This window comes from Anas acuta, chromosome 12, assembly GCF_963932015.1.
Source record: "Anas acuta chromosome 12, bAnaAcu1.1, whole genome shotgun sequence".
NCBI classification, from domain to species: domain Eukaryota; kingdom Metazoa; phylum Chordata; class Aves; order Anseriformes; family Anatidae; genus Anas; species Anas acuta.
The window spans coordinates 19,595,991-19,861,877 of record NC_088990.1 but is presented as its reverse complement, the minus strand read 5'-3'; the positions used below and the strand labels follow the sequence as shown (position 1 = coordinate 19,861,877).

The following is a 265,887-nucleotide window of genomic DNA, read 5'->3' as shown; positions in this document are numbered from 1 at the left end:
GTGACATGCTGTTGCACAGGTTATTTCTGGGTATTGGTACAAGGAAAAAACATCCCTGAAATAAATCTGCTCACACAAATCTTCTTCCCTTTATTTGCAAGTTGCTTTCTGCTGGTGAGATTTGGAACTGCCTGTCAAGCTTTCACATAACTAAAACAATCAAACCTCCTTGTTCGTCAAAAGATGCAAACCTGAGCAACGGCTGTCCTGAACCAAGTCATTCCCTATCCCTTGAATTATTTCTGTGCTTACATAATCTTGTAAATTCTTTTTTGGTGTTCTGCCATTGTTTGCATCAGACTGGAGCTGAACGATCTGTGAAGTAATGCTGTGGTGTATTTAGTAACAAGCAAACAATCAAGCTCACCGCTGGTACGCTGCATTCTGACGCTTCCATTCAAGTGTCTCTATATTTATAATCGTTATCTGTTCACTCTGAGTGTTACTTGAGAACTCCTTAAACTACTGACTGGTGAAAAGTTCAGTGACTTCTTCTGACTGAGAATTAGCATTACTGATAACATAATTTGCATGCACCAAACTGTGTGGAGGGAGAGCTACCCTGATAGCGCGTCTGCATGTGGTGATAACCGGGTATGGCGGTGTTCTGCAAATAGTTTTGTCAATAGTTGGCAGCAGTCGTTGCATAATGATTGTCTTTTCTCTGGAATTTGTCTATCACATCCTGACTGCAAAGCAGACCTTCTATAGTGAACTCTGATAATAAAATTCCCCTTGTAATCTATGTGCTGTTCTACTGCAGCCAAAATTACTTTTAACCTTTATGTCATGCAGCCAGAATGTTATGTATGGTATGAAATAAGAAAGGATGCTGTTTGCAGTTGTGTGCTGGACAGGGAACTTATGACTTGTCCGTCTTCAGAGCCAAGCGATATGATTGCTTCTATGCCCCACTTGCCCTTCCCAACTCTGTTTCCCCTATTGACAAAATGACTTGCCTGTAAGGTGACTGCGGTCACCTTGGTGGCAACGTGGCTCAAGAACCTTTCAAGAGGCGTTTCTCATGTTGTCTCAGGTATGGCTGCTGCACCTTGGATCATGCTTTCCGCCCAAAGGACTGATGAAGGCGTCAGTCCCCAGCTCATTTGTACCCCCAGAACGCGCTGTGATGTGGTGGTGCTCCCTCTCTGTCGATTGCATCCTGGGCTCCAGCAGGGATGTTGGTGGCTTTAGTTGGTATCGGCTGGACTCAAGGGCCATTGAACAAGAGTGTGGTTATATGGAAGAGACATGGAGAAGGACTTTCTGTCTGCATTCATGCATTTGAGTTAATCCACCCTTACTGTTAATATGCTCTGTTGATGTTTCTAGAGTATGGAGTCATTACAAAAATTTTTGGTGGGTTTTGTGTTGTTTTTACCTGTTTTGGGGTTTGTTTCCTAACTGGTAGAAGACCGACATGTTTTTCCTACTCTAATATACACTTCCACACTACTTGACCTTCAGCTACACCTTTGATTTTTTCCATATTTCTTATAACTTCAGATCTGCTTAGTATCTGCTTAGTATCTGCTTAGTATTGTTGGATTTCTTCCAGCAATCATTTGTAGCTGGGTACAGTCCAAGACATGTGGGTGATCTCCTGCCTGCTTGGCTGAAGATCACTGGCCACTCTCAGAGGCGAGGCCTAATGAAATGCAGGCTTTCCTCCATACATGAATTTAGCCATGTTCCTCCAGCCATCCCCCAGGACTCTGGTGCTGTGCATTGGGGAGGACTTGTTGCCACACTGATCCCACCACGGCTGGTGCAAGGTGAGGATAAATCTGTTTGCTTTTCTCTGTCATATCAACTCAACATCATCCTTCCCAAAAGGTGTCTCTACACCACGAGTACTGCCAGTTTCAAGTTCCTGCTTGACAAGAGGGCTGATCATAAATCCCCTTCCAGACACACTTTTAGGTTGCAGCCAAGGAAAGGCATCAGCATCGGTGGTCCAGACCCAGACTCTGGCAATAAAGGACATTTTCTCTTTCCTTTTCTTGGGAATGCCATTCAGAGTGGATTAAAAGCTAAATCCTTGGTGTTACAAGTTGTATAAAGACATTTTCATTTCATGTTGTTCTTGATTTATTTTTTTTTAATTTTTAACCATTTAAAGCTGCAGACCTGGATAACTGAATGACAGAATTATTGTGGCTTCTGTGTTTGTTTGGATATAGATTTAACAGTACAGATCTTGAAATAGCTGCATAACTAGCAGAGACATTTTTAAAGCCTATGATTAATAAAGCAGATGGGTTTGGTTTTTATTTTGTATTATGGCTGCCTCCCAGATTTTTTTCTGCTAATACTACAGATTGTCTTAGCAAACATGGTGTTGACACTTGCTGAGAGATTGCTACCTCTACACACAAAATTATATGGACACTTACGCATGATATTGCGTTGATTTCCCACGATTCTCCGTTTGATCTTGTTTTATGCAGACTGCACACTTACGAGCCTTGTTTCGCCTGGGCTGGAACTGCTCCTCTGTTGTGCGGCCTCTGCCTGCCGAGTGCCTCCTTCCCTCCCACCCCTCAGCTGGGGGCTGCGTGCACAGCAGCAGAGCCCCGAGCTGCCCTGAGGCGCTCTGCCTCGCTCCACGCTCAGCTGGGCGGGCTGAGGAGATGGCCAAGTGCCAAGGGGGTAGCCCTGGGCCAAGGAGGTAGCCCTGGGCTGAGGAGTGAGGCCATGGGGCAGGCCTGGAGTCTCCGCTCGGCTGGGGCTGTGGAGGTGCAGCAGGCCGGGGTGGTGCCACCAGATCAGCTCATCGCAGGAGATGCTAGCGGGGAGCTTTCTAGCCTGCCTGCCAGAAATCGCAGCGTGCATTGGCGTGGGCAGGAGGAAAAATACGGAAAGAAACAGGGAGGTTAAAATAACCACGGTGCAAACAGGATGTTGGAAAGCTGGGCACAGGGAGGCGAGTCAGCGCTGCCGGCCTGCCTGGGGAGCAGGGAGGCTTTCGAACCCCTGCTGGTCAGGGGGAAATGCCGCTCCTCAGACCTTTCCAGGCCCGTGCCAGACCCCTGCAGCTCTGCTGGCAGCAGCTGGTAGGCCAGAGAACGTGACTTACTGTGGCCATTTGCTCAAATGTGCTCCCTCACCTTCTCTCTTTTTCATCAGATGACGGTTGTAAACTATCGTTTACCACACACCAACCTGGCGTTGCATTTATTTAGCTGATACAACCTCAAAGGCACGGCCCAGTAGCAAGATGACGCTCGATTTCACGCTTGGGTGCCACCGGGGAGCTGTGTTTCTTCTGAGCTGGTCTCGGGCTGCCTTCAGAGCTGTGATGCACAGCTTCCTTTGAGCGTAAGACAAAATAAAAACACAGCCACGTTTCTGTCTTGCTAACCGTCTCTGCCTTCAAATGGCTGCCAGCAGCATGGATTTACGGCAGGGCTGTGGGGAAGCTCCTGCTGTCAGCAGCAGCTCGGGCTGTGGTGACGCTCCCGCGGCCCCACGCGGGCAGCCGGCCGAGCCCCTGGCAGGCCCCTCGCCAGGACAGGCCCCACGAGCGGTGCTCTGCTCCCTGTGGCAGCGCGTGGCAGCCTCACGAGAGCAAAGCAGGAGCTCTGTGCTGCTTGCAGCAGCAGGCCCGGTCTCCAGCATGCATAAACTGTGCTCAGAAGCAAGCGTGAGATCAGCCTTAACCCCATAGTTTAAGAGTTCATTGAGCCATTGCAAAGTGCATACTGAAACCTCTGAGGCTACACCAAACTGGTTTGTTCTTGAAGGTAAAAGAAATGCTATTTTCCATGAGTCAAAGCTGTTATCCACTTATTTGCCTCCCATGGTCTAATTGAATCTGTGAATTGCTAGTGCTGGTGCAGAGTCAGATGGGCACAGAAGAGTGCTTTGGTGAGACCCACACGGTCGGATTAACCCCCTCGGCTGTGGCCGGCATGGAGCAGTTCCTCTGCAGCCACCGCCTCTCCTCCCAGAGCCCTGGCACGCTGGCTGGACCAGCACCTGTGGTGGCCAGGAGCTCTGTAGCCTTCAGCAGAGGAATAAACGCAGCACCTTTCTGGCTCTGTCCAGCACCATGCAGGTCTACGCTGTGGGCTTGGTTTCCCATTGAATAGTTGTTGCTTTTCTCATCAGCTTTTTGGATAGTTAAAGTCCTTAGGATGCCAGTGTCCCTAGTATTTTCCACAGGCTCTATTTCTAATCTTCTGTGCTCAAACCATGAGACAGATTTGTGCTCCACATCCATAAAATTGTCCAAATACTGACAATTTTGTGTTTCATCTGTTCCAGCCACATCACTTTTATGACAGGTGAGAAATAATGGAAGGTGACGGACTGCTTGCAATGGAATAACTGGCTGGAGCTGGAGGCCTGACTGCTGGGCACACAGGCAGTTGGATGCACACCCCACCTGCAGCTCCCACTGCAAATCAGCCCCAAGACATTTTTTTTCTTCCCTCCAGATCACTGTTGCAGGGTCCAATGTGAATTTTTGCTCCTTGCAGCCCACTTTCCAATTGCAGAGGCTCTCCTGGGTGCCTGCTCCATAATACCCGAGCCCACAGGCACCAGCGGCAGCAGCTGCAGGAGCCCCTGCACTCACTGGCAGGGCAGAGACTGTCCAGTGGCAGCCCATAGACTGGTTCCCATTAGTGCTAGTTTTAAATATTTCACTCTAGAAATCTCTCCTGGCACCACACTAATCCAATTTACAGTGTCTGGCTCAAACAAACTATGACAAGAATTTGCTTAAGACACTTGATCCGCGATGGTGTGGGCGGGGGGTGTCACACGTCCCGTGGGAGATGGTGCCACACAGCTGGGGAGCCACGGCCGCTGCCTGCTGCTCACAGGACCCAGGGCTCCAACACCTGGGAGGAAGATGGAAAGGAGACAGCACAAAATACAGGATGGTCCTTCCCCTGCCTGGGGCTGGGTGATCCAGGCTCCTTGTGCCATTTACCCTCGCAGAACTCATGGCTTTGCCCAACAGCACAGTCCCAGGTACGGCCAGCTTCTGCAGCCACGTGGACGTAAAGCCAAAGCAGTGCAGCTGCCTGCTCTGCACTTACATGTGTATTTTATGACCACTGCCATAATCTTTCCTCCCTTCCCCACAAAGAGATGGTTTGAAGAATAGTTAGTTCATTAGAAAATATTCTCATACCAATGGCAAGGTAAGTCAGACCCTTCTTTTTGTATTGCTAAATGAAGGCTGCAGCCAGTGCCTTCTGCAGATCTGAGGATGGCACTGCTACCGCTGGGCAATGCCCATGACATTCCCAAAGGCAGCAAGCAGTGCCACGTGCACCGGGACACTTGCCTGGCAGTACTGAACTGCCTTCTCGGCCGTGCTGGCAAAACACCCAGAGAAAATCTCCAAATGAGAGCAGCACTGAAGGAGAGGGAAATTTCTATGCAGTGAAGTGTTCTGCTATTGTCAAGGTATTGTGGAGTGAGAGCAGAAAGGATTTCAAGACCAGCTGTAAATGGCACATTGAGACTCTGGTTACAAAACGGATCCTGAACGCACCAGGCGCTGAGCACCCCCTCCCCCTGCCGAAACCTTAAGCCAAAGGATTTATCAGGCTCTTATGTAACACGCTTTTAGGGTTTCCAGTAGAAATAGGTGTTCTAAATATAAATGATTTGCAGATAAAATAGGCTTATATAAACCCCTTCTGCTTTATATAACCCTGCACTGGCGCCGCAGCCAATGCTTGCACCCGCTCAGAGCCCAGCAGCACGAGCAGTGCCGGGAGCCCCCTGTGCTGGGCTGGTGCAGCAGCAGCCATAGGCCCTCCGAGAGGAGGAACAAATAGAAATATAAGCTGTTCTGTGAAATGGCTCAGTTAATTAGTCGCTGCAGCTGCAGGGTGGCACTGAGGCTGACCGGCTGCTCTCGCAGGGTGGCTGTGGCAGCCGCTGAGAAGGGGGGAAACCTCCGCAGATGGTGTCCTTCAGGTGCAAGTGTGTTCATCCTCTAGGCAAAGACAGCTCGAGGGCACGTTGAAAGTTAGCACTCTACTTCATGCCCACATACTCAAAGGGACGTGTATGTGTATCTGTGGCATATATTTGTATCATACCGGAACAAACCCTGCTGACTTCCTTCAGCTCTTGGTTTGCGGCATCGCCTCCGGCCGCAGGCTGCTGTTGAACAGCGGCTGTACCCCCTCAGCCTGCCCCATTCCCTCTGTGCCCGCCTCCCACCTCCTGGCACACCATCGAGCCCCTTGTGCCACTCCTCTCTCTTCACGGCCAGCTTCTTCAGGAGGTCTGTTGATAAAGCTTCTTTTCCTCTTGTCTGGCTCGGTAATGCACCAGAAGCCATGACAGTTGCCATTAATAAGGCCAGCAACAATTAGCTTTGAAATATTGTCTTCTGAGCATACAGCAGCGGTTGCTAAGTTACAACCTGCACGTATGGGAAAGGGATGCAGTCAGCCCTTGCACAGGAGCCCCCAGTGCCTCACACCAAACGTGTTCTGAGGAGGGGGACTGGTTGCTGAGTATTTTTAGCTACTGGCATGGGCACAGCACATGCATATAATTACGTATAAATATAGGGAGATATGCATAGATACACATATCTATTGTGTTTATACATACACGTATATTTTCATATATACGAGAAACAGGAATGCATTTTTAAGCCACAGTGTATTTTTACAACAGAGCAATGTGATTTCTGTCTCTTTGCCATTAACATTTTCACTCAAATAACGTATTCAAATAACTTGCTTATTTATTCTCATCCCGAAGAAGCTCTTTTGACAACATGGGAAGATGCTGTTTATTGGGAAGCGAGGACTGTCAGCAGCCTGTATTATTTCTGGTGGGACTGTCAGTTCTCCAAGCAACAGTACTTCATTTTTAATGCAGATCTGTTGGAAGACATTTGATCCATCCTGCTTTTGTCAGTCACGGAAGGCAAACTTGCCATAAAGAGATTGTATGCATGACCTTCGAAAGTGATTGCTGCCTGCTCTGGCTTGGTCTGTGCTCCAAAGCCTGGTGTCAATAACAGCCTGTTTCTGTGGTGCACTGAAAGACAATGAGCCACACAGCTTTGTCTGCCAGGAGAGTCACCCTGCCGGCGTGCCAAGCCCTCCAGGCTGATGAGACTTGGGCGCCTTCTGGATCCTGACCTGCAGCCATGCATCATTTGCCTCGCCTTTGGAAATCAGTTGTCATCTTTAGTACAAGTCCTTCTGGACCCCCAAAAGCTAAATAAAGCCATGCAACATATTCAAACAAAGAAAAAAAATACAAGAAAAAGGGGGAAAAAATCTACGAAGTGGTGCCAGTGTTTTATGGGGCTTATACAGTAGGGCACGTATGGTACAGCTTCACCACTGCTCACACGTCCCGCTGCCATGGCACAGTGGGGATGGGACTGGCACCAAGCACAGAGCTGCAGGGTGAAAGCGAAGAGGGCACAGATCAAACAGGATGGAATAGCCTGCTGCTAGGCACTTCAAAGCTGTTTTCAATACAAGACTTCAACCTTGTAAAAATATCCCCCAGATTAGGATTTTTGATAAATCCTAATTTGCTGCCTCTGCCCGGGGAGGTGGCACAGCATGTTCACTGCCTCCCGCCACCCAGCTCCTTGCGCAGCACAGCCCTGTGTTAAGTGCCCAGACACTGCACGTCAGCTCAGGTTTTACCTTACCCTTTGTCAGTCTGTGTCCCTGCATTTCACAACCAAAGGGCTTAGGGATGTTTCCCTCCTGGATGAACAGCTCTTCCTGATGCAATGCTGGGTCTGTTTGGAGCTGCTGGTGCCTGGCACACTGGGGCACTGGAGCAAAGAGCACAGCCCCAGTGACTCAGAAACAGACCTGGAGCCCTGCTAGCCTGCCTGTGGCCGCTGGGGTAGAGCCCACTGGCTTAAACTTGCCAGCCACATTCTAGTCCTCTGCAGCACAGCTGCATGTCCTGAGCTTAGCCAAAGCGGCTTAAGCACACCTTGCTCCTCTGCAGGAGGCTGTGCACAGTGCTGGGGGTAGGCCTCCGCCAGGGGAGGGTCTGCCATCAGCTCTGTGTGCCAGTGCCATCCTGGGGAATAGGGATGCATCTTGTGAGAATAATGGGACGGGAAACACATGCAAGTTACAAGTCCTACAGCTGTAGTGTACAATCCTATCACAACCAAGATGGAGGGTTACAGGGGAAGAAACAGATGAAGTCCTGTGTACGATCATTGTGAAACCTTCTCTCCTCCCTAGTACCAGATAATTTGCCAAAAGCAAGTCAGGAGCAAAGGTGGTTTGCTCTTCATAGAGTGAATTCTCTGAAGCAAGGCACCAAATGACATTTTTACTGCTCATGTTTTCCCTGTCGAATTAAGTGCATCATGCAATATATGTGGTCACTTCACATCCCTGACTGTTTCACATCCCAGTACGCAGTGGCACACCACTAGTCGCAGTTCCAGTGGTCTGCTCTCCCATAGAGTTCACCTTTCCAGTTGCATACACATTTGCATTTGCTACGCTGTGCTTGCAGCCAGCTAGGTGAACTGGTGATGGAAGTCTGGGTTTTATGTCTAAGACAGCAAGTGCAAAAGTCATTGTACTGGCAAAAGTACTGAGATGAGTATTTTTGCCTGCACAAAATCAGCATCTGCTTGGGGACCAGGTAGTGACTGGCTGGGAGAGGACAGTGGGCTTCTTTGGAGTGTGCTACTGAATTCATGCTCATAAAAGGCTGACAGCAACATTTCTGAGACAGATAGGAATCTCTGTGGAGAGCAAGGCAGCTGAAAACAAGATGACCCTTGTCAAAGGAGTGATCCTATCTGTTTTTGCAAGAGGAATAACATGCATTTTTCTGTTAGCATAACAGCATAAAGTACCAAGAGCAACAACTAGGAATTTGGCAAAATCTGGTTTTCAGTGCTGAGAACACGCCAGCCCTCTGAGGCAATATGGTACAATTTCTGCAGGTGAAAAACAGAAGCCCGAGCTGTGCTATGCCCAGAGGCAGTGCCAGCATGGCAGTGAGCTGGCACTGTGTCCTTGTGCCTGCTGTTGGGCCAAGGGCCAGCAGCCCGACTGGGGAGCGAGGAGCTCAGGAGACAGGGCCTCAGCCCGCAGGGATAGCCTCCTGCCCACCACATGGCAGGAATGAAAATGGCAGGGAAAATCCCCAAGGATAGAGCATTTTTCCAGCCAAGCCTGGCACAAATGAAAGGCTTGCAGGACTCCCTTTTCTCTCCAGCTAAGTCCCTGTTCCCCACAGACCACAGAGCCAGGCTGGGTACTGGGTGACAGCAACAGGCTGAAGCAAACCCCTAAACTTTACTCTCCCTCCTGAACTTTGGGAAGGTTGTCCCGGATTTTGGTCGCAGATTTGTGCCTGACCTTTGTGCGTCTCAGCCATCCCAAACACGCAGTTTAAACGCTTAAGTAATCTTTGATCTTTCAGGGTTAATGATCAGATGCAACTTTGAAGCCGATGAACTTATGAACCAGGATGTGTTGGGAAAGGCCGAGGCATGCAACGATTAGCTGTTTCTCAGGAGGGTGTTAGCTGGTGGTCTCTCCACACTTGTGTGGTGCTGTGAAATCAGCAGCGGGCCGTGTTATATGGGTTTGCTGAGCTTTTTTCAATTTGTTTCAGTATGAAGGAGATCAGACTCAATTGTTTATTACAGTTTATCTGCTCTCGACCCCTGCAGCTGCTCCCCAAAGCCGACTGGAGCCGTGTGTGGCCATGCCCTGCCTGTGGGACCAATGCTCTGGATGGGGACTGCATCAGTGAGGGGCAGCACTGCTGTGCCCACCGCTCCCTGCCCAGGATGTGGCACCCTGCTCTTCCATTCTGCTCTGTGCCCCCTCTGTCTTCTCAAGCACAGCAAGGGTTTCCCAAATGCCTTCAATTTTACAAGCCGTTAGGGTATTCTGTGGTATGAAAACATGAGCAGAGCGACGCTAATGGGATGCAAGCCGGTTTTGTGTGAAAAGGCATTCCTAATGGAGAGAGAAACCACCCATTAAAGGCTTGAGTATACCTGAACCTTTAACATTTTCAAAAATTCTTTTTGAACTTCATCACCGAGAACCCTGAACAGGGAGGGCAGCGTCCTTAGGGTGGCGTTGAGCCCCATGACCGTGCGCCACACGGCGCTGTGGGCATGGCAGGCAGGGCCCTCGCTCGGCCAGCGCTGCGGCGGCTCGGGAGGCTTCTTGCAGCAGCAGCAGCCCGTCCTTCCAAACCAACCCCCGTGCTCGCACCGGGGCCTCGGGCAGCCGCAGCGACAGGACCGTGCCTTGAAGGCTCCCGCCACGTCCCGGCCGCCGGCGGCCCTCCCTCAGCGGCGGGCGGGCGGCAGCGACGCCCGCTGGCCGGGCCGGGCCCCACACGGGGCTGCTCGCCTGCGGCCGCCTGGGGCCGTGTGTGAGCCGCGGATCCCAGCCCCGCTGTCGCCGCCGGGGGCGAGCCGGGCCCTGCCCGCCGCACTGCAGCACCCTGCCGGCTGACAGCAGGGCTCGGCCTCAGTTTTTACAGTTTTTTACTGCAGTTTTTACAGTGGCCGACATGCTCTCAGAGGGCAGTTCAGGCTTCTACAGCACGTCGTGAAGCGCACGGCTTCTCTTCCACAACCAGTTTTGAGCCTCTCTCCGGGGTTTGCCTCTAGCCCCCAGCCACCTGTGCCAGGCAGGATGCTGCTGGGCCTGTGTTGTGGCCGGGGAGAGGGAGCCGCAGCCACCCTGGGAGGCCGAGGGCCAGATCTCGGCCACCAGCATGGTGTCCAGGCCCCGGGGCTGCTGTCCCTGAGCTGGTGGAGCTGGCAGGCAGCGGTACAAACACGTGAGACAAAGCACAAGGATCAGGCCATGCCGAGGCTGGTGTCATGCAGACACCTACCTGCAGGCCAGCGGCCATTGTACACACACCCTGAGAGGTCAGTGTCCCTTCACCGGCTCCGATAACATATGAACTTCCAAGTGCAAAGCACAGCAGAGCACCCAGACTGGATGGACATCAGCAGCTGCGCTTCCTACAGCTGTGGCCTCAAGCAGTCAGGGTTCCCTCCCTGTATCTTGTGTCTGTGAAGTCTAAAGACTCCCCTGTGAGTGGCTCACCTAGTTTAGAAACTGAGAAAGGGAAGATCCCGCTACCCAGTGTAAAATATTTACATCTCACAGTCAGCACTTAAAAACATTCAAATCATCTGCATGATCTCAAACTTTCTTTGAGGAAGGGGTGAGGGAATTCTTTCTCCTTCACATGGGCTTTTGGCATTGACAAAGCACTTTCATGTCCTGATTTTCAGAGTCACTTGACCCCTGGTGCAAGAAGTACCATCTGATACTGCTGTATGACAGCACCCGATGTTGGGCATGCTGTGGCCTGGTGTGTCATGCGGCTGGCCCCTGACAAAAAGTCCTCATGTGTTTCCCATCTGCTGACTTCTCACCGCTGGGGGAAACCCGCTCCCCCTGAAAAGGACGGGCTTTCCCCAGGTGCAAAGTCACACTGGTTCCCCTAGAGCTGCGGTAGCTGCTGCCTGCCTCGCATAGCACTCAGCTCTGAAGTGCTTTGACTCACTTGTGGGTGCAGCACGTCATGCGAAACCCTGTCCCCCGCCTGCAACTGCTGATGCTCACAGAGCAAATGGTGCAATACCTGTGTCCGGTTCCCCCAGGGCCGGCAGCACAGTGCTCCCCGAGGCTTTGCCGCAGCCTAAATAGCCCTGTAGTCATTATTAAGCCCATTGTGTCAAACAGCAGCTTCGCCTTGGGAAACGCCTAAAGCCTCACAGCTGGCTCCCCACTGCACCGCTACTGCACATACACCCACCTCCACCGCACCACTGCTGTCGGGCCTGGCACAGGCACTGGCAGCAAGGACATAGCAGGTTCTCAGGGACACGGCGTGGGGATGGGGCTGTAGGGAGGTTGGGATGGGTTCCAGCGGAACCTTTGATGTGAAGGAGCGTGGTGGCACACACAGCAGCCTGCTTGAGAACAGATAAACACAGGGCCACTGAGGTGTTCAGGTTTATTGGAGTATATTTGCATAGGGAAAGGCCATGTCAACCCTCGGCAAAAAGTCCTGTCATGGCCATCAGCTATTGAAGTGTGTGCACCAGTTGCAATGGTTACAAAACACTTCTGCGGTCCAAGGCCAAGGACTCTGGAAAAAAATAAATAAATCTGAAAGCAGCAAACTGAAGCATCTCTGAGCAATAACCATGTGCCACACAGCAGTGCTCAGCAAACCGGACACGCTGGAGACACTGCATAGCTGTGCTGGTTTCACTCTGATCAGATGAGGACGAGGCTGGTTTTTGCAATTTGTGATAACAGCATTTTGCAAGCATGATGAAAATGTGTGGTAAACCCCAGGCAAACTGTAGCAGGCTGTGCACACAAACCATGCAAAATCGCTTTTTAGCAGAGTCAGACAGATCTTTAACTCCGCTGTGGCTGCTGCAGTACAACACGGACCCCACTGCAAGGTCTCCATCTGGACATCACAAAGCTGCTGCTCGCCCTGTCCTATCCCTGCCTCATGCTCCTGGTGTTTGCCTGCCAGGTTTACAGGCATGATGCCATCAGTCCTGTGGGATGACAGTGGGCTGGGGAAGGAACCCAGATCCCAGATCACACTGCCAAACCCTTCATGGCAGCAGAAAACCAGTGCTCCAGATGCAAAACCCCACTGCTAGGACAAGAAACATCTATGTGTGCATTCAGTTCTTTTAACTCTCCCTTTGCAAGCATTCTGCTTGTTCCTAAAACACATGGCACATCTGGAGGCAGGACGTCTGCGCTGCCACCAGGAGCCTGGGGCTCTGGCTGCGGAGGGGCTCAGCTGGGAGGAAGCAAATTTGTCTGTATTTTGAAAGAGTAATGGGGAGGATGCGGGTAGTGAGAGGCGAGGAACTGTGACCTGAGGCTGGGCACACTGACTGTGCAGCTCCCCTCCCTTGGCTGGTGTCTTTCTGCCAGCTGAGGAAGCTTTGCAGAAAGCAGACCTTGTGGTGGTGACTTGCCAGATGCCGATGCAGCACTCAGACACTCCAGCACATTTCACTTGGCATTTAATTTTGACTGAGAACCAGAATAAGATAAAAAAGTAACACAACACACAATAACTGTGGCAAAAACTGGCCTACCTGCAGGTCTGACAACTAATTCTAAGCTACAAACCAGCATCAAGCCAACACTTTGTAGCTGCCATGGGGCTGGAGTCACAGTGAATGTCTTGCTGTAGACAAATACAAAAATCCCAGCTAAAACTAAGGCCGGCTCTGGGCTGGGAGGAGGCACGGAGAAGCCCCAGGACATGTGCTGTGCCGGGGACACAGACAGGCTCAGCAGGACATGCTCCTGCTGTGGGACCCTGGGGCTGGCAGGCAAGCCAAGCATGGGAGTTGGCGGCAGGGAGAAATGTCCCCATATGCTGCTCTGTTAAAGCCTCCCTCCTGAGTGGCATCGGCCAATGCACACCAGAAACATCCTTTGGTGGGACAAGGGTAAAGCAAACTCGTCCAGGCAGCCCAAGGCATGGGCTGCTATAGCCTACTGCCCTCATGCAGAAGTTTTTTTCCCTAGCTACAAGGTAAACCGACAGCTTTTTGAGTCCAGGTGCTGTTGACAGGTGGATGCCAACCCCACCTGGAGGCTGCTCTCAAGGTTCAGAAATAAAAGCTCTTGGACTTATTTTTGTGGTTGTTATCTCCTTAAGGAGTCGCTAGGACACGTTGGAGGCCTCAGATAAGATTATGGCCAATTATGAAGGGAAGAAAGAGTTCGCCTCGCAGTATCTTTTTGGACAAACAGTCCAAGGCAAACAAGGTTTAGCAACCTCTCTGGGCTTGCACAGTTTAGGATCCCAATAACTCATCCTGATGCTGTAAAACTGACACGCAGGCAGGTCAGCTTTGTGGCTGGGCAGTGTCTTATCCACCCTGACCACTTGCTCCTGCTGGCTAAACCCATCCAGGGGACTTTTTTTTGCAGTGGGCCCAGGGATGAATGGTGGATGGCTCCAGCTCTCCACACAAGAAATATCTCCTGCCAGAGAGCTGCTATTCCGGGCATCCCTCCTGCTGCGCATTATGGCCATCACCGCCTGCTGGCCATGCACCTGGCGCCACCGAGGCAGTGCCAGGCTGTCAAAAAAAAATGAGAGGAAGGTAAAATTCCTGTGCCCACAGAAAAAAGTCTTTTTATAGCCCAGGGATGAGGTTTTGTATTCTGTCCCTATTTTCCACTCAGACAGTAAACAGGAAAACCAACCTGACCTGGCCCAAACAGCTAATTTGGGAGCACAGTGCAGCCAGGCCACTCTGCCAAATGCACACACTAGCGGCCGGATGGGCAGGTGTGTGAGCACTGCGCCGCAGTTACCTGCATGGGGATGTGTCCATTTTGGGTTTGTGGAGCCCACCCTTGTGCCTTGACCTTCAGGTGGTGCTGAGGTGCTGTCTTCTGGTGTCTGTTGGCTGCTCAGCACACGGGGCTGCCTTCCAGGCTCTCCCAAGGGGTGCTGTCAGCTGGGGATACAGGGGGCATGGCTTCTGCAATTGTTCTGGCAGCAAAGCTTTGTCCCTTCGATGGCACTGCCCAAGATAAACCATGTCTTTGCTCTTAGTGAGGGGAGGGCATTGGAAATATTCCACAGCACCTGCAAGACAGGATAAAAGCAGAAGCAAGTAAGCAGGCAATGAGTGGAGGTGGCAGTGCGGTGATTTTGGGGGTGCCACAGCGGGCACCAGGCTTGGGGCAGGTGTGGGCAGCAGCAACTGGGATGCTGGGGAGCACCGCGGGGCCTTGGCGTCAGTCGCATGGCTCAGGGGGAAGCGTTCTCGTGTCAGATGGGAAAGTTACATAACCACTGTCCAGATCCTCTCAGCAGGGCCCAATTTTCCCTTCCAACATTAGGATGACTGCCCCACATGCGGGTTGACAGCCGTGCCTGGGGCACACAGCGAGCCCTGTGCCTGGGGTCCCTGCCGTGGGGGTGGGCTGGGGCAGCATATCTGGAGCAGCCCCTGGGCCTGCCACTGGCAAGTAACAGATGCCCAGTAGGGTGGAAAATCTTTCCAAAATCCACAGACTGCGAGGCTAATCTCAGCAAGCAGCTTTGAAGCTGCTTTATTGAGAGCTCACATGCTGGTACCCAAAAGGCTGGACTCTGCAGCGCCTTGGGCCTTGCCCAGTTTTGGCTGAGCCTTGCCCAGCCCACAGCAGCAGCAGTGGGGGATTCATCCTGCTGGGACTGCCACAACATCGCCTAAAATCAGGCCAGGGAGGCTCTGAGTTATGGCCTTCTCAAGGACTCTCTTCTTGGCCCACCCGAGCTATCAGGAAAGGAAAGAGGCTTTGTCAACATGACTGAAGCAAGGTTTCAGGTTGGCTTGGTTTTGATCTATTTCCAAAATGGACAGAGAAAGTAAATGACAAACAGAAATAGATGCCAGTTTGCAAGTGTACTGCATACAAATTTCTATTTGCCCAGCGCAAGGACATCCGTGAGAACCATGTCTGCAGTCCCCGAAGCAGCAGGAAGCAGCTCGGGTGCCCAGGCCCGCAGCTCGCACTCACAGGCACCTCACAAGTGGGCATGAATCACCAGCCTTCCCTCTGGGCCGTTAATCATGGCAGGATCAATAAAGGCCACATGCGTTTTTCATGTCTCAGCCATTAGCCTGACCTTGTGTGTATCTCTGTAGAGGGTAAAAAATAAAAGCATTGCAGATCAAAGCAATCAGCACTGAATTTACCCTAGCAGTAGCACCCGATGGAGCTCGTTGATTTACAGCCGCTGAGATCACACAGAAGTTGTTTTGGCTGCTGAGAGCACTGCAAGGTTACAAAGCACTCATTGTCCCTGAGGAATTCAAGAAAGCGGGAGGTGGCCACTCTGAAAAGATATTCTTTAGCATTTGCTTACTTCCTTAAAAACATTGATGTCTTTCTCTTCCAGGAATGAGTGCATATGCCACACTCAGAGGCAAACAGATGAACTTTCTCCTTTGGCGAGCACACATGCCTGCATGCAGGGGGGCAGCACCCAGCGCTGCACCCCAGCATTGCCTACTCCCGCAACACCTGCTCCCAGTGCATGAGGACAGTGCACAGTGAGGGCTGCTGGAGAGCCAGCAATGCCAGCAGGAGCAGCCCTGGGCCCAGGAAGGCCCAAGGCCCTCCTGGCACAGCCAGCGCAGCCATGAGGCGCAGCATGTGGAGACCTGAAGGCAGTGCTGCCAACCATTGCTGTCACTATCAGGAGCCAGCTCTCTGGGTCAGCCTGCTCTGATTTTGCTTGGGATAGGCACGCCAGGAAACCGTAGGGCTGAGGCATGTCCCCAAGGAGCAGCCACAGGTCTGCTGGGGCCGCAGCCCTCAGGTGCCGCTGGACAGAGGAGCTGGAGTGGGCCCACTGCTCTCCTGCCAGGGCCACTAGGGATGCTCACCAGAGCCCCCCTTCACCAGTGCCACTGTGGAGTCCGCAGAAGTATTTGCTTGCTGGAGAGAGCTCTTTATTAAGGGTTGCCTTATATTTAATTTAAAATCATCTCTTGTTTACGCCACGCCAGCTTTGAGCCTTAAGATCGTATCAGCTCCCAGCCGTACACAAAGCCTCTTTCACCAACAGTCCTGGCGAAGCTGCTCGGCCCCCACTGGCAGGGAGCAGGCACCTCCTGCTGCAATACATGGCCCCGCCAGCCTCGCAGTCATCTAGGCCTGCCAGCCCACACCCCTGGGCCCTTCCCCACACAGGAGGGACCCAGCAGATCTCTGGGCCACCCCTGCCAGTAGCCTCATTGCACTGGCCCCCAGTGCTGCCCTGTGGCCGAGGGATGTCCCATCCCACCGTGGGGTGAAGCAAGAAGCCCCCGCCCCCCCCTCCGCCCAGCTCCTCTCTGGCTGTCATCACACCACTCTTGACACCAGTGCATATTTTACTGGAAAACCTCCCCTCAGCACAGAAATAGCTGTGGCGGTGAGGTTGCGGTGAGACTTGACAGAGGGCGCGTCACACCGCTTCCTCCGTGGCCACTGAGTTCTCCGAAGCAACCCACACTTGCAGCACGGCCGCCTCATCCCCGTGTGCCCCACCACCCTGCCGGCGCGGGGAGCACAGCACGTTTGGGTGAGGACAGAAGTTTGGAGAGCATGTCCATGACCTGCTGTGTTTTCCAGCCCTGGTAGCTGCTCCCAGCACTGAGCAGACAAACAGACTGATCTCAGAATAACAAGTGTAGGTGCAGGGCAGGGCTCTGCATGCATGCAAACGATGGGCAGCAACCTCCTCATTCAAATGTGGCAGTCAATGGCACACAGCTCCTGGCTGGGAGGACAAACACTGCCTGTCCCGTCAGGTCCTGGTGGCTCTGCAGCAAGAAGCCAGCTCCAGCCTGAAGCACCACACAGCCAGGGCTCAGCCACCTTTTCCCAGCAGCCGCTGTGTCAGCTCGGCGATGGGTCTGTGGGGATTTCTGGTGCTCCACAGACATTGTCCCCCAGAAGTACAAGTGCTCAAGATGCACTAGGAAAATTCCCTAGTGATGATGTGGGGGATTTTATTCAAGGGCAATTTGGGTTTAATTGTGCAGCTGGGCTTACTATAAACCTTTGGACTAGAGTGTGTATCAAATAACTCCGCCTGTGTAGCTGATTGCATCAGGATATTGCTATAAAAATGTTATTTGGACATTTATAGTCAAACACACACATTTAATGTTGAACTGCAGCGTGGGGCCAGCTGTGGGTGCCATAGAGCAGGATGAGCTCTCCCCTCCACCTGGTCCCAGGATGGGACGCTTTATATCTTGGGAACACGATGCCAATGATCTCTTCTTGCTTTCAGTAACCAGAGCCCAGCACAAGCAGCTACACATATAGTCAGACTGTTTGTAAGGCCCCAAGCAACTTAACATGACTGCATCAGACTCCTCCATCTTTGTGTAGTTCCTTCTTACTCACTGCATAAAGCAACAGCAGTGCAGCTGCCCCACTGCCCTGCACTTGTGGATGAGCCGCATCCATCTCCAAGCCAAGGAGCCAGCCCCTGCTCCCACCACCACCACCACACCCTGGCACCAGACCTTTGCATGCAGCTCCTGGAGCCCACCATGCTGGAAACCGTCTCCTGCCCTGTCTGAGCAGCAAGCACAGTGCCTAAAGTGACAGTAATCAAAACAGGCAAGGAAACTAAGGTTTTGTGTTTTTTTCACACTGCTTTTTATTTTTTTTTTCGTCCGCCTTTTAAAATTACAGATGAGAAAAATAAATATTGGAAGATTATCCTTTGTATCTCATGATCAGATCACAAGTTAGCATGTGACTTGGGATGGAAAAACAAGTCTTTCCAGCAGATGTCAAATGTAGCTAGCAGGCTGCACTGACTGCTGTACCTTGATGTTTGCTGCCAAAGTCAATTCCTTGTGCATCTTTGAGGTAAAGAAACCTCATGATTCATCAGGATCTTATTCTAATTAAAGCAAACTGCTCAGATGACTTTCATTTTGGCTTTGCCTGTTTAGCAACTCTGAATGCAATATGTATGTAACAATAAATAGCAGCCCTCAGCCACTGTTTTGTAAACAGGCTCGAGTTCATGAATGGCAAGGGCAGGTTTTGGAGTCACCCTGTAAGTCATGTGCTCAGTGGATTGAGCAAAAAGCTTCCAGACGGCTTTGAGCAAAGGGACCAAGCAAACCAGAGCCCAGGTGCCACCACTGCCAGCCAACATCCTGCAAGAAGGCTCACGATGCACGCCGCAGCGTGACTGAAGGCATGCAGGAGCAGGACTGGCACCACAGAGAGGAGCCACACCGCCACGGGGAGCGGGCAGGCGTCTCTCATAGAGAAAGGGGAGGGGGTAATAAATGAGCTTCCTTCCTTCCCTCTTAAAGGCCTCCCTTGACAACAGGTCTTCCCCAGCCTGCCCGGACACTCCTGCCACCGTGCTCTCGGGAGAGCCACAGAGTTGTGCCTTCACACTCGTGCTGAAGCTGAGCATTGCAAAGGCACAGCATGAAGCCAGAAAGGGGACAACAGTTTTAGGGGAAGGCATGAGCAGCCAAGGGAAGATGCCCCAGTTCCCCTCAGAGCTCCAAAACCTGCAGGAGATATAGGAAGGGGAGCAGCTGCCCCCTCCCAGCAGCTCCTCTCACCTTCCTGTGCCCAGGTCACTCAGTGCTTGGGACGGGAAACTCAGCAACTGTGCCCTGCTGTGCAGTGGGGCTTTGCCTGAGCCCGGTGCGCTGTGATAAGCCGGTGACATTGCATCCAGCCAGCCTGCCGCAGCCTGCATCACATGATGGGTCAGCAGTTCATGGGAAGTCGCAGGCTGAAAGCTTGAAAAAAAATAATAAAAAAAAAAAAATAACAACTTACTTCAGCCAGCTCCCTCCCCACAGGAAATAAAAGCTGGAGCTGAGCTCTAGCAATTTGGGTTTGACCGGACTTATCTCGTCTGAGGCCTGCAGTGGGTTTGCCTGACCGAGTTCTCAGTGCTGAAACCCTGCGGAGAAGGGACTCGGCTGAGGGCAGAATGACAGGGGAGGGAAAAAAAATCTAATGTGTGTACCTGCCTGTGGTGGGGAGAAAAAGGGTGTCCTCGTAGAACAGCCACTCTGCTGCAGGCTGGGGCAGCTCTGCTCTCTCCGTTCCTGGCTGGCGGCATGCAGGGTGAGTGTGGTGCCCACCTTGGGCATCCTCTCCATGCGGGATGCAGGTGGGAGAGGCAGTGCAGCCTGTATTCCCGTGCCACTGGGCTCAAGCCCATTGAGGCTGTCTCCATGCATTTTGTGCATATTGCAGCATGGAGAGCATTTTTTTTTCTCCTTTTGTCTAGGTATCACAGACAATTGTTGCAGCTATTTTTAAAACAGCTTTTCTTTTCCCTTGCAGAGCAGCCTGAATGGCTTTCCCACCCGTGCACGGAAGCACGCTCAGCTTGGACGTCTTGTTTCATTGTGATGGGAAAGGTTATCAAGTACAAAACAAAAGTGAAATCATCCACTGACATTCCTGTGCCTAAAATAGCTGCACGCTCTCCAGTGCTGACGTTACTGGAAGGGGAGCGGAAGTCTCTGGACACAGGCTGTCCCACTCCAGGGCCAGCGTACTGACCTGGCGCCAGCTGACGCCCAGGCCAGCTCTGAGCTAATGTGAAATGAGGCATTCTTGCCACCACAGATTAAAGGCCATACAGTAGGTAAGGTCCAGGGGCTGTCATAGCTTCCGAGCAGCAACACTCACAGGCAGCAGAGCCACTGCAGAGGGAAACCCTAACCAGCTGAGCTGCCCCAGGTGAAATGCAGCAGCAAGGCCTAGCTATCAGTTTGCTAGAGGCACCTCTGCCATTGGACCTACCTGGCTGGTGGCTTTCTCTCGCGTTCAGGCAGGCAGCAGCAACGAGCAGGGCAGGAGGTGCCCTGGCCTGGTGCTGCAGGCAGCATCGTCTCTGCAGGTTCATCTCTGTGAGGCAGCACCCTGCAGCGGCACCATCACCATCAGCGAGGGAGTGGAGCAGAGGGGAGGACCTGTGGGGAAGCTCTGGCACCCAGCAGGTGCTTCTCGCCATCCTGCTCACCGCCTGCAACCCAGCACAGACCTCAGTGAGGCTGCAGGGCCAGCCCTGGGTGCTCTGCAGATGGAGAGAGCAGGGATGTGCAAGAGATGCTGCTTCATGCCAAGCCCAGCTGGGGATGGCATGCCACAGCTTTGGTGGGGACAGTGGCGCTCAGAGGATGCTTTGGTGCTGGGCAGCCTTGGGATTCCCAGCCTGAGAGAGGCAGTTCGTGCTCAGGGCAACAGGCTGAAGAGGTGAACTTCCTTCAGAGCTCGAAGACCTCATTTCTTAAATATCTTCCTATGAGAGGAGTGAGCAACAGAAGTGCTGAAGCAGAAACCGAGGAATGTGAAAAACAGGGATAAATTACTTGCTCGAACACACAGTAAAACATTTACCAAAATTGTCCAAGGCCTTTTCAAAATAAGCAGAGTGCTGCACCGCCTGCCAAAACCCAGATTCCTTCCAGAGAAGATTTAAGACTCTTCTTCATTTGAATTTCAGTAATGAACTGATGATGCGAGTGCCTCCAGCTGCCAGCAGCTGTCTGGGCTGAGCCGCACCCTGGAGCCTCCCCGGGTGCGGAGCCATCCCCGCACCCCGGCAGAGCTGCCGAGTGTCCCGCGGGCTGCTGCGGCATGCGAGGCACAAACAGGCAGGGCAGGAAATTAAAGGCAGCGCTGTCCGTATGGATTCTGCTGGGGAAGGCCCAGCCATCAGTGGCAGGCTCCAATGAGACTTTCCTGGCTTTGTTGAGTGCTAGGGCTTTATCGCTGTTAAAACACGGTTTGTTTCTGTGACTTTTTCCCCCCTTCTTAAATGTCAACTTGAAAAGAAAAATTCGGGAAAGGTCACTTACCAGAGAGACTGGAACAACTCCAGCCACTTGGATAAACACAGTTAGGGTCAGCTGCAATGAGAGGGGATTTAAAACAAGTTACTTACCTGGCTGAACAAGTGTTGTGTTTCTGAAGGAGGGTGAGACATTAGGTACCTCGCACAAGGCAATTAATCTGCTTACTATCCCTCCATCTGCTACAGTGATCATTAACCCTTTGGGACACCCTGGGGGAGAAGACGCAGCACTCAGCACGCCTAACGCTGTGCTGTAAAGGGGCACAGACACCCGCCAGAGACCCAGCCTGATGGCTGAGAGACTGCAGGCCGCCCTGCACTGCTCACAGGCAGCTCTTTGCACCACTTGCATTCAGCGAAAGGAATGTGCCAAAGAACCCCCCTGCCGCTGAGGACCTGCCCAGTGGAAGCGATCCCAAGGGCAGACTGTGTGCTGCCCACCCACACGCCTGGCGGACACCCTGTGAAGTAGCAAACAGCTCAGGGAGCAGAGACCCTTGCCCGCCGCCAGTGATCTCACAGCTGTAGGTTGGCACAGCCCGTGCCCGCGTGAGGCAATGCACGTGCCTAACCAAGCCGAGGTCCGTGGGGCAAGCAGACTTTCCACACCAAGGTCAGCGCCTGGTACAGCGGTGAGCTGTGCTGGCCATCGCTGTGCTCACTCCTACGCAAAAGCTGGGCACTACGAATAACAGACTGGGCTGTGGGCAGACAGAAACCTGGGCACCACCACTCCAGCAGGGATGCGACAGCTCCGTGGGCCTCAGCAGCGGGGAGGCCCTGCCTGGCCCCGCACAGGCCCTGCGTGACTGGGAGCCGAGCAGCCCTGGGCTCTGCTCCCCCCGAGCTGCCTGCTGTCCACCCCACTGGCCCTGTCGTGGCTGGTCCCCACTCCTCAGTTGTTTCACCAGGCCTCACGCTACAAATGCACTTGTGCAGCTCTCGGGCAGGAACCGGGCCCCAGCTACACGCACACCACGGCCCCTCAGTGCCACTGTGCCACCCCGCAGCTCTCCCCGGACTGATGGCAGGCCCCATGAATAAAACAAGGCGCCTTCCTGGGCACATGGAGAGGAGGGCCCTCGCACCCCTCTGCACGCTTCCCAGACAGGGAAATGGCGTGAGGCAGCACGTTCCCAAACACTGCAGAGCATTCCCACCCGGCCCCATGTCCCCCTTGAAAGAATTCATGTTTTTGTGGAATTTAAAAAAAAAAAAAAAAAGCCCTCTGCATGCTTGCAGCAATATTTTGACTGTAAATAATCTAGGGAGCAAGGTCACATTCCCAGGCAGAAGCACAGCAGGGGAAGGGTGGTGCGGGAGGCCAGCAGCCCGTGCATACACCCAGTACAGGGCTCCAGAGAGCCTGGCTGGGGGACCAGGAAGGAAAGACTGAAAATTTGGGGCAGGGAGAACAAGCAGGGGTCGTGGAGGCAACATGTGAAATGACTGCACCTCTCCTACGCCAGCAGGCAGCCGTGTCCCCAGTGCTCACCCTCCTCCTGCCCAAGCTGTGCTCTGCTCTCAAGTGGCTTGGGGCTGCCACAGCTCCTCCGGGACAGGACGCGCCAGCCTGGGCCATTGCTGCCGCGCCAGCTCGGGGAGCACACGGCACAGGATGATAACGGGAGAGGGAGTGATGGGAAAGCACACACAGCACTGGAACAAACTTAGAGCAGATGGCAGAACAAACAGTACCGGGATTTTTGTTTCACATAATCTTTTGCCCCATTTGCTCACACACTTAACCTCTTCCTCCATAGAACAGACCTCCTCTTGGAAAAGGAGACCAGAAACCCTGGAAGGCTTTCAGAGAGGCAGGTGTTGTTTTGCTCTGAGCGTCACCAAGGACAATACACAGATCCCAAAGGAGTTTGACTTTTTTTTCTTCCTTAAGACTCAGGCCAGTTTTGTGTAATTGCCCTTTTAAAAAAGATTTTACAAGAAACCGACTTTTTATTTTTAAAGGCCAGGGAAGTGTACACTGCTGCTACAGTAGTCAGCTGCCTACATGAAGAGCAGTAAGAGTATGTCAGAGACACTGAGCTCCTTCACACCTCCAAACTACAGACGTGAGCATTTAGCCCTTACTTGCACTGAGCTGCTGCCACCCGTGGGAGAAGTGTCTGTGCTGGGAATGCCAGCAGGATTATCGTGTATACGTGTTCTTCAGGGCATGTAAGGGTTAGGAGGAGGGGAAAAATAAATAAATGAAACCCTGCACATATTTTACTGACTTTTCAAATGCCGGAAAGCTAAGGGGTTTCTGTGGAGTCTTGGGACGGAAACCACTTACTGACTCGCTGACTCTGCAGGGCCAAGTTTCACCCACAGAAGGCAGTGACTATGCACAGCGATGCACTCCCACATCAGAACACACCATACAGGGCCCAGGGGTGCCACCTCATACTGGTCTGCACACGGAGGCAGCTCTGCACAGCCTGGGGATCCCGCTGCGTGCAGCTGGACGCCTACGGGATCTCACTGTGCTTTGCTTGAAAATGCCACCAACCAATTTTGGTATGAAATGCTCAAGCAATCGCATGACTTTTAAACTCCAAGTATAATTAGGCTTAATACATAAAACACTTGCCTGTATCAAAGTGTCCACCACACACATGCCAGATACCAGGGAACAAGCACTTGCCCTGCGTATCAAATGCCAGCAGCTCTTGCCAGCCACTGCTCTTGTCACTACCATTTTATGAGGTTGTTTTACATGAGCCTGGTGGAGTTCCTTCTTACTCATGCAATATAGAAAGCCATCTAGCCCTCACCCATCTAGCACAGTTCCAGTACAACCACTCCTTCATGGTCTTGCTCCCAGCAGCAGCTTGTGGGGCAGGGCTTGCTGCTCACACCCCCAGCACCACAAGGGCACCGGGCATGTCATATGAAGCTGAAGCACAGATTAGCTATCTGGAAAACAGCAGCAGCAACCCTTGTAAGCTGCTTTACCATCTAAGGCAGCAGTTCTAAACTGCAGGAGCAGGGACACAGAAGGGTGAAGGTGGCAACAGCTTACCAGCCAGGCTGCTTGGGACACGTTGATTGTGGGCAGGGGGACATAGGGCAGTTGTGGCCATGCAGAGGTGGCAGCAGCGATCTGGCTGATGTATCCAGAACAAGGTTTTGCTGGCAGCTCCCAGCCAGCTTCTGGAGAAACAGGAGTCAACAGTGCCTGCCCTGCATCACAGAGACACAGGTTTGCCTGCATTTTAAGAGTGTTCATAAAGCTTCATAATTAACACTTAGAAAATAATTAAAACAGTCGGGGATTCTTTTAAAGATGCTAACAGCTCCAAGTAAGAAGCTGATCGGCTTGGCGGTTCAGTGCACTGAAGACAACGCTTTCCATCTAGCACTTTGAAGAAGCCAAGCACTTTTGCACTTTTAGCATGATGTACTGCAAATTGAAAGTACCAGCACGAGTTCACAACTTCGGTATCAGGCTGCAGTGCAGCAGCTCTGCAGACACCACACCTGGTCCTCCCGGAGCAGCAATGCAGCACAGCACTTCCATGAAGTTCCAGTGAACCTGGCCATCGTTCCCCTGCTGACCCTTCTGGATACAAGCTGTATTTTAAAAAAGAGACAGTATCAAAAAGCTGTAAACAGGGCGTGGAGTTCCTGCTGTTACTCACTATATGCTGATCTGTTCAGAAACAAACAAAAGAGCATGTTCAGTTAAACACAGGAACTCCCTAAAGTGAATTGTTGTCATAGGTCAGAACCATTAAACAGATTAAATCCAGAGGAGAGCAAAAACTTTCTGCAGAGTACACAGTGGCTCTCTGAAGACATGCTTTTCTAATTTCCTGTGTTGTGGTGCCTCTTCCTAGAGGAAATCACGGATTTTCATCTCCCTGATAGCACGATCCCAGGCTGAATTAAAGCTGCCATTTTAGCAGGTTTAATTCTTACCCAGCAGCAATGCGCAATGCATGTCAGCTCTGACACAAAATGGGTGAATGTCCAGGAACCACACGATTGCCAATTTGCTGGTATCAGTTACACGGTGATGTGCTAGAAACTTATCGCAGGCTGTGTAGGAGCAAATGACCTATTTGGAAATGAGACCTATTGACAAAGGAAGTCAGAGCCTGTCTTCCTCACCTCATTTGAATAAAACAAATAGGCCAAGCCCAGGCAGAGAAAAATTTCAGTGAAACAATCTTGTGAGCTCAGCACAGAGCTGACTGCTGATTTTTCAGCTTCTCATATTTGACTTCAGGTAAATCAGGATTTTTGTTTAAACCTGTTCTCGCTTAAGAGCTTTACAATAATTGTTAGAAGCTTGAGGGTACCATTTTTAAGTTCTCTCAGTAGCAGCTGCGTTTATGCAGGAACTGCACTATGACTCTTTTTAAACCCGAAAGCAAGTTGTTTCCCACTGTGCTTACTGTCCCCATGCTGCATCTCCTAGCTGCAAGGAGCACTGTGCTGGAGGCTTGTAAAGAGCACTGCTGAAGAAACAGAAGTGAAACCCAGAAATTTGCTTTCATTATCCAAATTGAATGAGCATGAGAAGTGAAGAGAGATTATGTGAATAAATGCCACGTGCTCGACCTTTCTTCCTTCGACTGACTTTTTTTGCTTCCCTACAAGAAAGGTGTTTGCTGGTTACAGGGCCTGCCTGGGCTGGGAGAGTGCCCGTGCAAGCAGAGCTGTGCTGCGCCCCGCTGCAGCTTGTGTGGGCAGAGAAGGACACAGCACCAGCACCAACACCTTCGGCAAGACATGACAGACCAGATTTTTTGCATACCACAGCAAAGAAGCTTAAAAACTGACAGATAACACCCTTTTGGGACTCACATTTTTTGAACTCCAACAGGCGTCTCATTTTTTCCGAGTCAAAAGGAAAACACTGGCTATTTAAACATTCTCGAGAAGCCCGATGAATAGATTTCTCTTTCCGTTAATGAGGAGGCAGCTGGGCTCCTTCGGCAGCGCTACAGCTCTTGCCAATGTTTATAGTGAATGCCCCTTCACAAGGAAATCGTGCCGCGAGCAGGTGCAGCGCCAGCAGATAACGCCAACGGCTCCAGTAAGGCCATTGTGAATGCCAGCCTAAGCTGGGAACACTGCCTGCTAAGCCTCTTGGTCCTGCAGAAGTTTCTGAATGGAGCAGAGCACAGAATGCTCAAAACCAGTATTGGCCCCCAGGCAATGACCACATAGCCCCACGCCCAAAGACAGAGGCAAAGTGAAGGGATGGGATGCAGAGACCAGCGGCAAGCAGGGCTGGATGAGCACCCACGGGGACTTCAGGCCTTGAGCTGGGCTCCCGACTTCCCAGGAGAGCATCTCTGGGGCCCTTCCCTCCTCTCTTGCACACTTTGGTGGCTTTGCCAGCCCGGGAAGGGGGACTGGCGCTCCCAGCAGACCAGGCGGATGAGCAGCTGAGCACAGTCCCCGCTTGTGTCCTGGTGCCCACCCAGCCTGGAGGTCACATTCCCCTGCCTGCCCTCCAGCATCCTGCAGCCACCCCCTGCTTGGTGCTTCTGCAGGCCTGGCACGGCTGGGCCTCAACAGGACCACAGCAATTGCTGCGTGCTGGTTGTTACATGGCATGAGGTCTGCTGGCACCTGCCTGGAAAGTACGCAAACACTGAAGGGCTGAAAGCTGCAGTTGGGATTACACACAGTGCTGGGCTTAACCACCACCTATTTTCCTTCTGTATTTAAAGACAGGAACAGTGGAGTCTTGCTTCCCTTTTCCGAGGCAGAAAAGAGGATGAGCAGCAGTTTTCAATTGAAATACAGTACTTCATTGAGACAAGCCATCAGACTGAAACTTAAAAAAAAGGGTCAGGCAGACATTAGTTAGCCCGAATTGCCCTGAACTCAATGCTGCTCCCACGAACAGGCCGTGCTGTTCAATCCTCCATCCCAGTGCCCACAGCAGCACAAAGCAGCTCCAGGACCGCAGGCTCTGGCTGCCAGGGGCCAGTCCCCTCCGCTCCTGCAGCTCTCCCCGTGCCAGCACAGGAGCGCTGCTCCAGCTGCCTGCACTGGGTCCTGTGGTGCTGCTTGGGCTGCCAGCAGGCAGACACCCAGCTCAGGGAGCTGGGACCCCCTGCAGCAGCACTATGGCCCCTGTCCCAGTCTGGCTTCTCAGCTCTCTGTGGGCTCTTCCAGTTCTTAGGAAACCAAACCTACCCCTTACAGCCTGCGCCAAGGAAGAGCAACAACGTTCTCTGAGCTGCACCTTTTACACCAAAGACTGATGTGACTTTATTCAAGGACACTTCCAAACTGTTTTCTTCTCTTTTCCAGAGAACACTGTAAAAGTGGAGCATAATATCCTCTCTGGCGTCGCTTCTGTGCAGCCTGCCAGATCAGATTACATTGGAAATCAAGATACTGATATTTTCATCTTTGCTCCGCTTGATACTGTGGAGACACTGAGCTCAGCAGCAGGACATTCCCTACAATACTTGACCTCTGTTCAGAGCACTTCTTGCCCTGTTGCTTGCCTTGCTCTTCCGTGCATATCCCCCTAAGCACTCAGTGTTTTGGAAACTACCTTCATTTCCCAGCATTAGTCAGCTCACTCCCACTGTAGCCAGTTTCAAGCACTGCAACCCCCTCACTGCCAAAGAAGATCAGGGGAAGACACCCATGAGCATCGAGCTGCCATTGGAGCATCGAGCTGCCTGTGTGTGACCTCGGAGAGGAACCGAGCACGCCGTGGGGTCTTAATCCTTTTGCTGAGGAGCCAAACCAGAGTTTAGAGAACTGGAAGTTAGAGAACAAGCAGACATTTGTTCAGAGCGAGCAGTGTGAGGGGGAGTACTGCGAGTTCCTTCCCGCCTCCATGGGACTTACCGTCTCTCAATGTTCCTTTTTGTTGTTCTCCCCTCACTTGTAACCGCTCGGCACAATGGGGCTCTATGCAGCAGGGCCGCGGTGGCGGGCACAGGGCAGCTGCAGCGAGCAGCCCTCCTTCCCTGGGCCCTGGGACACCTCTGCCCGTCCCGTCAGCCCGCGGGGGAAGCAGTGCCCGCTGCAGGCTGCGGCCGTGCTGACTGATGGCCAGGCAAGTTCTGCCAAGAGGAAGCCTGTCGCCCACCTGGTGCACGGAGGGCAGGCCTTCAGAAGGGCAGGGAGGCAAGCTGAACATGCATCGGGCCCGTTGCAGCCACAGAAATAGGCAGCTTTGAGAACTGTCCTTGCCACGGGAGTGCAAGATGGATTTTAAGAAGATTTAAACCTGACACCCTTCAAAAAAAAAAAAAAAAAAAAAAGCTCACAGCTGCTCAGGTATTACTAATTTGAGAAGGGCTAAACTGAACCTGCTGTTGCTCAGTCAGCATCACACCAGGCAGAAGCTTCAGTTTCAGTAGGAAAAAAAAAGTGCATATATGAAAGAGAAAGGCAGCAGCAACTCTCAGCTGAGAAGAAACAAGAGCTCTGTTACACTCTGCAAGTAGAAGCAGCTCCTGGGTGAGCCTCCCTGCAGCCTATGTTAGCAAACTTTGGAAAGGTTTGGCCCACAAAACCACAGGGTTATTTTGTTACAGTAATGAAGCTGCCTTTGGGACTGGATTTTCCTCCTAGGCAGCCTTACCCTAGTCCTGAGCTGCAGGACTGCTCTGCAACAGAGGAGACCGGTATTCACGCTGCACTCACGCTGCCCAGCTCTTCTTGTTTCAAGTCCAAACACCAAGAAGGTGCATACAAACCGAGGCGTCCATGCGACATGTGCACATCCTGAGTACTGTCATCCATCCCAACAAATAAGAAAGTTATTGTTTTTTAAAATAAAAATACTTAACATTTATTCACCATTTTAAGTCACCATAGTAAAATTGTACACGCTGTAAGTAACCCAGGAACGTTATTAAAAGCTACCAGAAACATAAGGCAATTTGTACAACCATTGAAAGAAATACACAGCATGTTGAAAATAGAGTGAAATATTACTCAAACAAGACAATGCTTGATACACATTAGAGTGAGAAGAACCAGCATTAAAAATGAAATTTTAAACAAAAATAAAGATGTCATGGCTACAAGTATTATACAGTGATAAATACTTCAAAAATATATTAAGATATATGGAAAATCTTGTTTTGTCAGGGAAATCCAGAGAAATTCCAGCCTCCACTGGATTTCACTATACCAATTAAGGTTTAATATTTAAATTCCTTTCAGTAAGAACGGGTACTGCAGCCATTACGGTCCTGTATCAATACTTAGATTCTTGTAGTGTCATGAAGTCAGCCTTATGTTATATCAAGCCATAATGCCTCTCACATCATGGGTTCTAATTGCTCTAAATCAACCAATGAGTTGCCTTTCAGGAACAAGCGCCGGGCACCGCGTTTGAAGCCACAAACCATGTTATATCACAGTTGACATGAGCCCATGTTACAGTATTAATGGAAGGCAAGTTCTGAGACTCACTTCCATTTAAGTAAGACGGCTTGAACAGAGGGTTTAGTTCCAAGTCCACCATAGCTTTTTCTTAGCATAACATTGAGTACTCAGAAGTTACAGTACATGAACCGTGGTAACATTTAGGTTAAACCTGCAAAAAGAAAGTCCAAAGGATATTTGGAGGTGACAGGTTTTGAACATGAACAAATGGTCATTTAGTACGCATTTGTTTGTGATGCTACTGGATATCAAGTGAAGCAGTCTATAGCCAAGGATTTGGTGCACCACTTTTCCGAGACAGTTTAAAAATATAAACTTCTTCTTTGAGGGTCTGCTCTATAGAAAATAGAATGAGATCTGGTAAAATGTCAGTTTGAGAGTACTTTCCCATCGCAAGATCCGTTCATCAGCCTATCGCACCACCAACAGGAAAGCTAATCCTGCTATTCCAAACCCTGCTGCTGCCATTATAGCATTGCTTATGGTACTGTTCTGGTCAGCTGGTTGAGAGCCATGCCTGCCGAAGAAGCGACAGAAGCCATCCTAGAAAAGCAAGAGAAAGGATATTGAGTTGGTTGGCTTAATAATCAGTTCTGTGTGGTTTTTCTTTTTTTTTTCTTTTTTTTTTAAAAAAAAAAAAAGAACATGTCTTTGAATACAGTTCAGTTCACAATCCAAGCACACTGCCTGTCAACTGCAGAAATCTCTATTTTGATCATGAAAGTCTAAGCCCTATTGTCTTCAGCACATGAAAACGCTTTGTGTGAGCCTTTGAAAAAGACTGAGGGCAATAGCTAGATGTGCTTGCACGCCTTGCTCAAAAGACAATGGTGAGGTTCCCATCGAGATGTTCAGCATGTCACTACGTTATTTTCACCCTCTTAAGCAAGCTTCTGATCACAGCTGCCAGTATTGTTCCCCCTCATTTAAGTTTCAGAATGTACCTGAAACACAGGATATGGAAATTTCCACTTAAAGACAGGAGCCTGAAGCTTGTCCCATCTCGGTCAATGCATGCCTCTGATTACATATTCTCTTGGAAGGGCCAAGTGGATGCTGCTCAGGGCTGACCTATGACAGAGCAAAGCTGGCAGCTGCTCTACCAGATCTGTATTTGTGATAATCAGACGTGGCAGTAATACAACTCCAGATGGTCATGTTTGAACTCTGCTCAGCAGATGTCTATGTAAACAAGTTACACTCTTAATTTCTTCCGGAACTTTGTTCTTTACACTCTAATTTGTGCGAACAGGCAATGTGATTCTGCTAAGTGACAGCGCACATCACAACCACCCCCACATCGCTCCTAACGCTCGGACGGACGAGCGACCACTGGAAAACCAAGCTCACTGCGGCCTCTGGAAAAGTCAGCGGCTCGTCCTCCCCCCTCCCTTTTATCTTTAGCGCTTATTTGTCCCAGGGGAATATTTGATGCCAGTTCTGAGAGCAGGAAATTTAAAGCTCTCTGGGACAGCTGACAGCTTGCTTGCAAGCGCAGGCGGAGCCGCTGGGACGCCTGAAGCACGCTCCTTCCAGCAGGTACCTCGCCAGCTGCCTCAGCTTCATGCCGCGAGGCTGCAGCCCCCGGCCCCAGGAGCCCCCAACCCCAGCGGCCCTACAGCAGGCGGGGCCGACAGCCGCGGGGCTTCACCCGGGGGCACGCACCGCCCCACACAGCCCCACACAGCCCCACACCGCCCCACCCCCCGCTCCCCCGGCCCCGCACGGCGCCCAGCCCGGCGCTGCCCGCGGGGAGCCGACGCCTGAACCCCCTCGGCCCCCCCCCCAGCCCCGCTCACCCATCCGCCGTGCTCCCGCAGCCACTCGCCGCGCTCCTCGGCCAGGTATGCGGCCAGCGCCTCGGCCAGGCGGTGCGGGCCGTCCCCGCAGCCCCGCTCGGCCAGCGCGGCCGCCAGCGTGCCGGCGAACACGACGAGCGCCAGCAGCCGGCCCCAGTTGAGGCCGCCGTCGGCCTCCAGCTGCGCCGCCACCCGCCGCAGCAGCGCCGCCGCCTCCCGCGGCTCGGCCCGGGCGAGCGGCGCGCAGGAGCGGAAGAAGGGCCGCTCGCGCCGCTCCAGCTCGGCCGCCGCCCGCCGCAGCGTGGCCGCCGTGGCGCTGGGCGGCAGCGCGGTGCCGCCGCCGCGGTGCTGGAAGTAATCCTGCAGCAGCAGCGCCGTCTCCTCCTTCAGCGAGCCCGGCATGGCGGCGGCGGCGGCGGCGGCCCCGGGCGGCTGCGGCCCCGCAGCAGCTGCCGCCGACTAAGAGGCGGGGCGGCCCCTCCGCCCCCGCCGCCGCCGCCGCCGCCCGCACGGCCCGGCCCGGCCCGGCCCGGCCGCTCGGCCCCGCCCCGCCCCGCCCCGCCCCGCCCCGGGGCTCGGAGCCGCCGGCGGAGCGGCTGCGGCCCCCCCGAGGCCTGGCCCCGGCCCCCGCTGTGTGCGCCGGAGGAGCCGCGGGGTGCGGGCGCTGCGGGATGAGCGGTTCTGGGGCCCCCCGGTTGGGTTTGGGCAGCGCTGGGGGATCCCAAAGGCCGGGCCCAGCGCTGCTGCTGAGGGCAGGGCCCCAGTGCTGGTGGCTGTGCGGGCTGCTGGAGCCTCCCCGCGCATCCCCGCGGCACCCGCCGAGCCCTGAGTGCTGCTCGCTGCTTGGCGGGTCATCCGAGCTCATAACGCCGGCCCCGAGACTTGCAGCAGGGCGCGGAGCAGGAACCGACACAGCCACACGCACCGTGCTTGTGCCTCCCGCAGCACAGCCCTGCCAGCTCCTGCAGGTGCTGCTGCAGCTGCCTGGGCCTGGCCCGTGCCCTCGTCCTGCAGCAGCCTGGGGCAGCCTGGTGGCACACAGCGTGCTCCAGGTGCCCAGCGCACCGGCACGGGGTCGCTCACCTTCACCTGCCTGGAATTACAGCTGTCTTGGTTTTACGCTTCCATACAGCGATCCCTGATAAGCCCAGTTAGCAAATCTAAAAATAGATGGTTGGAATCAATCCTGTTGCAGTTTCTCAGATCACTATCAAGAATTGGCCTGCTCTCTTAGAGTCGTTCCTAAAGCAAACTCGTAGTTTTACATCCCCATATTTGGCGTTTTTAACTGGAAAAAGCTAGTCTGTGTCTATGTGCTAGAGCAGTAGCTGGAATAATCATGTAACTTTTCACCAGTGCCTAACACACATGCTTTTTAACTAGAGTTTTCCTTACAATTGTTAATCCTGGAGCAGGAATTTCCTATTGCATTCCTCACGGCAGGAGAGCAAGAGGGAGAGGTTGCTATTTCTCTTGCAATATCCTCTTCCACCCTTCCTGTTTATACGACATTTTTGTTCAGCAGGATGGAGCTGTCTGACAGTGCCTCTGCCTGACCTGCAGCTTCCCTCGCACACCATACTTTTCCCTTGGCTATGGCCAGCTGGCGTAGCTTTTCAGGACTGCTTCGCCATTACCTCCTGGCTCGGGCTGAGGTCATCGGAAAGGTAGGGCCGGTGCTGAGGTTCTGCGCTGTGACGCTGCTACTTCGCTTTTCCAAAAGGAAAAGGCTTTTCTGAAGCCTCCCTGGCCGACCTTAGCAAGTCAGAGACACTTTGGATATTTTAGTGCCCTGCTTCGTTGTCTTCCTTTATCTGACGGGAAGTTCAGGCCTGTCCTGGTTCTCAGCTTTCACCAACAAAAAGGTGCTGAGTCCCTGCAGCCCTGCTTAGGAGACCACAGGTAGTGGTGCTGAAGTCATGCCCATGGGATGTCTCCCTGCAAGGACACAAGTGCAAAATCCAGCGTCAGTCTCATCCTCACCGAAACTGGAGACAGTTTGGGCACTGATGTCACTTGGAGTAAGCTGGCTCAGCATTTTCCCCAGCTCCTCAGAGGAAAGGAAAGGAAATGAAACAATGTGCCTAAATTAAGGTGCTGCTTTTGCCAGTGTCTGAACTGAGCACTTCCACCAACAGCCCTCGTGCTGACCACAAAACCTTTAAAGCAAGGAGGACAGCTGATCCCAGCACAATTCTCCTCTACTGACAAGGCAGAAAGCTGAACTGCTGTACCTCAGCATGAGCTGCAAACAGGATTTACCCAAACAGCGACAGCCTGGGCCCTCGACAGCATTTCAGTGCCCTGCTCTCACTGGCGTCGCGCTGTAACATGAGGACAATCCCGTGCTCTCGCAAAGCACATACTTTGCATTTTCCAGTACATTCCTGGGTACGGTCATTTCTGGAAAGAAAACATCACATGTTAGCTATGAACCTTCTGAGAAGGAAAACACAACCTGAATTCTGGCCTGCTGAATACAGAAGGAGCTCAGACGGAGGCTCAAGTATTTTCAAGGGCTGCTCTCGCAGTTGTTGTGGTGGGTATTACTAGAAGGTATTCCAAAAGCACTTGTCCGGTAGATCCGGATTTCACTCTAGATTTTTGCAGAACAAATGACCTAAGAAGCTGTATGCTGCAAAAAGTAAATGCCAAAGAAACAGAAAACAACCGCTACCATTGCAAGTACCTGACTGATGTAACAACGACAACATGTGTGTTCTCAGTATGTAAAATACAATTTATTGTATTTAGGCCATTCATAAGTGTCAACACAATGTAGTATGTTTGGAACAAGTATCTTACCAATAAATACTATCTAAACATTAATATTCATCTTTTGACCAAATGTGTACAGTGTATTGACTCGATATTGCACAGTGAGCTATCTATACATAACATTACAATTTCCATAGTGCATTCAGTTTGTTACAGGGATAGCTTGCCACAAATATTCCAAAGCAACAGAGCTTACTTTTCCAAGCAAAACCAACAGAAATTGCATTAGGGATTGAAGGCTGATATAAATGTCAGTGTTCTAATTTAACTGGTTATGGATTCATGGAACCTGATGTTTTTATGAACGAGGAGACTGTTTTTGGTACAACTTTATAAATATGTATATATTTTTAAATCCTGTTTTAGAATAGAATGAGGATATTATCATCAAACTTACGTGAACAGCCAACTCCAGTGATTGCTTGTTTCATCTTGTTTCAATCTAAATATAAATCCTATCTTTGATCTTTTCAGAGATGCATCTTATCACTTGCATTTTGAAGGGCAGGCTGTGCAACCCCCCAGCATTACTCCAGCACTTCTCTCCTGTCAGTATAAGCAAAGGTGACACGCTCCAGTCTCAATCGTTCTCAATGTAGGAATGCAGATATAATTTTCAAATGGTTCTATAATTAATTCTGTCTCAGCTTTATCTGAATAAATCTTCTACAGCATCAGCTCTGCATGGGGATAGTCCTGCCAGCTGCTCCCTGATGGGCTTGCACTCTGGTGAGCCCAGTATTAAATGCTGGCAGGACTGTGGCTCTCAGCACATCTTCAACAGCTTACTGTTTTTCATTCTCAAGTCCAGCTACTGCAGAACTGTCTCGCTTCAGTATGAGAGCTGTTAGAGTAAGGACTGTGCAGGTTGGCTTGTAAGGTTTGGCCTGCATTTGCTAGGACTTACACTGTTCTGATGTTGCAAAAGGATCTTTAAATGGAAATACACTGCCTTAAAGCACATTTAAGGCTACCTGCAAAAGCGGTGTGAATGGCTCAAAACGCAAGCGAGAATCGTGATCACAGAATGACTATGACTGACTTGGAAAAGATTTGACCATCAGTATAACGGTGGTTAGAGCTTAGCGTGTAGTATCCCTCAGTGCTTAGCATGTAGCATCCTTTAAGTAAAAGAAAATTCACTCACCAAGTGATACAATTAAAAATTTCTAAGAAACTACTGGTTAAATATTACCTCATGATTATGTAAATCATGTTTATATTCCTCATATTTGCAGTTTATTATATTGTATATATCTAGATTTTTTATATTTAGATAACAGAGATGAAATACTTATTTCTACCTAAAAAGACGGTAGGAAAAAATGGGGATTGAAAGGATTCTTTTTTTGTACAAAAAATACATTTTTATGACAACAGCCAGCAACTTCACAGTAGGGCCTCTACTTACTACCGAGGTTCAGAGGTTCAGTCGTCCATAAAGTATCCATGCCATCATAAAGTGTCAGAGTTGCTTTTCTTCCCACTTTTCAACACCAGAATTCAATGCACTACTATGGAATGCTTCCCAAGTCTTATGCTACACCCTGATAAAATCAGGAATCTTTTTTTTTTTTTTTTTTTTGCTTTGAAAATGAACTCAAACCATGCAAATAAATACATAATGTGCACTGAAATACTCATTTCTATGATACAGATGACTTCAGAGAAAGGTCCCTTCATAATTAGCTAAACTAGTTCTAATAAAAGTAGATTCAAAACAGAATTAAAACCATTTCATTTTACTACAAGTTGATGTTTGCTACGTGTTCAAGCAGATTACATGTTCTATCTAGCTGTGTTAATCTGTGGGTTCGGTGTCACTCTTCTATAGTGTAGTGAATATCTGATTATTAGGGGGGTGTTTTTATGATGTTTTCATAGTCCAGGTCTTCATTTGATTCTGCATACAGGATCTCACGTTAAGCCCAGATCTGCAGAAAGAAAATTGAACAATCATTTATTCAATTTGTTGACTGTTCCCTCAAATACTTCATTAAAATTTGGCAAGCAGTCAGATTAAATGCACAGATTATCAGCAGCAATGACATTTAACAAGCAAGTTCAAAATTCCCTCAACTTCAACAGTTCTTCTAGCCCTTTGTGGGGATTTTTTAATTTGAATTTTCTGTTCATGTTTTACACTGCAGGTTTTATACTCTCGTTAGTCCCTCCTAGAGTTGATTTTCCTGTAATAACCCTTCCCCCCCCCCCTTCTTTTTTAAAAACAAGCAAACAAACCAGCAAGCACCCAAGCCAGGTGCTCCCAGTGCTTACTCGGAGAGTGTGGTCCCAGGACCCTGAGCAGAATGCCGTCCCGTCGGGAGACACCCGCAAGGTGCTGACACGATTTTCATGTCCAAACAGAATAGACACACGGGACCCTTTCAGCACATCCCAGACATTGATGGTGTAATCGTTATAACCCGCAAACAGCAGACGACCTACAAAGAGAATGAGAATTCAAAAATAAACTCTTAAGTGGGTAACATCTTTACTCCAGCAAGGGCTTTCTGCAGGACACTGAACTCCCAGTGAGCAGCAAGCTTTCCCGTACTGACATACACAGCTGCCCTCTGCGTACCGTGAGCCCTGGCCACTGCTTCCCCCAGACTTACGCTCCTGTTAGGCACACCTGCTTCACTGCTGAGTTATCCTTACTAAACACTGAACTATTTATAAAATGAGTTAGTCGAAAACATAGCTAAAGTTGAGCTAAGTTATATAGAATCTGCTCGGACTTTAGAGACAGGGGATCAGTCCAAACCACATCAGACTGAACAGCACTTTAACGGCTTATCAAGGCTGATAATGCTTTGCTTAGACTTTACTCAAGGAATTGAATACAAATGGCTGAACAATTAGTAGACCATTTGGTAATTAATTCGCAGTCCCCAGTGGGACAAGCTGTGGTGCCTGTGACATGCACAGAGAGAGACATGTGCCTGTGCCCTGGGCAGAGGGCAGCCACCCGCTCGTCCCCACGCAGGCTGACTGGAGGAGCAGGGGTGGAAGGCAGCAGAGGGAAGACCCAAGCTCACGTCTCTGCATCTGCAGGGAAATACGGTAATGGCTCCGTCTTTGTGATCCTTAACGTACTTTTACTATCTATTAATCATTTATTATCCTTTTATAAACTATTTATGTAAGCACGCTTTATATCTGAGTTACACTTCATGTTTCCTTTGAAATGTTTTTAATCATTACTGTGAAGTTCTAGCCCAGCTGTAGTTAATAGCAAAATATCTGTGCCTTCATTATAGCCAGAAAAATGCTTTTCATTGCTACAGTGAAGCAATAGCCAGCTAGATAATTTAAAGAGTAATTCATTTATTTATTTTACAGAGAACGATTTTGGTATCTAGTGCTGGTTTTGAAATGCTTTATCAAATTAAACTGACAAAATTTTACGGTGTGCCACAAATCCCAACACCACAATAACCTTTGAAGTTCAGGTCTCACCACTGAGAGAGAAGTCCACACTGGATGCTCCAAAAATGATGCTCTCTTTGGAATAAATTGCTACTTCTCTGTCTGCACGAAGGTCATATAAACGACACTAGGATTAAAACAAAAACAACACGTGCCTCAGTAAAGCCTGCAGTCAATGGCTAGCTTTCACTGAAAAAATGAGAGCTGGAAGGCCTGCCTGCAGCCTAGCAGGCATCACAGGAGATGGCTGCTTGGCTTCTCTCCTTTTGTTACTTTTGCCTGCTGTAACTGGGACTCCTCTGGAGGTTAACAGGCAACACCACAAGGCAGTTTTGTATAAACTGAGTGAAGAACTTGCTTTTCCAAACCTTTTCTCTAAGCCTTCTTTCTTTCCTGCTATAAAGGGAGAAGTGGTGGTGTTCGGACCATGGACACCTACTGAAATTTCTCCTGCTCTCAGCCTACTCTCTCAGTTCCCCACTGTGGTTTCCCGTGTGTTAGGGTATCCTGCTGCTTACTGACCGGCTGTGCATGGGGGCACAGCTCCTAAGGACAACAGTTCAGCCGTAACTGGAGCCTTGGAGACACAGCTTTGGTAACACTTTGGTAACACACAGCTCGGTGCTCACGGCAGTCCCATGGCAGGGGGAGCAGCCCAAATACTGCTCCTTGCTGTAAGAAAGGAGAGCAAGCAGCCTGCTGTGGGTGTCTGAAAAAACACGTGAAAATAACTTAAGTGAAATGCTACACTTTCCTACAGATCTTTCATTTTCCTTTCTTATGGAAAATCCCCCATCACCTCCGCAATCTTGACTTCCTGTTTTATCTATTGCCAGCATACTTTGGCTTGATTACCATGAAATAATGCATGGACAGACCGGACTTCGTTACCATTCGGAATGGCAGCCTGTTAGCCCTGAAATCAAAATTCGAAACCAACTGAACTGAAAACCTTCCTTAATATGGTAAGCTTAAACAAACACTGGGCAGCTGGATTTGTTAATATTAACACTTTACCCATGAAAAAGGGCTGATATGCACGCCTGCACATAAAGGAGAGGCTGTTTCACTGGCAGGGCCGTGGGAAGCTGCAAGGTATGTGGAGCCCAGCCTGCCAGTGCTCCACACCGATGATTAATTCTATCAGACTGTCCCGATCGGGAGCCAGGGTCACCACAGGTGACAGCACTGCTGTGTGAGCATGCTTTTATGGCTTCCCTCCAGACAGTCAGAATTACGTGCTCCTCGAAATCCCTCAGCAGACGCATCAGGTCAAAGCACCCAGCGGCGTACCAGCCCCAACACTGCAAACCCCAGCCTCTCCACTTAAACAATGACAGAGACGGAAACTGCCAAAACCTCTGCCAAGATTACAAAGGTGGAATTTCCCATTCTCCTACTCAGGTCAGGGGCATCAGGAGTACTTAACAGAGAAAAAAAAACAAAAACAAAAAACAGGAGCCCAGAGCCTGTGGTACAGGGCATAAAAAGAGAGCACTCTCACTGGAATTTAATGATGGACAATTTCTCCTTTTCACTCTCTCAGCATCTCAAATGCTCACTATACTGCACCCAAATGTGCAGAGACTTGCCACAGAAGTGGAGGTATACATTTATAATAGCAGCTTGCGGGCCTCCACATCCAGTAAAGAAACAGGGAATGTTTCTATTGAGCTGAGGCAGTTTGGGAGTAGTCTCAAAACACGCTCCTAGGGCACAGTGCTTTAGAAAGGTTCATGGTCTTCACACAGCTCAGTATGTTTGAATAAGCCGGAGAAATAAGGTGCCAGGCGCCTCCTGAAGGTCTGCTCTTGAGTTACACTCACTGCCAGCTCAGCTCCTACAGGGCTGTGATGTAGGCAGAGAGCATCGCCCCCCTGGCGACCCAGCAGCTGCAGTGAGACCCCGGCCACGCACATCAGAGGGGGCCTGAGGGCACCGGGAGGTAGGTGGCATCTTGCATTCAGTGTACAGACCAACACTACCTGTCAGTACGTACAGGCAGCATGTACTCTGCTAGCAGCTTGCTCAGAAGGTCCAGGAAGGGCTATTGTATCATCGAGCATGACCTGGATGCAGTGACTCATGGCAGTGAAAAGCGACAGTGACTCAGGCTGTCAGGGAGAGAACATCCAGGGCCAACCTGGCGCTGGGCTCTCAGGACGCACAGAGCTGTGGAGGCCGGCTGGCTGCACCTGCCCAGAGCCACACGAAGCCCACGGCACCTCCGCTGCCTGGGACGTGCACGCCTGTGCTCAGGCTCTCTTCGTGCCTTGCACTGTGCTGACAAGCACAGGGTTTATCTGGTTCCTCCTGTACTGTGACCAACAACTACACGAAGCCAAATCTCTTCCAGTAAGACAACTCATTTTGATCATGAAACTTCAAAACATAGAAAACAGAGTATTTGTACCTCATGTAGAAAACTTTGCAGAGGTGACCTACAAAGCATTACTAGATTTTTCCTATAGCACTATGAACAGTATTTAATATATATTATAATAAAGCATTATTGTTTTTTCAATACTGGTGTCAAAGGCCCAGGTTAGCCACTTACAGACTTCTGAGAATATTTTTCCTTTTAGGAAAATAATACTTGGGAAGTAACAGAACTTCCCTAAATTATGTTGCTGAATTGACATACCGTAGCATCGTCTGAACCAGAGGCAAAAGCATCTCCACTTGGGTAATATCTGTGCATGAGTTTAAAAAAAAAAAAAGAAAGAGAGAGAGAGAGACCAGAATACATTACATTATTATCTGGATGAGGCCAAGCTTCAAAAATAGAACCAGTGCACGGCTCAACATCGCAAATGTGTCCTCTCCCCCAAACATACTGACCTGACGCTGTTGATATCTGAATCATGGGTTTCAAATGACTGGATACACTGACCAGACCGCATATCCCAAACCATGGCTTTCTTGTCACATCCCTAACGAGACAAAAGGAATTTACTACATAAGAGCAAACAATGGCATTCATCCCCTGTGTACCTGCTGCACATTCACAGGGCTCTGAACGTTGCAGCTCCAACGAGGATCAGCCAGCAAAGCAGCCCCAGGACCTGCCATACTGGTACAGCAGAACCCGGTGCAGCTGCAGGTTGGAGGGCTCAGCCACGGCAGTGCTGCCACGGGGTGCAGCAGGGGCAGCTGGAGGGGGGCCGCTGTGCTGACAGAGCGGGGTGATGCACAGGCAGGCCCGTGCTGCACAGCACTCACAGCCCTGCTCTGCTCATGCTGCCCCTGTACCTGTGTCTGCAGTTCCCCCATGCCATGGAGCTGCATGACTGATTCATTCCTTTACCACTTTACATGCCTGATATAAAAAATTAACAACCAGCATTAAATGTTTTATGCTAAATGCTTTTCATACACCAAAACTGAAATAAATGTCTCTTGCCCATCCTCCCATCTGAGTTAACTCCTGCCACGGCTCAGCACCCACACGCTCAATGGCAGGGCTGGAATGAGGAAAGCAGCACACTTCAGCTCACTGTCAAGCTCTAACCTGCCCAAGCTGTGCTTTGAAAAGACGACTCAACTCTCGGGGCTTCCTGAGAGGAGCTCAGCACCTTGAATGCTCTGAGTGATGTGCTCAGCCCATTTAGCCTGCAACGTCCTCAGTGCAGGGACCACCCCATGCCTGCAGGACCATGAGGCTGGTCCTGCTCTCAGCTGCAGTGTCCTGCTGCTGTAACAACTGTAGCAGCAGGAAAAAGAGCATGGACTTTTAAGCGTGATGTGAGATTTTATTAAACATGACCCTACCAGGGGGAAGGCAGTCAGTAAGTACGCTCAGCTCCGGGGAAGGCTTTGCCTCTCTGAGCAGGTCCCTGTTGCCACCATGCCGTGTGGGAAGCACAGCACAGCCCAGGCAGCTGCTGCTCCTGCTGTGCTAGCGCATGCTGCTCATCAAACCGTTCCACACATGGTTTATTTTTAAGCAAATATAATTGCTAGTTAAATTAAACAGTCTCTTCACAATTCAAGTCTCTCTTTTTGTTTGAAACTGTCTCATGAAATGAAATCCCAGATTTTTACTAATGATGTCATTATTTAAAAGAAGCAATATTCCTTAGTACCAGCTTGTGGTTTCTGTGTAGGGGAAACCACACAGCAGAGAGAAAATTTTGGATTCAGCACATTTCCCCCTGCAGCCCAGCCACAGCCCAAGCCCAGCCCTTCACATTGCTTCCATGTGCACCATTCTTGCTGACCTCTCTGGGTGTTTGGGGACAAGACCAATCTGACAAGCTGGTGCTTTGACTCCTAAGGTTTGAAGGAGAAACCAGCAACCACCTGTGGAGAGATGCCCCCCGAGTGCTCTCCAACTCTCCCCAGGCAGCAGCGCTCCAAGGGTTCTGAGAACAAGAGCCTGGGACTCAGCCCTGTGTTCAGCTAGATCTACAAAGCGGGCTGTGATTTTTAAGTAGTTAAATGCAGCAGCTCCCAGTCCAAATGCTGTTGCATTAGCACTGCTTATTTCAGCTCAAGATTACTGGACTGCATAGCCACAGTACAGAAGGAGTCTCTCCATGACACGGTACCGCCAGGCTGCACTGCTCTGGCTGTACCTGCAGTGACTCAGGAGAAGACAGACCTTCCCTGAAGTGGTGTTTTGCATTTGGTGAGTTAACTGAGACACTGTAAACACAGACATGCCCAAGCTGCTACACTAACACAAGTATGACATGTTCTCTTAGCAGCACCATAGCTGCTTGCGATTCTTTGCCCTATAATAAGCTGAGCTGTTCCCAGGGAGAATCAATCTGTCCTTTCTGGGAAGTGAGCTCGGTGGCAGGAAAGCCCGGGAGGAGTAAACGTGCTCAGATGGAATTAGCTTTCAGTCACGCTTCAGAGCAGCTGTGCTAGCTAGCAGCAAGCAAACTGGGCCAACATGCTAGGCTTTGCTCCTGCTGGGCCAGCCAACTTTGATAAAAAGAGCCATAACTGAGGAGGTCGAGGTTTATTGTGTAGGGATAGGACTGTGACTCCAAGCACAACAAGTGGAATCCCCTACCCGATGTGCCCCTCTGGCACAAGGGCCATTTCCAGCAGCAAGCACAGGGCTTAGAAACCAGGTACCTTCAGCAAAGTTACTGGTAGCAACCTGCCTCTGATAAGAGCTCATCTCCCAGCTCCTAACAGATCTTACCTGCAAACTTGACTTCTGATATGGAAACGACCAGCACTGCCTTGAACAGGAGCTGAGACCCTACCAGCTTATTTTTGGGCCTTGCCCGTCCTACCGCGTGACCATGGCTTGGCTGCCTGGGGACAGCAGTACCTCAGCAGCAGGACAAGATTTGGAAGATGTCCACAAAGTCCCAGATTCTGGTACTTTCCCAGAACCACTCCTGTGGTCCTGGTGAGGTTTGTGTGTTCTTCTGGAGCACGGTGGGGAGCAAGCAGCATTTGACTGACAGAGAAAAAAAAAGCCTCTGGCACCGCTGGAAAGCACGGGGGACTCAGTAACAGCTGAAGACGTGGCCACACCTCATCTCTTTGCACCAACTTGTTGGAGGGTCTAGCCAGCGCCCAAGCTACCCCCTGGTTTGTGGGGAGCGGCTGAGCAAGGCAGTGGCATGCACGTTATTCAGCACCCCGCTCCAGTGCCCCGGCACTCCCTGCCCGGCTCCAGAGGGCTGGGCACCACGAAGGAGCCAGCGGCAGGAGGCTGGCTGCTGTGCCAGGCTCCCACCCACCGGGGCTCCCACCTCCGCCCACACCAGGAGCTCGGGCTCTAACCCCAAGCCCTTCCCTTCCCGGGAGAGGTGTTTTGATCTCGGGCTGGGTTGCTTTGGTGTGGGGTGGAATCTGCTAAATAAGCAGAACTGCAGTCAAACTGGCGGGGTGGGTTTGACCCCACAGACAGAGGTTTAATTTGCTCCAGCTTGGGAAACGTGCTTGCAATGAGATGGTTGCACTGGGGCTCCCACTACATATTCCAACACTTCCTCAATAAGATCCTGAGCCTCCTGCTTTGCTGCTTTTTCCCTCCCGTTCTCCTTAATTTTAAATTATGATAGAAAGTTTCTGCTTACCCCTGAGACAAATGTATTTCCAGTTTCAGAAGGGGCCAGGTCCAGGCACAGCACGTCAGCTCCGTGACCATGGAAACTCTGCAGAAGCTGCCCGCTCTCCACATCCCATAGAGCACAAGTCCCATCTCCACTTGCTGTTAAAATCTATGGCACATGGCAAGAAAAGTCACAACACAAAAATCAGCAGATGATCACAGAGATGATTACAACGAAACTACTGTCATCCTATACATACACCAAGGACAGCTTTAATTTCATGGGATATTATACAATAAATCAAAGTCATAAAAGCAATGCCATTCTAAGCAGAGTTTGTGGTTTCTATTTTTTAAGCAAAGAAGTGAGAGTGGGGAGGAAAGGCATATCGACACAGCTATACCTACACAGTGTTGCAGTAATGGTCAGTTTGGTGCAGAAAGGTTTAAAAATGGATGCCACCAGGGCTCTGCTGGTATTTCTAAATCCTCCAAAAAGGAGGTAGAACGTGACTGGTATTCCTGTCTGCTCCTGTATTTCACCCTATCCACATTTAGGCTGCTGGAATTCAAACTGTGCAAAGAACTGTTGGAGTTAAGTACCCCTTTTTTTTTTTAATATACCTGTAATACTTGTTTAACTCCTTAAGGGTTTGTTTTGTTTTGTTTTTTCCCTGCTTCAAATAGCCAGGTTAAGCCCAATGAGTTGGGTTTAAGACATGGATTTTTTGAAAGGGCAGTGAGCCTGTCTAGACAGTATTTTGACAAGTTCATCACGTCTCACTTTTCCAAAACCATTTATGTGCAAAATGACTTGAACATATACTGACCAAACATATCTTGTAGCTTCTCTCATCTGCCACAGCATTTGTAGAAAGCACATGTGATGGGTGCTTGTGATTGTGGCTAAATCCTGACGATGTTCAATTGTTCAGAATTTCCCCTTGGCACCCAAAGCTGTTATGCAATCACAAATTTTCTAGGTTGAATGGGTCCCTGTACACAGGCGTGGGAGAGACAAGGGTGAACAGAGAACAAGGCAGGATACTCTGTTTCTGTAACCATACAAAGTCTTCGGCACAGATTATTCCCATGTTCAGTGGGGAAATGTAGGGGAATGCCAGTGGGTGGTTGGAAATTAAAAAGAAAATACTCTTCAAGAAGAAAGCGATCACAAAATCATGAAACCATTCTCAGAGTTGCATAAAAGATGAACACTGATCGTGCTTGACAGATGCTCCAAAAAACTCCTCCCAGAAACAGAGGTCTGCACAGCTGCAGAACAGCCCGTTCTGAACCCTGCCACAGAACACATGAATATTCTGAGATAATCATAGCTGAAGAAGGTCCTGAATTTTCTTTCTGATCTGCTTTTGAGCCTGTATCAATGAATTTCTCTATTCTATTTGTACTTGAATAGAGGAGTGAAAGTGCTGTGGATGAGGAAATGAAGCCTTCCAGCTCTGAGGATTTGCTCTTGTAATAGTATGGAAGAAAGGCGAAGGGAACAGGAGCAGCTAAAGGTGTGAGGGAAAGGTCTGTTGACAGCCCGGGGCTCCAGCTAATGCTTACAGCAAAATGGAATGGGCTCAAGTTCAGGCTACAGCTAGCTATAGAACAAACCAACAAAACACATAAGGGAATTAAAAACCTTTGCTTTTAGACTCTGGCTTCCTCCATGAGGGGCTCTGGCAGCACTGGACAGGAATCCTCACCCAAAACCAAGAGGTGGTGCTTGCAAATGGCAGGGGACAGTGGGGACACGGCCCCGGCTCACCACGAGCGCAGGCCCCAGGGCTAGGAGCAGCAGTGAGGGCCTGCTCTCACCTCTGCCACCTCCATGGGCCACGTCCTGCTTCTCAGCTCTGCCACACCGGGAGTACGGCTGCCGGCCCCGTGCACAACACTTGAGATCCCAATTAGCTGCTGCTATTAATACACATGGAGCATCGTCATGTGGGGAGTGTAATCGCACTGCAGAGCTGTGGATACCTAATTTAGGAAGCGAGGCTCCTCAGGCTCTCTGTGTAACTGAGGGGGGGGGGCTCTCCCTGGCAAGACGTTGTGGGGCCACGGATAATTTCTGCAGGTTGCCCAGCCTGGCAGCTCAGTGCTCGCCTTGGGCTGGGACGGAGACATGGCGAGGAGCACTGATGGGAACCCCATCTTTCAGCACCCGTGCAGCCTGAGATTGGCTTTAATCAATGACCAAATAGCCCGAAATCCCCTCTCTCACTGGATGCCCCCAGACACACCAGGTCCTAAACTCTTTTTATGCCATTCATTGGGAAAACTGAGCTTTAGCTCAAGAGGGCAGCCAAAGCAGAACAGCAGCACCTGCAGCACTAGCACTGGGTGCCGGGTGTCGTGGGGGCTCTGGGCTTGGGGAGGTTTCTGCCGTGCCCTAAAGCTGCTCCAGGACAGGTGATGCAGCCAGGAGAGCAGAGCTGCTCAGCACACACTGGGCAGGGCTGGGAAAGCCCCTGCAGTGTGCCTGCTGCACAGCGCACCCCCAGAGTTACAGAATAATTTTAATTCTCATGCCATTATCTTAAAGGAGAAAAGAAAAGAGATCTGGGATTCCGTAGGTTGCCCTACAGAAGCTTAGCCAACCCACTTGCTTGCATTTGTTTAAGTAATGATACATAGTGCTATAAATGATCACTTAAAAACATAAGCCTATCAATCACAAGAAAATTTCCTTTCAAAGTCTTCAGAAAAGTCTCAGAATATATAGTATGAATATAAGGTATGAACATAAAGCATCTTAATCCCCTGTATCTAACAGTAACACACTACGTTCAATAGCAATGTAGTTTGCGGTATTCAATACGGAGAAAAAAGGACCCAACTTTGCCTTCTATTTTTACTACAAAAAATAGAAAACTGTTTTTTCCTTTCATAGGATTTACATCATGATGCATGTAGGTATGGACAAGAAAATGGAATACTGGTTTTGTATCTCAACAAAACCATTCCACTTAATTTAGGCTCTGCTCTAATTATGCAAGGCTCCTGCACAGTAAGGTCAGGGCTCAGCCTGAGCCTGGGTACGTCCATGGCTTGTTTCCATGGCAATAGACTTGAATTAGCACCTCAGAGTCATTAGAGAAACCACAGAATGGCAAATAACAACATACTTGGGGGCATCTCATGTCCTGAAATAGAAGCAATCAGAGCTGGTATTTGCTCCAGAAGAGCTCCAAATACCTGAAAGAAGGGAATGAGGTATTCCCTTTCCAGCAGCTCTGCTGACAGAGTGCAATGAAAATGCTCCCTTCTGCCATTTATGTTGCTGCAGAGCTGCACTGAGCTACACTTCAATTAAATTTGAAAAGCAGAGAGGACAAGTGGATTATCCTGGCTCCTCTCATCATCTTTCATATTCCTAGAGAAATGGGTGAGATACTCACTACAGAGGAAGACTGCCTGGCCTCAGCTGATCTGCATTTTGTTCATGGCTTTGCCATCAGCTCCCACTGTGACCGTAAGAAATCACCGGCCCTCTGTGCTCCAGCCCCAGAGCTGTGAGACAGGGTTAGCACCACTCCTCTCCCTTGTGAGAACACACTGTGGCATGTATGGAAAAGGCTCACCCTGTGGGGCCATCCTCAAGTTCATATATGTCACTTGGTGGGAATAAAAATGCTACGAATTAAAGTAAACCTGGCTAGCTATCCACCACAAAGCAGGTAAACAACACACACTCCAGCAGCTGACGTAGCACACACCCAACCTAGTCCTACCCAGACTGTATTAAAAAACAAAACAAAACAAAACTATTTATATTAGTTGGAGCTCCTAAAAGCACAAGCCAGCACACACCCAGTGAGCAGAGAACATCCAGGGTACCAGCAAGCTCCCTCTGCAAAAGGGACAGGTCTTTGTGGGGCGCAAGCATGACAGCCTGACACGGGCTGTTACAGGCATTTCCTTGCAGAAGCTTTTGCAGCACGTTCATTGCCCCAGCAAGAGTTTTCCAGCAGCCCCTGCATGAGGCAGGACCTGGTCCCGAGTGCTGAAATGCCCCTGAAGCAAGGAAGGCTGCCTGCAGCGATAGGAGTGCAGCTCGTGTTAGGCTCTGCGGGACAGCGAGCAGCGGGGAGGGGATGCATTTACCTGCATGTCTGAGTTAGTGAAGCTGCAGGCAGACAGGTAGTTTGTATGCATTGCAACTGATTTCTTCTTTGCTGCCATATTTTCATTTTTGTCAAATGTCAGAGGGTACACAGAACACTTGTTGTCCAGGCCACTAAAGGGTAATAATAGCAATAACAGAGAGAGAACTGGTTAAAACCGCAACGACAAAAGGCGAGTGGTGATAAGAAGGAAACCACCTGTCAGTGCTGCGCTGCCAAATTCTCACAAGTACCGGCTTCCCGGTATTGTGCTGTCCAGGATCTCCACACACAGGGAAGCCCCAGCTGCCTCACCAGGCTGGCTACGTTACAGCACTTGAACAGCTGAGGCTCAGCATTTTTTACCCTCATCTAGTTTATAAATGGCACTGAATGAAATCTCACGAAAGTAAGATGTGCCCACCCTGACCCTTTCCTAAAGCTGTGGTAGATCGGCCATGCCCTGGTCCCAGATTCCTGGCACTCCGCCAGCTGCTGGTTTTGTGCCCTGTACTAAGAGCACAGCATTAATCAACAGTATAACAGAAATAGAAAACTAGGTAGTGCCATGCATATATGCACTCCCTGTCTCTCTTACAAGAGATTTCTTGCCACTTTTCGAGTTACAGGAAAAACATACAATTTTCAGACTCCTCCTCTGTACACATTTACGGAGTCTGTGTCTTCTTTCCACATTTGCAGACTACACAGTAAAGTCTCCTCTCCCTTTGTTTCTTTCTCTTGCCCCAAGCTTGTTTTGTCTGTCTGATCCACCCAGTCCATTTTTAAGAGATCTTTTGCCAACTCCTAATCTCTTTGTTTTCTCCCCTGCAAAAACTCATTTTTTTCAAACCTGAGCCCTCAGAAAAAAAATGGAGATTATCAAGGATGGGGTTACTTCCCTCCACTCTATCCTGGCAAGATCTACTCATGTGCTGGTAACCCTTAAAGACTAACCTTCTTCTCTACCTTTTAGAAGAAAGAGAGTAAAGTAAGCAGAGGGTTAAAAACTCTCTCCCTTAGAAGATATATCCAATATACACAACCAAACTGGAGCAGAGAACATGCATGCATGCAGAATTCCTAACCCATGATATAAATGCTGAAAGAGGATTATTTACCATGCTTATACAACAGATGTTATTGCACTGAAGTCAGTGGTGATAAAATGTATGAGCCATTATGGGACTAGGATCAGAGGCACTGAATGTAATCCTCCCATCCACGATCTCGACATGCAAGCTTCGAACTGTCAGCATCCACGAAGGCACCAGGAGACCACTGCAAACCAAGCCTCTCTGCGTAAACAGCTGAGGAAACTGGGAACTTACCCACAAGCAATGGCACATCCAGACGGGGCGTAGGCACATGCCATCACCCAGGTACACGGCATCGTCACTGCGTGTTCCTGAAACACAGCATCTCTTCAAAACTCAGACACTGCCATTCTTCTAACCCAGCAGAGCAGCGGGTGGGCAGCTACTCCATCCCTGACACTTCCCACCTTATTCACGAGCCCAGAGCATGTTTTATTGGGGTTACTTTGTGCTGTAAATTTCCCCAGTGTGGCACGTGCAGGTGTACAAGCTCTTTTTTCTCAACTGTGTGGAGCAGGGTGAGAAAGGCAGCCTCGTCCAGGCTTGGAGAAGCAGCACGTGTGTTCAGAGTGAACACCATACCCGGAGGATCCCCAGTGCTCACACATGGCACCCATGGCTCCTTGCACAGCTGTTACCGAGGGAGGACCTCCATCCTCTGGCCTGGCTTTGCTCCCAGCACAGGGGGCATCACACCACGGGATCGATATGCCCTGGAGACCACGATGAATACCAGTGTCCCAATGGGGACTTTGCTCAGAGACAGGTCAAGAGAGATGGTTTGTCCTGGGCTATTTGCTTTGAGGTGCTGCTGGAGGTATGCAGGATATTCCATCACCCTCCTGCTGACTCCTGTAAGTCCTCCAGCCCTCCAGCTTATCCCACTGTTGTTTGCCCTACACACAGAAATCTGACCTTTGCTGAAGTTTTACCTACCTTGTTGGTAGTGAAGGAATCCCACACAATCACCTTCCCGTCCTAAATGAAAGTACACAAACAGAGAGAGAGCTGTTAGCTTACTTCCCAGACGTAGAGAAAACTCTGCTGATCATTTCTATCCCGATTTGTTGTCTCATGCAATTTTTGTCTCCATTTTAGCAACATCACAATGATTGCAGTGGAGCACCAAGGAGACACTTCCCCATAGTGCTAGTTATTTCTTCCAACAGAAGAACAGCATATTGCCTTCTAACTGAGTTGACTGATGCTGGATTAAAAGACTGATTTTTTTTTTTAAAGGGTTTTCCCTAGTGTGTTTGTGAGAACTTCTTTCACCTGCAGCACACACCACAAAAAGGACCCTCTTATGAAACCATTACTATTAAGCCCTCTCTTGCCTCCTTTCAGCCACGGCATTCTCTTCATTACAGTTCTTCAAAAAATAGAGAAATGCAAAAATGCATTACAGCTTCACTGTTTAGCTTTCTATCTACATACTGGCATCTTAACCACTTTAAAAATGTCACATTCATTATTTACACTTTGATCTCTTTGCTGGAATCACCATGAATGGTTAAAAAGCCCCTCACAGTAACTGAAGGTGGCCTGCAATGCAGATTGCCTATTTTTATCCCTCTAGTGAGACCCCTGACAGATTTCATGTAAGTCAATGAACAGCTGTGAGATGCAGCAAGCTCACTCACTGCTATACTGGGCTCACGATGGACCAGGGAATCTAGAAGGTAATTATACTTTTACCTCCTCCAGCTCACGAAACTGCTCGAGCAGGTGTTCGGACTGTTTCTCAAAATGCCCAAGTAAATGCAGTAGTTTTAGCAGGAGGTTTGAGGTTTTCAAGGTCGTACCAATCATACAGACTGCAGAAGAAATTTTTCTGCAAAGAAATCTCTAGAAGAATCAACACTTCTTCCCTTCCCTTCTCCCAACTATTTTCTCTTAACGCTTAAGCTGAAATCATTCCTGAATATTGAATCTGTAAAGACCAAACCAATAAAGTGTCCAACAGGTTCAGATGACTTTTATTTTCTTTTGTAGTAGGGAATACAGGGAAAACCTGTATATGACCACAAAGGAAATATTTTTGATATTAGCTATGACACATGTAGTGATGCTCAGAAACTTGGATTTGTGCTCTCTGAACAAATCTGTTGCCAATTAATTGCTTTAGGGGCATCTTGAAAACATTTACACTATACAAAGGTGTCACCTGAAAAGAGTAGCATGTAGTACAGCCAGATTTGTATTAGCACTCAACAGTATTTCTGAAAACATCTGCCCAACAGCATACCTGGGAAGAGCTCACAATTCTTCTTTTGTCTTTGCACCAGTCCATACAGAGAACTTTATTTCCATGGCCCTTCAGCGTCCTCCTGGTCTTCATCACAAACTGGCCCAGTGCCTCCACACGCTCTGCCACCTGGTGAACTGCAAACAGCTGATGGTTAGAGAACCTTGCACTGAAGCTCTGCCACTGAAAGCTTTTATGTTCGTGAGTAATGTCACTTGTAGGAATTAATCCAAGAAACATGAGTCTATGGTGCAGGCCAACAAAGTCTGCTTCAGGGTTGGCAGGTGGTAAAACCAAGGTGGGCGGTGTATGCATATACCCACAGATAAAGATAGGTATGAATTCACTCAGGGCTTGAATTCCAGGGCAGTAGCAGCTGAAGCTCTTGCACGTTATCACAGCCAAATATAACTGGAAAATCAATTACTCACCCCCCTTCCTCCCTCTTATTGGGAAATCCTCAATCTGACTGAGGCTTGAAAGCGTGGACAGCCTCCAGCCTAACACATAGCCTGAGGTACTCAGCAGAAGTGAAGATCACTGCTGGGTCTTGGAGGAACAAATCATACAAAAAGAGGGGATAACCATCAAATCTCTGAAGTTTTCACAGTAAAACGCTTGTTCTGGACGTGAGACTCCCAGCTGCAGTCAGCCCTCAAGCACTGCAGCGATGGTGCAGCGTGATAGGGGTACCAGCCGCTGGCACCGGAGGCTTCTCTGCCCTTCTGGTGGCCAAGGGGGCCCCAAGGGCCTGGCCACTGCTCTGAGTGAAACTTGGGAAACTCAACACTTGCTGTAAGTGCGCTAGCCGACTTCTCAACTGCATCTACAGACCTCAAAGACTCCTGGGTGGATCAGCTTTTTCTTTTATGGGAGGGAGAATCAGACAGGGCAGACAACTTTCCTGAGTAGCATCCTCAGGGGAAGAAGTCAGTTCTTCCATACCTCATTTAATAGCAGCGCTTTCTGCTGATATTCTTAAAAACCCAGCAGATTTGCATTTCCAATTGTGCAAACTCACTTTGATGTAAAAATCCAACCCACCGCAGCTCATGCAACTAAGAGCTGTCTCACATAACCCTGACACCTCATGCTGGGGTCATCTGCACAAGTCTGGGAGAAAGCAGCATCTGCAAAAACCTATTTGCTCTGCTCCAAAGTTGATCCTCCGGGGTGGGCTAAGCAGGGGCACGATGCATCTTGGCGCCCTGCAGAAGTCCTGACATCCCTCACACGGAGCATCAGGAGGGTGGGAGTTGCTTCAAGTCTCACAGCAGAGCAGGGGTTCTGGCACCAGATCTGAAAAATGATTCAGCCCTGAGAAAAGCTAATAGGATCCAGCACTATTCTGTGTTGTTTGTCCATACTGCAACCTAGCGTAGTTGCTGCTGGCTAAGGGGGCAATGCCTAACTCACACCTTTTGAAATAAATGCAGAAGCTCACATGCTTTAATGAGCTGGCAGAAGAAATCCTAAGAGTTTTCAGTGCTGTGATGGCAGCTGAGCTTCATGCTCCATGTGGCAGGTGACTGCTTCAGAGCAACACTGATGCTTTACCTTTGGTCACTTTTCTAGAGATGCTGCAAGAAAGGCTGCAGGCCTGGAAGGGCAGCGAGAGAGCAGACAGCCTTAACTTTGAGATCATTCCCTGGCACAGGGTCAGGGGAGCAATTTCGGCCTAAGGCAGGGGCAGATTCCTAGTGGTTTAGTTTTTCAAGAGCTGTCTTTCAAAACCAGTAGCCCTGCAGGCTGTGCCAGAATAACATTCTCACCTGAAATCTCTGCACGCCCAGCGTCACCCACCCAGGGGTCGAGTACTGTCCACTGCTGCTGCCAACCTGTCCATACTGTCTCTAACGGGAGGCCACAAACAAGTTTCTGAGAAAGCACCCCGTAAGCTCCCTGAGGAAAAGATGTGATTTTCCCCTGCTGATAGCCACTAAAACCTGCTCAACGATCCAATCAGATGAGATGAAAACATACAACAGGAGGTTATTATGGCAGCTGGAAAGACGCTTGTGTCCAGAACATATCTGACAAACAAATGTTTCACAGACAATAGGCAAAGTGTTTCCATTATGTCAACGTGTCTGATTCTGTGGAATTGTCTAGTTTAGCTTTTAGATTCTCTGAGGATGCTTATCTCCAACCACAGCCATCACAGCCCTCCGCCCGCCTAGCAGGTTTTAGAGTCAGATAACTATTTTGAAGCATTCTCTGATATTGTTTCAAGGTAGTTGAAAGTTATGCACTCAGGCATATGCAGATCAGCTAAAGCCAGGAAGTAGCTCGAGTGGTTTTATGAAAGTCCAGATAAAGCAAACTGTTTTATAAAACATGATTTGGCCTGAACAGGAATGGTGGATTTAATGCAGAGACTATCAGGACTTTGATCTTTTCTGTGCTGTAGTCAATTGGTCCTAATGGTATCTTCTGGCCTTAAAAATTTATGGATCACGTGAGCAGGACAAACTGTTTTATCTATACCTAAAGTTTTAAGTGATAAAATTGAATCCTTACAACTGTAATACTGTGAATCAAATGTATGTTTGGTATTTCCTCTTTCTGTCCACATTTTGGAGAGCTGCTGTTCAAAACCAGCTGAACAAATAAGGGCAATAATCGTTCAGCCCACTGTTTGTTTTGGGAACCATAGAAGGAAGGTCGTGATCAGAGAAAAAAATATGAAAGATGCAATTTTAGATTAGAAAAAACAGAAGAGATACTTTATTCTGAAACTTATAACCCTCGCAGAAATAGCTCTTGGGGATAATTTAAGCACAAAAAAACCTCTGATATGGAGTTGATGATACAAAGTATCATGAGGGAGCAGTGTCCTGTAGGAGCATAAACCTTTTATCTTGGAAATCCTGCCATGGCTAAGCAAAAACTGCCTTCCTGCAGGAGTTTACAGATTTTACATATAACAAAAGAGATAAATATCCTATGACTAGTGATGTACCCATTTACATATCACTCCAGTCATAAATAAAATTGCTTTCCTGCGCAAAAACAGCTTTATGCACATGCTTAAAAGATATGCTTATGGGGTCTGCCCCACCACTTCTGATACAGAAATTACACTGCATGAATTTGATGATTCACCGCAATGTTCCTGTAATGAGGCCATCTCCATCTGTCTAATGATTCCTGCTAGCAGGACAGACGTAATTTATGATTACCTAATTTAGATCAGAAAATGCTCTATTTACTCCGGAGGAAAAAAATAAAACTTTTAACTCTCCCACACCTGAAATTTGACGATGCCTGCCAGTCCCTCAGCCTGACACAGCCACCAGCACCTCCAGCCCTGGGCACAGGCTCAGGCTCCTCTCGGACACTCAGAGCATCACCCGGTGAGCCTTGGGGGTCCCCTGCCAGCTCAGGGACTGGATGTGTGTGTGTGTGTGTGTGTATGTAACAGGGATTTTAATTAAATGACCGATGTGACTTCAGTCATACGCAATACACTAATATAATACAGTAATTTCGACGTTTTTCCCCCAAGAAGAACCGCACTATATGCTATTTACATAAAAATGTAACAAAGCAAATAGCATCTCTGCAGGTCAGGACGGGCAGTTTAGGAGCCACCACACCAGGGTTAGCGCCTGTCCCCTGCCGGGGGGCAGCGGCGGGGCTGCAGGGGGCAGGGCGCAGCTCCGCGCCCCCCAGGTGGCTCCCCGGGGGCCGGGGCTCCTTTTCGGGCCCCTTTCAGCTGGGGACGCCCCGGCCTCGGTGCCCGCCCGGCTTTAGGCTGGCTTTGCGCCTGCGAGGCCCGGCCGGGCCGTGGATGCCGCGGCCCCCTCCTTCCCCTCGCTCCCCCCCTCCCTCCCTCCCCTGGGCCCGGCGCGGAGGCCGGGCCGGTTGCGGGGCGGCGGGGGCCCGGCGGAGGCCGGCCCGGCCCGGCCCGGCCCGGGGGCAGCGGCCCCGCCGCCGCCTCCTTCCCCCGCGGCCGCCCCCCGGTCCCCGCTCCCCCGCTCACGCTCCACGTCGTGCAGCTTGGCCCGCTCCTCCTCCAGCTTGCCCTTCAGGCTCTCCGCCTCGGTTTTCAGCGACGCCAAGGTCTCGTTCTCGTGCAGCCCCTCGGTTGCCATCTTTGCGAGGGAAGCGGGGAGGGAGACGGGGGAGAGAGAGAGGGAGGGAGGGAGGAGTTCTGTCGCCCGCCGGGCTCTCGGGGATGCTGCCGAGGCTCCCGCTGCCTCAGCAACCCGGCTCCCGGCCCCTCCCCGGCCCTGCTGCGGCACCGGCCGAGCCCCGCCGGCCGCCGGGCAGGGGGCTGAGCCCGGCCTGGCCTCCTGCCCCCGCCGGCCTCGGGCAGGTGAGAGCCGAGCCGCCGGGCATGGCCTGGCGCAGCCCCGGGGCTGCCTCGGCCCAGCAGCACACGGCGAGAGGCTGGGGCTGCTGCCTGCACAACCTGTGCGGGCCTGAAGTTCGCAGCCCCTGCGGAAGGAGGAGGAGAAAAAACAAAAGAAAACAAAAAACAAAACCCTAACCGGTCACCTCAGCAGCATTTTAAAATGCCAGGCTGGGAGGACAGATCCTGCCAAGGCTTTGCAAAGCCCAGCTCGGCTCCGTCGTTCCCTTACAGCCCTGGGAGCAGGGGGCACTAGGAGACTTGGTCACAAGGTGCCGGCAGGCTGGATGGAGCCATGGGAACCCCTCTCCTTATTAGGCTTCAAATTCCTCATTTTTACCCTTGTCCCACCTTAAACGAACCCCCTCTTTATCCTGCACACAGATATGCAGACTTGGGCCTTCCCAGCCACTGAAAAGGACCAATTTCCGAAACACCAAAGGCAGCAAAAAACAGCTCCCTGTCCCAGCAGCTTCTGCTTGCGGGCAGAGAGCGAACGTGTGCGATGTGCACAGAGAGGCTCACGTTTCCAGAGAAAGAACAGCAGCAAACAACCTTGCAACTTTTTGTTCCCTGGGAGTTCCTTGAAAACGTCCTCTTCTTTCTTCACAAATTGTCCTTGATCTCCACTGAATAACTTTGCTCATATTGACTCTCATTGTCTCCCTTTAGCCAGAAAATAGACAATCAAATGGCTGTTGTTCAACCTGGAGATGTTCCAAGATTAGAAAGGCAGATAAGAAAATAAGTGTTTGCAGCTGTTGTTTAGACTCTGGGCACATCCTGGACACAGTACAGCCTTAGAGAAAGTAAGTCCTTTCCCACACAGGCTTAGCAGCAGTGTCACTGTTTGACCGGGACGCATGGGCAGACCTGTTGAGCTCTTCACTGTAAATCTGCGGGCTGAAGTCAGGCCTTTGTCTGGCTTTATGCTCAAGGTCTGTTTTACAGGAGCTGGGCCACTTATCTGAAGAGTCAAATACAGTGAACGCATTTCCAGTCTTCCCCCTGTCCACAGAAGCTGGTGCGGGAACCCTACCAGTCTGATGGCCATGTAGGCAACTCTGGACTTACTTTAATCCAGTTACATTCAGTGTCACAAAAGAAAAAGGAGGCAGTATAATCTGTGGAGTTCACATACTACTGGATATGCTTTCATTAGAAATAAAAACACAACTTACCAGCAATCGCCTAAAAACCCTATGATAGTAAATGCCTTGTTAACACAATATTAGAATTTACTATGTTTAACCTGAAATGGCAGTTCAATCCGCAGCAGTGGACAAAATATAGGTCCTCTTAGTTTGTGCTCTGATTTCAGATGAGTTTCAAAACACATCAGCACAGGCCAAAAGGCTGTGAAAACATCCTGTTCTGTGGACTATGTGGAAAAGAGTAGTAAGTAACTGAACTCTGTAATGTTATGATCCATTAATTGTGCAGTAGTGACTGGTACATGAAAGTGTTTGTTGCTGTCACTTTGTACTGATCACCAGCATTCCCTAGAAAGCCGATCACTTACAAACTGGCTGCTATGTCCTCAGAGGCAGTGAGCTTCCATGTTGCCCAGAACAAGGACAGCTTTGTTTGAAGACAGATTTTGACTCTGACTTTTCCCTATGGGTCAAAGGCATGATGACGCTTGGCTTCAAATATTTTGAGGCTATTTTGAGGTAACCATTCTGAAAGTAGTCTGTTTTCTATAAAATGTTACTCTGTGGAGCTGCTAGAGAGGAATTCAATCACCAAGAATTGTGGCAAGAACAGTCATTACCACAATAGCAAACCTACCTTCCACGTGTGGCAAATGCACCGCATTGTGGTGATAGGAATACATGCGAGAAAGCTGGTACTGTTCCATGGTGTGGAAAATGGAAGGTCTGACTGTGTCACACATTGTTGACTATCTCAAAGGGTAGGTATTTAAAAAAAAATATATATATATATATATTATATATCATTCTTACTAACTCATCAACTGATCTTTCTTTAAGTTGTAAACTAATGTACTAATACTTTTTTTTGAGAAGACTAAAAAGCAAGCACATTGAATTTCTATTGATTAGCACCAATTCCAAAATGGACAAAACACCACAGGAAAAAGATATTTTATCTCAAAAGGCAACTAAGGGAAGTAGGATGATCTCAACATTGGGAATCAGCAATTCCAAACTGCTGTCCCTCAACAGATACTGTTTGGAGGAAAATCAAAAAGACTGGTGATGAAAATGCATTTGTGCAGCTGAGTGCAATCTGCATCTGAAATTAAAAGATGTGCAAATCAGGATGCTGCAAAAGGCTTAGCTGATTGCACACCACGTTATGCACAATCATACACAAACACCTGCACAAGAGTGGCTAGGACATATTGTGCATTTTGATTTAAACCAAAGCATCTCCACAGATCTGAAAAATCAGTTACAAAAAGTAAAGGATACTACTTTCCTATCTATATGCATTCCATTACTACTGCAAAGAGCTCTCTGTGTTCCAGTTAGCTGTTTTAAAATCTCTTCTACAAAATAAATATGAAGAAGCAAGCTGAAGTCAGATCAACCAGAAAGCCCAAGATCTTACTGCAGCGCTGATACAAAGCCTAACAGGATGTTAGGTACTGAGGCAATTCTTTTTGAAGTCTCAGTCTGCTTCCACTTAGCAGCTGTTTCTTTGGGTAGGAGTCTAACTTCTATAGTGCAAATAATAAGGAGAAAGTTGTAGGAACTATAAGTAACAAACAGCCAGTTTCCTGAAACTTCAGTGTGCATTTAGCAAGTCATGCAAAAATTTACTAGATAAATTGCTATTTATAGGCTGCTGGCCAAGAAGGACCTGAACAAAGCAGCGGTTTCAAAGTCAGGGGAAGCAAGTAAATAGGGAAGGGACCGTCTTTTGTCTTATATTCATTACATCTAAATTTCCTCCTAAACAATGTGACGTGATTATGCTGTGTCAGTCAGTGAACTGTACACGTTGCACCATCTATAATCACCAAATCAGTTCTCTTATCTGTCTGTCTTATAATGTTTTCTAAACACCGTTAGTTAAACCTTTTAGTATTCCTGCAGAGATAATTTAATCTGACATTTAAATACAACAACCAACTGAACACCATTCAAGTTACAGTACTGATCAATTCTGGGGAAGAAGCAGTGAAGGAAGTCTTCTCCAAAAGATATTACACAATGGTTCAGGAAGATGAAGTAGAGTAACTCCAAGCTGGAGTATAATCAGGACAACGACATTCCTCACTTTGCAAAAGCAGTTTTGGAGACCAGCTCTTCAGTGACCACATAGGTACCCTAGCTTTGTATCTCATCTATAAAAATCCTGTGACTGTGCCAGGACAGTGCTTCCTGCTAGGAGAGTGGGTTGTCACCTCACCAGTAATTCCTGAAGATTTCAATGCCTCCAACATCGTTCCTTCTTCATGCAGGTATTATGACAGGACCTGCTGGTCTGGCTAGCACGTTGGCTCATCTCCCCCATTACCACCTTCTGGTACACACACATGGTGACAGAAGAGCCTCCACGATTCTTTTCTCACTTTATCCTCATTGTAACTACTTCCAGCTCTGACAGATCCCCCAGCGAAGTACTGCACATAGCATATGAGAACACCTGGTTATGAGGACAGCATTCCAGCTCTGTCTCAGTGAAGCTGAAACAGATCAGATGAACTTCAGCTCCCCTCACCTCTGCTGAGTCAGTCCATTGCAATAGTTCTGTCTCTTTTGGAAGTTCTGTTAAAGGTAATGGGCAACACTCAAGATTACAGGCTGAGCAGACTTGCACCCATATACCTCAGAGCAGAGTTTAGACAGGCATGTAATATTTGCTTAGCTAAGGAATGCAGTGCCCTAGGGTAAAAATCTCATGGCCACTTTCCAATCAAGAATCAAAAAACATATCCTTGAACCCGGGGGCCATGTCTGTTCCAGGCTCAAGGAATAACATCAGGTGTCTGCAGAGGTGTTTATTTGGATTAGAAGTAGCTGGCCTTCAGGCCTAGCAATGCTTATTTGCTGTCCAGAAAAAATCCAACAGAACAGACCATTAATATACCAACTCCTATTTTTGCAGGCTTTTCACATTCCAGCTGATAAAATCAGTAACATACCATTTCCACACATAGAGAGCAGTAGCTGAGCTGTTCTGATTTGATGTAAACAGCCCTAAGGGGCTTCTCTTTGGAGCACTTGTCACACGGACCGAATACAACTGCTAAAAAGGTCTGGTCACACATCTTTGCAGTATGAGCGAGCTGAAAGAGAGAAGAAAAAGAGTGTGTTCCAGTCCAGTGCAAAGTTTCCTGCTTCTGCTCTGGTAGCTAATGCAGCTTAGGCTGTATATAGACATCTACAGACTAGATAATCTGTGACTAATCTCTCAGGCTTCATGGACTGTCACTACATGCAAGACAGTTGTACGATCTGCAGATTATATTTTTATGAAGAAAAATACAAAGTAAAATATGTATTTTGTTATAATGTGCACTGATTGCACATAGATTAATGACAACGTGGATTTTTAATTTTCATTTAATTAATGCCAGTAGAAAGTAACTAGAAATACATAGCAGCTGATCAGTGCAGATTTCTCACAAACCAATATTTATTTTTTCACTCTATTATTAAATATTCAATATTACATATTATTTTTAAAGCTGAAAGATGGCCTAGGATTCAGTCAGCAGTTTCAAAAATATTATGATCAATGTGCTGCTTGAGCAGAAAGTGATGCTTCAGCACACTGAAAGCTGGGTTATTATGAGCCCCCTTTTTGTTCTCAAACCAGGTTTCTTTAGGATCAAAGCAGTATCAGCAATAGAGAATGAGACACTGTGAGATTCAGAATAACAAACAACAATACCATCATAATGCCATTTTTCTCCTTATATTTTTCATAGGGAAAATGTAGTATTTCCCATTCTCTCAATGCAAGCTTTTAACAGTCTCTAGAAGTTTAACAGTTTTTCACATAAACATGAATAATGAGTTTATGAGTTAGAAGAAGCTATTGCAAAGGAGATTTTAAATGGAGCAAAATAAATTGAACGAACTATGCAGATTTCAGGATTTGGCTGGATATTATGTAAAAAAATCAAAGTTTATTCCATGCACCTCCATTTTGCTGCTTATTCTTAGATTTTTCCACGGACAACTTGAAAAATGAGATGATAAACCTGGAAATCTTGTCCTTCCAAGTTAATAGGAGTTTCTTCTGTTGTCTAAAGGAGTTGCATAACTTCACCCCAACATATGTGAGAAGAAATCTGCCCTAACATGAACTACATCAAATTTGCATGGAGCTTTCAGCCAGCTATACGCAGTCAACAGGGTTTATAACCCATTTACTGAAAAGCAACAAATATGCCCTAACATTTTTAATGCATTCTTTCGCAAACAGTGAGCCCGAGACACCAAGCCACTACCTTTTCAATGAGCTTCCCTGTACCAGTCTATCTAATAGCTTTAAAGTGTCTATAGCAGCAGGGCTCAACTGTGCTAGATTCTTAAATCGATATTTAACAACTGAATAAATTCTTATTCAGAGATTCTTAGAATTCAAGATTCCCACTGAGGGCAACTCAGGTGGCAGATTTATGTACTTGATATGGAGTCTCAAGACATTAGCCCAACAAGACTTTGGGAGGAAGACTTTCACTTCATAAGAAGTGTAAAATGAAAATATCACAGAAAAAATGTCATCTTAGTTAAAATATCATTATTACACCTAGAGACTTTAGACAATGATCTATTAAGCTTTGAATAAATACCTTGGGCAGAATTAATTTTAGATAAAGCAAGAGAATTCACTGGAGTAACACACAGGGTGAATTATGCCTGATATCAGTACTTTACTTTAGATGAGATTACGACATACAAATCTCACTGCAAGAGAAGCCAGCAAAACTTCCAAATACTTAAAAGTGGTATTATACATGAGATATTTTATATCTTTTTAAAATATGATACAAAACCATCATTGTTACAAAGAGCTTAACCTCAAAAGGTCTAAAAAGATTTCTTCCCATGCTGTAGCCTGAATTTTTAAACATACCAGGTTTTTAAAAAGATACAGTGGAAGTATAAAAATGGCAGCATGCTGAAACAATAACAAATATGCCAGTTGTAGGGTAATTCTGCACAATTAATCTTGTTGGTAAATATACAAAATTGCCTACCTTTTCAAACAACAATAACCCAGCGTTTCTCAAGACGAGTAAATAAGCCGTATGCAACTGCTAATGTAGGACGGCAACCTCTCTATTATTAAGGCTACTTAAAGGGTATTTAAAGCTCAGCCTCTCTAAGTTGCATCACCTCAGGTCAGTTATGTACTGATGATTATAGTTTAGAGGCTTTATTTTAACTGCCCTCTTAGAATACAGAGCAAAGAATGTACAGTGTTAGGCAAAATAGACCTTGCCTGTTCATTTCATATTGCAGCAATTTTTGGATGTTTCCAAATATTAAGCATACTACTGGGAAGGTGGCTGACTACTGCTTTTTCCACCTATTAAATTGACATTCTGACAAACGACAGTGACAATGTTAAATCTACTTCATAAAGAAAATTCTAAGTCTAATACAAGTAGTGGCCATGCTTGTTCTTCCTTGGATATACTTTCATTGTTCACCCATTTTAAGACAGTAACTTCGACATCAGCAACATTAAAAGTTTCTGCTTTATTGGATTCTTTAGCTCCAGGGATATTTATGAAATCATGTCTGAAAAACTTGAAAAGTGCTGAAGTCACATCTGCTGTGACTCCACTGAAGTCAATGAATCGTGCCATTAGATGTTTGCATTCAATAGTCAAGACAATGTAATGCAATGTGAGAAGAAAAAAAAAAGGAAATTAGATTTCAGTCCAACACAGGTTTGGGTAGAAGAAAACTTTTTTTTTTTTTTTTAAACCCAAATACTATGGAAACACAGGAGGGAGAGGGATCACCTATGCTGTTGAGTCCAGCTGCCAGAAGCTGCAGGAGTCACATGCCTAAACCCTCTCCATAAGCAATTTTGGTGCTTTCCCACTGCAGTAAGGATCATCTTGTACTTTTCCATTTGAATGCAATAGCTTTCTCCTTTACTATCATTCTGGGAAAGTCAACCTCAGTAATGTCTCTTTCAGGTATCTGCCCTTCATCACTAATACTGCTCCTTACATTTTGAAGAATTATAAAAACAGAGAAAGATTTGTATCTACATATTGTTTAAAGGCATTAACGTCATCAGAAGTACAGTAAGTTTCTGGCAGAATTCTGATTATTTTAAACTTTCTTTTAAAATATATTTTGTTCTTCGCATGCACAGCGCTAACAGCATATTTCACACAAACCTCTCAAAATAATTTAGAACCAAATTATCAAGAAATTTTTGTCATACAGACGTACATACCTTCTGATACTTCCGTGGGATGTAGATTTAAGAACGGATTGTGATTTTACTCATACCGTACCAGGTAACATATGTGCAGCTCCAGTAACTGTAAAAAAGGCTATACACAATTTATAGCAACTAGACTTGCTTGCTTTAAAATATTTACAGAAATTCACAGGGAGCCAGCAACAGCATAACCATTCGGATAGGAATATACACAATGTGTATATATAAATAAAATATATTCATATGTATTTTCAAGCAATTATTCTCTGAAAATATAATTATTCCATCACTCGAAACACTACAGATTGATTTAAAAGCTACCTTTTATTTAACAGATAAGAATACTAATGTACCTATACATCTGTGACGTTTTGTACAGCTTTTATTGCTATTGAACAAAATACAAAAAAATTCCTTCATATATTTTTCATATATCTCTGTGGATAGTACTATGAATATGTCACTGTTCACAGTAAATACCAAGGATGGGAAATAGCAAAAAACAGTCCTTCTTTATATTTACAGATTTTAAACACTATGTAATAATAATAATAATAAAATTGATCCTTCCTGTAACGTTTAAATTAACTATAACAATTAGAAATTAGATGTATTTCAAAGCTTTAGCATTCAATTTTCATAATTATATCTAATAACCTAGCTAGAAAGCTAGCATAATTTACTGATGAATTTCTAATGACTGTCATGATTGTAGTAAGGTGAATGCTGGTTCTCCAGTTGTTCTAACATAGTCTAGTATTAAATAAAGCTGTTATTCTTTGCATTCTGCCTGCAGGAAGAAGGCTGAACAATGCAAAAAGAGGACTACTTCTAAGGATCCTGCAATTTAAATGAAATATATTTAATTTCAATGCCAGAAATTAAGCTTGGTTTATCAGTAAGACCAGATCACAATAGCTGCATTCACTCCTACTCAATGTCAGAATTGAGGGAGGGAAACAAGCAAAAAAGAATGGGAAAAAATGTGTACATGTGTGCATACTCAGCATATGTTCTGAAAGACACTGCATTAGAGATAGACCCAAAACAGGAGATGAACTCTTTTTTTTTTTTTTTTTTTTTTTTTTTTTTTAATAATGTTGTAATTTAAACATGGATCAGAACAGGAATTTTATGTCTGACTTTTCTACGCTAATGACTGATATGAAAATGCAGACATGTCATTGCAGAGAACAAAACTAAAATCTGCCTTCAAAAAAAAAAAAAAAGCACCCAAATTCCCCCCCGGCTAAAGAGCTGTCTGGTGTGCCTGAACAGTAATGTAAGCATTCAGCCTGAGTGAACCAAGCCAGCATGCCTACAAAAGACAATATATGTTTATTACAACAGCAATTCTCTTAGACTGGTTCAATGTAGTTATTTGTATCAATAAAATAAAATAAAAATTGTGGGAGGACCTTCCATTCCATCTTTCTATAGTTTCCTTGTGAACTATTAGGAGAGACTTATTTCATGGAATGAATAAAGGCCTAAAAAGCATAAAAGGCTGAAAGATACTGTAAAACAGATCCAGAATATCAAGACAATGAATAGAATTACCTTGGAAAAAAATCTCTTGTTACAGAAAGCAAAGGCAAGGAAAACTGTAAAGTAACAACATTAATCCCATGGTAGTTTTCCCCTATGACTCATGCTTTAGAGTTACTGATAAAGACCCAATGCAATCTTGTCTCCTGTGGTGTAAGAAACTGCTGTCAGCTTTATGTCCAGCTGATAACATCATCATTATAGGACTATAATGAAGAATGAAGTACAGTGAGAAAACAGAAAGAAATCACAAGCTTAAATTGTTCCTACTTTTTAAGTCTTGACTTTAGAACAAGGTTTTAACAGCTTAATTCACTGCAAGCTACCGTGCCATCCACCAGCTGGAGAAATGAACCATGAAAGTCTGTCTGTCTTTATTTAGTCTCTGAGAAAATACCAGTGCATTAGTTTTATTACACCCTTGTGAGAAAGCCAAGTTTGAAACTGCTGGGGACTTGTATCATTTCCAAGGCATGTGGAGAGGGAGTGAAAGGAAACGTCACTTGAAATAGATATTTGGTATCGAGCATCAACTGTGGAACGTCCTCACGATTGTTTAGCATAGCCTGCAATCATACCAGAAAGGGTAAGAAAATACTGTATTACAAATAAAACCCAAAACATTAACATTGTTTACTTATCATTGCACATTTCCGTTTCAGATAAGATAAAGGAGACTTCTCTTGATCAACTCCAAATGTGTAGAAGATGAGCAACTTAATCATAATTTGACATAAGGGTCAAGTATAAATATGTAGCATCAAAACCAGTGTGTATGAAGTATTTTTTAACTTGAATTTGAAAGGGAGTAGTTGTAGCTCTTACCTGTACTTTACGAACAAATGATGGAGCCACTCTTTTCTCAAAATCATCTATTGGAGTGTATGAGTTGAGGATCTTAACTATCTGCTCAAATTACAAAAGACTATTTTAGTACGTCACAAGAAGTGAGCAGAGGAAAAGAAGAATTAAATACCATCTTTATTGGTATTTAATTGAAGTTTCAGTAGGAATTTTACAATAATTTTGACTGATAACCTAATAATTTATTACATAGATGATGACTGCTATGAATCATTTCCAAGAATGTCAGCAGCATCAAGAAGATGTAGAGAAAGCTGAACTGATTAAAGGAAACAACAAAAAAAGCCTCTGACAAAATAAAACAAAAATTCACTGTGGAATAAAAAATGAGATGGAACAAGGCAGACAGATATTCCTCACAGAAGCAGTTAAAATGCTAATGATCAGGAATGTGGGGTTAAAAAATCCAATATAACACGTGGTGACACAGAATGATGAGGAATACTACTTTTATCAAATGAAAGGCCAATAGCTCTTTGCAACAAATTATTTTAGATAGGCAAGATTCTGCAGTCAGTATCAGAATAAAACAAATGGTTCATTACCTGCACAGTAGAAAGAGATGTGCAGTGTTCACATATTTCTTTGGCATCATCATCTGTGATCTTTTTGACCTGAAGGAGCCATGCTGCTTGAGCTAGAGGCTCTAAAGTTTCTTTGGCATTACTGCTTTGAAGATTCTTTTCTTTAAGCCATTCTTCCAAATAGCTGATATTACATCTGTGTTAAACCATGAACAGACAACAGAAACATCAGGTTCCTTCTAACAATCAAGCTATATTAAAGACTTCTAAAATCTTTGTTTCTCTAATGCAATATTAATATTCATATTCATTCAGTTTAAGTTAAAAAACAAAGAACAAAACATACCTGTAGATCATAAAAATCAGACAATTTACAGCCTGCTGATCTTTAATTTTAATCCCCTGTATATATATATAAATATATATATATAAAAATTTATTTTTTATTATTTTTAAAGGTTGGACAATAGAAAGCAAATTATTAGTTTAGCCATTTGTTACAGAAAAATACCAATACATACTGGCATTGGCAAATATGTTATAGCACTATATGTCTTTAAAATAGTGATTTACAGCTGAGCTTATACAGATTAGAACAATCTTTGCACATTACAAATCAGAGTTATAACTGAAGACCTAAAGCTTTCTTTATTAACTTCTAAGAATCCTTAATGTCTCTGTCTCAGTGCTTTTCTCACTGCAGAGCATGAAAAAATCAAGTTTGCTTTTGTCTATTTGCCAGACAGGGGACACTACCTGTTTTGAATTAAAAATACTATTCATCATCATGAGCCCACAAGCATAGGAAGAAAACTGAACACAGGACCAACTTTGAGCTCTAGACTGTCATTTTCTGTCTTTTCCTACCTGGAAATCAATATTTTCCTACATGGAAATCAACATTTCCATGGACAGCATGATTTGTATTGTTTTAGGTTGAGAAAGCTTAGCTTAAAAGGCAAAGATCTATTTTTTAAAAAGAGTTTAAAAAACAAAAAACAAAACATAACCAAAAACCAGTTGACTACTTCCAGCAGAATGGTCACAGAATAACTAATGACTTAATAATAAAGAACTAGGTTACATTAAAATGTTAAAAATTCATTCTCAATCAACTGCTTGCTGAAAGTTTACTGGCTTTACCTTATCTGCATTCCTTTTCTACAAGAGCACATGTCCTTGCGGAGGAAGAGACTATTGAGGGTAACAGCTCCAATCAGAAAGAAAAGCTGCTTCACTGCTTGCTTTAGGAGCTCAGAGTCCAAGCCATTCTGGCACATAGTACTATAAAAATAGCTGAGTTGTTGCAGGATAGAGGTCATTGTGTAGGTATCTGTGTCATCTATACTAGAAGAACGTTTACGGAACCCTGTAGGTTTCAAGCCAGAAATTCCTTGGAGACTTTCATATTCCAGCATGCCTGGTACTGAAATACAATAAAAAACAACTGGTAAGACTAACACTAGTAAGGCTCCTTTCCATTACGTTAACTTAGTTCTTCAACTACATATAACTTTAAGATATTTTAAAATTTAAATGATAGAAGAAAAATAAAATACTGACAAAGGATTCTGGAGCACAAAAATTTTGAAAACCCTATTCTTTCTGCAGAAGGCTGGTCTGTTTCAAAGCATTATACCATACAGGGAAACTGTTCAGAGGAAAAAGTCTCTCCAAGCCCTGTGGGGATGTAACAGTGGCATTTATATGTGCAGAAACACACATGCAGGTACACACGTATAAATGAAAGAAAGAAGTCTGTCCCATCCCTTCCCTCCACATGTAATCTTTATTCATGTACTTAACAAACTAGATTTAACTGTGTTTGGAGTTTTGCTGTCTTACCGATCATGGGTTGAATGTTGTTCTCCATTACAATAATGAATTGGTGATATATACGAATGGCCAAATCACTAAGAATTTGTCTATATTCTGACAGATCAAAATGCTTCAAACAGTTCTTATTCTGACGTGGGGTGTTAGACTTCATAAATTCCTACAATTAAGTTGTAGATATAATTATCAGAAATCACATAACATTATAAACTGGTATTATATTCCAATGTATATATTAGAGTAATCCATTCTGTCTCTGGCCAAAATGGTCTCAGAATGAGTGAAAGCGACTGCTAATTGCAATGGATGCATCTAGCTCTGGGCTCCTTGCACTTATTATTCCATTTAATGCTCATGCTTACTCTGTTCAAAAGCATACTAACGCCAAAGGAAAGGCATGCCTAGATTTCATTGGACTTTGCAGCAATTCCTTGATCACATAAACAGAAATCAAACTATTTAATTAAAAACAAACAAACAAACAACAAAAAACAGTTGTTTAAATTCTGCTTGCAAAATGCTTAAAAATGATAATTAATAATGTATGTTTTATTGCTGCAAAGGGATCTAATTTTTGGACTTTTCATAAGAAAAATTCTGTTTCAAAAAAATCTAGGCTGAATCCTAATTTGTGTGAAGTCTTGAGTGTTCACTACAAACATAGATCAACACACAAAATTCTGGATTCAGACCACTCCCTACTGTTGAGATTACATGACATAAGATTGTTATTTATTGCATTTAAATGTTTTAAATTCTTCATTGCTCTTTAGATTTTATCGATGTAGCCACAAGAGGGAGTACTGTTGTTCAGATAGTACACAGTTACTGTGATTCCAAGGCTTTATGGCACCTGTTGGCTTTAATCCTGATGTGCCTGTGCAATTTTGCTTCAGTCTATGTAAGTTGCAATTTAAAACAATTTTGAACCACGGGATAAAATTTAACTTAAACAAGCAAGTTAAATACAGGGACAAAAAAGGAGTATTATATTGCTCCTTTCCTGAGAATTTCTTCAGTTAGCTCATAATGGTAGCAGCAAGGGTTTGAAGTGGTCACAATTATAAAGCAACTAAACCCTTTTATATATATATGCAGCTGGACATCTGAAATCCAGCTCACATTAAATTCATGTATAGAGTTCCATTTACATAACAGTTTCCGTGTTAGGAAATTAACTGACTTTAGCACTTTTATGTTTTTTGGGGAATCACTTGATCAGGTAATTCTATACTGTCTTATTATTTGTGTAAGATATATCACCACTGCAAAGCAATACAAATATTGCAATATTATAAATATCAAAATATCCTGAGGGAACAGTGATGACCTGGTGAATAACTATCTATTGATTATCTCTGTTTATTTTGCTTACTGAATTAAAGTCTGACAGAAGTAAAGTAATGAAATGATTTGATGAAATCACTCTTACCTCTTCCCCACTGTATTGCTTCAAACAGTTAAGAAAATAGTACGTATTGGAAAGCCAAAAGGACAACATCTCAAAATCTTCTGAATTTTCCTGAAAATGACAGAGCAAACTTATAATGGCACTGTCTTACTAAGTTAGCTTAATTTCAAAGATGAAACTTAAGACTACTACAGAGTTGGCACAATAGCACACATCTAAGGCAGAAGTAACATAACAGCGTCTGTAACATGCTAACTGTACGAATCTTTTTTTTTTTTAGGTTAACATATATACAGAAAAAAAGACCCCTCTTGTATTTGTTAAACATTAGTTAATTCTTATATGAGAGGCGCTAAATACATTAGTCTTAAGTAGTTTTACACATTTCTATGTGTAGTGAGATGGTGTACTGGAGGCCTTCCTGCAAAAGTGTGAACAATGCCTGTATATAGAAATGAAACTGAATTACATATAAACACAATCCTAACTACACATTTTATTTTTGTTAGCCTAATATGCACAAGCATTTTCTTATGGATAAAATGTTGTATAATTTTTTGTGTGTGCGTGTGAACCAACCACAGGCATTCTTTACATAACAAATTCAACTGCATAAGCCATGGTCCATTCCCACCTGTGTTACCAAGCATGCCTGGTGTTTTACTACATTCTAAATCCACAATAAAGCATTCACATAGCTGAATTTGTAATGTAGGTGAGATAACAGATGAATGATTCTTATATATATCTTGGTTTTGTAAACTGGCTGGCAAAGTAACCTTAATCATTCAGGTACTAATGCTGAAGTACCAAATAACATGCCAAGAAAACGTTACTCTAGTAGAACAGAAGTACAAAACCCTCTGATTTTAAAAATAATAATAATAATAAAAAACCAAACAACAACAACAAACAAACAAACAAAAAAACAAAAAACCTGTCTACTGACAAATACACTAACCTTCATTTCTGTCCATCCAACTTTTACCTGTGCTGAAAGCACAGTTGCACTTAAAACCTAATTAGCTACTCATTTTTTTGATGTAAAATACTTTAAATGGTTTTGCCAACAACCTTTTCAGATAAAGGTAATCTCTGTTAGTACATGTTACTGTGTTACAGCGTTCAGCACAGTGGAACCTTACCTGGAGACTTTATATGCATACTACTACTAACAGGAAAAAAAGAGTGTCACTAATAATAATTATTCATTATAGAAATACTAGCAAATGAAAGTGTCAGCATTTCTCAGGTACTGTGCATGCATCTCATAAACCTTACATAAAAATCAAAAAGTACAATACAGCCAAACACAATTCCTACCTTAACAACTTGTTTGATACCATCAATGGTTACATTTATGAAAGATTTCAGCATGTCAGCATCATTCAGATAATCTGCATACCTCACACACATGAATAGGATGTGAGCTGGAAGGCCAGGTATCATATTAACTACAACTCCACGTGGCTTTAAATCTGCATAGAGGAGAGTGATCAGGATAATTATATAAAAATAAAAAGATTTAAAGTGTCATTCTGAAAAAGACAAGCTCAAATGCATGGAAACATTGTTGAGTTTACTATTAACTGCAAACTAATGCAAAAATCTGGTTTGTCACTAAGAGTGATATTGTGAAGTAACTCAGAAAAAGGGCAGAATTCCCCTACAAGAGAAATATGAAAGTAAAGTTCCCTTTAGTGAAAGGAACGATACAGAAAAGACAGATGAGATTAATACATCACACGTGGATATATGCCCAATGACTTACAAAAGTTAGTAGATCACAGAATGGCTGGGGTTGGAATGGACCTTAAAGATCAGAATGATGACTAGGATGGATAGGAATAAATTACTTCCTGTATGACTAGAACGTAAACTCAAGTCCCTAGATTGCTCCTGAGATTTACAGCTTTATAAATGAACAGATACTAAGGAAGATGATAGTCAGAATAATTTAAAAGTCAGACACGATTGCAAAACAGATGAAGCTCTTTGTATTTGAAATGACTGGCAGTAGAAAAAGAGCAATGTAGCATCCCCAAGTGGTTATAGTAGTAAGAGAGAGGGATAAAGCCAACTTTGAACATAAATGAGAACATCTTGTAGTTTTTGTTGTATTTTTCTACATTGACAATCACTGACTACTGATAAAATGTTACTTAAGTGAAGTGTTACTATAATACCAAGGATCAGATTCTGAACAATCCTTTCTTCATCCTCTTTTTTGTACTCCATCATTCCAATGTACTCTTTGGACAAAGTTGGCACGTGAACTTCATTGACTGTCAAACATAAAGCACTGTTAACTGCAGATAAATGACTCAGTCATCATTCATATATTAGAACAAACTACTGGAGAAAAGCAGTTTCTCTTTAATAGAGTACAGGCTCTGTTCACATTAATGTTTTTAGCTTACAGTTCCAAGCATTGAATTAAGTAATATTTATATTATTCATGTGAATAGTTTCACTGGATTCAGTGGAATTACTTACATGAATAAGGCAATTAAATAGAAGTGGCACACCTCTACATTAGTTACTTCTGCATCCATTTGAAGTACATTCTACAGCGAAGAATTACTTGCTATGTAAGAATTTTGTACAAACTAACTTCGTATCAGTAACTACCTGCCATCTGAAGACCTATGTCAGGAGAAACTCATCTGATGCAAAACTAACATTCTATTCTCAGAGACAGCTTATGTGAGGATATGTATTAACTTTTATTGGCAGAACCTGATGCCTCTGAATTAAACTTTATCATATACTCTAGGTCTCATATGTGCCTATTATTTAGCTGGGAAAAAAATACAGGAAGGAGCTTTTATAAAATTTCTGTTGATGGTTACCTGGCACTTTTTCCTGAGGTTTTAAATTTCTAACTCCACCCCAAAACCCTACTTTTTTTTTTTTTTTTTTCAGTTTTGTAAATCTACCTCCTCTACAACACACACTGAACTTCCAAAGCTACTACTAATAATAATCACACAATATTTTACCTTTTTCAATAGTCTTGGTAAGAGTTTTGATCTGATCTTCCAATTTTTTAATTATTCTATCTTTCATGTCTAGTTTTTCTTCAAGATCCTGTAATAATCAAAGTCAGTGAGTTCAGAGAAATCACAATAAAGAAATGCTTTCTACTGCTACATGCTATTGCCACAATTAAAACCATTTCAATGTATTTTTACTTATATTCAGTGGAAGAAAAATGAAACTTCTCTATCTTTTTTCTCCCCAATGAACTGAGAAAACATGCTGCCCATACTATACAATCATGATTTCTTTCTTTTTATCTTGCATTTCAGGTACAGTTTCTTAATGAGGATTTCATTTCCTCACCATGTTTTCCACAGTAAGTCGAGTTGTTTCTTGCTTTATCTTGCTTTTTACTTCATCATGGATTTCATCTTGCTTCAAACCGTTGCTCAGACCTTCGATTTCTTGGGTTATGACATTCAATCTCTCTTTGGCTTTTATGTTTATTTCATTCTGTGCCTCATTTTTTCTAGAAACAGACAGGAAGCTTTGTCTTTTACTGTTCTTCTGTTAAAGCACAGTCATATCATATTTGCCCATTACCTATGAGCTGTATTCAAGGCTGCAAGGTGAATCTTATTTTGGATGTGTACTTCAATTTTACGTGATTGTTACGCCCAGACTATAGCACTTACATATATTAAAATATTAAAGAAAAAAAAAAAAAAAAGGAAACAGATCTATTTACCTCCTTAGTGTTATGTCCCCTTCTGGCTCATGATGCAGCTGATTAGACATCTCTTACAACACAAGAAAACAAGATCACATTTACTTACTGTTCTGTACTTGTATTTAGTAAAATCTTTTCTTATACTCATTTTTTTTTTTGTAACAAAATTGAATATCATCACATAATGCAGAGAAATATTTAAAAATTCTACACAGAAGATTATATGTGATATGGAATTTTGACATAACTAACTTCTTACAGTTGACAGTCAAACAAATTGTAAATTTTTAAAAAATAAGTTGCCAAGGAAGACATTACACTTAGAGACACAGAATCCACAGCAACTTATGCTCTCCTAAATAGAGAAGTACTTTCAAACAAGCAAATTTAACACGAACATTTCCCCATCTCCTACTCTGACTTTTTCAACACCCTCTGAATATCTCCTCATGGAGTACAACTTAAGTTCCAAATCATCTTTCCTTCTTGACTGTTTCCAAAGAGCATACTTTGTTTCATATATTCTTAGCCCTGCTGAATACACTTGCATACATCCAAACCACAGAACTAAATGACAAAAAAGTTCAAAAATGAAAGAAGTGCACATATTTGCATGTATTTTTGTTTAACAACAGAGCTATAAACTATACAGCACTTCTTTCATGGTGTTTTTTTACATTGTACTGGCAGTTAAGTAAGTAATCAGGCAATGAAGTAATGCTGCTTCAGCTTTTACACATTCAAGCCTAGGAAATTCATTATGTACCTCTCAACTATAAAACCGATGACCACAATGGTATTTTACCTTTCAACTTTATAGTCTGTTCTTGAAGACGGTTTTCAAGATCTAATTTTTGATTTTCAAGTTCAGAAACTTGCTGTTTGAGATCTGGAATCACCTTTTAGAGAAAAAGGACACTTGCATATCTCAGCATGTTCATTTTGAAACATCTGTAATGTTACCTATGACATCAGAAGACCTTCAACTGCAAATAGGTAAAGACTGGGAAGACACTGTGGGAAAGTACTTGCCTGAATTACATAACTTTTCTGGAGGCATCTGCTGCCAGACACTCTTTAAAAATTAGGGAGCTAACAAATATTTGGACTGACCCAATACTACTATTCTTATATTCTGTAGTTTAAAAGAAATTAGACAATTAACTTTCCTAGCTTGGTTAACTTTGGAAAAAGATCAGTACGTTGTCATTTTTAAGAAATAATGTTATTAGTTACTTTTTGTTGTGTTTTCAATTTTATGAAGTTTGTTTTGAAAATATTTCTAGAGCTATACTTCACTTAGCAGAAAAAATGATACAGTACATATGGTCTTCTAGTATGATAGCACTTGATGTTAGATAGGTTTTTACACAGTACTAATAACCAGTTAAAATTTTTTAAGTCCTGCCTGCAATGTATTAGCGACGTTATATGGTTAGCTGCCCCCTGGTGGAGAGTACCTCAAAACTGCATAATCTAGACCCTCAGGCATCTGTTTTTTAATTGACAACCAAATCACAGAACTTTTCAAGCTGAGAGACAGAGACAGCTTTAAAGAGGCTTCAGATCAAAAGATGCTAGTTTCTGCCCTTTGACTACAGGGGGAGAAAAACTAAATTCTAAATTTGAACGCCTCAAGTATAATACAAATCTGAAGCTGGTTGTGGGTTGCCAAAGTCAGAGTTTGTAAAACAGTATTTTGCCAATCTGTGATTAAAATAACATAATCAGGTTTATGTAAAAAAAAAAAGGGGGGGGGGGGGGGGGGTTAGAGAAAAAGGTCTCTGTGAGGCTGCCCCAACAAGCTGTACACTTAGACAATAACTTTAGCTGCATTCTAACATGTTATCCTTGCATGCAGGGAAAAAGCCTGTATGGATGTGCAATCTTAGATGGCCACAACTGTTTGAACCTTGTGAATCAAGGACATGACTTCAAGATTTTGAGGACTCTGTGACACAAACTCTTTTGGGTTGAACTACTAAGTAACAGTAAGATACTTTGGCTTTGCTACACTTACCATGTTTTCTGAAGTTAGCCTGCTAACTTCAAGACGAATACCATCATTTATGTCATTTTCCTCTCGAAATAATTTTTGTAGATGATTAATATCTTGGCTAAGATGTTCAACTTTGAAATTCAAACCTTCGATCTCCTTTTCATAGATTTCTTTCTGAGACTGGAAGTGACTTTCTAATACTCTATTAAAAAAAAAATAAATTGCTGATGTGGTAATGACCTCAACGCAACGGGTTAAGTTTCATACAAAGTGAAAAAAGTGTTCTACATGCAGATATGTCATTGAATTACCTGGGCATTAAAAGAATTTGAAGGTATGTGTGATACCTCTAAGGAAACATTTCCCAGACTGAAAACATGCACACATTTCACTGACTTAGTGAATTAGTTAAAAGTGAGTTAAAGCTACTCAGTCAATCATATAACATAGTGTTGGTTAATTTATTAAACAGGTGTTCAGAATCACACTGCCAAATCAATTACTCACTTATCTGTTTATCTTCTAGATCACAGCTTGGAGTTATGAAAAACATTGAAGAACTGGACTAACCTCGTAGCTTTTTTCAAGCCCTCATAAGCAAACCACAATTCTCCATCCTCATTTAAGTGTTCCAAATCCTCTGTAGACAGTCTAGAATACAAGGCAGTATTGTTAGTGTGCAGGTAAACAAAATGCATTCCTTATATATATACATATATATATACTTTTATTTTTTTAAAAAGAGACCTCAGAACAAAATTACCTGCTTCTTACATCTTCAAAATCGTAACTTTCCAGAAGCTGTTTTGTAACTTCCGACATCTTTTCTGGAAAAAAAAAAAAAAAGTTTATCATATGAATAATTTCCTTCTCATATTTCCAATTAAGTTACCATTATAAAAATCAAACCAATTTCTTCCAGAATCTGTAAGGTTCTTTCCTGGTACTAAGCAAATATTTACTACCAGAATATGAGGTATATGAGTGTACCAAGGTACACTATTAATATTGTTTTTTGTTTGTTTTTTTTTTTTTTAAAAACACATCAAACTTTCACTGTAAAGTTCCATCTTTCTGTTCTAGATCTAGACAACTGCTGCAGTTATACAGATTGTCTTCTTGTGCTAGCCTACTACATTAAATGCTGCAGATACAGGTTTGCCCTATAAGACACATTCTTAGTATTGTACAAAGTGCACAACAGCAGTGCTCTTATTAGGTACCTTTTCTCAAAGAGACCCCAGTTCAGCAAGTTATTTAAGCGTATCAGACAGTTATGAGACCTGAGGCTAACAACAGGCTGAATGAAGGCCAAATAACGTATATTTCCATATTCTTGGGTCACTATGAGATTCTTTTAAAATTCTAAGTAAAGTTTAAACTACATTATTAATTTTTAAACAAAAAGAAGAAAAATTTGAAATCAGTTTCTTGGTACTCAATGATTACTTCATAAAACTCACATGGTTTTTGTTTTACCCCATGCAAGTAGAGCTGTGAATTGAATTAAATCACTCTGGAACGAGAAAGATTTTTTTTTTTAAATTATTATTATTTTTTCAATCCTATCAAACAAAGAAAAAAAAATTTAAACTGGCTTGGTTCACATCATGCTTGGGAAGTTCCCTGAATTATCTAATGTGTAGCTTACCCCTCATTTCCCGCTTCTGTGATTGGGCCTGCTTTTCAACATCCAATTTTTGTGTCTGCAGCAGTTCAATTTCCTTTTGCAACTCAGGTATTTTCTTAATCAGACACGAATTACAGAATGAGACAGAAAGTGAATGACAAGGGCTAAGTTTCAGTTAATTCATAAAGATAATTATTAATACGAACAAGTTCATATGCTAGAAGGCTTAAAATGTGTTGTTTAAAGCGTCCGTTTCTTAGCAGAACAGAAAGGAAGAAAAAAGCTCCACACATTAAAATCCATATTCATGCACAATTAGTCATACTCTTGAAAACATGCATTTCTTTTTGTGAGCAATAATTTCTATTGAGTACTACACGAAAATGATACAACATAGTTATTTATAAAATTCATCTTATTAATGTTCTTGAGGACAAACAATGAAAATAATCTATAAATAAAACATCCACATTGTCTACTTGCTTTATCCTGAAAAGACTCCAAAATTCATTGCGTCATACTTTACCTGCGTTTGTTTTGTAAGTTGCCCTACTTCTATTTTCAGGCCATCCTGAATGATAATTTCTTGCTGAATTTGTTGCTGTAGCTGAGATTTTTCTTCTTTGAGAACCTTAATTTCTCCCTTGAGCAATTCAATCTCCTTTTCATAATCATGTTTCTGATTTTGGATTTTTTTCTCAAGTATCCTAAACAAGACAATGAAAAGATGTTTTTCTTTTCCTGAACTTAGAAGTGAAAGAGGGGACTGTGTTTTTCTTTTAATTTGAAGGGCATATTTCAGTCAAGAAAGCTTAAATGAACTGTAATTGCTTGAAAATGCTACCCTACATCCTTAGAATGAACCTACAAAATGAATGATAATGAGATAAGAATGTCCCTGTATTTCCCTACATCCTATTCAGGTATTGGGACTGTATTCAAGACAGAACCGAACTTTTCCACTTAAAGGCTAATTCTCTAACTCTTTGCCTACATAAACAACTCTCTGCTACATTTACATAGGCACACTGAAGAAGGACATAGCAGCAGAAAGCCCCATGTCCTTCTCACTAACACAATGGAAGAACCTTGGCATTTTCTACTGGCACCTGCTGGAATGGACTGGCTTCCAACATGATACTGTTAATGGGGAAAGCAGAACCCCCCCCAAAAAAGTTCTCTTATTATACTCTGAAGTCTTTTGTAACTAATATCAGACTGAACTGAAGCAGAACACAGCTTCCAAGCCTCAGAAACAGATTCAGTGCACTCTTCAAATTTCAGAGGACAGCATTTCTTTGGTACCTGTGGTTCTCTGTCATATATTGGTAAAGAGCTATTGTAAAACTCTTCCATAAAAACAGTAATATTTTTTTGATCTGAGAATGTCATACCACATTGCTAAAAATATGTTTAAACCTGCAAAGAGTATAGCAAAGGGGAAAAAAGTTTTTCCCCTATATTTTTAACCTAAAAAATTTAAAATTCCTGCCTTTCCTTCACATTGAATCTTTCAGTTCTGTTGTTTAACAATTACTTCACAGGAAATCTGACTGGTATGACCATCAGCTGCCTTGCTAAATGTCTGAATACTGAGGATATCCAAAAACACCATCATTATCAAGGGCTCCTTTTAATTTTTGAAGATACATGAAAAGACAGGAAACTGCAAAAACAAGAAGTCTTAAGTCTTCAGTATAATTTTCTGCATGTGACTGACCCACAATCATGTGCTCTTCTTCAACTAAGTACATAAAGAACTTCAGTACTAGCATTACTGTTCAAGAATACTAACAGATTCGTAAGTGATGTGATTATATTTAAAGCAGGAAAAAGAAAGGCAGAGAAAGAAAAAAATGGATGTTTCAAAAAAATTGAGTTCAGATTCCATACATTCTCTGACTTTCTTCTTTTTGTATATCATCGAAGAGTTGCTTCGTGAGGGCATCCATTTTCTCTGTCAAAAAATATTGCAGTATTTCAAAGACCTTCAGGCAATTAAGTGTATTTATTAAAACAGTGTTATCAAAATGAGAAGTTTTTTTTTTGTTTTGTTTTAATAAGCAATCTTTAATATATTTTAAACTATTTTTATACAGAAATTATCTAAAATGTCAAGAATTATAACAGTAAACTTGATAAATAATGCTACAGAACAGTTCTGAAGCACCAAAATTTTATTCCTCTAAAGTTTACTTAATATCATGTGTTGCTTGAATCCTTCAAAGCTAAATTCTTAAAAACATTATATTAAAGGAATAAAGGACAAAGAGACACTTTAAAGGAATGCACATGCTATCTCTAAGATAGGAATTGCAGTAAGAGCAGAGCTTTTGCTACTCAAAGAACAAATTTCATTTAATTATTATACTAAAAGCATTTGCCCTACACATTCTAAAGTAGCTTCAAATAAGAGAAGATTAGAGCCAACTTTCAATTTTCTGTAAATTCAGAATTTTTATATATATACATATATATACACATTTACATTTGCTGTAAAACTGACTTTACAACTTTCACCTGCTCCTTTAAAACTCCTGTTAATTATTGTACCTTTCATTTCCTCAGTTTTTTCTTGGAGCTTTATTTCTAAGGTCTCTTTCTGTTCTCGTAATTCTTTATTCTGATTTTCAAGTTTGAAGATTTTCTGTACACACAAAAAATAAGCAAAAGATACAATTAAGAAGTATACACAAACTTCATCCTTCCTCATCACCCCACAAAAACTGAACTTACTTAGCAACACTCAGAATCATGCATTTGATAAATCCAGCAATGAAAAATTTTTCAACTAAAATATAAGCACCAAAAAAAGTAAGGAAAATGTACCTGTTCACTGTCCTCTTTATATTTTTTCCCTTTCTCCTCATATGTTCTCTTTTGAGCAGTTAACTTTTCAAGCTCTAATTCAAGTTTCTGAATTGTATCCAAGTCATTCATATGAGTTGAAGCCAGATTGGTCAATCGTTCCAACAAGCCATGATTTTCTCTACTCTACATTGAGCAAGACAGGTAAAATAAAACAAAAGAAATCACACTTGAAACTGTTTAATAGCATTGTCTCTTAGTATATTCCCCTAAAAAATTACTGTCAGAAATCAGCTCTATACTTCAATAATCAAACTTATTTTTGTGTAGAACTCTTCATGGCTGAAGAGAATTACTTTCAAGCAACTCGTTGGCAGTACAATCTATGCTTTGCTGCTCCTCAGCTGTGGAAGATGCATCTGACCTATTTCTGCTCATGATTCCAGGTCAGTTGTGATTATTTCAAAAACAGATTGTTTCCACCAACTAGGTTAAAGCTACTATCTTAAAGATAATTGGACTGGTATGACTCAAAAATAAGCTATGAAAGGAACATAATACAGGATTCCCCAAAGTTATTAAATATATTGATCCAGAGCAGTTATTAGATCATAATATTTAATGATAACTACAAGATTATAATGAAAAATAATATATGATATTATTAGATAATAAGGGATTATATCCCTTACAATATTCCCACTGTATTTCCATGTCTTGTAAAGAAAACTATGGGTATCATAATTCACAGAAGTCTCTAGTTAACAAATAGATATGACAAAAAGACAGTACAAATCATAAACTGACTGGTGTTCCTCACCTGTTCTTCTATCTTTTTCTGCAGTCGCTGAACTCTGTATGAAAGCTGGATATTTGATACAAACCGCCGAATATTCTGAAATCTGCGCCTGGCAAGCCATGCACGGGCATATTTCTGAAGGATCACAGCCTTGTGTTCTTCAAGCATCTTTAAAAGAAAACATTTACATATGTCTGTAATTATTTGTGGCTCAATCAGCATCAAGTAAAGTGTTCTGTGAATCTATACACATTTCTATGCTTCTGTCAGAGGTATCAAAGTACTAAAATACTCAGACTGCACACACAGAAACCAGATTCTTAGTTCTTAAGAACTCTTAGCAGTTCAGAGATTATATCTAAACAACTGTGTAATGATACTTTTACAGTAAATGTATATAAAAAGAATAGAAGATACGAGTACCAGACATGCAAAAGGTAAAGTAAGAGGGATCACTGCCCTTGTCTCCATCTTTCTTATAGAGCAGTAGCTGTTTCCAGCTACTGAAATAAGAATTTTTAATAGGCTGTACCTTCCGGTATTTTTTTCTTGCTAGAAATCCTCTTGTAAAAGCTTGAATTGTTACAGCAGCCACATGGATGAGCTGGCAAAGTTTACGGACCAGGTAACCTCGGCAATATTTCTGAATAACTATAGCTGCCCATGTTTGCTTCAGAGCTCTTGCAGTTATGGCTTGCCTTCAAAAGACAAAGTGCACTTAGATCACATTAGATTTCTCATGCTCATTCCCTCAGTCAGACAAATCACACAAAAATAGTTTGGTTGGCAGTGAATATCATGTAGAACTATTTCCTTTTAGTGAAACACACAGATTTTAGTCTTACTTCCATGACAACAGTTGCAATGCAACTAGTTGCTACTAACAAAAGCAAAGTTGTATCAACCAAGTATAAGATGGAGGTGCAATTGGGACCAAAACAATGAAGGGTCCCCTAAAGGAGGTGGGTGTATTTACTGAGTATCTTGTTCCATTTAGGTTGCTCCTGGAAGGAAAAGTTACCACTTTTCCATACTACATCTCAACTCAAGTGCCATGGTCAATCCCAGCTCGTAACTGCTGGGTGCTAATTAAACCCTGAACTGAGGGAGAAGATTCCAAGAGCAATTTGAGAGTCTTGTATATGAATTCTTTTCTGGATTTCATGTGAGCTGATAGCTACAATGGCTGGGGTGTCCTCCTTACAGGCCACATGCACAGAAAACAGAACATGCAGCTTACTAGAGCTCAGTAAACTCACATAGCACTGGCTTACTTCAGGGTGATAGTTTCTAGAAGCAGAAGATACTGACAACAGGAATCCACCATCTAAAACACAGCTTTTTCTTCAATGAAAATGGAGTAGGGGGAGCAGCCCACAAACTTTCATGTCTTTTTTCACAAGCAATTTTCTGATGGTGTCTTTCTGAAAATTTCAAAGGCTAGATACAGCCATCTCCCTCCTCCATCTGCTTTTTGAATGACTTGTACTATGTCTTGGCTGCACAATGCCTCCTAATAATTTGTACAAACTAATTTGTAGATCCTTGCAAGCTGATTTTCCTTTCTGCTTCCTGATTTCTTCTCTGGCTCTAAAGCTAAGCAGTAACCCTAAGCCAACTACTGGGTCACATATCACTAATTAAAGACTAAGCTCCTCAAAGGTAGACAGGCCTCTCAGGAATCTGGCAGACATTTGAAATCTGCTAAATTGCCTTTCTTCTCATCAGCCAAACAACCTGAACTTTTTCAAGTACATCGTTACAATAAAGAGGATAAAAATACAATCTGGATTATTCTTACATAAAAATTACACTTCCAAATTAGTGCTGGGTATGAGTTTGACCTTCTAGATCCCTTCAGGCATGCCCTAAAAACAAGCTAATTTATCAGCCAAAAATACCGTACAGTCCGCTGCCCACGGAAATACTGCTGTATTGTAACAGCTGCTTGTTTTATGCGAAGAAATTTCTTCCGCTGCAGCCAGCCTCGAACGCTCTTTTGGATCATGATGCATGCATGTCTCAGTTTATCTGATCGTAGCTTTTCTAAGTAAGCAACCTGTCCTGCTCTGAAGAAAATTTTTGTTCTCCCAAACTGATACTGGTTAGGATCCTGGAAAAGAAAACGATATATTAATTTTTTATTCTGATATTGTAGACCAAACACTCTATTCCTTTTATAAATCGTCACTTTAACCAAGCTATTCTGAAGTGACGTGATCTTGCCAAATAAGAATATCCTCTCTGTCTTCATTATATACAAGAGTATATGACAGAGGGGAAAGCCAGAAAGCAGGAAATAAACAGATTAAAAAGATCAGATTAAAAGGAGGGTCCGGACTTATCATCAAGGTCTTGCAAGAAATGTCTTTATCCCTCTCAGAGGAATTCGGTTCCTTGGACTTAAAACTACCTTTGGGTGCACATCTACCTTTGAATCTGTGAGCTCTGAGAGCAAAAGCTCAAGGAAGAAGCAGCTTTTATGCTCAGGCTCTCACTCTCGGACTCTGTTGGAGTGTTCTTGGACTCTGCTGGAGCTAGGCTGCAAGTACACCAGTGTTTGGTTTTGTACATCCCTGAGTTAGAACTCAGTTCTGACATACTGACTTGAATCACTGGCTTGACTTGGACCTGTCTCATCAATACAGACTTGTCTAAAAAACAGGAACTACGCAATTGTGCCTTGTCAGTGGAGTGATGGCCTCTGCTTATTCTTGATGTTCCCCAAAACCTACAAATTATTGAACTGCGGCCACCTCTGAGATGGAAGGTAGTGAATAAATGCTAATATATAGCTCTGTGTTGTAGAGACATGACAGAGGAATGGAAAAAAATATATACATATTCAAGGACTCTCAAAACACAAAAAGCAATCAGGTATTTCTAAAGCTACAAGCAAGAGGACCCAGGGTTTTCAGTTCTATATTGGTGGGGAAAATAAAAAACACATTACAGTAAACTGAACAGTAAACACAACTTGCTTAACCTGTTTACAAAGGCCTTGTCAAATACTCTGTTGGGAAAGAGTTTTGGTTTCAACACACAACATGCAAAATAGCACTTTTTTAGAACAGTTCTTCAGTATGCTGTGTAACACCGTTGTGTGCATAAAGTTCTAGTACTGGTAAATGCAAATCATTTACTACTTACTAACTTGCAGATATAGGTAGAGTATCTGTCATTTAAAAAATGAAGATATTAAGCACAGAGAGATGAAATCATCTGCCTATGGTCACATCATGACTCAGCATGACAATATGAGGTTATAGACTTGCAAGCCTATGTTCTACACACTAAATCAAGAAAGACAGTAATAACGTAAGTGTGTTATCCCCATTTAAGTTCCTGTACTACACTTGGGAAAAGAGACCTTTAATTAACAGCAGATGCTACAATACATAATGGAACAGTGCACACATACTAACCTGGATTAGCCGCTGCAAAACAATCTTGCAAATCTGCTTCTTATCATTTAAAGACAGTTCTTGCTGTGTCATAAGAATGCTGTAACGGCTGAAAAACTCAATGTAAGTCCATCTGGAAAATAAAAAGGCAGCAAAATGCAATTTGTTTTTTTTAAAAAAGGTAGTGTGGGTTTTTGGTTATTTTTTTGACTTATGGAGACCAACTGCTATACCTACCTGGATGGATAGCTCTGTGCACTAATTCGAATAGTTTCTAAAACACCACATGCTCGCAGTTGCTGAGCCACCCTTTTTGAGTCAAACCTAAAAGAGCAAAGTTATGTTTTACATTTTTGCTGAGCTTGACATAATAATGAAAACAATTCTACTAGCTGGAATTCTATTTCTGTTCATAGGACACAGGGCTCCCTTTTTTTTTTTTTATATAGTGACTTACTCCTTATCACATACAAAAAAAAAAAAAGTATCTGAATTTTCTTTTTCCTCAAAAAAGCTCCTATCAGCAAAAGGCAATGAATTGTGCTTAGGAAAAAACAAAACAAAACAAAACAAAACCAACCAACCAAACAAACAAAAAAAAACAACACAGAAATAAATTCTCTCAGCAATCTATTGGGAAGTAACTCTCTCTAGGTATTCTTTATCACGCCAAGAAATTTTACTTAAGAATACCTTGGTTTAAAATTTCTAACAAAAGGCACGGAAAGGCCCTTTCCAATTCTGGACCAGAGTTGCTAGGCCCACAAAGCACTAAGCTAGTGCCGATCCAGTACTAGCAAAGAGATACCTGTGGCTCACAGAAGACTGTGTTGTACTTTCATAAACTTACAGTATGTTTTTGTGGTCTTGAATTCACACATAGTTTTACATTATCAAAGCTGTTTTCCTCCTCACTGCCAATACACAGAACAATCAGGTCTCAGCACAGGGACAGTGAAACTGTGATATTTGTTATGTTTTGCATGGAGAGATTTTGTCTGGCTCCAAGAAAACGAGCTAATACTAATAAAAATTCACTTAGAAACACAGCAATGTTTGCCTCTTTCTCAGTTATGACAAAGGCGTATATTTCATTTGTCAGTACGTTACCTTTCAATTAAAAGCTGTATACCTGAAACTAAAGAGCTTCCACAAAACAAACCAATAGCTGCATCAAGGCCAACTCCTACTTACTCGCACTAACTCCTACTTAGTTGGTGGTTATCAACTAGACACAGGAATTATGCGAACACAACTATCGAGCATGCATGACTGTAAGAGTAAAATGAAACAAACTTTTGTTTGGCTTTTCTGACTTCTAATGTTATAAATATTTCTGTGGACAAAAGTGAAGATCATAAAAAAATGGCAGCGGCTTTTATTCCCTAAATATGAAGGGATACTAGACCATACTACACAGAAATAACAAGTATAGAAAATATCTATCAGTTTAAAAGGTAAGACAACCTTTTCCCCTAAATGTTATGACAAATGCACAAACATTAATATCTAACTTGAAGATCTTCATCATAATAAGGAATTTATAAGATATTAACAATTATTACTGAATTACTACTATTTTTGTAAGTTTTTTTTTTTATTTCAGTTATCTTGAAAATAAAAAAATACTCTGTATGGAAAGTTGTTCAACAGCAACAATGCAGCTAATGTGAAACAAAAAAACTGTGTTAATTTTTTCGATAATACAACAGCTCAACACCACTAACATACTTACTCAAAAGGCTGCTTCTCATCATTTGGCTTTATGCATCGTACATAATGAGGGGTGGTTGCGTTAAGTGTCTCCATAAGCAAAGACAAAGAACTCCGAAACTAGAAAATATCAGGCATAACAGTTTCGCCAGTAAAACATCTACAGCTAAGCAAAAAGTCAAATCTTATGGCTTTTAATTCTTTGTTAGGTTTTGTCTGAACACAGATTTTCTTAGGGTTTAGATATTAAAAACAAGAAACTTAACAGTCATATTGTTCCTAACACTCTCCTATATATAAATTAAACTTACCTACTTATACCCAGACCTGGAGTACTGCATTGTTACTGGTTCTTGCTGAAAACCAGATACTCCCTTGTGAACAGTACATCATTTTCTCAGACTACCCAATACACTTTCCTGAAACTACGAGCATCACAGAACTGTATGTTTACCCAGTACCTTACTGCCAACAGTCATCCGGAGTTGCTTGTTAGGTGGCTTGAGAACAGGTCTTGCAGATTTGATGTTTATAGTTGAACTGAAAGGTGAAATGGACACTGGATTGTCTTGAAAAAAGTTTGCACACAGACGAAACTAAAAGTGTGGTGAAAGAATCACAGGTAAATACTGTGGAACTGCAATAACATTTAAATAAAATTACATTATAGTCAATGTAGAATGCAAAAGCCATCCATCTTAATGCTTAGGCCAAGTATTGCAAGACATTGAACTTGATCTTTAAGCCGCAAATAAACAACAATTAAAGAAAGATTTGCAACAATCCTAAATCTATTATGAAGCATTTAGGCACTTCAAAGGCAAAACTCAACAACTGTGAAGTAGGTCTGCAAGTGCAATATGAGCATATGAGCAATATGCAGTATTTCAATATGAGCAAACATGGAAATAAATACAGATTTAAACATAAACCACTTAAGTTCTTCTTCTCATGATATTTAATTTAAATTAAGAACATGTTTTTTGTCAGATAAACTTAGCTTCTTAGCAATCCTACATCCTGAAAGGGAATAGGCCTTCAAGAAGATGGGAAATGACAAGCCCATATAAGACATTTGATGTTTTCCCTGCCCTGGAATTCCTTTAAACTCTTCTGAAAAATAAACAAAGGCAGCTGTTAATGATAAGCCACCTATCAAAGCTACATATAAAGACTGTAGGGACAAAAAAAAAAGGATTCCAGAATGCTTCCAAAATGGAAGATTGAATATCGTATTTAAATCTTGTATGTGATTTTGATGTTAAAAGCACACACTTGAAGAATATTAATTAAAATTAGTATATGAACTGATTTATTCAACCTAAGAATAGGTATGTTTGTGTTTTTGTTTTTTTTTTTTTTAAATATATATAACTTTTTATTAGAAAAAAGTTTTACAATCAGATCTGAATTAATTCCAATGAAATTAGGTACTCAGAAAATTAATCATAATTGATTGTTCACAAACCTTGCTCTCTTTCAAGATTTCCATCAATACTTCATATACTGTATCCCTGTTTTTTTCCAGAAATCCTTCACATTTATATTCTACCTGTGCAAAGGGATTAAATCATTAACTTCAACCACAAACAAACAGTAAGCAAAACAGTTTTTATTCTCTAACCTGTGGTGGCCAACAGTCCTTTATTAGTCCTGAATGCTTGCAGCAGCTACACTATGGCAAGCATACGCACATACAGACTGCAAGTTTAGAAGCAGGACAAACTGTCAGGATGCACTATCAACTGCAATTTCCTTCTGCCTTCATTAGGAATTACTTTCCTTCCCTTTTAACCATTATTTTCTATGAAAAAATATCTCTATTTTCAAACCGAAATACCAAAAAAGGATTACTGAATTTGAAATGCAAATAACTGTGACTAAGACTTGTTAAAGACTTCAATCTTAACTATTTATATATGTATTTATATATTGCACTCATTTTCTCCTTTTATATCTTTGTGATTTATTTTTATACTCTCAAAATTATGATTTTAAGCACTTATGTTTAAATGATACTACAGGTAGTATTACCAACAACTAAATTGTACAACATACTGAAGAAGGATTATACGGAAGTTTCAAAAAAGTGTGGTTAATATTTCCTCCATGAGATTGTTTCTTTTCTGATAGAGATACTTCTAGAGTTAGGGTGAAATAAAACTGGCTTGTTTACAGCCTACCTTATCAGCAAAGTGTTGAATGATGAAAGATGTGTTTGATATCCTCGGCTTTTCAAAGAGTGCATTTTTGTTGACAAAATTATTATATAGCTTTTGAAGCCAGTTTTCATCTGTTCCATGAGGCAACTGTAAAAATGAGAAGGGAGATTTCCTTAACAAAACTCTTGTGGACTCCACTGTTTTTTTAGAACAGCAAAACTGCTTACTATATTTAGTACATGCTACCTAAATAATGTATCCTCAGTCAGATAGGAGGCCTAATAGCAAAAAGGTTTTGTCTTCTCAGAATTGTCAGTGGAAAAAATAGTAAGAATGAAGACGTAGGTGTGGTGCATTCGACATGAATAGAAAGGAGCAGAAAGGAAAGAGATATACATATATATATTTGTATCAAAATAATTGACTTGGGGAATAATTGAACTCTAGAAATGTTGATTGGAAGAGGACCATGGAGACAGTGTATAACAAATTCCTGCTCAGAGCAAGACTACCACCACCACTACAACAGACTTTCAGATGAACCCAGATCTTGAAAGTATCCAAGGAAGGGGATCCCACTGCATCTCTGCTTAACCTGTTCTAGCCCACACAGTGAAGAAATCTAGTTGCTGAGTTAGCTTCTTGGTAAGTTAGCTCTTGGTGCTTAATTTTATAAAACAGAAACAAACAAGAATAAGTGGCTTACAATTAAAATAACCAAATAGAGAGAAAGTATTGTTTATTTCATAATGAAAATGCTTTTTCCACTTGAAAGTGAGAAAATAAAGATTTATGCACAAGCTCAAATTGTAAAAATCTTTGTATTTTTATACAAGCTCATAAATACAAGAATTTTCAAATTACCAAGCACTCTTCATCCAAAAGTTCTAAAATACCCATTTTAGCTTCAATAAGGTCAATAACAGGCTGGTTGTCATAAAAGTCTATTAAAGTCCATGGGATATCTTCCTTCATATATTCTTCTTGTTCAAGTTTAAAGACATGCTAGATATATGAAAATTATGAAAACATATGGTTATAATTAAGGCAATATATGTATGGACGTGTGTGATTGCATACAGAACATGAAAATATTTATGTTTTGTAGTACAGTATTTGTCTGTCTTGTCAGAAGTATTCGTGTATATATACAGGTTTATGTACGTGTATATATACATGTAGAACTACACACAAAGAAAGAACTGTTAAATGAAATGAACATACCAGGTTAAATTGAAGCTGTAGTTTTTCATTAGCATAATTGATGCAAAATTGTTCAAAACTGTTCACATCAAATGTTTCAAAGCTGGAACATGTCAAATAAAAAAAAAATGATGCAATTTTATTGAAGAAAAAAAATCTCTTCACATTTAAATAGAAATCATAATATTCTTGTAAGACTTTGTACCTAATCTAATAATTCTAAAAAAAAATAAATAGCCATAATAGTAACGATGCTGCTAAGACATTTCAAAATTTCCCTACAGGTTAATGTTACCAGACATGACAGAGCTAGAAAATCCAGAGTTAAATCTAAAGGTGTCATATCGAAAGTTAAATTTAACATCACTCACACATGCACAAAAAATATTTATAGTTGCAGAACACTTCTTCTACTCAGGATGCAAAAGAAATTGCATGACTAAGACTTTTTAGTATAACAAAACCTTCCAGATTCATTAGCAACACAAATTAACAAGTGCCTTTTATCAATCTCACAGAAAAGGCACTAAGTTAATCAATAGCAGAGCACTGATCTTACTGAAGCTTAATTAATTCATTTTTTTTCTAGAGACATTCTTACCCATAAATGTCCAAAACACCAATAAAAGTATGTTGTTTGCCAGTGAACTGCAAAGCTTGGTTAATTCTTTCCACAATGAAGTCAAATAAATGAGAATATATCTTCTTTGCCAAAGCATCCCTTGCATTAACAGCTTGAGCTTTTGTCATTGGCTTTATTACAGTCTCTGAGGTAGTGATAATCTTTCGATGGCACAGCCACTGTGTCATTTTGTCAAAGTTTAAATCCAGGAGTTCACAGAATATATTGAGATGACTGTCTTCTGGCTTTAAAGATAAATAAATATTATTAGATTACACTTAATAAATATTATTAGATTATATTTAATACCTTTAATGTTGTCTAGACAGTGAAATCCTAGCATAACTGGCATCAGTCTGGGAGTTTTATTTTCTGTTCACTTAGTCTGGCAAAATCTTAAGAGCTAAAACAAGTAATGGTGGACAGAGCTACTGACATAGGAAAGAAAACAGACTGGGTGAGACATTGGATAAAGACGTTGAAAGAAAAAGTGACTTTAATCTATGTTCAGATGTCCTTGATTTTTGACTTGTACTGGGACAAGTCTTTTTGACTTGTTGCTGGGACACATTCTGAGCAGCTTTGACAATGCTGTTCCCTTTATTCTGCAAACAGTCCCAAACTGCTTTTCTAACAGCTTTTGGGCAGAAACAGAATTCAGATAAAACATTCACTTTGTATACATACAAAGACAGATAAATCTCGCAAGTTTAGTATATACCAGATTTAATGCTGCTCTTGAGGCCCAAAATTTAGAAAAATATTGCTAAATGTCTTTTGGCAGAGAAGATAATAATAAAAAATGCTGTTTTCTCAGTGAGCTACTTCCTTACATTGATGGATGATCTTTCATCTCCTACAGCAGTTATTTCCACATTGCCTAAGTGTAGGATCGCTGCCAGTGTTTTAAAAATATCCATTTGAAAATCTTCCTTCAGACCTAAAAAAAAAAAACAATTTTTGATTATTTTAAAAATTCAAAACCAGAATTAATTAAAATAGTACAATGTTGCATTACTTGCTTTGTTGTGTAGCCAATAATTGTATAGCATCTCTGCAGACTACTGTGAAAGCCCTTGGTTCTGCCTACTTTCTGCCTGTCTGATGCAATGAGAGATTAGACAAATCCCTGTATTCCCACAGCTGCCAGCTAGAGTCTCCTTTGGCTTTCACACAAGCCACATTAGGGATAAGGAAGCTTCTAATTTGACTTCCTTCACAACACATTAGCCTAAGATCTAAGCAGACTCCAACCCTTAGTGATTTTGATAATTTATAATAAACACCATTGGCTAATAGCCATTTGTTCTTGCCTAGCATTTTAAAATAGACCGATGGTGCAGAAGACATGCTACAAAGGAAACAATTTTGATAATTACTACTAACTTTTTGGACATTTAAGAAACAATCCCCCTTTGCCCATTTCAGAGAAAAACAAATTTTAAATGCATGTAGTAGATATTTCCAATAAATTACCCAGTAAGGCAAATGTCTTCTGAGTCTCCACCATATTTGCTCTGTCATCAACTCCTTCAATAACTGTATTACCACCCATTCTCGTGTAGTTAAATTCTTCTGCACTTCCTAGAGACAAGAAGCAAAACTTGTAATGATGGAAAATTCAGGACTGCGAATAGCCAATTATTAAACTTGTAACACTGTAAAATTTAAGATTCTATCACATGCAGTGAGCTGAAGGTGCCCTTTTTCCAATGGAAATCCATGGGCCTAACTCAATTTAGTTGGCACAAATCAGTATTCCTAATGCCTAGCAATCTTAATAGGTGATCTAACTAACAAACAAGAACAAAGGTAAGTAAACATGTAACTAAGACCTGGTTCTTCCAGGTGGCATTAAAGCTGCTCTGTGGATAAATGAATCAAGGATCCAAACCGTCATTATGGTATCTGCCACTACATAATTAGAATAATATTTTCAAAGACACTTGATCATGTAGTACTCAAATTACAACCAATTTGCTCAAGTTCAAACAGGATTACTAGCTAAGCAACTTAAAAGTGCAAGTCCTGTAATAAGTCTGTGAGATTTATGCTATAAAGCACTTAACATCATAGCTTTTGAAAATTCGTTCTCCAAAATACTGCATTGCAAAGGTGAAGAGTAGGTTATTTTCTTGAGACCTACCCAATTTAAGATGCTGAAATTCAGGTTGCATAGCAGATGCACACAACTGATAAAATATATGGTAATTTCTCTCATTCTCTGACTGTAAATGAAAGCAAAGAATACTGTTACAGAACGAAAACCAACATAAAACAGAAAAACATTTGATATTCAGCTCCTGTAAAGTGGTACTGATACTTGAAGGCTAAATTCCACTGCAACAGCATTTAGCAAAGGAATTGTCCATCATTAAAAAGTCACACTTTTGACTTCAGCAAGAGCTTTGAAAGTGATAAATACAGTATGCTTCATTTCCATCAATGATATGCTGAGGGTTTTTTTTTTTCCCCCCAAGGCTCTTACTCTAATAATTTCTTCAACCTGAACAACTATCTACTAATAAGAACTGTCAAATACTGGAAAGAGCAACAGTGTAGAAGTGCCAGCTGAAACACTGAACTGTGGTAACTCAGAAAACTCTCTTTATATACCATCTTTCAGACAGCATAAATATAGAACTATTTTTTCATAGTACTTAAAAAGTTACAATACTACTAAAACACTACTAAAACTTTGTAAAAAAATAAAGCTTTGTAAAACTAAATACTTTCTTATTATAATGATCATATCTGGCACTGTAATGGGTCACATGCAATAATCCCTGGCATTGTAAGTTTTCAGCCAATTTTTTTTACCCTACATATTCACACTGTGTGACACAATTCACAGATTTCTCAAATACTTCTTGCACTTATATTAGGGTATCATTCCTCAAATATGTTCTCCACTTAACATAAGGAAGAACCTGGAAAAAATCAGTCCTGTGTTCTAAATGAGATTAGCTCCTCTGAAGAAAGGAAATTGAATGCTTATTAGATGTGCTATTGAAGAATTTCACTTAACTATTTCCTATTTTCATACTTTCTATATGAAACCAGCATAGTTAAAGGATAACATATTAATGGCTACACTCGCTTTGACTGTTTTTATTTCACATACCTGAAAGACAACTCTAGATTTCTCAAGCAGATATGTTCTCATGTTGGCTCCAATTATTCGGTAGCTCTGGTCAAAACTGATTTCAGTGTATTTTCCAAATCGACTGCTATTGTCATTCCGTGTGGTTTTTGCATTGCCAACAGCCTACAAAAATGATAAACTTTCAGAATTTGTTTTACTAGCATCTTTCATAAGAATAAATTTCTCAAAATGTGACTCAACTTCAAATTCCTAAACTCTTATTTGCTCAAGAATCAATTTCAGCAATCAACTGTGTTGAATGAGAAGCAGGGAAATTATGTTCTCTCACCATACAGAACCTTAACCATTTTCTACTCTGATTAATAAAAGGAAACAACTTGTTCACTATTTTTCTCCTATCGTCTCATTAACAGGATGGGGTCAGATAAAACTTTTGCAAACTAGTACCTCCAGAGGGCTGTTGACAGGTGATGCAGAACCTTGGTGTTCCTGAAGCTGACCACCTTTTTCCATCAGGAACATTCAGAGGCTAAATTTCTAATTTAGATGTCTAAGTCAGTCAGATAAAATGTCCCCTAATGATTTCAAACAAAGACATTCAGCTGCACTTGGAATTCTTTCCTTGACAGACTTGACAGATATTCTCTGAAATTTACCTCGGTTATTGGATTGGATGCCAATACTTTATCCTCCACATGTGCATTGCTGGTAGACTTACTCACAGTGGCAAAGTATCTCATAGTGTATCTTGCAGACACAGTCTTTCCAGCTCCTGATTCTCCACTTACTATAATAGACTGATTCTTGTTATTTCTAAAACCAAGTAATTAGACAGTTTAAATCAGATGTGTCTAAAATGTATGCATATATATATGTAAATAGATATAAGAATTATACATATGAAAGAAATGTATGAAAACACAACCGTGGTGAACGCGTATCAGTTCCACCTTTCATCCATTCTCTTTCAATCCGCTTTGGTTGTAACATGACATCTCTAGACTGATGTCATTGCTACTCATGCGGCTAAAACAACGTTTTATCAAAAATAAAAAGTTATGAGTTATATAAATTCCTCAGCTGGTTAAGTATTTACTTCTTCTCTAGTTACCCATACAAAAGTATTCATAATAGCCAAAGGTAAGCACAGTTAATTCAAATTCCAATCAACACTGACTGCCACAAGACTTGAAGTGGTAAGTATGGACATTAAACAACATACTGAACCTTGCCATTTGCTTGTATGCTTCTTCTGCCACAGCAAATATATGAGGATCCATGTCCCCCATGTTTTGTCCACTATATGCATGGATAATGGCATCTCCATATATTGGCAACTGCTTATAGGGGTTTATTGCAACCAAAATTATTCCTATAACCAAGCATATAAAACAGAGGTTAGTGCAATGAAAACTGGCAATGACAGTTTAACTGAATCAAGGTAGCAATGTTTTCTAAACTAGGTAAAATATCATGATCAACAGACACGTGAATACGCGTACAAAAACTCCAGTGAATTACAAGACACTCAAGGGACACATCACTCACATCATCCTGCAAACTAATCCAAGATCACTTTTTTATTTTAAAGTTTTGTTTTTGCATTTGACTTTGCTTACCACTATAGGTGTAGATAAGCTTAGACTCCACAAAACGAACTTTAAGATTGTGTAGAACAGCAGGTTCATGGAGATAACTAAGTGCAGTGAGATCATTTTCACCAACAAGTATGTCGGGATTTCGTAGAGGTGGCAAAGCAGCTGGATCAACAGGGTAATTAATTTCCTAACAACAAAAATGACTTGAAACATCACAAAATAAACACATTATGTCTGTATAAACTATCTTTACACAAAGTTACAGGGTTGATGGAAAACTGTCTGATTTTGTATTTAATCAATTCCATACATCTCACCAAAATTAAGGGACTAGAGCTCATGAAAATAAGAAGGTGATCCTTTTTTCATTAAAAGAAAGGTACATTATTTAATTATTTTCTTTACAGAATAGGAAGGAAAAAATATGGAAATACTATTTTCAAAATATAACTTCAGTAAAGAACACTGATAACAAAAGTAATAAATCCCAGATAAAGCAGTAATTTTAGTGGAAAAAAAAAATGCAACAGCTACCTCTGTGGGAGATACACATGTCTTGCTCTTCTGCTTTACTTCAATGAGTTTCACTGCTCATTTCAAAAGCGATCTTTCTACATCAACATAAATCTCATAACCTAATGTGATGCACACGGTAGAAATGCACACATTTTGAGCTGTTACAGCTATTTACTGTACAGATTTCAAAATTCTGGTAACTGCAGAGTTATCATAATTCTTCAGAGTTATCATAATTCTGCAGAGTCACTGCAGAGTTATCATAATTCTGCAGTGATCATAAAGGAAAATACAGAAAATTCATTTAGACTTAGTGACGGTGAGTCCTATGTTTCTACATAAACGTATCTCAGCAAACCCCACGGTAATTAAGGCTTTTCTCCTTACAGTTCCATCTTCTAATTGCACTTGGAGAAAACGGTCTCCAGCTTTGTAGTTTTTCGTGATTTCTGCGGATTGCCAAACTTCTTCATTATCAGGGATCCACACCCTGTTGTACTACAACAGAAAAACAAGGTAACAGTTAGCTATTATCATAAAACAAGACTATAAAAAGATAGTTTTCAAAAAAATCAAGTGCAACCTAAATGCTAAAGTGTATGCCAGGACTCTCTGGGATTACTCTTAGCTCCGACACTTTCATTGGGGTGTATTTTTGTGCTTTAGTGATTTCTTGAGGGGAAAAAAAAAAAAAAAAAAAGAGAGAGAGAGACAACAGACAATTTCAAATATACTTGTTCTACTCCTGTTTAGCATGAAGTCTGCAGAACAGCACTTAGAGTAGTAACTGAACAATGGCCAGGCTGTTGCCAGGCTCTTCAAACACTCTATAAAGAATAAAACAAGCTTACAGCACAGCCTTGACTCTTTGGAGAATTTAAATGAGTAAGCAAGTATCAGAGAAAGTATCTCATTTAGTAGAACTTAGACAATCACTTCCTTGAATTCAAATACAGGATACTGAATTTAGAAATCATTTTGCCATAGGTACAAATACACACACAAGAAAGAGACTACACAGTTACTTTTCTTCCAACAGGATCAAAATGTAACTTCCCAATAACATCCTCCCCCGTGCTGGGGTGAACTTCAAACACTACTGGCAGGTTGTTTTCTTTACAAGCAATCTGCTGCCTTAGCTGCAATCATTCCCAGTAAGACCCTTTAGCTCTGTCTCAGGAAGAAAACACCATTCTTGGAAGCACTTACTTCCAGTGGAAGCAGATAAATTTTAATTCCCTTACAGGTATTTGGAGAATGGAAACAAGAGAATTACTTCTAGCCTTCTGAAGCGTGGTTATGTAAGTGTAAATTACGTTGTACAAGCCATCCAGTTTTCCTATCTTGAAGTTAAAATGCTAAAATATTAGCAATGTCTTTCAGTTCTCTGCCCAAGAACGTATAGGAAACAGCATTCCCTAGGACATAACAGCTGGAAGCCTTAGTAAGTCAGGAATTTCTTCACTGACGTGCAGTTGTCCTTCTCTTCCTGCCATGGTCTAATAAAGCAGCAGCATCTCTAAAAGACCCCCTAACGCATCACCTGTATATCAATTGGTACTGTTTTAAATAACATTGAAATCACTTCTATTCAGAAACTTGCAGTTTGATACCATTTCTGACGTGTCAAAATATTTTTGCACTGTATTGCATATATATCATGTGGCAATGAAAATGACACTGAAGATTGGGCTTGAAGAAGAAAGCAGGAGTAAGGACAGAGATGTCAAGGGAAAAAAAAAGCATGAAAATCACCAGTACATACTGTACTGAGTTTCTTGTGGGCCCTCTCTCCTCTCATTTGTGATTTAGTAACATCTGAGCCAGAACCATTTAGTCTCTACTCTCGCAAGCAACCACGTCATATAATCTTGTATCAGCATCTGTTTTGATAGCCAGAAACCTTTATTTAATTCTCCTATCCTAGCTATACACATGGTCAGCTTATACCAGCTTTGTGCTGTTTAAATAAACCTGTGACAGTTGCTGCTGCCTCTTACTTGAAAAAAATAAACATTAGACAAGGATTTCATGAGGTGTTAGCATGCCCCCAGATACCTCAGAGACTCTCAAACCTTTTCATTTTGTTGCTTCAGCTGTTACTTTTTGCAGAAATGACTTTCCCCCCCTCTCTACTCTGGGGGAAGCCTTGGCAGCCCCAGCAGATCCTTAGAACATGGCAGCCTCCAGCCCAAGGACCCTCCAGAATGACTTCTGGGTCGTTCCTGCACAACGCTGATTTCCTGGCCTTTAAAAATACTTACATATCTGTTCACAGCTGTTAAATGGAATTCTCTATTTGCTGTTATTCCATGAGTCAAGAATCTAACAACCAAATAACCTCAGAACACGGCATGTTCCCATGTAACTGAGGGAACTACAGCAGGACATGGTCAAGAAAGGGACGGAAAAAGGCATGGGATTGAAGCACTTATTCTTCAGAAAATGTCCCTGTGATTCCAGGAGCCTCCATTGGCAAATGTACCCAGCCTACCACAGCTCGGTTTCTCCAGACCCTGCCTTACAAGTAAACACAAGGGCCTGAGCTCATTTTCGTATCAAGTTACACCCATGCTCCTTCCTCCCCGCCACCTCTGCACCTTTCCTCCCGATTTACAAAAACGCATGTTCTTCCAGCTGCTCAGCGTGGTGTTAGTACAGCAAACAGACAAAAACCACCGCAGCAAAAGGCCAAATCGAGTTTAGTATGGCATCTAGTTTTGTGACAGAAGAGACGGGCCTGGAGGTCAGCAATATGCACGTGTTTTGTTATTTAAGGCTCAGCAAACAGATTGTACATCGCAACGCTGTGCTGGCCACTGGAAAAGTGGGAAACGTGAAAAAAATACCCCGGCTGCGTTCAGGAGAAAGAATCTTTGTTTCAGTTCCCAAATCTGTCTAACATATTAAATACCTGCATAAAAACGAGCACTGAGGTTGGGTGACCAGCAGACCGCTGTTATAGTTAAGAACTGCCCATGAGCAGGTCAGCGCGTCTGCGCCCTGCACCCACACGGCATGACAAGTCGCAGAAAATAAGTGGTTTTCTAGAAGATACAGAAAAAGAAACACCGTGTTTTCCCAGGGTGTCCTGGGGTTTTACAGTCTATTAGCTGCAGTTCTCTGTCATTTTTTTGGTTTGCGGGTTGCAGCGCACGCCGGCCAGCCCCGAGCCCTGGCCCTGCCCACGGCAACCGGCAGCGAGCCCCCGCTTTCCCTCAGAGCCGCGTTAACGCCGAAATCGATCAATTCCCGTTTAAAAGCCGCTTATGTTATATTTTCTCTGCTGAAGCACAAACCCGATCTGCCTTCGTGGCGTACCCACGAAGAAGATGACGCGTCAGGTCCCGAATCGTCGAACTTTCAGTCACGCAGGGGAAATAACTTCTGACAGACACGCAGCTGCGAAACGCCGGGGAGCTTCGCGGCCGTCGCCCGGCTCCCCTTGCCCCTTTCCCCTTATCCCCTTTCCCCCTTATCCCCTCACAGGGCGGCCTCGCCCCCCGCGCCGTTGCCCCCCGTGATGGCGGCCGCGCGCTCACCTGCGTGTAGAGCTCGGCCAGCGCCATGGGCGGCCCCGGCCCCGGCCCCGCTCCGGCCACCGACGCGCTGCGGCCCTGCCGGGGACAGGTGGCCGCGGCGCCACGGCCCGCCCCCGGCCAGCGCCCCCGGGCCGGATCCTGGCCCTGCCCCGGGCCGGGCGCGGTCCTGCCCGGGGGGGAGAAGGCGGCTCCTGGAGCAGGGCGTTTGCTTCAGGCGCTGCCGGCACCCGAGGGCGCTCCGCGGAGCCGAGGGGGCCGGGGTGGCCGCCCCTGTGCCCCCTCCAGGGCCGTGGCGTGGTCGCTAACAGCTACCGGAGGTAGCGCCGAACAAGTCGGAGCGGCGTTAAGTACCTGTGTGAGCTCACACGGCAGCTCGTTATTTGTGCAGGTAGGTAAGTATAGGGGGTGAGCAGCAGGCTCAGTGATTACATAGACGGGTGCAGGCCTTGAAGTGCTGCTAGGCAAAGCTGGCATCTTGGATACATCTTTAGGGATTAAGTATAACAAATTGTCTAGAAACCAGAGGGATCATGAGGGCAGCCGTCCCTGACCAAGGAGAAAAGGGTGGGAATACTGAGCACCTTGCTATAGGATACCATGAAGGAGTTTCTCTAACAAACTCAGAATATGATTAAGAAAAACACAAAAACAGCCTCAGAAAACATTTCATAATCTTAGGGCACTCATAGGTACTACACTTAAATATTATTTGTGAGAAAGAATATTTGAATAAATATAGTACTTGTTTTGGCAGCTGGAAATAAGTCTCAGAGGGCCGCCACTCCTCCCTGCCTGCCTGACGCTGTGGAACTTCCATGGCACAATCAGAGTGTAGAGCACTACAAATCTGACATCTGATCTTAATGATACTTGGTAAAATATTTGGTTAAAAATAGCGTATTATATCAAACAAAATATTTTCAAATACGCCCCCAAATTTATGACACACTGCCAATATGGGAATAGGCGTTCATACATTGAGTCCTCAGATTTTAACCAGCTACCTTCACAGTCACCAGTGCCAGCACAGAGCTTATAAATTCTAGCTAAGGTTAAAAACTTGTGATGGTTCTGGATTTCCATACAGCTGTTTTTGAATGCGGGGTCACCATTTGCAAAGAGATCCTAGACAGGGGCTAACATGGTGTAGTTCAATCAGTTATCTTGGGAAATGTACCCAAGGCAATTCTTAATAAATACACTCAAGTGGCCAAAGCAGGGCAAAGCAACAGAAATAATGAAGCGGTCTTTAACAGCTCCTAGAGTTATTCCAGAAAAGAAGGAGAGGAAAGACTGTGTTTTTCAGCTACCCAGAGCCTTGGCTGAGAAGACTGGGCCCTATATAAGGCTGCTAGAATTCACCTAACAGTGGGTAACAGACGGAAAGCCTCCTCCAAGAGGAGGCTGAGGACAAAAGACAGGATAGTAATCCATTTAGTCCAAAGAAAGTCCAAAGCTCAGTCAAAAGTATGACAGCCACATATCTAAGTATTCAAAACAAACAAACAAACAAAACAGAAACAAAGAAAATCTTACAGCCGTGTTTTTATTTGGACATTTTCCAGTGATAGCTATTAGGCTACAGTTCTTATGATGCATACATTTACTAAGTACAACATCAGACACTACAACAGATCAGAGCTCAGGTCATTCTGACAATGTTTTGGTTTTCATCTATGTACCGTGGTGGTATTGAGTGAAAATCTATGTTCAAAGGCTTTTATTTACCAGATGAAGTATCAGCATCTTAAAAAAATGTTTACTTAGAGTACTCATACGGTATTTGAAATGTGTTCAGTTTAAATCACAAATTACACAGACCTTCAAATTGCAAATGCTGGTGTTTCCAAGTTGGGAACAAATGTTACCGGGTGTCAATCTACTTTTCAACACTGAAGTTGATCCTGCTTTTTTCCTGTGATAGGTAAAATAGATTAATTACATTTAACGGACTTGAGCACTTTCATGTTCCATCCCAGACTGAGAAGCAATTTTTTTTCAAAATTTGAATAGAAGACTATGTCCTAAACGCCAGAATAAAATGGTCACTGGAATAAAAATACACCAAACTGAATGAGGTAATTGTGCAAAATCTCTAGAATAGATGTGTATAATTCTAAGGGGTCTTTGACAAGTATTTTTCCAGCATCTGATAGAATCTATTATAGCAACAGATAATAAATTAAAATATAAAAGATATATCCACATTAACAGAGCATAACCATGATTCAAAGGAAAAAAAAATGTTAAAATAATTCTGCATTATAATTCCATGGTTAAAGAGATATTAGTCCTAAGGTGAAAGATATATTATACACTGACACGAAAATTTTACTTCTGAAAAGTGCATGTAAAATACTGCCATGTAAAGTATTAGATGAATTACCAATTACACATCTACTTCAACTGAAAAATATTTTCCTTTAAAACATGTCAAGCAGCATATACTTTTAACGTGATATAAAAGTAATACCGGTCAAACCACTGAGTTTAAGGATAATATCTATAAATTACTAAACACTACTTTTTTAAGGAAAAGAGATACAATAAGGCTTTTTACAGGTAAACAGACTTTAAAAATAAAAATACATTTAGGCATACATTTTAATACACTAATGCTTACATAGTGGATACACTTCCTGATCTACAGTATGAACATACTGTAATGCTATTTTTTTGTTTTTCAATAGGAGAAAAATTCTGTAGGTCAACATGTTCTCACTTATTTTCCTTCCTAACCATGTTCCTGAAAGTGAAGGCTTTCCCATTACACTCTCTCAAATACAGTACGTCTAAAAGTCTGAAAACTACTATACCCCACCATTCTTACATTATACCTTATTTGGAGCCGCTCATAGTTTCAAGAATTAAGTAATATTAAAAAAAAAAAAAAAAAAAAAAAAAAAAGGTTTTGGTTACCACGCACAGAAAGACAATCCAAATCATAAGTAAAGATCATTCAAAATATTTATGCAATGCAATATTAGGTTCTTGCAAGTGTCAGCTTGGTCCATCAAGTGTAATATGGGGCATAGACATTTGAAAGTAAGACAACATGAGCATCTTAAAATGATACTTACAAAGTTTAGGTTATCGTTTATTTATTATTTATTTTAGCAACCATATAAACAGTATCTCTACCTCTGAAGTAAAACACAACTGAAACGTTTTGCTTTAGAGCAACATTTTTTTCTGTGAGTTTGCAGGCAAATAGGTAAGTACCAAATAGTCTAATAGTGTACCCCTAGATTATTTCTCAGTATTTTTAAATAAATTAATGTTAAATTGCCAATTTTTATATTGTATAAAAAATATTGCACAATGTAACTGAGTAATGTGTGTGACTTTTTTTTCCACGTGTTATTTTGCGCCATACACCACAAACTACATTTTAAAGATCAGAATTGGAACCGCAAGGAAGGCCATTGAATCAGCATGCGTCATGGTCAAATGACAGCATCATAGTCAAAACTCACTTAGCATTTTTATAAGCCAATCTTTCTAAGAATATGAGTCTTGGGCTACTGCAGAAATTTTCTGTTAAAGGTTTTCTTCTCAAATACATTGGATGAAGGAATACTTTTTTATTTTTTAAACTTTTTTTTAAGTGGCAACAAAATACATTATACTGAAAATACACACATCTCTGGGGTCTACAAACAAAGAAAAACATCAGACAGACTACAAAATCTAAATAAATACAAAAATCATGACTGATTTCTGATAATTTGTTTCAAGATTTTGTATTCTTAGATAACTATTAAAAAACAAAAATAACACAACAACTAAACATGTAATTTCCAGTGTGCTACTTGTGCTTAGTTACCATTTTCCTTTACAGGTGATATTTGATAACATTTGCAAAACTCCAGTTAGAATAACAGACTGCATTGGACTGTAAATAAAGTTGACAACAAAAAATGAAATACCTTATTTTTAGTGCCTAGTATGATACTGTCATACATTTAGAAGAGCACAATATGCAGCAGCAATTTAATTTGTAAACCACAGTACTAACAAATGAACACCCATGTTATAGCATATAGTAAGCTATAGGACTTATCACTAGAATTTATGTCAAACTGACATAAATAAGGAAGTGGTTTAAGAAATCATTTTATATATTGCCAGTTTTTGCTTCTCCATTCCAGTTTTTACAAATTAAATGTAACAGGCTCCCAAGTAACTGTGTATGCTACTACAAAATGCCTTACTTCTGAGTCTTCCATGGTCAGGACTGTGACCGTCCCTATTGGTCCCTGCCTATGAGAAGGTTACATATGGAGTTTAATTTACACTATTTAAATATGTTACTAAAGATCTAAAAATGTCTCTAGACAGCTGAAGACACAATTTTTGTCCAAGCCCGATTTCCATATTCTGGAAATCTATGAATCAGTTGTGTCCTCATAAATGCAATGACTGAACACAAATGTACATCTTTCTATTAGCCTTCAATCTGTGGAGCTGCTGTGTAGTTTTCCAGCTACTTTTACTACAGATCTGGGCATATACAGACTGTTTGTTCAGAAACGTGTTTTCAGTAGCTCACTGTGTTTTAATGGGTCATGGTATCAGGCAACCGATTCTCCATCTAACACTGACAGCACATCCTTGGGATCAGACACGTGATATGAAGCCCAGCCCCAAGCTGGCTGGGATCTGGATGGTTTCTAACGCCAGAGAGGATGGATTAAACGGAAAAGTAACAGGAAAGATGTGTTTAGCATCCATGAGCAATTGAGGAGAGTCCTTCCTGTCTCGAAGACGCAGCTGCAAAGAAAAGAAAGTGATTACATTAGCATTTAACCCCTTCATTGACAATAATCGTCTTGCGATAAGGTAGTACTGCACCTGTGTTTACAGATATGTGCGTGTGGTAACTTGACCTGGAACGTTGCTAACAATTGCACCATTAAACTGCGGTTACTTTTGGCATTTTTAATTTGGCATATTTGCCCCTTATAATGTAATCTGAAAATATTTAGAGTCCTTGCAAAAGGAAGAAGTTAAGCACTATCTGGCAACCAGTAAGCAGAATTACAGTTTTATCTCAGTTCTACCTTGCCGGTCTCCCTTAGCCTGCTAACAATGTACCCAGATTTCAAACAAACCAGAAAGATCATCTTTGTTTCTTTCCTTTTGTTCTAATTGTTGATTTTCTTTGGAGTATTCAGAACATTTAATTTTTATTAAGATATATTACATTAAAAGAGATAAATGAAGAACTTTGGAATGCTTATAGGTCTCAGCTTTCAAAGCAGTTGGAAACTCTCACACAGACATAGGTCTGAAAGAAGTAATTTAGAAATTTAGAAGCATTTAGAAAGCAAGAAAGAAGCATTCAGAAATGTTACCAATTGAAAAGTGGGCATCAAAACATGTTTAGAATCACTGAATATCCTGAGTTGGAAGGGACCCACAAGAATCATCGAGTCCAACTCCTGGCTCCACAGGGGACCACCCAAAACCCTGACCGTCTGTCAGAGCATTGTCCAAATGCTTCTTGAACTCTGGCAGGCTCAGTGCCATGACCACTGCCCTGGGGAGTCTGTCCCAGTGCCCGACCACCCTCTTGGTGAAGAACCTTTCCCTAACCCCCAGCCTGACCCTCCCCTGTCCCAGCTCCATGCCGTTCCCTCGGGTCCTGTTGCTGTCCCCAGAGGGCAGAGCTCAGCACCTGCCCCTCCGCTCCCCTCGTGAGGGAGCTGCAGGCTGCCACGAGGCCTCCCCTCAGTCTCCTCTGTTCTTGGCTCAACAAACCAAGGGACCTCAGCCACTCCTCATATATCTTCCCCTCTAGACCCTTCAAAATCTTCATAGCCCTCCTTTGGAGGCTCTCTACTAGTTGTATGTCCTTCTTGTATTGTGGCACCCAGAACTGCACACAATACTCAAGGTGAGGCCTCACCAGCACAGAGCAGAATGGGACAATTCCTTTCCTCGACCAACTAGCAATGCTGTGCCTGATGCACCCCAGGGTACAGTTGGCCCTCTCTGCTGCCAGGGCACACTGCTGGCTCATGTTAACTTGAATCCCCATATCCCCTTCTGCGGGGCTGCTCTCCAGCCTCTTGTCCCCTAGTTTGTTCATACAGCCAGGATTGCCCCCTCCCAGGGACAGAATGTGGTGCAGTTGACATATAGAAAAAAAACAAACCTCTCACCCTTCTGGAAAAGTCGTACATACTGAGAGAAACTAACATTTTGTTCCAAGTCTGGAGGTAGTAAATTGTGATTGCTTAAGATTTTCAGGCTGACATCACCTTTTCAGCACAGAAAAAATATGTCTAAAAAGCCTAATTTACTTCAGATTCCTCAGTGTGTTTCGGGATACAGCCTGTTTTGGCTCATCGAAGGGTTTATTACAGATAGTTACATGATTTTTAATAAAAAAGATATAGCCATACCTGTATTGTACGGATAAATGATACCAAGACTCTCTCTTCAAATTCATTAACTGGAGTATACAAATTCAGTACTTTTACAATCTGTAAAGAACAACAATTTTTAGTTTCATTCTACTAATAAATCTGTGGGTTACAAATATATGGTTACTAGTATATATTTTTTAATTATCTATTCTAAAAGGAAAATTCTTTTCAAGCTTGTTTTTATTTCTTTATTGTTTCACACAGAATTTCATTATCTGCTTAATGCTATGTTATAAGCCTGCCTCCTTCAGAACATGTTCTCTGGAGGTGGAAACTCTAAGTTTTACATTTGTGTGGAAAACACACAACTATGGAAAAATCAGATTATAAATAGCTAATGGTGTTCCTACATACCCTGGAAATGTTGCATTTCTCTCCCTAGTTTTGACTCTCTAATTATGACCTTCTGGAGCTTTCATTCAAGAGAATCTTATGACTTCAGTGTTTTTCAAGAGTGAGCTATTTCCCTAAAAGCAGGACTATAGCCTCTAGAAGAAAGAACTGCAAAAACAAAGACTTTAAATAATATGGGTTAAACGTCTAAAACTTAAAAAAAAAACTTTGTTTTTGTTGTTGTTTTTTACATTATTCTACTTAAACAAAATATTTTTCAACAAAAGTAAGACAACTGAAGCAAGTGGAATTCTAAGTTCTTCCATTACAGAACTAAATTAGTGAATTATTAAATCAAAACAGCTGTATCAATGTAAAAGTGCTGACACCAGTGCAAAAGAAATGGAGAATTTTGTTCCTTTTCCTAATGCGAATGTTCATCCAAAGACGCTTGGATCGAGTTGTTTTGTAAAAACTCTACGCAAGTGTAGCACAGTTTAAAAAAAAAAGTGCATCTTGTCTTTATAAAAACATGAGCTTTCATAAATAGAATTCTTCAGCTGTGCTGGTTACTGATATACACTTGGTTCAGCCTTTCTGAGGCTAATGGGTACAGAAACTTAATTTTGTTTGCAGACCCTGAGACAACAGCTCTGTCCGAATTGTCCATTAACTTCACTGGATGCTAACTCAGATGGTAGAAAGATAATTTCCTAGTATCCTAGGCAAAGTTGCCTGGAGTACAGAGATGTCAGTGCAAAGTTTTCTCTGAGGATTTTTGCAGACTAAGAGACTATGTGTAAGTACAACAAACTGCACAGTGTATTGAGTTTCTTCTCATTTAGTCACAACTTATCTTGAACATCAGACCTCAAAAAAAGATCTGGTCCTTTTAAAAAGGTCCTTTTAAAAAAAAAAAACAAACACTTCCAATTTAATCTCTTTAGTTGTACTAATTCAAAACAAAGTCAAAGAAGTTTGATACATGTGTGACAGCAATGCAGGCAACCCTAACAACGAGAGTTTGGTTACCTGGGCAGTAGTCAATGCGTTGCACATTGAACAAATGGCTTCTGCATCTTCATCTGTTTTCTTTTTTACTTGCAACAACTGTGCAGCCTGAATGAGGGGCTCCAGTGTTTCTTTAGCCCCACTATTCATCAAATTTTTATCACGTAGCCATTCTTCAAGTTGACTCACATTGTATCTGTACAAAGAGTTAAGAATACCAAGACATTAATGCTTAATTACTGCTAAATTGAAAGCATGTGCAATTTCTCTTTCACAGTGTTTGCTCTTTGTCTTTATATGCTTTTTCTTCACATCACTGATTTCCCATGATTTTGTCTTCACACTATTTCCCTTTGATTTAGGCAGGAAATTTTGAGTTTCAAAACCGTTATAAACAGTGGCCAAAGACTTTCACTTCCTCCTTTCCCTCGTTTTGTTCCTATTAATCACAGAAATGTGACAAGTAAAGGCAAATGAAATTTTGTCAGAAATGTACAGTGATGCTTTTTGTGGTTCCCTGAGTGAGTGGAATGCCTTCACTAAATTTCCTGGCACACACCAGTAGAATGCATTGGGCAACTGATACCAAATGTAGGAATAGTCTAAGATGGCTTTACAACAGGAAGCAGCAAATTACAGCATAGATGAACACAACAGGTATCCACTGAGCCACCAACATACAAAGAATGCAGCAGGCACAGTTGTCATTACTGTCTAAAAACTTACAAAGCAATCACCATTTCAGCTTCAGTTCTGATTCCCACTGCACAACAAAATACTTTTGTTTTGCTTCTCCAATGTTTCCTTGAAAGCTAGGTAGGGTTTAGCCTACATCAGCCAAGCTCATTTTAACTGAGCCCCTTAAAATCAGTTTAACAGCATCCATAACTGTTTGCATGTGAAAAAAAATACTCAAAGCATATCTGCTATTCCCTCAAAACATATTCAGCAGTGTCAAGAACGCACAAAGATTTTCAGCACTACGTTCACGAACAGTATGACAGCAGCTCTCCCACCTTATCTGCATTCCTTTGCTCCATGAGCACATGTCCTTGCGCAGAAGAAGATTGTTAAGTGTTACAGCCCCAATGATGTAGAACATCTGCTTGACAACCTGTTTGATGAGTTCTGGATCCATTCCATGCTGACACATCACAGAATGGAAAGAATTCAGCTGCCGAATAATGGAGTCCAAAGTGTAGGTTCCTTCATCAGCAATGCTGGATGTTCTCTTCCGCAGCCCTGTTGGTTTCACCCCTGAGACACCTTGGATAGTCTCATGCTCCAGCATTCCTGAAACTGCATTTGATTGACAGTGTTAAGATAACAAATGCAAATTACTTACGTGCAAGCATGCTGTGCAAAACAGCAAAACTTAGTATTTAGACAGAAAGAGCATGCTGGGCTTTCTGCCTACCACACTGTCATGATTTCAAGCAATTTTCTTAGTGTCCTACTATGTTTTGCAAAATCTAAGCTTGCAGCGTTTTACAAGGATTCCAGCATGTGTTTGAATGGAAGGTCTAACTGTATCTCAACAAAATGCTTTTTTCCTCCATGTGGTCATATAAGCAGCAGTGTCAGCAAACCAAAAGATGTTCCATTCTTCTAAATGGTATGATAAGAAACCATAATGAAAATTTGTGAGAGAACTGTCTGACAGGAAAAATTAAATGTACTTTTAATAAATGCAAGCTTATTTGAATGCAAGCTTCACCACTGCTAGCTCTGTCATTGCTAATAGTTGTCTATCATGACAGACAGCTTTTTTTTCCTCTGTATTCGAGTTCTCATGTAATTTAAAGTCCAATTTTTCCAAAGGATATTTCCCAATACACAAATGTCAGACAGTCCTAGTAGTGGTTTCTTCTTGTAAATACATGATTTATGACAAGCATCAATAATATAAATTAATTTATTGTTAGTGCCAGAAGAACCAGACAGTTTAGTTTTTCCTCTAATCCAAGCTATTCAGTGTAGTCCTTGTCATCTACAAACAGAATACCACAAGAACTATTAATAAAACTGTACCATTTATGAAGAAATATCAGATAAAGCGTATTACTACCATCACAATTGTCTTTTTGGTACTACTGTGTGAAGTTTAAAGAATTCAGCTTTGCCTTACCAATCATTGGTTGCAGAATGTTTTCCAACACTCGGACAAGTTGTTGGTAGATCTGAATAGCCAAGTCACTCAGTACTTGTCTATATTCAGCTAAGTCAAAATTAGTGAGGCAGTGCTCATTCTGACGAGGTGTATTATGCTTCATAAACCCCTGAATTAATAAAATAACAGAAATACATGCCTCAATAGAATAATAAAAAATCACACAAAAACAGTATTTATATATGTTCATGCAACTGACAAATAACACTTTCAAAATAATAGTTGCAGCCCCTAAAAACTCTAATTTGGAAGTTCCCATTGCACCTAATACTAGGATTTGATTTTCAGTTCTGACTTATGCAATGTCTGCTTCCTTGATGTGAAACTTTGAGTATCTGACAGAGAAACAAACTCCGCCAGCCTTCTGGCTGGTAAAACTCTTCCCTCCCACTCCAACAGGGGCATTCTCACCTGGCCACTTATAGTCAAAATCCCATTTAGGTTTGAAGAAGGAATATGACATATCATAGCTGCCAAACTTAAAATATCCTGCCACACCATGGTTGAAGAGATTAATATAGCCTTTTTATAGGAATTTTAGTGAATCATTACCAAACATCATAATGATAGCATATAGATTCTTCTACTTAATCTGGGTTAGCACCTTCAAGAGTACAATGCCATCTAACCTGTAGCGCCCTAGCCTGCAATAAAGTGAAACTGGATCAAATTTTATCTCCTAGTGCTTTCCAATTACATCATAACCATCATTCCAGAAATCGCAGCTGTTTTAAGAAGCTTTGACTAAATGTTGAGATATTTCAGGATTTTGTCAAAGTGTAGTGCTCACAACATTACTGTAGAGCAAAAGAAAAGAGAGTAGGAGCACTGCTTACCTCTTCTCCACTATATTGTTTCAAACAGTGCAAAAATCGGCAGGTGTTGGATAGCCAGAATGACACCGTTTCGAAGTCATCACCTCTTTTCTGAAGATAAAAACAAACACATTTCAGCAAAGACTAATAAGGGGAGTAAAATAATAAAGTATTAGACAAACACTTAAAATCCATTTTCTTGTAGCTACTCAGATTCTGATGTTTTGTAAAACTGTATTTCAGTGACATATTAGAAAAGCAGGATTTTGACAAAGTACTATTAAAACACCCTGTTTTTACAAAACCATTCTTAACTGCTCTGTGTAGTAGTTGTGTGCTGTAGTGTGTGTAGCTGTGTGCTGAACAGGTGAACGGTGAGCTGGATTGAGAGCTGTCTGAATGGCACGTCTCAGAGCGTTGCAATCAGTGGCAGAGTCCAGCTGGAGGCATGTAGCTAGCTGTGTCCCCCAGGGGTTAATACTGTGTCCAGTATTGTTTAACGTTTTCATCAATAATTTGGATGAAGGGATAGTGTTCCTCCTCAGCAAGTCTTGTGATGATACAAAACTGGGAGGAGTGGTTTACAACCCCATAGTGCTGTGCTGCCATTCAGAAGCATCTTGACAGGCTGGAGAAATGGGCACAGAGGAACCCCTCGAAATTCAACAAAGGCAAATGATGTTCTGTCTGAACATGAGGAAAAACTTCTTTACTGTGAAGGTGATTAAACACTCTGAACAGGTTGTCCAGAGTTGCTCCAGCACTCTCCTCCCTGGTGATAGTCAAAAGCTGTCTGCACAGGATCTGCGTAACTTGCTCTATGGGACCCTTCTTGATCAGGAAAGTTGGACTAGATGATCACCAGAGGTCCCTTCCAACCTCAGCCATTCTGTGATTCTGTATTCCCAAAAAAACCTTTCTGCATCACAATGACTTGTGAGAATTCCCAACACAAAGGATGGGAATGATGCATGGCCAGCAGGAGGAGCTGAGAATAATTCAGTTTTGATCAATGTCACTTACATCATGACCATGTTGGGAGCCTGATGTGGAAAACAGAACAAAATGACAAATCCTCCTCACAGTAAAACATAGAGTCTTGTACAATCTGTCTGAGTAATAAAAATTTCAGACCTCTATAGCATGCACTTCATTCTCTTATGTTTGTTCAGAAATTTCTATTGAATATCTAAGCTCCTGTTGGACTATTTACTGAACGTTTTTTTCAAAACATGTAGCTTGTTTTTTTGAGCACATCTGTTTTATTTAAAAACTAAAAAGTCTCTACAGAGCATAAAGCATCTTTATCTCTTATTATTGCCTTCACCATACCCCATGGCCTACACTCTTCTAGCCAACTCATTGCAAAGACTTCAGGCAGCAGCATTATCATCAACAAAATCTGCAGATGAAGCAAATGAGGAAATCTGTGAACCAATACTGCAAATGAAGCATTTTGATTAAGTGCTCTGGAAAAGACTTACAAAGACTCACTATGCAAGTGACTGCATCCAAAGCTTTAAAGGCAGAGCTTCAAGGGGGACGACTATTCAAAACAATAATAAACTAGTCTTTTTTTCATTGATTCAAAGCATCTGTGGTACTACGTGAAGAAAATGTTATCACTGCAATTTGTTGCTTGCTAACACAACTTTTTGTAACTTCAGTGGGAAGAGTTTACTGATTAGAAATCCAGAACCAATGCACTGGAAGTCCCTTCCTCACTCCTCTAACATAAAATCAAAAGGAAATTCTCAACATTCTCCTAACCCAAGGAGACTAACCTTCAACACTTTTTTGATGCCATTGATAGTGGAAGTCAACAAGGACCGCACTTTTTGGTCATCATTAAGGTAATCTGCATGGCGTACACACATGAACAAAATATATGCAGGTAGTCCTGGAATCAGGTTGACAGCTACCCCACGTGGTTTCAGCTCTTGGGAAGAACAAACACACATTATTTTGTCATCCATAAATTCACTGGAAACTGTTATACACTGTAATTGCAACTTCACCGATAATTGTACATATGTATCTACATATGGCCAGTGAAAAACTAACAACAAAACTAAGAAGAATATATGAGCCACTTCCTTGACAAAATATCAGAACAGAATGTAAATGGCTGCTAAAAGTATGTGGACACAATAACACATACTATGTTAATCAGGAAGGAAGATTAGGTTACAAAAGACATTTAGAAATTTTAGATAGATTGAAATCTGTTGAAACCAAAATAACGCTGTGCATCCTACGTTCACTTTGTTTTTCAGAGTATGTGTGAGCATGGCAGGCTTCAAATGGGAAAGATGCTTACCTAAAATAAGATTCTTGACCAGTTTTTGTTCATCTTCCTTCTTATATTCTAACATCCCCTGGAAGTCCTTTTCCTTCCGTGGAATGTTGACTGGACGAATAGGTTCGTCAATGATTTGTCCAGGTGATATGTTCTCCATCTGCCCCACTTCAGAAGGAAAATGAAAAGAAACAATATAATGTTTTCTAGTGAAACTAATGCATGTCAAAAGAAAGTTTAACATTTCTAATGAAGAATTCCATCATATAAAACTAATCCATGTTTTTCTTTGGTTCAGGGTAACACCTAGCAACAAAACTCATATTAAACAAGAAGACTGATTCCTTACAAATGTGTATTGAAGAAGAGTGGAAGTGTATGAATGACATCCATTAATACACTAATGGCTGATACCTTGAATTTTATCATGTAAAAGCATGATTTTATATTAGTTGATCAAAATCAGTTGATTCCAGATTAACACTGCAAGGGTCACTGTTAATTTTTCTGCAAAATGTCAGGATTTTTTAAGCCTGATCTTTGTTACCTATTGTGATAGGTTTACCTCGACCAGCAACCAAGCATTCATACAACAATGCTACACACACTCCAGCAGGCTGGTAAAGAATATGAAAGAGCAAAAGCGAGAAAATTTGTGGATCAAGGTAAGGACTGTTAGGTGAAAGAAAGAATTTTGTTTTTGAAAAGCAGAACTTGATTTCATCCCATGAAAGCTACATCCTCTTCTCACAACCCTCCTAGCTGAATCTCTGCAAACTGTTGTGCATCCTGTAAATCCACTAAATGTATACACCTGTAAAATGGGATACAGAACGTAGAAATCCAAACTGGAGCTACCAGTAACCAAAGACTAATATACAGTCGTTTATTCACGTTTAACTTGATATCACTGACTGCCCTGTTCTTTTCAAACAGTGGAGTGCAGAAGACTACAAAGTCACTAATTTCCATCTCAATACGCAACAAAACACTTAATTAGCCAATGAGTTTGTTTCTAGAGAGTGATGACCATAAAAAGCTTCTGTAAGGTTAGGATCGGAGTTATTTGAAAACAAATTAATATTTTAACTTTTTAACATTATTAACCCCTTTTAACAATTACAATGATTTCACTTATGCAGAGACATAATAAGTTCTCAGTCTCAGCAGTCCTGAGATCCTAAGGCAACTCTCTTTGAAGTTCATAAAAATAAAATTATCTTAGTGCATATCTTAGCATTCTGATATTCAAGTCTGGCCAGCCTCTAAAAAAGGAAACCTCAAGTGGAAAAAAGCAACCTCAGCATTCTTGGCTCCAGTGATAGAAATAATTTACACAGTTTTTCTTTGTGAATTTTTCTATCTGGTTCATACTTAATATTGCTTTAATCTTGACAAAAACAGATACTGTCTTTGAGTACACAAATACACCAGGTAACACTCCTTTATGTTCAAATGGTTTCTGCCTTCAGAGAAGCATCAGCCTCCTCTTACTCATTGCTTTCAAATTATGACAAATCTTCTACAGCTTTATAAAGGAACACAGAGAGCTCTGAGTGGATCTCCTGTTTTTGTAATCAATTAATACAGGCTAATGCTGCTAAAGAGTTCATATCTTTCTGCCCAGTAAGACAGATGGATATAATGACGACTGGATCACAGAAAAAAATATATATCTTTCACTTTCTCTCAAAATATAAAAGTACCTTCAAGTTCACCGATCTTCTTAGCAAATACTTTCAACTGTTTCTTTAATTTTCGAACAGTTTTGTCTTGCTTTTCAAGTTGTTCCATTAAATCCTGTAAATTAGAATGAGAGAAAGATTAAGATAGGAGAAAATGTCATAACGTGACAGAGACAAATCAGTTAGAATTTACAAGGTGGTAGGAAAGCTGAACAGTGGTGCCATCCTCTGGCTGAGGTTTGCAAGCTGGTACACTACAAGACAAATTTTGCAAATATTATTAAGTTATCTGCAGCATGACAACGGCAAAGCTTTCAGGTTTACTCTGCAGACACTCAAAACTAGGTCAGTTCTTATGGAAGGAGACAAATGTCTGTGCTGCAAACACATCTCCCTAATGCGTCCTCCCTCCCTGCTCTTCCAAATGCCTCACTGAGATAATTTTCTTTATTATTAAATAGCTATCCTGTACTTCTGCATCATTTATTCATACCTACAGGACTGACTTGTTATTAAGACCTATCCATTTTATAACAATATGCAAGAGACATCTGCAGAAAAAAAACATACCTTGCATTCAAAAGTACCAAAATCATCAAACATCAAAATATACAACATTTCTAATAATGTTCTGCCATCTCCCTATTACTTACTGTCATCACATTTCCTTAAACTGGAACTGGAGTCCTACAGGAAGCTTCTTTATATTCTGTACTTGAACAACACCAACCACCTAAAAGTCCTATTGTTTCAATAAAGCAGTATTTTTCCTTCCAGGAACACTCCCCAGCAATCCTTCTTTGAATGTTTGTGTGACCTATGCTAGTGCATTCACAAAATAACCACGTAATTAAAAAAAAAAAAAAAAAAAAAAGTCTTTATAAAGGAACCAAAACCCCAAGCTCAAAAAATCAGAAAGTCATTGCAGAATAAGGGTTTGAAAGTAGCTTTAAGAAAACACTCTTTTGTAAGCACTTGCTTGCACTGTTAAGAAAATAAGGAACCACGAGCTCCTTGCATCAAAAGCATCATGACAGAAACTATGCTTTTTCTAAAAGTATTGAAAAATATTAATGCAACAGTGGCAACAACTTAGAATTAGGCAAAAAATTGCTCTCTGTCATGTAGTAGAGTTTATAATCTAATATAATACACTAAGCAGTAGAAGCAGTAAGATAATAGGCCTGTTGAAAGAAGATTCAAGGCCATGCTTCGTATTCAATGCAGTGGTAAATTTTACAACAGAAATCCTGCTAGTAACACAAATATAGTCAGATATAACAATTTCCAATTTAATTAAAAAATACACACAATTGTAACAGACTTTTGAAAATGTGTGTGAAGGGATGTGATTCCTGAACAACAAACATGTGAGGAGAAATGCAGTTCTTTCTCTGGTTCCTCTAAACAAATTAAACATTTCACATCTCATTGAGATCTGGAATTTCATAAATGATACTCTTTCAAGTTTAGGTATTGTGCTCTATCTACTCATTATCGTTAATTATTATGGAGATCAATTCTTTTTATTATTTCCCCTTTTATCCTTAAGATTTTTCATTTTTGAAAAATACTAATTATAAACTTCCTGATTAAACAGTTTAGCATTTTGATTCTGATAGATTTGTTTGCATCAGATGTCAGCACTGTAAGGAGATCCACGAAGAAATTCAAACTAAGATTTTGCTATTCACATCTGCAGGCAGCATTCATCTCTGCATGATCAGGCCTCTATTTTGCTGAGCTGATTTTAAATGTATCAAAGTTTTAAAGCGAACAGTGGACCTTAAAATTGAGCATCTTTTGCATCACATACTTCTTTTTCAGGGCATAAAGGCAGTATTAAATAGTGTTCAAAAAAGAAACTGCTTTGCTGACAATGCAAGACATATTAGTAACAAAACTATGCATCAAAAAGATGCAGACACAGATTACAGAGAAGACACTAAGACTAACAAAAAAAGCAGTGAGAGATGTAATTGGCATTGTGAAGCTCTCTGCAGGGAATCTCCTTTGAAAGGCAAGAAGGGAGGCAGCCTGCTTGTCAATTAGTGGGGTCCAGAAATAGCGAACGAGACAACAGAGAAACAGGGTTCACGTGATCTACATACAATCATCCGTTTGTAAAGTGAAATCCGGTACGATTGATACTTCTTGGGATCATCTGCATACAATTCCTCATAAAACTGTAAAATAGGCAGAGGATTGTTTTTCTCCCTCCTTTTGAGACGCTAATACTTCAGTAAGCACTATATAAATAAATGAAATGAGATTTAAACATGTTCAAGGATCTCTAATTTTTAGGTAGTTGAGTTCTTAGGCGTGGTGCTGACTCCAGCCTCTCCCAGATAGAAGTTAATGTAGATGAGTTGCAGAACAGTCAGATCTTTTGAAAATGGCCTGTAATAATACCATGAAAATCTGGAATGTAACCTTTGCCAGAAGCTGAAAAGGACAGTTTCTTCTGGTAATAAAGATGGGATTGCAGTAAATACTGCAATTCTAATATCACATCTGGAAAACCTGTAAATAAATAAATAAATAAAAACACAGCCTCCTACTTTAGGGCTAGGAGAGGAAAACAAGTATATTCCCAACTTGGAACCTTGCAATACTCAAATATCTGAAGTGAAATACTAATGAATGAGTCTACATTTAACAGGTAAAATTACATTCACTGTATTTGAAAAGAAGGAGAACTCCCCTGAGATGTAATTACATGTCTTTTATCTTGGGAACTCAGAATGTGATGAGTAGTTCTCTTGGTGGAAAAGAAAGTTAAAACTCATAATACATGACTAAGCAGCAGGAGGGAGCTGTCCAAGATAGAAACAATCACCATTTACCTTTTCCAGTGAGAGACAATTTTACAATATACTTTCAACCAATTTTCCAAGATCTATTAGATGAATTATCTGTTGCTGTCCTCAAAACATTTGGTTCTAAGACAACAGCTCTACAACTAGAACTTTTCTAACATATGTAAGCAGGAAAGACTGCACTGTGGCTTGATTAGAGGAAGAAATTACACTCAGAGCTAGGAATTTTCTCCCTGAAGTAGTGTGGTTCATTCTACTACAAAGAAGAAACTATACAAAGAAATTCCAGGCTAATAAACAGCGATAAGCCAATGATATTTCAATATAGGTTGAACAATTTTCTTTGGAAAATTTCCCCAGAAGTGAACTAGGCTGTACATGATGAACATATGCCTTCACCTGGAAAGGAGTTTCACCTGACCTTTCTTTCATGTGAAAATATTGTGCAGTCAACAAGGAACACCAATCAGCCAAGTGACTTCCAACCAGGTTTCTTTTTCTGGAACTGTTTGTTTCTATAAAACATACTGAATAGCTGGAGCTTATAACACAGTGCATAATCTGTGTAGCTTCAAGCAGGGAGGGAAATGGGAAGACAAGGTACATTGAAGAATTAAAAAACTATATTTGTGTTTTTCAACAAAATAAACTAATGTACTTCAGACTAAACACCACTGCTTGCCAATAATTTTTTTATGAGTTCCATGGATATCAATCATTCTATTTAGGGATGATTAAACTCATCAGTTGAAAGCACTTCTGTTACGCTGGGATCCATGAGCTTTTTCCACACCACAAGCTAACAAATTCCCCAAAATAATATGAGTTCATCAGCAGTCATTAGTCTCTCTCCCCCATTAGCTTACCTAAAAAAAAAACAAAAAACCAAAAAAAACCCCTGCAACTCAAGCATTTTTTTTTTTTTATGGAAGGCTGCCATCTGAAAATTGATGAGAATTTACAGGCACAGACAAGTCTGTGAGTCCCCATGCCTGCTCCAGCAGCATCATTGCTCTTACCAAGTTTTCGTTTGTCAGCCGGGTGATCTCATGCTGCAGGCTGGCTTCAATCCGGGCCTCTGGGGGCAGCTGCAGATTCTGTGCCAAGAGCTGCTGCTGGCGATTGTTTTCTTCTTTCAGACTTTGGATCTCTCCTCGCAGTGATTCCAGTTCATTCTCGTGGCTCTTCTTCTGCGACTGAAGCTGAGACTCCAGCAGCCTAAGGAAGTTGAGCAACAATTGTAAGTACACACTCAGAAAGTCACATCCCAAATTCTCAGAGGGAGTCTAAAGCTTTAGCTGCTGCTCAGGAACAATTAGCTATGGCTTGCAAAGGAAAATGAAAAAGGCAGAGTACTCTTTAAACCCTTCAATATGCCTTCTAATTAAATTACGTTTGTATGATCAAAAAGTGGAGAGAAACTAATGGTGACAATGCTTTGCATTTCCTTTGTGATTGAACACATACTGCATGTATGGTACCACGGAGAATGTGTGGTAAGAAAAGCATTACTACATCTTCACAGACTGCCTCTGTTTTTAATAAGGTTAGAGAGGTTCTACCTCTAATCAAATCATATAAACTGTGTCAGATGAAGACAGTGTATTCTCTTAAGCTAGGTCCCTGTGATATTAACAAAGGAAAATCTTTTTTTTCCGTCAGAGTTCAGTCAGAAACCATTTGATTACAGTAAAATAATAGTTTTTACTTTTACGCTAAAATAAACGTTTTGAAGAGGGTTGTCATTTATACAGGCAGGTTAACGACAGAACCAAACTCAGGACTGAGATACAGGATCTCTACTTTACCCTCGCTACTGACTCACTCTTTCCCCTTGAGCAAATCACGTCTCAAATTCTTCTTATGTGAAATGGGAACAACACGTAAGAACCTTCTTCAAAGCAGCACTGTGTGGATTTAGCTCCTGTTTGCAAGGCACTGTCCAAGTGCTCTGACTCATTATTTCATAAATATACACACACAGGATGTGACACTACTACAGGCTTCTAGTGTTCAATTAGACAATCTTTCAGGGTTTAAATATGCATAAGGCAGGCACATTTATTAGTAACCAGACTGATCAAGCACGCGAAGGCAAGTAGTCATTTACTTGCATTGCTCTGCCATTTACTATAGAGCTTGTTGTCTCTACAGTGCCAGCACAAGAAAGAAGACATACAGAGTGATCACTCTCACGTCACACTCTGCAGAACACTTGCTCTAAGTTAGACCTTCACAGACTGACACAACAGTGTTAGGTTCAGAATTTGTAAGCACAAGGAAAGGAAAGACTCCAGTTAGTAGCATTCATTGCAAAATAGCTCCTTTTGTAGTTACTGGTATCAAATGTGTATATTTAAGAAAATTAGCACTGCAAATCTGTTGAATTAGGTGCCAGCACACAACTACAGACCACTCTAGAAGTCTGGGACACATTTAGGAACAGGGGGCCCAGGCATGCACACAGCCAGAACTGAACTCCCTAACCAGGTGAATTGCAGCAGTGACCTGACCAGCATGTGGCCTTTGCAGCAACTGCAGCGATTGTACTGAGGTCTGAACAGCACCAGGATGAACTAGAGATAACTTCTCTCTTTGTTGGCTTTCATGTGTTACATTTTGAATCTTGCACAGAGAGATGTGGGAGAAGAACATTAAATTTACTGAATTTGAGTTGGAGTAAGGGGAGTAAGATACAAATATTTGGAAGTAAAGAGTATGCGGAAGCTTTTCCACCAGTAGCTTTACAATTACGGAAACAATTGCACTACTTTAGGCTGACAAACTGTACAGGACATTGATTTTGCTATCCAACATAAAGGCAGACAAATAATACACAGTTAAAAATCTCTTCCAGTTGTGGATCTTCTGGTATTTTATAGTCCGTTTTTGTGCAAGTATTCTTATGAATTACCTATTAGTTGTTGCCACCGTCTTAACTTCTTAAGGAATATAACTTGAAAAGTAGACAAAGTTGGGGACTAAGTTTGAGAAAACTCTAATTTGCACAATGTATGATGATTTCCTTCCAATGAATATTTTTTTTTTCTAAGCATAAGAAATGCTGTAGCTAAAGCAAGGGGCACAGTTAGCTAGAAAAGAAGACGCAAATGAAGAACAAACATTCTGAGAAGTCTGGTAACCTGTTGGCTTGTTTTAACCCTTCATAAACCAGCCAAAGTTCTCCGTCCTCATTCAGCATATGATAGTCCTGGGGAGATTGCCTTCCAAGAAAAGTGTTTAAAAAATACAAGAGAGATACATGATGGTGATGAAATGACATGTTAAGGACATTACACTCTAAATAACAGTTACTAGAAACGAGAAAGAAAAAATGTTCTAAAACAAATTATCAAAATACTTCTCTTGTTTATAGGTATTTCTTCTAAGTGATGAAATTCAGTTCTTGGTGTTAGCCAAACTGGTTATAGCATTTCATGCTGTTATGATATATGTATTATGACAGTCTGCTGTGACAACTACTGGACAAAAGGTTAAAAAAAAAAAAAACAGCATGGTGAATGGCACCCAATTTGAACTACATAGCCAATTAAATGCTAAGAAAATGCATATCCAGGAAGCTTGATTTTGCACGTCCCCATTATTTCTTAAGCATTTCAAGTACTGCATACAGCAGTTTTACTAAACAAATCAAATTATAAACACAACTACAAGTGTTCTCTAAGAATCTAGACTTAGGTGAATGCAGCTTACTGAACATGATACACTAAGTGTGCCAAAGTACATCCCCAAATGATTGTAAATTAAATAAAGAGAACTTTTACCTGTTTGTTTCCTTCAATCCAATATATGCCTGTGCTATTTCTCCTTTGTCTTTCATCTTCTGTACATCTTCCAAGAGGATAGTAGAATCTGTCATAGTATTCTGGAAGAAGAATGATGATGATTTCCAGGGTAAATTTAACAATGTAATTGTTCTTTGAATCCATATTTTTGTTACTTTACTCATGGGGAACGTTACTCCTTGAGTAGCATCATCATGTGTATTTGGGGAGCAGGAGTTTAATCTATAATTTCAACACCCATTTGGTATATCTTTTAAAATGAATCAAGCAGCATGCTAAAATATCAGTCTATCTAGTAAGCAGTAAGTGTGTTAACCTCTTTTCATTTGTTTGTCATATAAAAGGAACAAATAAATTTCATGAAGGCATGAATTTGCATTTAATTTCATATTACTAGAAACAGCCACTAATGCTGAAATTCAAGAAGCATAATTTCGCAACATGTTATTTTTGAATCTCATAACAAGGTCCTCACTTCAAATATTTTCAGTGCTCTGACAAAGCAGGAAATAATTTTACAAGGCCTGGAGATTTTTTAAGTTAGATATAATCACAATACTATTTTTGTTTCAGTTTTGAATGTTTACCATGGAACTTTTGCTTTTTCCTTCGTTAAAATTTGAAATACACAACAAATGTTTACAGTCAACTAGGCCAGTCTAATCTGAGTCATTGCTCTGAATATAATTACAGTGAAACCACAGGACTCCAATGAACGTAAGAGATGCAATTTTGACTTTTCTTTTTGACTTCAAAACGATTAAATGCTATTTTCCTGTGTAAAATTTTAGAAAGTATTCATATTAACAACTTTGTGGACATAAGTTTTGGAGCACAGGTCTCTATGCCTAGTGCAATTCATGTTATTTAGTATAAAAACTACTAAAACATTTAGTATCCTCAAAGAATTATTCCCAACATCATTATGAGATTTTTGTGATTTTTCTACAATTATTTTAACACACATTAAAACTACTGCATCTCACCTGCCAATTTATCTAGCCTTAGCAAGTTGTGCTTACATGTATTTATTACTTTTGTGCTGATGGAAAGAAATGCTAATTACTCTTACATCCTGAAGAATACCCTACGTGCTGTAGTTGTAATACTTAACAGCCCTTATTTAAAGTCAGTTCAGTTCCTCATTTTCCTAAATCCTCATATTCCTAAATGTACTAAATTTTCTAATCAAACATTCAGCAGTTCCTGCCTAGTATCTTCAGATCACAACTTGAGTCCTGAATGTGTGTATCTCACAAACACATTATTTGCATAAAAAGCACTATAAAGTAAGGTTATTCTTCCCGTTCTGGAATGTTTTGGTGAAATTTATAGATTTTGCAACGGAGGTCTGACTCCTAAATCACAGTGCTGCACATACTCTTCAAACAACCTCAGCAAGATACATCGATTGAGCTGATCAGATAGCTTCATGAATCGTTCCTTTCATGTTCAGGTTAACAGAAATCAATGGTTCAATTGTTAAATCTGCTCATTTTGAAGTAACTTATTCCCTTGTGCAGAGGGGGACGGTGGGGACACAGGAAAGGGATAATGAGAAAGATTCTGCAATAACAGCAAAACAAATTACAAGAACAACTCCAAATACATTTAGGTTACTTATGAGAAGCAGGGAAATTACAGTTCAAGTATTTGTGTTTTGTCTGTTTGTTTGTTTTATAGCATTTAATAGTTCTAGTTAATAACTGTAGAAATAAAACAAGTACCTTATCCTCCTGGCAATCAAATTGGAAGGCAAGAAAGAAGAGAAACAAATCATTTAAAAATTCTGTCTGCTGCAACTGTCCAACCTAACAAGCAGAAGGTATCTGCAAACTGGCTTTTAGCCATCCCACCGGTCACCTTCAGATCTCCCAAAACAACACTTGGGTCCCACCATTGTTAAGAATAAATTATTGAAGGGTTTACTATTAAAGGATTAATTTATAATGTTCCCAATATTATAGAAAATTAGTTTTGTTTTCTTCATAATTAAGCATTTAGAACAAGATAAGCACACCTTCATGCATCACAGACTTTCAATCGATTTAGGACATACATAAACATATTTCTGCAGTAACAACGGAAAGAAAGGACGTATCTGTCAATTCCTTGCCGCCATCATGGAACACCAGTTCGTAACTCAGTTCAATAGAAATAACTAGTTAATAATTTACCTGATAACTTTTTAGGCTGAACAACTTATTCTCAAAGCTATTACTTTTCTAAGTATCTCATCATTATTTTTTAAAAGATACACATTTCAGGGGTTATTTACTCTTCTCAATCATATTACACATATCAAGCATAATAATACTGAATTCATAACACCTTCATGGTTACCTTTACACAATTTTATTGTTACTTATGTGTAATCATTTACGATCCTGCTTAGATTTAGCAAAAATTGGTCCTTGCACTTCCTGCTGAGCTGTTAATTGAAAAGAATTCCTGCAAACTGAAGTAAATTTTCCAATCAAGCTACATAACTCACTAGAGATACGATGCTGCGCCAAATGAGATTTCTGCATTGTTAAAAGGGTCTGAGGAGATCCTGGTCAGACTGTCAGTATCTGCCAGCCTGGTATGATCTTTACATGACTGCTGGTAGATAACCCAAGGCTGGTTTATTAAGAGAGTCTCCCAGTTTGGACTGCTGCAATTTGAGCACTAATACTGGATCAATGGATTATACTTAGAAAGGCTTTGAAACGTAGATCATTTTTTCTACCTTTTCAAGCATGTTGTTACACTAAATCGAGCACGTCAGTTATGTAATGTAGCTTTACTACAGAGCACATTTGCTGACTACTATTTACCTTGGGTTGAATTGCCTCTTTCTGGCTGACCAGCTGAGACCTCAGGATGAGGACTTCTTCCTTGCGTACTTCAAGTTCCTCACTTACTGAAGTTAGCTGATCCAGGAGGACTCTATATGCTGGGGCACCAGGAGCAGTTACCTCTGGAGATCGTGTTTCTGTGAGGGCCTTCTGCAGCTCATTCAACTCATTCTTCAGTTTTTTATTCTCGGATTCAAGTTCTTGACGCTGCAATAAACAGGGACAATCCCATCACCCAGCAGCATGGTAAAAATCGAGTAACTGCAACACACCAGTCAGTCTCTCCCCTGTCCCCAGCCTCCTGACGACTGTGAATAGCATGCCTGAGAGGATTTCACTGATAGGGCTACCTTTTGTCTCAAGTGCAAAATCAGAACTCATATACATGAATCATACAAATTTGAAGGAAAAACAATTACTATTTTCCCCCTATTCTTCCTTTAACAGCAATAACAAAGTAAAGCTCCCAACAAACAGCGGACAGCAGGCTAAGAAGATTCTGCATCATTCAGCGTTATTAGGAAATACTTATATTTTTAGTGATCTAAAGTATGCATAAATTTAAATAATGTGTTTGGAATCACATCACTATTTTTGCGCAAATTAACTTGCAAGTTGTGCTAACTATTTCAAAGAGAAATACCCCTGTTTTAGGGTGATCTTTTTGTTCTGCAGCCCCAGCCACACATCCTATACCTCAAAACAATAAAACACTAGCTGAGAAATTTTTGTTCCAGTTTTTCCTGCTAATATGCTGAAACAGTGAGGCCGACGCAATATGCTATGCCAGCAAACAGAATTGCTGGCAATATTCTCACTAGAAAGTAACAGAAAACTCCTTTTTATATTTACCTTGAGTGACTCATACTCCAACTCCGCACCTCTTATTGGAGGCCTTTCCTCCTCCTGTGATATAACATAGACAAGAGTGAGAAAACAAACACACAAACAATCCTTTCTGTTCATTAATATAATTGAGGCAGAAAAATGAAAAGGAGCTGAAATTATTTTCCTACAAAACTGGAAAATACTCCTTCTGGTACTCGTGAGTACTTTAAGTTGAATACTGTCATTGTCTCACTTATTTATGGGTTTATGACAGTTAACTGGTTAATGTAAATAAAATCACGTACAAATCATGATACTGCCATTGGTAGTAAAACGGAGCAGGATGAGTGCCAGGATGCTCAAGATATCCACTAGCTGGAGAGGAACAAGAAACAACCATCAAAATTGGTTTAATATTTTCATAAATAGAGGCCAAATCAGAGGAAAACTTCAAATAAAGTCTTGTAAGCAAGCCTGTCTAACCCCAGCATTTTGGTTCTTCATCCTGATTGAAACACTTACTCTGCCTGCAAGCATTTCTTTCTCCACCTAAAAGTAACAATTATTTATTCTCTCCAGTGTTTAAGAAAAGTGCTATAATGCTATTCTTTAATAAAACCAGACTTTTTATTAAAAAAAAAAAAGTCCCAAGTGCTTTTGGTTCCTGCTAACTTCTATCATAGGATCTCAGGGACCTTTGAAAAGTAAATCATCAGTCCCTAGCATAAAACTTGTGGAAAATACAGCAAGTACTAGGGGAAGATACAGGTTTAGTTAAAGCCAGTCAGCAGTTACACAGCTGATATTTCACAAGAAGGGATACGCTAGAGTCAGCATTTGATCAGCTAGAAGGAGTCCACCTTAGCTTTAGCACGAAGAGCCTGTTCTTCCTTTCTGTCCAGTTCATCTTGCAGGGATTGCTTTTCTTGCTCCAGCTCTGTAACCCGTTTCTGCAGCTTGAGGAACAGAGACATGTCCAATGGTGCCTTTTTCTCACTTGGTTCCTGCTTTAGAAAGAACAGAAGAAAGTCAAGAAGTATTCCACTTCCACAGCAAAAGGAAGCAATACTGTGAGTAAAGAAGGGAAACAGACTGGGGAAAAGAAAGGCACATAGAAATGTTACTTGACTTTGATAGTTCACTACTGGCATCTAAAATGTTTCATCAGCTGTCAGAACGCTATTTCAAAAGAAGGATCTACTAGCATAAAACATATCTAAGCCTAAAGCCTAGCAAAAGAAAGCACTAGAGACAACCTAGCAGACAGAGGTCTACAATTAAGCATACCTTTTATTCTTACTTGTTTGGAGGGGGGAAGGAGAAAAAAAAGTCTGTGGTTAGACTCACTAGGAAAGCAAACGTAAGCAGGCACTTTTCTTTTTTTTCCACATTTTAAATTATACCTCCAGTAAATTCTTCAGATACAGAGAACTCTCTCTGTGAGTATAGATTTAGATCCTTGATTAACCAGGGTAATTTAGTGGGATGTGACACAAAAAGGTTCTAGAAGATATATTTTATGCCTTTTTCCTTTTATTATGCTAATTAAAGGGCCTGTTCTGGGACTAGTACACTAGCTTTCTTGCTATTTTCTGGGCAAGGACCAGCATTTGTAACCTGAAGATGCATCAGAAATTGTTCGTCAGCCATTTTGTACTTTATGTAGCAAGAAGATTAAAGCACTCTCTATGAAGTGCACCATAAAATTTTGAAGCCTAGAAAGGCAACTAGAAAATTAATAATAATGACTGTAGCAGTTAAGCAAGCACAGTCATTTCCACTTCATCTTCCTGTTGAGGGGAAGACTCATAAACTATACCAACAGCTCAGGAAAAAGAAAATGGACTTTGAGCTTCTAGCTTTATTGTTTTATAATGAGACAGTCTCTACCGTTTGGTATGGTTTTGTCATTAATCCGTATTATTAATCTAGAATCATACTGGAGTTTGAAATTTTAAGGGGTTAAATGAATACAATTTAATTTCCCAGTGCTGCGTTTATTTACATTCCTGTGTTACCTTTTTTTTTTTTAAAAAAAAAAAAAAACTTACATTCAAAAAAATAAAACTGGCTGTAGAACAACAATTAATTATGTCTACTGGCCAAAGGAAAAGATGACTTTTGGCATGTATGTGAGATCCAATCAGTTGCACTGCCTTTTTCCTGACTGTCCATAAAGATAGGAGCACCTTTCTGAAACAATTCTGCAAAGTGAAATAAGTGGGAAGGCAAACTCTGAAAGCCTCTGCTCAGAATAGTGTCAGCATGAATTTGTCATGGTATTTGCATCACTTGTATAAAATCACTTTCTGTGGAAGCTTTCAGAAACAGTAACAACAGCCTGTAAAACCAATTGTGGAGATAACTAACCTAGACAGAGGGCAAATGGAGTGAGTTGTGGGATTGCTCAGTTAAGAAAATCTCTAGTAGGCACAGGAAAAGCTTTGCACCTGCCAACTACCAAGCATAGACCACAAACTTGACAGCTCGCTGCTGTTTTCGCAGTCTCACTCCTGTAGGACTGAGAAGGGACAAAACGAGGAGTTATCTTGGAACATACTGAGAATGGCTTGGAGTTGCACAGCACTTATTCATGATTATTATCCATTAAAGAGACTCATATTTCTGAATATTTTAAAATAATCTGGGATTTATATTACTGCATATGCCAAGGGAAAGTACATTCTCCGAGTGAGCTCAGCCACTGATCAATGAAAAGCTGTGGGTTTTGTTTGTTTTGTTATTGTTGTTTCAATTTTTTTTAAACATTACCTCCATCCTCAGTGGTAAGTCTTCTGCTTCTGTGATCTCAGAGCTGAAAGTATATTCAGATTCATTGCTACTGTGAGTCGAATCCGTTCTTTTGTGTCCAGGCTTGGGGATGCTCTGGAGTGCAAATGAAACAAATCAATACTGCTATATGCTTTTGCCTGTGACTGTTTCTTCATAACTTACAAGTTAGCTTGTAATATTTTCAGTGTAATTCCAGAGCTATCACAATTTATAAGAAAAAGTTTTTGATTCTGGTCTCTTGTGTCATCTAAAGCCTGTGAGACGTAGTTCACAATCAAATTTATGGAGACGGGTCAGATCCTGTAGTAGCAAGTATTCCTGCAGAAAGCAGAATCAAGCAGCAATACAGCACTTCTTGGGAAAGAAAGGCTCACTTTATAGGAAAGGTGCAAGCAAGGTAGGAAAGCACGGGCAGCAATTCTCTAAATTTCCAGATGTTACAGTGAGGAATATTTTTTCCCCCTGACATATCATATTTCTGGAACTACCTAAAATTTAATACTGGCTGAATGTTGCACAAATAACCCTAACACGTGAATAACTTCAGGGCAAAGTAAGGGCAGATGGCATGTGCAGTACCATTAGTAAAGTCACAACAGAAAATTAGGCTTCTTCCACAAAACTGAAAATAAAAAAATAATCAACCAAAATTTTTAAATGCGTTTGCTTCAGCTGAGCTAAAGTAATTGATCAATGTCTAAAAGAACAAATTCTGTTTTCAGATACAGGTAACAACCACACAGCTGAGAGCAGAATCAATTACTAAATTATACCACTCAATTCTACCTGCATACATTCGTGAACAGCTTTTGATTTCTCAGATATTTAGCCACTTACCACCATTAAGTTCATTTCATCCTTGAGATCATCATACCGCTCCTCTAAGCGGCTGAACTCATTTAGCAGGTTCTGATACCGTAACCTTTCATCATTCAGATCTAGCTCCAGCTGTTTCGTTTCCTCCACTAGCTTCTTTTCCATTGCCTCTGCCATGGAGAACAGGAAAAAAGTGAGAACTCCAGTTCTACCTACCATGCAGTGCATCCATCCTGTAGGTACAGGACAGGTGTCTGCAGCAGAACACATGCTGAATGCAATCCACTATGTGAAACTGGTTGGTGGTATTAGTGCTTCCGCAGGCACTGATCAAGCCAAATATATGAAAGGACCAAAGAATTATTGTGGTAAGCACTGAATGGGGCACTCACTGCTATGGGCTTGCAATAGCAGTTCCAGGAGGGAGGAAAAATGGACACTATCCCAATGTTTTATTATGTAAGAAGCAAAACATGAGATGCTCTACGCCGCAAGCATACTAACCCTCCTCAATGCAGTTGTCCCTGTCACAGCCCTAACACCTAGAGCTGTGGTCTTTCTGGCTGCTGCCCACACAATGGAAGTGGCAGTTGCCACAGCAGCTCACAGGACTCAGACATTCTGGCTCATACTTACACCTCTCTGAAGAGGTAAGCACCAGGCACCCAAGTGTCTTCCTACACATGAAGTACAATATTTGTGTTTACAATTTGTAAACCATACTGGAAAACCGTGCTGCAGTAAATTTGTTGTATTAAATATCAGACCTTTTATAAAGTAAAACTTTTCAGCAGGAACCCTCAACCAAAAAGACCCCAAACTCTTAGGACTTTGCAGAAACTCAAATAGTAAATAATTTTGATGCATGTGAATTCTTAAAACAAAGTAACAAAACCATTAAACTAATAAGGAGTATAAAGTCTATTTTGTATACCTCATTAATAGTAATTGGCAGATCAGCCAAATGCAGACAGTAGAGCACAGCTTTACAAAGCAACACGAAGTACAAAATCCAAGTAAAGAGAACAGCACCAACCTGTTATCTCTTTTGCCTGGTCATGGATGCGCCGGTTCAGCTCCTCCTTTTCTGTTTTCAGTAATGTATTCTGATCTTTCAGTTCCGATACCAGCTACAAAAATAATAAAAATATTTGACTCAGAATGCAGTTAATCTTCAACAGCTCCAAAAGAAACTACAGAGTTGTTGTAAGAGTTCAAATACTTAGACTTTTAGTGGTTCCTCGGAGAATGAAATCAGTGAGCTAAGTTATGACATCTTCATTTCTGAAATTACTTTTTTAAATCTATCCCACTGCAGATTCTCTCCTATGTTCTGCATTTGCCCCATTTCTGATCAGATACCAAAACTGCCCTAAACACATCCACTGTGCCATAACATTTTCCAGTGAAGTCACAAAGATGTAGTTTGTTTCTAAAATAAATATATTCCCAAAACAGGAACAAGTTTGGTAGTTCTGTTGTACCATTGCATTTGGTAACACCATAATCTAAAATCCTGCCTCCACCCAAAAGTTGTCCCACTTTAACTGTGCCCAGGTCTGCCAGTTACTTATTTGTTTCTGTCTATGGATATTACACATTCACTTCGCTTCATCAATTAATAGTTTTTCCTTATATTCATCTAATCTTGAAGCACTTCACTGCAGGATCACATAACAGTAGAATAGTTCGTCCAATATTTAAAATTTGTACCATATCAGCAAGTAACTGTGACAGGGAACAACTCGTTTGAAATATTCATGGTTAAAGCAAAGATAAGGGGCTAGTCAAAACCTGCTGAACTAGATTGTCTGCACAGAGTGCTTAGTAGGCTAATTATTTAAATTAGACAGAGTATAAGTAGGTACCATTGAATTCTGCACAGGGGACAGATTTCTGACATCTATACAATTATGCTCTTCAGGCAGGTAAAATGATTTATTGGTATGAATATGCTGTATTGGACTAATTGAGTGAGTTTGGGTATTTAATTTTGCAAATACTTTCTATATAAAAATCTGAATAGACTAAATGCATATGTTTACATGCAATATATATTTACTATATTCTGCTAGCACAGGTGCAGTTATTTAAGTACCAAGCCTATTTAGTGTTGTACTGGTATAGCATTCCATAAAAATACTGTAAAAGTAACAGTTACACAACTGAAGCAGTTAAGTCTGGGCAAAACCTGAGTGGACACCAGGTCTCTGTAAATCAGCTCACGTACCCGGGGACTGCATACTTGCCTGCTCAGTTTCATGTTTGTATTTGTCTGCCCATTCCTCAATGGTCTTCTTCTCAGACTGAGTCTGGTGCAGCTCCTTCCGGAGCTTAGCGATCTCCTCCTGAAGGCTGAGAACACGGTTGGTTGCATTCTTAGCCTCTTCCTCGCTCATCCGAAGCCTCTCCACATCACTCCGAAGTCTCTCTGTCTCCGTACTGTACGTAATCTCCAGGCTGTTCAGTTTCTCCAGCAGAGATTTGTACTCTTTGTTCTTTGCAAAACACAACAGAGACATAGCAGCAGTTGGAGAAGTTCTGGTTTAAGGGAGCTTTCTAGTTGCCTACAAAATATACCCAGACAGGGGAACAAAAGAGCAGTTTCCCCACTCCAAAAAAGCTTCAGCCTGTTTTTGCAGGAGAATTGCTTAAAGGGGTGACAGAACAGTCCAGTCTCTAAGCCTACACATAAACATCCCGAACAAAAATCAAAGACACTAAAAAGGATCATCTCACCTTCCCCTTAAACTGAGCAAATAAAGTGCTTCATATGAAATACTGAAGTTAAGGGAACAGAAGTTTTCTCTCATTGCTTCTGAGAGATACAAATGAATGCTCTACAGTTTCATTTCTAGTGTGGTTACCTTTCTCTTCTATCAGTGTTCTTCAGCAGAGAAGAGAACTGATGCCTCGCAATGAAAATTCAGTGTATTTTTCAAATGCTTGCCCACAGCGCTACTGAAGAAAATACAAGACTTCCCAATGCTTTCCCTGAGCTTTACCTGCTCATCAATTTTCCGCTGCAGCTGCATGATCTTGTTCTCCAAGCCAATGTGAAGTTTCTTGTAGCGTTCCACAGAACGAGCTTCTATCTTCAGTTTCTTTAGCTCTCTCTTTGCCATCATGCGCCGGTAACAGCATTGCAAGTAAACAATTGCCTTCAAGGTCCTACGGTAGTGCACACGAGCCAGCCAGCCTCTTACATGTTTCTGAATAATAATAGACTTGTGCTCTCGAAGCATCTACAGTTAAGGAAAAACACCACAAGGGGTATCAGGGTTAGAAACGACACCTGCTCAGTTAAATAGACTCCATAATGAGAGGTGTAAAGATGATGTATTTAGAGACACCTTAGTCTGAAAAGAGAAACTAATGATGAATAGTAAAAGAAATGAATATGGAATGAATTTTTAAAAAACAGAAGAGTAAAAGAAGATTGGAATAAAGAAGATAAAAGGCAATAAAATGAAAAAGAAATGAAATTTAAAACATGAGAAGAAAGAAAGAACTGGAGACATGTTGAAGAACCAGGCATTCCTTTGTGTTGAAGTCAGATCAAGGTAATTACAAAAATACATGGTACCTGTTGGCAAGATTACAAATAGAATCCAGATGACTGTAATTTTTTTTTGCTGCCTCTTTTAAACTTCCTGGAAGCATTGACATATGCAGCACAGAATTTATCAATATACAGTTTAAAATTCACTTGCTTGATATATAATGCAGCTATTACACACTATAACTCAGAGTATATTACAGCAGCTGCTAATAACAGCAATACAATAGACTAGCTGACTAAACTACAAGTTCCAGTAAGCTTTTGTTTGTTTGTTTGTTTGTTTTTATGGCCTTTTCTTATATTTGTCAGCATGGAAAAATACTTCTTTCTCTATTTATTCTAATCAGAAATTTTATACTGTTTTAATTCCAACTCATTTAATGGCAGAAGTTTTAACCATAGTTTTGAGTTGTAAAAAAAAAAAAATTAATAGTAACTATTTTTTAAAAATCACTTTTAATGAAAAACAAATCAAGAACGTCAGTAACCATTATCGATGTGTCAGCCAGAGATTTCCACTCTGAAGATTCTATGTGTTTTTGGATCCTTCACCCATGGATTCAATCAGAGATCTACCAGGTCTGGAGCACCTGACTACCAGCAGATCACAGCTAGGCTGGGAGAGCCTGCCCAAAACCACAAGGCTTCCAGGACTCTGAGAACTTTAGAGTTCACTTAAAAAATAATAATAATAAAAAAAAATTGCTTCTGCAAATTGAACAGTTTATTCTGAAGAGCAAAACTACTTAAGATTTTATATTACTTATTGGATTTGATAGTTACATACTTACATGGATTTACCATAAAGCTAATAAAACAAACTAGTAGTGCAATATTTTTTTATTTTCTTTCATACTGTTTAGCAAATGAACTGAAATGTGTTAGAAAAGTTACATTTTCAGATCAATGAATTTAAAAGGGGCACTAGCAAAACACAACATTTTTAGATATACTCCCTTCACATTCATTTTTAAAGAAAAAACAAAGACGAAACATCAGCACTTGGCTAAAAAGCACACCTAGGTAAGGAAGTATATCTCTTGAAAGTACAGCAAGGTTAAATGCCAAAGTCCTTCTGACTGCGTGTCACACAATTAGCATTCCTGCCTCCTCCTTACATGTTTCCTGAAATAGTCCTTCACATTACCTGTGGATGCCTTAACAACTAAAATACAACTAGCTTTCAACATTTTCACCTCAAGCTTGGAAGCAACGAGTCACACTGAATACCTCCATTGTGCAGGGATGGTCTTCATCTGCCAGTGAATTCTCACACCCATGTAATCCAGTGATGAAATGGTACAGTCCAACGTAAGGTGAGAGTATCAGAAAAGTTGCTTAATTTATCAGGTATTTTCCAGGAGAACTTAATAGAAAAGCTGTGAAGGAACTTCTTTAAGAAGTTCCTCTTTAAGAAGGAAATTCCTTCTTAAACTGACAAGCACATCACAAAGTCTCGGGCAGAAGCTTTCCCCGGAATGCGTGAAATAGATGATTCAACCATTTAAAATTCCTTGTGCTAGTCATGTGACCTCCAACCCCTGTCCTCTGTTATAAACACAACAGATACCTTTCACAATCCTAACGAACAACACGTGTGCCATATATTACTTACAGAGTCACAGCTCAGCCCAAGGGTGCAGTCACAGTACAACCTTTCAGTTTCACTCATCTGCAATCAGCATGAACCTCAGAACAGCCATGTTTATCTTCGCATGGCACACAGAGCTTGTGCTTCTGTCCCTGTGTCTCAGCCTTAATGAAATTCCACCTTGTGAGGACAAGGTCTACACAACACGTCAGACACACATCATGCACTTTCCATCCATGTTATGAACTTTGTGTTTTACTACGGTGAGCAATTCACTGCTCTAAGGGGACATTCCCTGACAGGCAAGTCCAACCACTTCTTAACAATGATACCTCCAGAAATCCGCCATCTCTATTAAAAGGAATAAAACAGATTTAAATAGCATTGCGCTACAGGACAGATGCGGTGTCTATCACTCACAAGAGTATCTTCAGGCATACTGAACCAGCTACCATTTTCCTAAGGGTGGCCTTTAGTCTGTATTTTGCTGCAACCTGTGTCTCACTGTCACATCTATCAGCATCAGGTCACTGTTGAAAACATATCTGACTATCCAGCAACATAAAATATGGTTTCTAACACTGAAAATGCTAAAAATTCTAACAATAAATACTTGCACTAAAAACAGTCAAGTCAAGCACAGTGAACAGAACTTACTAGTCAAAAATTTTGATCACGGAACGCTTATTTTCAAACATCCTGGTTAGTATATGAGAGGATGATATAATTTAGACGTGCGCATGTGACTATGTAGGCAACTTGAATACAAATGAAAAATATACAAAACTTCAAATATAAGAAAAATGTGTGCAACATAAGCACTAGTTAGCTTTCAGTTTTACATTTTTGCTATGTGGCTGCTTGGGAAAAAATAGAACTCTTGGGTAACTTTTCAATGAAAAACAGGCTGGCTTTTGAACCTAGTTAAAACAATTCGCTCATAGAAGCGAATTGTCAGAAATGCTGGCATTTTGTAATCAAAACATTTTAATCATAATTCTGTTTCCAGCCCTGTAACCACCAGAGAGGAAATTCTGATTTCTCAAAAGAATTTTATTTTTTATTTTTTATCAAGCATAGTCAGAAAAATGTCATCAGTATCACTTGAACAGGGTCATAGCAATTTATCTCCAAAACAAAACCAACATCAATATATAAAAACCAAGAACATGCTGAAGTTTTAATTTCCTATTTTTGTGGGTATCTCCATGCTAATATTCATGTCCTTCAGTATTTTCTCTTAACCCTGACATAATTTCACAAATTCTTTGAAATTAGAGATAGGATAGGATACTGCATCATATATATATTGATGTGAGCAAAACTGATTTGGACTGATGGAGACATATCCACACTAGTTTATTTTCAATATTTATTTTAAGTGCCTCTATATTCTATGTAATGAATACAAATATATAATGAATGTAATATTCTATTACAATGAATGTAATATTCCATGTAATGAATAAGTTTTCTGAAGAGTAAGCCTGTAAATCCCTGTAAGATACTCCACTGACTGCATGGGAAGCCTACGTATGCATATTAGATGACAATGGGAATACCTCTAAAATGACTAGTTCATTGATTGCAGTATCAGATCTTTCTAATTTCCAGGTGCTGCCTTTCCATCCACACTGTGATGTTTTGTTTGAGCACTATGCATAACAGCACACACACACATTTCAGACTCCCAAGTGAACACCACAGAGCAGCTTCATCCCGAAGGTATGTGGAAATAAAGTTAGAGTGAAAAGGTAAAACACTATGATTTCTTACCATTTGGTACTTGTTCCTGGCCATATAACCTCTTAAGAGAGCCTGAAGAGCAATAGTAGCATCTCGCATGCATTGGTATCTTTTCCGGACCACATACATACGCTGGAACTTCTGAATAGTGATGGCGGCCCGTGTTCTCCGTAGGAACGTGGCATAGCTATACAAGAAACATTACAGTAATACCTGTAATTAGTTTCCAACATTTGAATACTATTTTTACATCCTTTAACCTTACTCTCTCTTAAGAGCTATATGTTCTACTTCACTTTCTTCCTAGTGTTGTCAGTAGTACTGCATATGTACTTGCTATTCAACCCTATGGCACTATTACAGAATGACAAATGAACAGAAATCTTGCAAGGTTTTCCACAAAATGTTTTCACTTCTTCTAAAAACTGTGCTATTGAACTGACAAAATAAATTCGGCTTCATTTCTCATCACCTTTTCTTCAGCTTTACAACTATTTCCACTTCCAGACTTCCTCTCCTCACCTCAACATACAGAAAATGGTTGCTCATACTCAGTCTTCTCAGCAAGAAAATTACATCTTGACATAAGCCTCTCTCCCAAAGTAAATTTTTACAGTCTCCATAACCACCTTGTCTTTGAATGATGCTACCTTCACTCCTACTCTTTTTTCTGGCTTATGAAGAGCCATTCCTCAGGTGTAAACCCAAACAACTGACTCTGGCTGATATATCTCCCTTCACAGCTGCACCCTGGATGACAAATAGCTTCTCCAGCAGGACAGACAGACCCAGTTATGAGTACATGTGGAAGCTGGGCAATAACAATTCAACCAGAAGTCCTGCTTTACCTCACCTGCAGCCATATCTCCTAGTATTACTTTTACTCTGCTCCCACTAACAACATACTGTTCTAACCACCATCTGGCTGGGGTGCTACCATCTTCTTATGAAGGTCAAAAACAGGCAGGACAGACACACTCATTATATTCAATTTCCTTAATTTCCCTGGAAAATCGTTTCCTCTCAGCCAGCAGAGGAAGGAGAGAGCAAATGTATCATATTTAAATGTCCTACTTAAAGGGATCTGAATCAAGGCTAGCGTGGATTTTCCCAAGAGTGCTGCTTACCATCGTGCTTGATACCCTCTGACATATCTCTGAATGGTGATGGCAGCCTTCCTCATACGCACGTACTTCTTTCTCATCAGCCAGCCTCGGATTGTCTTTTGGATGCGGATACAAGCAGCTCTCAACTTATCTGCCCTTATTTTTTCCAGGTAGGCTACTTGACCAGCCCGAAAAAATATTTTTGTCTTACCAAACTGGTACTTATCCTTGTCCTATTTTCAAAGGTAAAAAGATGATCAGTTACAGCATTAAATGTTAGTGGATTAAAAAAGGCATGAAGGCTAATTTAAAGTACAGTTAGTAAAGAGGTAAATTTAACTGTATAATACTACAAGTAAATCTAGACTTGTATAGGCTAGTGGAGGAAAGGAGTTTCTTTATATGATTCTGTTAACAAATTAATACAATAAGGCCACAAGTAGGGCCTAAAGGACTAACATAAGGTATTTGCTTAAACAAGAACACTGAAGTCTACAAGACATGGAAGGCTGTAAGACGTGAAAAAGAGGCCCAGAGGATAAAAACAATACTGCACATTTGTAATTTCTTGCTTAAATAGTAGATGGCCCCTCCCAGTGGTCCATCTTCAACCGTATTACACAGTAGAAAGGAAATAGCTCAGGCTCCAAATATGTACTCCTCATTCACTGCCACCAGAACTAAGCCAAAACAAAACATACCTATGCTGCTCACACATATCTGAAATTTCAGAACTAAGACAAAAAGAGAATAGTACTTTTATCTTTGTATGGCTGTAGTACTCCTTGGAGAGAAACTTTAAGAATATACAAAGGTATGATTAAAAAAAGATTAATTTTGTTGATTTATTGATATCAAGTTGTAATGAATGGCAAAGAGCTTCAGCTTAGGATAAGTTAAGATTTTGTGTGCGCACACAAACCAGAAGATTTTAGTTAAGAGTTTAGAAAGCCAAGCTCCAACCTGCCTGAAGAGTATTTATTTTTCTTCTTTCCATAAACTTCCTGCTACTAGAGCTGCACTTCAGTAAGAAAAATTTTCTTGCTTTTGTATCTTTATAAACATTCTTTCTTTCTTTTACTAACTTGTATGTCTGAGTAAGTCGTGATTAACCACCTTCTATTTGAGAAATACTTAGAATTGTCTCTTTGGAGGCTGCCTTCCTCCACTGCTCATTGATCCTTAAGAAATCCCATCAGTCTGGGTGCAACTTGGCTGTGTTGATGTCATAGGACATGTAATGTAGGGAAATATAGAGCTACGACAGAAGGAAGGAGGTAAAGCAAGGGGCTGTTGAGGTATCACAAAGGCTGATAGCACTGAGTGAGGAGACCTATCTTTGTTCCTTCAAATTCCAAATGCTTTAAGCACTACGTCTAGTACCAGAATTAGCTTCTCCAGGACATTTTTACATGTCTGCTTTCGATCACCAAGAACATCTCTCTGCTTCATCAGAACACGGTAACGGCTGAAGAACTCTTGGTATGTCCACCTGTTCCATAAAACAGAGATAGTGTCAGTCTACACAATGATCAGCTCTCTTATGAAGAACAGCTGTAGATGAAAGCAATCTAAAAAGCAACAAACACACCTTGAGGGAAAGCCAGCTGCACTGATTCGGATGGTCTCCAGGACACCACAAGCTCTCAACTGCTGCACTGCCCGCTTTTCATCAAATCTATGTAGGAATAAAAAAAGCCTTTGAGCGTGAGGTTAGTCTTGTCTTACATGGTCCCTTCGGATCTGTGAGATGTGACGATTGGATAGGAAGTCCAGGCAGTGCTTCCACAACTCAGCAATAACAGATGACATTCTGACTGGGGAATTCAGATTCACCTGAGCCCATCAGCTCCTCTAAATGCTTATCTTGACCCATCCCACTTCTCACCAGTCTGCCTGATACTCATGGTCATGGAGGTCTTTGTGAGCCCAGATATTAAGCAGACACTTGAGAAAAGTTCTAAGCAAGTTCATATATGAAAAATAAGAAAGGTAAAGAATAACTGAAAATTAGGAAACAATGGAATCTGCAAAAGCAAGTTCCATCAGCTGTTACATATACTGTCAGTCAAATTCAAAACAGCTAAAAATGAAATTGCAGGTATTTTTTCTCATATACTATCACACAACAGAAAATGCTCATAAAGTACTTCTCCCTCCACTCAACCCAAAACATCTCCTGCTGTAAGTACACATAGTAATGCACAATGAGTACATAACAACAGAAATGAAACACACCACTTCATTTCTGAGTGAGCAACGTTTAGCAGAGCCTCAATTCTGTGAGTCCTTGTGCCATTCCCTTCTTTCAAAGGCCTATAAAACCATACAAGAAACAGCTTACGTGAATGGAAACTTGAAGTCATTAGGTTTAATACAGCGCACGTAGTGTGGAGTTGTAGCGTTCAGGGTTTCCATCAGCAGATGAAGAGAGTTTCGGAACTTTTTGAAAAAGAAGGGAGAAACATCAGGGAATAACCTCAGGAATCTCAGTCACATTTGAAATAATCTTAGGAAGCAGGTTCAGGGATACATGCTAACTTGTAATAATGTTTTTGGTAGTAAACACAACACCAACTTGTTTTTGTTATGGCAACAGGTTTTAGTTTCAGGTACCATCTTCAGGTTAACTGTATTACAGTGAGATGTCTAAATGTTAGGCTTTATGGGAGTAAAATTCAGAAACATTACTTTTAAATCTGCATCTTCAAACTCACCTGATGCCCCACAGTTTTCTTATGTTCCTTGCTGGTTTGCCCTGGCCTGGCCTTGGCTGGTTTTACAGCAGTTCGAGACAATGGCACACGGCCTGAAGGGGTTGCTGACGTGGGACTGATCACCTTCTCCTCATCCTGGAATAACTCTGGTAGCAGCTTAAACTGGTAAGAGCAGAAAAAAATACCTAGTAAGTGATGGCACCCATTCGTGTTTAAGGTGGTTACAATCCAGGCTCATTTTTTTCTTCAACTTCACATAGCAATAATAGGGACAAAAAATGTAAAAGAGCATTCATTCAAGCTAGTAGCATAGTGAGTGGGCCAGGATAACACTAAAAACTTTGTGCTTTTGATCAGTGAGTCTCCTTCTGACAACAAAATTCTGATTTGAGTATTTTTCCATAGAGCAGCAATAGCTTCCATGTGAAAATGCTAGATACTGATAGCAGTTTCATAAGTACCAGTAGCAATTATCTGGCTGCTTTGATGTAGGAAGGAAACAACAGGGTCCTTTCATATTCCAGTGGTGCATAAGATTCCTGTAAGTGATTGAGAAATATCTAGGACACTGAATAACCCAATAGACAACGAAAAAATGTTCCTCCTTTATCAATCTAAATTGAAACAACAAACTTAAAAGAGGAACTATCAAAAAAAAAACTATAAATTAAATATAATAATAAAAAAATAACAGCCAAATTCATGTAACTGAAGAGCTACTCTCAGGCCAGTGGGAGCAGAAGAAAAACCTGACCAATCTTTCCAAACATCATTCAGAGCTTCTGGTTCCCTTTCTCTAATGACTATAAGATACACCCATACATAATAGCTGCTTTGAAGTAACTTATAACTAAAAATAATACCATCAGGTCTTTCTACCAAAAATTTTATCTCTTCAGAAGCATTGTAAAAGAAAGAATATCTGAACGTCTCTAGCTGTCAATGAATAATCTTTAATCTAGCATCTGTGCATTTTCTCCCAAGAGATAGGAGGCATTCAATTTTCAGTACTACAAAGTGCTTGGGCTAAGTACAACCTAAAAAATAAAAAAATTGTTTTTGCCTTATAAAACTTAGTGAGCATGAATGATATCCAATGAAACATGCTGGGCAACAAAATGGTATTTGTGCTTTGTGATTGTGCCAGATGGGCTAGCAGAAGGCATCAAATGTTTCTCAGTAGCATCTAGCACAGCACTTCAGCTTAATATGAGTATGAATGCTATGGAGGTATCCTAAATCCCTGAACTAAAAGAGGAGTATTGCAGCTCAGCTTTATCTCACCTGAGTCTGCCAGGTCAGGAGCAGTCACCTTAGATTACCTCTGTGGCAGGTGGGAGAACGACATCTCCAGAGGGTGATTTAGCCCATCTCCTTCCACTGACTCAACAAATAGTTTAGGATAACCAGGCCGCCACCATCTCGTGCAGCTGCCTGCAGCCAGATGGAGGGAAGCTGTGTGTGCAGCTATCTGAGGTACACAGCCAAGTCCTTTAATTCCATACAAAAACTTATTTGAATGCAATATGCTTTGTCTGAAACTGCCGATGCTTTAACACAACATGGGTGCAGGTGGGGAAAAGGTCCCCAGTGTCTGGTTTGGGGATGGATGAGCTTTTCTAAGCTATCAAGCACGTAAGTCTCATTCCTTCCCTCTTTCCAACCCTGTGAAAGCCCACCTGTAAATATGGGCAAGTACATTTCAAAGTTACCATTTTCATAGATGCTGCCACAGTTATTGTACAGAAGAAAGGCACAACTGCCTTCTGCAACAGAGGTCACCAGCAGAGCATGGCTGAGCACATCCACACTATGGAGGCATTTATATTCTGGTCTGGGTTGGGTTTTTCCTATCTTATCGCTTTTCTTTGTTTTGCAGAACACAAGGAGTGTTCAAAGAGAGAGAAAACACTGATCAAAGGGCAGACAATTCACATGGTAGAAAACAAGCAAGCATTTTTACCCTGTAATTTTTTTCAGATGACTTAACAGACATTCTGCTAACATAATCTTACAATGTCTTTCAATATACAGAACCACAACAGAATATCTTAACAACATGCCAGTAGCAAGCATAAATGCTAAGGACCATTGTGCTACTTTCATGACACATGCATGGAAACTGAGCCAGTTCAAATAGATACTGTGGGTGGATTTAAAGAGAAGGCCAAAATATATAACTAAACACTACAGTGCCTGCCAAGAGCAGTGTGTGTCATGCACTTTGGAGAGCAAAGAAGCATTCAAGCTGTATGCTCAAACCCCTAGAAGCAACAGCATGCATGGGCAGGATGACAGATGATGCATTCGTTTCAGAATTACCTTCTGTTGAATGTGTACAGCAAACCCAGAGAACAGCAACAACAAAAAAGAATAAAAATCAGCAATATAATCCTACAGCAAATACTAATATAGAGGGCCTGCTGAAAAATAAAAATGAAACATTCATATTTTAAGTGTTTGGGAGAAAACACTCATTTTGGTAAAATTTACCATTGGGAAAACTGTCTTGTTTATCAGCCTTCAGACTGAACTGATTTTACATACCAGCAGTGACGATGCTGTTACAGCTGCCTCCACCCTGCCCCAGCAGCACTGCCCAGCGTGCTGCCCCTGCGTGGCCCAGCCTGCGCTCGGCAGGCAGCTGGACCCAGCAGCCTCCCGGGTGCTGCAGCGCCTCGCCGAGGCAAAGCAATTGACTTAAGACATTTCAATGTTTCTCTCAGTGGAAAGCCTGCTGTAGTTTTTTTATACTACGCGTTTTAATCACTTAATTTCATCAACCTGCTCACAACATAAACAAAAAAAAAAAACGTGCTGGATTTCCTGATAGTGTACTTTTAAAGTCTGTCCTTGGTACCAAGCTTCCTGGGTCATTACAGCTAGCAAATTCCCAAGGGCCATCAGACTGCAACGTGAAGTCAATTGCCTTTAAATTTCAGAAGAGCACAACCAGCATTTTTGACATAAAAAACACAGACAATACAATTGAAGGCTTGTTCTATAATATTTCTTAATGCAGTATATTTCTACTCATATGTTATTTATCAGTCATAGACACCAAAAAGACAAGGCTCAAGCAAATTCTGGTTCATGTCATTAGGGTCTAGGGATTTCCCTCCCTTCTCATCTCACCTCTAGAACAGAACTTGTCTCTCCTGCAGAAATCTTCTGCTCAGTTGTCAAGCTGTAGACAAGGACTTTCTGTTTTCAGATTAAAAAAGGCTTAACTGCTAAGCCTTCCTATACTACTATAGTATGTTAGGGAAAAAAGGGGTTAATTCTGACCCACTGAAATCAGTGGATATATATAGACAAATCTTAGCTGAAGCAAAATTCGGCTACAGGGCTTTCTAAATCCATATGGATAAAGAGGTAAATGTGACACAAACTATGTTCATCTTTGGCCGTTCTAATATTCAGGGAGAAAAATTTCCTGGATATATGAGAAATTTCATATGACCCTTAACTCAAGGCATCAAAACTGCAGAGGAAGAAAAAATAATCCTGATACTAACCTTACTTGATTTGAGGACCTTAATTTGTTCTTCATAAACTGTGTCTTTATTCTTTTCTAGAAAGCCTTCACATTGATATTCCACCTGAAAACAGCAATTTTACAAAAAAAAAAAAAAAGTATTAGTATTAGTAAGTATTAAAAGTATCAAATAAGAATATTTTTTGCATAGAATTTACCAGCTGTAACATTCACATCAAACCATAATTCTTGTGGATGTTGAAATATCTCCCAAGTGCATCTTTGTTAAATATAGACTTTGCTCAAAGACAGTGCTTTCCAGTAAGTGTAAAACACTAACATGTGTAGAGATTAATACTATTATTGCATGACACTGTGTGTATTTCATTGCAGAGAGATGTCTATGGTAAAGAGAGCAGGAATGAATGGTTCCCATGAAGTTGAAAAATCAAAATCTGTGTCAAACATCTCTTTCACTGAAGTTATCAGGGCTGCAAAATTGTGTGAAATCCAGGTGCAACTGAGAACAAAATCTCTCATCTCATTAGCTGAGAGGCAGTAAGTAAATCTGCCTGCAACTTATTATGAAAATGCCTCATTTGTAATCAGAAAGGCTATTACTTCCAGAAACAATACAAAGTCTGTGTGGTGTGACAACACACAACAATCCTCTATCATGGGGGCCATAGATTCTGTATCAAAGAATTGTCAGAGCTTCAAATGTAAACCTAGTATTTCACAGTCCTAATTGCAGGCTGAACAAAATAGAAAGCTATCATCAAAAGTCTACACCTTTTTAATTTAATTAAGTAAGTATGCTAACTCTCCTTAAAGGTCTCACTCTGATTTTGTATCAGCAGAAGTGCAGGGTATAAAATACAAGAGTAGACCCTTATATCAATTTTGCTCTTTCCGAGCATAGATTGATACCCATCAGTAGACTCTCTGTAAGGAAAAGCCATTTAGCAGTGCTTACGTAATGAAACCATTCAACAACTTGCAAACAATTTTAAAAAGTTCCTGTGGGGGAAACAAATTGGAGGAGTTCTCCAAGGTCTGCCCACAAGTCGAGGCCCACTCTGAATATTTCTTCGGGTACCACTTATGTTCTTCGTGCAGGAAACAATGCCACAAGAGGGCAGCAGGATCTCTGCTTTCTCCCAGAAAAAGATGACAGATGACAACATGCAGCTTTTTAACAGGCCAGCTACAGTTTCATGTTTCCCTTTAGTTGTCTGTATGCATTCAGGTAAGCACATATTAATTAAATCCTTCTTGTTCTATCACGTAGCAAATAAAACAGAACTCAGAAATCTGAACAGTTACAGAGATCTTGTTACTTTCCTTAAGCTAACACCAAAGCGACAAGAAGAGGACCTCTCCTCTATGCATAAATTCAAGAACCTGGGTGAATCAAGCAGAGGCAAAAAAGGACCTCCAGTCCCCCAAGGCAGCACACCCAGACCTTCTGACAAGAATCCCAGAGATTATCCAAGTTTTTTGCCAAAGGTGACAAAATTCTGAGCCAGCTTCTTTGTTTAACAGGACAGTTATCTTCAACTGGATTTTCTGTTTTCATTGCAACTTGAGAAGCTGCTCAGCTGGGCTGTGCACTGCCAGAGCTGGACAGTGTGCGCATTCCACTGAGCAACCATTGTCCAGCTTGCTAGAAATAGCCGTTTGCTGGCCAGCGGAGGTTAAGGGTGGGAAGAGTACATACTGCTCGAGCGATAAGAAGCAGGGTGTGTTAGCCTCCTGCCTGTTTGCACATTAAGATGGCAGCAGAACTGGCATGATTTCATTGCAGCTCTTTCGCTCAAACTGGTGAGCTTTATGATTTGCTATCTTGTCTTCTTTTGTAGTGTAACTGGAACTTACACAGTTACGTAGTGACTCACACTGAGCTGTTACATTTTGAAAAAAGGCTAGTTAGTGGTACAGCATGTGATAGGAGTCAGGAGCTCTTGTTTGTGTTCCTGGCTCTGCACAGCTGCCAGCTCAACTTTCTCCTGATCCGGTGTACAAGCAGGCACACGTTTTGCAGGAAGCCAAGTAGAAAAGCAGGCTGCTGTCCACTAGTCACCCTCTCAGCTTGGTATTTTTGCCTCGTGGCCAGGAGGAATGCTTCCTGCACGCTCCCTACCCCACTTCAACAAACTGAACAGCATTAGCCAAAACCTGCTCTTCAAACTGTATCAGCTGAAGCGGCTCAACAGGAGAGGAAACAATCAGCTGAAGCCACCAGCAGATTGAAGGGTACAGTAACAAACATGCAGAGCTGATAACTTCTTGCCCAGGCACAGCTAGATATGGAAACGTCTGTCAATCCACAGCTCCAGTTTATCACCTGACCTGCTGACAGGTTTCACCAGGCAGCAGGGCAGCCCAGCTGCTGGCCTGTACACATCCAGGGAGTTTCTGGGCAGAAGCTCTCCCGAGCCAGGCACGCCGCAGCTCAGCTCCACGGGGCAGCCTCTCACCCTGGCCTCTCCCCACACACTCACACTCAGCAGCTTCAGCTCCGGAAAGAGGTACCAGCAGAAAACACCTTACCTTGTCAGCAAAGTGCTTGATGATGAAAGCCTTATTTGATAAACGTGGTTTTTCAAAGAGGGCACATTTATTCAAATGAGTATTGTATAGCTTTTGGGCCCAAGTGTCATCCGAGCCTTTTGGCATCTGTGTGAGAGAACAAAGACATTTAAAATGTCTTGAAAATTTTTCGGTAGTAAAACAAACTAAGGAGATGTGGACAATATTTTGTGATTTGCTTTCAAATTCTATCTGCTTGGATTTCCAGTACTGCCATAAACAAGGCAGCCAGCAACTCGCCACATGCTTGCTTTTCAGATACTCTGGACTGATGCAGTCCCTAATGCTGTTGTGCGACACCTACAATGCTCACCACACTTTCAGTGTCACACAATTGAGGGTGACGATCCCGGAGATATGTTATCTGACAGCAGTATTTTGGTGGGTCAGAACTCATCCACCCACCACTAGAGGCTGTGATATGCAAAGACCCCAGGCTGAACTTTCATTGAATAAAATAACACACACCTTGCCCCGTATGTGGCTTGTCATACCTTGAGATAAAAGGCAAAAGGTGAAACACCAAGCAAGAGGTGACTTGCAGAAATTTAACAGGACCAAAGACTGCTATGCTGCACTCAGGAAGGGGAAAGTTGACACAGTCATAACAAAGGTTGATCAGAGACCCAGAAATAGTTGCAGGTACACTCGCAGACAGGAGAGGGGGGAAAAAAAGCAACATGACTAAAAATCATTTTTTTATCCGCCTGTAATCGCCAGTTCTGTTTTTAAGCTCTCTAAATCATCTCCACTGCAGAATGTCAAAATAATGGCTATATGCAGATGATTTTTCCCTGTGAGGCTCTAGTTGATAAAAGCACTTGAAAACACACCTTGCACTCCTCATCTAACAGATCCAGAATTCCCATTTTAGCCTCTATGAGGTTGATGCAAGGCTGATTGTCGTAGAAATCAATCAAGGTCCACGGTATTTGTTCCTTCATATATTCTTCTTGTTCCAACTTAAAGACATGCTACAGGGCAAAAAGAAAACAGTTTTCTGTGAAACAGAATGCAGAATAAATACAGCGAACTCCCACTTGAATTCATCTTGTCACATTAATCCAGGCTGTCAAGTGATGCACAAGTTAAACTGCGTAAACCTTTTAACAAGTGTATGAAAGACAAATTAACCTTTTTTTTCCTGGGCCTAAAAACCAACAGACTAAATCCATACTCTCTGCAAATAAGGTCTATTTTTTCCTACCTTTTTCCTATATTGTTCCACAATTACTATAAGCTCTTTTTTTCTGAAAATAACAAAAAACCCAGAAGAGTACAGGAACAGCAAGTTATAAACTGAGATGCGCCATGCATTTATGATTCTGAAGTTATGAATACTGCTCTATTTTAAGTAAAATTTCACTATAAATACTTTTGTGTTCTCTGGTAAAAGAGCAGAGTTCCATTTTCTCTCAAATGACTGTTAGTTTTTTTTCCTGAGATGACGTATTACACTAAAATATACTCTTCAGCAAAAACCTCCCAAGAACGACTCTAAGAGTATTAGCACAAGAAATCATTTAAGCAAAATTTTGTGGAAAATGCATCTGGTACAAAGATCAATAAAAATGAAGTTGTATATTTTTTCAAAAACAATACCACAAAAAACCTGCACAGCTTTAATAAAATGTGCATAGGAGATAAAGTTAAACTTCAGGGAAAAAAAGGATGATAAAATATTAAACAAGGAAACTGTGGTCTTAATAGCACAAGCATACTTTTTAAAAATGAGAAGACTGCTGACTCCAGTTATTTTAAACTAAATTTTATCTCCCATTTAAATTTTAATGTATACTAACTGCTCTGACAGGCAAAAATAAATTCAGAACACATCCTAATAATCACCAAACAACAGCACTAGTGGCACTATTTAGGGGACCACCAGCAACACCTATAGTCTCGGAACCGGCATTAATTGCCCCCTTAATTCAGTGCAGAAGGCCATTAACACCCTCTGGCTCTCCAGCACACTCCAGTAAAACAGCAGAAAGCTATCCTGACAAAGCAGTTTATCCCCTTTATTTCATTAGCTTAACACAATCCTTTCCAAAACAGCACTCCTTAACAGCACCCATGGGAGCCTTTCCATGCTCATCCACTTAACAGCTGCATTACATGCAAGTTAATTCCTGACAGGAAAGTAAATGATAAAATTTTATTGGTCTATCATATCCAAACTATCTAAACCCTGAAAGGAAACAAACCCACTTCTTTACTGGAAAGGAATTAGCAATTTTGTGGTGAAAAATGTCTTCAGACCTGATTTTATTTATAGCATGATGAAGACCCAGCTGTAGTGGGCGACCACGACAGCCGGGGCTGTCACACAGGGCCTTGGGAGCTGGGCTCCTTCAGCCCGTGGACGAGGAGGCCTGGAGGGTGTCTTGGTGGTCTGTGACGACCTAATGGTCAGGTGTGGAGAAGAATATTTCCAGAGCTGCCCAGGGGAAAGATGAAGGGTGACAGGGACAGGTTGGCACACAGTTTTGACTCAAAAAGCCTTTTTTAGGCTGGGGTGGCCAGACACCAGAAGGGTGGCCAGGAGAGGCTGTGGAGATGTGTGAGACTCAGCCAGGCAGGGCTCTGAGCAAGCTGCTCTCAGCAGGGGTTGGCCAACATACCATCCTGGGGCTCCTCTCAGCCTACTTGCTTTGGGGCACCTATTAATGAAGAGTGCACACCACCTCCATGATCCCACAAGCATAAGGAAGCAGAGAGTGAAGACTTATCAAAGACCTGGCCAGCACAACAGTACAAAGCTTTTACATTGGGTGGCTGAATACTGGGAGAGGTTCACAGCATGACAAAACAAAGGCATGCTGTAGATAGCCAAGACATCACAGTTTCATGTTTGTCTAAGTTGTGACATTTGTCAAAGCAACAACATATTTAATTATCATAAGTTCCTGAAGCTGTGCTTTCTTAAACAGCAGCACAGAAGCTGCCACATCCATATTTCTGCATCCTCCTGCCTTTTGGTATTTGGTAGCTTAGAAGGGGATCAATACAAAAGCCCCTTCACCCCATCCTTTGTGAAATGTGTGGGAAGGAGAAGATGGGAACAGCGATAAGTGAAACATTTTTATTTTCACAGTGACTGATTTTTTTCTGCGGAGCCGAGAAAACTCTGAAATACCTTGTGCTTTAGCAGCAATGACGTCTAGCTTATGGAGCTGAAACCATCTGCAGCACTATAAATACAAGAAGGCCATTCTGGAGCTGGAAAGCTAGCCCCAGCTCTAACAGACATTACTCCTGGTTATATGTCCCTGCCACTGGGAAAAACAATTGCTCAGGGTGATCCAGTTCTGCAAATATGCACCACCACTGAGGTACACTTGTATATATAGTTCAAAGCTATTCCAGTACTGCAGCACAGCCTAGCAACAGGCCTGGCATAAATAACTTGCCTCATCATTATGCAGGTAAGATATATAATTACAAACGTCACTGAGGCTGAGGAGAGAGAGAGAATCGTGATCTCTCTGAAGGAGGGAGAAGAGGCACCTTTTGCCACACGTCAGCAATCAACTTAAGGTTGGCTGTAAACCCTCAAAAAATAATGCCAGTTGCACTAGCAGAGAAAGTGAGCGTGGCAGACTTCCAACGGTGAAGTTCTGCTCTTTCCTATCAGTGCATAAACTCTTGTTGCAGGTTATAAAGACCCAGCTAACTCCAGCTTCATCCATACAGTGCTCTCGTTGACAGGCAATCTCAGAGTCTTAATTGCCAAGCACTGCTTCTGTCTTATAATTGTTATTGTGATCAGAATTTCAAATAGTCCCAGAGCAGCAGTTAGTCATAAAATCTATTTCCAGGAGATAGTCAATCTTTCCCCCATCCCCCAAGCCCCACGGCCAGGACAGCTGGTTAATAGACTAAAGAAATTTATCTTAACCACTGGGGACCCAATTAGCTGGATGGACTTTGGTGAGGGGAAAGAGAAGAGGAAATGCCAGTAATTTCCTACTTACCATATTGAACTGTTGCTGCAGTTTTTCATTGGCATAGTTGATACAAAACTGTTCAAAGCTGTTGATTTCAAATGTCTCAAATCTAAAATATGCAGATACTCAAAATTATTTATGGAGTGAAAAGACAGATAAAATGGCCCCATAACTTTAAAATCCTTCCCTCCAAGCAAATTAATTGCATTATTCTAGGCATAAACAACCACAACCAAGCAATGAAGCAGATAGGGAAATGGCAAGTTGCAAAGCAATGGCAATTCAGAGATGCTCCCTCTTTTGGCAGGGATGATAAACCATATGGAAGGGATTGACTTTCCCAGAGAGCATTAGTTATCTTTGTACCCTCTGAAAGTGCTACACTGAACAAATCATGAGTTTACAACTAGCATGCAACTTCCAATATGCAATTTATTTTCTTTATTTAGTTTATTTAATTTATCAAATTTCTATGCAATACATAAAGATACTACAAATGTCAAAAATATGAAATCCCACTGTAAATGTCTAACTTAAGACAAAGATCTTGGATAGCACGTCAAAACTAAACACCTACTTCCTTCATCTGGAATAAGCAGATTTTTTTTTTTTTTGGTTGGTTGTATAATCCAAACAGTGCTGCATGATAAAGACAGACACTTTGCAATAAGAAAATGACATAAGTGGTGTATGACTGACAAAAAGACTCACCCATAAATGTCCAACACTCCAATGAAAGAATGCTGTTTTACAGTAGAATGAAGGGCTTTGTTCACGTGATCTACAATCCAGTTAAAAAGATTAGCATAGATATGTTTGGCAAGTGCATCTCTGGCATTGATGGCATGGAGTTTAGAAATTGGCTTGATGTAGGTTTCGGTGGCAGTTGCAAGCTTCCTGTGGCAAAGCCAGTGGGCCATCTCTTCATACTCCACACCCATGAGGTCACAGAAGATGGTGAGGGGATCATGTTTGGGCTAATAAAAATAAAATAAAATTGTTCGTTCTTGAAACAGTATTACAAATATTTCACATGCAATCATATAATCCAAAGAACTGCCTGCCTGCAGTGATCTAACAATAAGCAACAACAGCAGCTTCCTGATCTCATCTTCCTCCAGAATGTAAGAAGTTCCCTGCCCGCTTATTGCATTCCCATCACTAAAGTAAGTTACCAAATCAGTTTCCCCAGAGGCATTTCCTGATACTCGTGTGAATCAAAAAGACCTACACAGGGAACCTGCAACCTCTGCAAAAACGAATCTCCTAACCTCACAAGGACGGACTTTGCATTTTGAGTACTTATAACTGTTTCACTTTTGAGTAAAGAAAGTAGCAAAATGCAAAGGACATGACATCACCTATGTGCTGGGGACAGAAGGGACACCCGTGGCAGGGTGTGACGGGTAATGGGGCACCATCCAGTGGGATTCCTGCATTGGAGATGCAAATTACAACCCAGCCTACCTCATCACATTTTGGGGCTCATCAGCTTCCTACCATGATCATTAAATGATGCTTTATTTGTAGTGAAAACCTTTTTAAGGCACACCAAAGAGCTAGTCTATTGTGGATTCACAGCAGCTATCCATTAGATCCCAAAGACAATCTCAGACCAGGCACACTGATCAGCTGTGGTCCTATGAAAGACCTGTTGTCTCAGCTCTAGAAACTGCTACTGCAGATGCTTGAGAAACCAACTGCTTGCCAATAAACCCTGAAACTGCTTGTACTGTTTGAAGGGAGAGAATGATGAAGACTGTGTAGTACTGCAGTAGATATTCAAGGAAAGACAGAAGGAGAAACTGCTCACTTCTGAATCCAAGAAAAAGAAGAGTGACAAGAGCAGAACAGAAGCCAGATCTTTTTTGCTTCTCATCTCAAAGTTGAGGAAAATAAGGAGTTCAGTAGGAAGCTTTGGTCCTTACTAACAAAGAGTTTGTTTTCATATCAGACTGTTCACTCCTCGCTGCTGACCAACAAAGTTAGAAAAAAGATTTATAAAACCAAGACAATCTTAAAAGAGTCACATCTGTATATCCTTGGCTCCTGTCATCTAGACACTGCAGAGACCTTTGGAAACCATTTGCTTTGCAATTATTTGGGCTAGATTGGTATTTAACAAAAACCAGTCCATCCTGCAAACCATACACTTTGGGCAGGAAATGTATTCATGTAGGAATATAAAGATCTAGACACCTGCTGAGGACTTCAAAGCTGTTTAGCAGACTTTTCTAGGACAGATCAGTTACAGTTCTGAAAAGAAATTAAGGCAGCCACAGATTCAATACAAAGAATACTGTCTAAAAGCTCTAAATTGAGAAGAGTTGGATCCATCTGCAAAAGGAACCGAAAATGTTACTATATTAGAAACAAACACATATTGTTTGTTTTTATGTTATTACTTTTTTTTTTTCAGAAAAAAATCCTTCTGCAAACAAGCAGAACGCACAACTGCCAGGACAGAAACCATGGCCTTGAGCTCATCTACTACTCACAGGAATGGCGCAGCTGTCAGAATCCCGAGATGCAAACTCCACATTGCCCAAGTGAAGGATGCCAGCGAGGATTCGAAAAATTCCCATCTGGTAGGAATCACTAATCCCTGAAAAATTATGAATTAAATGTTTTGAGTGGACGAAGAAGTAAAGAACCATGAGTTACTGATGAAATACATTATTAAGAAGAGAAAAACTGCCACTAGTGTGTGTCATTTTTGGGGAATTTGGTATTGAACATGTTCCTTGGCTTCATTTCTATTAAAAACATTCTATTACCACATGCAAAAAAGATCCAGTAATACGAACTATTTACTTTGCTGTTTCAAAGTGCTTTTTCAGAGACCTTCAACACTTTATGTGCTACTCCAAGGGAATCTAACACACATTTATGTTCACGTCTTATATTTATGTTCGCGTCTTATTCCTGCTCCAGATATGTGATTCCACTGCAACTTAATATCCCCTAAATGCAATAAAAAAATCTCAATACAAAAAGTTAGCAAGCTCTTTTGCTTTTTAAACACAAAGAAGTATGAAGAAAATACGCACAAGTAATACAGAAAACTCTTGCTAGCATATAACATTTGGGATATGATTATGTTTTACAAATTACCTAGCAAAGTGCAGGCCTGCCTGGTGTTTACCATTTCCTTAGCATCATCAACACCATCAATCACAGGGCTTCCACCTTGCTTTGTATAGTGAAAGTAATTTGCATTCCCTGTAAGATAAAAAAAATAAATAAAATCTTTTACACACACTGATGCAGAAATTCACAGCACATCTGTACAGCTGTGTAATGGTTAAGTTGCTCTTAGCAGACTCTATGATTTGAAATATGTCAATATGTTTTCATTTTCTCGCTTGTAGCACCCACTTGTTCTGGAGAATATTTTTTTCAAGATTTAACAGTGCAAATAAGTATTCTTAAGCTACTTGTTACCTACAATAGGCCCTAAATCATATTCTTTACCTAATCTTGGTTCACACTTCCACACCTGCAGAATAACCACATTGGAAGCAATCATTCTTCAAACCTGAGCCAACCACCCCACAGGGAGGTGCACAGCTGACAGCAGCACTTTGGGGTTACGTTGCAGGTATTAGTACGCTATTATTGTATGAGGATATTAAAAATAAATAGATCTATTTTGTCCTTGTTTTCTTCTCATTTCTCTTTTATAGTCTAGCCTAATCTTATAAATATCTGTGATCTGTCCTGGCTGAGAAATCTTCGTTGAAGAACTGACAGCTTCCCGCCACTCTGGGGACAGCACTGGGCCTCACTGAGAAAGCAGTAGTTCTCTTTCGTGTTGCATACATTTCTACAGCTTTGGTGGCCAGGCGTTCAGCTGCAGTAACAGTCTCCTTTTCTTCTGATCTACTAACGTTTCAAAAAAGCTGCAGGAGTCTCCTACATGGCTTCTTTAGTCAGAATTACATAAGTTACTCTCTTTCCCATGTTAGCAGATGTGAATCCTAAATGTGCCAGGATGGTTTAGAAAAGCAGAGAAATACTTGGAAACCAGAAAGACATTTCAGAAATCAGTACTAATACACTGTGCAGTTTTCCCACTAAGAAGCTAACTTTTAAAAATATACAAAAAGCATTGAAATTTATATTGAATTTCTAAAATCATGATGGGATTGCCTGTCATCATAGCCCATTTCTTCTATAAAGTACCAGTTCCTTTTAAATGAGAAATCTGTCTCTGCACTTACATCTGAAAAAAAAGGAAATTTCCACTTATCAGATTTGTGATCACTGGATCAAGCAGAGATGGTAAAATAACTGTTGGTAACAGCCCAAGTGGAGATGTGCATATACAAAATACTCTGCAAGTTTTTCAGATGCTTATACCAGAAATGATAAAATTTTCCAGTAGCTGGAGACATGGTAAAAAGGTTTTAAAAGGACCAAGAGAAGAGAATTTCACCCTTGCAATTGGAAAACTGCTATGGAATCTGGACTTAGTAAGTTTTAATGCTTACAGTTGCAATGTATTAAAGTGTGCTGAATAACAAATCCATTACTTTCTTTTTAACTAAAAAGAACCAAGTCTGAGACCTGCCATTTTAGTTATTCTCAATATCTTTCAAATGAGGGTTAAAAAGTTTAGAATTTAAAAACCAGCTTTTCTTCTTTTGGCTCTAAGACTCAAAAAAGCTCAGACATACTGCTTTGTACATACAGCTGCACAACACAATTAATGTGAATTTCATACCTAAGCGTAGAGTTTTAAATTCAGGTAATGCTGCAGAGGCACATAGTTGGTAAAAGATGTGGTAATTTCTCTCCTCTTCTGCCTTTAAAAGAAAAGGATTGATTATATTTCACCATTTAACAAGCACCAGAAACATCCACGAGCAGAAAAAAAAATGAATAAGTTTAATGCATTCTCTAGCATTACATTAAGAGCATAAAAGTCACAAGGAAAAAGGAAGATAAATCAGTAGCTATCATTTCCTTCTTTATTAATTTAATCCATTTTCCACAGTAAGAAGCATGCAGACATTTTTGTTTTTTTAAAAAAAATGCATGATTTCGCTTTTCAGAATTGTAGATTACTTTCAAATATAGATCAGGATTCTATGGGTGAGTGCGATGATCATACTTAAAGGCTTTTCATTTTCCAAAAATAACTAATACCATTTGCTTCAGCATTTATAGTAAGCTGGTGAAGGGAATATCTTTATTGCCAAGGCAAAGCTGGAATTTTAAAATGGAAGACAAACACAGCTCAGAAGACTCATGACTAACACTGTAATTCTGAAGTTAAGGGCTCTAAACCTCATAATTTCAAAACAAAAACAAGAAAAAAGACTCTCCTTTAGCTAAGTTATGCACAGCAAGTTTCTCTTATTTTTGATACATACAACAGTACTCGTATAACACCCTTACACAGTACAAATTGTAATTATTTGCTTTGTACCTTTAGGCAGACAGTCAAGGTAAGTCAATTTTTACTAAGCTCTAGACTATAAGGTAAGCAAATATGGAGAGGAAGCATGGGAGACTAAAAGGTTGTAGATCTGCTCAAGTATGAAATACCAAAATGAAAAGAGTTAAAGAAATATTAAGTTACATATTCTCTTAAGTCTCATTTGTAATTATTGTGATAGCAGTGGGTTTTACCAAAAGATTTAAAGTGAGCTAAGATGGCAGCTTCACAAATCACAACAGAAAGCTCTTGAGCATGAGTATTTCTGTTAGGTTTTGAAGCCTGATCCTATAACACTACGGCAAGCACAAATTCATATCTAGCACTGAAGGTATTTCTTGTTAAAATATACAGCCTTTTTAATACACATTTTACAGCTATCAATAATTCATATACTGAAGACTGACATGGTTTTCCTTGACCTAACATCAGCAAGCAACAGCTTTTTTTTTTTTTTTTTTTTTTTTTTTTTTTTAAGCATAGTCACACAAATATAAAATGAGAAGATTGCATCAGTATTACCTGAAATACCACTCTTGACTTCTCCAGGAGGTAAGTTCTCATGTTAGCACCAATGATTCGGTATCTCTTATCAAAACCAATTTCAATGTATTTCCCAAAGCGACTGCTGTTGTCATTCCTTGTTGTTTTGGCATTTCCAATTGACTATAAAAAGGGAATTTTGTAAAGGTTGAAGAACTATTAGAAATTATCATATCTATTTAATCATCTACATTGCTCACAAGTACATAAACATTAATTTGTCCCGTTTTCAAAACACTTCAGAATGATCTCTGCCTGGTCATCAAAAAGATGGTTATTTCATTGACATGAGATCCGGAGTTGATCTTCCTAGTAATGATGTCACTTCCACATACTCTAATATTCCAGCTAAAAAATTATTTTAAAAGGAATTGAAGAGTCTAACAGAACCCTCACATACAGCCAGTTTTCTTCTAAGAGTTTAATAAAACTATATCCATTATTTCACACTGCATATATTCACAATTGCATGTACAAAGATACATGTACAGTACTTGCAACCTGTGTAAATTTACCTATTGCAAAGCCGCAATCCAGCAAACTGTCCCTATACTCTTAACATTTTTATCGCTATTATTCCAGAACCAACTACATTTCCAAACTCCCTCTGCAAAAATACTGTTATAAAATATTTCCTGTGTTCCTAAATATAACCTAAAAGTTAACAGGTACAGACCCATGTTGTTTGCCTGAAACTAAATTTCTTCAATAGCAGATTGGCTATAGATTTCGAGACAGTCTTCAGTGCTGTCTTCAATGTGTGAGTAACTTATTTAGATTATTCAAAATAGCTTTATTCATAATAAAAAATATTTAAGGTATGTCTTCAATAGTATGTGCTCCTGGGATATCCAGGGCAATGGTGGCCATGGAAGCAAAGCAGTGTTGGTGCAGCAGTGACTTACAGCAGCTCACCTGTGTTAGGATTCACACCACTATGGGTACCAGACTGGAAATATCAGCATTTTGAGACATGCAAATCACAACATGCTGAAATTCAAAGGAAAGAAGCTTTTCTTCTAAATGGGATCATATTATAGTCATCATATGGCAATTCACCTTTCAAAAAGTCTGAAAGATATCTCTGTTTCAAAAGGAATAGCATTTGGTGTAACTCTTACACAGCACATTATCTTTATTCATATGCCACTGTGTTTATGTGATCAAGTACCTCACCCTGAAATGCACCACAACTAAAAAAAGGCAGAGCTATATCTATGTCCCAGGTTTTTTGTTCATGTGGACATCCATAGGAACTCTGTACTGAAATAAATTTGGGCAAAACCAAACGAGTACAAATAGCCATGCTGAGTATCAGTATTCCAAATCTGTGAGAAGAACAGTGAATCAGTAAATACTAGCAGGGTACAGCACCGAAAGCTGGGATTAGACTTTGAGAAACCACATTACAGCAGCAGCAGCACACACACACCAAGCAGATGCCCAAGTGGTTATCAGATGAACAGTTGCTAGAAAGGTTGTAAGACCAAATTGCATCTTTGCAGTTCTAAGAAATACTGAATTCACTCAAACTGAATGCATTCAAACTGCATTCTTGTGTTTTAAAATTATTGCTCCCATGATGTGTTTTTTGTTGTAGGTAGCAATGTAACGCTACAATATTTTCAGAAAACAATCATTACTTTGAAAGGACCTATTCCAAAGTCCCATGCCTGTATGTATGAACACAATTAAGAAAGTCTTCGGCATTATAATGACTGCTGCCCAAGGTACCCAGTAAGCTGTACACTTTGTATAGCAACACAGGGTAGCAAAGAAAGAGAGGAAGGAAGTTACGTATAAAAATATGTTTTAAGACTTGACTATTTCTACATTTGCAATAGACAGACTGTATATAGTTATTAGCTATAAAACTGATTACTCAAGAAGTTGCTAGAAATGTAGAATTTATTCACTTGATACTAGAGTATTTAGTAAGCAAACATGATGTGAAATTCTGACACTAATGGTGGTTGTGATATACAAATTAAAAAATTACCTTCTGCTCAACTTAGCAAATGTGAAGTTCAACATTTCTGAATTTCATTACTTAGCTTCTTTCTGTTTTGTGTTTCTGCTGATTTACCAGCTGAAGAGTTCAAAACATTAATTTTGCTACCCCAGTTTTTGTGTACAACTTCACATTTCACAACACTTGTTTTAAATCTTATTTAAAGCTCAAGTGTTAGAAGTTAAAAGGTAACTTTCATCCAAATATAACTTCTGAAGTGATTCCAACTTTAGATCTTCACAGGTTCATAAAATCATTATTCCTAGAAAATAAAATGAAAGTGCCAACAAACCTCAACATCGCCAAAGATGGTATAACACTAATGCCAAAGCTGGAGCAGTGAAAGGAGTACTCAGGGACTAGCTCACCCGTGCAACACTCCTAATTGCTCCCAAGGGCCCAGGCTGCCACTGCTGGGGTAGGTGCAGCTCAAGGCAAAGCTCAGCACTCCTGACTTCTTACCATCACTTGATATGTTGGTGACTCAGCAGCAGAGCCCACTGCCCATCAGGATACAGCTCATTTTACCCCACAAAACAGTTTCAAACCACCACACAGCACTACAAACCAGGCATGATTACCTTGTGACACAACACACACAATTGTGATGGGGCAGCTATAGCCTGAGTATCATGAACTCCTCATGCCAGGAGGAAAAAAAGGAATAAAACACAGTTCATTTTTTAAAATATCTGAGGAAAAAAAAACAATGACAGCATCTTGCATTTCACATTTCACTGTGTGCATTCCATTTGCTCACATCTATCCATTAATAACTCATACTATTGCATAGAGATGCTAAACATCTAACAAGACATCAATCATCCTAAGCATTTTCTTAGTTAACGTGCCTTCTTAGCTTGTGCATGTTCATAGATAGAGCTCTTTCTCTTAAGAAATTCCCCCATGACTGCTGATCTCTGGTGAATTGTTTCCTTATACAAGGTTCCAGACTGAGACCAGAGGAGGGCCACAAAGATAAGTAAGGGCCTGGAGCATCTCCTCTCTAAAAAACGGCTGAGAAACCTAGGTCTGTTCAGCCTGGAAAAGAGAAGACTGAGAGTGATCTATCAGTGTTTATAAATATCTAAAGAGTGGAAGAGAAATGGATGGGGCCAGGCTCTTTTCAGTTGTGTACAGTGATTAGACAAGGGTCAGTGGCCAAAAACTAGAACACGGCAAGTTCCATACAAACTTCTTCACAGTGAGGGTCACACAGGCTGCCCAGAGAAGTTATGGAGTCTTCTTCCCTGGAGATATTCAGGACCTGCCTGGACACTTTCTTGCTCAGCCTACTGTAGGGAAACTACTTTTAGCAGGGGGCTTGGACTTGATGGTCTCCAAAGGTCCCTCCTAATCCCTACAATTTTGTGGTTCCTTAACTTCAGCTGCAACTTGGATCTACACATGTAGGCAAAGACACAATAGGCAGAAAATAATTCAGATCAGGGTTTCTGCTTGGCCATGACATCAGAATTACAGCATCTCCTGAGCTTCCTGTAGATCAGTGCTCCTGAGCAGTAGGGAACTGTACATGTTATCCCACAGTCTACTGACAGCGCCCGTGCTCCCAAGCCAATGGCTTTGGGACTTGACTACAGTTAGCACAACCTTTGTTGTACACAAATGAAACATCACAGTCGGATCTAATTATTGCCAAATTATGTCTTCTGTCATTTTTCCCCTCTGAAGCTGTGTACATCTCGTATAAGTTTTCTTTCTCAATTTAACTTCCATGATGACATTTTACTAGAATTTAGTATTTGCTTTATTCAACAACTATCAGTATTACAAAGCTGAAAAGATTTACAGCAGTATTCCTATAAAAATTACTTTGTTATGTGAAATACTTTAACACTGTAACATTACCCCATCTCTCACACCATTTCATAAATACTGCACAAAATAATGATTACAGCACTTCCCAGTAAATGGATTAAAAATGAAATTTTAAAACATAGTCTGGGGTTTTTTGATGCCTATAAAAGTAAAAACCGATCTCTTTACTGAATGCTTGTGTTAGCCCCCAAACAATTACTGCAACTGAAGGGTAGGAGTTAGTGCAGTAGCTCTCTTACCTCCATTATGGGGTTGGAAGCCAAGACCTTCTCCTCAACGTTGGCTTCACTGGCAGATCCACTGACCGTGGCGAAGTACCTCATGGCATACTTGGCAGAGACTGTCTTCCCTGCCCCAGATTCTCCACTTACAATGATTGACTGATTTCGCTCATCTCTGAAACACAAAGACATACCAATTACCAGCTATTCTCTCAAGGACACTTATGTTTTATGTCCCCAGCTTGGCAACAATCATTCCACCATAAATGTTAGCAGTAGAGCAATAATGTAAAGCATGTGGCAGAAACAAAGCTGTCAGTGATTAAGCTCCCTGAACGGCTAATTGGGCTGCTGGTGACCAGGATGCTCATTCAGGACCGAGGCTGCCCCTGCAGTTCAAGCAGCCATCATTTTGTTCAACAAAACCTGACCAAAACACCTGTTACCACCATAACACTGTGTTCTTCTGCAGCTACTTCTATTCAGTGTCTGGTAAAGCACCTCACTAATCCGTGCTCATTAGTAAAGATCATTAATGCTACCTTACAGATAGAGAAACCAAGAGCAGAGTTAGCAACAGAAACCCTTCATTCTTCTGATCTAATCACCAACTTTTCCCAGAATTGTTTTTAATCTGAAAAATTCAAGCAGGACTGTTCAGGACACACGTAGCAGATCTGGAGCAGAGGATCCCTTTGTCGTAAAGATATTTCTTCTCACTACAAAAATATTTTTTAAAAAATGGATCTTAATTTGCTAGGCAAGTAATTTTCCGTCACCCCAAAGAGGCCTCTACCCATAAACCCTGACTGTATGACTTAAAAATAGACTACAAACCAACAGTGACAGAAATTAGCATTTCTATAGCCTGGCTCTTTTTTTAAAAAAAAATAAATATATATATATATATATATATTTATACCATACTGTATATTTCCAAAATTTAAAAGAATATTTCAAAATCCTCCTGTGAGCTGGGTGAGTTTAACTCTGTCTTACATACTGGAAAATGGATAAAGAAGGAATAAAAATTTACCCCAAGGATTTAGAAAGCTGGGTGGGGCTTGAACTAAAGAGTGTAGCCAAGCCCCAGACCAAGCTGCACTTACAGTACTGTAATGGTGGATAAAAGTTCAGGCACGCATATATGTTCAAACAGCATATATGAAGCCTGCACAGCCTCCAAATGCCTGCTGAGGCCACAAGTAAATGCTATGCAGGGGAAGTGAAGAAATATGCATGAAAAATCTATCCGTGGTTTCTGTACCCTCAAGGCCCTCCAGGAGGTGTGGGGTTCTACTTCTGACATTTAAAAAAAAAGGTGCTGATGAAAATAAGAAGCTAAATTACAGATCACATGTTTGCTCTCAAGCTGTTACATATCTTCAAAAGCACCCCCAAGCCTCCAGATAAGAGCACAGCTCCAGCATCTACTTCATGCTGCACACAGATGTAGGCTAAAGGGAGCCCCTGGTAACATCTCCTATCTGCGAGAGCCAAGGTGTGATTCATCTAACCAAAGGAATTCATTGGGCAAAGCGGGTTCTTCACATTTTGGTAAAAGGAAAGGGCTGGGTGTTGCTTTAAATTTAATATGAAAGTGTTAAGAAGATCAAAGCAACCTAATTTTGTGTTCTCAACTTCCCTTTAACACATAGGATAGGTGCGAATGACTGCAGCACAGTTCACACATTTGCATACATCAAGCTGTCGGTCTCAATGGGAAAAGTGGGAAAGTGTAACGAGGCAGCTGGTGCCAGGTTATGGATAGCCACGTTAGGTATGCTCAGCTGCCAGGGATGCCAGCCCTGGGCATGGGGAAATTAAAACATGGGCCTGTTGAGACATCTCCTTTACAAAGGGCATCAAGCCTGCTCCAGTGAGGCCTGCGGCGGTAGGGCAGCTCACAGCAGAGACAAAGACTTCCACCTGGGAAAGGAAGAAGAAACGCTCTTGCTTCTTCCTCATTCCCTGCTCGCAGAGTTCATCCGGGGTGGATACACATGCCTGTGGCTCTGCACATTGGGGGCCAGAGTGAACTATGCTGGTGCTCTCGTCCAAAAAGAGATGCAGAAGGACATGAGAGGAGTCCAGCCGAAAGCATGACATCTAGGCCTAAATGGGACAACTGACAACACACAGCCTTCCTCTCACACAGACAGTTCCTGCAGTGAGTCACTAACAGAGAATAATTTCTTCGCAGAATCAGCAGTTTTTCTCCCCCCGGTGCTCTTTGACGTACGAAAAAATCCCCAAACCAATACCATTATAAAATAGAAAATTTCTGGTCTGATTTCAGGAGCTGCCTAGCACAGGAGGTCAGCAACAACATAACAAGCTTTTCGTTTGTAGATCACCATACTGTACTACCACGAGAGGGACAAAAAAATAGACGCGTCTCATGGTGATTGTCACTTCCCTGAAGGATCAGCTCCAGTAGCTGAGAAATCCCACATGAGTTCCATCTACTGCTCCAGCTGTGAGGCACGAAGGTACACGTAGTGAGAGTGGCAGGAATCGATGATATATCAAGTTTATTACTGCTATTCAAGAAGCACTTTCCAAAATCATCAGGTGATTTACAGAAATATCTTCTGGAGCTGTTATGAAATAGGATCCTCGTGTTTTGAATACTAATAGGAAACTGGTAAAAGCACATTAACATTTTAGACCCGAGCAAGTCCCTGAAATCCTCCCAGCCTTCTGTTTACAAAGATGCCTTACTACTCATATAGAGAAACAACGGCTTCATTTTAGAGAATGAACCCACACCCATGCCTCATCTTGCAGCATTTCCAAAGCTATCAGTACTGAATTGCCAGTCACTGCCCCATCTCTCCTCATCCCACAGCTAATTCCAACAAAGATACTTTACCCAGTCTAGTGTGTCTCAAAGCCTGCCTCAAAATTGCTTCGAGGCCCTCCCTTATTATTTCAATCCAGACAAGCACTGAAAAAACAAAACCAAACAATGTGCATGACTTCCTTCCTTGAATAACTGGCATACTTTTTAATGAAGAAGGTGGAGAAATCAGCAGAAACTGAGGGGAATTACCACAAACCAAGACAGAGGGCAGACCATCCAGCATGTATGTGTGAGCATTCAAAGCACACATGGCTTTTGTTATCGGGTTGGGCATTCAGGAACAGCGGGAAAACACTCATCTCCTCAGAGAACTTCCATGTTTACAAAGACGATAATGAAAAACGAGGCTGAAATAATTCCTCCTGAAGAATACTGTTGCTAATTAGCCTGGAGTACCCCCTCCCCACACCATGAGATATGAAGGTCTACTCTTCCCACGGTACTCCTGCATGTGCTCAAAATAAAAGATCCATTCCTATATTCCTGTGTAAGTACAAATACACACACCTTTTAGAAATTTGCTTAGAGAAGATATGGCTGGCTGCGTGAGCTAGAAAAGCTGCTGTCCTCTATTCTACAAAAATGAGTATTTGTATTTGCAAAAGCTAAGGCAGTCATGAGAAACAAAGGCCTCTGTCTGCAGCCAGAGCCTCTGGCATTGCCCTGCCAGAGCTCCATTCACCCTCAGACTCCCTTGTCCTCACAAGTACATCAGTCTATTGTTTGGATTTAACACACTGGAGTTGCCATTCTCTAGCACATTATTCTTTCTGCTTTTTGGCACAGAGAGAGGAAAACACAGCAAAACATCCAAGATTGCAGCCAATGCCTGGAGAAGGTGCAAGGACAGCGTGACACAGCACCCCACAGCAGGGTCAGCGGCTGCTGCCACAACCCCAGACAAGACTTGGCACATGAACGTCCGACCAGGCAGCAAGATACTCAAGTCTTCAGAGAAGGAAGGAAGGCTGGTCCTTCCTGGCAGCCACAGCACTTCTGCAGAGAGGTCTTCTACATCGCTGAACTTTAAGGAAACAGAACGGCACATAACTGGGAAAGAAAACACCAGCTGGGAAGGAAAACACCAGAATTTGAATATATTGGGAAGTGCATAAAATGTGCAGAGAATATATTTTGGTTTAGTACAAACAACAGTCTAAAATACCTCTGCTTATGCCAAATGACATTTTCATAATGTCTGTATTAAAAAACAAAGAAACAAACAAAAAACAGAAAACACAAAGAGCATTTGAGTTCTTCCTTGCAGAGAGAAATACCAACTTTGGAGTTATTTTCAGTTAAATCACCAGTCCTCAACCTTTGACCTGATGTTGTGAGCACTGAACATGTCACCAGTTGCAAAAGAAGCACTATAATTAAAATTTTCAGCCAATAAAACAAGTAGGGCAACAGTGTTGTGCGTGACACCACTTAGTGGTCTGATGCCACACTCTCTTATCTGTGCAATATGTCTCCATCGTCCTGCTTCTTCTCAGTGTAAAGCACATAATTAGATGATTTTAAAATGAAGATGACTTCTGAATGGACAGAACTTTTTAATTATGTTTTTACAACAAGAGCTGAAGAAAAGCAAACTGGGAGATGAGAAGCTGGAGTCCTCTTTCACTGAAAGGTGGATAATGATCGCAGCCAATGATACACAAATACATCACAGTGATATGATACTAAGCCAAACTAGCTTGAAAACAGGCATTTAGTCACAGCAGACTGAAACAGATCGACTGTGAACAGCCTACCACTCACAGAAACGTGAAGCGTTACTTTGAGGTGTCGGTCAGGATCACACTCAGTTTTTTCCATTTCTGAACAGTGCACAAGGAGAAGGGAATGACAAAATAAATAAATAAATAAATAAATAAATAAAAATCAGGGTTTGCAATGATAGGCCTGGCCATTTCAGAAACAAAATGATGGGCTGAGATTGCTTTCAGCAGCAGGGGACTTGGCTCAGAAATCGTCCATATCCTTCTCTCAGGCCTACACTTTAAGCACTGCATAATGATCACAGCTAGTTCTTGTCAAATAGTGACACCCTATGGAATAAATAACACTATTTTCCTTATCAGTTATCTATCTCAAAAATAATGTCTAACTTTGAAAGGCAATATTCAGTCACTGTATCCAACCTGTACACAGCTCCATTCTGCAGCAAGTAATGGTCATAGAATAAGCAACAAATGTCACTGATTTTGCATCATCATAATTCCAGTAGAAGACAAACAGATTTGTGCATAGGCTGGTAAATTTTAAATACAATTTTCCTTTACCTACAAAATCCCATTGACAAGGCAATATGTTTAGGAGGAATTTTAACATCAGAGTGCCAAAACAGAATAGACGTAGACTTCCTTACCTAACTACTGCAATCTTGAGATTACAACTTACATTTCAGCAGGGCTTTTTCTTGTGCTTTGAAAAACCATTGCAAAATTCAATACTGAAGCCAGCTTCTGCTCAAAGGAGATTCAGCACTGGAAAAAAGAGTTCTACAAATTGACTTGAGATACCTTACATGCAGAAAAGGGTTTTGCAGAATATAAATTAAATGACAGTGCACAAGAAACCAGGAAGTGGCTTGGAAAAAAATAATCTCGTTTTCAAGACATGAAAAAAAAATTGTTGAGGATGTGCATACGTCTTAATACTTAATTTGAATAGCACTGACTACTATTAACTTTAAATTCTGTATTTCATAGAAATTGAAGAGATGCTTTCAAAAGGGCTCAGAATGGAGGAAGCTCTACTCCCATGTGGTCACAGCTGCCAACCTTAGTGGAAGCAGGAGTAACACTGTACACATCAGAGATACCCAGTGACAAAGTGCTACAAAAAGACCTACTGATCATTGAAAAGTTGACTGTCATCAACTTTAGCAATTTCATCAATTTCAAAAAAAAAAAAAAAAAAAAAGAGACAAATAAGGAAAAAAAGTGTAAGAAAATAAACATTAACAGTTAATAACACTAAAGGCAGAGTTGCCAGTTTTCAATTTTTATTCCATAAGGTAGCTGTACCTTTCTGAACCTGGCTCCCTCAAAAACCAAACTAGCTTACTGCATTACTGCCATTATTTCACAGCAAACTGTCCAAACATCAGGATAATCAACGCATATAGATTGAAAAATCCCTACAGATAACTTTGTTTACCTTTTTCCTCTATACATACGAAAAGAAAGTCCCTCTTTGAAGCAGGAACACTAAAACAGTTAAAAACCCATCAATACATATTTCAGAGGGGATTCAAGAAGCTCAGAGCTATTCGATTTAATCATCAAAGCACAACATAATTTTTGTGTCTTATTCCTTCCTATGACTGATGCATTGGATGTATCACTTGATCTTGTCTTTCAGACTCATGACTCTAAAGCAAATAATGTCAAATAGATGTATATAAGCACACATACCGCAAAAACATCAGCCCGGGAAAACAAACAAAAAGAATACAGAATTATTGACATCAGCCTCAATACATGTATCAATCCATCCTTACCCAAGCCACCAGCATCTCTGCTGTATCATTAACAGCTGATTTTAAAAGATTTTGATGTGGACTTCAAACATTCGCCTGTGATGCACTACTTCAAAGCTGAGCTTTCTTAATGCCACACATAACATAGATGAGATTGGCAGAAGAGATCAGAGTGAGACGTCCTTCGTTCAAATGGAGAGACCAAATAGAGCTATTTGATGAGAACATTAGTGCTTACTTTGCCTTTCATCCCAAATCATCTACATCTGTTAACACTGAGGACACTGCCAAGGTGCTGATGTTTTTACAGAAGCTCCTTGTCAGTGTGGCTTGAGGGAAAAATATGACCCGAAGGTGGCCAGAACTAAGAGGTTTAATTAAATCTACTACCATTTTTTGTGGGGTGGATTTGCTATTGGTTTCTTGTTTTAATTTAGAGTAACATGTTTAGGTAATGGCTAAGGGCACTGTCCCCATGTCATGTGACAGATTCATTTTTTATTTAAATAAAAACTGCACAAACTGCTGCTCAAGGCCTGATCCTGCAATCCATAAACACCAAATCTCTTACTGCTTCAGTGCAAGACCAAGATCATGATAAATAGCTTATTTAATCCAACAGAGACAGTCTCATCAACCTGATCTCACTGTTGCTACTCTACTGCACTTCTACAGTAATGGAGTAGACTTGTAAGCCTGAAATTGCTTTAGATTTTTTCAAAACTGAACCCTGATCAAAGGATGTTAACGACTAACCTGACGCAAACTCCCAGGGAAGGAATCTGTGACTCAGGGAACATTTGGGACAATTTCTGTTCTAAGCACACACGTGATTACCATTTACATCAATGTGAATCGTGCCCATCAGAGACAGAAAAGGAACATGAGTTTGTTTTCTGAGTGACACATCATCCTACAGCTGAATTACAGCAGCAGGAAAACTAACTCAAGAGAAGTTGAAAAATAATGACATCGATGAAAGGTCAGATAGGATTAATTCTGAAAGGCTGGCATGTTTGAAATCTTGCTGTACTTCCATCAGCTACAGCTACTCCAAGAGTCACAGGATTAAACACTAAGCACTAACACAAACTTAGCTTAAACTGAGACATTTTACCTTCTGAAGATTTTCAGACTGTGCAAGCATACATATACATGCGTGCAGCTGGCATGATTAAGTGTCTCCAGCAAGGCAAGCATAACACTGAACCAAGTAGGCACCCTATTTTTTGCAGTCAATCTCTCAATATCCCAGCTGCATATTTGTGACAGCGGATGACCAAAATAACCCGTAGTATCTGGAGCCAGAACATTCACACATCTTTGTATCTGAGAGCATGACTAAACAAATACATTTATTAAAGATGTTTCCTTCTGTGAGGCAGCTACAGCAAAAACAAGAGCACAGAAAAAATTACCAAATAATTTTCTCATCGATAAGATGAAATAAAACAAGCTTATACAAGGCACTGAAAATAAAACCTGCATAGAAGTGCTAAATATTGTAACTGCTTTATCAATGTTCACAAATAACTTAGAAGTAATGATGTTATGGGAATAGAGAAATGCATCTAATACGCCACCTGTTCCAAACAGCTTCTTCCAGCCTTGGTGTAATTATCAACACAAAAGATTTCAAATTCCTTTCTTGTGAAATCCATTAGCTTTCATCAAGATAAAGTAAGAATTCTCTGCAGTATCTAATGCTTTGTGACCTTCGCAGAAAACAACTTGATTAACTTACTAAGAAATTTAGGAAGGAACTTCCCAGCCCCAGCAGGCTGAAGGGAGCACAGTCTTCAAAGGACTGTGCATTTTCAGATACCAGAAACAGGATGAGTAGTAGAAGAATGGCTGGGAAAGAACAAAACTTTGAGGTGCTATCAGAGAAACAGAAGGGTAAATCCATGGTATATGGATGAAGGTAAGATTTTGCACACCTCATCTGAAGACTCACTAAATAGGTCTCACTTCAATAAATTGAATTGGATGGAGCATTTTCTAAAACACCAGTGATTGCAAACTTAAAACCAAAAAGTTTCCTAGAACACTCTTCTTCAGCACAAAACATGGTTTTGGAGAAAGAAAAGGATTTTACATTCCTGTAATTCACGCTACATTGTTGGACATGGCCAAAGTGCACATGCAGGTGAAGGACACAGCATACACCCATGCATTTCTCTACAGGAAATTCTGGACAGAAATGTGGTAACCTTAGTCACAGCGGCCTTTCAGCACAGAAATGCAAACAATAGCTCAGAACAAGCTATTGCATTTCACAGCTCAGTATGCTAACCGTGAATAAAAATAGCATCGCTCTGTGTCTGTAATACAGGGCACGAGGTCTAAAGCAATGTGAAACGGGCCAGTACACGCAATGCCTGTATTTACTACACGCCTTTTTTTGAATCCAAACTTTTAGCAAATTTCCAGGGGGGTTTGCACTGCTTCAGTTAAGAGTGACACTACAGTTAGGTTTTAATGTAGTGCCGTGTATTCAGATTGTATGCAATGTCCCAGACAGAGGGAGCTCCTCTACGCACACTTTCAGGCCCTTTCCAGCTTGCTCTTCTGCAACTCCCAAGCAGCTATTCACAGCTACCGTGTCTGCACTACAAGAGCCTCTCATCCCTCTGACCTCTGCAGTAACGCAGAGCTCACCGCCCACGCTCTCACCAGCACCAGCTCTCTGTCCTGTGTTGGCTTGGGTGCCACATTCACTGCTTGGTCCACCACAGCCCAGTTCTGCACGATGCTTCTATGGGCACACCTGTTTGCTTTTCTGAAGGACCAAAATTGCCTTTTACACTTGTCCTGAAATAAAAGGCAGCTGTAAAAGCCTGGAGCTTGGGAAGGTTTAACACAGCACGGCGTCATGTGGCAGCAAGTGAGGCCAGGCCGTGCACATGAAGTGACACGTGCTCACCGTGAAGGACTTGGAAATTCAGCACCGTGCCTGTCAGGAGCCATTACAGGAACGAGCCCAGGATCTGATTTTCAACCACGAGTAATTTAACTCATCAATAAATAAATAAGAACTAATTCGGCAGTTTTCCAGTGCTCTCGGATCAAGGCAGAACAGCAGCACCTTTGGGGAGGTGCCAGGCCAGGGCCGCCCGCCCGCTATTTCTCACAGCGGCAGCGTTTTTGCCCTTCATTAACCTTCTGAACAAGCTATTTTAATCACAAAAATCTTTGCAGCCCTAAATAAGTTCCATTATCCCCTGGTTTCTGGATTTGGCTCTCTGGCCTCCTTTATAGGAAAAGCACCCTGGTTTTGTACTTCCCAGCGCTGCCAACAGCCCGCATGGACGAAGGCCTCTGTCTGCTCCCTCTGCTGGGCCTGCTGAGCCTGCCTGGGAGGTGTCCTCCTTCGGGACAAGTCTGCCCTGCACCGTCAGCACCGATAAATGCCAGCCCCATGTTCTGCCTTCACCTGCACTGCTCCTCCTTCCTGCAGCCACATCATCCCTGCGCTCCCGCTGAGGGAGCCGACAAACCCGCCCGTGCTGGCACATCCCACAAGGTGCGGCCTGACACGAGGAATTATTTCTTCCACTCTCAAAGGGCTGTTGTGTAGAGTAACAAGCCAACTTTTGTACAAAATAAAATTAAAAAAAACATACAGAATGCTGAATCAGTGTTAAAGATTATTACTAGCGACTAAAGGGCTTTGAACCATTCTGTGTCAGTGTGATGGGGGGAATTAAAAGAGTTGGTTATTAGCGCTGTGCACAGCAGGACGGGTCACTTCTTGTGCAGAACAGCAGTTCGGTTTCTTGCTCTGTCCCACCTGCACACCCTGTACCATCAGTTTATTTTGACTATCTGGATCTCACATGCTCCAACCAGGAACATCCTGCTCTTTGCATAAACCATGCTCCAACAATTCAGATGTGTTTAGCTGCACCGTGAGTCACAATTTGTACTGACTAATCAGTAAATTAATTCTTTGTAAAGAGTATTCATTTTAATATTAGTCCAACAAACCATCTTCTTTAACCACATTCCTAAATACATTTCTAGTTTAACTGCTCATTAAACATAGCAGCATTTCTCACTGACATCCTGTTCAGCTGCTGGACAAAAGAGGATGTTCTGAGCAAAGGAGCTGGAGGCTAGAAGCTCCGTGCTGGGATCCGGCTCTGGGGTGACAAGAGGCATGGCCACAGCATACCATCTCCACCTTAGCGTTTTTTTTCTATGCAAGTGGAAAATGATAGATTAGCATTAGACACAGACTAGTGAATGTAGAGTGCCTGGAAAACATGAAGTCTTTTCTAAAAGGAAACAGTATCTGTTGCCTGGCACAGAGATACCTTAAGTCTGCAGGAAACGAAGGCATGGAAAACCTAGCATGTTAATTTTTGTATGTTGAAAACAAATAAGCTACAGGAGAATGTTGCTATGAAACCCATTCAAGTGCAGCACTATCAATTACTTGCATTTTATTGTGAAGCTGGTGGGATCAAGCCATCAGACACTGGATTAGGATATTTCCAACTCTCTATGTCTGTTTCAACAAATGGAAAAAATGGTAGCGATCTCCTCTGTAAAGGACTTCGAGATCTGCTCATGGAAGTGCCACACAAAGGTGAGCTATTACCGTTATATATAAGCTGATTCAGCTGCAAACTCAGCTACTACAAAACTCCACAAGTTCTGAAACATCCTATGGTCCTGTTCAACAACAGCTTGGTTCGAACATTTTGCAACACTCTCAAAAACAGCACATATACCTTTTTCAGTGAACAAATTGCACCACTTGCCATTTCAACAGTATCCAGGAAAAACAGCTCTGGACTGTACAAACGCAAAAAGGTGAAAAGATAATGAATTGATGGTAACATCTCTCGACACATACAAATGAAGAAAACTGAGGTCAGCACATGCTGCAAAATCATGACAGATTGCACACCAGAGGAGCACAAAGATGAGCCAGCACTATGGAAGTGATTTATCTGGGGATTAGTCAGAGGTCACTCTAGCAGTAGTTTACTAAAGCTCATTGCTTAGCTACCAGCAGGACACCTCACATGAACTCCAGTTTCCAGCTACAACCATGTTTAACCCTTCTGCTGCCTAAAATTAATCACTGCTCAAACAAGTAGATCCTTGATGTTATATCAGCTTGAACAGTCTACCTGCTGTCTTATACTCGGTATTATCACAAAATGTCAGACCCAAAGTATAAGGGTTACTTCCTTAATCCAAATCATCCGTTTGCCCCAGAAATGACAATTTCCCTTTTCATTCTAATTTTAACAGCAAAGCCCCAAAATAATCATCTCTGTTTAAGGTAAGTGTTTCATCTGAGAAGTTGTATGTCACAGTCATACGTCAAAGCAGGCTGCTGTACGCCTGCACAGTGCCTACCTACCATGGCAGGCTCTCGTTTTGTAACTGCATGCAGACCTGTGACGCGTTGTTCACCATCCCTCTCCCACTTTCTGGTGGGTGTGAACACAGGATCCATTTGTGAGACAATGGGAAACAAAGCATGCACAAAAGTGCATTTTTATAACAGGACATCAGCTTGGGGTGGCTGGGATAACTGGAGATTGTTAGTCAAGGTGCTTTTAAAACACCTACTCATCAGCTCACCAGGCTTCCTTTTTAACAAAAAGTAATATAAACAAATCTTCATGTAGCTCAGAGCCATCAGACACATGCCATAAAACTGACAAAATGGATAGGCAGCCTACTTATTAAAGATAATTTAATGAAAAAGATACATGCTAACATTGAATAAATCATTATGCTTTGTCCAAATAGAAAAAAACAAACCTTCAGAGACTGACTCTTAAAACAGTATTGCTTTCCATCCTAGCACTCACCGAGTTTTATAGGGATCTCACCAGTATGTAATTCTGTTTGCAGATGTCACTCAACTTGCACTTCGCTTAACAACTTTACTAATTAATCAGAAAACAAAGACTAATTTCATTTATTAAATTGAAAAGCACTGACCTCTGCTCTTTCTGTCACTAACTACAATAGGAATGGAACAAAACAGACCGAGAAGGTATTGATAAAACCTTTGATAACCTACTGATAACCCCTGGTGCTGCCCCACCACACCGCAGACTAACTGCCCAGACACTTTGCTCTGTTGGAAAAAAGCAAAGAAATATAAATCCAAACTGAAAGTAGTCCTAAAAAGTTGTGCATGTTTTACTGGGCTGCGGTAACAAAAATCAGTTATTTGATGATCGTGTGTGGGTAAAGAGCCATGTTGCTTTTTACTAATCTTCCATATTTTTGTATTGTATGTACTGAAGACACAACGTAAATACTTAGTTTACTATGACTAGCTGTCATGGGTCATTTTGTTTGGCTAAAGAAGACTGCAGAATAGTTACAACCAAACAAGAGAAGGGTTTCGAGGTCACAGTAAAGGAAGCAATAAGCTGGCAAGAACAAATTTTAAATCGTTGAATTATAGATAACAAGAAGACTTAAGGACTAAATATTTATGTGTTGAAGCATTATGGATAGGAGCATCATGACTAATTACTCCCATCATCATTTAAACATGGAGTTAGGACAGATTAGAAGCAGCAGAAAAATAAATCTCTGCACATATATATGCATAAATGCAGATTGCTGCCATCAATATAGCTACCATATGAACAGTTGATACAATTATTAAATCATTAATGAAAGTCATATACAATTGGATTTTCTTTTTTAGATGACAAACAGCAGAACTGTAAATATTCACGTTTTGTTTCTTTTAACTTCATAATTCAGGAGTAAAAAGTGATTTATTTAGAGTGCAGAAATTATCACGGATATTAAAGAGTAGGAAGCAACTAATGAACTGGAAACAGCATTCAAAAACCTCATTTAACTAGCAAACACCCCGTAAGTCTAAATGACAGTAGAAATTCTTAAAAATAAACAATCAAACAAAAATAGAGAGAAAAGAAGCATTAAGAAAATAAATAAGCAATGGAATTGTTACTTCAGTGTTGAGGAATAGAGAGAAAAGGAAATAAACATTAGGAAAGTAAATAAACAATGAGATAGTTACTTCAGTGTAGAGGAATGTTATGAATTTTCATTGCGTGCTCAGATTTCACTTTGCACCTCTGAAAGTACTGTCATTTATTCATAAAAGAATAACAACAACATCAATAACATGTTGTAGGCACACAAAGGAATTAATTCATTGATGCTAGAGGATTATTTAAGATCATTTCCATGCTTATGTAATTTCTCATCATTTGTTTCAAAAAGAAATTTCTACCACACCTTATTTGTTATTATTCAGGATAGCAGAATTGCTGGAGGGTGCATCTAGAACTGAAGAGCAGGCAATTAACTCAAAAAGGAAAAGCCACAGGAGAAACTCTCGCCAAAATCTCAGCCCTCTGAGTCTACCTCTGACGTCAGAGAAGGAAATAGAAGATAATGCAGACAGAAATCTTCACTGTACAGGCTTCAGCTAACAAGTGAACAGAATACAGGAAATCCAGGAATTTGAAGTTTCCACATAGGTAAGAGGTAAGCCACCCTAGACAGTGGTTAAAAGCAGCCAGTGGAGAGAGATCACCTTCCAACCAACTCTATTAACCTCTGCTGGTTAACACTAAGAAAAACTCTGGGAATTTGGATTACATCCCTCACTGACATATAATTGCAGGTGTGTACTGTGCCTCAGATGTACAAAAGGTCTAACATATTTTTACTTCATTGAGCTTTTAGAGTGACTTGACTAACAATAACCTGTAGAAAAACCGATAGCTAGATTGAAAGAGCCACAATGCAGGTGTAACTGTCATGACATACCAGTTTTGCCTTTGTACTCCTATACCAGTTGCCTTTTTTTTTCTTAGTAGAAGGAAAGTGAGTACCTCTAGCACAGAAACAGTGCAAGTGTACAGTATTCCTGAAACATTGCCTACTTTGCAATTACCCTAAGGCATGAAATGTTGCACTGTACTGTACCACTTTCTTTTCAAACTACCTATTATGTGGGTATCAAGTTAATCATGGTATTCACATACACAACTGACTTCACAACGTATGGAACATGCTATTCATTCTAGCACTCATAGGAATTTTTAAGAGAACAGGTAGCTAATTGTGGAAATGAACATTTTATCGTTTTCAACCCATCTTTGCCTTGCATCCCCCTTCTGCAGTAGAGCTTGAGGGCCACTGCATTTAATTCAAAGCTTTTTCACTTTTTTACTTGATTGATTTGCTCATGAGTTGTATTGTCAAAAAGGAAAACTATACCAATAGCTTGTAGCTGAACACTGAGGATAGCAGTGACCATTTTGCTAACCTAAGACGACACAGTAGCCTGAAAGACTCTTATGATGGCAACTATTTCAAAAACCTTCTCAAATTGGCAGGTTCTTGGGGTGAGGGAGAAGAACAGTTTCTAACAACGACTTTCTTTAATCTGCAAGTTCATTTTCATGCAATTTTTGAGGAAATAAGGACTTCCTGCACAGCTGTTACAGTGTCCTTAGAGACACTGTTTTGGGGCACTCTCTGTGCAACCAGTCCTGCACTCCCTCTTAATTCTAGTCAATTACAGTCGAAAGCAGATTACATAGCTGGGACTCTACTGACACGACTAGGAGCCTATAATAGCATGTAGCATTCATAAGCTCGGTGATTTTTCTTTTTCTGTTATCAGTATCATACATAAATATGAAACAGTTAAGAATCTGGCATGTCTCCCTTTAAAAAGCCACCAATGATTAAAAAGAATCTCCACAGTTTGCTAATCAATTTAAAATAATATAATCTTATCATGCACTGGACTAATTTTAGACCTAAATTCTGAAGAGATCTGTGGTTATTCCTGTTACCTGTCAGCAGCCAGGATCTCCAAGGCATTCATAATGTTTTACTGTTCACTAATTTGGGCAACTTAATCTCTTATGAAATATACTAAAACACTAAAAACCATGTACTAAAAATAGATCTTGCAAACTACTTAATGAGCCATAAATGAAAAGAAGTCTGTTGGCCAGAAATTTTAAATTTTATTCCTTTCAAAAAAAACTATGAATTCAAAACTCATGTTGTCTACAAACCTGGCCATCTGTTTATATGCCTCTTCTGCCACTGCAAAGATGTGTGGATCCATATCCCCCATATTTTGGCCGCTGTACGCATTGATGATATCTTCGCCATAGATAGGCAGTTGTTCATAAGGATTTATAGCCACTAAGACAATACCTACAAGGGAAATGAAACAAAAAGAGTTATTAATAGTTGTTTCAAAACAAAATAAATTGGCTTTAGCACCAACTATTTTTCTACCTTTTCTAAAAATATTAACTACACAAGAATAAGGACTTGATTTATTATTGACTTCAAGAGATATTTAGTCTGAACTTAGTTTTGTGTACAAGAAGTAGAGTAAGTTTACTCCTACCCTGCTTCAGGGAACACACTGGAAACAGCTTTGTACTTCATCTTGTTGCCTGCCTTCCCTAAAGCTAGCATGCATGAACAACACAACTAGATTCAGCGTGCCCACTCCGAATAGTCTGCTCAGCACAGTAAATTGATCAATGTGCATTGTATTTCCCTGTATTTTATTGTACCTGTGTTTGTGAATTATAGCTACTATACAGCCTTGATGACCAGAAATTGAATTACGTAAAGGGTATTAACCCTTCAGGAGTTATGCCGTGCCCAGGACTAACACCTTCAGTTTTTGTTACAAGCAACAAAGTAGAGACAGTGTCAGTTGGATGCCAGGAGGTCTCTCTCTGCTATCTGGCAGAACAACCTCCTGCCTGGAGGAGGTCTGTACAGCGACCCTTCTGAAGGGGATCAAAAAAACACACACAGCCATATTAGCACGGGGCCAATATACAGGGGCACACAGTCAAGTTAGAAAATAAAGTAATTATACCTCTAGAAGGTACCATGAAGTCCTCATCTTATATGTCTGAACGGGTAACTACTTATACTTTCCATTTTCTATTTTTTCCATCACAGTTATGCACTTACCTGTCTTTTTTATACCCCTCATTACTACACCATTTCTAATCTCGTGCCATCCTTTTGCTCTCCCCACAGAGACTACTTCCAATTCCATTCTCTTTCACAGGAAAACTCAGTCTTGTGCCACACATCTTTCCTATCCACAAAGTGCTTTGGTCCTATTTTCTTTCCTGCGAGAAATGAGGATTTCTCTGCCCACAGGGAAGCTTTGAACAAAGACTACTGATACCCTTCACTTCCACAGAGTTTACAATCAGTAGGAAACTTTTACTTGCTCCACGCAGAAGTGAAAACACTGATCACTGCCCTGTGAGACCTGGCCATTCAAAGCAAAACATGCTCTCTTGACATGGTAATTAATCCTCACCTTGAAGAGGTGAGGAGGGGAAAAAAGAGAAACTCTAATTTTAACTGTGGCCATTTTAAAAATAGGATCTCCTCACATATGTATTTCATGGTGCGTGTGGCTGTGTAATGCCTGTAGCAAGCATGCTATAGACACTCCTTGGACAACCCGCCCCTGAAGTACCCACGCTGAAAGCATCTCCATAGCATTCAACACATTTCTAAATTTACTCAGAGATTCACATGCACACGCACACACTTCCTCAGGGCAGATCCCAGCCCTCTGCTCTATGCAGATTAGTGCTGTGATTTCTATCTAAGAAATTTTCCATGCAAAAGCTGGGAGGAGGGACGTGAAAGAGCCTATGATCTGGCTCTGCTGCTGTGAGCATCATCCCATTTTTACATCCTGTCGTGTATTTATAAATCAAGCACAAACTGTAGCAAAAGCATTAGACAATGACAGATAAGTTTTCAAGAAGAGATCTGAGAGACCTTGATCTATGTCCTCAAATATCTGGCTAGTTAGATGTCTAGGCACGCCTACCTAACCGAGTCAGTGTTTTTCCATCAGCCATGACTTCACCCAAGTGACTCAGGAACTCCAGTAAAAGTCCCTGTAAAAAAGCACGCCAAGTTGTTAACGCTGCATTGACGAGCCCAGAACTAAAGGGGGGTGCAGGCATAAAGGAGCTCAGCACTGGCAGACTTGAGCAATATTCTCAGTGCAAGGAAAACCTGCACTTTGAAACCAGGAAAAAGCAATTGAAAAGTCGTTTGTTTTTTTCAGGACCTTGAGGTGTCCATCAGATGACCTGAAAATCAGCAGCTGGGGGGCACCTGGGAGTCGGCCAGCGGTGGCCAGGCTGGGGTGGGCGAACCAGCGGCTCCCCACGCCTGCCTGCCCTGCCCTCACTGCGGCACCGCTCCAAAGGGGTCCACAGGGCACGGAGCTGCTGTGTCCCCGTGTGCCAGGGATCCAGGCCAGCACAGGAGAGGAGCTGGCAGCTCAGGAGAGCAACCAGACCGGCCGCCCCAGCCTGGTCTACCACTGGCTGATGATAATTTCCTTGAGCTGCTCGCAGCACAAAGATGGCATCGCAGAGGTGGAGGATGGGTTGCAAGGCAAAGCCAAGCGGGAGCTCGGTCTGGGACGTGAGAGCTTTCGGTGCCCTGCTGAGCACAGGGGAGGCAGAGGTAGACACCAGGACACCTGGTACAAGAGCAGCCTCCCAGCACGCTCTCCCAAGCGCTGCAGAGGACAAGGGAGCGTGGCTGGACACAGCCAGGGCAGGGAAGAGGTGGTGGTGTCCCAGGGCCCCGGTGATGTTGCCAAGAGACTGCCAGGAAATTCGCTGCTATGAACAACACCAGGAAGCACCCTTGGATCCTGCAGGCCCTTTGCCAATACGCAGGAATGCTTCCTCCCTTTCCTCTCCTCAGCGGCACTGCTGGGGACACATCCTCAGGATTTCTCAGGCCTGTTTCGGCACTGAGCAGGAGCCATGCCATGATTCTTAATTTCATCAACAATGTGCAACTGCTAGGCAAAATGACGAGGACTGAGACGACTCATTTGCTCTGCGCCCAAGGCGCTGTGATGACTTCGCAGTGTGAGGGATTCAGGGCCCCGCTCAGCGCTGAACACCTGGAGGGGCTCTTCTGCAGCAGCCCTCCTGTGGGAGCTGGGCACATAGGCCTCGTGCAGGTCATTAGCCAGGTCTCTGCTAATCCCCTTGCACTTGCTCTGACACTCGTAGCACCCCGATGAGGTTTCTCAGCGCTTCTGCTCAGTACAGCTTGTTAGCAAAGCGCACACAGCGCGGCAGCACTCAGGGAGAGTCCCAGTGGGAGCTGTCGTGCAGCGAGTGCCGAGCATTAACCACCCCGGCCTGCCCCACCTCACTGCCCGGCTGCGAGCCGGGCTCCTAAAGCCTCTCAGGCTTACAAGTCTAATCCAAGAGACATCTAAAAACCTGTGCAAGACTTCAGACAATTCCCTCCTCCTGCTTTTGGCTACGTTGGCACAAACAAAGCCTTGAATTCAAAACGGGCAGCCCCGTGACAAGTCTCCAGTGTATTAAAATCATTTCAGGAGTGGCTTGTAAGATCAACATGCCACCGCCACCTGGAAATACCCAAAACAAGGGAGGCAGAAAAAACGTGCTTTCTATGGAACTTCCAATCAGGCTATCTCACAAGACTATACTCCAGAATAATTGATATATAATTTCTTGCTATCTCTACTAAATCACATGGCTGTTTTTATAACAAATATCATGGCCCTTCCCACATTGTGTGTGTTCTCATTCCTACAGTTACATTAAATTGAACTCTGGCTACTCTTCTTGCCATTCTTCTTACATATACCCCAATTCAAGGTAGCCGATTCTTTCATTTTGAATGTATTCACCCACCTGTGGGTAAACTGCATATTATTGCAAATAATTTATTAATTTAAAGGTTGCTGTCCTTTATAAAAGGCAGTATTTTTTACATCTGAACTAATCAGCAGTTTTCACTGGAGTTTTGATCATAGCCATAGCAGTTTTTCCATATAAACATTCAATTTTTCCTTTCGATTTCCTCCAGTAACTCTTCATTTCACGTTCTCAACAGTAAAACAAAACTGTAAATCACCTCTGGATTTCTGGTGACAGGCAGCCCTGTTAAGAAATCAGGAGTTCTTCTATTTAAAAGTCTGGGTTATCTCGAAGTGAAATTTTCCAGAATTTAATACCATTTGACGTAGTATACTACTGAAAGAATAGTTGAATTAATTTTTAGGGCTGTGGAAATTCATCCATCCCAGATCTAGTTCTGCTGGTTGAGAGCAACGTTACCATAATTCTCTTGGTAGATTAAAGCATTTTTAAATCTCCTTCAGGCTAAATCAACTGGGTTAGCTCAAACCATCTTCAGCGGGTATTTAAACTAACCTGGCTAACATCTGAATCAGATTAAGGAGGCACATACAGCTCCTTCCGCGGACAAAGCTCTAAGGCAATAATCTTTTGCAGAGGGGAAGCAGCACATACTTAGGACAGAAACTGATAGTGTTTTGCAAGGTGAGTGTCCGTGACCAAAGCAGCAGACTTTTAGGGGTAACTCACCAACTTCATTTCACTTAGCCTGTGATGTAACATACATACGCCTACCACCCAAGATAACAAATTCAGAGCACACTCTTCAGTTCAGTCAGTGTCCAGCCTCAGTCACCTGCACTGTGGCCACCCGAAACTGCCACAGTGCCCAGTCCCCATGTTTCTAATTCACACAGCATGCATTTCCCAGAGGTGTCACTTTGCGTTGGGAAGCAAGAAGGGTAATCAAGCTCAGCAATCCCACCTCACCAAACCCCACAAGCTGCTAAAGGCCTTCCAGCCATAGGAGAAACTGTAAGAAACCAGCCAAACCCACAACTGAAGTAGCACTAGGAAAAACATGAAAACAACAAGTTTTCCCAAACAGCAAAACAAAACCAGCTGACAACACACTTCTTTTGAAATACTCTTCATTGATGTTAAACACAATCCATATTTAGAAGCAAACACAACACAAACCAGGCAGGCTGTCTCATGGTATGGGCATGGCACTTGCAGGCATGGAACCACTAAACGCATAAATTGGAAACTATTTACAAGCTCAGGCCATGGGACTCCGGTTACACAAAAGCCCTTTCACTGAACGCTCCCCCATCAGGAGCTTTACTCGAGGGCACTAGGGACGGAAACATGGGCTTTGTCCAGGTTCAGGGATTAAATCATGCACCCTTAGCAGGGGCTGCCCAGAGGAGCTGTGGTATCTCCACCACTGGAGGTGCCCAAGCGCTCTTTGGTCGAAGCCGTGAGCACCCTCACCTCGTCAGACCTGCTTTAAGGAGGGAGCTTCACTTCCAGAGGTCCTGTCCAACCTCAGCCATTCTGTGCCTCTGGCCACACGCTGACCACGTGAGGGACAAGGTGTGGGTCCCACACCTTGGGAACGAAGGCTGGTTGCAAGCAGAGGGAGGCGAAGTCTGATTCAGGCCCCCGTGGTCTGGACACTGCTGAGAGCAGGACTGGGAGCAGATGTGCTCTGCTAAGTGCCCACAGATTAGGAACGGCCAGAGGGACATTAATGTCTGCACTGTGCCCACTGTGAGGAGCTGAACATGCCGATTACCTTATCCCTACATACCCAGCAGCACTGGGGAGCTGTACCAGTGACCAGAACAGGGAAAAATTGACACTTGGCACATTCCACCTGAAGACCAGGACAGGACAGGGCCTTCAGCTGCAAAATACAAGTTTTTTCTTCAGACACCTGCAGCCAGGATTCACTGATATCTGCCGAGGGCCATCTTGCAACACTACTTCCACAGCCTGCTCTACAGTCTGCAAAGCAGCACGAGGTACAATGGAGTTATAAATAGCAAGTCTAACGTATGATGGCATCAAGAAGGCTCAATATCCTCTGGCACGCCATAGTGAGAATGGGGACTGTCCTACAAAAGGCTGATTAGAAATAAAGTCAAACTGTGTATTTAAAAAGAAATCATGGGGCATGTTTTCTGCTGGCATAAACTAGGCTATGAATATACACACGGTAATTTGACTACATGTACTGGAAGAATGTGTCTTTGTTTTAATCAGACAATTACAAGAAGGAAATTTTCAGTATCTGGTTTCCAGTAATCACATCATTATATTATGTTTTGTTTTACTAAGCTTAAATGTAAAAAAAAAAAAAAAATCTAATGACTTAAACTGTTCCTTAAGCATTAGCACAATATCCAAAATAAAGATAAATTAAGAAATGGTCGATAAAATAACAGATTTTATATATTGAAAGGTTATATGAAAAGTTCAAAACGTGTTCTGACTAAACACTACAATTTAAAAGAAACACATGTGCACACAGAAATGAGCCCAGAAGCATGAAATCTAAACCTTAAGCTTGAAATACTTCAAAAAGTGTCCTTAAAACAGACAACACAGCTGTAATTTTGTACCTATGATGAAATGATCATTAAGTAACTTCTCCCCACTTTGGCTACCTGAAAATATCACAGGTAATTACAGCATCAGGTAACCTCTACTGTGAGTTAAATGGGATTTTGAAAACCAACATTGTTCATGATTCTGAACAGAGAAGCATTGGCTCGTGCACTGTTACAAATTCACTTGCATAGTTCCACTGACTGGAAAACATGAAAAGGAAAATAAACGGGTATCTTCTGCACATAGAAACAGGTGCTCAATACAGATGGAGGCAATCAAAGGGAGGAAGCAATAAATCCATCAAACAGCCAGGCTGACCTCCTACATCTGCAGCGTGTGAAGCTCCCCTCCAGCCAGCGCCGACCTAAGCATGCCTAAGGGGAACAATGATTAGGGAACAATGGGCAAGCTAAGATTGCTGAATACACATTTTATAAACAGAGTCCATTGGGAAGCTAGAGGGCCATAAAGTGAAGTCAATTTTCTCTGAGCCTTAATACTTTCAAGCTGACTTGATGCACTTAGTGACCACAAACACAGGGACTTTCAGAGGAATAGCCCAACATGCCTTACCATTAAGTTAAAAGCACATATATCAATAATCAACTTCTCCTGTCTAGTGCATTCAGTGTGAAGATTATAGTATAAAAAGACAGTACTTGCCACAATAGGTATAAATGAGCTTAGAGTCTATAAATCGAACTTTGAGGTTGTGTAAAACAGCAGGTTCATGGAGATAACTGAGTGCTGTGAGGTCATTTTCACCAACAAGTATGTCAGGGTTTCGCAAGGGCGGGAGTTCCTTGGTCTTCGGATCAAGGCAATATTCTAGGTCCTGAAAATCAAACGGAAATGTGTTGAAAGAACTGGTGTTTAGGTTTCCTCATTCAATACCTCCAACTATTTTCTCCCAGCAAAACATTCACAAGTTATAAAAGCACAAAACAAGATTTAAATTATCTGATGATTTGAGTTAGCAGGCTGTTATCGAAAAACGTAATTAATTTTTTTCCAAAAGGGTTTTCTGTATTCAATAGGTAACAATAAAGGTATATCATCTTCTCAAACTATTACTTAAAGAAATCCCTTGCTTTTTCTGCCATACCTTTTTATTAAATAAGCTGAAATATTATATCATAAATCTAATTATTTTTTCTTAATATTTTACTCTTGAGTGGGACAGAGGAAATAAATTTCCATCAGTCTATAGCCAGCTTCATACACACTAATATGACACAAGAATGTTGACAGAGCACTATGAAAAACGTAACCTGAAAAAAACACAACCTACAATTTATACAGATATAAATTAATCTCTAATGTAGAGTTTTAATTGCATCTGTCTGTAGAGGCAACAACACTTTATTTACCTGACATTTTCTTGTCTCAACATAATGTATCTTAACTAGCAAACACCCTCATTCTATTACTTGCAATGTGAAATGTGCAACATCAAAGTATGGCCTGGAATACAGGGGGTGCAAAATTACTTTTGTCAGATTGAATAGGTTTGCTCAGTTTGCCATATGAGATGTGAGCAAGTCAAAGAATTAAAATTCATTCAAGTAAAATATTTTATTTATAAGCTACTCTATACATATAATCTGCTCATTTTACTTAATTGCTATGTAGACCTCTACCTGAAAGTAGGATCTAAGTTCCTCACTGGTAAGAAGAAAAGAAATTGAAAACAAATGCGTGACCTACTGCAGTAGGTCTTTATTTTCTATGAGAAGACCTGAGGGATCGCTTTCATTATATATTAATATTAAATAACCATTTAAACAGCATAAGAAAAAATAAACAGGCATTAACTGCAAGGATGTGCTCATTTCGTAGAGATGTTATCATTTCTGTACACAGTATACAGCATTATTTTTCAATGCTCTTAATCCTCACTCCATTCTACCATTATTAACCTTCCTGTGACTATGTTCAACTTAAAAGTCATGTTTTTTTCTCTGCAACACTGTTCTCCTTGCAGTCCACTGGAATATCAAACCAGAGTTAGAGCTTTAAGGGTGTAAGTAGAAAAAAAATGATGTAACTGAATGTAACAGGCAGCTGGATAAAACCAACGTTTTAATCTTACTTATTTTTAAAAATCAGGCAAAATGGAATTATGTAATTATAATTTACAGGAACTACAGAAAAATAAGCTGTCACACATAAATTACTCCCCAAAGTCTGTGGACAAGAATAATTGCACATATATAAATACGGATGTAGTTTAACAATATAGCTTCCTGTGTTAGATACATCAATCTCTTGTCAAGAGCAAGAACAATCAGCTTCTGATTTAACATACAGACCTACCTTGCCCTCTTCAAGTCGAAGCTGAAGAACTTTATCTCCAGGTTTATAATCTTTGAGAAGTTCTGCTGACTTCCAGACTTCCTCTGGATCAGGGATCCAAACCCTGGCATACTGCAATATTAAAGAAAACAGCAAAAGATTAGTGACTTCTTTCTGCAACATAGTTAAATCATCATCAACATATATTACATACCAACACCTTTTTTCCTTTTCTGTTTTTAAATGCATACATTTAGCAGCCAAACCTATAAGCAAGATATGAGTTAATTAGCACATCTGAGGTGAATTAGTTTTCTATTGACACAGGGCTACACAAGCTTAATTTTATTGCCTACGCAGAAAGGAAAAGGCATTTCCCAGAACCAAGAATGTTCCAAGATGCACATTAAATGCTGAAAATCTACACACCAAACCATCTGTGTTTTCAGAGAGGTCAAAAACCTGGCTACTAAAAAAATCACTTAAGAGTAACTCTTTTGAGCCGATTCTAAATGCCTTTACAATATAACATCACGCAGCAACATTTATTATTATGAGAACACTTTGCCATATCTGAGTTAATTCATGCGAAGCTACTTCACATGGAGTACTAAAAACTTTCCCTTGTAGTTGCAAAAAGGGCAAGTTTAAAATGGATTGTCTCCAGAATGCCAGAAGAAAAAAACTGAAAGGATTTGGTTGAATATGCCTCTAAAATAATAGAGAAGAAAAGTCTAATTCCGGTTATCACCATTTTCACACGAGCCAAAGGTACGGACTGGATCTCTGTCAGGCTCTCCAAGCGTAACGCAGGTGCCAACCTTGTGCGATTCCCTGCCTGCCTCTGGTATGTCATGGGCATGTCACCAGGAAGAAGGGTGGCTCGTGGGGGGGTCAGTTTGGTGTGAACTGAACTGAATGTGCCCTAGAGACAGTTAGGTACAGAGGTACCGCCACTGAGCCGCTGCCCATTCCACTCTAACTGCACGCACACACAGACTAAAAGCATTTCTCTTCCTTGAACCCACAGGAACGCCAGCAAGGGTAAACCCCCAATTCTGACATCAACTGTTTACAACGGAAAGAAAGTGAACTGAAGTTCCCAGTTCACTTTTGATAAAGTACGAAGAACCTCCCAAAGACTTTTAAATAAAGTCCTGAAAATGGTACAAATGGTTCTGCGCATTACATATTTGTCCACAGCACGAAGGGGCTATTATTTACCATTTTAAAACAAAAGCAAGCCCATGGCAAGCATGAGCTAAGGCAATGGAAACCAGCTACACATCTCCACACAATTCAGCTGCTTTGTGGCAGATGCAGTTAAACTTCATTCATGAAAGTAACCCAGAACTAACATGCACCTTGGTTTCAAAAACTGAGATTATTCATATTCTTAAATGAGTGAAGCCAGTTACAATGGTTATCTCATGTTCAAGAACCAGTTAAAAGTGTATGGAAACCATATCATTACTTCTACAGTTGCACATAAATGCAAATAGGGTACATATGAAAAGAGTTCTTGCGAAACGCTAGTAAAAGGCTACGGAGTTTCGAATACAAGAAAGCTTCTCAGCAGATGCTCTTGTAATGCTTGGAGAGCACCAAGATCTCCCCACACCCATTACCTTTGCAAACAACAACGCTGCTTGGCTTTATAGGAGCAGTCCGGTTGCAAAACACTCTCGAGCACGAATCCAAAGAAAAAGGGCAGAGAACCAGAGGCAGGGCAACAGCAGCTGATCCTTCCCTTCTCCGGCTGGGAAGCCAGTGCTGCAGGAGGAATGCACCCTCCTGAGAGCCCCAGCTGGGCTGCAGCTCCTGCTGCATGGATATAAGACCCCGAAGCCAGGCCCAGGCCCAGGGGCTTTCCGGGGGTATGCTCAGACACAGGACTTGCAGGGAGGCTGGAGCTGCGCTCCTCAGGTCCTGCTCAACCTTGGCTGGTAGCTCACAGCCTCAATTCATGAGGCGCATGCTGAAACATCAGCTGGGACTTCTCTGTCCACTTTAACCTCCAGGCAGAGAAAACAGAACCCTTCTGCCAGATGAGTAAAACCAAGCAGCTTTCTGACAAAAGTTTGCAGTTCTTTTCCCTCCTGTGTCCAGGTAACTCAGTCACTTCACTTTAGAGGGGTCCTGAAGGAGAGCGGGCACAGAGATCTTGTCCAGATTGTGCCAGTGCAAAATAAAAGAATTCCCATCGTGTGACTAGGTAACGTGCAACCAGCAAAATCTGAGCATCCCTGGGGGCTGGATAGGACCTGCAACCAACCTCACCGTCGCTGGCCGTGAGGGCAGCCGCCAAGGGGCCAGGGCGCAGCAAAAGGCACAGGCAGGCCTGCGGCTGGGCCCTGCGCTCGGCTCTGCAGAGACGACTCCTGCTGCTGCCACCTGGAAGCAGTGAGTATGAGAACCTTTCAAAAGAAAACCAAACTCACAATAAATGAAAATATAAAGTTATCAGAAGCTAAAGGTACCAGTGAAGTATGGCACTTTGGTAACCCAATTCGCTCTACTGAGTGAAAGGAGAAAAACAATGAAATAAAGAACTGAAACTTTACTTTCATTGCTTCCTCTAAAAACCTCTCCTCTCCTTTCCACTTGTTTTTTTGAACACAGGATACCCTAATACACAAAATTCCCTAAATACACATACATCCAAACTTACCCAAATGCACCTATTTGCAGAACTCTTCTTTTTTGAAATTGAGAATCAAAAGCCTGCCATAAGCTGGGCAAGTTTCTGGGTTTAACACAGAAGATGCTACTGTAGCAGAGACAGCTGAAGACAAAAAGTGTATGTACCACACTTTGCTCAGTTTTTATGACTTTTGTTTTTCCTCAGCTAAAGCAGCAGTATTTATCTTCAGTATTTGTGATGGGATGCTGCTTCCCTCTCATCACAGGAATTAACAGAAAGCAAAGGAAAGGTGACACGAAAGAGGAAAGCTTTTAAATGCTGTCTCGCCAGAAGGCCGGCAGGCTGGTTTCCTCGGGGCTGTACCAAGTTTACTGATGTTAAAAAGCCAGCAGTAAGACACAAATTTTGTTAACTTCAGGCAGCAAATGTCACACGGCAGTTTCTAATTATGTGATCTATGCCAGGATGAAACAGGCACCTTTAATTTATTCAGCTGAAACTGTGTATTTTCTACTGTCTGTAGAAGAGAAAAAAGAGAAAGCAGAAAACAGATCTCCATAGAAACTGGGTTACTAGAGACAGCTGAATCTTCCACATGACACAACCTCACAGATATTACAGTCATCCTGAGAGCGCTAAGCTGCAGCTTTTCATCTGTAGCATCACTGCCTGGCCTTAAATCCCTGCCAAAGAAAGCACCTGGTAAAAAGAACAGGTGGGAGGAAAGAGAAAGATGTTCCTAATTATAAGCACTGAATCATTTCACAACACTCTCACCTCATTAATTTAGCAGAATGATTTGCAAAATCGGATTTTCATTCTATCTTTTATATAATCAGTTGATGCTAAAAACCCGTTGCTTTACAGCCTTTGATGGGATCCAACTCTAAGCAGAAAAGAAAGAACTGTCACTGGTAGAAACAGGAACAAGGGGCTCTCTTGAGAAGTGCCTTACTCTTTGATGTCTAATATTCACCCTTCCTTAAAGATCAAGTTTATGACTATGTGAAAATAAGACTAAAATATGATAAACTTCTAGAGACGCTGAATTACAAGTCAGTCTTCTAAAAAGGAGACGAAATTCTAGCCTAAAATAGCACTGAAATTTATAATACAATACAACTTACAGCAAGAATCAAGTGAGCTTTACTGAAATTGTGCCTGATGATGGCCACCAAACATATTACATTACAAATATATTACATTACATAACATTTCAATATAAATTTCAAACCACCTGAACTACTGATAGGGATGATAACAGTATGACTGACTCAAGGAAAGACAGTGAACAAAACTTCAGGTAAATACTGCTACCATTCAGTCAGCAGCGGCCATCCACCAACAGCTGGGCGTTCATGCAGCTGTGCTTTCTCTGAACAAGCTTAGGAAGGGCTCAGAGTGAACACAAGGCACACACACAGGACCGCCTTGAATTCAGAATGAAAAGGAAATAACCAAATTATTTCAAAATTCAGTTTCCTGCCTAGACTCTGTTCCAGCCTCAGCAGAGTGCCGTGAAACACCACTGCCCCATCACCTCCCACGTCAGGCCAAGTACAGAACTGTTGGGCTGCGCTCTGGGAAGGGCACCGCGGGCTGCGGAAGGGCAGTGCTCAGTGACAGCGATGTCATTGCTCAGAAGAGTTCACAGCAGAAAGAAAAGACAGGACGATGGTTTCGTTTCTCACTGGCGGCTCAGAGAGCTTGCTGTATTACCAGAATTTCATATAATAAGAAAATATAATAGAAAATTTCAGTGTTCGCTCATACCTCATGATTTCTTCTTAGATCACATGAAGAAATCAGCAGACTATAACAATTATCTATCAAATGAGACCATATGACTCACAAAGCTGCTCTTCTGAAATATTAACCTCTTGAAGTACTAATTGACACTGCTGACAGAACGGAGTCAGACATGTGAGCAGCTCAGCATTCGCTTCAGCCATCAAATAGTTCTCCACTTCCATTGCCTAATCACAATTACAGCAGGAGATACAGCTCTTCATCCAGCTTAACAGCTCTTTTGATATGGACTGAAAGAGTTCACAAACAATCCATATCCTAACAAAAACAAACAAACAAACAAACAAAAAAAACAGAAAAATCAACTCAACAAAGCTGTCCCTAGGTTCTTGGCAAGACCTGCCCGTACATGTGAGCTCATATGACTTGCACTTTAGCAAAGACAACCTAGTTATTCACTTACAGACAGCCTCAAAACCCACAGTCTTTCAGGTGTTAATCAAGAAAACCTTATGACAGACACTGCCTCTCTCTCCTTCAAAAATGACCTTATTTTTGCATAGTGATAAAGCAGTTCGTTAATGCCTGGATCAAAGACAGACCGTCAATTTTGGCGGCACTAGCTGAAGCAGCTGACAGAACAGCAACAGCTGGCCAAGGTCAAAATTTGACCAAAATCATTCAGTGTGAACCTGTTACTGACTCTGAACATGGCCACCTGGAGAGAACAGTCTGCATTATTATGATTGAAAAAGGAAAACTGCTTGTTAGTGCCGCATAACTACAAGCCAGAGTACAAACCTGGGAAAAATCATGCGAAATGGTTCAACTTATCTATGAAAACCGCTCACTTGTTAGAAAAGGATCTCCTCAGCTGTGTGATTTCCTTGGCTAGGATTGCTCTGAAAACATGATTTGATGCTACTGGAATAATTTGCTTTCAGCTTATATTGTCTCAGCCTCTTCTCACAATGCCACCACCACTGATGGTAACTCTGAGCCTAGAAAAACTTAAAACAGGAAAGCTTCATCTTTTGTGCTAATAATACAGGATAATACAGGCAGATGCACATCCAGGTGAGCTTAAGCACAAGCCTGAACTTGACCAGCCTGAATCCCATCCAGAGATCCTGATTGTAACACAAGAGGCAGCAGCAGGTCCCAGTTCTGCCAGTGCTGAAGTCAGTCCAATTTCTGTCAGTCCGCCCAGGTGGAGACAGTCCCAAGGAAGCACTGCATTCCCTGGAACAAACGTTGCTGCTGGTTGCAGTTTGAAAAGAAAGACAAGATTTACTCTCCTTTTATAAAAACGGCAAGTAACCAGGAAGGATCAGAAAGTAGCCAAAGACATTGCTTAAACGACAAGCAGGCTGCTCTCAGAAACTCAGCTAAATTCTTGTTGTGACCTGAGGGAAAGAGCATAACTAACTTTGCAAAAAAATCAAACCAGAAATTATTGATCTTTGTAACAGTAGCATTCTTTTGGAATGGAGTGTATTCTCTGGCTCGTTGCTCAGCAACAGCCATTTATATACCTCTTGTACAGTTTAAGACCTGATATTTATAAAGAATTAATTTGAGAAGGTATTAATATGATATATAGTGGGGTGAGCATCTGTGACAATTTGTATTCATGCTTTATCAGACAAACAATCTCACATAAGTTGTTTTTCTAATAGGAAGATTAAAAGCCCAAAGATATTGCATAAATCTCTGACTCATAGGAAGAGAAATTTCAATCCCCATGTTCCCCAAACTTTTCAGCTATTATTAAGAACTGCTATTCCTTAGACCCGCTGAACTCTGCAGGTACTTTGAATATCCAATCGATTTTCTTTTGCACCTAAAATGTACTTTGCATTTTGTGAAGGGTTTAAGAAAGAGAACTCGGCTGAACACTTCTGCCTGCAGCTTCTGCAGTTCCCTCCCTAGGCTTGCCAGGAAAACAGGCAGCCCTGCTGCCTCTTCGCTGCCTTAACGCTGGAAAACCAGCACCTCTCTCTCAAACCTCACTACCCTCACACTGTGCTTAGTTATTATGATAATAACAAATAAAGAGAGTTCTTAGACTTTATTAATTATATAGTTTATTGGACTTTGCTGCTATATCCTTACAAGACCCATAAATTAAATGAATCAGATGGTCAAGTCTCATTTGTACCTTATCGTGCAGCTTGTTTACAACATTTAGTATAAAAGAGCCTTTCATATAACCACAGACTGCTAAATTGGTAAATTCAGTTGTCCAGAAGAATCATTCAGACCAGCAGCTTCTTCTACAAACAGCAACATAAAACATTTTAAGACCAATTTAAAGATGCAGAATTGTGAGAAAATGCATCTTTGAACTGCAGTAGCCTGAAGCCTTCCTCAGAACGATTGTGCTGATACCTTGAAATACTCTTAGATAGAGCTTCCACTGAGCTTCGTGGATCAGCAACATCTTCAGCGCTTACATAAGCAGAACCAGAAGGGGACAGAAAGACAACACACAGAGCCACGGGAGAACAGGGGACCTGGGGACCAGGATGGCAGAGGGCAGGCCCGAGGGCCCACAGACACCTCACCAAGCGCGACTCTTGACATGGGCGCGGGCAGTGATATCCAAACTTACCCTTAGATAAACCAGCAGGAGACGAGTCACGAACAACAACAAATAACGCCACCAAATGCTTTAGTCATTTAACCAGGGCTCAGAGTTAAATCAATGCTGTTAAGGGACAAGCGTGGAGACAGACCTCAAGGGGCACCAAAATTCTGAAGTGCTGAGGGGAGCTCTGGTACTGCTACCTGAAAGTTCACACAGCTTCACACTGGAACGCAACTAACACAGACAAGGCCTGAGTACTGCCGTCTCCACTGAGGAGCAGAAGCCTGCCACAGAAAGTCAGGGGCTCTAAGGGGTTGTAAGGGGTTCTCTTCATTTGCACGAAGAACTGCAAATGACGAGTAAGCTCACGAGAGCTGAGCAGTGTAGCCATGAAACCAATAAATACAAGAGGTCTCCAGAGCTGGAAGTCGTACATTTATTTTTAACTATCACTGTCACTGCAGAGATGAATTTAAGAAAAAATAACCTAACAGTTGGAGCAAGTAAACCGAGCCCGGCAGCGTGGTGCACCTCTCTGCAGAGCTAACCAGCCAGGCAGGCTCTCCTCAGGTTGCTCCAGGTGAAACCTGACTGAAAACGTACCCGTGGCTGCACGTACAGGCGCAGCACCTCTGCCCGCACCTCCCTCTGCTCCTCACAGCCACCGCCAGCCAGCAGCCTCGGCCACGCAGCGACTCTGATGGCGTTCAGGCGGAGGAGAGGAGACAAGGGGCAGTGCCGGCCGAGCCTGTGGCCGCTGCCTCTGAGGGATGAGTGCCCCCGCAACCTGCAGCCATCAATGGCCAGCTACAGCAATAAGTGCTAACAAAAGCCAGGGATCAGCCTAGGCTGGGGTGCAACTGCTGCCGTAGCAGGCTGCTAACCCCTCTGAGCGGCCCAGCAGGCGGGCGAGCCCAGGGGTGCCTGCAGGCAGCAGCATGGCCCAGCGCAGGCCCAGCGAGCAGTACCACGGGAGCAGGGTGGTGTTCAGAGGACGGCTGAGGTCTCGGGGCCTACCAGCATCCTACAAAGAACTGCTGTGGCACGAATTACAACTAGTTGTCCTTGGCCATCGGGAAAACATCCACGGACTTACACTGATGGGAAACTTCACTTTACTTTGAAGTGATATATACATAAAAAAAAAAAAAAGCTAAATCCCAAATGCAGCGTATATATACATGCTGCTACAGGCAAATCTGGTCAGCAAACAGAATTTCTTTTTCCATTTCTTTAAATACTAAAATTATTAGTAACCTTTCTACTGAAATTCAGAGAAAGTGATCCCCGTGGAAATCCGCACACTGGGAGTGACATCAAAGCCAGAAAACCTAGCATCTTACTTTGTACTATCAAACCTATCAAAGAAGAGTTACATTTCTGGGTTAGACTTGATATGACCCTGAAAAATAGGATTTGAAGAGTTAACACCCACAGAATGAACTTCACGTAAATTTTCTTTAGAAACATGACTTTGTACATTTTATGTTGACTGTACTTGACCTTCTCTTTAAAATGTCTCAGAAAGAGACAGATTTGGTCTGTAATCAGCCATTATCATCCCATACAATATTTTATCCATCAAACTGTTGCCCATTTGAACAACGCTCTAAGGCGCTGCTTGCAGTATCGGCCTTTGGCAGCTCCTGTTCCATTTCGCAGCTCCCCTTCCACACCTGGTTCTGGGGCCCTCCACGAGAGCCATCTCCAGCCAGCTGCTGCTAAAATCTGTTATTCTGTGAATTATTCCGCATGCGATGCCCGTAGTGCACACAGCTGAAACCCACTGCACATCTAAGGGAAGTCACATGCAGTGCTGCTTCGGGACATTATGACTCCGACCATGTTTCTGACTGGGCTTAACTAAGGCTGTATCAGCAGCTACATGAAGATAAAACGCGTCTGAGTGCCTGGGGAGGCTGGCAGAGTTGCCAGCCTGGCGGGCAGGCTGGAAGCTCGGTGCAGGCACAGTGTTCTGCCTTCCTCACTGCCTTCCTGCCTTCCTCACTGCCTTCCTGCCTTCCTCGCTGCTCTACGGCTCCTGCCTTGAACTTAGCATGCTCCTTAAGAAATGTGTGCTGTCATATAAGCCAGGCCTAAAAGCAAATTAAGTCAATGTTTAAGAAAATGTTGCATTTGAAACAGTTTTGATTCCTAGATCTGGCTCAGAAAAGTCAGCACCTACAGCTAGATCGAAACCGTGAGTGCTTCAGTCATTGCTTGAGACACAAAGAGAAAATGAACTTTTTAAATAAACACAATAAAATTAGCAAAAACATTGAGCAGAAGTGTAACGCCCATCCCAGACTAAGCAACAGAAAACTACCCTGAGTTCTGACACATGTAAAACTTAGCTTTGGTTCTAATCCACATAAAGAGGTATACGGGATATTGCATTTCACCCCATATGTCAAAATGAAGGCCAAACAGTGCCAGTATTCTAGTGATTTCAGAAAGAAGTTAATTACAAGTCTGCCCTAAAATACCTCCTCATTCATCCAACCTGAAAAACATGTTACAACCATTGTAGAATAGTGGCCACAAGAAACTAAGGGCAAATGAAAAACTGCAGCCATCCCCTGAATATTAAGCTCATAAAATGTGTTGCATTGAAGAACTAATATTAGGAAAAGGATGTATGATTTCATCTGCTTTCACTGAGTGTTGTGGGTATATTACTAAAACACTCCAACTTAAAAAAAAAAAAAAAAGCCAATACTTAAAGAATACACAGAAAAATCATTCACCATGTCATGACTAAATTTATGAATGCCTGAATAAGGCTTTTGTTTTAATACTAAGAGAATGCAAGTCACAATACAGACTTCACAGCATAACTAACTATTGCTGACATAAATACTACTTCCAGACCATGAAAGACCCTCATGTTTCTCACATATTTTTATATGTTGATGTCATGTGACATAACGTTGATTTCCATTTCTCAACTTCTTAAATGGATTTAATATCTTAAAGAAGCGTTTTTAAATTACTTTCCCAAAAGCTTCTGGAAACCCCACCTACAGCAGGCAGGATAAGCGAGTCATTTCTTGCAACACACTGAGCAGCCCAAGTTTTGCTTCGGGGAAGAAGCGGCTCCCAGCACTGGCTGCAGCTGGCTGTTCATTTTGGGTTCATATGCGCTGAAAGAGGAAGCGTTGTCTTTTGTCTCTGTGGCAGTGCTTCAGCAGAGAGCCATCTGCATCTCTGCGATGAGATTATTTGGTGTATCTAACACTCCCTTAGACAGGAAGGAAAAACAAAGGCTTGCATTGAGCAGGCAGATGCACTGAGCCGTGCTGTGCTACGGTGCTGGAGTTTGACAGAAGAAGTTATTGAGAAAAAGAGCAGAGGAGCCACAGCTGATCACCTAACTGGCAGAGGTGACGTAAGGATGGATTTTCTGGTATCTGTATGAATTTTCTGGTATCTGTAAAACATCCGGAGTATGGACAATTGCTGATTAACTGTGAAAACTTTAAAAGTTAATAACTTAAAAATGGAAGGAAAGATGTTTGGTATAGACTTCGATAGTGGGTAAAGGTGTACTTTCCTGAGCATCTTTCTGGAACATTGGGATCAAGTCCAAACAGACCTCCTTCTGCTTTTTGCTTGAGAAGAGTCCCATTAACAGTAAATACCTGCTGGGCGTTATAAAAATCCAGAACTGCAAACCACCACACTGTTAGTCTGTAACTGGTAATTTTTCGTTACAACTATACAGAAGCACCAGGCTGAGAGGCAAGTGTATGAAAACAGAGCTTTTAGTGCTTTTGCCCAATTTATTCAGGGAAAGCCAGTTTTACTCAGCTAACCCAAAGCTTGATTCTGCCAGTATAAGGCCAAGTCTACGCCTTGCTGCGACACCATAACAGCACCCTGCCACCAGCGAGGCACTCCACGAAGCAGTATTCTGCCTCTCCATTTTCTTGTGGGAGGCTGACAGCACATCCACAAGCAAGAAAGCTACAAACGGTGCAAGCAACCCCACAAATCTCAACGCAAAGCCCGCAGGCAGAGATGCATCCACCAGGCGCCCCTCGCGAGAGCTGGGGGAAGCTGCAGAAGCGGGGTCAGTGGCTGCAGCACCACCCTGAGCAGTGCTTGGGAGGGAAGCATGGCACCTGCCCCTGCCACCCCAACCAGAAGGGCTCCAGTGAGCTGTGGCAGCCCCGCAGAGCAGCTCTAACCTCCACCCGCACGAGGGACTGGGAACAGCTCCACGTCGGTAAGGGCACCGAGACCAACACCCTTCACCTTCACTGGAGTTTCTGCACCATGTTTAGTTTTACAAAAACTATTCTGCTCCTCTTCTCTGCGAGTGCTGTGTATTCGACTGCTTGCAAAAAGTTTATGTTGCCTTTGTATTTCCAGCACATGATTACCAGAATGAAGGGACCCACCCTGACATCACCCGCTAGCAACCGCGAATGCTTCTCCACAGATAAGTTCTTCCAACAATGTCCTAAACAATCAAACCACTGTCTGGAATATTTGAAAAAAAGTCTTCCATATATGTAAGCCAATATTCTATTGAATTTAAACCTTTATTAATAAGCTATTATGTTAATAAGCTGTTATATGCTTGGCTCAACGGCCTTCGCCTACACTAAAACCAAGAAAACAACCAAACACGTTCTACTTACTTTGACATACATGTAGTCTAATCCATCTATTTCCATCCCAGATCTCTCATAACACAGATTTTCAGCACTTCTCCAGGCAGTTGGTGTTTCCTTTCCAGGCAAAACAGGCTTAACCTCCATGGAAAAGATTTCCATCTCTCCTTTACTGGTGTACGCTAACTCATGAGGCAACTTGGGAATCTCTCGCTGGTTCCCTCGGCAAAACAACTGAGGTCATCTGCTTTAAAGATATGTATGAATAACCCACAGAGCCTGCAGAGAGCAACGTGTGACAAGCTGTGGTGGGGCCATGAATTCCCCCATTGTTAGACCGACTCATAATATTTTAGTTTCTTTCTCCAGCTCTACAAAGAGCAAGAGTGTCCTCCTATAAACCACTATGCAACAGCTAAATTCTGTTGGCTTGGGATAATCAAACAGAAGAATTCAAAGACGCTGCTAATAACTGCAGCAAGACTTCATCATTTTTCATACCCATTTACAAGGGAGACCATATGGGCATGTGAATCTCTCAAATAAGTATCTGTTCTTCTATATTTAGAACCAGGCTAGAAGCATGCAGCTTGCATCTAACCACGGAGCAACCCTATGAAACTTTACACGACACGGCACAAGTCGGACTTTCTGCTGTGTTTGCTACTGCACGGACAGACCCGGAGCTCTTTGTGTTTAATTTTAAAAACGGGACTCTCATCAAACGAAAGCAAAAGCAGCCCAGAAGAGTCTGCTTTCAACCATCTCCATTGTCTCCTAAGAACTAAGTCAATGCACCAAGCCAATTATCCTGTTAATTACCGGTGGCATCTGTTATTTGATGTGAATTAGCCTGACAGCCTTACCTGGAGCTGGGTCAGAAGGCAAAAGCGAAGATGTGATCACAGCAGCCTGAGAGTGGGGCGGCCGCCCCCACGCCGCTCAGCCCGCGGCCACAGCTTCGCCAGCAGCTCCGCGGTGCCTGCAGCGGCTCCTCACGCCGCAGCCCTTCGGCCCGGCAGCAGGCGAGGCGGGCAAGCCTCAGCAATAGGAACGGGTGCTGCTTTCCACACGCTCAAGAAAAAAGGAGATGAAGCAGTGGGACCGGACTTTGCAGCAGACATTAAAGGCACCTGTGAGCGATTCTCGCTGCTCATCTGCCAGCTCAGTCGTGACACCGCTCCCTCAGACCTTTCACTGATGTATCTGGTTATTTGCTTTTGGATCTCCCTGTCCCGTAGCACTAGAAGGAGCTTTACCCAGCCTGAGTACCTCCGTGGCACTGTTACTGAAAGGGAGCTGTGACAATGCTTGCTAGTGTCCCAGACTAACGGGACAAAGAAATTAAATCCAGGCCACTAAGGAAAACAGATGGTGTAAAGACAGAAGATGTCTGCTCATATAAGTAATCCACTTTCACTTTCTTCAGAGTTTGCATTAAAATTCACAGATACTCCCATTAACAGTTGGGTCAGGATGTGCAACCCACAGGCATCCAGCAGGAGTGAAGCCCTAAACTCATCGGTGTGCCCAAAGCTTCCTGCCTTTACTTTCCGGCTGCTTAATGCACGCTCCAGCAAGCAGGGGCCTCCTCTGATGCCATCACACCAAGTACTTACCTCTTTTTCCTTTTCCAACCTTTCGGCCAGTGCTGATCTCTATTTTATAATTTACTTGCAAATAAAAAGAGCCAAACATACAGAAATAAAACTACTAAATACTGTGCCTAACTGACAGCAGGTTGCAAAGAAGTTGCATCGTGCCAGAAAAGGAGGGGGTTAGGAGTGGCCAGGAACAGTAAGACGCCCAAATCAAGATGATCAGCTCGGTAACCCCGAAGGTTTTTGCATTTACACAGCACTGGGTAGCTCAGGTTATCCCGTCGGGCTGCTGCCTGCAGCAAGGTGAGGAAGGGGGCTGTGCTCAGGGTGAGCGGACTCAGACTCGCCAGGATGGTGCGGCACTGGGAAAGAAGCTCCTCCTGAAAACGTCCTCTTGCCATTAAATACTGAATTTAGGTTTAAGTAGACAGGTTCTAACTTACTGCAACTCTGCATACACAGAGCTGAGCACCAAGAACTTGAGAAGGAAGTATCCCAAGGATAGTTTTTCATTTGTTTTCCTGCACAGATTATTCTGGGCAGGTGTATGACAGCAAAAATATTTCTCTGCTGTAAGAGGAAATAGAAGGTCAAAGCCTCAGTCTTGCAGATTTACATGCTTGATTTCAAAGCATAAAATTAAGCAACAGGATTACTCACACTGGATGAAGATAAATCTTTGCAGGATCACAGTTAAGCACAGCCAAGCACTTCTGGGAACATGGGGAAATGATGCAGTCCTAAGCAAGGCTAGCACAGAGCTCGGCATGGGCATGGAAGTGCTGCTCTCTGCCCACAGCCCTAAAAGCCTCACTACTGGCACCAGCGATCGAGGCCGAAGCAGCCCCCTTGTGCAGCTCTCCGTTCTGGGTGCAGCTCGGAAGTAAAGCAAAAAATGGCTGTCCACAGAGTTCAGCGCAGCTTGAATTCTGTCTCCCACATCCTTTAGGTGCATTCCTACTTGTTTAACAGTTTTTAGACAAATTTAAGCTAACCAAACCCTTAGAGGCATCATCCCCCAAGACAAAACCAGCTGGACTGGAATGTAAAGGTTGGCCTAGCTGATCGTGGAGGTCTTTCCCAACCACGATTCCATGAAAAACACGCATCTGTTGTGGTGTGTCATGAGTCAGACTATGGGCTACGACTAAAACTTCAGCGAAAGAACAGTCTGATGGAAGAGGAGAAAGCCGAAGACATGAAGGACATTTCCAAGAAACACAGGTTTATTCTGGCCCCAAACTATTTGCTGCAACAAGAACCAGCGATTACTAAGGGGAAATATGAATTCCTTCCTTGCTACTTCAGCAGCAGGGAAGATGGGCAGGAGATGACAGCACTGCTCTGACCCGTCCCGATGGCTCGGTGCTGCTCTACCCAGCTGGCAGCAGCAGCGCTGCCTCCTGGCCCCGCTCCCAGCCGTGGCCGTGCTTCGGCCAGAGCCCGGCGCGCTGCACGCAGCAGTGAGCACGGCTGTGCTGCACTGAGCACCTGATAGCCCGCAGATAACCTCTGCCCCTCCAAGCACACAAATCAGAACTGCAAACAAGGAGCGCCCGGGCGCGTGCTCCTGCACACACACAGGTGTCAAGGCTCGGGAATAACCTGATCCTCCCATCAGTTCTTTTAAGGTTCGTTTAGTGCATGTTCGGGGTGTTCAGGTAATGAAATCGGAATGGAAAGGGAGCCCTCAGCACGCACCACAGGGCTGGCTTCCCCGCGGCCTGCTGTGGAGGCCGGCCAGAGGCAGGGGCAGTGCCCCCGAGCTGCCCACGGCCAGCAGGCTGCCTGCTGCGCTCGGCTCTGCCCCCCGGCAGCGACACCACCTGGTTTTACTGTCACTTCTTGCTTTCCTTCCTAATCCCATTAAGAACGGACCATCCGAAAACAGATCTTGTGTCACTGGAAGCTTCTGTGGCGTCCTCCACTTCAGCCAGTTCCATCAGCAACTTTCAACAGCAAAATGCTTTCTTTAACTCTACAGAGATGAAACGATGAGCCTCAGTCAAGTGAGAGAAGTGGTTTTGGTGCTGAAGCACGTGGGAAGGATCGGGCTACCGAAGGCCCCAGGAGGAGATCCTGCCACCCACCTGCTGGCCCTTCCACCTCCACCGGGAGCGCAGTGCCTCGCCCAAAGGTAAGGGTGGTGGCTGCACAGCTCCGCACACAGCAGGAGCTCAACAGCACTTTATCTGATCATTTATTTATCTAACAAATAATAGGAATCCATTACCTAAGCCATCTGGCACATGTTATAAAATCAAGGCAGTAGAAACAGACAGCAAATAACCAGTGGCAGCTCAATGCACAGACATTGCTACTGTGCAAGGACTGCTGACAAATTTGCAGGGGACCCCACATAATCCACTAATCTTAGAAAGTAAATGTTTTAACACGAGACTTGGAGAATTAAGTAAATGACCAATTGTTACAAATGGGAGCTTCATAATTCTTCTTATATGCAACAAAGAAAATTCACAGAGCTTTCAAGGTAAGGTCTGTACCAAAAGACATATCTATTATTTTGAGTTTAAGGTTGTGTCTCCTCTCCCCCAAAACCATCTCCCAGTGATGCTCCACTTTCAGTGCTGCATTAGGCCCATGGGATGCACCCTCCCAAAAACCACCTGCGGACCGACAGAAGCTTTCACGAGTAGCCTGGAGCCACCTGACCATGGCCCTGTGCTGAGGGTGACACCGTGTGTCCCCAAGCACGCTGTGGGCCAGGGGACGTGGGACGCCCCACTCCCCGGCCCCCTGCAGTGGAACTGGCTCAGGCTCTGACCCTCACCAGTTCTGCCTCCCAAGGCTCACGCTTCTTGTACCAAGAATGATAAATTGCTGATGTATCACAGAAGTGTTGGTGAAAAACTAAGGGTTTTTTCAGTTTCCCTGTGGCTGGTGTCTGACCACAGGATTTTATTTATTTATTTATTTACAAAAACGTACCAAAACATCAAGCTCAGGCTAAAGCAAGCATCGTTAGACAGCTGGGTAATTACATAATCCAGCGCCTTCTGCTTACGGGCAAGGGGAGCAGAGCTGCTGCACACAGCTGTGACCCTCCGTTTCCACCACTTTTACTCCAGCAGCAGGGCAGGTCCCCAAAGCAGAAAGGCGCCTGAAATATCCCCGCTGCTGCTGTGTTAGTTTTCAAAGACCAGAGGCAGAGACAGAGTAGCAAATACCCCATGAGAGCCCACCACCACTTACAGATGCGACTGCTGCCCAGTACCTCTGATTTCTACACCAGGCTCACCGCGCACAAAGCGTTACACCCAGGCAAGGAGCACCCCGCTGAGAAGCTGCCTGCAGGCGGGCCCACTGCCGAGGAGCGAGCACGGTGCGAGGGAGCCAGCTCCAAACACTTCAAGGCCCTGCCTTCAGGACTGAGGCAGCTGCTCGCAGACAGTGCCGGTAAAGCCCCAGCAGGCTTCTTGCGACACTGGGAACTGCACAAGCGGCTTTTTGTCCTGTGCAGTTCCCTCCGACACTTCCCTAAGTCAGTGTAACGCTGTAAACCCCCAGCCTGCACCGTTTCCAGGACAGAGCACCAGAACTGAAGGCTGGCCACTGAGTTCAGCTTGCCCAGGCTGCCGGCCTGCAGTGAGAACTGGTTAGGGCTTCCCTTAGTGCTCCGTTTCTGCCCCCTTTAACCACAACCGGACCAGCCAGCTGCCCCAGCCTGCAAGATGCTGGAAAGGGAAGGAAGTATTGGTAACAGCAAGGATGAAATGAACAAATGAGTTGAAAAATAAATAAATATGCTGAACCCAGCCATACAAAACCGACACCGACATCCCCCTAAGAGGGCAAAGCAACATGCTGTAGGAGAACACAGCATAAAGCAGGAACAGCTCAAACCAGGGGAGAAAAGGAAGAAAATGGAGAACAAAAACGACTTCACGATGCTGAATCTCCATTCCAATCTGAAAAGCGGAGGCACGAACACAGTGCCTGATCTGTTTTAACTTCAGTGTGCAGGTAATGAGCACGTGCCGAGGATGGTTTCGCACAAACCTGAGCGCAAGACCATGAAGTCTGTCACTGCAACTGGTGGTGCGGCCAGGGCAGAGGAGTCAGATGAGGCCCAGGGCTGGGCAAAGCACTCTCACTTGCTCTTATTTTCCAAGGAAGGCAGACAAAAGCCAACGCATGTCCCAGATGGTCCCTACAGATATTCATGGGTCAGCCCAAGCAGATACCTATCTGCTGTTGGTCAACAGCTATGAAACGCTGATCACTTACATCTGAGTACTGTTCAGTGGGGCTACAATTACTCATGAAGCACACCCCAATTCTACTCAGTTTGTATCCAAAGTCAAAGAACCATAACTTTCAAAAATTACCTTACAGTAGGACTACTGATCTCCCATTGACAGCTTCTCAACAGGACAAGTGAAACATAGCTCAGGAGCACAAAACACATCTAATAACAATGCCCGGGACACAACCCACGGAGCAGTTTTGAACTGCTGCGCCCCAAAATTGAAGCCTTCGAGCAGAATCCGTATTTGCTGCATTGCTGGGAGCAGGAACACAAAGCAGAGCATGGTTCAGTCCCATTATTCACAATTAGCTTGTGCCAATCCTTTAACTTCAATTCAAATTTCCAGATTAACTACAGGGATGCACAGCAATGAGGCTGTCTATACGGTCACCGAGTTTAAATATACACCTGCATGAATCAAAGGAACGGGATTTTCATAGGAGTGCCGTGACTTCTTTGAAAACACATAGCCCTGGTTTCTAACAAAAAAAAAAAAAAATGAGCATGAGAAAGGACAGCTTCCTTTATACTATTTCAAGAAGGCCCATGTGGTTGGGATGGTGGCTGCTACATTTACACTGGCCTGCAAAGCCACCAAGCTTGACGGCTTTAGAGCGGTTGTTACCAGAGCTGGACGGGTGTGGCGCAGAGCAGAGAGCCCCACTGCTGCCGGCAGCGTGAGGAGGGGGACTGACACCTCCACTGGGCTCGGAGGAACACAGCCACCAGCACAACCCCAGCAAGGGTGAGCATCCAGCTCCGGTGCTTCAGGACACGCAGAGGCACACGCAGTAACGACGTTCTGCAAATTCATACCCTGCTGCACGTGCCAGCAAAACGCATGTGCCAGTAATGCCACATGCTGAGGTCAATGTTACAGTGGAAGGCCTGGTACTTTAGGGAGCTGTCCTGAACGATGATCCTGGCTGCGCCTGCCAGCATAAAAATGATATGAAAGTCACACTTTCTGTGCCTACGTATGGCTCAAAAGAGGACAAGAATAGCCTCTCGTGTGAGAGGAAAGCACAGAAGCAATCTTGCTGGCCTTGGTCATCCAGCAAGTCCTCTCCTGGAGGATGACACCTGCAGTGGTTTTACTTGGTGTTTGCTCATTTAACTGCTGCACGCTACGACCATAAATCCATTCCTTCTGTTACTCCATCAAGGATGAGGTCTGTTGCCACTACGCGTGGAGGTACTGAACTCAATTAAGCAGCATGAAGGCTTTTCCTGGGGAAAAAGCAGGCAGTGAAGGGAAGAATGCAAAGAAGCTCTGGTGAACCCTTGGCAGCTTTCCTTGCTGGGTGCCTGATTCGGAGGTTTGCCTTCCCTGCCTCTGGAAGGGGCACAAGCTTCTCCCCAGGCCCCGAGACAACGGGACACCCATAGTTTTGGGGCAGGAAGGATTCAAGGAAGTGAATTCAAGGTCAGACGGTGTTTGAAATTAAAATAAAGTCTTTCTGAATAAGTCCTCCTGAGAGAGGTTAGTTCCGTTGTAAGGACATTCACCGCGAGAGAAACCAAGCCCAACTTTCCAACGCAAGGCCTGACACGGCTGAGCTCTGCGAGAGCCTGGGACCAGCTCCACGGTGCCGCTGCTCTTCAGGCCAGCACAGGACCGGCCACCCCATTGCAGAGCCAGCTGGTGGAGATACGTGTCCATGAGCGGATCCACGAGGTGCCTCGTCCGCGCTCATTTGTTTGAGGCGCCGTAGGGCACTCACCGCGCTCCCTCGCCCGACACAAGCACCGTGCGGATCCGCTGCGGCCCTGTGCGGTGCCATGGCCAGGAGGGACCGGCACCGGGAGCCCCTCGCACCCCAGGAGCAGGCGGCCTCGTTCCCGGCCTCGTTCCCGGCCTCCTGCCCTCCCCTCGCACAGGGAGGCGGCCGGGAGCTGCCTCAGGAGAACCTCACGAGGCGGCTGCCGGTGCCGACGGCCGCGTGCGGAGCTCCGGGCGTTTGGGAAGGGCTCTGGGAGGCTCCGGGCGCTGTCCGGCGGTGCCCGCTGCCCCTTCCCTTCTGCCCTGCCCTTCTGCCCTTCCCTTGCAGCCATCGCCCGGGGACCAACCCCAAACCCAGCGCTCGGCCGCCCCCGGCCCCGCGGGGAGGAGCCGTGCGGGCCCCAGCTGCGAGGCTGCGGCCCCCGCAAGGCGAAACCCCCCGGGCGCAGCCCCCCCACCCCGCCACCACCGCCCGGGCCCGCAGGGGCTGCGCAGCCGCCGCCCCCCGCAGCGCCCCCCCCGGCCCCGCTGCCCCCGGGCGGGCCCCGCGTGGAGCCGAGGGCCCGGCCGCGGCCCCCCCCCTCCCGGCCCTACCTTGGTGTAGAGCTCGGAGGCCGCCATGGCGGCGGGCGGCGGCGGCGGGCGGAGGATGCTCAGGAGGCGGCGGGGCGGCGGCGGGGAGCCATGGCGCTACCTGCGGGCTGCGGGGCCGCTCTGTGCATTGTGGGAGCGCGGCGGGCGGGCGGGCGGCGCTGCCTCCCCCCGGCGGGCGGGGAGCCGCGGCCCGGCCCCGCCGACACCGCCCCGGCCTCGGGGGCTGCGGGCACAGGGGCGAGGGGCGAGGGGAGCCCCCCCGGGGGAAACGGGGCCGGCCCCCGGCACGCAGCTCCCCGCGGCGCCGAGCCGGCCGCAGAGAGACGGCGGCAGCCCCCCCCCCGCCCCGGTTTGGCTTCCGTGTCGAAAGGGAATGAAATAAAAAGCAGAAGCCGCGTCCCGGCTGGGGCTGCGGGGCAGCTCGGTGGCTCCGTGCCTCATTGCTGGGGCAGGAGGTGCCGGCGTGGCAGCAGCGAGCCCCTCTCCCCCTCTCCCCCTCTTGTGCGCCGCTTTCTCCTCATGGGACGCGTCCCGCCGGTCCCCAACACACCCAAAGGCACCCGGTGCTTCTGCCACAGCCTCCACGAAGATGCTTCGGCTTTTTAATCGATATCAGCTCTGAGCAAAATTCAACCCTCTCAACAACAGCTTCGTGTTCAGGGGGCAGCACCCGGCCTCCCCCAGAGACCTGCTGTGAGCAAAGAGAACAGCACCAACAGAAAACCAGCCATGAAGGAGACGGGCGAGCTGCCCAAAGCCACACACCAAGCTGCTGACAGCCAGGAGTGAAAATAAAGCTCAATAGTGAAAATAAAAAAATAAAAAATAAAAAAATAAAAATAATAAAAAGTGAAAATAAAGACTCCCCCAATAAATGGTGCAATAGGTGCTAAAATTTAGCTGTGCATCGCTGCTGCTATGTGAAAGCATTTAGAGAGTGGAGCAAGCACAAATAAAAAAAATAATAATAATTAGGATGAAAACATGGAGCCCTACCTGGAGTTGTTTGTATTAGGTGCAGATACGTGATCTTCATAGCTAATAAACCAAGGTTAATGGCTTCAGAAATGAGGTTAAAAAAATGTTTATTTTGCAGGGAGAGTTTAGAAACTATTTAATGATAATTGAATCAAAGCAGACAAACAAAACCAGCAACAAAAAATCCTTCCCATATTCTACCAGTATGCCCAGGACTAAATTACTGGTGCAAGCCCAGGAGGCTCGCTTCCATCAGCAGAACTGCTGTCAGTCCTTGCAGAAGCCAAGAACAGGTTCCTTCGAACTGATGTCCAGGTCAGGGGTGAGGTTTTTGCCTAAGAAGTTTGCACAGCTGCTTTTCATGCGCACCCTATGGCAAAACAGGGAGATTTATGCTACAAAGCCACTAAGCCATCTTTCACATGCGCACCCTATGGCAAAACAGCCATATAGCACAAAGCCAGTTGGGTCTCATGTATACCCACAGAACAAGTGGTGGGGAGCTCCAGTGTGATCATCCCCTTTTAACAGCTTTGATCTAGGAACTGGATGCATGAACCACAAAAATATCAGAGTTCTGGTCTCTCTGTGTGCTGCTTCATACACGTTATTAAATGCCTTTTCTTCAGGATGCCATCTTTTTCTGTTCAAGACACTCGTTTCAGGAGTTCCCTTGGACTGTGGATTACTGTATCAGCCATTTACAGCTGAAGCTCAGGAGCCAAGTGTAATTACGAGCACCAGCAAAAAATAGGTATCTGAGTCCAAAATATGCTATGATTTGACACAATTTGCATAAACCAGGATTTCAAATCTGTCCTTTAGGACAGGAATTGGGGGCACTGAAAGTTGTCAAGAAACCTGTTTGTAAGACTGACTACTTACTACTTTTAGAAGTATCTCCTGCATCATATATTTGCTGGAAAGATTTTAAGTGTCCTATCCTATGAGGCTTCCCTATTTGGTAATTGTCACATTGTGCCATAAGCGAGGAGTAGATTCTCTGTTGGCCATATAAAGACAGGAAATCATTAGAAGCACAGAAATAATACATACTGGTAACAAAGAACGTGAGATGGTTTATGTGGCATAATGAATTGGTCTACCCACTCTTACAGAAAAGCGTTTGTACATCCATTACGGACCATTGGTTTTACTCCAAGGACCTTCACTAGAAAGATGGACAATGGTAACAGAGGAATTCAAAGGCTAAAATCCTCCCACCCTTTCCTATATCATCACACTTCAAGGATTAATCCTGTAAATTCTGGCTGTAGAAAACAAACAGGATTAGCTTCTGACAGTGTTGACTGCAGTTAAGAGCTCTGAAATGTAAGAGATGCATAGGATGAGATAAAATTATATACCAGGCTTCCATTCTTCCCGTTACAACTGGGACTTGCTTCCATGATTTTGGGCTTACAGAAACACAGATCTCAGATGGCACATGAAGATACATAATGAAATTCCCATGCAGAAAGCTCGCCTTGATTCGTTTATGCTTAATCCTACTAGGAGGATTCCTCTAGTCTCTGGAACGTCATGAAGGTGTTTTCAACAGCACAAAACCCATCACCTGAGAACAGACCTCTTGTTCAGAAGAATCCACAGCTCCCATTGTGGCATTTAAGCTTCCCTGGAATTTCAGCCATTTGGTTCAACTCCTAGAAAATGTCACAGATTAAAAAATTATAATCCTATTTCTTGAGGAAGAAATGTTTTCTCCTCAAAACTAATAAGGAAACAATCATACTGCACTATCACTCCTCTAAAGACAGAGGTACCAGTAGCAGTTGAACTGAGTTTCTACTCAGTCACTCTGTGTACCAGGAGTGTCCATGATGGCTATTCCATTGTCTGTGGAATTTGACATTAACCAAGCATACCTCTTTTATCAAGAGCTACATCATTGTTCTCCAATAAAATGAAAAAAATCTGTTGTTAAATTTAGACTGTCAGAAACAGAAAGTAAAACTCCTATTTTAAACCAGTCAAATGTGCTGAGATCAGTGGAGGCTTCATCAGTATTTTTCACGTCAGTACACAAACAGACCTCTGCACCCACTAGAAATACTTAAAACATGTAGCAAGCTGCATCTTCAGAGTAACAAAGATGCGCTGCCTGAGAAAGTCAGTGACAAATCACTCATCTTCCTCTAAAGCTTTTTCAAGCACATCAGTCGAGGTCAGTCCTGCCTGCCTCTCTGCTAGTGTTCCAGAATTATTTTCTAAGGAAATAATTAACAGGAATAAATAGGGATAGAAATTTTCAGATATTAAGTTACTCAGGATGTACAGATGCCAGAAACTGGGATGAAAAAGCCAGCCTGAAAGACCAGTGCAGACTTGAATCTGAAAAGGGTGGCTCACTTGTACTAAAGTAGGAATAATCAAACCACACAGGCACCACCAAATCCACTTTAAGTTAAAACAGCCACTACATGCACAGCTTCTCTTAATGGAGTTTTGTGCAACTTACTTGCCCCAGCTTTAATTAGTAGATTTGGGTATAAGCCTGTATTTAAATGGTTTGTCTTTGGCCAAAGACTGATAGCACTCCCCATTATTATTAGGACACTAATGCTTGTGTTAATGCTGCCTTTGCTCTGCTTCAGCATGGCACTTGGATGTTGCTGCTTCACTTGGACACTTAGCTTGTTGGAGATGCCAAGCACGGCGGGTGTTACTATGACCTTGGTTACTGAGCTACCTGCGTAAATACACCACGTGCATCTCGAAACTGCGCAGAGACCAGCACCTACGCCACAGTCTGAATACAAAATCATTTGGATTTTTTCCAGCATCTTGATTTCATGGAAATTTCACCAAGTTCGGGTTAACGAAGTCAACAGCAATGCAAACCTCTACATGACAAGTTAATTCCCAGACATCCCCTTCACTCAGTGTAAGGGACCAAAACAGTCATCTGTTAAGGAGTTTTCAAACAATAAGCTTTAATTGCCTTATTAGAAAAATAAGCACTGAAATATATATAAATGTGATTACATTAAAGTAATTCTGTAGTCTAACATACTAGAAACCAAAGCCCAGTCATATTTTTAATGATACAGAGTAGCAAGAGTTAGGTTTTAGAAATTTTCCATAGAGGATACGGGAGTATGCAGTATCATTAAGGAAACCACAGTAAAGACGAGACAAATCTCCACATTGCAATAAAAACTAAGTAGATCAATTTATTCTGTATACTATACAATGTGTAAGTTTGTAAAGAACAATTGACATTTTCATCACCTTAACATCTCGACTGGGTGTAAATATGTCCAACAAAATGTACTCCTGTGGCTTTTACACAAACACTGTCCTACTACATCAAGAACAATGAGAGGGAAGCCTTTGGTACTACAGATTTGGGGACATATCCGTGAAGTTGGAATTCATTCACTTTTAACTATTTTGAATAAAATGTTGGTGCTATCTGCTATCATAAGCCTACATGAACACTAGTCTAATAACTAAACACTGTCTATCTTTAAAGGCAAGGTATGAAAGGGACTGCCAGTCTACAGTGTGGGCAGGTCTTTTTTGAAAAAGGTCATTATCAAATGGTAAAACTTATATAATACATTATGTACATAAGTTTGGATAGCTGAGTTATCTTGCTGGAGTAAGCTGAAAGTTAGCATCAATTTGCAGTCACCTTTGTTTTACTGTTAAGTGATTATCGGACTTCCTAAGTTTCAAACAGTGTATAGAATCAAAACTGCTGTGCCTGCTGCTGAGGTCTGTCAGATGTGAAGGCTCATAACCAGTCACTGACCTAGTTAGTATTACAGTACTTTAAGTATACACATGGATAATATATTGGTAGCTGAATCTGTAGTAACCTTAAGAACTGCAAGTCACTGAGTGAACATCAAAAAAGCTTGCATTATCTAACCAGCAGGACAAGCTGAGTTGCAGCTAAATGAGGGGGATGCTTAAATTTAAATGGCTTTTTTTTTTTTTTTTTAATCTCAAGCATCAGAAAACTCACTGTATGTGAGCTACAAAATAGTGGAACCAGACAATACAAAGCAAGTCACCTTCAACTGTTCAATATTTGTTCCAGGCCCAATCCTATTGTTTTTTCAAATTTCATTTGCACATACAAAAATAAAGAGGGATTTTCACATTATAACAAACAACTACAGAAAGCAGTTTGTTTTAATATATCCAGCTTCCTTGTTATTCTTCCAGCCTGATTTCTTGCTTAAAAAAAAAATAAAAAATCGGTCTAATAATTTCTTCAAACTGTTCTGTGAAAAATCACAATTTGTTTATAGTATTAGTGGAGGATAAGGAGTAAAAGGGCTCTCACAAGTTTGTCCATAATTGCTTGAAAAGGGCTATAAAGACTTGCAAAGAACCAGGTTAGCAATTTAAAAAGTTCTCTGGAATGACTTCTCTAAACTGAAGAATACACATTATAATAGACACCAACAGAGTTTCCGCCTACTCTAACCAAAGCAGGGCCAAGTTAAGATTGTTCATCTCATCTTGATCGTTTCCTTGAGTCTTCCTTTAGAAAAGAGCATTGCAGAAAACATGGGACAGTCGTCTTTTCAACTAGCAGATATTTATTCTGTAAGACCTTTCTGGATATATCAATACAAAGTGCCTCCTTCTAAAAACACCCATCTTCAAAAGTGGTTTCTCTTACAATGCCTGCATTGGTTCTTTGCTTTTCATAGTGTTTTAATAGAACCGTTTAAGAAAAAAGTACGCTGATATTTTTAAAGGGTTTCTTACACTCCTAAAGAACATCAAGGCCATGATTGCCTGTACTAAAATCAATTACATTATGGATCATACTGTGTTTCCATACATCTGATTTCACTGAACAAATCATGCTCTTAAATTCATCAGGTTACCCATCTAGTATCAACTGTGTATTCTGCCAATCTAGTACTCACAACCTGCCCCATACAGACGAACTGAAGTTTGTTCCTATTTTCTGACATGAAGAATTACCTATCTCTCAGTAGATCATTATACAAATACCAGTTCCAGTTCCTTTCGTTTCCCAAAACCAATGAGGGACTGCTATATAACAGAAAAAAAGGAGTTAGTTTACTGCCACTTCAGGAGTTCAAGAAAAATAATTATACCCTTTCACTTCCAGAAGTCTAAAATAGTACAATGACAATTGCATATCAAACCTTAGCAAGCCTAGATTTGGAGTTTGCCACAAGGGAAACTCTCTAGAACAGTACATTTAGCTATTTTCCATGTCATACTATTGAGCATTTCACCTTTAAAAGCTTAAAAGAGCTGCTGAACAGAAAGGGCACCTGCCTTTACATATAGGTACAAATTTCAGATTTATAACTGAACGCTGGACGTTGTTGCGAAACAAAATATACAACTGCGAAAGCATAAGGCTGAGTCAAGTGTAAGTCTAGGGGGTTCACAAATTTCAGGTACACAATTTTCACTTTCAGTAGCAAGATTCTGGGCTCTTCGTTTCAGGCCAAGACTTTGAAAGATACAGAATCACTTGTGCTTTGATTGGCACATTATCTGCTTTTTAAAATGTAAAATTAATAGACATTTTCAAAAGGTTGTGCAAAACTATTGTATTTACAAAAATGGCACAAGAGTGAATTCAACAGTCTATGCACATGCACACTTCATTCACATCTTCAACAAAAGTGTGTTCTAAGCTACGGAACTGAAAAGGATACCAGCTTCAACAGGCAGTTGTCAATAAGCACTAGATTCACAAGAGTTACACCAGAATGGGCAAATATTGCCCAAGTAAAAACTCTATTGTTAAAGCTGAAACAGGTTTAAGGCCGTTCAAGTTCAAGAGCAGAAACAAAATTCAATCAGAGCCCTGTCTTTGTTTTTATACATGCTTTACCATCTAGCAACTTGTGGTCTAAACCTCTATTTTAGACAACAAACCCAAACACAGGAAAAAAAACAACACAACTGGAGGTTATATTAAATACAAATATGCTGTAATTAAGGTGAAATAACAAAAGCAGAAACATTAAAAGTTGTAAAACTTGCGATGTCACTTGCTGGAACCAGTCCTACACTAGGAAACGGGCAATATGTACATTTTCAAGTAGATTACATTGCTCTAACCAAACTTGTCCTTTTTTAATCAGTGCATTGTTCTCAACTAGTCCAAATACTACACGTTTTACTCTTAACAGTACTCCCTTACAATAGCAGCACATGCTATCGCTACCTGCAAAGCTGTCAGTCTCATGACTTAGTGTAAGAAAGAAAAAGGGGGATGTGAGGGTGAGAAATAACTATTAAGGAGAAATAACAGGAATGAGAATTATCATGCAGTTCAGCTGTTCTCGTCAGCCAGCCAGCTTGCTAGCAACAAGAGATGGTTTCCGCTGTGGGAGATCCTGTGGAGTAGGAATATGGTCACCAGTGACTTCTGTCTTGTCAGGAGCTGCAGTAGGCAGTTGTTTATTCTTCATCTTTGCCTTAGCCATGTTGTAGTCACCAGAATCAAAGTATTTTTGCTAGAAGACAAAATACACATAGATTTAAAAGCCCGAATTTCTCATTTTGCAAGGCAGCTTTATGTCAATTCAGATAAAAAAAAAAAATCTTACCAAGACCGTTAAGCACACATTTAAACTCTGAACATTAGTTACATACACAGTTAACGCTCTACAGATACCATGAAACTCACACCGTACACAAACACCGTTTTGGTACTCATTTCCAAAGGGCCCTGCCCTCCCGCAACTGAAACCTTGGGGTTTGTAAATTACAGTGCAGCGATCAAGTTCTGCTAGACAGAATAACCAAACAATATATGAAGTAAGGCTGGAGAACAGAGCCTGCCTTATCATACCAGAAGATCAAAGACACATGAAACTGCATGTTAACAAAAAAATCTTTTTTTTTCCTGCATACATTAAAACAGTGGAACTATGATCCCTAAAGTTCCCAAACCAATTTAGTTAAGAATTCCCTTCAAAAAGCTTTTTAGAAGGATTGCACAGTAGATTTGGCTTATCCCAGGCTCCAGGTTTCTCCTGAACAAAGAAATATGTTAATTATGAATTTGTAGAAGAGCATCCCTCAGCATTTCAGCAATTTTTTATTAGCACTACGTTTAACAGGCTTTGTCATCATACTTCTCAAAACATTTAAGTTATCTGTGGACAGTAAAACCAGGTGACTTATAATTTATCTGTGTTACACTAAGATGAGGTGTGGAATTTCATCCAAGGCCTGCATCAAGTCTTCAACTGCTCAATGACACCTTTTTTTTGGGGAACCGTTATATTTTGTTTACATTTTACTATGAGGTCTACCACTAATCTACTTATAACCCGTGATTTTGCAGATTGTCAAATGAGGCCAAAGCCTAGATTCAGGACAAAGATTAGCTCTAAGAACTGTTGCTTACAATGCATAATCACCTCTGGAAGAACACTCCCTGGTTAGCTTTAGATAGGCTTATTCCTCAAAGTCAGTTGAACAAAAGCCATTGCAACCTGCTGTGCTTGTGTACTTCCAGGCAGCATTATTGCCGTAGCCTTTAGTTTGTAGTAGCACTAACCAACTGCAAAATGTTCAGTAGCAGCAGTGTTAAACTGAAGTTCAAGTCTTTACCTGGGGATGGGAAGCTTTTGTTGTTGTTGTTTTTAAATGCAAGGCCTCTTGAAGATGGCTTTAAATGTCCCCTATTAGGGTTTACTAGAGGCTTAAAGTCATCTCTTTTACCCTAAACAATCAGAACACCTGAACTACATAACTGTATTGGTAAACCTGCTCACAATTCATCCTTTTGACAGTGGAATCCTTACTTACACCACAGTGTTCTTGCACTGTATCTGCAGACAAGGCTTTAGCTATAATGCAACCCAGTTTGGAAATAGGCTTTCATATTTTCCCCTTCAAAACCGAAGAAACCAAAAGAAACTTTTAAACAGGAACTAGGTAATAATTGAGTAATTCTATCTTTCGGTGTGTTAACTGCTGTTAACAGATACACATTTCTGTCTCTATACTAGTTATATACACACTCGTTCCAAGTAGAATCTGTCTAGAGGAGTACAGCATCCGTTTTTACTACTATTCTGGAGGACGTATGCTAATTAAAATTAATTGGGTGTGTGCACCCAATGTAGAACATTTCTGAACAGCAAATAGCAATGAGCAGAGGGCAGCCTACTTGCCAAACGGCAACTGCACCTCTGGAGAAAAAGCATCATCTTTCAGGAACTGGAGTGTCAGCCCATTTCTCTGCATAGATTACTCTGTGTTTACTTCTGATTTACTGTAGCTTTTCATAGGTGGCTTGTATTGGATCATCCTTTTCAAATTGTTTCTATGCCTACCCACGTATCTTCCCATCGCCAAAGCTGTCTGAAAGCACACTCACTATTCTCACCCTGTTTTAAAGTTCAGCAACCCAGCTAGCCTAAAGTACACCAGAAGTCCCCATCAGATAAGATGCTTTCTCATTTAGGACACTGAGCACACTAAACAAAAACAACGAAAAATAAAACACGGAAAAAAGGTATTAGCAACATCAGGAACTGAAGAGGACAGATTAAGAGTTGGAACCCCCAATTTTATGCCATCTTTCATCATACCAGCAGCATCCAAAATGCTGAGGCAATTAAAACGCCCACTGGCCTGCCCCTGCTCGTATTGGAAAACATAGGCTGTAAGAAGCTTTGCACGAAGTGGTGCTGTAATCAGGACTGAAACCTTGTAGAGACTGGTGGCGTGTTTACAGTAATTCCTTTGTGGCCATTAATCCTTACGGAGCGGACACTGGTCTGTCTGCCTGAATGGCCTGTACAAAACACATTCACCCTGCCTCTTTGGTATCTACAGGCACTGAACACGCTCAAGTCTCTTTCAGTTTGCCTTTGACCACATAACAGCTTAACTCCCAAAAGTCCACCCCCAGCAGCCATTATCCATGCTGCATGCACACTAATTTTCAAGAGAAAGCTTATCCAAAAAACCTGCCAAAAGTAACAATTCCCACGAGACGTTACCAGATAGCCCAAAATTAGATCAGCACCGAACTCCAACAGCTGGCTTGCAAAGGACTTACACTTGGAATCACTGTGTGCACTCAAATGGCCTAGATGAGAGTAAACAATAGTGTGACAGCAAGGAAAACACCATTAAAAGTAATGAGAGGCTAGGATTACCCCAAGAACAGAATTCTAACATGCCTGAAAAGCATTACGTCACTTCATGAAATCCTGAACTAACAAAAAACTGTTCAGTAACTAAGAAAGTAAGATACACTGGTCAAATGTGGAACAGTATTTAAATACTAATTCTACAGTTACTTTTTGAGTAGGTGTATGTATCTGGAATTACACCAACCTTCTCAAGCCACTGATGTCAGATGGTACCTGCAAACACTAAGCCTTCACACACTAACAACATGAGTAACAAGAGTGGCCGTACATCCTGGCAACATAAGAACGGGTAAGATAAGATAAGCAGAGAACACAGATGAGATTCTGACCCTTACTGTTTTCTCTCTTTTTTTTTTTTTTTTAAACCCAAATCTATCACAGCTGCAGTGAGACAGCTTCAAAGTTTTTAAATTTCTTAAAATTTCTTAGAATTGCAGCTGAGCCACTGGGGCACTGTAAGCAACTATCCTGCCGGTTTGGCATTTGTTTTGTGGAAATCAATTTCGCTTCCTCAGGCCTTTACAGATTTAAAGTTAACACTGGCTGTGTTCTTTTCTCATGCAAAGGTCTGGGGAGTGGAAAAGAATCACAGATACAGGAATTTGGGAATTTCTTGTCCACACCCTAAAGACAGTAAAGAACTCACTCCTTTTTGAAGCCTCTTCCTCAAGAAGTCTGAGCCTCCTGGCTTCTGGCCCAGATGAGGATATCTTGCTTTCAATTTTGCTTCTTCAGCTTTTTCTGGGCTGATCACCTTATCCTCCATTTCCTGAAACAAAATTACCAAGATTTTAAATGAAGAATTACAATAAACTATTTATGTACAACACTTTTGCAAGGAATTCACCAACATGCAGATTTCTGCTCCAATCTGAACACATCCATTAATAAACATTCTCATTTATTCTCTCTCAAATACTGACAACAACTGTAGGAGTTCAGCCTCACATCTTAGGTACTTTTCAACCCATTTTGCTTTCACAGAAAATTAACCTATATTAAAAGCACACTGCTACTCAGTTATGATCCAAAATATCCCCAAAATAACAAACAAAAACAAACAAACAAAAAAAAACACTTCTCTGGTGAAAACAAGGATTCTGTCAGAACGAATGTTGAAAGCAGAGCATGAGACTTTTCAGTTGGCCCTGCTTCCTCGTGGAGTTGCATGGATTAGCACTTGTGCTCTCACAAAATCCAGTTTTTATGACTCCGATGCAACTGTAATGCATTGATATTCATTGTGAAATAGCGTTAAAGTATTTCAGTCTGAAAACCATGCCTGCTACCATATTAACAAACATTATTTGACTTCTCTATACTGGCCTTCTATTAGAGGCCGACATTATCATTACCTAGTTAACTGAACACAGCTTATTTGCATAGAAAAAAATGCAAATTTGTGAGAATACTGTAAAAATATGCATGCTCCAAGTAGTGATCTGAAAACGCTCATTTGGCAAAAACTAGTTTGCACATCCAGTCTGTCAGCACTGACCTTTACTTTACAGGTACCCGCTCTAGTTCATGCAGTGATTTGATGCATGAGGTACAATTTTTTTACTCAGTCATTTCTAAAATACCTTCCATTCAAACTCCTTGTTTCACTGCCTTCCGGTGTTTGGCCAAGATCATTTCTGCATGCAAACCATGGCTAGTTCAGGGAAAACTCATATTGATTTGTGCTGACTGCTGTGGTTCTTGAACAGTAATTATCATCTGAAGTCACAGAAAGACTTTTAGTCAGGAAAGAAGAATTGCCATTGAAACCAGGAGAGCCTCACGTCCATCTGTGACTAAAGATTCGTACTCACTTCGAGCTGCTTAGGCAGCCCCTTCACACTCCTCTTCCACCAGCACCACCAACCTTTGCGTTGCGTCAGTTCACATGAGTGTACTCCACGTCAGTGGGTTACAGAAATTAATTCAATGCAAAAATAACTACCCATTTTTTTCTTGCTGGGCTTTATTTCTTTGGGGTCAGTTTCCCGTGTCTGGATCACCAAGCAGCTGCACCAACAGGTCCGGTAACACGGCAGCAGGGAGCACAACGGATCAAGAGCAGCCGAGAGCTACTTCAGGCACAAGTGCTGAGGAGCTGAACCCCTGCGCTGGCCTGCCCCAGTTCACAAGGCCTCTGACACCTCTTACAAAAGCTCCAAGTTCTATAACGATCGGCACCCTTCTGGCAAGAAACCTTGGAAGCAAAGCTTGTAACAACAAACTCGAAACACAACATTTCCAATTGCTCTATTACCCCAAGACCTCTGGAAGACAGCTGCTCCCAGCACAGTGGGAATCGCCATGGCCAGCCCTACCAGGGGCGGGCAGAAATTGAGGGCAGCCTACGAGAAACTTCTGTGGGGTCTAGATAGAAGCAATGCTTTTTATTTGTAGTTAGATGAAAACATAGCCAGGCAATGCAACACAAAACACAGATAAATACAAAATATAAAACACACACAAAAAGCAAAACTTCCCTGGCAGCACAGGACACAGAAGCAGCGCTGAACACCTCCTCGCCATACAATAACCCTACAAGCCAAGAGCACGGCCTCCGTGCGAATGGAACAAACAGTCTTCAGCCGCTGTTTTATTATCATGCCAACACTGTCTCTGGATCTTCTCAAAAGCCATTCTTTCAGCATCTAATGCTGAATCACTGGGGACTCACTGTTGAGCCAACAGACAAGGCATCTGAGGGGGCATGTTTTGCCAATACTAACCAAAAGGAAATATTTTTTTAAGAACAGAGGGCCAACAATACAGAGCTTACATAAATATGTATTCATGGTGCTTCAAAGAAAACATTTATGCAAACTCACGGGGTTGACAAATCATCGCACAGCAGGCGACCAAAACACAAAACTGTGTTGTGCCTCAGTGCAGAGAAAAAGGATTCAGGCTCTGGTCACCTACTCTTGATGGCCAAGAACAGCTAAGACCAAAAAAACCACCTAGGTAACATGAAATAAAGAATAGCTTCAACATGAAGGCTTGGGCTGTCAAACAAAACCAGCTGACGACAGGTTCCAAAATACTTAAGCGAACAGCTCTTCATGTAACACAGCTAAGCTACAGGACTCCTTGCCAAAGGATACAGGGGATGCCAAGAATTTAGATGGATTCAGAAAGCCGTCGGATGCGTCCATTTGCAGCTCAGAAGGCTTTTATGCCATGCATTGAGGAGCCCTGGGAAAGTTTTCTGGGGAAGATCATCGTGTGCTTACTCTGACCTTGTATTCTTCTGTGCACCAGAGAGCAGGGAGCACTCTCAGGGCCGTGTCGCTGAGACACGAAGGCTTTAACCCAAACCTGCAAAGCCATTCATGCATTAGCAGTTGTCTTCCCCGCAGTTATTATAGAAGCAGCAGCCTGACAACTGACAACTGATGAAGGAAAAAAAAAAAATATATCAAGATATACCACGCACTTCTTCCTGGTGACAACCACACAAGTTGTAATTTTAGTTCTCTACAGGAATTTTTGCACAGCTAATGAAGTCTGCTTACTTCATTAAAAGGGTTTACCAGCATAGCCAGTAGTTACCTAACACATTTAAAGATAGCTCTTGCTTTTAATTTTTATGGGGCTACTAAAAGCATGAGGTTCTCTATCTGTTGGACAGCTCAACTGCATGGCTACAAAGAAGCCTTCTCGAGCTGTGTTATGAAGAGCTTATCCTCTTCTAAGGAAAGACATCAGAAAAAAATGTGAAGTAGAAAATAGGAGAAACATGACAACGGCACAATTCCCCAGACAACTGATGCGGCAAAAGCCAGTCCCAAAACAAGACGCAGCACTAAGGGCCTCCTGAAAAACATGGACTTCTACAGCAAAAGCAGCATCCATCAACCAGGCACATGCTCTACATCACCCAAAGGTTTCTTTGTTGCTGAACTTCCTCCTGCCACTACCCAGAGTTTTCCCATTGGGAACAGGAAACACTGGACTCATGGAAAGTTCTCAATTTCTATCGTTTTCTTGTTTAACACCCTTCTCATTGAGCACATGCACAAGCTTCCCGTGCTGTGCTAACACGTTTATATCAGACATCTCGCCATGGAACTGCTGCCTCAAAGCTCCCTTAGGGGCTTCATCTTTTTTAGGCTTACAAACGACTAAGTACTGCAAAACGGGTTGGTCAGACAAGTACCTCAGAGCTAAGCATTAACTGAACCGATCTTAACTTTGTTTATCCAGACAAACATTTTTAAAGAAGTTTGATATTGCAATGCTGTAGCACGAATCCCTCACTCTATTATCACAGGATGGAAGAGCGAAGAAAACAAAGTTCCATTTTATTTCCTTTCCCTTGCCTAGAGTGCCTGCCTACGCCAAGCCCAGCTCTGAAGCCCAGCCGGCCCCCGCACCCCCACGAGCCCGGTGTCCAGCCCGGCGCTGCAGCCCCTCGGAGGGCCCGGGCCCCACTCAGCTGCCGCCGTGCCCAGGCGCTGGGAGGCCCCGCGAAGAGCCCGCTGCCGCCTGCCCCCCGTGCTCTTACCGAGCTACCGCGGGCGCCCCGCACAGCCCGGGGGTTTACTTCTCTCGGCGGCCTCCCTGGCACGGCCACGCAGCGCCCGCGTTTCGGGGCAAACGGCACCGCGGGGGCCGGCTCGGCCTCCCGGCCCTATGGCCGCGGCACCGCTCTGCCTCCCCGCTCTGCCTCCCGAGGCGTGCGGCCGCTCCCCGGGCCGAGCGGGGAATCGTTAAACAGGAGCCCGGGGCCGCCCGGCCGGGCCGCGCCTCCCGGAGCCCTCCTCAGCGCCCCCCGGCCTCTCCCCGCCCTGCCGGGACGGGCCCGCGGGCCCCGCCAGGCCGCAGCCGCTCGGAGCCGCCTGCGACGCGGCCTCGGGAGCGGCACCGGAGGGCCCCGACGCGGCCCCCGGGCGTTCCCCGGGCCCGGCCCCGCGCCCCCCCCGGCCCGCAGCGCTCGGAGGGGTGCGGGGGGGGGGGGGGGGGGTGAGGGGGGGGCAGCGCAACCGCCCCGCGCCCCCGCCTCACCGCGGCCGCCCCCCCCCGGCAGACCCCCGCGGCCCCCTCCCCGCTCCCGCCGCTCCTCAGCGCCCCCCCCCCACCTTCTGCTCCTCGGCCGAGGCGGGCTCGGGGCTCTCTGCGGACATGGCGGCGGGCGGCAGGCACCGGGCACGGCGCAGCTCCCTCCGCTCCGCTCCGCTCCGCTCCGCCGCGTCCCGCACAAGATGGCGGCGGGTGGCAGGACGGCGTGCGGCCGGGCCCACACTTCCTCCGCGCGCGGCCGCGCACGCCGAGCGCTGCGGCCTTCCGGCCCCCCCCCCCCCGCTGACGTCACGGCCCCGAGCCCCCCCCCTTCCCTCCCCGCGGGCGGCTCGGGGCCGTTTGGCAGCCCCACAGCGCGGGGCATGGGCAGGGGTAAGGACAGGCGGGAAAGGGCTGCCTAAAAATGAGCCCAGCCCCTGTGAAGGAAGGCAGAGCAGCCATGGCGGGCTGGGCGCGTTTCGCATTCACAGCCTGTGTCCCGTGTGGAACGGGCAGCACAGGTCAAAGCCTGACGGGGACATGGCTGAGAAGCTGTACACAGATAACCGAAGGTTGTGTTCATTTCTAACAGCACCCATATAGGGACCAAGTATGGTTTGACTGTGTAAGCCAATACAGATAATTTCTTGGACGTGATGTGCAGTGACCACATACCCCAAACCCACCCCCCTCTGCCCCTCAGGACAAATCCATATCACTCCGAGGAGCACAGGGTGGCTTGGAGTCACTTCGAGATCCAGCCGTACAAACATCGCGTACTGACAGTGCCAAAAGGTAAGGCTAACTTACTGAGGGTGATTTATGACTCCTCATTAAGTGTCATTTCGTCAAGTATGCGAGCAGATGTGCCCCGTGACACAAACAAGTACTCTAAGGGTACACGCTGCTTGCTTATGACTGAGTACAGGGAAACTGGGACACATTTTCATTATCCTAGTCTAGGTCCTAGTTACGTACACATACAGCTGCAGTTGTATTTGACTCATCTGTTACCAAAAGAAACCTTCTCAGGTTTACAAGACACACAACTAGAAACCACAATCAATCTCCTGCATGGTTTTCCCCAAGTCTCCGTCATACAAAAGCAAACCTTTCAAAAACCCAGCGTAGCAGAGGGAAAAATACTGCACTTGGAAATGGATTCAGTAATATTTGGGCTTTGCCCTTCTGTAGCAACAGCCACTTGAATATACACGACAGCTGGATACGTATCATCTGGAAAGTCTGGTCTCCCTCCCTGTCCCTGGCAGGCTTCCTCGGGACTTCATGAAGCAGTGGCTTCTCATCCCAGCTAAGGGCAGCGTTGAATACACAACGTGCACGCTCATTCTTTCTCCATTCTTCATGAGATAAGGGTGTCATACTCCCACAGGTGAAGGTCACCCTTCATAGTACTACACTATGAAAACAGCGATGTAAAGAAAAACATGAACCAAGACAAGACAGCAGAGAAACCCAGATCTTCGGCAAGCATCATGAAGCTTCATTTTCATTATTAAATATATACCTCAAATATAATCAAACGCTTCTAGCTTTATTTCTCTCAGTTACACAGTTTAACACGTAGCATAAACTGTTTATCTGACTGTGATTTGTTTTAGGAATACACGTATTGGAAAGCATTTATATTCCCAATGTAGCATCTCTAGTAAAACTTCATATAGCCACCTAGTGGCCTAAATGGAATTGATCTATTAAAAATATTTAGGATTACATGAAGATCCTCCTTATCTAAAAATAAAACAAAAAGTACATGTTCCATAGCTTTTGCATATATTTAAGATATAAATGCTAATTCGTTTGCACAGTACATCCTTTAGCACAATCGGAAATCAGATATGGGGGGGGGAATTATGTGAAACTAACAAAAACAATATTAAAGTGGCCCTTTAGGAAAGAAAGAAATGGAGGGAGCCAAATATGAATTGAATCAATGATCTGAATGCATGAGTAAGAAAAACATTCTGCGCTATGGTTGCAAGTGGTGTTAAATCTGTATGTGAGGGGAAAAAAGAAAAAAGGGTACCATCAAAGAAACAAAAGAAAAAAGCTGAATGCTTGCATAGTATGAAATGTTACGGAAATTCAACTGCTGTCCCCATTTTCAATAACTTAAATGAATATCACTTAAAAACATCACACAGATTAAAGACATCTGTATATATTTCAGATTTCAATATTAATGCCAAAAATACATAGTATGATTTTACATAGGATTTATGCTACATTAGAACACTAAAGACAAACATCACTTGAGTATTAAATGAAACATTAAATATTAAATAACTGAAAAATAAAATAAAAAGTGTAAACACTAAACTAACTTGGGAATTTGCTATTGCAACACATCCAATGAAGTGGTTTTAAACAGTACAAAAAGATTAGATTTAAGTACGTTTCCAGTCTACTTGGAATACACAAAGCTCATTCCAGAGACCTTTTACAAAACTGGTCCAGGATCACATAAGAACCTTCTCTCTCGAGCGCTATTTTCATTCCTTTACAGATTTAATTTTATACTGTCAACTTTACCGATCTTCCCTTGTAAGAAGTAATCAACAGTACAATGAATACTTTAGTTTGCCATTGTTTGCTAACATCTTGGTGAAAACTGAGGATTTGTTGGAGATTCAGTGTAAGATTTGAGTTCGTATGCAGCGCCGCTATCAACTTCCATGGACTTCCGAGAGAATAGGAGCCTTACATCTCTGTGGAGGTAGATCTTTCCAGATTTAGAACTCTGGAACCTGAAAAAAAAAAAAAAAAAGAATATCTGTATTATATAGAACAGAAAAAAAAGAGAATAACCTTTAATACTATTGAATTAAATGCATTCCTTTCAGAAATTAAGGCCAAAAAACATTTGACCACAAAATTAAAGAAAAAAGAGTAACGTTTTCTAAACGTTTTCTATCTACTTCATTTTCTCTGGCATTTGAAGGTTCTGTTCCTCACCACAAATACAGAATATAGCTTTGAAAGTGGCATGGGATCTTTGAAGTTCATGCTGCATTTACGTACTGTCAGAGATTAAAGTTCTCAGGCATCTAGAAAGCCAAGAAGTACTCTTAAGTGAGCACTCCTAAAAACGCCCAAAGGGTGGCCTTGATATGCATATCAAATACACATGTCAATCATACAGATCTCATTGCTCTCTGAAACTTAAAGCAAGAAGTTTACCAATGCTTTATACAACATGCCAAGTTTAACTCTAACCTAAGCAGCAGCAGGTACGGGGGTCTCTGCAAGCAAGCTGACAAAGAGGGTTTTTGCAAGGAATACGGAGCCATTTCAAAGAGCTGAGTTTACTGGCCCAATCACCAAAGGAAACAGTGGCCAGTTTCTGGGCTCATTTATTTCTGATGCTGTAGCTGAACAGCCTTCAAACCTGCCAGAAACGTGCCAGTTCACTTTCACTGAGATTTAACAGCTATAGATAAAGAGACACGATTCGCATTTCAGAGAACTGTGTTCGGAGTCTGCACCTGGCAGAACTTAATTCCCTTTCCCCACCCAGGAAGGGCAGGGGATCTCAAGGACTCTCTCTTATGGCCAGTGAGCATCATTATCAGCATGTCATGGTAGGGGAGAAAAGCTACTGCTACTGTGTTAGAAATGAGAGCTTTTTCTACTGTAAGGACAAAATGACACCACTATAAATGCCAAGAGCACACTGCTCACATCAAAGCACACACTGTATTATTATGGGTACTACAATTTGGACAGATTTTTAATAAGCATTTATTCATTGAGTGCACTGAAGCAAAAGGAGTCTCTGTAATATACACAGACATAATCAGATTGAAATTCTGGGAGGCACAAGAAAGACAACACAAGATCCAGCAGGCTTGAGCTGTCTGGGGGCAGGCAGGCTGCAGAATTGGATTGTGTGCCAGCCACAGCTTCGTTCAGAGCAGTGGAGCAGGATAGCCCATAGCCATCCCACAGCTAGAGAGAGGAAGTTCTCTGTCAAGAGCATGAAATGTAGGGGGGGTCTAGCAGAATGCTCCTGCTGGCCCACAAGGAGCTCCTATCCATCCCTCGTGCATGGTGTTGTCAATGGGGAAGCCCTTCACCTGGCAGCCAAAGTAGTTGCTGTCTAAGGGGGAGACTCTGAAGGAAGGCATGTGAAGGAAGAGTAAAAGAGGTGAATAACAAACTGAATACCTAAAAAAAAAAGTTAAGTCTGCACGCAGCTCATAACACATTTTTAAATAAAAGTGGTACTGGAACACCTTTTGAAGCTGAAGTATGATTGATTACATTAGTCACAGTATGGCTAGATCTAGTTATCAAAGCACCATCGTAAAGTTGACCTGAATTATCCCCTTTATACACATGGATCTATCAATTTTTTTTTTAATTATTATTTTTAACTTCAAGCTCTTTATTTTCTAGCAGTGAGAATCCTGCAAGATTTCCTTTGCCCAGTAAATAATCCTTCCCTGTAATCTGCCTCATCCGAGCATGCCATTTCACAAGGACTGGAAGAGAACAAGTGGGAGACAGTAACAGAGTTTGGGGATTCCTCTAGTTTCTGCTTCCATTGCTTTTTTTTATTTAAAGGAATATTTACCATAGTAACTGGGATTTGTAACTTGTTTTTCATATGTGCAAATACATTGGAATAATCAGGAGACAATTACATGCACTCTTGCGGGTGTTGGTGGAGTGGCCAGCACAGGACTAGCTCCAGAGCTGTGGCAGTTCCAGTAGTGTAAGAAAACCAAGAAAAACATGAGATGTGTTTCCTCGGACAGATGGTGTCCTAGGAACAGCACCAGTAGACAAACAGTGGAAGACTTAAAAACACAGTAACAGATGAGCTAGAAAGTCTGGCAGAGGAAAGAAACTTTAAGTGATGAACATTACTGGAGAAATGACAAACACGAGCACAAAAGCCTTTACGTATATTATGGGCCATTACGAAGAATAAATTCATGAAGAACAAAGTAAACCCAAGAAACAGGCTGCAGCAGTGTATGTTTTTATGGTTACCCTAAGACCTTTCCTTCTGCAAGAAGAAAAGACAATACAACAAAAATCATTAAAATCTAAGTAAATCCACAAATAAAAATCAGTAGGACAACACCACAGATTGCTAGATCACGAAAAACGCTTAGAGATCAGAAAGATCAAAAAGCAGCTAGCAAATTAGTGACAGATACCTCCAGCTTCCACTGGTAAATGCGTCATACACCACATCACAAAAATATTGCAAAAAAAAAGTGTCACCACCCTGAGGAAGCACTACTGAGCAACTGGTTTGAAGCGTCCCCTCCACCTCGCCTTCAGGAACATCTGGCTAATGAAGAACTGGCCACTGTTAGCCATGAAGCAACAGCAATTACGCTCCATAGAATTAAAAGAGGCAACATGTCAGTAACCAGGACTGTTGACCAGCTGTAAAAACTTTGAAAATGCTGAGCTGTGGGCAGGTCAACTGCATCACTGCAGGGGTGCCAGAACACACCCCAGGAACCAACTGATGGTCGTCACCGTTACAGGACAGGGCAGAAGCGACGCGTGAGCAGAGCTGGACTCCCGGCTCCTACGTTAACGCAGATTTAATTACAAAACAAAAAAACTTTGCTTGACATGCAACAACACAAAATGTATTTACAAAGTACCTTCAAGAGATTTCTTAAACTGCGGACGCAACTCCCAATTTCTGTGCAGTGAAGAAATCTGTGCTGGCCAAGCAAGCTACGTTTGATGTCAGTGCCACATCCGTACAGACACAGGCTAACGGCACACCGAGCAACCCTCAAACAGGCAAAACTATGCTAGGAAAAGCTGCACACACACTGTATCTGACACTTGAAAGAGTGCTTTAGAAAATCTGGCTGCCAACGTTAAGTTCCAGACCTATGCAAGCATTTTTGCTGAATTACCACTTGAAAAAAAAAAAAAAGCTTTCATAATGCGAGTGCTGACAACTGTAATTAAGGCCTCACAAGCAGATGCCGCCACAACGCAGCTTACCGTTTGTGACTTCTTTTTGTTGCTGTTTAAGCAAAAATTTCAACATGGAAACAAGCATCTTAAGCTTACAACAACTGCAACTAAAACTGAAAGGCTGTTTTAAGCCAACCTGAGTAACAAAAATAAAAACCACTATTGTTATTGTTTTGTAGAGCAAATTTTCAGTAAAATGGGTTTCAGGGAACTTTGCTGCTTTTAAAAATGAAAGATTTTAAAAACAACATTACAAGTGAATAGAGCCTTTTAGCTAGGCTACATGCTCTTTTTCACAATTTACCCTAGATGAAAAAATGTATAAGGTGGTTAAGTCAGACACAGCAAGTTAGTGTGACCTGAAAGGACAAATTTCAAACCGGACTAAAATTCAGGGCGAAAACAGTTCAGCATCCTCATCATGACACTATGTTCCCACTCCAGTAAGCCAACACACATTTTTTGACTGTCAACTTTCATTTAATGAAAAGTGTTGGTCTGGAATCAGTCAAAGACAAAGCTGTGTTTTGAAAGTCTGCTGCGTAGAAGTCAATGCCTCTAAATAGGGGCAATAAGCATCAGAAGTAATTCCACAACAAGTCAGATATTTGACTGTTTAGTTTGCTAGCTCTAAAATGTCAGCAGTCATCAGGTTTTGAAGTGCTGCAATGAAATCACTGGGACTGCATGGATGCGGTTCGTTTAGTGCAATAATGCTGGCAAAAGTTTGCAAGCTGCCAAAGGACAAAGTACAGCCAGCATTGCTCCTCTGCTTCAAGTTGCAGTCTTCAGAACATCCGAAGAACAGTAGCACAGCATCTGGTTTCAGGCAGTGCTTTGTAAATCATTCAAAGAAGACTGTGTGAATATTTTATAAAGTGAAAGGCACGTCAGTGGTACCGCATCACCAAACAGATATTTACATTTTACCAGTAACCACTGCGCTTCATTTTTAGTAGTAATTCCAAATGCTTGTCATGTTAGAACCTGTTCTGCTGAATGGGCACGTGTGCGCACTGGCCACTTTCTCTACACTGATCCTTTTTTGGCTTCTATTGAGTAACAGGTTCACTCACTATTTCTTTTAACATCAAAAAGATACACTGCTCCAGCCAGAATAAATCTCTGTTCATACGAAAACAAGTAATTACAAGGCCATACAAATGTTAAGAAAGAGCTTTATTTTAATTTTGTTCCTCCCAAGCAGGATCCAATTTATTTCCAATTTATTTACTAGCTTTCCTTCTTCTATCATCTACCTTGAATACCAAATTAAGAGCTTTTTTTTTTTTTTTTTTTAACATAAACATGTAAAAAGAAAGGCAGGCTGGCAAAGGAATCAAGAGGGGTAAATTTTGGTAGATATTTGGATTTATTTTTACTTTTTTTATTTTTAACTCCAAGAAGCTTACCTCAGATGTATGAGGTAGCGAAGTAGCCTTTCTTCAGTCTGTTGACTATTTTCTTTATTGACAGTCCGCTTGATTTCTCGTCTCACAGGAACAGAGAAAGTTCTTTGCCGTAGGAATGTTTGATGATTAGCTGGCATCTCTCTCAAGTCATAGATCACCACAAACATCTTCACCACAGTTTTGTTAGGGTTAAATAAGGTCTGGGGGAAAAAAAAAAAAAAAAAAAAAGGTTCAATACAACTCTTTAGAGATGAAAAATGGAAAAAAAATATTACCTGCCAAAATACTCACCATCCTCTATGCATTTTGTTCCTGTATCATACAGGAACGTTTGTGGGAAAAATGTGCAGCTTTTCAGTTCACTTTAACATTTAAGCTACTAGAATTTTTTTATTTATTTTTTTTAATATAACAGTAATCATTACCTGATCTGAAACACTATCAGGACTATTATTACTTTGCTAATCTACATTCCCCATTTTTATTTTATTTTTCTAGTCAGACTTTTGTCTGCACTATTCTGGAGATACACTATGCTTGCAGGAAGCACATGTGCAGGCTCCACTTTTAAGCTTGACATTAGCAACGTGTCACCTTGGACTGGATTCTTAAAAGAGACAGACCACTGGCTCTAAGCAGTGGCTGTGATACACTTTCTGATTTTATTACAAAAAGCAGGTGGCTTTTAAAATGTTACAGAATTTATGTAAGACGGTATGGAACAATCTGAATAGTATGGAGACAACCTGCAAGTTGCTTTTTGAGGGATTTCAGAATTTGGATTAGCAAATTACTTCATTACTTCTACAGCGAAGGGGTGTCAACAAATAGCCCAAACTTTAATTAACTTATTTGAAACCTCTTCACAGCATGGATGGGCTCAAGTGTTTGGAATCACAAATTACACCAATGTATACTTTGAATAATTAAAATACTACAAGCTTCTATAGAAATTCATTTTTTTTCCACTGTTACCTTTGTGTTCATCAGTAATAAATAACATTTGCATTAATTTCTTGGTATCAGTGATTTAAAGCACCCATATCTGCTGCGTACATACCACTTGTATCGTTCCTGAAGGCGGTACCCGATAACCCCTTTTACCAAGGGACTCCAGAGTAATTACACCCTGGAAAGAAAAGACAAATATAGTTAACAGGGTGTGATAGAAACAAATCAAAATGTTCTATTCGTGTAATTCTACTTATACATTGCTGATTGCTTTTAAGAGTAAAAACTGAAGAATAAAGACAACACTTAAGACGCAGTTAAAAACAGTAGGGATCTTTACAAATACTTTGGCAGATTGCTAAAAGCTGTGCAATAAGGAGTACATTCTCCTCTTGAAACAACTTCCAAGTTTCCACATCTTCAGACTAGCAGTCAGGAAGCTATGGAGAAAAGAGCTTGCGTTTTAAAATGGCTTTTAAGCTAAAATGAAAGACTTGCCTTTCCATTTTTATATGGCCTACAACTGCGCCAATAATACTTCCATCCTCAAAGAACTAATTTCTGCTTTTCAAAGGACAGCAGATGCACTTAATCTTCTATTCTCATCCTAAACTCTAGCAGCAATATGATCTGCTTTTGTACCAACTGGGATCTACAGAGCATCTGAGCGTCCCACTTAGCATCCGTTGAGGAATTCACTCTGCTCTGACACCGTTGAGGTCACCCTTAAGACACTGCACCAGAGCATGCACTCAATTAAACTGGGGTGCACAACCCGTGTACTGTACTGAGACAGTTGGAAAAAAAAAAAAAAAAAGAAAAAAGCAAAACTCAGAGCAAAGAAACTGGCTATACAAACAGAAACAATGTTTCTGATGATGGAGGCACTATATAAATGTTGTATTAATCCTGTGAGACTCAGGCATAATAGCACATTTACAACATGTGGAAAAGCCTAAAACAAAGAAACCCTGGTAGGGAAATAAGCAATGTCACTTTAACCATTTGAGGAACATCAGAATCCCTTCACCTCCTGGAAATTTACGTGAAATAATCTAGAAAGATAAAGCAAAAGAATTGATACTTCTCTGTGGTCAAAGGAAGATATAGCCAAGTTTGCAAGCTTAACTTGCAAACCCATTTCATTTCATTTTCTGAATCCACTTTAAAACAGAAGGGGTAAGTGCCAAGTCTAAACATTGAGATTTTCAGGTGTTCAACAGTTCACTTACATGTTTAAGCAGACTATTTACCATCTATGAGATCTGTCACCCAGGTAACACTGAAGGTACTTAACAGGCGTTCAGAACAAAATTAGCTGTCTGATTCAATGCTAGCATCCAACAGACCTTTGCCTTTTACACGGTAACAGTTTTTAGGCAACCAAAAGCTGTTGTCACTGTAGAAGTGCAGAACAGAATTACTACGTGGATATCAAGAACAAAACTACTGTGCCAGTGTGAACACCAGCAAACCAAGCAGCTTATGAGAGTGACATGTCACACTAGCTGCGACAACATTTCCTCAAAAAAAAAAAAAAAAAAAAAAAAAAAGGCTAAACAACTTAGACAAGGAGTCTAAAGTCTCCATCCACAACTGAACCTTGGCCTATACCTAAGCCACTTGCTGGCGAAGCAGTTAGCTGCCCTGGACAGCAGCTTATTTGGACAACAAAATGTATCCTATAACCAAAACGTATCCTGTACTCCAGCTATTGCCTCACTGTCTATTATAAGTATGTTGGATAAAAAGAGTTAGTGGAGGTTGATCACTCTGTTGTGGAGACAGACAAATACATTCAATATCCCATGATCAAAGCAACCGGATGCTGGGGCACAGCAATGGGAGAAAAAGCACTAGGTGGGGAAAGGGAGAAGGGAAAGGAAGAGAACTGGATCACAAGCAGCTGGAAATACCCCAGATCCCTCCAAAGCCTCACTCCCTGAACTCTTCACTCACCTATCTGCACCTATCAGAATTTAATGCCTCTGCAACCTGTAGCCAGCTGCCTGTGAAAACCACAGGGTTTTGCTGTGCTGGAGGATGAGGGGAAAAAAATTCTCACCAAGTTCTACTACCCCAGATGTACCTGCTCAGCAGAGAAACTCTGCATTGCTCTGGGTAGTTTATGTATGATGATAAGGTAATTACAAAACATCTCAGAAACACGTTTGATTATCATGTTAAAGTATAAGTTAGACAAGTTCACCTGAAAAGCTCGTGTGAGGTTTGTTCCAGCCTAATGGTTTAAACAGAAAAAAATACATTTGACCATACACTTACCATGTAAGGAGAGGGTGCGTTATCATCCGAAACGCTGTAGAATGACACTTCCACTGGCAGAGTCATGTGAGTGGGACAAAAGACTCCGCTCGCTCCCACTTCTGCTGTAAAACCCTCAACGATGCCTAGCGGGTCTAAGCGAAAATTCAAGACAGACTCCTGAAAAACAACACACATACAGCTTAGGTTGGGAATGATTCAAAATATAGCAAGACTATGCACGCAGCAAATTAAGACAAGTTTTTCTAAGAACTTGGTTTTAGTTCTTTCATAAGGTGACCTACCAAAAAATTGTGGCAAAAAGGCAAAAATTAGGATGAACAGGGGAACATTCAGCAAGATAACAGTGGTCATCTTGCTGACCACTTTCTGGATGCTTTCCAGAAAGCATCAGGAAAATCTTATCATAGTCCTCCTGAAAACTGTGCAAAAGCCCACAGAGTTTTACTGTAGCAGGATCTATGTGTGACTTTCCTTAGCATGCACTATATGTGAAAGAACAATAAACTAATCTGGGACTTGACTCAATGTATTCACTCCGTATTTCATGAAATACTGTGCAATGCATAAGTGCTTTAGGCATTGACACATGATATGCAACATGAAGTCAAAAGCTGGAGGCTACACTTTAAATACATTTTTTACTACACTGATGTCACCTAGCTTTAGTGACATACTGAGTAAGTTTTAAGAATGAAAGTATGAATCCATTTTTCTAGGTATATATACTACAACACAAACAATAACCAGTTGTTAAATCTCTTAAGCCAACAGAAAACCTCGCAACTTAACCACTGTGAGAATTAAAACTTACAAAATTAGAGATTGAGTTGCTTGTATCTGAGAGAGATGTCTGCAGAGCAAAATACATGCCTTTATAGATGGAAATTAAAACAAATTTCATTCAATTTAATTATGAACTTTTACACTGTAGTCAGGCTGGAATTATCCACAGCAATGCACTCTTAAAAAGCAGTACAGAAGAGTAATAAAAATACCACAAGACTTCTAGAGAATATGCATTACCTCAAAGTTTCCCAGAAGGCTAAGACTTGTTACTGGTGGAGCGCTAGAACTTAAAAATGGTTTCCCATGGCTCTCTGGATCACTGTCTCTGTTTATACATTGTTGTGGGCTATCAAAAAAAGGAGAATAAACATATGGATGAAGACATTTGCTTTTGTCTTCTGGGTATAACCAGCTCTAAAAAGAATCACTTATTGTATTACAAAATATTGTCCTAAAGCAGTAACAGCCTGTTAATACCTTTGCAAAACATTTTCTAGGTAACTGAGAAATACTTTCACAAGTTTTATATTAAAAGAGATACCGACAACACAGATTTACATTGTTCATTAACTCCACTAGTAGGAACTGAACAAAATAACAGAAAACTCTCTCCCACATGTAGTTATTTGTTTCATATCCTGAAGTTTCCAAACTACCATATTAAAGCTGTTTAAGTTATAACATATAAATGGTCATGACTGGTCCCTTTCTAAAGGTTCTCGGAACAAATAAAGGCAAAATGTTTAACCCAATCAACTCTACTCACACAAAAATTACACTGTTTTGAAATAATGTTTTTTCACAGAATGCAGAAACTTTTCTGCTGAATATTCCAGTGTATCTTACATCATACTGGGGTTTTGTTCCTGAGCTGCACTGGTCTGGGGACCAAAGCAGAAATTTGGCTACAAGCCATAGGCCGAGGGGACCCAGCATCCACTCTGCCCTACTGTGGAGAAACCAGAGCCACAGCAAGCCACAGCCATCTCACAGTCATGAAGCGGGCTTTCAGACAAAAGATTTCAACAGGCATCTTAAAAAGACCATGGAGACTATCTACCACAGTCCAGCCTGGTGCCACATGAGCACTTCTCATGCCACAGACAACATAAAGCAAACATAGTTCCCTCTAGTCAGCCAGTGAGACAGCTCTGCAATGACTCCATGTTGCAGAGAAACAAAATAGCCAAATCTAGACTTTTTTAAAAAAATAATTTTTTATAACAATCAAAAATAAAAGTAAAATTGGAGATTATCTTCTTCTGATACAGTCATTTTAGTTTAACGTATGAAAATTTGGAATCATGAAAAAAATCCATCAACTGATGCAACACACTAAGGGTTGAAATCTACTGTCTACGTAATTGCAATGAAACTTTTAAAAAGTTATTTCAAAATACGGATTCTTATGTTACACCCATATTTCGTATTTTCTAATGTGCTTGCTGTTGCATACAGATATATATGTGTGTTCCATTTCTAAAAAAAAAAAGTCTCAAAGTTTCTGGTAAATAAAATGTACCTTCTTGCAGACAAACATTTCAACTGCAGCAGCGATGAATCCAGATCAAAGCACCCAGACTGTGTTTTTCTTTGAGGAACCTCAAAAGGGAAATAATATGCTAATTTGAAAACTGTACCTCCAGTAAAAAAAGTTTTGGCAAGTAAGCACAAGTTTGCCAGGAATTTTCATGACATTACAAAATCAAAAACAAAGGAGAAGAGCATCATTCTAAACGTAGTGAAGAAAATACCAAAATTAAAGACTGTAAATTCTGATAAACAGAACTTTCAAAAATGAAATAAAAATCTCATCAACGTAAACAGTCAGGAGCTTCCAAGAAAGGATGCGAGGTAAGCAAGAAAAAATAATTCTACCCCCAAATCACTGTCCAGCTCATTTAACAGGCTGAACATCTCTTTGCAGCAGTGCACAGCATCAAAAATAAACAAATATTTATGATTTCCAGTGATTTCCATCAGAGTTCTCTGAAGATATCACATCCTTTATAAACACTAAAGAATGAAACACATCGTACGTTGATTACAAAAGATCACTGCTTCGGCAGCTTTAATCCATTCTGCCTTTTCCTTAGAAGTCCCAAACAACATTCCAGGAACTGTAACAACGCCTTCCTGCATTATCACAGCTGTCTTGTGTCACTTAGTCATGCAATGACACCTCTGGATGCTGAGAAATACACCGTACAGGCTGTTCACAGAAACAAAAGCTTTAGAATAATAAGCCACCTGGTATTAATAACTCATACAAAATCTCTTAAATGACAAAGCATTAGCTTACACTTAAAACAATAAGCTTCAAAATACTTTTTGTACTCTAAATATCACCAAAGAACTGCTTGCCATAGAATTTTTGATGTAACCTTTTGTCAGTCTTGAGAATGCAAGAACTCTTCACTTATTCTTCAACTTCACTCACTTATTAACTCTCAGGTTTCCACCTGCAAAACTAATCACTCTAACACAAAGTAAACAGAAATGCCACCTAGGCATCTTGCTTCTGTAATGCAGATAGTAAAATTATAAAATACCCCCTTTCTCATTTACAAGTTAAGTCATAATTAAGTTGCAGCTTCAACAATAACTTACAGGACTCGAAAGTAGAGGCAATCCAGTTCTGGGATGAAAAGCCTTGGTTGAAGTTCCATCCAAGGATCGAAAGTTGTGTTTCCGCCATATATTTGTGTGTTTTAGAGATGGTGCTTTCTGCCAGCAAAACAGATTGACTCAAGATATTAACGGGCTATTTCAATGGCCTATCAAGTTATCACTCACTTGCTTTAATGGAGAAGACTTCTGCAGCCAGTGAATCTGCATCGCACTGGTGCTTTACTAAAAATTCTCTTTGACTCAATCTACAATCGCTACAGACGTTCAAATGACCACATAGCACATTCAGACACTGGTACGTTTATACAGGATGTCTAACTGCCTACAGAACCTGTCATTTCTAATGCTATCACAATGAGCAGAACAAGACAATGCTGTTCTCGATGTTAAATTTATAAATTTATAATGAAGGATGGGTGAGCACCATTAGGCCAAATATCACTTCAGACCTTGAAGCAGACAACAGTCCCATGCTGCTTCACATAATTCAGACGTAAACCCTTCCTCCTACCACCCCTAGCAGATACTGGACGCAGTTACAAGCCACACAACAGCCAGCAGCTAAAGGAATTGCTCTTTGTGTCCCTGTTTACCTGCACATCTGGGTTCTTCAGTCGCTCACACCTGACTGAGCTGTCTTCCGTAGATTTCTTCTGAGAAGTGCTTTGGAAATCAAGGCCTACTGGGTCTTCATTCTCATCATGTGCAGTTTTTGTTTTCTCTTGTTTGTTTTTATTTTTGAAACTGTCATGGTCTTTATTTAAATAATTTTCAATACTAATAAGCTGAGTATTTTGCTCATAAATATTTGTTTTTTTTGAGTCTTTATCTAAACACTTGAGCTCATTCTTGTGCAAAGAGTCAGATGCCTGCATCACAGATGCTTTTTTTGTACCTTCAAGTATTCTGCATTTATCTATCTGTAAATTGTTAAAACTGTCCGTGTTGTTGTTCTCACTAACAACTGTTCTTTCTTTAAGTTTGTTTGTGCAAATCTGTTCATCAATGCTGCTAAAATTTGAACACTGTTTAATTCTATTGGTTATCTGGTCTTTCTGCACATAACCAGAATGTATTATTTCCAATTTTTCTGGCAATTCAGATTTATTTTCTTTAACACATGATGATGATGTGTGCATATTAGTAAATAAATGAGAAGTCTTATTTGAAGTCTGATGAAATGCGTGTCGGACAGCTTCATTAGGTTTTGCTAAAATCAATTTTCTTCTTGCTTGGAGTTTCAGAGAAGCCTTCGATTCACCATCAAACCTAGAAGTACTGCTAGGAGTATCAGGTGTTTTCGTCCTTGATTTACTGCTGTCTTCTAGCAAAGAAAAATTGGATTTAGCAAAAGAAACAGAAGACGGATCCTTGCCTTTCTTCAGCAAATTTTCATCTTCATATGTACTTCGGAAAATTTTTGAAGTAACTGGGCTAGTTTCACATGCTTTGAATGGACGTCCCGCAACATGAGAAGTAGCTGGATCGCAATGAATCAAGTGCTGGGCAATCCTTGCTATAACCTCCTGCCGCTCCTGAAGCAGAGAATCGATGAGAGGGTTTCCCTCTCCTGCAGAGGGACGGCCACAGTGGTTCACTGGAGCACGGGGATCGAGCCTTGGGATCTCTGGTATTGCTCTGGTTTTGCCTTCACCACCATCTTCTTGTATTGCTTTATCTAAGTTGGCAACAGAAGCAGGGGAGTTTTCCTTGCCTCTCTTAAGCAAGTTTTCATCTTCGTAAGTACTCCGAAAAGCTTTTGGCATAGCTGAGCCAGTTTCATGTAGGTTGAAGGGACGTCCAGCAACAACCGGTGAAGTAGCTGGATCACAGTGAATCAAGTGCTGAGCAATTCTTGCAATGACTTCTTGTCGCTCTTGAAGTAAAGAGCCTATTAAAGGGTTGATTTCTCCGGTGGGCTGATGAGAGCAATGACCATTTGTAACACGGGAGTCAATTAAAGAAAAGGTTTTAAAAGTTCTGACAGCTGTTTCATGAGATTGTGTCTTATTGTCTGCTGTAGCATTATAGCACTGAACTTTAGATTGTGATGCCCCACAGTCAGATCCAAGGCCGGTAGATGGATAAAGCTTTAAATTTCTGATAGATGTAGTAAATTCGGGTGTCTTTTTTACATTAAGTAGGCCTTCAGGTGTCATTGTCCACGCTTGTTTCCCACAGACACGCTGCGAACTGGAGGTACTGCACTGCTCTGCCGCACTGGATTCACTGCGCTGATGTAACTTACGCTCTTGCATTTGCTTTTCGTAAAAGCTAAGGTTGGTGTGAATACTACAAGTCAGAACTGGGTAGTTCGACTGTCTGGGCAAGGACTGGACACTGACTCTCAAGGCCACATTGTGAGAAACATTAGGAACAGGAAACACGTGCTCAGTTGGTGTCTGGGAGAACGTCCACTGCAAGTCCACATCTGCAGCGCTCACCCTGAAACAATACAGAAGAGCATTTATAGAAACACGCTACCACACTTTGCAAAGTACATGAACTACACACAACCACCAGAGGGCTGGGCCAACGATGTGGCACCCTCTGAAAACAAAGAGGAGAACAGATGGGAAGAATTGTTTTAAGATGAGTTGCAACAACTGGCAAACAGAAGATAAAAACAACTTGCTCCTCAAACATACCTGTACAGAATGTTACGGGGAACAGCACCATGGGAAACACTCAGCCATGCGCTCAGTTGAGAGAAGAAAACGAAAGAGCGAACAGCCAGTAAAAGTGTCTTCTCTTCAATGAATCGATCTCCACTTCTAAAATGCATTAAGAGAAGCGCAGAGACGTTAAGAATATACAGAGAGAACTAAGAGAACCAGAACATAGAATACTATCAAAACTAAGCTTTCACAACAATATCTCTTGCTGTCCTTTTCCCTTTCTCCATTTATACTTTTAGCTGTCGGGTAGGTCAAGTGTTTTTAAATATCTTGTAGGAAATTACAGTCTTAAAAATATACTTTATTTTTATTTTATATATATTATACATATGTATTGTTAAAGTATTTTGCATTAAATACTGGAACACAGTATTGTATACTGGAATAATATATTTACAGATTTTTATTCTTAAAATAAAACATGGCTGAGTCAAAGAAAACAATGAAATTCCAAACATTTTGAAGACTACACAGCCTGATTTAGCCTGATTTATTCCTACCTGTATAAACTTTTATACTACTTAACAGACCACATATAAAAATGACCATTTTCAGCTAGGCACACTACATACTCTGCATTGCACAATGCAGAAATTATGGATACAGCAAGAGTACGATTAAAAGATGCTCAGATTTCACTAGTAAATAGTGATTTGGTCAGATCCTGAAGTCCTAAAAGTATAAGGCCAATTCCAAAACAGTAGCCAGCTACTTTAAAGAGATTTACAGGACAAGATTCTTGCAATTATCAACTAATCCTAACATCCAACTTACTGTCGAGGAACTGGTTCCAAAATCCACCTTTCTAACAGCAATGCATCTTGTTTGATTGCAGGATCATTTAAATCACTCCCCTCGGTGTTAGGCCCTTCATCGCTGTAGCAACAGTCTGGAAGCAACATCACTTCTACCATGATCGGAATATTGTTTTTCCACAGCAGCATAACCTCAGATCTGGTTCGCCTGGCTTGACGACACTGAGGGAATAAATGCAAGCCATGAAAATAGTAGCCACATTTAAAACTACTTTTAAGACGTATTCCAAATAACTGGAAGAAGGTAAGGATCAAGTTCTGAAGGCTAAGTTTCATCAAATCAGAGGTAAATACTGGAGTATTAAATGAAAAAGTAACAAATCATTTATGGCTGCTGTTTGAGCAACTGCATAAGAAGAGCTCACATCAATTTTCTCCAACTACCATACGCTGCACTACTCTCTCCACCAGTCACCTTCAGCAGCATCTTAAACATTGTGGTTCTGAGCAGGCTAACTTCTGCATGAATAACAGTGTAAAATCATACACTTTTTACTTGAGTAAAGCTGGGATGCTCCAGCCTTAACCCAAAAGAGACTGGCTAGATTTGACGGTGTTCCTGCTTTTTAGACCATTAACTTTTCAATACCACCTGGAAGATCAAAAAGTTAGGCAAGTCAGCCTACATTTTCTCAAAATAAGAACAAGAATGCTAAGTATAGCACTTGCAATTTGCATAACAAAGGCTGAAATAGGTACTGCATTCAGGTAGTCTGCAGAATTTCATGTTCAACGATAAAAGGCTTAATGATCTTTCATTTTAAGGACAGATCTGATCTATTATTAGTATAATACTAAAGTACAGACTTGTTTAAATGCAGAACTGTCACAAAGTAATTGTTATTCGTGCTTAGCTGTGAATCTACCAGCACTTCTCATCTGATTTTGATCACGGTAGCAAGAACAAAGTCCACAATACTTGCGATGAAATGGGTACCATCATACCTGAGCCACTCTGTCACTGCATTCATGCTTAGTTGTTGGGGGCTGACTCGATTGTGCTGGAGGACAGTGGAAGCCCTCTGTTCTGCCCTTTATCGAATATTCAGGTGTTCGACCTTCAGTGATCAGCAAGGCCAAGGAGACCAGGAACTCCTCAGCTTCATACTCGAAGTATTCATCTAAAGTATCTGTCAGTTCAAAGAGACAAACATTAACATCACCTATTGCATAACAAGCGTTTGACTGTTTGCTGCCCCTGCAGTTTGTTCCAATTTATACCTCAAACAAGAGGTATGGAAAATGGACGTTTGTATCAGGCAGATTGTCCTCCCCTTAGCACCTAAAGGATCACACCACCAAAACAAACCAACGGCCTCAGCCCATAACTTGCCACTGCAAGCAGATAAAATTACAAATACTCTCTAAAGAAAGCTACATGTAGTAACCGGCCAAGTCACCAGACTTCACCAGTGCCAAGAAACAAGTGTTTGTGTTGTGATCCACGGCTGCATTACAGCTTTTCTGAAAGAAAAAGGCTTCCTGAGTGCTAACGAAAGCAGCCTAACGGCAGTATGACTTGGCATCATTAATATCATACGACAGATAGAAAGGGAAGACGATACATCATATAGTACATTAAAAAAAATGAATAGCAAAAAAAAAATAGTAAGAGTTTCTTCTGTTAGGAAAAGTGGGACACAATGTTCTTTAAGATTTTTATTGAGAGTTCCTCTAGCTGAGAGCTGGAGGTTATTTAAGAGAAGGCCATTTATAGTTACCAGTAACAGCTTTCAAACATAGAAAAGGTTCAGGAGGAACGTAGAGAATATTCATTGTTTTGTACAATGCTCAGTCTCAACTTGTACAAAGAATTAAAACTCAACAAGTCTCTGTAAACAAAGCAGCAGCTGTCATTGCTCTTCACGAGTTACCCTGGCACCCGATTCCTGCGGAGCACAATGCACAGGCCCCTATTTCATGGCAGCCTGTAGAGCACCCTGCTCCCCCCCAGCGTAAGGGTGTCACACAGCCTCCAACAGCCTCCAACCAGGCCGTGCCATTCCCCCTCTGCTTGGAAACGCTCAAGGATCAAAATGATTTAGTTACTGAAGAGGTTACAGAAAGATCTCCTCAGAGGAAGCTAAAATGCATTGACTTCCAAGTCTATTTTAAGAGTAGCAAAATAAAGCAGGTGGAGGCAAGGCTGGCAGCGGTTCTGTATTTTTATGCTTATGGGGAAGAAAGGCACATGACATCTTCACAATTTTAGCATGTGCCCTGTGTCATCCACCGACACAAAACTGCCAAGATGGACAGGCCAAGTCCCGCTTTTCTCCGTTTCTATTCCTGTTTTGATTACCATGGATAAATACCTTTCCTCTTGGAGAAAACCGGACTCAGGAGTCTATTTTTTTGTTGCCTTCATTCCCTAATACCAGGGCATTTAGCAAGCATGGCAAGACAGACTTGAGAAATCCATATAAGGGATGTATTAAACAAAAACTCCAATTAAATGCCTAATTACCTGCATATGCAAATTGCAAAGTATGTAAAACTAGCTTTTGCGTGTCCATGATTGCCTAGTTCGGGCTTGTACTCCCCAGACCCCAGGGCTTGCAGACTATTTGGAGGGATCTGCACAAGGTACCCGGGAGAAGCCAGCCCACTGCCAGGGAGCCAAGGTCATTATCCAAGCCCCCATCCCTACAGACTTCCCCCCACCCATTTTTTCCATGCCCGCCTGCGGCTCCAGCCACGGGGGTACGGAGGGAGGCAGGCAACTGCCCAGCCCCAGCTGTGTCCTCCCCAAACAGGGGTCTGGACGAGCTGGATGCTGCCAGCAGCGCTCACCTGGCCACCAAGAGCAGCCAGAGGACAGATGAAATCCCCCAGAGGACCCCGAGAGGCACACACACCATACATGAAATCATCATTACAGTGGTCATTCATCTGACAGAGGGCAGAAGATTACTAATAAAGGGAGCATGAAAGATTAAAGGAACAGCAAATAACAGAGGACAAGCCTCGTGTGTAGTGATATGAGTCACCTACAAAATTAGGCACCTGCAACTTTTTTTTTCCCCTGTCAAAACCCTGGTCAACAACAGGTAAGTCATACCTGCAGAACAGGGAAATGGGATACGGAAAAACTCTGAGAAGCATTTAGCTATTACCTGGCTGCCAATACAAGCATCATGCTCATCCCCGCGTGCCCAAAGATCCCAGTAATTTTAAGGAAGTCACACTAGGACAGATCACTACTGAAGTGCTTCTACTCCGATGTAGAAGTTTCAAAAACCTAGAAAGTGCTGAGCAGGAGAGATGGCAACAAGGATGGCTTCACGTTTAGCAGCTGAAACAGGAAGGGGAAGAAAATATTCATCCTTAAGAAAATATGAGAGAAACTATGTAGTTAAAATATGCAAAAACACTACGGTTTAAAAAAAAAAGTTAAAGAGCTGGATCAAGATGCATGTGTTTATACAGGCAGATCCCACCTTAGACAAATCGCTTCTGAAGGAACAGGAGTATGCACAGTAAGATGCGATACCTGATAATTTTCTCCAGAAAACTTTAAATAGCAACTAATAATAATAAAATAGATCCGCCCTGTAATTAACACTAACAGCTTATCATGGGGAGCAGCAGACCTATTGGTTTGCCCTGTCTTTCAGAAAGGATCTGAATTGGACCAAAGGCTTTTGGACCTGACACAAATTAACGGGTAAGATCTGTGGCCTGAGTGCTTCCTCACAGCTAGATTCAGGCAAGAAGCCCACCTTCCTTACACCTTCCAACCACCTGGTACTGAAGCTCACACTGTACACCTAAAACACCCAGTTTCTTCACAGACATCACGCTGACATAAGCCAGAGACTGCTTGAACATGTCCAAACGCAAGATCCACCTAGCAAATGAACACGGTAGCTCTATAGCGCAGAGTACCCCCTCAGTACCCGCAGACGGTACTCAGGCTCCGAGCACACGGGTGGTGTTATTCCACATAAACAGACAAGGCAGAGGTTCAAGTTCAATGCACAAACCCTGCCTGTGCCCCTGGGCCAGCCCTGTTGTTTCCCAAGTTGCCAGTTCCTTGCCTGCAGCACGGAAGGAGACCAGCTCGCTGGACAGACACCTGCACTGGCTGCGTGACACAAATAGGATGTTCCCAAATGGAAACTGCATCCCCTTAAAGGATGACAAGCACCAAGTGCTGAGCTAGGAAACACGGCTGTTTTCATAACAGCATTATGAGGGCAGGGCCAACGCTTAAAACTTGTATCAACAGTACAACAATCAAGGTATTCAATCTTTTTTTTTTACGCAGAAATAACAATGGATATTGAGAAATGCATTTTCCTACAAATTTCATGTGGCATATTGACTTTTTTTCAGCTCCACTAGATTTCTGTATTATCTACCAACTAATAGTTTTAGTAAAGGAAAAAAACAGCAATGAATACTGAGAAGCTGGTAATTGTTCCTACACAACAGGCACAGATGATGCAAGTTGATGTAATTGAGGACAAGGGTGGAAAGACATTTATAGAAACAGCAAACTCAGTGTCTAGTTATAAAAAAGTCTTGGTGCACGTGTGCTGTGACAGTTTGCTTTTGCCTATGATTCAGCCCTATTTAGGGCATCATATACTGTGCACAGAATAACCTCAATCCTATAATCTGTCTACAGACATGATTTTTATTCTGCTTCCTCTCTCCCAACAGGACATCCAAGTGTATAATACAAAATACGCACCCCAGCAATGTACGGTTCTTATTTCCCTTAAAATAGCTAAAACTCCAGTTAGCTGCCACAAATACATGGGAATTACAGCAATGGGCACTACTGCCCTTTCATCACAAATTGAAACTCAAGTGCACTGACCAGCTAGTCAAAAGAGAGCAACAGATGCCACATGACTGTAGGAGTGAAAACAAGAAAAATATAAATTTAGACTGAAGCTACTACAAATAGAACAAAATATCCAGTACCGGAGAATTTAAACCTGGAGGTACACCATTTTTGTCTTCCTTTGTCTGCTCTACAACAAGAAGTGTTTTTCTACATCTTCTGGACAAACAGGAAAGCCTGTTTCACAGGAGATTTCACAAAGGGTCTTCCTTGCCTGCCCCCATCCACAAATCACTGGAACACTGCAGGAAAGAACAAGAACTCAAAATCAAAGAAAGTTGAGAGTGGTTTGTGTTCCAAAATCTCCTGAAATTACACACGGGGGGGGGTACAAGCGAGCCACAAACTCACTTAGCTGTAAGCGAGCAGTCTCCCCACACTTCAGCTCAGCCCGGTGCACCCAGCTGATTCCTTTCACAGCCAGGTCACGACTGTGGGGACCAACTCCCTTCCCTTTCCTATTACAGTATTTTCTGTTGCAATTACAGAGCGTGTTTTCATGGGTAGCAGAAGAGCATTTAATCTATTTTCTAGGCTCAGACAGGAAGCAAAGACACTCGGTACCATGCAGCCCATTGTGCTCCCAGGGCCACCCCAGCGTCAGGCTGGGAGCTGGGATCCTTTCCTGCAGGGGTGGTGGCAGCGGGGTCAGCTCGGGCAGGGCCTGCACCCCTCACCCTGCGCTGTCCCCTGGGGACCCCCACTGATTTGCAGGGCTGCTTTTAAGGGAGAACATGAAACACGGCTAATAATGACCTTTAAAATACGCTCTAAGACTGTCCCTGGCAAGTCTTCAGGCACCCGTAACAGCCTGTGAAGGCCACCAGCACAAAGCACTTGGATCCCCAGCTCTGTAGGAAGCTGAAGCCCAGCACCAAGTGGGAGCCGCACGGCACGGGCTGCTTGGAGCTGCTGGATGCCAGCCCCAACGTTCGCCCACTCCCGGCTGCCCGGCCAGCACCGAGCACTCACCTCCACCCCACGCTGCCCCCACGCACCCCTCCAGCCTGTGCTGCACCTCATTCAAGTACATTTGGTACAACCCCAGTGTCAATTTTCCCTCCCTATCTCCTCCCAGCAATTGCAAGGCATTGAAAAAGTTACAGCTACGGCTCTCTGGCCCTTCCCCCAGAACAGCTAACTCCAAATAGGTTTTATCACCTCACTTCTCCAAAAGCGGGTTAAAGGTAGTTCTGGGTTTTAAGAGTAAGGCAGGAATTCAAAAAACTACTGTGAAGGAAATGAAACACAATGTAAACATTTGACTAACAGCTTCTCTTCGGGAATTAGAAACACCTAAGGATGCTTCAGTTAACTAACTCCATGTTGTACTCCACTTCAAAGAAAGCTGCCCTTCAACCTCTGAAATCCACGCTTTTCTGGATGTCATGTCCGTACGCTACAAGCCCCTAATTATATCTGAAGTCACACAGCTCACAAGCCTTGCAATAGGAAGGTTTTAAGTATAATTTTAAATATCAAGAGTCAAAATCATAAGCTGGCCTACTCCTTTCAAGAAACAAGCCATTGGCTAGGTTTACTTAAATTTAAGCAAACGCAGTGACCTGGTGACACACCTTACTTTAGGAATATTCCTCTATAGATTTCTTTTCCTGCATTGAATCCTGTCTTAGTTCCTCATCGATCTTTGAGCCTGGAAAGCATGACAGCCATTAAGAAAATGCTGGTATAGAAGTGCAACGCCTCATCTTACTTCTGCTGCCTCCTTTTGTTTTCCAGTGTATTGAGTTGAACCACCACCCGATTATCAAACAGTTCGGGTGGAGGCAGGAAACACTAGCACAGGAGTTTGAAATTCGGATTGATGTAGACCCTGCTCTTGTTCAAAGGAAATAGACTAGAAGCTAAACAAGTGCTGGATCTACTTAGTTCTGCATAGAAGAATAGGAAAAATTTATCTGCTTTGGTGTTCTGACAACAGTTTATCATCAGCAAACATAACCACACAACATCTTGCAAGAAAGGGGTGATTTTTAAAAAGCAGGACATGGCTACACGGCAGCCAACGGAGCTCCTCCAGGGCCACACGGATCCATCAGCACGGTCGGTACCGCCAGCTGCCCCCAGCCTGCCATGCTCCCTGCACCTCCGCGTCACCGCGGCCCTGCTGCACGCAGCTCACAGCACGCTGAACTGCTCTCAAGTCACTTTTTCAGCAAATGAAGTTATCAGAAGGACACTGGGCTTAAAACTGGGCCGGACAAAAAGTCCAATTTACAAAACGACTTCTACCAAAACCCATTCAGGGTCAAAGAGTTTAATGAGTACCAACATAAAAGCCAAGGGAAGAACAGCAGTTGCACTCATTTAGAGCTAATTTTCTCCGCAATAATCTCAGAAACTAGTGCTCTGAGAGCACAAAAAGCAGACTGGTAAACTGAGCTGGGTGTTCCCATCTTGCTTCCTGCGCTCTGGCTGACAGCCTGTGTTGCCATCACTGCACAGCTTACTGAGTCAGTTCTCTTCTTCCAACTGTAACTCACTATTGTTACCTAGCAATGTCAGTTTAACCTGCTTCTTTTGACTTTCTGGCAATCCACCAACCTCTAGGTCCTACATCTGCATCTTGATGAGAGAAACCAGCTTTATTTTCACTTACTTGGGCAAAGAAAAAGCACAAATGATGTAAGCTCAACTGTTTCTTCCTCCAGAAGGAAATGACAAATGGTGAAGCAGACTGAGCATTCTGATTTCACAGCCTGCATTTAACAGAAGAAAAGCAATACCTGAAGACAGGCAGCAAGTGTCAGACTCTTTTCAAATCCCACTTCATTGAACCGGGAGAGATCACATATTCCAAGATACCGCTGTTCCACTGTACCCTGACAGAGGCAGGAGAGCCCTGGAGTGTCAGCATAAAGCTGTACGAGCTCTAATGCTGACTTTTTAAAGGATGTTTTAGATCTTAAATTCAAGCAGGGTGGAGAAACAACACATAACGCTTTTTGCTGATCCTCAGACTTCGCTGTCTACAGAATGGGTTACAAAAGATGCTACTTGTACTAACATGCTATAACCAGGCAGGCAGTGAAAACAAAGAGGACTTCTGCCTCAGTTAATGCTCTTAATTAAACACAGTTTGTGTTTTCCCTTATACTAAGACTTCCTAGATTGCCATTTGGCTAAACGTGAACTGCACAAAATCTTATAATATAATGAAAAAACATGCATGCCAGGAGCCGACTGAATAATTTCTAAGTTTTCCATTTGCTCTGTTCGAGCTCTACTTTTTCCCTTGGTTAGCTGATCGCTACCTACATTAGGTATTAGAACAAACCGCGCGACTTGATAAACCTACCGCTGAGACAGACCCTTAAAAAAAAAAAAAAAGACAAAGCAACAGGATTTCTAGTTCAGCAGCTCTGAATTTTTTTTCAGATATCTTTGGTAGTTCATAAAAGGTGAATGATTAGAAAACACCTCTTTCAGCACAGGTACATGTCACTAAAAGTACAGAATAAATGCTCAGTAGACTGTGCAGCTGTAATTAGGAAGGAAGGCTTTCTATACAGCCCTCACTCAGCATCAACACTGATTTACCACGCTCATAAACATGCGGATATAAATTTTGCAAGATTATGTGGAAAATAAATTACTGAAGTGATCCTATTTAAGCTTCACAGAAGGGAGCAAGGGACCTGTGGAGAGGAGACCGAGGCGAGCTTCAGTCTCCACCAGCACAGCGTGCAACTGCGGCCAGCCAAGGTGGCTTGGGAGTGGAAGGAGCCGGGGAGGGAGGCAGTACATCACCCTACAACAGAAAACACAGCCTCCGTGAGCTTACACAACGTGAAGGTTTTTTCCTAAGGTGTTTGCCAGAAAACGATTAAGCTTTTTTAACGTTAGAAGTATGGATTTTCCTACATCAGATTTCTAAATATACATTCAAGCTTTTTTCAAACTTCCTTCACCACTCACTTCTGATGAAGGCAACCCTCTCAGAGGGGCGAGGCCTCGTCCTTCGCCACAGCTTCCCTAGCCAAATGGACCCCGCAGATGAGGACGATGATGGCTGATGAGGAGCTTTGCTACCAGAACTCGCCAATTCAAGACCCAACGGAGCAGCAGCAGCGACACAGCCGAGGGCACGCAGACCGAAGGCTCTCCTTGACTTGCTCATCTTTCTGCGAGCTGTAAATACCACACTGCAGTGGCTCCATATCTGTGGCTTTCTTTTCAATGGAAGCCTAACATGAATTTACAATGAAGAAGCAGGCGTACTTGGCCAGGCCTCACCTCTTTCTGAAGGCATAACATCCATACGACAGTTGCAGCAGTTGAGCACCGGGAGGCCTAATTCCATCTGAAAGCCAAGACTTCCCTCCCATTAAACAGGTTGACAGCAGTTCTGCAGTAAGTTCTGGCTGTGACTGCATTTGTATAATACATAAAGAAAAATGGATGCCAGAAATTTTATCTGAGGCCTTAAACACAATACAGTTCAGGACTGCACACACAAGTTTTCTCTTTAATTTGTTCAACAATCAAGCTCGACTAAGACTCAACTATTTGCAGCCTTCTGCAATATTTTATACAGAGATCGATCTAAAGATGTAAAAGAGCAATTTGTGATAATAAATCACTCTTATGTTACCTGGAAAAAAACACTGGACTGTGGTTTTAAAAAAAAAAACAAACTACGGGAGGTATTTCAGTGCTTATGGGAGCTGCCAGAGCAGCTCTCTACATAAACCACTGCATGTTTGCATCTTGTGCTGCCCAGACTTCTGCTAAAACCTTGTTCTGTAGCTTATTGCTCCATATCACTACATCTTTACAATATATGAAACTATCTTTGAGAACAGCATTCAGAGTCATGTAGACAGGCCAGAAACACCTTTTTTAAGACAAAAAACAAAAAAAAACCTTCCTCGCTAACACTAAAAATCATCTTTGAGATATTTCAGGCTTTAGCTCATCACCTTAGGTAATTACATTTCTTAGAAACGTTGACAATATAATTCCAAGTGCTCTTGTGCTTATTTTACTGTTAATTCTAATAACATTTCTTTTCTGAGGAGGAACGTGAAGTGCCTTCAGCTCTCAAGATTTTCAGCAAATGATTCGGGAGAATCATTAAGGGGCTGAACAAACCTGAAGCGGGAGCACATAAAGCTCCCGATGGTGAATGCCATCTATGCAGCGTATAAGCGTGTCTCAAACACCTGGCATTATACAAGAGAAAAATGCCACGGCCACCCAAGCTAGTATTTCTCTTCCTATGGTCACTGCACGAAAAGAACCGTTACAAAACATGACATTTCCTTCAGACTGCTGCCAGGCCTCTTAAAAATAAACCAGAGCGAATTCAAGAAGTGCAACGTGAATGCAAAACACCCAACACTGAATCATTTTTGGGTGGACTCGACAGGGATGCCACAGCTGTGAGAAGCAGGGAAATCCCTGTGAAAGAGGAGCCACGTGGCTTGCAGGATCGCACGTGATGGAAAACCTTAACCCAGCTCTGGGCCTGCACAGCAATCCTGCTGCCAGAGCAGGGGGCGTTCTGCAAGTGCCGAAGCACTCGGCCTTGGAAATGGTGTCACACTCCAAAAACCCATCACTAGTCACTCACCTGCACCAGCTGTGAGGTGCCAACGAGCCCAACCGGGGTGCGCTTACAGCCATCAGCCTCAGACCGAAGTCTGACTTTGAACTCCCAGGGGAGCAGCAGCACGTAAAACAGCCACCCCGCTGCCTCCTCCTTTCCTCTCCTCTCTTGAAACGTTCCTTTTTTCAATGGGCAGACAGATACAAGGATACAGTTTCCAGGACTACTGAGGAACTGTCTGCACCTTGAAAATCTCCCTAAATTTATGCAGCAGTATCTATTTTTAATAGATATTGTAATTTCTCAGTTTTACTGTGGTGTGCCTTAAAAAACAAACCAGTGAGCCAGAGAAGGATGTGGGACGAGGGAAGGGCAGTTATTCTGGGAAAAACCACTTATGACCTAGTCCACTTTTTGGTAAAAGTAGTCTACTCTATTACAAGGCTATTAAAAACCTGACTGGGGCCTCCCATATGCAGCATTAGTATGTCACTTCTTCAGGGACAGCAATTCTTATCCTCCCCTAGATCTGTCACTTCTCCTAAACTTCTGGTATTATTCCGAGTGCCATGGATTCAATAAGAGCACAAAAGAGGTGCTACCAGCAGCTCACCAACGCCTCAGTAAGCTGTACAGCAGCACCTTCCCTTAGGGGCCCCAACAGGAGACTTCAAATACCCTGTCGTCTGACAGGAACCTATAAAAACTACAGCGCAGTGTCATGGGTGAAAGAAGCACCAAAGACACCCACACTTGTGCTTGGTTCAGCTGATACCCCTGTCTCAGTTAACCCATCCAGAATAACTGGAAGTTAATTTGCCTGATTTTTTAAGATTCTAGGGGAAATGAGAGTCTGTGCAGCTTTCCACAAGGCCTGAAAGAAGATCTCGTGCCAGGAATTAAAAACCATCGACTGCTCGGGCAGCGATGTACTTTTGTTCCAGTCCAAACCATCACAACAGTCATTGCACGTGCCTAGCCTTATTCCATCTGTGCAAGTACCAAGCAGCTTGATGCAGACAGGTTTTGTCCCTCTCTCAGGCAGTCTGAAGAATCACCAGGAGCCTGGCTGTGTGACAGCCCTCTCGTTGCAGTTCAGATTTACTTCAAGATTTAAGAACACAACCCCGCTAATGAAGCTGTGGAGCACTCAGACGTTGTCAGGCTTCCTGTGCACAAACACACACGCCTTGGAAAGTACCTTTTTGAAAACCGGACCCACTCGAGCACTGCAATTTAAGAAATGCTTGTTTGCTTAAAAACTGCAAGCATCTGCTTTCCCTCTGCCCTTCATTCAGCCAGCCCGCAGTGCAGCTTGGAAGGCTCCCATAAACATCCCTGCCACCCGGCACCTCGTGGAGCAAAACAAGCTTCTGACAGCCCCAGACACGAGACACTCGCCTGAAGCGCTAAAATTAACGCTCCTAGAGCACGAACGGCAGCGTGTGTTCACAACAGAGCTGTCCAAAACTCTTCCCCCTCCTGGAGGGGGGCAGCGTGTCCAGCCTGACTGTGGTGCGGCGTGGGCCCAGCGACAGCGGCCCCGCAGGCTCTGACCTCAAGTCACCCATCGGCCCTGGCCTCCGCGCCGAGTTTATTGCTTGCACGTGTGTTTTGTAACAGCCTGTCCCGCGTATTCTTAGAACATACTTTCCAGAGAAGCTCAGGGACAGGGCTCACCCTTCCACTCAGCGCCACTCCCAGCCCCCAGCAGGATCACCCGGCTCCTCCACGCAGCCAGCGATGGGACGGCGGCCGGGGGCCCAGCTCTGCACTCGCACGCTCTAAAATCAGTGACCTGCGAGTCAGGACGCGGAGCAAGGAATTACACAGAAAACAAAACACTGCGCTAAAAATAGCACGAAGAAGAATCAGAGCTTTTATCCAGCCCAGGCTCCAGGTCCTCCACGGGCTCTTTTGTATTTTGTGCAAAAACAACAGGCATCAGCAACGAGATGAACAAACAAAACCAAGCTGAGCTCCTCCTCCAGCACTTACAGATATGTGTAACCAAAAGTACCCAGCAGGGGGAAAAAACATGTTGAGTTTGAAGCCAACAGAAAATTTACACAGCAAATATACAACTTAAATCAGAAGCTGTCAAAATGACTTTTTCTTTTTTTAAAGGAGAAAATGCTCTAGAGCCATCTGCAGCTCTGAAACAACAAAGTCTCCATCTGCTACACATCGGCTACTAGCAGCTCAGACATCAAAGATTTGCCCACTTGTCAAGTTCAATAGCCACAAGTTACTCTGAATGCTGGAGCTGAGCATCAGACCAAAAAAAGCCCCTCCAAACATCACAAAACCCAAGGACCTGGCAGCCACGTTCATTGTGCCAAACCTCTACGTTACCAAAAAGGATTACGCAGAGATCTTCCGATACAAATCCATAAGGAAAATAAGTTTTGTTATTTTGAAGCAGCCACATCGCATAATTTTGTTGTATTATCTCTTCTTTTAAAGACTTTTCTTTTAAAGAGGAGATGAAAAGTTAAGTATAGAAGATTATAATAAAAACATTTTAAGTTTTGGGAATATACATGTATGACTACACTGACTATTGCTTTTAACAGCGGGTTTTTGCAGTCATTTATCTTCAAGAACTGACATAAATCATAGTTGAGAGATTCTCAGCATCGAACATTTTATTCTCATCAACTGAACGAGTGGCTCATCTTGAAAGGACCAGAACCTGACACAGAGATCCAGGCATAACGCAGCTCGCCCTCTTCACCCCCAGAAAGAAGGTGGAATTGAGTTCATTAGACTCTTCTTGCTGAGCTGACCAACCTGTATGCCACCCTAGCAAATCACATTTACAGAGTAAAGCACGGGATCGCACCAGGCATGTGCTCTCATGTCCTTTGGATGGTCTCTGCACCCCCTCACACGCTTCTGGGAGCTCCCGCAACGCCAGGCACAGGTCACTGCCCCAAACAGCCCCTTCCCTGCTGTGCAAAACGCGACCCCTGGCACCCTCTGGCTCCTGGCTGGGGAGCCACACTGCAGCCACATCCCCAGCGCGTGTATTTTGGCAGCAGTGCCCCAAGTTTTCCCCAGAGAGGAGTTCAAAAACACTTTTGCACCATCTTCCATGGCTTGCCATCATTCCTGTTGTCTCTCACTATTGCAGTTAATGTTTGCTTCCAATTAGCTTCCGACATTAATGCGTTGGAGTTTCAAGACCATTAATTACCTGGACTTCACAAGTTAACCTCCAATTGGGAAGCACACACGTGGTGCAAAACAGTGCCAAAACCACCGTTTATCAGTATTATCCCTTGTTTCCTTACAACCCTCCCTGTTGGAAACCTTGATTCTGTGTGATAGTTGCATAAGGTCTGAGGTGAGGACAGTCTTTTTTTCCCCATGTTTGTACAACACATAGCAAAATGCAGCCCTGGGACCTGAATGTGCCTCTTAATTTGTATCCCAGAAAACAAATACCAACCACCAGGTAAGAATTCCAGGAATTTGCTTCCCTTCTCTTTGGAAGTAATATCATGGCTGAGGAGGCTGAAGAAGTCCCTGGTCCATTCAGGTAACCAAACACAGCAACACAATATTGCTCTCTGCAAATGCAGTTTGAGAGCATACGGGGCAGTCTTCACCCTGTGGAGAAGCCACTAGCACAAAGTAAGATCAGCAGCCAAAAATGTAACTCACAAAAACAGCAACAGCTGAAGAAACTACTTATTTTGAGAGCACTGATAAAAACGAGCTTACAACAGGTTGTTTATGCTTCATAAGAAGTGACTCACATGCAGGAATACTGATTTTGTCTGTGGCTTTCCCCGGGGAACAAACTACAACCTGCCTCAGAAGTACTTTTCTCCAGCAGTTTCAGTGCTGTGAAGTTTAGTCTACACAAATGCTCTTTCGGGAACCCTGCTCTAAAAAGAGATCTTGCCCATTCTGGTTCTAATTTAACTTGGTAGTAGGAACAGGAACTGCAGAATGACTCTGCTACAGCACATAGGAAAGTTAGCACTTGGTGTCCCAGCATCCTGCCCAGAACAGCCAGAGGCCAGCACCTCTGCAAAAAGAGCACGGACAGAGGAAACCCGCAGCAGTGTTTTTCCAGAGTGCTCTAACAATGCACGGCTGATGCGGAAGTTTTTATATCACTAAAGGGGCACAGAAGGTCCTACCTTGCCCAGTGGTCAGAGCTTCAAACCCACCACCCTGTTCCCGCCTTGGCCACAAATGAAGAGCCACATCCATCCCATAAGCTATGGGTTCTACCTTGCTCCTCTGCACCACACCAAAGCCAGAGTCCCCTACCTCCTCCTCCTCCCTTTTCCCCTCGCAATGCCCTTCTTACAGCAATAGGTCATTTTCATATGGAGTTAAATGAAAAGGATTCAGATGGATCTGCTCAGAGTTCCAATGCAGAAGGTGATAGTAATACTTTCACCGCCGGGCATGTTAAAGTATGCCGTACGTTAGACATGTTTCAGAACGATCTTATAGGAAGCAAAATACACAAGGTCTCTAGGAATTCATATCCACGTTCTCTTAGTTTATGCTTTCTCCTCCAGCTGGTCTGCTTTGCCGTTTAAAATTTATTTTAATGTCATAAAACCAACAAGTCATCTTCAGTTCCATAAACTTTGCTAAAAATGGAAAAATGTGTTAGTTACCATGGGAACAGCGAGGAGTCGCTAGGTCAGGATGCAGAGAACTTCTCCTGTTCTGTCTGATCATTTGCATCAGAAGTTCAGTCATCTGTTATTAACTATTTAACAACAGCTGCACTTGTTATCTCTGGTGCCTGCTATTTAAGCTTGCAGAACCTATTGCCCCACCTGCAGCCCTTTTGTAAACTCCTAATTAACGTGAGTTTAATTCATCTGAGGGTTCAGTTTTCTCCCAGGCAGGATGATCACTATTACTAGCCTTAGCCTGCTGGTCAATATTCTCCTTTCTCACCAAGGGAAAGGCGTACACTTGTGCAGACACCCTCCTGGAAGCAGCAGCTTTATTGGCAGAGATGTCAGCCTGGAAAGAATTCTGTTGGAGGGTAGATGTGGCTGCATCCCTCCCGTTTCAGCACACCCCACTACATTACATTCCCCAGTTCCACAGCATCCCTCTGCCTTCTATACCTCATCTCCTCCACACCGCAGAAGGAACTAGCTTTGTAGTTTTACGTCAGAATACCAAGTGTGGACTCAGCTATGTGTTACTACCAAAGAAATGCTACCTTGTATCCTCTAATTAAATCTGGATATTCATCTATATTCATCTACCAGCTGCATACGCTAAGAAAGCAAAAACTCAGCTCTCATATTTGCAAGCTTGAAGTCTGTAGTTGAAATCTTCTCCCTTGACCTCACTATCTTCATTCAAATCCGTGTGACCTAAAACAAAGTACCGACTCCTGAACCTAGTCCTAGGGCAGCTGGCCAGACCTGTTGCTCTTCACTCATCACGCTCTCAAAAGAAAATTGGAGGCTACACACTGACAAAAAAGGAATAACATACAACTGTTTTTCTTTTACTGTTCCTAAAGATACTTAACAGTAAAAAGAAATTAGTCCTGCTAGGAACACGCACCAGGCCTTCAGCAGCAAGTCCTTGTTTCAGTCATTTAACGAGAAAGTACTGCGCCACATACACCAAAGCGTGCTGTTTACAGGTACAAGGTACAGGTACAGACAGCACAGCTCAGACCCCCAAACTTATAAAGTGAAGGAAAACAAGTTGTAAAGTACTTATGTGGGAACGGAGAGAGAGCTTTGCAGAGTATCAGAAGGCTAAATCACAATCCAAATAAGCAGGGAATATTTTCCAGTCTAGTCTTTCGCTCAGACGGCGGGCACACCAACAACCTGATACCTGCACTAGCAATCTCAGCGCAGCAAGAATTGGTGCAGAGACAGCAGGGCTAAGAGGCCCTCTCAGATTCTACTGAGACGAGAGATTTAGCAGATGAACGAACACATGCGTACAACAGATCTAATACAATAGCAATGGCTTAGGGCACCATGTGATAGTGTATCACAAAAAAACAAAATTTCATTACTTCTGGTGCCAAAGAAGAAGATGCAAATAAACAGGCTAGACCATCTAAAAAGGCTTCTCTTTGGCCACGTTCAGGAAAAGTATCCATTAAGAGATACTCAACTTCCCACGTGCAGGCTTCGTGAATTACACCCAGGGCAGCTTTCTGACCATCAAACCCCATCTCACTCCAGAGAGTTGGTTCAACTCCAAGAAGCTATCCAAACACTGATGGCACATCTAAGCCCAAGATAAACACAGCCACACTGAGGAAGAACTATTAAGCACATTTTCTGTCCACATGTAAGCATGTGAGGCACTTACTAATGCTGTTGAGCTGCCTTTTTTTTTTTCCAGAATACCTGAAAAACAAGAAAGTGAGAAACAAACCAAAAAGCGCAAATGCACTGCTAATAACAAAGTTTTAAGGGAATATTCACAAGGAGAGAGATAGAAACACTCAAAAATTCAAGAATTTTATTTTAATGGATAACACATGAAACAGTAGATATGTAGTATGTGGGTTCAGCAGGAGCTGATACTCTTGGAACTTTATTACAACCACCACGTCAGACAGAAATCACACCTACAAGCTGAAACTTTTGCAGCACTGCTGCTAGAACAGAACTAGCTATCCAGTTACTTAAAAAAAAAAAAAAAAAAAAAGCATAGGACTTGTTAGGAAGTATCCTCAGGTGAGGAATGTAGATTACGAATCCCATTATTTTATCCAAAATAAAGACAAAACAAAAACCCCATGTAAAATCTGACCTGTAGAACTGTAGTTTCTTTCTGCATTCATCTTCTCTTTAAGCTTTCTTACTTCATCTCTCAGAACTCTTTGATGTTACAACCTGTTCATCGCCATCTAAGCGGTGGGTAATATATCTTGTGGAACTTTGTCAGAACATGTTTGACCACCCAAAATCCTCCTCCTAGCTAGCGAGGCTACGTTCAGCTTCAGGAGGTTTCTTTCAGTATTTGCAGTCCGCATTTAGTGCATGGAGCGGAGGAAAAGAAGTAAGGCTAGCAGATCAGAGGCAGAGAGTACACTTCTTCATCAGAAACGCAAGGATCTCAGAAAGAACAGAGGTGAAATTGATGATGAAGCAGCATGAAGCTCCTCAGGTAATTTTTCCAATGCTATTAACCTTCACCTACAAGGTCTGCCCTTAAGTGGTTAAACAGTAACCTGCAAAAGTAAAGAAGTTACAAAAGAGACAATGCACACTGCTCATTGAAAAAGGGCTGGGAGAAGGGCCAGGCCCACAGGGTTGTTTTAAACTTTATTTAGAGGGATAAACGAGGACATTGTAACTCTCAAGTCAAGAGCCTGCTCATTTTAAAATGGATGCCAGAGCCCAACACTGAATTTGGAGCGTGTGAGAAGGGATTGTGGCGATAGTTTCGGAGCAGAGCCGTGTCCCACAGCACAGCCCGGCCGGTAACGAGCAAGCCGCGCTGCTGGGCCCTAACAGCTCCCTCACAGCCGGAACGTGAAGGCTTTAGCAGAGTCCCCGCTCGGCTCCCCCTCTAACCCGCGGTGCCGGCCGCACAGGTGCAAGGCAGCAGGCGCTGGATGAGCACGGGGCCAGCCCCCGCCTGCACCCAGCGCCCAGCTCCCGGCTCCCCGCTGCCCGGCCCGGCCCGGCCCCCCCCCTCGCCCGGCCGCCCCCGCACCCACCTGCGGCGCGCGGCCCTTTGTCCCCGCCGCGCACCATCCCGGCAGCGGCAGCGCCCGTGCCCGTGCCCGCCGCGGGGGCGCGCAGCGGGGCGCGCGGCCGGCGGGCAGAGTAGGGGCGCGCATAGCAACAGCGGCCCGCGCCCATTGGCCGCGCCGCCGCCCGGCCCCGCCCCCGCCCCCGCAACGCTCGGGGGCCGCGGCGCGGCCCGGCTGCCTCAGGCGGGGCTGGGCCCCGACCCCCAGCCCAGCGCGGCTCCGTCCCGAGGCGGCAGCAGCCCCGCCTCGGCCTCCCGAGGGTTGTCCTGGCGCTGCAGAGGCACCGCGGGCACCACCTCACAGCCCGCAGCGACCCCCACACCGCCAGTGGCTGCTGAAAGCCACCCCCAGCTGCTGCTTGTTCCCGCACAGCTTCCCCAGTTTGCTTTATTAGCAGCTGGGGGCAGCCCCCTTCACAGCCACTCGCAACCCTTGGGCAAGGTCTCAGCTCTTCTGCCCGCCTCTGCCGCTCTCAGGGAAGATGCTCGCAGTTTCACCGGGATTTTAAAAGGAAGAAGGATCAATGCGTAGCATAAAGCTGCTCAAAATTTCATACTGGAAGCTTAACTGAGGGTGAATAGAGCTAGTTTATAAAAAACACACCCAAAACAGCAATCTGAAGGCCATTATGTATCCTGGGATGGGATGCAGGAACATCAGATGCCTTTCAAGCACTGCCACTTAACCTTTCCTAATTGATCCAAAACCTTTTCTCACAGAAACTCTTGTAAAGCCAGTGTGACTGTGTAGGCAGTGACCAAAGGCAGTACAAAAATGGCCAATTTTAATGAGTGTCACTCAATGTAGGATGAGGCAGGTGTGTATTCTGGCACTTTTACTCTGAATGCATTCAACTTTGTTTCCCTTCACATTCCCCAGCCCCTCACACAAAGCTGGACTTACCCTTTGCATCCTCTTTTAAAAATGGATCTCCACTGCAGAGCTCTTCTAGTGTTATCAACTATTCCTCCTGTTTCCGCTTCATAAACTGGCTCCTTTCACTTTTTACCAGCATGAACATGACTAAAACGGGTCTCCCATCCCTTCCTCGCATTGGTGTGGTGTAAGCAGCCACCGGCCCGAACACCTGACCAGGAGCACTGCTAGCGGTGCAGTTTTGGCAGCTGTCAGCACCCAGCCCTTTTCCCCACTCCCAGCTCTCCGGATACTTTGTTTCTCACAGCCCCTTCATGGCTAACAAAGTGTCTGCTGGTTTGAATGGCCTACCATTCACAAGGCCCAAGCTGAGTTTCCCCCTCAAAGCACAGCAAAACAAAGCCACACTTCATTAAAAGGCATCTGAAGTGGGAAGCTTGGCATAAGCAAATTCGCATAAAGAGTCTTGTTTAAAAATTTTTACAGAAAATAAAGACTTACTTCTGAGCGGTGTAAGAGTTGATACTGATCCCTTTGACCTGACCATGCACTCCCAGTTCGTGCTGGTCCTGGCAACTTTGCCCCAGTCAGTAAGAAACTCCCCCTCCTTTACTCCACATCACTGGAATATTTATTAAAGCTCTTCTCCTCCTGATCCATCAGTTCTCTTCTCTCTTTCCCCCAAGTCAAGCTACTTGATAAGAGTTAAAAGCCGAACTAAAAGCTGTGATTAACAAGGGCAAGCAAACAGGAGGCATCAGCCCAACGTATCAAAAAATCACTCTGCTCACACAGAAGTTATGTCCTCAGTGACCAGTCACCACAAACATTTACTCAAGTGTTTTTCTTAACCACCCTCAGCCCTTCCAAATCTGCAGACAAAGCTTTCTACCAAACTTGCTGGCCTGCTTGGAAGTGCGAATTTTAATCATGGTTGCACTTGGGCTAGTGCCATGGCAGGAAACCAAGAGCAATGCCTGGTTGGGGAGAAGGGCTTCCATACTCTGAAGCAGAGCACACTGACCACAGCAGCTCTTCTTGCACCTCTCCTCCTCTCTCCCCTGACCCTCAGAAGAAGTCCCCACACGGCCACACCACCAGCTCCCCCAGTGGTACTGACCACGCTGTGGGTATTAGCTAACACTCCCCAGCTTCAATTCTTCACCAAAGTCCTGTTTCTCCCCTTCCGTCCCCCCACAGTACCTAATGACAAGATGATACTTGCACAGCACCCTGAGAAAGGAGCTGAATTTATTGCAGCATAGGGAACTGTGAAACATGCCCTAGAAATCTTGAGGACTCATCAGTGGGCAAAAGGAATCCCTGCACGCACGGCACCTGCAATAGGTTAAACTAGTACAAGCAGTCACCTGCGTCTCACTAAGGAATTTCACAACCTACAAAGGACCTACTTACCAGCCCGGTTCCCAGAAATCCCAATGGAAGTCACCAACTTCACAGGATGCGCAATGTAAAACTGAGGACATGGCGCACACGCAACCTGAGGCCTTCTTTCGGAAAGTTCTCTTTACTTCAGAATACATTTTTATTATACCTCAGAAAGAAATCTGTGACTGTGCACTTACAGCCATCCCACCCTGCAAGGAACAGTCACACTTAAGAGGTTTGGGAAGTCTTTTAGAGCAGTGCATCCATCACAAAGAGGCGACTGGGTACTACCTGCCTGGATGGAGAGCGTGGATGTCCCAGCAAAATGAAAAATGGTCAAGTCAAAATAAACTGGGGGAAGCTGAAGAACTCCCCTTATTGCTCTTAAAAGAAACAAAGATGCCCAGAAGACTTCTCAGTATGACTACTTTGTTCACGTCTGTTTCTAATAATGAATCTCGCCTTCAGAAGGGACACGGAAGTTTCATTATTAGTGCATGTATGTGGAGTGCTTCATTCCTCGGGTGCTCATTTGCCTCCACAGCTCCCCCCTGCAAGTCATCCCTGCCAACGTGCTATCCCATCACATCTTTTGAGTCAACAAAACCTAGTAAATCCCATTCCAGATACCAACGTTAAGCAATTCTGGTCCAAAAGCTGACATTAAAAGGTAAAGTACCAACCATCAGTGAAAAGAACCAGTTCTTCTTTGTTACGTGGGTCTGACATCTGAATACAAGTGAGCTAAGTAAAAAACACTTAATTTGGCCACTGTAACACTGCAATGTTAAAAAAAACAGCTTGAGAATTATCAAGGCTACTATACAACTTAATTATATGCTTATGAACAGCCTTTAAAAACAATTACAAATTGCTCTTCTGATCTTGGCAGAGTTACACTTACAGATCAGCTGTACGCGGCCCAGGCTGAGCACTTACAGCCACATCCATCCCACCCTGAACAGGACGAGCAGAAAAAGGACTATGGAATGAACGCCAAGTCTTCCAAAGTCCAACTGTATTTGCATTCACCTAGGCATATAGACATGCTGAATTGCCTATCAATACACGAAGTTTTGTGCTCAGTGGTACAAAGGTGACTGTGCAATTGTACACGCATGCCTAATGCATTTGAAACTTAAGAACAAGCTTCTGCCTAAACATTAAATACAAATGACCTGCAAAGACTGAACAATTGAGCACCACCTTCAAAGACAATGAAGTGAAACACCTTTAAAATCTAAAAACCAGCTTGTAAGTATCACATCAGGATGGAGAATTTATTAAAGCTGTCATGACAGATAAACTACAAGACCTTATTGACCAGAAGAACAGCTGGTAATTGCTGGACTGGTATCTTAAACTTGTTGCTGATAGAACAAACCCTATGGCTATTCTGCCACCATTTAACAGTTGCTATTAGAAGTTTGTCAAAACACAAACCAAAAAAAAACGTTCTGTAAAGAGTGAAGTAGAGCAAGTTCTTTCAACAGATGTTACATAGCCGGTTTGTTCCCTGCAGTTAATGTTTTCACAGAAGATTTCTAATTTTAATAAGCAGAATTTCATTTGGCAACAAGCTCACATCTCTCATGAGAATTTGTATTTATAAATGTTAGCTTATTTTTAAAAACATTTAGAAACTGGCAGACCTCGGATCCAATAATAGTTTCAACACTGCCCTTAACTAAAATCCCATCTAATATGTTTCAGCCCAAGCATCTCATCTGGCAAGCCAAAGTTTCTCACTTCAGCAAGTGAAGAATACAGTCAGAAAGGTCAGTTATATAGCCCAAGCCTTGGCACAGCCACAAGACCCAAAATACCCCCGTAAATGCTTCTCAGTGTCAGTTTCGTCAACAGGAGCCCCTCCGAACGTGGCGAGTAGGGACGACACCAGCCAACCACCACCACCAAAATAGCTTTTTCTAGTCTGGGTTGTTTTCCTTGAGGGACAGACAAAGAACAACCACTACTGAACACCGGTAACAGCTCTCTTCCAGCACACGAGCTGGTCCTACAACGAGGACCTGCCTCACTATTGCTATCTAGGCACACCTTGCAGAGCAGGGAGAAAAACCTTAACATAAACAGGTATTTCAAATCAAAACTTAAGGTTTTCTGATTCTGCAAATGAGTACCACTAGATTTATTTTTGGAAGAAGAAAGATGAACACCTAGAAGCTAAGAATTCCCCTACTTTTTTTTTTTTCCAAACGGAAATTTAATAAAGAGCATATATTCCTATTTCCTGCGGGCAAGGACAGAATAATATTGAAAATAATCTAGACTCTACCCTCGACTAAAAGGGAAAAAAAGAAAAAGCTTACATTCCTGTTCACTCACCCTCTTTCACCGTGCCTACACATTACGTGCTCTCAGGACAGATCTGCTCCCCCCAAGGATGAGGTGGATGGCTTCACGCCGTACAAAGGGAATCTGAGTGGAATATCCTGACCACCTGCCAGCATGGTTTATTTGTTTTATCCTAAACAGTTTTAGTCTCTTTTAAAGAATAAGCTGTTTTTATTTGAAAGTAATCTACGTAGGAAAAGCAGGCACATACCCACCCTTTCCTGCCCTTGGCTGCTCGCCCCCCTCTCTTCACGCATCTTTTGGTGGCCGAGACGTGCTGGAGCACAGCAGGGTATTTCTGCCAGAAACGCTTCCTCCTGGGCCAGGAAGCGGCGTCACCTCCTGCTCATTATCACACAACCTGCACTTACCTGTGGCAGCCCTGCCAGGAGCATTGCTGAAACACCTTTGGGGTGACAGCTCGGCTGAGCAGGAAGTACCTCATTGCCAGTTTATTACTTTGTTTACTGTCTGCATCCTTCTACCACCAAAAAAAGTTAAGTGCTTTGTGACATTTCCCCGAGATGATTTTATAAAATTCAAGTGTTTGTATCGCAGCACAATACGGCGCACTGGAATACCACTCATCCCTTTTCAAGAGGTATTTTCACTTCTGGACCCACACAGTCTGCAACACATATTTGCAAACAAGTTTTCCACACATTTTTCCATGGAAGAGCTAATACAGGCTATAAAACTAAGTTTTTTGCTTTTTCTGTTAAACCAAGGACCTTACCTGACCTCCTAACTTAAACTAACTCCACAACCCCTCACTCACTTCCTTCAAGAACACACGCCCGCCCCATTCTTCCTCATAAGAATTTGAAGAAGAGCATTCAAATCAAGTTTTCAGCTTCACCAGTTTCCCCTCCAGCTTTCCTCGCAGATACACCCAGAGCTCCTTCGGGTGTGTTTCCAAAATGAGGCAGTAACCAGCAAGGTGCTTAACCAAGAGTTAGCTTTCCATACCAAAGCACCCAACAAGGTGCAAGAAAGTCTCTTAACCCAGTTACTGCAAACAGACCCAGAGGCATGTATCTGAGTTTGACTTGCAAAGAAGGAAGGAGAGCAGAAGAGGCAGTCTTCTGACTGATTGTTCCTCTCTTGCAGGCAGAAAGCCATTTCCTTAAGTTAGGACAGTCTCAAGGAGGGGATTGATGCTGGAATGTAAAACAACTGCTTTTTGCTTGATTTGTGAGTGAGAACGGAACAGTCTCTACACAGACAAAGTGTATCAGAAGAAGAAATAAAGCAAGGTAATAAAAAGTAAGAAAAGACTAGAATAAGGTGATAAAAACTTGCCATAATGTATTCAAAGACAAACAAGCCTGTCCTCCTCCTTTAACTGATCCTTCATGCAGGGCTGGGGGCGGGGGGGAAGGAAGGAGCAGCAACTCGGAGCCGTTTAGACCATCGTAAGCCTTCTGATGTCGTGTAACATTCCCACAGTAAAAATATCACTACAGTGTCGATTCATCTAAACCACAAGATTTTTTCCAGTTGTGCACCAAGTGTACTCTGAGGGTACAAAACAAGCCCTCCGAGTTTGGCAGTATGCTATCGCCCTGACATTGTGCAATGTTTTCATTAACTCCGGTGGTGAAACAGCGTGTTTATACAGTTTATGAACAAAGCTCAACGGGAAGAGTCTGCGAGCACTCTGCTGTGAATTCTAGCTCTGTCTTCCAAACTCAATAAGCTGGGGAAGCGATCTGAAGTCATCAGAGTCGAGTTCAATAGAAGCAACAGCAAAGCTTTGTACTTGAGAAAGGAAACAGAGGTCCAAACACGCGACGCGAGGCAGCTGACCAGGCAGCTGTACTGCAGAGCTAAATTGTGATGGTATCACGAATCACAGCGAGGTAAGCTGATACATTCTTACTGCAGAAAGACAAGAAACAAAACGCAGCCTTCCTCCAAAAGCACTGGAAGAAAGAGAAAGTTGCCTCTTTTCACTGGCGCTGGTGAAGCCTCAGCTCAAGCAACGCGACTGCTGTTTTAAGATGCTTCAACACTTCCCTTTAGGGGTGCCACCGTCGGAAAGGCAGCGCCAAGCAGGCAGCAGCAGCTTGCTTACTGCATCGCCCAGACCCGGAACAGAGCGATGGATTTACATGGACGTGCCCAGAGCAGCCACTGCCCTGCACGCCGACACCCCACCTGATGGATGGTCACGGGACATGCCCTGCACGTGCACGGCAAAGGAAGACATCAGCTTTGAAAGCGCAAGTAAGAACGCGGCCACGTCTCTTCCTGACTCACCAAACTGCTCCATGGCTTTGCCTTACAGCACCCCACACCCTACTTCCTCCACACTGCTCTCAAACATTGAAAACTGCAGATAAAAACGTGCAAACTTTCCTTATTGTAAAGAGAGGTGGTAAGTTTACCTTTGGGCCAGATTTCTTTGCTTAACAAAAATTTCCCTTTTTCTTTATTTTTTTCTCACCTACTTAAGCTGAAACATTCTACAACATTTCTCCCCCTGTTAGAGGTGTGGTTGCAAAATTAGATTTCCCCTTTCCTCCCCTGCACCACCCATCTCTGCTGGTAACAGCCAGAGTCTTACTGGTATAGTAAGGCTAAACAATAGCATCTCCCAGCGCATCTGGGCATTACATCTTCAGTATAGTTTTAAGTGTAATTCTAATTACAAGAGCCACACGCCTCGGATCTGAGCAAATTCTGATATAATTGTGCAAATGAAAAAAAAAAATCAAGTCTTTTCATGTCTGTTTCTGTTTCCCATGCTGTGTGGATCTGCAGCCTTCTCAGGGCTTGCGGGCCTGCAGGAAGGCAGAGGCTGGCGAGCTGAGTGGTCTGCCTCCCCTCTGCCCTCTGCTATTAATTCCCCCCGACTGGAAGCAGGTGACTGCACACTTGACTGCTCGTATCCTGGGGTGCAGCTGCTATGCAGAGAGCAGCACACGTAAACATTTGCATGATTCGTGCCTCTGCGGGCCGCATGTGGCATTTAGGCAGCACTTTCACAACCCCCTTTGTGCACGGGGTTTGTGCACTCTATGACATTAGCACACAGCTAAGCTGCAGGCATTGACTAAAATGGCTGGAGGTACTCGCCAATGTTTGCCAAGATCAATGATTTACTTTAAGATTTTTGTTAGTTATCTTCAAAGAATTAAGACATTACTTCTGGTACATTTCACGCTCCTTGCCATAGAGGTTTTATAATGGATGGGACTCTCTAATTAATTAGCCACTAGCTTCTGGGGGAGGGGGAGCAAAAAACACCAACTTGCTTACTTAATAACATTGGTTCCCTCCACACGAGATTAGTTTAAAAAGGCATCTGATCATTTATTATACAGCAGCTAAAGACGTTCTCATTGTTCTAATATTTTCTGCCTAAAGATCAAAGAATAGAATAGACAAAGGTCGTAGGGAGGTTTTAGATTGCTACAGCAGAATATTTTAAAGCTGCAAGTATTGACTTGGGTTTTATCTGACGTTGAAGTTTTCTTCCACCTCGACAATAGGTAGTTTTCAAACTTCAGTTTCTAATATTAAAACCTAGAGAGATTCTAAAAACAACCTGCTTTGATGCAGTCAATCGTGAAGTTTTAAGCAATTAAGGAACAAGAACAGCAAAGAGGAAAGCTCATTTCACTCCCCCAGTATTTAAATCACATTAATTTATGCAAACATTCACAAATCAACCCTGTCCTATGTACGTGCTATTGGCACAGCGCATAATCCTTACAGCACATACATCCATAAAATCCACGTAAGAGTGGTCAATTGTGCAGTGTGTCTGTTAGCAAACGTGTCATTAACGAGCCTAATTAAGATGGCTATGTCATGTACGTGTTAGCCTTTAACAGATGGATATCTAAACTATATTGAAGTGTTTCTCAAAACACCAGAGTGATTATAACACAAAATTAATGTGTTTTTAAAACTGAAAGCAACCAGGTAAACAATAGAATCATCAAAACTTTAAGAACCCCAAATATCTAAGCGAGGATTTATTTGAATTAATGCTCACAGTTACACGATGTGCCCAAATAATAAGATTTGCCTTTTTTCAAATATTCTTGCTCTAACAGGAATCAAAAATTGCTGCTCGTGTGGTTCAAAATAGAAGTCATGACAGATTTTCAACTCTAGGGGCATCAGCAGCTGTTGCTACACTGCAAAAAGAGCTGAAGTGTTATAAACACATACGTAGACAGGCGACTTTATTTTTCTGCAAAGCCAGACGCCAGTAAGCAAGGCGAGGACAGCAACCAAATGACCATGAAAAAAAAAAAAAGAGTATTTTAGCACGCTTGTTCTGGTGCATCTCCTTCATAACCGGCACAAAAAACCACTGCTGGATGAAAAACAACCGCAGCAGATGGAAGTTGTGGTTATTTTCAGGGCATTGTGCAGCGACCCTGGCGTTTGTGTCCAGGTACTGACAGTGCCTAGAGATGCCCGATTTGCCTTTGATCGGCTCTGACCCGGCACTGCAGCTCTGTGCTGGCTGTGCCCGACACACAAACTGCAGCACCGCCACAGAGAGCAAGGGGCTTGTTTGCTACGCGGTTTTGTCTCGTTTTCATCAAACCGAGGCAGGGTAAAAAACGCTGAGCCCGCTCCCCCCCCCCCCCCCGGCCGGCACGGAGCCCCAGCGCCTCGGCGGCTCGTTTACCTCGCTCGGGCTTCATTTTCTCCGCTCCTCCGGGGCTCGGGGACGCGCTCTGCCGCTCCGCCCGCTGGCCCGGCGAGGTCCTGGCGAGGTTTCGGGGCTGCGGCCACCGAGAGGCGGCGCGGCTAGCGGCCGGGCCCCCCGGCTGGCATGGCTGCGGGCAGAGCCGAGCCTCCCCGCGCCTCCCCCGCCCCGCCGGGCTGTCCTGCCGTGACACGGCGGGGGGCGGCCCTATTTATAACCTGCCGGGGCCGAGCCCCGCCGCGCCGAGCCCCGGCTCGCCCCCGGCCGGCCGCGCCTCTGAGTCACGGCGCCGCGGGCGCTGCCGGCCGGGCGCTGCCCCCCTCCGGCCGCCGCGAGGCCCCGGCCCCGCTCCCGGCCCCTCTCAGCGCCCGGCGGCTGGCGGCGGGGCGCTGCGCGGCGCCTCCATCCCCGGCCCCGCCGCCCGCCCCCGCCTCAGCCGCGGCCCTGCCTCCGCCTCCGCCTCGCCGCCTGACTGACGGGCGGGAGGGCGACCGCCCCCCTCCTCCTCCTCCTCCTCTTTCTCCACCGCCTCCTCCCCGCCGGCACCGCGGTGCGGGCCGCGCTCATCCCATCCCAGCCCCCCCCACACCCCCCCCGGCCGCCTCACGGCCCCGCAGCCCGCGGGGGGGGGGGGGGAGCGCGGGGGCGGCGCCGCCCTCCCGCGGGGCCCCGCCGAGCCCCGGGCCGGGCCGAGCCCGCCGCCCGCCCCACGTGCCCCGCGGCAGCCAATCAGCTGCCCTCACTTCCGCCCGCCGCCGCCGCGCGCGGTTGCCATGGCAACGCGGCCCCACCGCGGCCTGCTCCCTGCTCCCCGGGGAGCTGTGAGGTGCCCCCCGCTGGGCCGCCCTGCCCGAGGGGCCGTGAAGCGGGGCGGGCCCAGGCCGTGTCCCCCGCCCCGCCCCGGCCGCGCTGCGCGGCCGCTTCACGCTCGCTTCACACCGACGCCGCGCTGGGCAGGGAGGCGCCGAAGCCGGGCTGCGGTTACGCAAGGCGTGAAGCCGGCAGCAAGTCGGGTTTCTCCACAAGGGACGGGCAGCTCCGGCCCTCGCTGCGAGGCCCGTGGGCACAGCACGTCAGGAACCCGCTCTGCTGAGCGCCAACCTCCCCCTGGCCGGCTCCAGCAGACCCCAGGGGCAAATCGCTGCTGCCAGCACAGGCAGTTGGGATCGCCGCCCGCTCGGGTGGTGGGATCCCTGCATGTGCTTAGGATCAGCAGCCACCTTCCTCTCACACACCAGATCTGCCACGGGTGCTGCACAGCACGCACGAATTCATTACAACTCCATTCTACGCTATTTGCCTTACGTAAACCACACCTGGTTCCCTCTCTTGTTTATCAGATGTACAGCTTTATACTGGGCAGGTGCTTCAGGGAATAAACTGCCCGGTAAACATCTCTCTGCTCAGCCATACCCCGACACGTAGGCCAGGAGGAGTATCACATGCAGTGCTTTGATACTACACTCAGGTACATGAGTGTCCCTTCTGTCGCTGTGTGACTCCTGCAGACGTGTTTGGCAATTACAGACCTCAGCTCTCTGGCGGATGCAATATAATTGCAAATGTGGCAATCCAGAATTATAAAAAGAGGAATTTGACTGAGCAACAACTGGTGTGTGTGTGTGTGTATGCACATGTGAAGATGAGCATGACTACACACAGCATGATTCAGCCTCCTGTCAGATCCTCCTACCGGTGATAGTCATCCAAATGAAAAGTCACATCCTTTGCACCACTAATTGTTGCTGTAAAATATTGCAAATGAGCTTGTAGCTTGTTCTAATGTTGGCTTTACAATCAAAAATGAATCTGTCTTTCTACTGATTAAATGCAACTGTAGCTATTAACTGTTATGCGTCACATAGTTTTTAATTTTTAATCATTTTTAAAGCCTTAATCTCTATTTGGCATTTTTTTAACCACTGACCAGGCACAGATAGGCCCAACTTCCGAGAAAATATTTTCTCAAATATTTTCTCTTTTCCCCCATTGTTTTCTTAACTAATTAGCCAAATAGTAAGTGCGCAGTTTCCAGTTTCTTCAGAATTCAGGCCAATGGGAAATACAAGTACCAGCCTGAAAGCTGTTTACCATAGGAAAAGGAGACCGTTCTAAGGGATAGGGCAACAGTAAGCCAGGTTTGATCTGCGGGGTCCTGGTGTACATGGCTGTGCATGAGATTTCAGGGCCAGCTTCTCCTCTTGACTCAGACCATTTCTGGACCCCGCGAGCAAGGAGTATGTTTGGTCGTGCTTTACTTCAGACAAGAAAGGACTGTTTCCCTTTTGATCACACAGACTAGAATAATGATAACTAAAGATAAGTAAAGATAAGTAATGATAAATAAAGAGAGCAAATTAAGACTGATCAGAAAGATCTAATTATGTAATATTTCATGGATAATACAATAAGCAAGTTAAGGATGAACACACCAAAGGTGTGGATTCGGTTTGGATACAGTGACTAAAAATGGCCTTGAACTCATAACTTTGCTCCCAGTCAGCGACCAAATGATGAGCACTGCATGAATATGCAGAGAAAATATGGCATAAGGGGATTCAGCCATGCGAACTCGCTTACGCATACTTGAAAACTATTTGAGAACAATGACAGCACTGAAACTCGTTTCTGACCTGAGAAGCCAAACATGAAGTCAAAGCATCTGAAAAAGGAACGGCTGCATTCACGTCACACAAAAGCAGGATTAGTTTAGAAATACTAACAGATCTTTAACTGCCAAGCCTAAATCAACACCTACTTCTCTGAGCACTAGCACAAACAAATCTTGGTTTCTTATCAGTTTACGTCCCACAGCTGATTAGCTTCGGTGTCTACACAGGTGAGAGCTGATGCTGCAGTCACAGCTGCTCTCACGTATCTATAGTCTCCGGTGCTGAAAAGTGTCAGTTTCCGTGGGAGCCTCATTCTCTGTAGGAACATTAACAAGGCCATCGGATTTTTCAAAAACACCACTTAGGGCAGTGTGACGCAATGGTGTCACCTATGTCTTGTTCCCAGAAACGTAAGAATAAGCCTCGTTTGTTACAGGAAGTTTGTTGTTGTTTTTTTTTTTTTTTTTAACTTAAAAAAAAAAAAAAGTTTCTTCAAGATAAATGTATGGCTGTGCTTCCTTTCAGAACTTCAGCACTCTACGCTTTTGGTAACTGTCCCCGCAACCAGGAACAAAGTGTCTTTTTGGTTTTACCCCAAGTGTCTTTTTGGCATTAATTGTCACAGAAGTGATGTCTGATGCAGCAGATCAAGATTCCTGCAATTCCTGCAGATAATTACTGCCTCTTAAGTGGCATAGCACAACTGCTTTTGACATGCTTGCCTCTGTGGTAAAAAAAAATCACCACACTTGGGAGAATATTAGAGCCAAAGGACGAAGTTAGACAATCTGAAATAGACTAGGGGCTACAGTCTGCAGTGAAACAAACTTGAAATGCGCTAAAAAAAATTACAAAGAATCAACTGTAATTTAATCGTTACCAGTACTAACCGCTTTGGAAAGAGCACTAAAATAGAAATGAGTTATGTGCTTGTAGGAATTTATTAATCTGGAGGAACAGAAGAGCCAACTGCTACTGAATTATAAACCCATGTAATTAAAGTGTCATATGTTCTAAGTGTTTAGTTTTAGGGTTTATAATCATTTTGGGGTTGGCTTTTAATTAATCAATATATACAGATAAGTGAGTCCAGCTGAACGGAAGAGAATTCTTCCTCATATTTCTTTCTCAAGATGCCTATAACCACAATAACAAGCTTGAGCAAAATGTCTTCCCTGTGTCTGCCTTCCTTCGTGTTACAGCCATTGACTTCAGCCTCCAGTACTTCTGAGCATACATTTTAGCCTCATTCATCTTTATTTAACAGCTAGATTTAAGTATTTTGGTAGCATCAACCTAAACAGATAAAAAAAAAAATAATGCCAAAAATGCGTTTCTCATCCTCAGCGTTTCCAGGCAGCACAGCCTGTGATGTCGCAGAGGTACTGCAGGGGCAGAAAGGCAGCGCCCCCAGAGCTCCTCCACGGGATCCTTTCACCTTGACCCGAGAGGCAGGAAGATCTTGCTGGTGGGAGCCACGGAGGCGGTTTTGTTCTGCGCTTATCACAAGTTACTCCGTGCCTGTGCACAAGTTCCTCCACTACTGTTCTCACCAGCATAATTTTGAGCAGCCCTTAGGCCTCTCCCAGTTACATTTTGGCTCACCTCAGGATCAAAGAGAGGAAAATAAATTCATCTAATCTTTTCATTTTGAATCCCCAGACTGTTGTATCAAAGTCTGGCAAGATGGACTATATTCATATAGTACAGAGCACTACGTGATGAGACTCGGTGTACTGGGTACGTACTGACACAGCTACACAAAGGGATAGGAAATGAAAACCTTCAGCCCAGGATGTTCAGCCTTGGCCTGCAATATTTGGGCATTTAAATAAGAACAACCTGATTTTAACAGGAAAATTAATCCTCAGATCCCGTTGAGTTTGGCAGAATCCATAGCATCCTTAAAAACCTGCTCACCTCTACTGAAATTCTTAATGATGGAAATGGGC

General features: G+C 42.6%; 6 protein-coding genes and 1 long non-coding RNA gene across 23 annotated transcripts; 1 reads left to right on the top strand and 6 right to left on the bottom strand.

The window, feature by feature from the left end:
- Positions 1 to 29,135: 29,135 nt before the first annotated feature.
- On the bottom strand, positions 29,136 to 32,114 carry BCL2L10 (BCL2 like 10). 2 transcript variants are annotated; one of them, XM_068695697.1, is made up of 3 exons: positions 31,569 to 32,114; positions 30,714 to 30,840; positions 30,084 to 30,312 (listed from the first exon to the last, which is right to left on the bottom strand). In XM_068695697.1, exons 1-2 carry the CDS (start codon positions 31,968 to 31,970, stop codon positions 30,742 to 30,744), a joined length of 501 nt encoding a protein of 166 aa, XP_068551798.1. In that variant the 5' UTR covers positions 31,971 to 32,114; the 3' UTR covers positions 30,084 to 30,312; positions 30,714 to 30,741. The 2 variants fall into 2 exon arrangements, with proteins under 2 accessions (XP_068551797.1, XP_068551798.1); XM_068695696.1 differs by lacking the exon at positions 30,714 to 30,840 and having other exon boundaries at positions 29,136 to 30,312; positions 31,569 to 32,092.
- A 2,173-nt stretch (positions 32,115 to 34,287) lies between these two features.
- On the bottom strand, positions 34,288 to 62,550 carry GNB5 (G protein subunit beta 5). 2 transcript variants are annotated; one of them, XM_068695694.1, is made up of 12 exons: positions 59,738 to 62,550; positions 55,249 to 55,360; positions 51,264 to 51,400; positions 49,952 to 49,993; positions 49,250 to 49,326; positions 47,920 to 48,052; positions 43,826 to 43,969; positions 40,620 to 40,711; positions 40,423 to 40,471; positions 37,809 to 37,905; positions 36,624 to 36,790; positions 34,288 to 36,280 (listed from the first exon to the last, which is right to left on the bottom strand). In XM_068695694.1, exons 1-12 carry the CDS (start codon positions 59,861 to 59,863, stop codon positions 36,269 to 36,271), a joined length of 1,188 nt encoding a protein of 395 aa, XP_068551795.1. In that variant the 5' UTR covers positions 59,864 to 62,550; the 3' UTR covers positions 34,288 to 36,268. The 2 variants fall into 2 exon arrangements, with proteins under 2 accessions (XP_068551795.1, XP_068551794.1); XM_068695693.1 differs by lacking the exon at positions 59,738 to 62,550 and having other exon boundaries at positions 55,249 to 55,699.
- Positions 54,896 to 80,325, top strand: LOC137862986 (uncharacterized). 11 transcript variants are annotated; one of them, XR_011100606.1, is made up of 10 exons: positions 54,896 to 55,328; positions 56,005 to 57,535; positions 62,759 to 62,869; positions 63,809 to 65,146; positions 72,507 to 73,903; positions 74,769 to 74,898; positions 75,433 to 75,589; positions 79,425 to 79,548; positions 79,675 to 79,790; positions 80,189 to 80,325. It is a non-coding gene; the product is annotated as an uncharacterized lncRNA (long non-coding RNA). The 11 variants fall into 11 exon arrangements; XR_011100609.1 differs by having other exon boundaries at positions 56,005 to 59,369; positions 72,507 to 72,553; XR_011100607.1 differs by having other exon boundaries at positions 54,897 to 55,328; positions 72,507 to 72,553; positions 79,469 to 79,548.
- Positions 63,318 to 98,263, bottom strand: MYO5C (myosin VC). 3 transcript variants are annotated; one of them, XM_068695685.1, is made up of 41 exons: positions 98,010 to 98,259; positions 94,855 to 94,965; positions 93,973 to 94,138; positions 93,581 to 93,725; positions 93,010 to 93,166; positions 92,372 to 92,515; positions 91,394 to 91,475; positions 90,724 to 90,831; positions 90,081 to 90,187; positions 89,227 to 89,492; positions 88,647 to 88,728; positions 88,287 to 88,427; positions 87,444 to 87,569; positions 86,729 to 86,812; positions 85,722 to 85,856; positions 85,283 to 85,380; positions 83,785 to 83,871; positions 83,569 to 83,680; positions 82,045 to 82,256; positions 80,676 to 80,841; positions 80,165 to 80,311; positions 79,366 to 79,530; positions 79,090 to 79,183; positions 78,430 to 78,493; positions 77,063 to 77,243; positions 76,558 to 76,651; positions 75,670 to 75,733; positions 75,477 to 75,557; positions 74,928 to 75,108; positions 73,713 to 73,806; positions 72,926 to 72,977; positions 72,541 to 72,706; positions 72,198 to 72,285; positions 71,382 to 71,480; positions 70,519 to 70,673; positions 69,217 to 69,306; positions 67,794 to 67,944; positions 67,092 to 67,374; positions 65,970 to 66,144; positions 65,386 to 65,466; positions 63,318 to 65,126 (listed from the first exon to the last, which is right to left on the bottom strand). In XM_068695685.1, exons 1-41 carry the CDS (start codon positions 98,034 to 98,036, stop codon positions 64,974 to 64,976), a joined length of 5,214 nt encoding a protein of 1,737 aa, XP_068551786.1. In that variant the 5' UTR covers positions 98,037 to 98,259; the 3' UTR covers positions 63,318 to 64,973. The 3 variants fall into 3 exon arrangements, with proteins under 3 accessions (XP_068551786.1, XP_068551788.1, XP_068551789.1); XM_068695687.1 differs by lacking the exon at positions 65,386 to 65,466 and having other exon boundaries at positions 98,010 to 98,262; XM_068695688.1 differs by lacking the exons at positions 63,318 to 65,126; positions 65,386 to 65,466; positions 65,970 to 66,144; positions 67,794 to 67,944 and having other exon boundaries at positions 67,190 to 67,374; positions 98,010 to 98,263.
- Positions 98,264 to 99,539: 1,276 nt separating this feature from the next.
- MYO5A (myosin VA) lies at positions 99,540 to 201,505 on the bottom strand. The gene is made up of 41 exons (XM_068695253.1): positions 201,207 to 201,505; positions 181,438 to 181,548; positions 179,785 to 179,956; positions 172,873 to 173,017; positions 157,476 to 157,632; positions 153,366 to 153,509; positions 152,127 to 152,208; positions 150,515 to 150,622; positions 149,899 to 150,005; positions 148,112 to 148,377; positions 147,428 to 147,509; positions 144,284 to 144,424; positions 143,412 to 143,537; positions 140,899 to 140,982; positions 137,381 to 137,542; positions 137,008 to 137,105; positions 136,255 to 136,341; positions 136,047 to 136,155; positions 134,685 to 134,896; positions 133,588 to 133,744; positions 129,664 to 129,903; positions 128,908 to 129,156; positions 127,695 to 127,788; positions 126,680 to 126,828; positions 125,822 to 125,935; positions 123,910 to 124,056; positions 123,074 to 123,127; positions 122,201 to 122,428; positions 119,361 to 119,461; positions 118,719 to 118,799; positions 116,595 to 116,793; positions 114,868 to 114,942; positions 112,778 to 112,871; positions 111,093 to 111,239; positions 110,557 to 110,711; positions 108,794 to 108,883; positions 107,916 to 108,066; positions 106,804 to 107,086; positions 105,809 to 105,983; positions 104,420 to 104,500; positions 99,540 to 102,782 (listed from the first exon to the last, which is right to left on the bottom strand). The coding sequence occupies exons 1-41, from the start codon at positions 201,231 to 201,233 to the stop codon at positions 102,630 to 102,632; spliced, it is 5,637 nt and encodes a 1,878-aa protein (XP_068551354.1). The 5' UTR covers positions 201,234 to 201,505; the 3' UTR covers positions 99,540 to 102,629.
- A 3,608-nt stretch (positions 201,506 to 205,113) lies between these two features.
- ARPP19 (cAMP regulated phosphoprotein 19) lies at positions 205,114 to 216,611 on the bottom strand. The gene is made up of 3 exons (XM_068696299.1): positions 216,415 to 216,611; positions 211,983 to 212,105; positions 205,114 to 208,675 (listed from the first exon to the last, which is right to left on the bottom strand). Exons 1-3 carry the CDS (start codon positions 216,457 to 216,459, stop codon positions 208,505 to 208,507), a joined length of 339 nt encoding a protein of 112 aa, XP_068552400.1. The 5' UTR covers positions 216,460 to 216,611; the 3' UTR covers positions 205,114 to 208,504.
- Positions 216,612 to 218,500: 1,889 nt separating this feature from the next.
- Positions 218,501 to 261,823, bottom strand: ATOSA (atos homolog A). 3 transcript variants are annotated; one of them, XM_068696297.1, is made up of 13 exons: positions 251,993 to 252,137; positions 251,080 to 251,500; positions 234,818 to 235,002; positions 233,832 to 234,034; positions 233,028 to 233,153; positions 230,973 to 232,824; positions 230,359 to 230,475; positions 229,271 to 229,350; positions 227,986 to 228,094; positions 226,960 to 227,118; positions 224,786 to 224,854; positions 223,726 to 223,925; positions 218,501 to 219,102 (listed from the first exon to the last, which is right to left on the bottom strand). In XM_068696297.1, exons 2-13 carry the CDS (start codon positions 251,108 to 251,110, stop codon positions 218,949 to 218,951), a joined length of 3,285 nt encoding a protein of 1,094 aa, XP_068552398.1. In that variant the 5' UTR covers positions 251,111 to 251,500; positions 251,993 to 252,137; the 3' UTR covers positions 218,501 to 218,948. The 3 variants fall into 3 exon arrangements, with proteins under 3 accessions (XP_068552398.1, XP_068552399.1, XP_068552397.1); XM_068696298.1 differs by lacking the exons at positions 251,080 to 251,500; positions 251,993 to 252,137 and adding an exon at positions 261,303 to 261,823; XM_068696296.1 differs by lacking the exon at positions 251,080 to 251,500 and having other exon boundaries at positions 251,993 to 252,096.
- Positions 261,824 to 265,887: the final 4,064 nt, after the last annotated feature.

Coding starts and splice junctions, on each gene's coding strand:
- GNB5 (XM_068695694.1), bottom strand. CDS start 59,863: ATGTGTGACCAGACCTTTTTAGCAGTTGTATTCGGTCCGTGTGACAAG. Junction 55,361..59,737: donor GCTCTCTATGTGTGGAAATG/GTATGTTACTGA, acceptor TCCCTCGCAAAG/ATGGCAACCGAGGGGCTGCA. Junction 37,906..40,422: donor CTGGTTCAGACGATGCTACG/GTATGTCAATTC, acceptor TTTTAATCCTAG/TGTCGTTTATATGACCTTCG.
- ARPP19 (XM_068696299.1), bottom strand. CDS start 216,459: ATGTCCGCAGAGAGCCCCGAGCCCGCCTCGGCCGAGGAGCAGAAG. Junction 212,106..216,414: donor CCTCGGCCGAGGAGCAGAAG/GTGGGGGGGGGG, acceptor ATTTTGTTTCAG/GAAATGGAGGATAAGGTGAT. Junction 208,676..211,982: donor GGAAGAGGCTTCAAAAAGGA/GTGAGTTCTTTA, acceptor TTTGTCTTCTAG/CAAAAATACTTTGATTCTGG.
- MYO5C (XM_068695685.1), bottom strand. CDS start 98,036: ATGGCGCTGGCCGAGCTCTACACGCAG. Junction 91,476..92,371: donor AATCTAGAGTTGTCTTTCAG/GTATGTGAAATA, acceptor TTTCATTTACAG/TCAGAGAATGAGAGAAATTA. Junction 83,681..83,784: donor GCACAGAGCTATCCATCCAG/GTAGGTATAGCA, acceptor TTTATTTTCCAG/ATGGACTTACATTGAGTTTT.
- ATOSA (XM_068696296.1), bottom strand. CDS start 252,029: ATGGTGCGCGGCGGGGACAAAGGGCCGCGCGCCGCAG. Junction 224,855..226,959: donor ACGCACCCTCTCCTTACATG/GTAAGTGTATGG, acceptor TTTTCTTTCCAG/GGTGTAATTACTCTGGAGTC. Junction 219,103..223,725: donor CGCTACCTCATACATCTGAG/GTAAGCTTCTTG, acceptor TTTTTTTTTCAG/GTTCCAGAGTTCTAAATCTG.
- BCL2L10 (XM_068695696.1), bottom strand. CDS start 31,970: ATGCCGGGCTCGCTGAAGGAGGAGACGGCGCTGCTGCTGCAGGATTAC. Junction 30,313..31,568: donor TGCGGGAGCACGGCGGATGG/GTGAGCGGGGCT, acceptor TTGCTTTTCTAG/GATGGCTTCTGTCGCTTCTT.
- MYO5A (XM_068695253.1), bottom strand. CDS start 201,233: ATGGCGGCCTCCGAGCTCTACACCAAG. Junction 118,800..119,360: donor GGATTGAAGGAAACAAACAG/GTAAAAGTTCTC, acceptor TTTTCTTGGAAG/GCAATCTCCCCAGGACTATC. Junction 108,884..110,556: donor GCATCAAAAAAGTGTTGAAG/GTTAGTCTCCTT, acceptor TTTTATCTTCAG/AAAAGAGGTGATGACTTCGA.